The following is a 288,358-nucleotide window of genomic DNA, read 5'->3' as shown; positions in this document are numbered from 1 at the left end:
CATCCTTAAGCTTTAAATCTAATACATTCTTATCGCTTGAACTGGCTTCATTTTGCATTTGCAGATTTAACCCTACGAGAAAATAAGATGAAAATCGATTAACATCTAAACTTGTCACATTTCCTTTTTATAGGTATGTGCCTTCTTCAGAGAGATTCTGAGAACCATTTTTACGTATACTCGATTTGTGTCGATTATCGCTTGCTTTTATTAAAACGAGCCTAAACATAATTTGACACAGCACAGAGACACCATTAACGCATCAGACGTGACCAATCCCTTTTCCTTTTATGGGTTTGTGTCATGCAGTATTTTTAGCAACCGGGTGCACTGGAACCGAGTCGAACAATTGGCTGTCGGGAAAACAAATAACTAGTGTTTACTATGATCGCTATTATGCTGGAAGTTTCGGCTTAACGTCAGAATACTGTAGTTCATTTTTGCAAGAACGCCTGGCCTATGAAGACTAAGGAAATGTTCTCATGTTTGGATCATGATGTGGGTCACGCAGCGGCAGAACTAGTTTGATTTAGGGTATATATAGATTGCTGTAATAAGGCCGGCAGATGGTCGGTCCAGGGCCTATGTGTTTGCCACAGACGTGTTGGAATGCGCGGCTTCGCGTGTATGAAAATGACGAGCCAAATAGCTAGGCTTTTGCCGCGGTGGTTTCTGCTTTCATGTTTACCAATTCGGTGAACAAATTGTGTACGTTTGAAGTGAGAGAAAATGGGTCGAGCTATCACCACCTCCACCAAACCTCCACTTCCTCGTGCTCCCCCGGGCCCCCACCCGGTCAGGCGTCCGGACGCCCCTCCTTTTTCCGTCTATCTATCACCCGCAATGCCCAAAATGTTGCCAACCCCTCCACTCGTCTTGGTGTTGACTACAAAAAAACCGGAGACAAATCCCAAAGCTCTCGACACCAACGTGTTGAAAACCAACACAACTGTACACCATCGGCTGCGACTTTCAAAAGCGAATACCTTCTTATTTTTCTCGCCATCTTACACGTACAAAATGTCACGGCCAATCAGACTGTGCATCTCTATTGCTTGCTTGTGACAAAATCATTTCTATTCAGTGATCGAGGTCTGGGATTCGCTACGGCCGCTTCTCTTTGCGCCCCGAGCAAAATTTTGAAAGTTGGCGCTGATTTCAGCCGCTCATTAATCTTCATTTCTGGGCGAGCGGTGATGGGAGCCTGCTCGGGGACCGGCCCCGCTGCATTGGCTTACACGCTTCTGAAGACATGACAGACAACCTGCGCAGCTCGGCGTGACTTGGAGAATGTCAGTGTTCAAAACAGAATCGATCTCACCAATCCGTGAAGTCATAATTTGTCGACATCATATGTCCTTATCTCGCTGTGGTTACAGTGGATTCCATTGTGCGCGCAGCTGCCCGAACGACAGGAGGCGCTGCAGCGGACCGTGACGGTTTGTTACTCGGGGAGATGCGCGGGACGCGGATCGCTAGCGATTCGCTGACAGCCGCTGAGAGATGGTTGCCCCCTCAGAACAAACGACACAAACACAGCATCAATCTAGCGGGTACCCATGACTTGTAACAAACAGCATGCCATATCAAATCAAAACCCTAAAACGACCACTTTCCGATTAGCCTCGTTTCGATCCTATCCCCCTCACCCTGCCCACCACTCACCTCCCTGATTCCCCAAAGGAACTCAATATTTTTGTTGAAGTAACACAATTTTTTGCACCGGAAATTCTGTGTAGCTGCAAGCAAACAAAGTATGTGTTATTGAGAGACAAATTATTTCTGCTTATCATTTTGTCACTCTGCTCCTTGGGTACTGATGGGGCGAAACCGTAACGGTATGCCGACGACATCCCGTGTGCGCGAGATTTCCCTCAGCCTTCGAGCTTCTGGCCCAGTAGAGACAAACATTTTCTCGAAGTTGAGACGAGTAGTCGTAGAAGGGTGTTCTCCCATGACACTCATTGATTTCAACTCTTCCCTCTTTCCCCATCTCTGTGCCTTTCTGCTTTCTTTCCTTCCATTTCTTTCCGTGTCAATATTCTCATTTTCCTTGTTGCTATTAGCGTTTATTCTTGTTTTTGTCCTCTCCCGCCCTCTTTTATTCATCTACCAATCTTGGCTTCTTCTTTTCTTCTTCTTCTTCTTCTTCTTCTTAAATTGCTTGAATTTTTACGATCCAAATTTAGTAAAACTTAGAGCCGACTTTGATGGATCTTAGGTGTGTTTATCGCTCCAAATTTTGTGTATGTTTGATGTTATGATAGGCCGCATATGGACGTCGAAACCTTAAAATCACAGTGTTCATAATTCAAGTGCAGCAGACATGTAACTTGTAGAATTAAAGAAAAATACTTTAAACTGCGAGTAAAGTACCACTTCTTGGTTAAATTTGCGTAGAGAGAGTTAAATCCAAACACAGCAATAAGATTTTTATCAACATAAAATATAAGTTTGGAAGAATGTGGAATTTAAACTTTCACATGATTTCATGAAACACATTATGCTGGTAACAATCTATAGGCTATATCGATTATAAAGTAGATGATGCCATATTATCGTCGTCTCATTTCCCATGAGGTAGCAAATAGTAGCATCGTAAATTGACCTTTATTTTAGGTCGTTCTAGTGAGGATTACTAAAAACGTGTAGAAACAAAAGCATCGAATTATCTAATACTACATCAAAATATGTAAGGTGATAAAGGTTTGTTTTCGAACAGGTCAGAAAACATGAAGGATTAATCCCAAACCTACAACGAAATATCATTACGATTGTATACAATCACGTCCAGACAGATAAACAGACAGACGTATACAAACAAACACACACACACATACGTGCAGACATAGATGTATATAACATCTACGTCATCTATGAACGGTATCTTTTACTCTTCTAGTGGCCTCTTTCGGCGGAGAACAGATACAATTAGAGATATGAATTACTTATAAGAGTGTTCCCCTCAAAGGAGAGTTCCCTCAACTTTTTTGGTATATACAGTATTCGATTGTCTCGTCATAGACATCGGTGACGTCATCATCATACCAAAGAGCTCCTTGACGCTTGGATCAAATCCTCTAGGTTACAATTCTCATGAGAGTCCGTCTGCCATGGGATTAAGATATCCATTGTAATGTTACTAGATTTGGCAGAGTATTTTGGGGGTGTTTGCTCGAAAACAATCGACCAATCAGTGGTGTGTCAACAGATTTGAGCAACGCGTCCAAAACCTACTCCCCATCCCCACCCCAGTGAAATGTTACCACTAGACACCAACAAACGTCAGTAAAGTGTGGTGGTTTTCCCCAATACCAGCGCATTTTAGTTCAAATTGCACAAATGTATGAGAATAGAAAATGATTTCAAACGCACTGTATACTGCCGACAAAAGGATGAATAGCTGAAATGTACAGTAATAATTTGAAATAATAATGAAACAGCATTGCTTGACTGAGAGCTAACCAGGCGTTGAGGATGCCTAAACATAGTCTAGAATAGTTCATGGCAAATCATGTGCTCTTTGGTACGGGGATGGTACACGAAGTGCGTCTGCAAAAGTGATTGTTTTGCTTCAAACAAATACTCTATACAAACATAAATTGTCAAATTGCATGCCTGTTCACTGTACCGCAAATAATGAAATGTCAGATGCCACTAATACATCCATGCATTCACCGACAGTTACTATAATACAAATGTGCTGAATTACCTTACTTTTGGTTTCCTCCTTTGACATTTCCCAGTGAAGTCAAAATACCAGTTTCAAAGATTATCATGATATAAAGTGTTAGTCTTATCACTCTTTTCTCACAAGCAACAATTTGCGTTTTCAAGATTTTCATGATGGTTTTCAACTAAGTGTGGTTGTTTTTTCTTTCTTTCGTTTTTAAGGAGGAAAGTGCCCACTCCAATGCTCGTCCAAAGGAAATTTTCATATTGCATGAACACTGTAAATAAAAAGGATCTCCGTAGATTATTTATCCGCCTGTGTGTGACGCTTTTTGAAGTAGTCTTCGGTTATGCATGCGAGGTGTACTCCAATTGTGTAATACACTATACTCCTTGTAGGCCTACTGTGGATGAGATGTCGCCATTTTCTTACATTACCTTGAAACACAGTACTGTATCCATGACTGGACTCGAAATGCAGTACATGTAAAATGATTCCTAGTTCAACCCATTCTTTTGAGGTTGGAGAAGATGATTCGTCATACGAATTCAAATTGATCCTACCCTGGCTCTCTGTGCTGAGGCCATTCATTCTGTCTTTCAAGTAACATCGTTATCACGTGACCATGATCACATGACTAAAATGGTTTCTTGGTTTTCTGTTATCATTTCTCCAGAAGACGCATTTATAGGCGACTTACTAATCACTAATATTCTACATTCCTCCAGCTTTGCTCCTTCATGTATGTAATGTGCGTGAATTTGATCGAAACCTAGACAGAATAAGCAGTCACGTGGCGTGTTCGTCACTAATCTCAGCATCTCAACGAGGTATAAAATATCATCCTTTGAACTAAGAAAACGAGTCATTCGACAGCCAATCTTGTTCAAGTTTTAGACAGTAGACACACTTGGCAGTATTTATTTTCGCATTTCTTTACACAGCTTTGGTAACATAGGGCTATCAGTCTTCCCCTTTAAGGCCGTGTCTGGGAAAAGCAGCGGTCAAAGTCATATTTTGGCTCCGACGGCTGGGCGCGATAAGGGAGCAAAAAACTTGCGACCTTTCAATAATTTGAGCCTCTCTGTATCTGTCGGGATGCCACGAAGGAAGTCAGTCATGTTTGTTCAGTAGGGAATGCCCCCTGGCTATACATGCTAGGTAAATTTGTTATGCGTTCCTTCCTTTCACCCCTCCCTCCCCCTTCCGCCAGAGATGTCGAGAGATGGGGTACTTAAAGGATTACCTCCAAAGAAATTTGGGCGCTACACGTGGAGGTAAGTTTGGTTCCAGATCACTAGGTCCATGTTGAACCTCGAATTGCTGATCGAAACAATGTCCGTATACGAGATTTTAGTTTATCCAAGCACGGGCTTCCTTCTATTAACACTCTGCATGACGTGCTTGACAGATTACATGAGAAAAGAACTCACCCCCTAAAAAAAAAAGAAGAATATATATATATATATATATATATATATATATATATATATTGTTATGGCTTAATTTTGTTATTGCTCTCTCAGTATCAACACTTGAGAAAGGGCGCTGAGACGCTCGAAAATTTGTGTGAAGAAATAAACCGTTGGTGAATACAGCATGAACTTTGTTGCAGCTTTGTTACTTATCTTTTTATCTTGCCAACACGTGGACTACCTTATCAACACACACACATATATATATATATATATATATATATATATACATATATATATATATTTCAAGTGCGATTCCACTCCATGAACAGAATGAAATTCAAATAAACAGAATGGAGAAAAGGTTTATCAAACTCAGAAATTAGATAAAATGATTGTTAAGAGTAAGATTTCTTCAGTTTGTCTCCCTCTGAAAAAAGTTCATTACGCATTTTACCCCTCTGCTTGATGATCTCTTGCTTTCAAAATGGTTATAGGACTGTAAGCTACAGTTGGATTAGCATTAATTACATATTCAAATTCGATGACATGATGGTGTTATTACTTTACAATTCTTCCATTGGCTTGTACACACATACACACCTACATGCAAACGGAGTGGATTTTCAATTTCATCTGAATGTCATAATGAGATAATATCCAGAATCATTCGATTATGGTGTTAAAATCTACATCAGGTTAGAATAAAATACGAAATTTTCTGAAATAATCGCTTTGTGCATCTACGTAGATATTGTGTAAAATCGTTATGAATGAGGGGAGACCGGCAAAAGAAACTTTTTGTGAAAGTTCATTTAACCAAATGAGATGCATAAGCAGAACTTGTTCATTAAAGTTGACAATTCTGAAGACTACTTATCCTCTATCTATGCAAGTTTCTGTGCAGGTATAGATATATGCATTGAATGTCGGGAATGTTAGGATGATTGCAAATAATATTGCTGCGTACTGCTGAGGCGGCGTTTAGAAGGACCCTCTCCTTTAATTCAAGCCCCTGGGCGTCTCAACGAAAACTGTCAAGACACTCTCTTTTCTTAAAGATGCGCTCTGTGACAGTCTTGACGAAAATCTTTCTCGACAGTGATCCATCACCAGCATGGAGTTGTCCCACTTAATAACACTGATTAAGGGTCAATTTCAGGAAGAAATTAACTAGACTTCCGTCTTCATTTGTAGCCCTCTAAAACGGTTGCTGCCAGTGAGCAGGTGGATACGATTCCTGATGAAACTGAGAGAATTGAGTATGATCTAATCTTAGAATAACTGGACGTTACTGCTTTTTTTAGGTCCTAATTTCAATTCAGTTCAATAATTCATTTGATTTTCATCTTCTCTATTCCCATCGAGCAAAGTTGTTTACAAGAAATGCGTCAGAAACATGACTTAAGTTTGAAAAAACACATTTATTTATTCGATTATTTATTCATTTCAGACTTAGTCATAAGTCATAATTTGCAACTGTTCAAAAAGAACGGGTCTTTTCAGTTTTAGAAATCCGACGGCAGCTCTAGTGCATCGCAATTCAAAATTATTATTGTTTGTTTTACAGAGGCGTGGACCACGTCTCCCACATCTATGAACGACGTGTCGCTTCCCAGAATGCTCTTTCCCAAGTTCATGACCACTTCATGTTCAACTTGGCCTCAATGAAGGGCGTAAAATCAGGCGACCAGAGAGGAAGAAGTTTAATCAGAATCACACATGAGCTAAGAGAGTTATACGGAACTTTCAATTTTTGACATGTCTTCACCGAACGGTCACAACCACAAAGCCAAGTTAGCAGAGACGATGATGACAACATCTTACAAGTCACAACTTTCCCATTGCTCTGGAAAAAAAATACCAACAAACAAAACGAAACAAAACGAAAATACGACCGCGACTCCTTCCCCCTATGAGTCATCGTTGACAAGTCTTCTGTAATTTTAGGTGAAGGATGCAACTTATTATTTTCTTTCATTTTCCATCTGAGAAGATGGCTAGATAGCCCATATTCAGCTACAATAAGCTGGTCTTTCATGAGGTCCAGTTGGATGTGAGGCGGGATCACTTCACCCTGCTCTTTGAGATGAATGAATGAAGCGGGATTTTTTTATGTGCATGAGTTGTGACTCTCTCACACACGGGCCCTCCATTTTATGTCCTATCCGAGGGACAGAGTATTTTGCCTCTTGCTAGAGAGGACGGTATGATTACACACAACATTGCTCAGTCCAGACTAGGGTTCGAACCCGGGTCGCTTGGGTCGGAGGCAGACGCGCTACCGACTGAGCCAACTCACCGCCCTTATTGATTTTCATGAAGGAAAAAAATAGTGGGGATTTTATGAACAGGTAAATAGGAGCCTATTAGAAAAGCTTTTGAACCTTTAAAATTCTATAACTCTCTTACTTTTTCCATATTTAGGTCAGATTCAATTGAAACTTCCTCCGCTTAGGTTGTCTGATTTTTCTGTATTTCTGTATTTCTGTATTCTCAAGTCACCCTGACATGATGTAAAATTGCGTTTTATCCGAAGTCAGTTAATAATACGGTGATTTCCATGTTTCCACGAAACATATTAACACTGTTTTGCAATGTTTGGTTACTCAAGCTTTAACTAAAAACTGAAGAGGATTGATCCTTACTTTCCTGTTGATAAAACGGATAATGACGACTTCTGCCTGCTTGATCTGCACTTGGCATCAAATATTTGCAACTTACCATGCATCAGTAAGTATTGAAGGCATTATTTACCATTTGCAGATGAAACAAAAACCCAGCTTTAGTGCTTCAAAATAGTTTTAAAACGTGAGCTAGGGATAGAAACATCCAGCGTAAAAATGTTAATCAGTGTAGTCAATGTTAAGTATTGTTACATGTACAAAATGTGAGCAATAGTTATGATAAAATTGTTTTCAGAATAAAACGTTTACGTAATGGTTTATTGGGGAAAAAGTGACATCTCCTTATAAGTAAGGCTTTATTGCAAAATGTTTATATGGTAGGATGTTTTGTGATACAACAGAACTACACATATGCACCACAATGTGATAACTTTTAAAATCACTGCTCCCAATGGTAAACAGTACCTTTAATGCGCTTTCTTTTTTTTATTGATGATTCTGTGACTCTTTATCTGTGCATCGAATTCTATCGCGAGGTGTGTTTTTACAAACAGCATGACAGTTTTGTGACAAAACCCGCGCGACATAGATTTTTGGACAGTTTCTATGAATATGCTGCAGTTTACTCTTGTGTAGAAATAAATTCTGGTCTTCAAATGAACATTATCTCACAATTGAAATGACGATGACGAATTACATTTAGTCTGGGAAGTGTTCAAGACATGCCAAAAGGGAGTGACGATTTCGTTTTGGGCTTAAAATAGAAAGCCTGTTGAAAGTTCCAGGAAAGCCAACGTTTGAGTGGTTAAGCTGTAATAGTTATTTGACACGAACCAGCTCGGTCTGGCTAATATCGTCTCTTTGTACCGTCCCCCTCAGCATTCGCCCTTCGTCATTATCACGCTCCAAATTACAACCATCATAATATTGGGCGAGAGTGACGGTAGAGGTAAGAGGGCTAAAGGTGTCAAACGCCTCGTTATGGGTTCGAGCAGGAAGAGAAATGATCTCCGCGCGCCAGAATGTTTGACCGCCCTCGGAGGATCGTCTGCGCAGACGAGTCTCCCTTTTAGGCTTCCTCAGTTGACAGGATAAAAAGAATATCCCAATAAAAAAGAGAAGAAGACAGTCCCCATGGCGGATGCTTGTCTATCGGGTTGAAATGTTGTCAGTGTGCACATAATACTGACATATGCCTCCAAAACACTGAGGAGAAAGGTTGGCTGATTGTCTCTGAATGGATAAGCCTTCTTAATTGATGATGCCTGATTTGACCACATTTTGATGACTGAAGGCATTGATATGAGGTTCAAAAGGGTTGCCTTTTCTCGGAAATGTTCCGTCTAGGCAGGAAATTGGTCATGGCTGAGATGGCACATCACATGTAAAAGAACGATTCCCTTTTCCTGTGATAACTGTCTAGAAGACACAATGCAGACGACATCGACGGAACGTCATCCTCACTGCGTTTTGCAGGGTTAATGCGCATGTGCAGTAATCATGGTTATGAGTCTGATGCGAACACCTGATGACTGCTACCAGTCACACCTTCTCTTGTCTGTCTCCACGGTGTTTCTCTGTTGAAGAGGATGAGGAAGGCGATTCATGTTCATCATGTTTGACAAGTTCATGATGTGAAGAAAGGTTTACTGCGAATCTGCGCAAAAGCCCTGACGATTACTGACGTAAAATGGAGAATGAACTGCGGACAAGTTGGTGAAGGGTGCGAGAGGACTGTGAGAGGACCATCTCCATCCTCTGATCAATTTATCACTTTAATGCCTGTTTGTAAGATCCCCTTCTAAAGTATAATGTACCTCCATTTTTATTGATTACTTAAAGGGAACACAAACCCAAAGAGCAATGTGGATTGGGTAAAAGCAGTAACATTAGTAGAACACATCAGTAAAAGTTTGAGGAAAATCGGACAATCGATGCAAAAGTTATGAATTTTTAAAGTTTTGGTGTTGGAACCGCTGGATGAGGAGACTACTAGAGGTTATGACGTATGAGAGGACCACAATATAAAGAAAATATAAAAGGAATTCCACAAAAATTCACTTTTCTAGCAAAATGAAAGAGTTCTTGACTAACCGCTTTCAGAAAGCAGGGGGAATAAGTGCTACCCCTAACATCAAGCAGATGGAATGTGTAATTTTCATGAAAAATGAATTTTTATTGAATTCCCTTTTTATTTTCTTTATATTGTAGTCCATTCATACGTCATAACCTCTAGTAGTCTCCTTACCCAGCAGTTGCAACACCAAAACTTTAAAAATTCATAACTTTTGCATCGATTGCCCGATTTTCCTCAAACTTTCACTGATGTGTTCTACTAATATTACTGCTTTCACTCAATCCACATTGCTCTTTGGGTTTACTTTCCCTTTAATATGTTGAAATTCTTTACTTTCACGTACACCGTGCGTATTATGTTATTAAGTTGCCATGGAGAAAAGTAAAATGAACTGAACTGAAGTGACTGTATAACATGGACAAAAGCAGCTGGAATGATGGCGGGTGTCACGTTATAGTGTGGGTCTTATGCTGAAGAAAACAGATCGACTTAATGATTTATTAATGTCAGTATTGTGTGGTTTGATGAGAGTTAGACCAGAATACTCGGTGCCACAGAATTACGATGATAAACGCTTCGCATTATTCTCAAATATTGAACTTTCTAATTAAATCAACCAATCATAGTGAGGGATAACGGAAATAGAATGTAAGAGTAAAGTAGGAAGCATCATTTCCATAGTGGCATCGCAAAGAAAGAATAGAGGTGGTCTGTAGGTCTGTAACTTTAGCAAAGTTCACTTTTACCCCAATTTTTTTAAATCATCTGCTGAAGATCATGAATCACCCAAGGAATTTTTGAGTTTCAATGTTGACTTTATTTCAAAGCTGAGTTTTCATTTCTCACTTGATGCTGACATTTGTTTGGATGTGGTCATAGTGTTTGCGAAATCTCTCTCTAATATTGAAAGACAAACAAGGATGAAACGCCAGGAAAGAAACCGCTTGCTTTTATTCCGCAGCGGAGTTTAGACGAAGTTATCACCATCCATAAGAGAGCTATACGATTCTCCACATTAATTCCCTCTGGGCTGTCCTTTTCTAACTTTACGCTTATTTACCCCTTTGTGAGAAAGGTATGAAATCCCTACGAGATCACACGTCTTCCCAAGAAACACTCCCATCAAATACCCACGGCTTATTTGAAAAGGAAAAACATCACTGTAGAAAAAGATCTGACAGACATTGAGCATTGTGTAGTGTGTGTCTTTGGTAGTGACGTGTACAGCTTACAAGCCCAACAAAGGCCCAACACGCGCCACCTGGGGGCATGTTGCCCGATGATTACCAAGGCCTATTCACAGACGATTCCGCCGAATGGAAAATTCAACAATCCCCGCATTTATAGCCTTACAACTGACGTTTATACAAACAGTATTTAACGCTGAAAAGGCATGCAATTAAGGGGGCGTGATATTGCTACACGCTCAATCACTCCCAGTTATACAAAGAGAAATGAAAAGTTGCATTGTATGATTTACCTGTTGCTTTGGAAAAGTTGAGCAAGTGCACTTTTGAAGAATGAAGGCCTGGTGATGGTAGGCCTTCGTTTTGTTGGGAAGGTCTCGGTGCCCAACCTTGGCAGGGGCCTGGGTCTTGTTGAATATGGCGGGTCTTAAAAGTTCGCAGCGATACCATTGGTCCCAGGACTTTGCAGCTTTCAATGACATGACTTCGATGCACTATTCGGGTCATCTCTTTGTAATAGAGTCCATGTTTAAACTTAAAATTATATACCACCACGTGACAAAGATGGTATGAGTAATTGCGAACCCTGTCATGTGTGTATTTGTGTCTGTACGTATATAGTTAATGCATATAAACGTGATATGATAATATAAGGTAGTGTATATAGTATGTCAAAAATACTGAATGTTTTAACTAAATTAATTCATTCATTTCTTTGGTTTTTAAATTTTCATTTCCAAGCAAAATATATGTAGCCTATAATATAGGACGTCGGTATCAGCACGACGTCAAAGTAATGATAACCATATAAGGTCCTTGTTTACTTCTAGCTGATACGGTCTCCTTTCTCTCTCTCTCTCTCTCTCTCTTAAAAAAAAAGAAAATAATTCCCTTCAGTTTTTTTTTCTTGTGTGTGTGTTTTTTTTTACCTAAATATATTGATTATCAGCTCAAAGAGGTTCCATTTACAAAATATGAGTCATGCAAGGATCACCGAATTGACATATTGAGTCCCTGATTTCCGGAAAGAAATGTTGCGGGGAAAAAAATGCCTTAAAATGAAGACAACAACAGGTGTTTTTTTTCTCTTCAAATCATTTCGTCTTGCATTCTCTTGTTTTGTCTTGTCTTTCGTTTTCCTTTCCCCCTTTAGAACAAACGGAAATAGGTAGATGATATGGACAGAATGTGCTTCTCGATTCGTGTAAGTTTTATGGTTATTGCAAGATTTAAAGGTGATATTTCTTTTTGATGGAATCCCAGTGGTTGGAAATATCACGTTACGTGTAAGCTCGACGCGGACTTGGGGCATCAACCAGCGACAGATTTGGACATTTCGCCAAGTCGAAGAAACGCCACTACATGGTGGCTCATAAAACATGAGACCAGCAAACGAAGACGTCGAAGTTTTTGTTCGCACCCTAAGGGTGGAAAATATTGACAAAGGCAGAGCTTCTAGAAGGATAATGCGGGAGTGGGTATGTTTTCGTTTGTTTGTTTGTTTGTGTGTGTGTTTTTCTACTTTGCATTAAATACGCATAGTCTGATTCTTTATCGGCAAAGCACTGTCGAATTGCTTATAATTTTCAAGCTATATATCATACAACATCCTATTTTTGTTTGATAGATCTAATGTATTTTTTTTACTGAGGAATATGAAAATAGATTTAAATGAAATTAATACCATGTAATATCATCACGTACGTTTCAACTAAAGCTAATTCTTCGACCAAACATAACAAACGACAGCGAATATAGCCCCCCACTCCCGTATCAAAATGTATTTTTACAGAATAGCATCATAAACCCCCTTTTTGTATAATTCAAAACAAAAATCATACGATATGCAAATGAAAAGTAATCACCGGCAACATTATCCATTCATACACGAAAATCAAGGGCAGTTGCCAATGTTCCAAACCTCAACCTAAACCTAAACAATTACTCATGAGTGTTTAACAATCACAGTTTATCAGATATTTCAATATGGATTGTAGAAGTTTCATCATCTTTTATATAATCCAAACTTTTAATGAACAAGCTAGTGCAGGGAGTATAGTATTCAGGACTGATTGACTAATCATTGGACCTATATAATCACTCAAATCTATCAGATTTTATTTACAATAAATTATCGCCGGTTTGGAACAATTTGGCTCTGGAGAACTTGCTATAAAGTATAACAATCCAATGAGAACACACACACACACACACACACACACACACACATATATATATATATATATATATATATACATATATGCATATATGATTATGTAATCATGTTTGGTTAATGATGACATTAGTACTGCAATCATTTCCAAACTTTGTTTTCAAATGGGAACTTTAAAAAAAATTCTCACTTTCGTTTAATCTTGAAGTTTTATACTTGTATCTGCTCTTTTGTTTTAAAATTAAAATAGAAGCATGTTCATATACGGGTTTCTGTTGTTTTGTCAAGCAACAGTGATTGTATAGTTCTTGAAACAGGGTGTACCTCTTGTCATATGCAATGTGGGCTTATTGTGCCGAAGACGTTAATTCCCCTATCAAACTTATTGTCTAATCTTGCGTAAATGTGTTGGTTGAACGGACGGTAGTGAGCGGCAGGGGGAAAGTCTGGAGACTAGCGGTGCTCAGCATCGCCGCGAAATGGACACCTCCCCTAATCCCCCGTTTTGTTTTTGGCCTGACGGTGTACCTAGCATTACACGCGCCCACAGTCCCACATGTAAATCCCCGCGTCACGTTGACGCTTTCTTCTTATTCAGAACAGGCTGGCCCGATTTTCGCAGTGGATTTCTAAGCGCAGTTTTTGAATAAACCACCCCATATATTATTCAGTGACAATACTACTTTTCCTTCCATTTTAGAGGGGGTTCAATCATTGTTCTTTACATGATGTCGTGTTACTAAAGAGATGCTAAGAGTGGTGAGGCGCATTTTAAGACACGTCTGGGACCGTGGAGGGATCTTTGGACATCCGATAAGACTTTCACCTCTTTTGAAAAATCGACGCATCTGAGAAATGCTTGGGCGCGTGAATTCGGGCAATGGTGGTGTCCCGTTAAATCTATAATGGAGACAAGGTGTCGAGGAGGTTTGATTGAAATCTGGGGGATTTCTCTCGATGTGTTCGTAAGCCCCTCTCGCCGAAACCGATCTACTGTTGACATTACGATGTTTGTACACTGTATCCCTCGGCTTCGACTAGCCACTCTGCTCCTCTCGCGCCAGACTCGCGCTCAGCTCTCTCGGTTTCAATTTTCAGATGTCATCGTCTGCACGGAGTCATGAATTGTGAAGCCAGCCCTATGAACATGCAGGATTACTAGTCTAAAAGCAGACTCTCTTGTCTCTTTCATTTAGCGGATCTAAGCTGTCTTCAATAGAGAATAAGGTTAAACGCTGCTCAGGATTTCACCAGGCGAAGCTGTCAGATTACCAGGGCGCCGTCAACTGCCAAAGGGTCTAAATGAAAAGAATATTTCAGGCAGTCATGAATTTTGATGGGAGGGGAAAGAGCGGTGGTAGCGACCACGCCAGGCTACGCCAGTTGGGAGAGGCAGGGCGGAGTAACCAGATAGTCGCTATGCGAAAATATCCCGGGGCTGAATATGCAATGAAAGGGGTTAGCTCCTGACCGTGGTAGTTCATCTGCCCATTTCAGTGTGTTTGTTGTTTCAAAAGATTTCCCATCGTTCGTCGGTCTCTTTTTTATGCCGCACATCAGACGCTATTTTTATCCATATTTCGATGTGTGTGACTCCACTCACTCGGACATTCCACTGATATTTGACGGATTTTGTCAAATTTCCAGTAACTAAATTTTGTATTCAAAACTTATGGAAAGATTAGAGAATATCGATATACGATATTCTATGTATATAGTTTTCTAGACCATGAGTCACAGAACCTACAGAATCGTGCAGTGTTTCGTCGATCTGTATTCTCTCATATCAATAACTAGAGAACTCACAGTCTTAAGGCACGCCACTTCTCGACAGAAGTGGCACCTTTATTCGTGTGTGTGTGTGTGTGTGTGTGTGTGTGTGCACGCCAGCGGGTAATAGTGAATTTTATACGTTTTTAGATTATCTTTATCTTTTCGCCTGTGCACTGTGTTTTGAATGAAATCCAAATAAAATACATAAGAAATTAAAGAGTCAATCAAGGGCTTTTGAAGGACATATATAGGCCTATATATATATATATACTCATATATATATATATATACTTGTATATGAGAACGAACACAATGGTATGATATGGACAGTTTCTGTATCATTTTGTAAAAATTAAGATGTAAGTTTACATACAGTACTAATGATTCAATACTGAATATCATGGAGAACAATGTAGGCCCTATAGATCAACCAAAATTTACAAAAGTCAACTCAATATGTAAACTCAGAACTCTATGGTGACTGGTTTATGGTCATTTTTTTTTCTTCCTATTGGATACATCTGAATTTAATAACACGACTCTATGCATCACGTATAGACTAAATGCATAGAGTTCCCTGACGCACATTCAGTTGGATCCAAATAAGGGTAGTGCTTACACTACTGGAAATTTGTTCGGCGATGTCGTTGTAGCATGTTTGTTTGATAAGCCATCAGTATCAATAACAGCAGGCCAAGCTCACGTCATGCTTAGATCTCTGCGTCTTTTGTCACTGTATGTCCGCCACAATCAGCCGATGTCTGCTGTAGATACCCATTACGCGCTATCAAACTTCTGACGTGCCCGCCATGTGTGCGGGCCAATCAGACCGATTAGGGACGGTATAACTGGTCACTCCTTGTCTCGGTTTACCAAATATTGTGATTGGCTCGATTAGCGCATAAACGAGAACTGTCTGCAGCGATGATGGGCTAGAATGGTGTAAGGTCAAAGACCGCCTGCACTCATGTTTTCATTTGACACATAAACAAAAACATCGTTACAAAAATAGCTTCACGATGGCCACCAGACGTATTTGTGTCAGCGATAATATCAACGCGATAGTGAGATGGTTTCAAGGCCAAAAGGTGCAGATGAAAGAAAAAGAAGACTGCAGAAACTGTTTTGGCGAGAAAGCATTAAGGTGAGAATAGCATCGCTCTGTTTATCATGGAGATGGTTTAACTGTTAATTATTAGTCCTTTATATGACAAAAAAAAAGTTTCAGTGTCTAACTTTTAAATCCAAGTGAATTCATCAACTTAGAATAATCACTTGGCATGAGTTGCCTCTCTCTCTCTCTCACTACTCGTATAGATTTCATGAAGTCAAGGTAAAATTAAGGAAAAAGAAAATCTCATGTACACCACACAAAGCAAATATTCAAGGTGAGTAGATAGGGCCTACATGCATATCTGAACAGGGTCTAGGCCTACCAATAGATAATTAGATACAGGTTACAGAAATTGCTACATCGTAAAGCAGTTGTCATCTCGAGAGAGCCATGATATTTCAAACAACAAAATAAGCCAACAAATTCTCAGTTGATCTGCAAGTTTGTACCCTTATACTGGCATTTCCAGCTTGCTACATGGGTCGCCATGCTTGAAGGATCTTCCGAAAAAAACCCAAAACCTTTATACATAGATGTACTTTGTAAAGATATGCTCACTTCAGACACATGAATAACGATTGACAAAGTATATGTATTTATGTATGCATGTATGTATGCGCGGGACTAAGGTCATAGAAACCACGTTATTCACTACGTCTAGGACAACCTCTCTTGTCATTTGCCTTGACTTGTCTAGAATATGCAATGTGGATAATGTAATTGTTTTAATGGTTTAAGAGACATAGAATATAGTGTTTTTATATCTGAAAATATAATGCAGAAAAATGCTCTTGGTATTATTTTTTTTTCCAATTCACTGATCAGTGCCTTCATTTATTACCGGAAAATCGGCAACGTCAAAAGAAAGAAGTCAGATGATGGGAGTTTTCTGTAAATCCTATAGCCGTAAGGAATATCGTATCTGTGCTTAGCCTACATACTCTCACTTCGTTCTTTCTTGCTGTCATAGTGCGTTCCAAGTCATCCATGAATGCCGCAAGCTTGTCTGATATAGAAGAACATACAAACATACAAACAAACAAACAATAGAGAGAAACACCGTGTGAAGACTTTGGAAGAATGTGGGTTTTCAAATATTGTTGGTCGTTCTTGTCCAGCGCATTGGAGAGGCAGAAAACCCATGTGAGGACACATACTGCCTCGGGTCCATACAGCGCAGTACTGCTTTTTGTAACATGTTCCTATCTTGTGCAGATAGTTCCTATGGGTGCTGTAGCCAACATGTATCAAAGCGGTCCTTTACTTCGAATGTGTCATCCACATGGACGAACAAAACAAAAACGTAAATTCTGCAATGATTATAGCCATGAAATACACATTTTGAAAAAAAAAATAGAAAAAGTAGGCCCTACATAATTTCTGTTTTTACGTTACAGTGCGTTGGGGCGATCGAAGCGCATTGGTTGATACACAGTACGTGAGCTGTAGTGGTGCCCTGATGTTTATATCATACTATCATTCTCATTACATTGACAAAATCACAGATAATACGAGATCAGCACTTTTTCTTCGGCATGCTGGGTAAGCAATCACCGGGAGAAAATCCCAAACAGGTAAATGCTTTTGATTTTGATTTTAACCGTTCTTACAAAAGGTATTATCATTATAATATCTTACACAGCAGATGCAGGCTGCTGATGCCAACGTACCTTCGGATCCACTAGTAACAAGACAAACCACACAAAGGAAATACTATATTGCATGTTGCAATTGTAATATTAGATGTTTGATCCAGCCTAATGTAACGTGTAATTACGCTCTGAAAGTTTATGTACGTTTTTGAAAAGGACAGAGGTTATAAAAATACATACATGGGAAGGGTGGGACAGGTGAAAGTGAATTGCCCAACCTTTTGACCATCTACTGTGACCTTATCGAGAGGGTTGATGCTATGTGCCACGTGTATGTATCACGTGTAACCGTCGGTCCAAATCACTATCGAATTGAGCAAGTTATTAAGGATTGGCTATATCTACTGGCACTTTCGCCAGATGACCGTGTGCCAGGGAGGGTGGGTCACCCTATGTGTGAAAGTGAAACGCTCGCTGATCTGATGAACAACGCCTTCTCCCTCTATGGCCGTACAAACATGCCTCGTGCCACTGGGTCTTGCAGCTGCTAGCTGCCCCCACCTCGCCGCCCCAGTCCCCGTGCACCGGTTCCCCACTCATGCACGAATACTATAGCGGCTAGTACCGTGACCGTCGCAAACAAGTACAGTGACACTAAATACGTGAGAAAGTTATCTTACAGGGGTTGTTTATAAACGACTTCTATGCGGCATGCTGAAAGCGAGCTTGGATTAACAAGTAATTAAAATATATCCAAAGGTAATTTCCGCCTTTTTGTTGGCAATACTCAGAAAATTTATTTTCGTTTGAAATACGTTTATAATCGATTGTAAAGTAGGATACACAGGTAAATTCATATACATTATACACATGACTTTTGTGTTGAATTTCAAATTTCAAATTTGTTGCGTTGAATTTCAAAATCCCTGATAAAGACCAGTAAGACGGTCGAGAGCTTGGAAATAAAGGCACGAATGGAAGTGCAATATCACGCTACGTCCACTGCATGGGCTCCTCTCTCACTCGCACACACATACACACACACACACACACACACAATATATATATATATATATATATATATATATATATATATGTATATATATGTATATAATTTATGTGTGTATAGATAGATATAATAATCCATGAATGTGTATACATGCAATACCCTTTTGCGATCACTATTTTGTATCAAATCGTGAACCTTTGACAAATAAGAGACGTTTGATTTGAGTCACAAATGTCAATAACTATTCTCCTCTTTCCCTTGTCCCTCCATCTCTTCTTCTGTCTATCTCTTCCTCTCCATCCGTCTATATATTTCTATCTCTCTCTTTCGTCTGTATCTCTCCTTTCCATTCCGTATTGTATTGAATTGGTAATTTTGAGAAATACCGCGTGCTTGTCTATATACCTCCTTGCCTCCGTGTCTTCAACGCGTTGAGTGATTTCTTGACAGTGATACATACCTAATGTCACGTTTGCCCGATTGCAAGCCATTTGTTTTGATGATCTTTCTCACCTCTGCTTTGTGTGCAAACAAGAGCAGAGGGTATACGTTTAGAAATTATCCCCTTGCATTCGATACCGCGATTTGTTTAGCCGCTGACACTTCGGTTTCGGCGGGGGTATGAGTGGTCGAGTTTTGATGTCGCACACCAGCCATATCTGCAGCCCAAACCGAGAGAACATCCATCCAAATATTTGGTCGAAAATATCGAGTTTTTATAAACTCTGCCGGCATTCTTGGTCTACTCGGTTGCAGCTACTTACGAGTTTATTTTCGAAAGTGGCAAGTGTATGCGAGGTATGGCAAATTTTGAAAGGACAGACAGACAGAGAGGGGGAAAATGCAATCAGATCGATTGAGATAACTGCAAGGAGTATTGCTGTTTTTTTTGAGAAAAGAAAACGTGGAAAAATTGCGTAAGCAAGTAAAAGTAGACTGACAAATTGATAGAAACAGACGACAGAGAGAATTCGAAGTAACTAGACTGGCGGGGGAAAAAAAGGAAGAGGAGAAAATTTAAAGTCATCTTTGTTTGTTGTCTTGGTTAGGGTTAGTGCTTGACGTCTGAGGTTGGTGCAGAATTTGAAATGTCCGATGAGGCGTGCATAGTGGCCTGCTTTGCGTCAATTTAGATCCCAAACTTGAAGGTTCAGCTCCTCGAGTTTGTAATGGTTTTATCTTTTTTCTCTCTCTCCTTGTACGTCATTTTCTAAATACGAACTTAAACTGAAAATAATTGTGACTCGAATTGACAGTCGCAACCAACCAGTGCTGGAGGCGAGGTTTTAACGTGCTAGGCCCGCCGTTCGTTCCCGGGCTGAATCACGGCAGTCTCTCGCCTCTTGTTACCTACGTGTCCCTGGAGGGAAATGGGAACCAAAAATCGTCTGCTGAATGTCGGATTAAAATACAATCTGAGATATTTTTGTTCCTTCCGAGAGTGACATGTCATGTCCTTAGACTAGCGTAATGGTAGCAGTGACAGCGACAAAGACGTTTCATGACCTGTGATAGACGGGAATTTCTTCTTGTCACCCGTCGAATCATCAGTCAGTATTTTCTGTACGAGTTTTCTCTGGGATGGGTATGGTTACAGACGGATGCACGTCACGAGTTCGACACCCACGATTCATACTGTCCACGAGTCATGCAGCCCACGAATTATACAGCTCACGAGCTGGACACTGCATGAGCAAGGCCCACAAGCTCGACATCAACTAAAATAGGCCCAAGCGCAATACGGTCCACGATTGTCTAGACACCAAGAATATAAAGCCAGTGAGCTCGACACGAGGCAAATGAGGTCCGCAAGCAGAAACAAACAAACAAACAAACAAACAACCATCAACAACCTCAAAACAAAATTCGACATTAAATCACGGGCTTAATGTACGTATTGTCGAGCTCATGAACTTCTTTTGCGTAGTGGCAAGCTTGTGAGCCTTTTGTCTAGTGTCGAGTTCATGGCCCTTACTTGCCTATAATGTCTGCCTCATGGGTCTGTTTTACTTAGTGTCTGGCTAGTGGGCCTGTTTTACGTCGTGTCTGGCTCGTGGAATGTATATATGACCCGTGGGTTGCATGATTTGTTGGTGTATGACTCATGGACCTTTTTTCAATGTCTAGTTCGTGGGCCGTATGACTCGTGCAGGCCCGTAGCCAGGGGGGGTGCGTCGGGTGCGTACGCACCCCCCCAAATTCTGAAAGGTCCACTTTTTCATAATAACGGTTTTTAGCAATTCTCAAGATAACAATCCAAATAAATATAAAGACACATTATATGCTACGTAAATGTGGAAGAGTACGTTTAACAATGTTAAAAATAATTGTACGAAACCCTTTTGTTGTATGAACCATCGGATCGTCCCCATGCACACAAACACAAATGTTATGTATCAATTTGTGCGAGCTATTACATATTGAAAACTTTCGGTCATCTGCGAAGCCGCGCTTCCGCGCGAACGCTACAACACGTAAAACGGGTCAAAAATCGACGCATTTTTCCACAAAATCTGCCATAACTCTTAAACTGTTTAAGAAGCAAACTTGGGGCGCCCGGATTCTGAAAGTGGACACTTTAGGGATTATTTATGTGTATTATATCTTTATTGTAACATTTGTAGCAGTGACGTAAATTAGATCAGAAAAGTACCTTATGAGTAGAATTGTCTATGGCGAACAGTCCAAATTTGACGAATTTGAGCATATTTAATTAGTACAAACGATTTCTTGAGCCTGCACCGTTTCAGGCTCTCTTCTGGATACGGCGGTAGAAACTCATTCTTTTTTTGTTGTTTATTTTATCATTATCTACTAATCTCTTTTCTAACTTACAGGTAGCGGATTTCTTTGCAGGCCAAATTCGGAAATGTACTGTTGATTATTACTTATACATTTTCTCATGTTGTGACAGTTCTATTGGTTCTCATTTTAAAGTGAGCCAAAACCTAAGAACATTCTCACTTATAAATTTCCAAAGAGTATTATGCAGGCACGCAAACTCATTTTAGTTGTATTTCATTTAAATGTAATGGGTAAGAGGGTATGAGAGAGAATGGAAAGTGCTGAGCTATGAAGTAAAATGGTAAAGTAAAAAGTTTGTCAGATAGTATTACAAAAGCCTGAATATTGCAAGAGCTCCGGAGTAAAAACAGTCAGTGAAAAACCCTATGTATGATAGCATTGTGAGAGCGTTAGACTGCATTGTGACGCATCGTTATTTAATTTACATTCTTTATTGATATATTTTCATAAATATCTCAGGTAATGAGTCGGATTGGATTACAATTCTCACTTACAGCTTTGTAGAAGTCTGAGTCAACAGTATCACACAGTACTTCAAGACGTATTATAGTACAAACGATTTCTTGAGCCTGCACCGTTTCAGGCTCTGTTCTGGATACGGCGGTAGAAACTCATTCTTTTTTGTTGTTTATTTTATCATTATTTACTAATCTCTTTTCTAACTTACAGGTAGCGGATTTCTTTGCAGGCCAAATTCGGAAATGTAGTGTTGATTATTACTTATACATTTTCTCATGTTGTGACAATTCTATTGGTTCTCATTTTAAAGTGAGCCAAAACCTAAGAACATTTTCACTTATAATTTCCAAAGAGTATTATGCAGGCACGCAAACTCATTTTAGTTGTATTTCATTTAAATGTAATGGGTAAGAGGGTATGAGAGAGAATGGAAAGTGCTGAGCTATGAAGTAAAATGGTAAAGTAAAAAGTTTGTCAGATAGTATTACAAAAGAAACTCATTCTTTTTTGTTTGTTTATTTTATCATTATTTACTTATCTCTCTTCTAACTTAAAGGTAGTGGATCTCTTTGCAACCCAAATTCGAAAATGCCTAGAGACAGCTAGTAACCAAATATGCTACTATGATTTAATAAATAAGAAATAACCATTCCAGTATGTATCTTAGTGTGCACAGTAAGACAGATCAAATCAAATAGGAAAACATCTGAGCACTAAGCCTGAGGTCTGAATTTGCACTCAACTTCTTCCAATGGCTAACGGATGTTTAATTTTTGAATTTCACTGACCTCCAAATTTCACAAAGAAAACCTTCTTAGCATGATGGTTAATATGACATTTGACTGATATTGGAGATGTTTGCGAATCGGATCTACTACCTTTAATATTATTAAATCTAAAATGATTATTTGAAAGTTCGGAAATGCTGGAAATATCCTACCCCAAGGAGGCAAAATATAAATGGTTCACATTTACAATTCATTTTGTTTTAAAAATTTTCTTATTTATTTTCGTTTTTGACAAACTCGCATACCAACGGCTGATATACTGTATAGTAAAGTGAATGTTTCATCTTCCAAACAGCATCCAATGGGATGGAAAACTCCAACTGAAAGGTGGACACCGTGACCATACTCGCTAAAGAAAACGCGTAATAGGGGTCGTTTTTTCTCACGGATTAGATGGAAAGTGTGATGTACGAGCGTATATAATCAAAGGGTATCAAAAAGGCCGAAATTTGGGAAAATGGTATATTGTTCAAACATGATGAAGTACTTCTTTAGGGTGCAGGAAACATTTAAGGAATACTTGTTTTTAAGGCCCAAAAAAATCATATGATCATTACTCGTTTAGGGGCCATTTTGAAAGTCCATGTATGAGCATGGTGTCCACCTTTTAATTGTCGCTACCCCTCCCGGGACAGTATCAAAGGACCGTTTTGTTGATTAACGCAATCCCCCCTTCCTTTAAAAATTCTGGCTTCAGGCCTGCTAACGCGGGTATACAATAGAAAAAATAAAAGTTAAAACAACACCAGGAAAATCACTATTCTCAATTTTGCGGCGCGCTACGCGCGCAGAGTCTCGAACACAACTAAACTTTGCAACTTCCTGGCAAAATGAGTTTTTACTATTTCCTAGATGAAATACCGTAACGCGATTGCATGTAACAGACAAAAATACAAATTTCCTCGAGACTTTAAAACGTCATTAAAACAGTCAAAATTCACAATTTGCGGCGCGCTTCGCGCGCAAATTCTTATACAACTTTTGTAGTTCGGTCGTCCAAAGAATATATATATATATATATATATATATATATATATATATATATATATAATTGTGTGTGTGTGTGTGTGTGTGTGTCATCATTGGTATTGGTACCGAAGGTCCGTTTTTTTAGTGACCGCACCCCCCCTTGAAAAATCCTGGCTACGGGCCTGCTCGTGGGTGTCGATCTCGTGGGATGACCCCGTTACAGACCTACTCGTTTCATTCCTCAACAATGGCTCTTTGTTTTAGCTTGTCTCGCTTCAGTTTGTTTAGTTTTGTTCTGTTTTCTCCCCATATCCTTTGCTTCGTATTATATCGTAGCACTGGTCTTTGAATAGCCGACTGTGAATAATGTTGTATAACATTATATGCAGAATTTTTACTGATCTACCCTGAGGATTTTAGGCAGTGAAATACTTGTTACCCTACTGATCTAAGAATTAATATCATGATAAAAATATCCAATAAACAAAACAAACAGAGTCTTATAAAACCTGAGATATTGGAATTCCATAATTTTACATCACTTGTTGTTTCATGAGATGATGTAAAATTATGGAATTCCAATTTCTCAGATTTTATAAAACTCTGTTTGTTTTGTTTATTGAACATTGAGTGGAATAATTATTTGATCTGTCAGTTACTCTGCTGGATTGCTTAATGTCCCGTCAAAAGATATCTTTATCATTATATATTCTAGATCTGCACAGAAAGCCTATCTTGATAACAAGGCTTCGAAGCTGGAAGTATGTCAATTTTTCATTTTGTTTTTGCGAAATATATTTGTAGTTTGTCATACACCAGAAGAAGGCAGAGATGAAGAAGGCAGAAAGAATTTCAAGAGGCTCTCTCTGGACGTCAGCGTAATGGTGCAAATATTAGAAGATCCTGGAAACGAGTCTAATGCTCAAGTTTATGGATTCCCCTTGTATTACGTCTTCAAAGAATCTATCTCGAGCCGAAAAGCTGCCGTATTTAGTGAATCCGTCACTTGTCTACAACCGAAACAACCTCGAACAGGTAGTGGCTTCAGGAGGGGAAAAATTGATGGTCGGCCACTGGCCTGCCCCAATTTTCTGCCCCTTGAAACACTTCTCAGGCATTTCAGCTATGTCTCTTTTTACCCAATGTCACAGAAGTCAAGTTGAGAAGAGTTCTAAATCCTCGGCCTCCCCAGCCCCCCCCCCCCCCCCCCCCACCTCCCACTTCCCCTTGGTCCTTGGTCTATGGTGTTCTCCTGCGCCGGACAATATCTAGGCCTACTCGTACATGTTAGGTATAAATGTCATGGTCTGATGGCAAATCCCAAAAACACTAATGAAAAACAAGCAAACATTGTGACCATAGAGTACTTGAGAGCGAATAACTATTAGTTAAAACAAATAATACCAGGTAGGTATAGCATTCTCTCTAGTTTTGTACATATTTTTTTCTAATTTATTTACCACTGAATTGATATTTTTTTTCCTTGTATCTATTTTCATTGTTACTTAAACTTCGATATAGGCCCTTATACTTCCACTCACAGACGATCATTTGGAGAGATTTATTACAGAGCTTTAACACTGAGCAGTAATTATTACATTCTGCGAGGAGCGAAATACGTCTGAACCGAGGAAAAAATATGGTAAAAGGTAAAAGCGTGTTGTATATAACGGCCATGATGTCATGTAATGGGAAGTCACGTGACTATGTATCACTCCTTACCCGCTTTGTGAGTAATATGCCAGTAATACGGCATTTTTGGAAGGACGTTACTTTCCTCAGAAAACCTAATGGCCATGGATGCTGTTGTATATCGTATGATTCAGACACAAGGAAGATGAGAGTTTCATACCGAACTAAAAACAAACAAACAAACAAACAAACAGACAGATCTTGTTGCTGTGTTCTATTGTGTCACACAGATGAAGATTTCTTAACAGGGTCATGTGACCAAAACATTCATCTTGAGATCCTTGTATGACGTCATTGGCCCACTGACTCCAAATCATGGAAGCTGTCCACATTCTTGTCCCTTTTGCTTTACTGTTACTAATCAATCAAATCAAATGAAATGTCCTAAGCGTTTCAATACAACATTTCCATTGCAGTTCTGTTCGATTGATATTATACTCTAATATCATCGAAGAACAAGGATTGACATGCCACTTCAAAAGTTTGTTTTGTTTTGTTTTGTTTTGTTTCTCTTTCCCATTGGTCATTCTATCTTCTCTGTCTTATATTTTTCTTTTTCTTTCGATGATTTTCTTCCATTTATTGCCCTACATCTGAGAAGGGTTATTTTCATATATATATATATATATATATATATATATATATATATATATATATATTCTGCTCTTCTGAATGCCACCGAGATGGCATTGGCAACTACCACACACTGCCTGTTGCGGTTGCCTAGACTTAGCTGACCTAAACTTCCGGGGATATTGGGACACGTAAAAATATAAATGGAGATTAGTGTACATAATTATCAGTATATATATTATGTATGAAATGGTTAGTTTGCTTTCCTGGTCAAGTGAGTAAGCGAGGAGAGGAAAAAAAATGTGAAAGAATTCCAATAAGTGGGTTACGGCCAGATTCTGGGATGAAATCCACACCTGAGGCGACGATTTGGCAAAATGTAAACAGAAAAACTTTCAGTTGCTTGTCCGCGGGATCTCCGAAGTCTTTGTGTAAGCCTCCTGCTTATGTCACGTCTTAAGACACATTTTGGAGCACCGAAAACCTGCCGAAATCTCCTGTCAGATTGAATTAGACCGCCGTGGTATCCTTTCTGGACCGAAGGAGTGTGCTGACCCGAATTTTCAAACAGACGCTAATCCGATGCTCAAATGCAGTGTGATGAATTTCAGACAGTTAATCGCTTTCCTCTTGATTTTTTGGTGATGCATCTACTTCTGTGATTTTGTCATGTCAATCGCAGCTTCGCGGGAATCCAAAAATACTCACCTGATACTCACCCGATACACCAACGCACGCACGCACACACGTACCACCGGCCGCCACCTCCACTCATCAACACGCATGTTACAGTGACGAAAAAAGAACAAAAAACCCACAACAACCCTCGCAGTGGACATTAATATTGCGCAGCGGAGTATACTTAATAATGTTCTACTACGCATATCACCTCTGCCCGCAATTCACTTGAACTGTGCAATGTCTAATTCTTCTGTCTGAAGACTAGTCTGAAGTGTTTTTTAAAGTCAAGCAAAACTAAACTGTATAATGATTATATGTTTGCTCGATACCCATGTAGCAACAAATCAAGTGTAGACGAGCGTTTATATGAGAAGGAAATTTTAGACACAGCGGATGCTGTCTGACATCCATACTCTCTTGCTCCATATACGATTTACGATCTCTAACCACATCTTGTTTTGCTGATGGGCGTGATGAAAGCCCAAAAAGGAAAAAAAAACAAACAAAGACAAAACAATACAGGACACGTAAACACACGGAAAGAAAACATCGTTCCTTCTGAAACAACTTGGATAAACTCAGATATAATATATCCTTCGCCACTGTCTCATCATTGAGGATTTGAATCGTAAGACGAATCTTTATTCTTATTTCCTTTCTCCATTTCCCAAAGGAATTACTTTGTTTATCCCGATGGACTATTTGCAGAGGCTAAAAGATTTGTAAGGAAGATTATGCTTCGGAATGGCCGTAACACCCAATCATCAAAATACCTATTGCTTAGTAAATTCATGTGAAATAACTAGCTTCTCCTTATAAAATATAATCAGGGAATGACTGGCTCGTATTTCATGTAATCTACCCGTTTTAGGTCACGGTTTGCTCACATCACAATTTGGTTATTTATGGTGGATTCCGTCAAAGCAGACTCTCACTGTCACCCCTCATTCCTGTATTTTGTAATAAAACAATCATAACAATATGTACGACAATCTTCATTGTTATCATCATCATCATCATCATCATCATCATCATCATCATCATCATCTTCATCATCATCATCATCATCATCATCTTCATCATTCCGCAGTATAGTCATAGAGACGCCATGTCGACCCAAGATGAGGAAGTGACGCATTATATTACCAGCAACCACCTGGTCACGTGACAAGGTCCCTCCTCCTCCTCCCCCCCCCCCCCCCGTCCTTGTTCCTCCAAAATTAAGAAAATTTGAAACTGATAATGACACATATACAGCCGGATCGGACATATTTACGACAGCGTGATCGCTGGATTTGCCCATATTGGTTACGGTCTGTTGAAGTGCCGATGAACATTTATTACTCCTCATTTTTTCCTACTTTTTGTCACATGTCTGTGGTCTGTGTGTTGGAAAAAAAGAAGACTCGAGACGAAAGATCCAGATCAGAAATCATAAATTTGATGAAAAACAGTAGAAATACCATTCTTTTTGAATTATCAAGCAAAAGTTTCTTTTACGTCTTCAGGTATTCTCATGAGTTTGTGTGTGTGTGTGTGTGTGTGTGTGTGTGTGTGTGTGTGTGTGTGTGTGTGTGTGTGTGTGTGTGTGATGTGTGTCTATGTGATATGGTGTATGTGTGTAGGTATTATAAATATATGTATATTTATGTATATATAAGTCTGCACTTTTTCTGTTAAATTTCAGATATATTTGAATGGGAAATTGCGGTAAATAAAAAGTATCCTTTCACATTTTATTCATGATAGCAGGGAACCTATACTCCTAAATGTTCTTCTTCATTGTGTTAGTGTGAGTTAGTGTGTGTTAGTGTGTGTGTGTGTTGTGTGTGTGTGTGTGTGTGTGTGTGTGTGTGCCTGTATGTTATTGTGTATACATGTGTATACTTTAGTATAGATTGTGGTCACATGCTCAAGTAAATCATTAGAGGTGACTTTTATGGTTCTGTTTGGATGTGTTTCATCTCTCTACAGGAAATGCGTTCCACCAAAACTCTTCGGTTTTTTAAGACTTTAATTGCCGAAAGCTGTACCAAGATTATACTTCACATTATCAATCATTGTCGTCAGTCTATACACCTCCGTAAAACATCCCTGCACATAATAATGGAATTCTTTATCGCCAATTAAAAGGTGTATCTTAAAAAAAAAATTAATGGTTGTTTCCTCCTAAGATAGAAGGACATAGAGACTAGTTACCTTTCTTTGATCACAGAGCTTAAATTTCAAAGTAGTCATGGAAATAATTATCATCGACTCTGCCAAACATTCTACAAATAAGAGCGAAGAGCTTTACAGACCAACAACTCATCATTGTGACCCAGATAGGAGTAAGATGACGGTATCAGACCGACCCCCTCCCCTCCCTCTTTCCCTCCCCTTTGCTTCCTCCTTTCTCAAATGGATGTTTGCTTTCTCTGAGCCAATGTTTACGTGCAAGGCTTGGGGGATGGCTAAGACTCTGATTAACGCTCTGTTAGTGTAGCATCCAAGCAATCACCGTCCTTAATTGCGACTTGACGATGAGAACGCACTGAGACCCTGTCCGCCATCGCCACGCTGTGATAATGCTGACGCCACGAACAGACAATTGTGACATTTCTTGTGCAGGAATTCGCTCTCGGTGGAGTGAAAATGGCAGGGTTTGTCGTTATTCCCACTCTACGGAATGCCTCTGTAAAACATCTTCCTCTCTCTTTCTCTCTCCATCTCTCTTCCTTTCTGTCTTCATCTCTCTTCCTCCATATATTCTCTCATTCTCTTTCTCTCTCTCTCTGTCTTTCTCTGCGTATATATATATATGTATATATCTGTGTATGTATGTATGTATATGTATGTATCTTTCTATCTTTATCTATCTACTATCTATCTATCTATCTGTCTATCTATCTATCTATCTACCTACCTATCTAACTATTTACCTACCAATCTATCTATCTACCTATCTATTTATCTATCTATCTATCTACCTACCTATCTATCTATCTATTTATTTATCTATCTATCTATCTATCTATCTATCTATCTAGGCCCTATCTGCCTATAATCTATCTATCTGTAGATCTATCTATCTATCTATCTATGTTTGTGTCTGTCTGTCTGTCTAGCCGTTTCTGACCCTTTGTGCGCTCTGAGTGCCGATTGTCTCATGCAGAAAACCCCATAGCAATGCACACACTCACCAAAGTCCCTGTCACAGAAAGAGCTAAACATGTTATAAACGTGCCTTCCGTTGTTGAAACACAGACTTTTTCTCACTTATTTCTGCCTAAAATTTAGTGGGATTGTATCGTCCGCTTTAATCATGCCCCTTTCAAATGTTTGACTGTACATAATCAACCAGTATTTCATTCATTCATTCATTTATTTTTCATTTCCAACAAAAACATATAAATATATTACAAAAATTGAATACAGTGCATAAATTTCATCATACAAAGTAAAGGATAAATTTACAGAAAACTTGTAGGTATAGGAAAATGTTGGAAATGGGGAGGAATGCTAAAAAGCTGAGCTTGTAGGCTGCATTCCCCCCACACGTAATACAAGAATTTATATGATCGATAGACTGATAAGCATTGAAAATGGATGAAACAAAGAAACTAAGACAAAAAGACCTATAACCTAACTTATCCGAAACAAAAACCCTGAACAAATCCCTACACTACACTAAGTCGCTGTCATGCCGGAAAAGAGAGGAGAGAAACAAAATAGTATGTGTGTGTGTGTGTGTGTGTGTGTGTGTGTGTGTGTGTGTGTGTGTGTGTGTGTGAGTGTGTGTGTGTGTGTATGAGAGAGAGGGGGGGGAGAAAGCAGCTTAATGCGTGGTGTGAAGATAAGAGACAAAAAAAAAATAGAAGGACACGAGAGGTAGTGGATGGATGGAGCCGCTTAGCTGTAATTCCAATAGAATATAAGGTTGGATTTTACACTTCTTTGCAACCAATAAAGTATCAAAGTTTCAGAGCTTCACAAATTTATTGTGATGGTTCATAATTAAACTATAGGGTCCTCCCCTATACGAAGTTTTCAGAAAGATGAGCAAGCGAGAACAGATTTACCAAGAACGTCATCGAATATGATTTTATTAATTTGGGGGGCCAATAAATATCTTCGTCATCAGTGCAATGATACCAGTGACAGCAGAATAATTTCTCATGAACAATGCGCGTACAAGCCCAGTTAAGATGCGGTAATTGTTTCTCCTGGTAAAGATAAAGAAATGAAATCAATTTAGGAAATGAAGACAAATAACAGGATCCGATCAATTATCATGCCATTAATCGAAATTCCCAGTGTGATAATATCAAACGAGACATTCTTGACTCTCACCCATTATTCCTCAAGTTGACGACAGAAACTCTTGATATTCTTGAAATACACGAAGCAGAAGGCTGAATACGCTCTACAATCACGTAAATCACGACGGCAGAATCTGGCGCCATTGTGCGCGACTCCAGCCTCTATTCCTTCATCCGAGCATGTGGCGCTCTAGAGTTACGACTCCCCAGAACAGACCACGTGATCAGAGGGCGAGGGGACGTGTTGGAGCAGCTGGGTAAGTGAGGACAACCACGATCCGAATTAAACGACGTCAAAATAAAGCTACGTATACAAACACTTCATCATCCATCAATTGCCAAGGGGATAGGTGAAAGATCAGCGCACTCCGAAAGGACTTGATCAAAGGTTTAAACACACAGGGTACTTACAAGAGTTATTAAAGCTCCTTGACCGGACTAAAGGGCATTTCATCGTAAGTTTTACAGTCCAAGAAGAGCTACTTAGGTAATGCATTCTGATAGTAGATGTAATGAGATACAATTTTGTGCATACGAAAACATTTAGATGCTGAGATATTAACAGAATATCAATGTCAACATCTTCTTCACGGTACCTATAACAAACCAGATGCTCGACTTTGATCAAGCATAATAATGTCTAGACAATGACTTACTTCTGGCAAAATCATGTCACTTTTGAGTAAATAAAGTTCATGAGATGGAAACATATTTTACTGAGCGATCATTATGATTGCGATATACTTGAAGATATGATGGATGGTAACCGTCTCTTGATTTTTTTTCTCTTAAATTTGAGTAGCCATGAATTTACTCTTGAGAAATGAAATGTCGTGATTTTAGTTTGGATAATTTCAAGAAAATGTTTGGAGTTTCTTCAGATAAATTCTGATCTTTTCTGTTTTTGTCGTTAAAATATTTCATTTATATATGTAAATTTAAAAACATTAGACCCAATTTTGAATCTTTTAAGTCACACTTGAAAATTAAGAAAGAAACAGAGCATTATGTGGCTAAGAAACGAGGTAAACTTCATCTTCACTTTAAGAAATGGAAATTTGAGTTGTAAAACCCAGTAAAGATCTAACATAGACTGTATTTGTTAGGGTGGAACCTGCAAGATGTCATACTGGTAACTGCCACAATGATTTGTGTATTGATCAAAATGATATTGCGTTTTATGTCTTATTGATGATCTTATTTTTATTGTTATTTATATTTTTGTTCCTTACGTTCATAATTATTGTATAATTTGCATTGTTTGTAATCAAGAAAATCAATAAAACATACAAAATAATACAAAAACAAATGAAATGTCGTCATGCAACATGACGTCAAGTGCACTTTCTGCCTGACTCCCAAATTAGCGATTAAAAAATAAAACAAAAGTAATTCTTACGTTACATTCTGGTCCTTTTTTTTTGGGGGGGGGGGGGGGGTGGGGATGGGGAAGGAGTTGACTGTTTGCCGGCAACAACTTTTGCTCAAGGTAACTTTCAGCCAGGTTTTAGAACTGATGTGACATCATAAGAGCTAGGCAAAAGGCGATTTTAATACAACGTCGATGACAGAACTAGATATATCTCTTGCGAATACTTTTGACGGAGCGATAATGCGATATCATAGCAAGATGATACAAGCTTGTGGTTCACCGGACAGAAAGAATTTAGCTGGCCATAGGCTTTTTAAAACCACATATGATTATGATGAGGGATAGCGTTGAGTGAGGACACCACAAAATCATCTCAGATTATTTTTCTATTAGTCTTATGAACAATGAGAAGGCAGATAGATATTCGGTCTTAATGGTTGGCATGGCAACCTGGCGGATGCTGACCATAACTCTTGCGGAGATGATGGATAAGACGGTAAAGTTGTCTGTATCCATTGCAGCGTTGTGGCTAGGGGCGATGATTGAGAGGGGAGATGTCTTGTTCACGTTGGTCACTCTCTTAATCCTCTTCCTCCTCCTCTTCTTCTTCCTCCTCCTCCTCCTCCTCCTCCTCCTCCTCCTCCTCCTCATGATCATCATGACCATTATCATTATCGTCATCATCATTATTATTATCATTTAGATGATATTATGAACAAAATGATTATAGTGACTCACAATGGTGATGTAAAGATTGAAACCTTTTAACTACAAACATCGAAATGTGTAGCTTCGTTAATACAATTCGCTGTCTTATGTTTTTTTTTTCTGTGGGCCCCATACTGTACAAGCTTGCTTTTTAGTGGGACCCTCCATTTCCGTTCTCATCCTTGTATACAGTGAAAAAAAACCCACACACATACAATTATGTTTTCTTCGTTCATTACTCATTTTGACATGTAATTTGTTAATTCACGTTTTTGCAAATATCATGAATATGTTCTGCTTATACATTGTATATAATATGTTTTTGTTTGTTTGTTTGTTTGTTCGTTTGACTACCCAATATGTCTCTGTTTATTTGATGAAAATGAAAATGAATTTGAACTTTGAAATTTGAAATTTGAAAGTTCAGTGCAAATGATATCTTATATCAAAATAAAATGATTATGAAATATACAGTTTTGTGATGGATCACTTATCATCTAAAAAAAAAATCATTTTTTTAAATCATGGATATTGTGAATATTGAAAGAGTAAAATTCAGAATACGACATATTGAGCTAGAAAAGACAAATTGATAATTGGCACAAAGAGATCTCAGAAAAGACATCTGATGGCCTATGTTTGCATTTCTTAAAGGGGTGGTAACGCAAGTGCCGAATGTATAGCAAGATTAAAAAAGAAAGAGACAGAAAACTGTGAGCCTGAGGGAATTAAAGGACCATAAGATGACGAAACACAAAGAAAGATACAGATAGGACGAGAATGGGCGATACACAAATTGGAACAAAGGAAATGATTACAAACAAAATTGATACATAAAAGTTTGTGAAACACCAGGGAAATAACCCATCCAACGTTATCTAAAATTTTATCATTTCGCACTCACAATGAGTTTGTTATCATACGGTTTTAGTCAGGAGTACAATCTAAGGAGAAAAACGTTAAAGGTATTGAAAAACCTTGATGGGATTACAACTGAAGAATGAAATGTAAATCATGATTTAGTGAGTACTATTTGAAATAACGTGAATGCAACAAAAACTAACTGACACTTCTATCTTGCAAATGGGCGAATCATTGCTGTCCTAGAGTATTAAGAAAGCAAATCTCTTTCGGTCTGGTCACATTTAAGCTGAAGCCGAGTAAAGTAGCAGGACCTAGGGGTAGAAAGATATCAAGACTGACAAAAAGACAGACGGAGGGACGGACAGACGTGAGATGAAAAGTTTGCCCGCTTTGTCATCGAGGTTGACCTAGCACTCAGGCAGATATATAAACATCATCTCTGTTCCTGTTTTCTTCCGACGAGATCTGCTGCATATCCAACGCACCGCTGCTTCTTAAAACTTACAAACGCCCGCTCCCATTCCAGATCGTGGCGGGGTTAGCCATCCACGACATATTTGACAATCTCGCTGCTTTTTTGCTCACCATAGCTCCTCTCTGTCACATCAAAAGCGCATGCACCTTACTTAACTCGGCGCAAGGAATTAGATATTAAGTGTAACGTGTTTATTTAGTTTGCAATCAAGGGGTACCGACACTAATACGCCCCAGCGTTGCCTGTTCGGCCGGCTTGGCGGGGGAGTGAGGATGGCTTGCGACGCGTTAAGCTCCCCTCATCGTCTGAAAGATTACAAGTTGGTGAGATGCGAGGAAGAGGGCGTTCTAGAGACAAAAAAAAAAGAGAGGAAAATGAAAGATCGAAGATCCCCTGCACGGTTGAGAAGAATGGCGATATGATTACAATGTTTCATCTTCCCCGTTTCTAGGTCGTACATGTGTGTTCGCCCTCTGTTTTGTTTGTTGGCAATATTTGTGAGGGTCCGACGACAGAAACGAGGAGAAAGAGAATGACAGGGAGATAGACAAACAGACATACATACAAACAGACAGACAGACAGACAGACAGATAGAAGAGAAGTGGGTCGGATTTGGATTGGAAGAAGGTTTCAGAAGCTGCGAGAAAGCAGAAACAAACAAAAGACAGTTAGAAGGGGAAAATACAGTGGCAAACCGAGGTGGGATACAGCACCACAGTGACTGTAGCCAAAGACAACGACGAAGAGACTGTAGAGAATGAAAACTAAAAGAAAGAGAACAGTGTGACGTCATCAGCAATGATTCAAATTCAAATTCAAATTCAAGTTCAAATTAAAACTTTATTTTCACTTTTTTCAACAGAATGTACAAGAAACAATCTGATAAATATGACATGCAAGTCGTTGAGAAAGCACATAACCAGACAGGGATAACAACATGTTCCTGTCTACATGATTAGTACAAAAAAGAAACTTACACGCTGTATACACTCTGCGGAAAAAGTGGAGATATACCCACCCAAAAGACTTGGCGTCGTTCGATCAGTCCATCTATTCCTAGGCATTATACAAAGGACATTCAAATTCAGATTCACATTCAAAGTAGCATTTATTTCCTTCAATACCAAATGATTACAATAAGAATTCATATACAATGACAATTACGTACATTGAAGAAGACATGACATTAAAAAGCACAGTTTGTATCAGGCACGCCTAACAATATAACACATTTACATTTAAACATCAACGACAACCCCAACCCCAACAACAGCAACAACTATAACAAGAAGAAGAAGAAGAAGAAGAAGAAGAAGAAGAAGAAGAAGAAGAAGAAGAAGAAGAAGAAGAAGAAGAAGAAGAACAACAACAACAACAGTGCAAGATTGATTGTGTACTGATAGGGAGAATTATAAGCATACGGTATATTGATACTATAGTTTAAAAAAATGAATTCATTCATTGTACATAGAGTTGACACATTACATAACAACGGAGTATAAGCTATCTTTTATACTGAACTTGCTAAAAGAATAGGATTTTTATGTACGCAATTTCTTATGACTATTTGCCTCTATTGTATCTCAATTCGAGCTATTCGTGATGCGTCCTATGTTTCATTGATACGTTTTCATTTCGTCTTGATCATTAATGCGATCATTATATGATCGATCATTATATGATTTGGCACAAGACTTCTTAACGTAATGGGTTACATTATATGAAATATTATGGTATATTACTTGATGTAAATTGTATATACCAACATGTTATTATGTGGGGGTTTTTTTCTTTGGTTTTTTACTTCTACTCTGGGGAAAAAAAGTGCACAGGAACAAAATATTTTTGTTACTCGTAATTGTGCAAAAATGATGCGAATATTTTGTTATAACAGTTTAGCTTAATTCCTTTCCTTATATCATTTGAATGGAAATTAATAGATACCATAAAAGTGTATGTATGTGTGTGTGTGTGTGTGTGTGTCTACTTCTGTTTCTTTGTAATCTAACATTACAGTGGTATAAACAACGAAACAGCGTGAAATGGGAGAAAAACCACGGTCACCACTCTTACTATCTGACAATGGAGCTACACTTTATTTAGCTCCTTGCTCTTCACGGGAACGATTCACATGTCCCTTTGAACGTGATGGTCTCTCTCATTGCACAGTAGAATTGCTGAGTGGAATCCCAGCTCTGTGTTAACCCTTTGAATGCCACCATCTAAAAATTTAGTTGTTAGTACAATGTATTATAGAAGCGCTAGCTGACTGTGGGAATGACAAAGTTAAGCTATAATTTTTTCTATAAGTCATGTCGCGTTTTGCGTGGAAATTACATATACGCTGGGAAGCTATCACGACTTGTACAATGAGGCTACATTGTATTTATGGCGTTAGAACGCGGTGATAACGCTGATTTTATAGATGCTGATGCGTGTGAGGGCATGAAACAGGTAGGCCTGTCATTATTGTTATTATTATTATTATCAGTATTATTAATAATTTTTATTATTATTATCATTATTATTATTATTATTATTATTATTGATAATAATAATAATGATAGTAATAGTAATAATAATAATAATAATAATAATATCATTATTACTTTTATCATTATCATTATTATTAGTATTATTATTATCATTATTATTATTATCATTATTATTGTTATTATTATCATCATAATCAATATTATCATTATCATCATTATTCGTCTTTCCTGCGATGTATGTTAATGTATTTAACCTTCTTTTTCTCCTCTTGAAGAGCACTGACACACGTTGATTATGTGTTTGTTCATGTCAAAGTTATGATAAGGTACGCTGACTGACATGTTTTTTGACACCATTAATATGTGCATTCGATTGATTTTTACTGTCACGTGTATAAGATAGAGAAATCTTGAATTTGTGAATAGCACTCACAAATTTCTGCTATCTGAAGGACAATCACAAAATGCTACAATATGCGAAGTCATTGATCGTTCTGTTGACATGAATTTATCAATATAAAAACTAAAGTACTTCCTGATATGTCATATAGCCTACATCTTAATTTTATATTGTTGTGTCGATATTGTTCAAATGTACGTCTTGGTAAATTGTATCATGACGTGAAATGATTACGATATCATTCACTTTTGTGTTGTAAATTATGTGTTGGTTAGGCCCACATAAACTCTGTAAAAGATTTCACCCGAGAACAATGAATTTCCGTATTGGACAACGCATTCAGTTGAATTCAGTTCAAATTCATTCCATTCCATTCAATTCAATTCAATTCAATTCAGTTCAATTCAACTTTAAACGATTTTACTTACTGAAGCAATCTTGATACCCAACAATCGTGAAAATTAAAAATTAGAATTTAATTGTGTACATAAAAAACATTAAAAAACATCATCAAGAAACATTGATAAGATATGATTTCTTTTGGAACTATGTTGCATTGAAAATTACGATTTGTTATTCCCCCTGCTGAAATGTCAATCGAGAAATCTAAACAAAGTCATCGTGATCTCCGTAAAACCAATCTACATCCGCTCGCAGAACACATATTCCTAGAAGATATGACAATATTCATAGATATCTATTCACTGAAAATGAAAAAGAGTTATTGATCATGAACCAAACACCTAATCTCCGCTTAAAACATACTTTCCTCCTAACCCTAACCCAATGTGGTAAAAGAAATTCCAGTCAAAGTTGAATCAAGTACAACAGCCACTTCCTTTCAAGACATGGTGGAACATTTTATGACCATTTGGAGAGTCGAAATTTGGTGTCTAATATTGCATTTTATTTGTATAAACAACCCAGGACACTGCGTGTCTCATGTGAATTTGGGGCGAGGCGACTTCGGGGGTTGGCCGCTTTGCGTTGAGTGTGATGAGAACCACCTGGTAGTTCGGGGCGAGTCTCCGGGGGCTCGTTGACGGGAGAGTTCCCCGCTAATCACCAGCGGCCTCCCCATCACGCGCAGGCACAGCTCTGTCTTCGAGGGCATCTCCGTAGTTTAGCGCCGCTTGGTCAGAGATAATAGATGAGAGGTGTGTTCTCGGGTTGAAGTGGCGGTTTTACGAGGTGAGAGGAATTAGACGGGTTGTCAAGATATTGTCTAGAAATATGGTGTCTGCAAAGCGAGAAAAGAATCGAAACATCAGACCATGACTGCAGTGACTTGTTAGCCACCCGACGTGGAGTACAGAATCGATGTCAAAGCATATTCCACTTCCCTAGTCAGAGTATTCATAAATCCTTGATATCATTTCATATATAAATACTTCTTGAAATTGATGGCGCTTAGCCTTTATTCTGAACTCTAACCTCAAAGACAACATACCGATGTGTCGATTTCTGCTTTTAATCAATAGAAATTGGTCTTGCGTATTGCTTTTTGTTCATTTTTTGTTACATGAAAGCGAGTTGGCATACAATAGCACTTTACTGGCTCCTCTAACCTATGTCGCGAAACTCACAAAAGCGGGAGATATTAGATCATAACAAGTGGAATAATACTGGTTGGTGTTTGGTTCACAGTAGACTTCATACTAGAATGTCTACTCCATCATCAAAAAGTTATCACAGCACGCCCAAAGAGGCGTAGACGCCTTGGTTGACGACTAATCACAGATTATACCAACTTCGCGAGGAGGCAGTATATGAAAGTCACGGCATGAACATGACACACTACTGACAAAATCATATCAATTAATTAATGCATGAATACCTGGAAAGTGTGGGACATCCCTAGATCCATTAAAATTACATCGATAGATGATATTATAATTATTTCTACTTAGCTAAGACTGGTACGCAGTGGTTCTGAAGTTAATCGACAATAAATAACTGCAGGATGAATATACTAGTACAGCTTATCTAAAACGAGATCCTTAATTTAATTGATTGACCATTTCGTCAATGCCCAGCCCGTTCAAGCGATTGTAACTGAGGAGAAACTCAGGTGAACTGTTTACTCTCTAAAAAAATCGAGTGAAAATTTTCACTCTAAAAAGAGTGAATACAAAAAAGAGTGAATTTCGAGTGAAATTGGAGTGAATTTTGAGTGAAAATGCTCATTTTCACTCATTTTGGAGTGACGTCAGGGATCACTCCAAAATCTTCGAGTGATCCCTGACGTCACTCCAAAATGAGTGAAAATGAGCATTTTCACTCAAAATTCACTCCAGTTTCACTCGAAATTCACTCTTTTTTGTATTCACTCTTTTTAGAGTGAAAATTTTCACTCGATTTTTTTTAGAGAGTATGGGAGCTGAGAGTAATTATTGTGTCATAGTGTGTCATAATCAAACGTAGATGGCGTACTTCCATGAAAAGGATCATAGGACTACTCAAGAGTCCCCTTGACGAAGGACACTCATAAGCTGCAGTGGTGTCACACAATAAAGTGATCAGGTTTAGTGACGTAATAATGTAAGATGCACAAAATGCAGTGTATTAGGATAGTCAGAGTATTGATTTGTAACACACTGACATGTTGACATTATGCTGAAAATATAAAAAATCTCCGAGCATAAATTTTCGTTATGTGTGAGATGTAATCACAACATAATTAGTGAAAACAGTTAGATAATGGATGATGTTATATAAAATGCAATATACGACTATTATGTTTGTTTACATTTATATATTTAACCACGTATGTGTATGTGTGTGTGTGTGTGTGTGTGTGTGTGTGTGTGTGTGTGTGTAGAGGAAGAGGGAGAGAGCTACAACTGTAAACTTTTGTTCGTTTTATTCCCATCAGCAAGAGATGATACATGTACCATGATAGTTGACGGCATAATATGTGTATTTGGAGAGCTTTTGCGATTGCAGAGTACCATTGTACGTCTCTAATTGTAATACAAATGTAATTAACATACATGCTTGCAGTAGGAGGCTGGGTTTAGGATACAGGTGCATGGCTGGTTCCCAAGGTCGGAGAACCAGTCATCTATGAGGGCGCTCTGTCAAAACGTAAAAGGATGACTCAAAAAGACGAATTGTTGACGAATCTCCTTGAAATGGGGGAAACAGAAGTTGATTGTTGCGAAGTAGTCGACATGCAGACAGACAGATCGACTCTATCTTTATTTACGATGCAGAAATGAGGTTTTGCGATTCTCAGTCCCCTTCACAGCAATCTAGAGGACGGCGGAAGTAAATCATTCCTGAATATAAAGCCCTCTCAGGTCGTGACCTTTCGAGTAAAGAAGAGAAACGCAAATTAGCTGCCATAAATCTCTCAAACGGTGCGTAGCGCTGGACTCTCCTCGCGTCTTGACAAACTCGATTTATGCGCGATCAGTTTCGATTTTGACTTTTATGAAATTGATGTGTACATTAGTCATTACGGCGGAGAAGTAAATTCTGATTTACGGTCGTTAAAAATCCTACCGCCCAGCTCCTCAAGGAAGGTCAACCCCCACAGTCTATCTTCATCACAAATGAAATCAAAGGATCGAATGTTAGAGTAGTAGCTATGCATATCGCATAGAAGTGGAAAGATGGGGCAACGAACGGTCAAAATGATACAACTGAATATCTCCAGTGCATCCACTTGACTCAGGTGTACGTTTTAAGTAGAATGCAATATCGCACACGGGCCTACATGTCATGCTCGAAAACTGAAGATACCCTATACCGCTATTACCCTGTAAGATAACACTCTTGCATTTCTTTTGTTTGTTGCTGCTTATAAGATTTTGTTGTTGTTGTTGTTGTTCAGGTCAATTGCGTCATCCGTGTTGAGGCAAATATGTAGGCCTACCTCCATTAACATCCATTACATAAGTAGATCCAGATAATATGTTGCAATTATGATGAAAAATACTTTTCGAGTTTAGTAAGTCTCAATACAAGTCGTGCATATTGCGACCATATCCATAATATTGAGCCGAAGTTGTGCAGAAAGTAAACACAAACACTGAAGACGATACGCGACCATTCGCGTGCTTACCACCAGAGTTCACTTTGCAAAGAGACATTGCGAGTCTTGTCGGACTTCCATCGCGTCTCGTGGAAGACGAGACTTCAGCGACGACCCGTGGGCGGGGACGAGATGGTAGTGAACCCTACTCGTGGTATCGCGGGGGTGACTCTTGATTTACGGGTGGGCCTCGCGATGGCAGCCCGGAACCAAATATGTGTACATTAAGCCGATTCTCCCGTCGCCTGCTCGTGGCCCAGGGTTCCCAGCTCTCCGGTGATGTGGGTAAATAGATAAAGAACAGTCATGACACGTCGACAAATCACCCGCCAAATCAGTCTGGATTTCAGATGAGGACCAGGGAAGTGGAGGAGGAGTGCTAAGGAGTGTGGGTGCAGAACTGAGCACAAGGCTAGACAAAAAGGGTTAATGGATATAGGCTGGGGAAAGACTGATCCTTAGGGCATTATTTGGGGTAAAATGACAACGATAGATGAGATCACAAAGAGCGCTTGATAGACACGAATAACAAAGAAATGATGATAACAGTTATGACGATAACGACAGCATAAATAATAACGATGGCAGTTAATGATGCCATATCAACCGTTGTAATTGTTAGTAATGATTACAACCCCTCTTATTCTACATCCTGTTATTTTCTTCTTTTCCTTCTTCTACTTCGTCGTATCATCATCCTCATTATCATCATCATCATCATCATCATACTCATCCTCCTCATCATCATCATCCTCATCATCCTCCTCATCCTCCTCATCCTCCTCCTCATCATCATCTTAATATCAATTATGACCACGATGCAGCATGTCTGTGAAACTCAAAACTTTGTCACAAAAGAAGAGGAGGACGAACATATATTTGACGAAAAGAGATGAACATGATTACAGTGACAGCAGTGATGATGACCACAGACGGGAATGGCTTGGGGGACACGAAGGGTGCTGTTCGTTATTCCTAAGGTTCGCTATTCCGAAGGTTCGTTATTCCGAAGGTTCGTTATTCCGAAACACACAAATTCCCTATAGAGGTTCGTTAATCCGAACATTTGTGGCGTTATTCCGAAGATTCGTTATTCCGATGATTTGTTAATCCGAAAATGAAATTCGAAATAACGAACCTTCGGAATAACGAATCTTCGGACTGAAGAGCCTTCGGAATAACGAACCTTCGGAATAACGAGCTGTAACCGACACGAAGACGGCAGTTTGGCTTCCTCTGCTAGTTTTCAACTCGCCCATATTTTCGTCGACATCACGTCGTTGAAGAAAATGCTTCATATCAGAGGCGACAAATGAAAGCACTGCACCCTTTTCCTACTGTCAAGCCAAATCCCTTTCTTCCCTATGGTATGCTTTCGGGGGAGGGGGGATCATTTTGACTTGCAATGTTTCGTAGTTGGAAGGACTTGATGAACAATACACGATTACGAAGGCGCTTAAGTTGTTTTATCCTTCCTTTATAGTGGGAGTCAAAAACTGAGTCGCTGCATTTGACTTTAAAGATATGAACCGACATGCTACTCCAAGATTTTGATTAGCTACTTTTTTATATAAAAGGTTACTGACAATACTGAATACTGTACAGAACTGGCACTCTGTCGAGAAGGGAAATATTACCTTTGAATTGCACTGCACTGATGAGATGCTATCTAACATGGGTATCAAGATTATGTTGTGTTATCGTTTTTCATATACGGTACAAGGTCAGAGTCTGTTTCCTCGTTCATGAATTATATCACACATGCGACAAAGATTTAAAAATATATAAAATGTATAAAATGTTGTTTCTTTGTTCTGTTTGTTTGTTTTAGTATAGAATGGGTCCACAGTTATGGCCCCTGGGGAACTAATCACGCGCATCTTTTCAATGGCAGCTGACTGAAATCGGCAGCTTTTTGAATTATCACGATGTGCGGACGGAGCAGATACCACGAAGTTCGATGCGTATCTCATCCAGAAAAAAAGGGATACTTCCAGTATACCTTTATGTGAATCATTCTTGGTTCTCAGATAGCTTACAGTTCTACCGCCTCCACCGATTTCCATGCTTTGGGTTTGTGCGCAACTTACAAATTCTTCCATTCAACTGACCCACGACTTTGTGTCTGACAGCTGCCCTGGAAAACAGAAAAAAGGGGAACACGGATAAACAATGGATTTACTTTTTGATGTGACTGCAAAACGCATTTGCAGAAACGCAGACGAGGGAAAGCGAAAACAGACAAGGTAACATCTATCATTTGAACTTGATCTCTTGTTTGTTGAAGTTTTCTTCTCTCTGCGAATTTCACCGTAAATACGAAAACACTCGCTGGTAATATATAACCCCAAACTCTATCCAGGATCCACAAATTGCAAGTGTTTGTCACTCTGTTTATGCCCTGATCTGTTTGATTTCCCAAATAAATGTTCCAAGAAGACAAGGTTCCAGCCACATAACAGAAGGCAAATCCGAGCTGATATCTGCTGTTTACGTTAATGCAGATAAGTAGAAAGTCTAACATTCATTACGCGCGGGCGATGTCCGCTTCGCGTCAATACCTTATCACTCCCGCAATATTTCACGAGCGCAACGATGTGTCATTATGGATGAGAGTGTATCATGTCATTTTTTCCAGCGTCAAACTTAACCTCAAACTAGTCTTTATCTGCGTACACGTGATAATTTCACCACTTTTTCTGCAGACGTAGTTTTATGATCCTTTGTTGAGCGGGACCAGGATATTAAATCCGACTTCGTATTACACCACAATAATTATGATTAATCTACTGCTTATTCTGTTTTGCTTCCTCCACTCAACAGGACCAGCTTACAAGCTTGAATTTCCTTCTGACCATGTATGTCAAATTCAAATCTTTGTCCTTACATTGCGGCTCGTTTCTAAACATTCGTCAGCGTTGATAAGCGTGTTCGGTCCCAATGCAAACCAGATCTCTTTATCATTCCAGATTTGAGTTTTGTGTTTGGTGCAACAAGACACCCTCTGAGATTATCCGTAGATTTGTTGACTCCGTAGAGACACATAACTAAATTTAGTGTTATTTAGCCACTTACAACAGGTACTACATGAAGTAAATAAGCTACAGAGACACCATATCTAAACTATCAATGTCCACCAGTTTATGTGGGAGGATAAATCTACTGATGGCGGTATAGGCAAGCTATCCTGAAAGTCAAATAGAAGACACACAATACCCTACAGACAAATATCAAAATATATAATGTCTTTAACATGGGGTGGGCGAAGTGTACGGAAGATAGGCCTCGGATGTAGGCCCTACAGTTTTCAATCTCTGCCACATTTTCTATTTAGCATTAGGCATAGATTTATAAAAACTGGTAATGATTCTATAGGAGAGTGTCTGTCAAGAGTGTATTGTTTTAATAACTGCATGTAGTGTATCTTATCCATTTACAAAATTGAGGGGGTCGGTGCAAAATAGTGCTAACCCACACTTTTGTCAAAATGGAGTTACATGCATTTTCATAATCCTTATCCTTCACTCTAAGCTCCGTGAAAATATTATATTTGAATTCAACCAATAAGATAGCAAAAAATGCATGCATTCATGTTTTATTAATGTACAATGTAAGGACTTTCCAAACATTTAACAGCAATTATCTCAAAATGACTATTGTGTGGGTTAGCATTATATTGCACCGACCCCCTCAATTGTAAACCTGCATTCCAATTATCTCTCTCTCGTTTTCTTTTGTTGTGTAAGAGTTCTCAGAAAGTCATGATAAGATTTTTTAAAAAGAAATCAAAGTTTGATGGCAAGACTAATGTTGGGAAACTAACTGCGAACATGCGCATTTTCAGCATTATGGTAACATGAAATGAGAGGTGACTACCACATCTCGTGTTGATAAACAGTGCGCCAATGTTACAACTCCCTTGAGAGATCATGCAATCAGTCTGAATCTTGTTCTTCCATCTGTTGTGGGGCAAAACGAAACTGGTCTCGATCATTATATAATTGGAAACGACTTTGAGCTTTGCCGCGTACAAATGTTTATTTTTAGGTGTATCTATTTTCTAATAATTTCCCTCACGGATTCTAGTTTGAAAACATCTAGGAAGGTTTATGAAAAAGTGGCAATAAATCATGAAAATTAAAGGCAACAGAAAATATATTTTTGATGAAATTTAAGACTTTGACTTTTTTCATAACGCATCTTTTTAGTAAAGTGTGCCAACTGTATAGTTTCATGATAATACTTTGGATAGGACTTTGTAGGGTTTTTATTCATGTATTAAAATTGTTCTATAGTGTTCTAGAAGTAAAGAACATTATCTTGAAACACCGTGAAGTAGAAGATTACTTGGGTGAAACTAAATCTCATGTTCTATTTACATATAACAACGTCAAGCTGAGGGCAAATATCAATCGATTTTTTTTTTTCAATGTGGGAAGGACGCCGATTTGCTAGACAAAAGTAGCACGTAACATTGATGTACATGATGCATTTTACCAGGGAGATGAGACTCACCTCTCTGATTTCACCATTGTGCCAGCACCATAGGTGCACCCATGGAGATATGGCGCGCCCAAGGTTTTCAGATTGGTCACGAAAACGTAATTTTCTTCTATTTGTTTGTTTGTTGTTGTTGCTGTTTTTTGTAAGTCATAAAATGCATTGAACCAAGGAAAATCGCATTATACTTTTCGTCGAATTTCGTCATAAAGATGGTTTCAATAGACTTGCCGTGGTATATCAATGCATGGTCTCGAACAGAAAACAAAAAATCTGTGCTGTAGCTTCCTTTCGGTACTACATTTCTTTGTCATATCATGTAACATGAACGAAAATAAGTTGCTATATATATTTGCCCCTGAGAAATCAATGATAAATCTATTTCATGTACAATCTGCCCTTCATTCCAAAGAGAGGGTGAATGACACATTAGCCCTGAAAACTTCTTATAGCAAATGATGAAATCAGCTTGCGGGCTCTGCACCTCACCCAGCCAGTCAGTGATCACATTCATTAGCTTTTATCGTCACTGTATAGCATAATCATACCACTACTTTGAAAACGCGTAAGTAATTATTGGATGGAAACTTATTACTTCACAGCTATCGATAAATAATTCTATCTACATCATTACCGATGACAGTCGGCGGCGTTCCATAATGATTTATTCATCCTCGTGCGCCTGCGCTGACTATTTGAAAATATTGTCATCAATTTGGCAGTCTAATGGCTCCATATATCAGGGGGCTAGTCGTCAACGAGTCGCTACGCCGTGACCTCTCGTTGCTTCTACGACGGGATGATAGACGAGATCCCAGCGTGACTGGGCGAGATTATTCCGATAATCACCTTTTTTTCCTCCTCCTCCTTTTACCTCCTTTTTTTCCATTCTTTTGGTGTCAAGATGTTTCGAGAAAGCCCCCTTTACTCTGTCGATATGGAGAGCTAAACTGGCGTCAATGGTTATGCTTCCCCCACCGTCCATTTAAGAAGAAAAATACAAGCCACACTTTGTGTGTATACCCGAATGTCTCACCATGTCATCAGACACCTTCGTTCAAATCAGCTGCAATCCAGGAAAGATTCTACGACGCGATTCGATTGCGATTCCAGTATGCGATGTTTTCGTCGCTACATGCACTGCGCCCACGCAATCTTACGTCAGGGAGGGGTTCCACCTCCCTGCTTACGTCAAGCAGACATACTCATACATAGTGAAGATCTACCTAATGTTTTAGATGATATTATCAGACACTGCGAAATGAAATTAACGCAGCAGTGTAGGAATGAAGTAGAAATTATGGAGTTTTGAATGTTTTCCACGGAACACTGCGATCGCTCACAGTCAAACATGCAAATTGCCAGATAGATAAAAGGTTTTCTGTCGTCTCTGTTGTCGGCAAAATACATGAATGAACATCCAAAGGCTTGCATTTAATGTTAGTTAGGCCTAAATTTTGTATTAAATGATAGCAATTGGTGATAACACAATGAGGCAGATAACGCAAATGTCCGCTATAGTAATTATAATCATTATAATCTTGAGTTTGGATTGCTGGTATGCAAAAAAAAAAGAAGTGGTATCTATAGTATATGGGATAAGGTGTAAATGAACGATGAGCTCCCTTGTCAGCGTTGTTAACGTTTGTCATAAATCTTGAAATAGGTCTCTTGAAAAGGGAACAGACTGCACGATAATGATTGAAAATGAAGTTTCTTTAATTCTTGAGATACTTGATTCTTCGTTCACTCGTTCTGTGACCAAATTATTTGTCGATGCATCACACACAGGAGGAGAAAGTCAATACAGGGTATATCAAATGCTATTTTAGAGGTTAAGCCCATTTCTGGTGATCACACATGCTAAAATATGAATACAGTGCAGAGGGACTAATGCCATGGGCGTTTATCATATAGGCCTAGCTGTTCTCCAGAGTGAGAACAGTTAAAAGCAGTATCGTCGTCACCTTCGTACATCTCGGTGGTATTGTGCAGCTTTCGCAGTGGCAACGCGGACGTTCCCCTTGTGGTGTGAGAAACGAAGAGACGTTTTTATTCAGGGCGCCCTCTGTGTCTGAACAGGATACACTGTACATACAACCCAAAGTAACATGAATTCGTGCAGAGAGGTCTTATAGTACTGTGACCTCTTTCTAGTCAGGCTTCTCTTTCATTTATTGTTTTGTTTGTTTGTTTGTTTGTTTGTTTTCGTGTTGGTGTGTTTTTGTTTTTGTTTTTGTCTAAGATGAGTTCAGGATAGGTTTCCCCCTTTTGATATGTTCATTTTCGGGTTTCTTATAGCGATGCAATAAAATTCTTTTCCTGAGAAAATGTAAAGGTATGGCTTAGAATATTTAGATGGATTATTCAAATCTCTTTGAAATGGCTTTTCTTTTTTTTTAGGTTGTTGTCGATAAAGATGATCGAGAGGAATGATGTTGATCATTATGAAAATGATGACAATGATGATGATTATAATGATAATGACAACACACAGAAGAACACATCATATGTGTCATTGATCAACATCATCAAAATAGTAATAATTTACGTACAGGAAATGAATCAATACACTTTTATCGAATGAATAGATAATCTATAAGTTTGTTTGATGTTGAATTGAATTGCATTGAACCAATGAGGTACGAGAGAAATGAATTAATTTCTTCGGTACAAAAACATTAAACAATGACAATAACAAGCACAATCATGACAAAGTGTACAGAGTATTGCAAATCAATGTAGATTTCATGATATAAATGCGTGAGGGAAGCAGTCAACGAGAAATTAGTCGACCCAAGTATACAATGAAAAAAAAAAGTGTATTAGCTATACATTGATAGGACCTAGTTGATAGTTTTCTTTAAAAAGAAATCAACAAATAAACAGAAAAATGAACTTGAGAACTATTCATTAATGATAGGCCCCCTATATTTCAAGCAACGCGGTTAAATGCAATATCTGGTTGACCTATCCTTATAAATTATTTTGTATTCTCTCATTCTCACATTTCACATTTTTGACATTATTGTAAATTAAATCATGAATATTCATGACATCGAAAGGTGATGATGTAAAAGACTGCAATCCAATACATGCTTCACCATGAAAGCAAAGTGTTCACGACTTCTAAGTGCCAGTGTCTCCCACCGATCCGATTGCAACTAGCTTGGCATCATTGCATCGCCGACGACTTGCACGAGAGCGAACTGCTTCGAGGAAAGCGAGGTACATGTACATGTATGCGGAAAGCGACTGGTATGGTCAAGATATACAAGAGCCAACGACGTTGTCTGTGAGTTAAAGCGTCGTGTCATGTTGTGTATTTTAATATATCAAATAAGACTAATGTAGTAGTTGTTAGGAGGTGGCCAAGGAGTATTACACCGAGCACATGTATGGAAAAATCGCTGGGATCCGAACAAATACTGCCGTAATTCGTAATAGTCCCATATATAGGGTTTGTTGTGTGCTCAGGAATAACCATTAAATTGGCATTGCAATTGAATTGCATCGTACATGTAGATCCCTGTTGCATTTGAACTTCAAATTGAAGAGCCGTCTTGGACCTCATTAACGAAATCTTAATTTTTCTTCTTCTTCTTTTTTCTTGATATTTTCTTGTTGTATCTTAAAATTACAGTCCTCTTTGTATTAAGAGTATTGCATTGTACCGGTAAATTTACATGAATTGGTGAGATGAGGCTGCAATTACGAGGACACGTGACATTGGGTGAAGTACCCCGTATAAAAGAACTAGATTTTTAAACTAAACAGTGTGATTAAATAAACAGCATCTCAACTGGTGGAGAGCTAACATTACAAATAGACAGGGGGGGGGGGTTGGAACAAAAAAAAAACTGTGTTTGAAAGCACTGTGTTTGTTGGAAAGGATTCTGCAGTGTTGTTTGAATTGTACATGTAGGTCAAGATGATGCTCTCGGGTTTGGTCAGAAGAAGGGTACCTGATGCCCGTGCATCACTAAACCAACAAAAAGTCGCACGCACTGATTTTGTGTGAGGACTTGAAAAAGGTAAAACTGGCCAACCTAGTCGATCTTTAATTTTTCATATTTTCTGAAAGAGCTATTCTTCTTCTACATTATTCTAAAGTTTGGGATCATAAAATGAATGAGAAATTGTGTTTTGGGCAATTTTGCTAGAACACTCTTTTTTTTTATAGAATAGTGTGATTAGATAAGTCCTGGAGGCCACTTTTCCGGGGCTGCACACTAACCCATTTCTTCTACTGGTCCAACCTGTCTGTCGGACTATTGTAGTAGGTACCCAGTTTTTCCATTTTTTACTGGTAAATTCCTGAAAAAGTTACTGGTCTGTCAGTGATTTTTACTGGTCAGGGACCGTCGGACCAGTGCCAGTGTGCAGTGTTGCTTTATGATCCTTTACACACTCTTCATTTTCAACTCTTATTAACTTTTGAAAGGGTACTGCTTTGAAAGTTGGTATTAGTCATGGACAGAGTGTGCTTATTTGAAAGCAGGCGTAATTTCAGCTTAAACAGACAATCCCTTCATTGTTGTTGCTGTGGTCATTTACATCCTGCTTTTTGTCCCATTCATTGCACAGCTAGCATGGCTTGGTAGAGAGCACTTGAATAGACCCTATACTTTGGAGCCTCTTTTCTCAGTTCACACTTTTCCACAGTGTGTGCTTTTTTTCCAATATTTAGATAGGTTAGGAGAGTCTGTTTGAATTGAGTTATACATTGTTGTAAAGCTTAAAGTCTTTTTGTTGGTTTTGTGATACAGGGTCACATTTTAAACAACTGATATCCTGAAAACTCTTCAAATGTAGCAACTTTACTGTTGACTTAACAATTTTTTTTTTCATATTTGTGCCTTTTATTGTAGGTTTCTATCAGGCTTCATGTATGAAGGATCTTGATGTTCACCAGGAGATTCCAGTTGTTGCTACGTCCCATCAAAGCTGCATCTCTGCTTCATCCATGGAAATCAGATTATGGTTTACTGAAATTTGTTGACATCAGTAGGTGCAAAACCCTCGGTGCCATGGCATCTGTGCATTCTTTCGCTGACAATGTTTTCAGTCTGTCAGACAAAGTCAAACCGTCAAACACTGTCAACAGAGATGCATTTGCCAAGACTGCTATCGTTCCAGCACTGAAAATCGACAAGCGGAAAATACACAAAGTCCTCAAAGCCTTCAAGGGTGCCATGTTTGAGAGAGTCCGCTTCCAGGCTGTCCGTGATGTTCCAGGCAGTCCCAACGACCGGTTCCTGCTGTTGGACCCTAACAAGTTGTCGAGAGTTGAGGCTCTGACAGAGAGGCAGCGGACAGTTCTTGAGGAGAATGAAGTGGCGAGAGAACTACACGAGTTCCAGTTAAACTTGACCTACGATGACTGGCAGGCCCATGAGGTGCTCCAGGGTCTGTTGCCTAGCGACGTGGAGGTGCCAAAAGGATTCAGCCGGATTGGACACATCATTCACCTCAACTTGAAAGATTCACAGCTGAAGCACAAACATCTCATAGGTCGGTTGAGTAGTAATGGCAAAGAAAGTTGCTTAAAGACGCTGTGTATTCTCATACAGTATCTTTGCACCTGCAATCTACAAGATTTTTTTCATGATGTGCAAGTTTAAACTCTGACCCTGAAAGATGAGCTTCTATACTTTGTGGCATATTTAATTTGTACAGAACAGATCCTAGATTGTTGTAATGTCCTGTTGTTTATGTATGTGCATACCAGAATTGCTCTTAACACCTAATGCCTTGGAATGTTGCTTTTGACTTCTAATAGTTCTTTGAGAATATGAGCTTACAAGTTATGAGTCCAATAAATTGCACTGACTAATTCTGCATTGTATTCATGTACTGACTTCCAAACTCCACAATGAACACCTTGAATTGATTACTAGAGTACTTGTAGATATTCCAGTTAAACAAAACACACTTTGTGTGAAATCTGTTGCAAATGATTAGGTTTGTCACATTCAAGTCTTGTCCATATTATGTACATGTAGGTATAATGTGTATAATCCCAGTTTATGAATAAGAGGTTAAAATGTTTGACATTGTGGTAAGTGCTCCCTTAAAGATTGTCTTATTCGTGAAGACTTAACTGACTATGATATATGCAAACATACAAGCAGATTCTCATGGACAATATGTTAACTACAATGGCCTACTCTCTGTATGTATTGGATATCAGAGGTCAAATCTCATGTCTGGTGTTAAAGGCAAAAGTGCTGGAACATAGCAAGAGGTGGGTTAAACTGAAGAAAAACCTTTTTTTAAAAAATAAAAATAATATATCTTACTTGCCTAGTTTTGTCTGCATGTGAGACTTACAAATGATGAGTGTTCAATATTTCCCCTCATTCATTCATTTACGATACCATTTTCCTCAGGTGAAGTTTTATTGGAGAAGAACCCTGGCATCACAACTGTAGTCAACAAGCTAAATGAGATCGACAACACGTATCGCTTCTTCAACATGGAATGCATAGCAGGAGAGCAGCAGACAGTGGTGACGGTCAAAGAGTGCCACCTGTCATACTCATTTGACTTTGCCAAAGTGTACTGGAATCCCAGACTATCAACTGAGCATGAAAGAATAGTGACCAAACTCTGCAAGCAGGATGTCGTGTACGACGTGTTTGCAGGAGTTGGACCATTTGCCATACCGGCGGCAAAGAAGGGCTGCAAGGTGTTTGCGAATGATTTGAACCCAGAATCCTACCGCTGGCTGCAGGAGAACACGAAAAAGAACAAAGTCAGTGACAGAATCACAGCTTCCAACTTGGATGGACGACAGTTTTTGCGAGATGTTGTTAAGTCTGACTTGATCGTCAGGGCGAGGGAGTCCTTCCAAGATGCGGCCCATGTCATCATGAATCTCCCCGCCCTAGCAGTGGAATTCCTCGACACCTTTCCTTCACTTCTGGCCGAGGTGTCTCCGGATCTTCAAAGTCGAGTACCAAGGGTTGTCGTCCACTGCCATGGCTTCTCAAAGGCAGCTGACCCAGCCCTGGACATACGGCAGCGTGTTGAGTCCATTCTCAAGTGCCCACTGAACTCACCGGAAATCCACAATGTGAGAGATGTTGCACCAAACAAAGAAATGATGTGCATCAGTTTTACTGTACCTCAAGAGATTCTCCTTGCCACACTGCAAGGGATTAATGCAGATGGTAAGCCATTAGAATTCAAGGAAGGTTTGGGGAATCTTGTGTCAAAACAGTTTTGGGGATTGACCTTCACTGTCTAACAATGCAGGTGTTTTGGGGGTTTGCTTGTTTTTTTCAGTGTTGCACCAAGCAAAGCTATAAAAAAAAGAGAGAAAAACCATAGCAGTGGTATTTGTCAGCTTTGTTGGATTCGAGAGATTTATACTGTAAAACCAAAATACTTTGTGGCATGACACTTGCTAATCGTTGCTGAAGGCCTTTTTCATGGCAATGAAATTTTGCAGATTGCGACGGCATTCAGTGCTTTGTGTAAAAAAAAAACTTTCGCACGCATTTATGACTTTTACTCTCACGATTCTTGGCTCCTTGCAAATTTGCAAAAGTTCCATGCACACAAAAATTTATGGTTTTGTAGTAAGTATTCATGATAAAGTACAAACTTTAAGAATATGCTAACTGATAAGTCTCTATAACATTTGATAAGCATTCTTAAAGTGTTATAAAATGTGGAGTTGTATGCCTGTTTCATTACTGTTTTATTTCAAACAGTGCCTGATGATATCTCATACTTCATTTAGTGGGTGTCTTTTGATACCAAATGTACAATTGTAATTTCAAGGGACATTGTAGTCAATGTTGGATATCCATCATTATCTGATTCACCAAATACATGCTTCAATCACTTGAAAACTGTCAATGGATTTTTTAAGCGTTCTCATTCAGCAGCATATCTTGTAATATAGTAGTTCCAGTGTGATTTTTTTGAGCGATCAGAGATGGCATTATGACCCACAGTGTATACTTCCAAGCATTAACCTTATCAGCACAAGTTCTCCCATGATAGATGCATCCATTACACATTTCCTTGGCTTCTCACTTCCTACATCTCATGTACAGGGCAGGAGGCTGGAGAAGGACATGATGGATCTGAAGAAGCAGAATCGCCTTCCAAGAAAGCGAGGACGTCATGACATCATCCCCTTGTGACATCCTCCACTCATTGTTGTGACATCTTTCCTCATCGTGGTGATGTCCTTCCTTTATTGTGGTGACGTCTTCTCCTCGACATTGTGACGCCCTCCCCTCGTCGTCATGACATCTTCCTCCCATCATGGTGGTGATGTCCTCTCCTCATCATGGTGATGTCCTCTCCTCATCGTGGTGATGTCCTCCCTTCGACATCGTGATGTTCTCCCCGCCTCATCATGATGTCCTCCTCTTGTGACATCCTCCCCTCCTCGATGTTGTAACATCCTCCCCTCGACATGGTGACATACTCCTTGTTGTGGTGATGTCCTCCCTTCATCGTGATGACGTCCTCCTCTCACTGTGGCGTCCTCCCCTCCTTGACGCTGTAACAAACTCCCCTTGACGTGGCGACATACTTCTCTTGTCGTTGTGACATCCTCTGACTTCTGACATTCTCCCCTCAATCTTCAAAGGTCACTGCAGGAGTGGAACAAGCTCATAAGTGGGTTGGGTCATTGTCTCATGATAAAATAGCCATGTAAGCAATTCAAATATAAATTATCTTCTTGAATATGTATCCATTTAAAGTTAAATGTTGACTCTCTGCAGAGTTGACAGGGCCAGAAACAATTGATCCAGTTGATCCCAGCATAGCCAAGGGAATAAAAGGCGTAGTGGTTTTGGTAATACTCGTTCTTTTGACCATCATATTCTAGTGTATGGTGTTAACTGTCGATAAAGATAGTTCTGAGTGTAATAACATAAATTACAATTGTGTCAGCTCAAATCATGAAGAAAATTATGTAATCATGACAAGATTTGAAGCACATGTTTTAATTATTTTGGATGAAAAAAGATAAGTGATGAGACATTCATTTCTTAAGCACTACCCCTTACACTTTCCCACCCCCTTAGGCTGGCCCCCCTCTAAAAAATGTTCTATCACCCCCGATTTAAACTTTGGGGGTTTCAACACGTCATACAATTGAATGGGTTTTGGCACACCTATGCACTCCTGGAACTGTATACACCATATATTTAGCGAGTCTAAATTTTTGCGAATCGGGACTTCCCAACGATTTCGCGAGTGGTTAAATTCACGATCGTGGAGTACTGAACTGAACGAAGAAATATATGTGTGTTCGTCACATTTATATTGGGATCAGAATCAATATTTTTGCGTGTCTTTAATTTCGTGAATAGCATCCGACTTGCAAAATGAAAGACCTCGCAAAATATTTGACGTATACAGTATTAGATTTCACAGACCATCACGCCTTGAAGGTGAGACATTGGCGGGATTTGCTTCAAAGAGGCAGGATTGGTTGACATTAAGGTCAGTGCGATTTCCAGTCAAGGGAATTATGATGATTTCCTCCTGTAAATGCCGAGCACTAGCCTCTGCCAAAGTGAATCTCTCAGTCTTGTGCAATTTCAGCTTCAAGTGTCCAAGTGCTTCTCTTTACTCAAACTGTCAAGTACCGGTAAGCCTTGTTAGGAGGCCAGTATTTGGTAACAATCCACCTCCATGAACACCAGCTCCTGCATATTCAGAACTACAGTGAATTCCTCGACAGCTTCTTGTATTAAAGAAGATTAAAATGAAAGCATGATGTTTGTTTGTCCTGAAACTGAAGTGTGGATGGGAAGATTAATAAATGGATTTTTATGCAAGTTACAGTGTAATTTGTGTATGTTTATCTTGGTGCATGTGATGAAGGTGTTAAAGCCTGAATAGTTATGGCAAAGTGAATGCAACACTGAGATACGAATGTATGTTGAATGCTTGCACAGGATCCTTTAATGTGTGACAATTGTGGTGGCTCACTTTCAAATAATGACCGAGTTGTATGATGTTCAAAAGTATGAAAAAACACTCCAACTTACAGAAGTTTTGAGAATGTATGCTGTCACTGTCACTGTCAAGAGTTCTATCAACAAATTAAGAGTTTGATTGCAAAAACTGATAAGCGCCATTTTTAAACATTCTAGAATAAGTCTATCATCAGAAGGAGCATAATAGGACCTTTCCAATGATCCCTCTTTCATTACCTATTAAGGAATATTCGTAAAGTTATGATTGAAAATACAAATGTTTCCCCTATGTTCTCAGCATTTTCTCAGTTTTTAAAGTCTGTATCTCAAATTGACAAGTATGGAGTTAGCTTGTTCTGTGATGAAACTCTTCAAATATCACAATGCAAATAAAATCTGTAGTGAGTGCTTTATTTGAACACTGCTTTATATAAGAAAAATTGAGTATGGCAAACCTAGTTGCTATCAAATTTTTTTTCACATTTTGAAGTGTGTAGTTTTGATTGTCAACTCCTAATCTTATCATAGCTTCATATCTACTCAAACACTTTTGTAGCATGTAGGACTATTCAGCTCGCGATTTTTACACTGGGAACATTCTAAACGATGCTTTTATTCATTTACACACACCATTAATTACACATGCATCAGTGTATCGACAATCACAGAAGCTCACAATAGTCAATAGACCAAGTGAATCACTCATACCCACAAAACTCTACACACTCACGGGAATGCATTCTTTTGACTTTCCACAGAATGTTTGTGGGGAAAATATTACATTGTTTGGCTCTCTAGATACATCTGTAGTCTAAAGAATGATACACTTTAAAAATAACAGCTAATTTGGAGTTTAATCTTCCATGACTGCATTCCTTCAGAAAAAAAAAATCTTTATGAGCTTTCAAGTAGAATACTACGTAGACACAAAACAAAAAACATTTTCTTTGTATAAAGACGAGAAACTCAACTTCTTCATACCAGAAATTTATTTATTCAAGTATAAAATGTTGGCACATTTCTTTTAACATATATTTTTTTAAATGTCTAGATGGTTTTTAATCTGTCATTCTCATTTTGACAAGAAAACTTTTTTCCCTTGCAAACCACATCACTGCTTGAGGTTGCCCTCATACAGGAAGAGTGAGATATCTTTGTGTACAAATCAGATCACCACATCCTTCCCCTCCAAAGACTTTCATTTCTTGTGGTTTCTACGAGGTGTTTTCCCCACATTGCACTGATGAATCATTTCGAGATATCCTCTCCATTCTTTCTTTTTCTCCTTTTTTTTTTACAAGCACTTTAAAGATGACAATGAAATCTTATGATCTAATCAAAATGACAGCAACTTTCACATTACCTTGTTCATATACATCTTCCGTTTCATGGAATTGCTTTGAGAAATGTGCAAAACAATCACGCCATATCCTCACTGAGGTTTTGTACATTGAAGATTGTCTAAACAGACAAAAATATTTCAAACAACACAGATTATTACTGTAAAATGTATTACATCATATTATCTAGATAATACAATTCTTCGTTTTACAACAAAGTCATTTGTTATTAACCTTCCCCATTGCATGGCGTACTCATTTTTTCATTGTTGCTTCCATATACAGCCTTCTGTAACGGAATGGAGAGAGTATTACTGTAATAAAGATACATGAAAACACAGACCTGTATATTAATTTCAATGACAATTTTCCCATCTTAACCTTTCTGTTTCAGTCTCTGTCGCCTTCTTGTCCAGAAACACAGAGCAATAATTTGCCACTGCATTAAAGATTACTTGGAAGTTCCTCATTTTTCAGGACCATAGAAAGCATTTTCGGTAGAAACATTTACTAAAATGAAATATCACATGGATGAAGGTCTCAGAAGAATGCAATCTGTTGTCTTTTGATACAATAGACAATGAGGTTTGCAAGTCATTTTCACCTTACTTGATTTATTCAAATGTGCTTTCAAGCTATTTTGTGGTGTGGTATAATTGGAGAAAAATGCAGTAGCACTGTAGATTACATAAAGAGAAGAGTCCCAACGACATGGTAGCACAGGTTGAACTTTGTCAAATGCATTTGATTGTGTAAAAAGACATGTGAATCAGTAACTTGTGCCATAACTTAAAGTGCAGTTTGATTTTATTCATTCCATTTTTAATTTGATCTATTTCACTGTACCTTGAGCATCTTTGATAACAGGTTGAGGTGGCATATTAGAGATCACTATCATTCAAATGATTATGCAATGTCATTTCCTCCCCTACCAAGGCAAAGGCATTGCAACATAAGAAACCGCATGAACACATGGCAAAAATCTTCTCTGGTAAACCACAACAATGAGAACACAAAAGTACATCGTATTTCTCACATCCTGTCTCTCTGCTGAAACAAGTCACATGAAAGTCATTCACACAACACAGGACAAACATAGCATCATGGTCAAGAAAGCACAGTTTACAAGGGAAGTCCCAACTGTGTAGGTCACAATGCCAACACACCACCTGGAAATTAGCAGAATTCCACATTTTGCCATAAGGAGGGCATGCCTCTGATGGATTAGTGTGAGGTCTGTCTGCAGACCTTTTTCCATTCAACCAGAAACTATTTAATAGAAAAGGCTATTGTATTCTACTCCTCAACCCATTGCGGACGGGCTGATCTTGCTATAACACGCATATCCCGTAGACACCTGCCCGAGTATTCTTGGGACTCGTCATCAACAAGTTAACTGGTAGAACAGTATCCAGAAATTGCAATACCAGTACCTTAAATGCACCTGTCATAACTCAGTTCTTTCCTGAAGTGCCTTGTACTGAATCTCTGGTAATCAGATGCAAACATGAACTTGGGATCTTACTGCAACCTGCCCAACTTATTTCCTGTACGTCAGAATCATTGTAGTAATACAGCACGTATATTGTCTTGCAAAGAGCTTTGGCTCATAGCAAGTTGAACCTGAAGCTGAACCTCTTTGAAAACAAATTCTAGTGTTTGGTAAAAATGACAACATTCATCCACTTAAGAGCTAAAAGTCTTAGCTTAGAACTCCATCGGAGAAGCAAGAAGAAAACAAAAATCAAACCAGGGTTTCCCTATCATGGGCTGTCCTTGGTCTTAATTTGACCAAATTCATTTCATTTCATGTTCTCTTGATTTTTTATCTCAAGCTCAAACTCAAGTCTAATCAGTTACATCTTTCAAAGATTCTGCACATACCTAGGTTTACAGGGCAAGTCAATGCAGAACTCAGTTGATTGGCAAAGTAGGGAGTATTAGGCCTATGTATAGACAGGAGGGCAGCTTGACAACATAGTTCCTCTCATACCAGTAAGTGATTTACCCTTATTATGCTTCATTCATCTATTGGCGTGCACACACACTGGACTGCTTTCTTCATTAATTGGCTTATAGATGTGTGGAAACTAATTGCCACTGAATAGAGATTAGCTAATCCCCCTAATCCCTATTATGTCCCCATGGCCTTCCTGTTGGACTGAGGCACACTGCTACACCTGACTGGGCTTGCTAAAGTTAAACTAGGTCAAGTTTGCGTGGATTACTGAATGCTGATGAAAAAAGCTAGGAAGTTAAAGGTGCACGGTCCAGGTGTTTTAGTCAAATGCGTACGCAGGCGCACGGCGCAAGTTTCCTATAGAGACCTATGCTATCGACTCCTCTTTAGCGCTTACGCTGTGGCCCACTTCCCCGAGTCCGAAGAAGTCCGATTCACTGTAGTCAGTGGTCCGATCACAGTTCGGCTCATGATTCGGCTGAGGGGGATGACAGCTCTAGCAAATTTCTTTTGTGATGTCATAATAACAAGCACATATGCATTACTACAGACTGCGCGATGCGCAGAGAAGACAACGAAGGCAACGTTACTTAGCAACACCTACGCACTTTACTCTTGATGACAGCTCAACTTCGGTAATCTTCGTATCAATGCTAACGGTGATCGGCAGTATCATCAACAACGCCCTCTACACTACCGGGACTATGTGTCAGCACCTAATGGAGAGAATGACTGTGAAAATACCTTTGCACATAAAGCAACAGCATTATCGTTTACAACTGTGCTGTGTTGGCAAACTGAGAAGTGTTATAACTTGTCAAAGCTGACACATAATAACTTGCTACTCTCACTTTCATGATAGTCTTTGTGTGCTAAGACACTTAACCCATTGAGGACTGACTGATTTTGTTACAACACGCATTTCCCATAGACACTTGCCAGAGCATACTCGAGACTCATCCTCAACGGGTTAACATCTGAATACTATTCTTATTATATAACCCTATGCTGAATGTGATGTGCATGAGCTATCAATGGAAAATACAGTGTATAACACAATGAACTCTCTATATTTTGAGCAAAATTCAAATGTCCTTGGAAACCACCATGATGCATTTTAATATTTATCTACTTCAGCATTTCTGTGATGAGAAAATCCTCAGGACTGTAGTGCATTCACTTGGATACTGTGATAATTTCCTATAATCAGAACCAGCAGAGCACTATCAGCATAAGTGTCAACAATGACAACAAATACAATTCACTTGTGTATTTGGTATGGCGTTGGTTTGCTGACAAATACAGTGGTCCTGTCCATGGATTGGCAATTTGTTCATTCGTCATCATCTGGCCTCTATACTGAGAGGATCCTGGAAGTTGTGTTTGGAACGGAAGAAGAACATCCCTGAGAAGGCTTCCTCCAGTGCCCTCTGGCAGGCGATGTGTTGTGTGTACCCTCCACCCAGCCCATGGGGAGATGCTGGCCGAATATGCTTTGTAAACCTAGGAGGTGACAGTACATGTGTTATGCACATTACCAGAACGAAAGAAAGGAATACAGTGCACTCCCGTTACAACGAACACGGTTATAATGAAATTTCGTTATAACGAAGTAAATCTTCTGGTCCCAAAATTATCACCATTAAAGTCTATGGTATAAAATTCGCTTATAACGAACTCGGTTATAGCGAAATTTCCGTTATAACGAAGTCTTTTCCGAGCGCCACAGACAAAGAAAAACAAAAGAAATGTGCTCCGTTATAACGAAATGCGAATTGCTTTCGAAAATACGTAGCGGAACAAGCATTTATAGCGTCTCTGCATGGGTGGACGCTTCACACCACTGTGTGTTCGCTCCTTGTGTCACGCACAGTTTCTTAGGGGAACTTGCGTTTATCATTGTAATACAGTTATCCCATCACATTTCACATGGCTTTGCAGTGTATGATGAGTTTTCAGCAAACAGAATATGATATATATATATATATATACGTAGTTTCCTTGTTTTCGTTATATATCGTATTTGTTCGGTTATAACGAAATTTCGTTATAACGAAAGAAAACTGCCGGTCCCGAGCATTTCGTCATAACGGGAGTGCACTGTATATGCATAAATTCTAATGACTGAATCATTGTTACATTTATCTAGTAAATGAAAAGAAATTAATGAATTGGAAAGTTAGGATGTTTTCCTTCATCTTTCTCTTGGTTTTGAACATACCATGACATCATATGTTAATCTAAATCATTCATAAAGTGTAGAGATGACCGGATTATGTTAATAAAGATTATTCATATTTATCCAGATTTTTTTAACTTCATGATCAGGGCACAGCAGCATTAAAAAATTGCAAATTAAACTCTGTAATAACCACAACAGAAGTTACATAATGCATGAAATATTGTGGAAGATGTAAATTTGCGAATGAATACCACATAATTTTCAATGACTATTGTGTAGCCATGTTTATAACAGATGCAAAGCATTCTTTTCTTCTGCTGACTACAATACAATTACTGCCTTTACTCTGGACAAGAAAATGAGAGGGAAATTGACAGGCTCTGTACTGTAGAAAAATTACAGATTGTAACTGGAAAGATACACATGGAAGCATAAGCATCAACATGTCTCAGACAAGACTCAACTCACCCCTTGGTATCTAGCTCCTCCTGTGAGATGGGTGGATCAGGACCAAAGGTGTACACTTCTAGCTCCTCATACTCGTACGGTGTCTCTTCAGTCTTGGGGATGGGCAAGAAGTTGTCTTGGAAACCAAGGCCCTGTATCACGGTTGCCATGGGAAACGGAATGAAGACACATACTGTATTGCATGATGGGTTTCAGTTCATTGAAATCTTGCTTTTGTTGTGGATGCACAAAGACCAAATCATAACTTCCCTTCTATATGAATGCAAGAATTTGTTTCTGCTGTCCTCAAAAGTGCTATGACATAATATACTTGATATATCATGGGTAGTTTATAGCAATTTGACTGCCACACAGTCAACTGATATTGCTACTTTCATCCAATCCCTGAATGTGCTATATATGAACATCAACCTTCATTTGGCGATAACAACAGACAGGTGAAGAAGTAAATTAGTGGCATTTTTACAAATTGAGCAATGGCAAGCAAAATCATGCTGAAAAGACAAAACAAGTTCAATGACTCACTGATAATGAATGGTTGTAACTTTCCCGATCATCTTTCCAATTTTTCTTTCTTTACATCTGTTGCACTTTTATTACTGTGTTCTTGAAATATGAATCCCCTCGACATATGCACCCCATTATAAAAACAAATTGTCAGTTGAGAAAGATAAAGGCATTGAGGTGCTACTAACCCTATGGCGTTTACACTCCTTATCTTTTCACGAATGCAAGTACATGTAATTACTGATTAATATACTGTAAATTTTTGTCATCTCTCTCCAAGTATCAAGGTATTGATTCCTGAATTCACTCAAAACATCTTAATAATTGTACCAAATGCACATGCTAGGTTCAGCAGTGCCTGAAGGAAGAACCAAAATATATACTCACCAGCTTCGCACCGGAAGACACCTCAATTGCTTTCCTTTGGGGAGGTTTGTAGGTTGGAGCCTCCTGGCTTTGCTGATTGGCAACATGGCTGGCGATCACCTGATCAGCTGGTCTGTCTGAGTAGATCTATGAGGATGAGAATGAAGCAGATCAAAACTTGTTACTGGGTGGCGAATAAAGGAAAAAATAATGCCTGCATGACGACTTACAATGTGTAATGATATTGACGGGATCCATCCAAGGGTTTGAAGTGCTACTACGGGAGGCTCTAAGTCTCTGATGAACCGAAGGGAGCTGTAACCTTCCCAAAATAGTACTTTTAACAGTGATGTTAGAACGTTCTGTATATTCCCAACAATGTCATCAGTTTTCATATGATATGAATTTGTCAATGTACTTTGGTGAGTATTGCATATCTTCAACTTCAAGTTTCAGTGGTAGCCATTTTTACAGCCTCATCACAGCTTATAGCTAGCTAGCTTTGCACAACTAAACCCAGCTTTCTTGTTTTTGCAAGCTAATGGGCTTGGTACGTACCCAACATGTGCACCCTAATTTCATCAGTGCGCTTCCCTTGTTTATATAGTCTTTTGCTCATTTGCAAAAATGTTTCCCCACAGGTCAACCTTCCCAAGACTGTTCTGCGCAAGGGAAAACATTACAAACGGACCCCATTTTCATGATAGTATGCATCCCATCTCGGACTGGTATTTGACTAACCCACGCAATATTCTATTCTCATGTTTACATTACCTTCCTTGGATGAATTAATTATTGTATTCCTATCAGAAAATCAGAAGAGCTTTGACGATGCACAATGTCTAAAGAGTTGGTCCCTTTTCTGGGTCTCAGAAAGTGATATGAGAAAGAATGATTATGATTTAATCATCATCCTTTTTGTGATTACAGTGCACTCCTGTTATAATGAACACGGTTATAACAAAATTCCGGTTATAACGAAGTAAAAATTTGGGCTGCAATGTCATCCACTCTATGTATTTCTATTGTTTATTTGTTCGCTTATAACGAAATTCCGATATAACGAAAGAAAACTGTCGGTCGCGAGGACCTCGTTATAACGGGAGTCCACTGTACATAGGTCTTCCAAAAGCTTGTCAGATACAAATATAAGAACCATGCAGAATGCATTTCTTTTGCTCTCTACTCTAAATAACAACTTCCATGACAAAAGTATACTAGTGGAAAAATGAGCAAAGAAAATGGGATTCCATCGGAATATACAATATACAAAAGTATACTGGTAGAAACTTCATATCAAACCAGGTTTTAGCGTCAGCAGGAAATACAAAAAGTCAGCTCCATGGATTCATAATTTGAAAATTCATTACCAGATGTAACTACTTTCACTGAACACAAGTAAATAAACATCAGCAAAAGGTGGTATGACCAGCAAAACTTCTTTTGATATGGCACACTTACCAATTCATCTAGAAGAGCTTCCTTGTTCTTCTTCTTCTGATTCAAGGCTTGTTTGGCCAAAAATTGTTGTTCCTGTTGTCTTTCCTCATTGATCTGTCTCTCCTCATCCAGCAAGGCATCCAAGTACATCATATCATTACTCTGTAGACATACAAGTCGTCAAGACAAGCATCAGTACATGATGCCAGAGACTCCAACTCTCCCGTTTTTCGACGGGAGATCTCCCGCTGAAAACCCATTTTTTGCAAAATCTCCTGTTCTCCCGCTTGAGATTTAATTTCCCCACCCTGGCTCTTTGTCTCCCGTTGGAAAGGATTTCTTACTTATTTCTATCGTATGTTGAAAAAATAAGCCTTGATAGCACCAGAAAGCATCTAGAACCCTAGGAACTTTGCGCTTTGCACACATCAAGTTGGAGTCTCCCGTTTGCTAGGGGTTTCAGGCGGGAGAATCTCCGGATCAGAAGGTGCTTTGGGTTGGAGTCTCTGTGATGCAGTTTATTGTACCATGGGGTACCAAATGGATTTTGTTGAACTATCTAATTTCTTTTTAGGGCCATACTCTGGGTTACGAAAAATAAGTGAAAGCAATTTCTAGTGCTTTATGCAAGAAGATATGTTGACTACTGTACAAAAAAGTCAAAATACACTACCTTTGTAATCATGGATTTTAAAACATTGAGAATTCCGTTCATTATCAAAAACAGAGTTCTAAGTGTAAGTTTCTTTCATTAATCAGTAATCCAGCAATGCTATAGTCAATGTGTGTGAATTCCCTTTGCATTCCCTCAACACCATGTAAATTTGGCAAGCTTCTTTTGCCATTATAGTAAAAAAATATTGTACAAAAAGATCATACATTACCTACCAGGCTCCATTATTTCCTCAATGATAACCATGACAAGTATTTCTATTATCACTGTAATTACGATAAACACATAAAAACAGTGCTGAACTGGCATAGGCATTGCTGCTGATTGCTACAATTTGGCCATCATAATAGCAATGTGTAACTGTACATCTTATGAACACGAGATGGTGCTACAGCACTGTAACCCGGAATACGGCATACCACGAGCTGTGGCATGTTGCATCATATGTACCGTAAACCTTGCGTCAGTCAACATACATTTGACTGGAGAAAATCTGCTGTCATGCCAGTAATGATGATAAATACAAATACAGCCTTACCCTAAATTGCCTGTTCCTCGTAATCTGCTCCTTGTTTTCTCTCCTGTAGCTTTCAACCCTTTTTCTTGTCGCCTCTTCATCTATGCCATTGGTGAGATTAAATACTGGAGGAGGAAGATGAAAATTCAGTTCACACAAGTAAATTTTTCACAAACAGCTTCAGAAAACCATGGTCACCATCAGATTGAATTGTAATGACTTCACAAAGGAGTATGTCTGACATAAAACAGATCATGGAGTCTGTCCTCATGTATCATGACAAAGGATGGAAATTATTCACACTTCTGTACTATAGCAAATATATAATTATATCAACATAGCAGGCAAGTTGAAAAAAGAAATGGCAAGAAATAAAGTGCCACAGATAATTACAACCTTGTCATTGAGAAGTAAGACAATCAACTTATGCAACACTCATGCAACGTGTCAGAATTTAGCATGTGGCAAGAAACAGGAGGTTCATGAATCAATTCAGAAATTGTGGGTACAAAGAAAAGGGATGTAGTCCAGTCAAAATACGACAAAAAGTGGGTTAACCCACAACTAATTGCAACAGAAACGATTCCACTTGCATTTGACCCGGAAGAGCTATCAAAATAACATATTAAAAGTTCCCTAAAATTCGAGTGGTGGATCAGTGTCTAATTTGCATAAATTCAAAATGGCCGCCATACAACCTGTTTATGCCTATATCTCGGGATACGTAACCAATAGAAAGTAAATTCCGGTGTCTAAACCTATGTTTTTTAGGTCAAGGAATACAATTATGTTATCTGTAGCAACTTTCAAGCATCCCTTTATATAGTTTTTGCATATATTTGCATATAATTACATGCAAAATGGCCGCCATATTGCCTGTGCAAGCCCGTATCTTCGTATACCATTAATGTAGTACACTCAGGAATAAGTCGCTATATATCTGGACATAAAACCCACAAAAAATATATTCTGGTGTCTAAACCTATGTTTTTTAGGTCAGGGAATACAATTATGATATTAGCAGTAACTTTCAAGCTTCCCTTTATACATTTTTTGGAATATATTTGCATTCAATAAATGCAAAATGGCCGCCATAATTCCTCTACAGGCTTATATCTCTATCTGTAAAAGGTACCCAGTGGTGGTGTCTATGGTGTTAATTTACTGCTGAAAGTCACTGTTGTAGAAAACGTTCCAATCAGGAATAATTACCTATATTTCACTAAAAATTTGCATATATTTATACATAAATCTATTCAAATTAAGAGTAGCTTATATCCATAAGCTACTCTACAAAAGCTTCGTGAGTTTGGACATTTGTTTAGAGAATGTTCTTGTCATATCAGGATACCATGTCACTCACTCACTTTCTGAATAAAAGACCCAGGGGTCCAGCCCTCACTCGAGTATCTCAAGTTCACCTTCCATGCATTCTTACAGACTATTACTTGGGAGAGAGGAAATTGGAAGACTTTGGGAAGGGCCATTTCTACAAGCCTTTAGGGACCTCCATGGCCCAGGGAGGCATGATGTTCATATATTCATGACACTAGCGATAAATGCACCTACAGTACTAAGTTTGTTGAAAATTTGACCATATGTTTTCAAAAAGAGGATCAAAAATCAAAAGTGGCCCCCAATAACTGGTCCCAGCCCCAAGGCATCCGCACCTATAGGTAATATTTAAGGTGCCTTTGGGCATCCTGTGGCCTGGGGTGGAGGGGGGGGGGGGGGGTTGGGGTAGATGGTACCCGTGATATATGTATATATATATATATATATATATATATATATATATATATATATACATACGAAGTATGGTGGCAATGCATTTCAGTTCAACAGTGCTATTTATTCAGACCAAATTTTCGACGGATACATTCATCTTCCTCAGGATCGACAATGACAATTGTGAAGAAAGACGAATGTTTGCGTCGAAAATTTGGTCTGACTAAATAGCACTGTTGGACTGAAATGCATTACCACCCTGATTCGTCATCTTTCTGTACTGGTACCAACACATTGATTACAAGTATCATTATATATATATATATATATATATATATATATATATATACTGACATCAAAGGACTTAACCACAACATGGCGGGGCGGTGCAAGGACAGTAAATCTATTGACAGCAAGTCTTGCATATATAGACGTGGCTGGTGTTGGGTAGCACCCCTTTAATCATCGAGCTTTCAGGCGAAAAGCCCTTCTTCAGGATTGTGTTGGTGCTGAGTGTGGTCTTGTAGTGTTGTCTGTACACAGACAACACTACAAGACCACACTCGATGATTAAAGGGGTGCTACCCAACACCAGCCACGTCTATATGTGCAAGATTTGCTGTCAATATATATATATATATATATATATATATATATATATATATATATATAATGTGTAATATTTCGAAAATAAGTTAAACTGTGAAAGTAAACTTAAATCTATATGCAATCTCCAAGATATTCAACTTTGTACATTATACCTAGCTCTGTTACACTTGGTTCTACTTTTGTGTGTGTGTGTGTGTGTGAGGGTGTGTGTGTGTGACGGGAGTTTTTTTTTATAATAGATTCCTTAATTTCGGGGTTCTGGGACCTTTCGGAATATGGTGTCTATTTGAACACCTTGAAAGCCTATCATCCTTGGGATGCTACTTGCCTAGTTTGTTGAAAATCTGTCATTACATGGGTTTTTTTTTAAGAGAACCTAGCTGGAAATGGTTTTTGAAAATGTATGCATGACCGACGACCGGACAGTAGAATATAAATGATGGCTATTTGCAATATTAGCTTGAATCTTTTTTGCTGTCTTGAACCTTTGGCTAAGATGAGTTTAAAATCTAATGGATCAAAGTCACTTGATTTCAAGAAAACTTTCGTTTCCTGTACATCATTTTCATTTTCTAGCTTGTGATAATACAGATACTAAGGTATGTAATGTGATCTCTCAAAATAGAAACACGAGTATACAAAACTATAGCTTACACTCACAGTGTTTTATGTGTTTACCACAAATTCTGGACTAGGATGGTGTGAAATTGCAGTTGATTAATTTAAAGCAAACAGGATCTCGGCTCCATTTCATACTGAAGCGTGGTAAGTCTCACGTTTGTTGTAAACTGTGTCGATGTCTTTCGAGAATGCTTCTTATTCCTAGTCACCAATTAGAACAGCATAATCTCACTCCTCACATATTTTAGAAATACAACATTACAAGTGTCTGATATATAATGGCCCGCATCTGACACTGGTATGGGTTGTGTGCAGTCAAATCTGCTTGCCCTGCAACTATACACTGCCAGTTGCTAACATCCTGTCTTGCAGTTGCATCAGACTTTCTTCAGGAGTTCCTTAATAGCTGCAGCTTTTTCTGTAGTGATCAGAACATATTTTTGATTAAACATCTTCCTAAAATCGTCCCAATTCCAATGATTGTATGTCATTTCCCTTCCACTGTTTAACTTGAAGAAAAGCTGGAGGGAAGGGACCTTTTGGAAGGGTTAGGAACAGAAAATGATGTTATGTATTTTGTTTTTTATCTGACTTAAGACTGCTTTTTCGCCAGCAAAATTGAATTCAGCCTTCATGCTGCTCGCATTTCTAAAAAACAACAACTGTGTGTTGGTGAAAATGTTATTAGTGCGAAGCCTCAATGCAATAGGAAACATTTCTTTTAATAAAGCTGCAGATACAACATGAAAAATGGTGAAAGTAAGACGTATAAGAATTTATATGTGTTGTATGAGCTTGAAGCCAATGAGAAGGATGCTGTTTGTATTGATCGACTGATGAATCCAGAGTACTAGTAATAGAAATGTTAAGGCATTTCCTTTTTTTTTTCTTTTTCTTTGTATCTGGCTGTAAATCACAATGTTTTACATTTTCAGTGAGTCACTGGGTGAAACCGTGCAAAAATATGACAAAATCCACTTCCATACAAATTATCACGGTCATATGTTGCTCATTGATAAACATGCCTTTACCAAAAGTTTTGCAACAAAGGACACAAGTATCAACTAAACATGGATGTAAATCATCGTAGGTAAGAAAAAAGATGTTTGAAAAAAAAAACCTGCTGAATGATTTAAGACCAATTTTTGTGTACCGTAAGCACACTTTGAAAGCTATATGAGATATGTCCAAACTCATTAAACTTTTGTAGAGTAGCTTATGGATAATCATGAACTTGATGACATGCCCCCCCCCCCCCCTTGGCAAAAAGAAAAGAGAGAGAAGAAATAAAGAATTGCAACATAGACACAAGTAATAAGCAGTAAACATGAGGGCAAATTACAAAACATAATACATTAGATATCATGCAATCATGAAATATTTTAACGATTCCTACTACATAATTTTAGACTTTAATATTTGTGTACCTATTGAGCACACTTTGGAAGATAAGTTGAATCTACAGTTAATAAAGATATGTTCTATTCGATGCTACTTACAGTTGTTCTCTGTTTTGAGGCTGTATCTCAAGAAAATGTGAGTACAATGTAATACAATACTTTTAATAAATGCAAGAATATACACACTAGGTGAAGGATAATCATCAAGGTTTTAAATGGTATAACAATTTTCCCTTGATATCTTGGATGAGACATTACAGTACAATCAACCTTCTGCAGCTTGTATTCGTATATCTGAAATCATATTCACGGTAGTAATTTGAATAGATTTATGTATAAATATATACAAATTTTTAGTGAAATATAGGTAACTATTGCTGAGTGGAACGTATTCTACATCAGTGATTCTCAGTAGTAAAATTAAGACCACAGACACCATCACTAGGTACCTTTTACAGATAGAAATATAAGCCTGTAGTGGCACTACGGCGGTCATTTTGCATTTAATTGAATGGAAATATATGCAAAAAATGTATAAAGGGAAGTTTGAAAGTTACTGCTTATATCATAATTGTATTCCCTGACCTAAAAAACATCTATAGGTTTAGACACCAGAATTTATTTTCTGCGGTTTTATGTCCAGATATATAGCGACTTATTCCTGAGTGTACTACATTAATGATATACGAAGATACGGGATTGCGCAGGCAATATGGCGGCCATTTTGCATGTAATTATATGCAAATATATGCAAAAACTATATAAAAGGATGTTTGAAAGTTGCTATACATAACATATTTTTATTCCTTGACCTAAAAAACATAGGATTAGACACCGGAATTTACTTTCTGTGGGTTACATATCCCCAGATATAGGCATAAATAGGTTGTATGGCGGCCATTTTGAATTTATGCAAATTAGACACTGATCCACCACTCGAATTTTAGGGAACTTTTAATATGTTATTTTGATAGCTCTTCCGGGTCAAATGCAAGTGGAATCGTTTCTGTTGCAATTAGTTGTGGGTCATTTCATATTTTGACTGGACTAATGCTTGAGAGAAAACATGCTTGAATTCAAAATGAAACATTAACAATCACATGAAAAAAAGAAAAGAAAAATGAAACCTCATTTCTTTTAACTTACAAGTTATCAATATGCCTCAGTGATTTCCAATTCTCTTCCTTCACAAAATGTTCAATACTAAGTCAGTAAGCAGGTAAACATCAAGAACATGGGTACTATTCGTTCAAATAAGAGGGAAATATAAAATAATGAAAAAGGTGATGCCATCATTATGAATGCAACATCAATAAATGTGAATTGGAGCATCACTGTTTGTTTCATCCCTATTCATCCATCCTGCGCCCCCCCAAAAAAAAGATATCCATTACACAACAGCTGAATGGTTATAAATCAAATGATGACAACTTACTGATGGTTTCTACTTCTTCCAAGTAGTCATTGTACTCCCTCAGACTGTCAAAGTCTGACTCCTGCCTGTTGAAACTGAAACAGCGAAACAAAACAAAATCATTATTCACACGTCACATCAGCCAATGTCCAATGAAGTCAAGTTTCTAATTCAAGATTTTTCCATGGATAAGTTATTGATTTTGATACCTGATATCTTAAATTTCTCCCAAACCTAGACATTACAACAATTTGCCCCACTCTAGTTCCAAAATCCGCCATGAAATACTAAGAAGGCTGGTATTCAGAAAAACCCAATTTTTAGAAAATCACCCTTGTAATTTATAAAATGCAGTCAAGCGTAAAGGAACTAATGCATGCAAGCACAGTAGCTAGACTCCAAACACTTCAGTGATAAGCTTAATAACAAGTGCAAATTTCAAAATATTATGAGATTAGGAGCTTTGGAAAGAAAATTAGGTTGACCTAGCAGACTTTTCATTAAAAAAAAAAGAAAAAAGAGCTAACTTACTCCTTAAGTATTTTTCTCCTGATATCAACCTCCTTCTCAACAGTCACATCTTCAAAAAGCTGCACTCTGAACTGATTTCTCCTGAGCGGTGTCTTGCATTCTGGGCATGCTCCTGATCCTCGTACAAAAAGAAGTTCCACACAGTTTTCACATCTATGTGGGTGTAAGAATAAAGAATTGGGCAAATGTTAAAATGAAATTCAAGACTGGTAATATATAACCTAAAATCTTGCTAGTGTACCACCTACCTTTCACAGTTCTCTGTCACGAAAGTATCGATAACTGCTAAGTTGTTGTATCATCAACAGGGAATCCATACATTTAATTTCTTTTTTTTTTTTCCTGCTGCGGTTACTCTTGATTATGCTTGATTTCATTTGCTTTGTTTGTTTGTTGTTTTGTCCCCCAAGATGTGATTTCAGTGTGACTGAATGCTGGGTTCTGGCTCAAATAAAAATTTCTTATCAGACAGTATGACAAAAGTTTGTAACTCCCACTACATTTGTAAAATGTCGACTAAATGTATACGAAATATAAGTAGATTACCAGGGTAAATGTAAAGCAAATATTGATATTGCATAATAAACTGCTAGTAACTTTAAGTAACCTATAGTCCTAGAGTACTGTAAAAGTGGAAATTTTCGTGGTGTTGAAATGTTCGCGCATTTTGCGCAACCAGACACTAGCGCGAAAACAAAAGCACGCGAATATTTTTGCTTGCCATATGTTCCTGTGCGTGATGTCTTGATTCCGCGGAATTAAAAACACGCGAAACTCTTCTTACCCGGCGAAGCGCGAAAAATTAGTTGCGCGAAAATATCCAATTTTACAGTATTGAGATAGTGTTAACCCGTTGAGGACGAGTCCCGAGTATACTTGGGCAGGTTTCTATGGGAAATGCGTGTTGTAGCAAAATCAGTCCCTTCTCAACGGGTTAAGTTTGGGGTGGGAGTTTTACAATTTGGGTGGGGGGACACACAGACCTCTTTCACACTTCTCTAACAATAAATCAAGGTTCTGAATCCGTTCCTCATAGCAATTTTGCTAATTTCATTCCAGATCATGAGCAGAGGTCAATAAGCTTCTTTTTTTTTTCCCCAAAATGCTTTCCTTGTGTGGTGCTCCGTGGGGATTTGTACATTATGTATGAACTCAACTGTACTGCCACGCATGCTTGTATGAGTTTCATATCCCTCCTATGGCCTGGTTCATGTCATGATGAAGTGAACACATATCACAAAGTTCTCTGCTAGGGACTCCTGCAAGGATCCTACTCAGATTGACATAGGATCTGGTATATACACGTATGTATTACTTCCCCAACCCTACACTATTCTAGCATTTAAAAGGCTTTAGGAACATCTTATTCCTGTAAATTTCACATGTGGTATACGGTAGAAGTACTACCGCTGCCAAGACATAATTTCATAAGCACAGTAGACTCCAGTCAGTAGACATACAACATGCTATACAACTAACATAAGTACAACACAATCCTCACTTTAGCTTAATCACACCAATCATGAAACAATACTTTTATTAAATACAAATATTATAATGTACCTGTAGCTTAAATCGATGGCATCTAGGCAGCCTGGCAAATACTTTGTATTGCCGAGTAAATTTTTTCCGCAACAGTACTGTCAGGTTCACTGATCATTGTTTTGATAGCGATCGACTAAAGCAAGCCGCCCATAATTTCACCATAACGCTATCCAAAATTCGACCACCAGCTACAGATGTAGAACCTATGCTTTTGCAGACATGCGTGTGGTCAAATTTGGCATGGGAGGTTGAACCTTAGTGTGGGTTTTTCTTTGTTGTATCATAGAATAACTGCTCTAGATCAGATATGCCCTACATGGCAGAGAGTGCTTGCCATGCCATGCCTGGCACCAGATCTACAAAGAGTCTACACTGAAAGGTTTAACTCAGTTCGGGAAACCCACTCACAAGGGGGGCCCCTCCTTATAAGTAACCCGTCCCCCTTATAAGTAACCCCGTCCCCCTTATAAGTAACCCCCGGGGCACCCCTTATAAGGAGTCTCCACGCTTTTTTGCAATGCAACGCGAAAATGAAAGGACTGCGGCAATTCGCTTGATTATGTCCATAAAGCTTCACAAGTTTCCTAGTTACTCACGAAATTTGAGCAAAATCGGTTTGAGGCATCATATCTAAAATCATGGATTTAAATGCGATGTCAAACGACCCATGCGAATGCTGAAATGCGAGCGATTACTGGCGTGAGTGTCGCCAGGCGCGGCGGCGCGGCAATGCTTGAGTGCAGACGTGGCGACTGAGTGGCAGACTCACGCCAGTAATCGCTCGCATTTCAGCATTCGCATGGGTCGTTTGACATCGCATTTAAATCCATGATTTTAGATATGATGCCTCAAACCGATTTTGCTCAAATTTCGTGAGTAACTAGGAAACTTGTGAAGCTTTATGGACATAATCAAGCGAATTGCCGCAGTCCTTTCATTTTCGCGTTGCATTGCAAAAAAGCGTGGAGACTCCTTATAAGGGGTGCCCGGGGGGTTACTTATAAGGGGGACGGGGTTACTTATACGGGGGACGGGTAACTGCGACAGCCGCCACACGCAGTGTGGCGGCTGCGCCGTGCTCCCATTTCAGATCTTCATGTTGAACAAACGGGTGCCTTTGCGGCGCTATATTTCCTTAAATTTTCAACAGAAACTACTAGGAATACTTACATGGGTCGATGAAACCTAAATGACTATCATCGGCGACTGTTTGAGGCATTTCATTGCTTGTGATGCACAAAATGATGTCTTATAAGCAGCTCACCGATGTTCACAGAATTCACAATCACTCGCACAAGCACACAGAATAGGGGAGCTCTCACATTAGCGAAACTGGGGGGAAGCCGCCAGGACCGCGCCTGGCGGCGCGGTCTCCGGGGCTAGGGGGACGGGTTACTTCTAGAGGGACCCCCCTTGTGAGTGGGTTTCCCGAACTGAACTACAGTTAGACTGCTATTAAAGTATTATTAGCTACTGCACTGGTGGTACTGTACTACTGTAGCATGTATGTAGCACTAGCAGATTCTAGTTTTCTACTCCTCGCTCGCGCTTGCGCTCAGCTCAGGCTCCAGCGCAGCGCACCACCTCATCCGATCCGATTGCCAATGAATGGCAATGGACAATGCCATGGTTAGTTATGTGATACACACACACTATCACTCAGTAGTACTGCTTAAAAAGCAACAAAGAAAACAGTATTAAACAGTTAACTTAGTACTTCTGTCGTCGATGCATCCAATAACAATTCAAATCCTTCTTAATCGAGCTAAAATTGACATAAACGGTACTTGGGAGAAATGAGTATTCTCAATCTAAGCTCAGCAATCATGACTTCGTCTTCGAATAGTCTGGTCTGAGGAAACCAACACAATATGCAACATATGGGACTATTCTCGTCAAACAAAACGTGACAGTATTTCTCGTAGGTTACCTGTACGTCTACATAGTCGGTTGGTTAATACTTACAGCGTATGACCACAAATGTTAACCATCAGAACAAGCGAAGGATTTCTGTATTTTGTCGATTTACATCTTGGGCACATTTGCTCATCCATTTTGGATAGGATGGACGAAGACAAGACTCAAGACTTCAGCGAGGAATGGAACTAGTCTAGATTCCAGACTGCAGATATAATTATTACGTCGAGTACAATCATGGAGGTAGAAATACCTCCATGGTACAATCATGGAGCTAGTAGCTCCATGGTACCAGTGGTACAACAGAGCTACCAAGTCTCACGCATTCTGCGTGAGACTCAAGCATTTAGGGGCCATCTCACAATCTCACGCATTGCACCCATTTTTCTCACGCATCGGACAAAGTCTGCAACTTGGGCCTATAATACGGAGCATAGCTCAAAAGATTAAAGTGATAGTTGCAATTGAAGGTATATTTCCCTTTTGTCTTTCAAAATAAGTGAAAAATAGTCACTTATGTATGCACCTGATCGCATCATTAAGAGCTAAAAATTGAAAAAGCTCCCTACCGTGGGAGGCCACGGGGGGGGGGGGGGGGGGACCCCTCCCACACCCTCGCTCGCGTGCACATTCGCGCGCCGAGATGCCGAGTCATGAAAATCTCACTCAAAATTTTTTTGAACTTGGCATCCCTGGGTACAATCATGCGCCATCAACTATTGCATCGGGCGAGGCTGTTACCAACAGCTCATAATGTTAGACTATTTCGGCCAAATCTCTGCGGCCTTTCACAGGGGTGTTTTACTAGAAATGTATCCAAAAACCATCCATAACTTGTACCGTACATTGCACAAATTTGCCCCTGCCTTCCTACCTTCAAAATACTCTGCATTTTCACCAACCACCACAAAATCTCCGCTCATCGATGGCTCACAAAAATTACAGGTACCTCGAATAAAGGTGGCTGGGAAGGGGGAAGGGGAAATCGTGCTTTCTCATACATGGACCCAATTTTTTTCCCCAACATTTCAACATCGGTTTATGATATATTTGAATAGACGAACACCTTTGAATTATGGGCAAGGACAACATATTGCCGATTGAAATCAAAATAGTATAAACCCTACTTTGGCTTGAGAGTTTCTGGTTTAAACTTTAGTGTGGGCAGAGGTAATTCCAAAATAGTACTATGACTTCGGGGCTGCACCCTTGAGTGAATAGTGCTCTTGGAGACACCGAGGCCCAAGGTTTTAACCAGAAACTCGAAATTAGGCAGTGTATATTTGTTTTATATTGGATCAAAATTTTTAACACCAGGGGAAAATGTTTGGTGAGAATTTGTGAGGTAAATGCGATGATGTGATCTGTTCCTCTCACACTGACGACTATAATTGCAGTCTATAATGTTCGGAAAAATTGTATTCTTTATCTGGTATGTGTTTGTTTGTTGTTTGCCATTTTCTTCTCTGTTGTCATGTTTGCACATGTACATGTATATCTATCTATCTTTTCATTTTTTGAAGCGCCATGAGCACCGAAAGGTGGACGTGTGCGCTATACAGTGCGTATCAAAAAAGAAGAAGAAAAAAAAAGGTAATCCAAATTTGGAGGGCTATTATTTTATAATTGTCAGCTATGGAGAGCTCAATGTTGATTGTATGGAAAGGGGAACTCTTCATCTTTCCATTGATACCTAATTATGCTGAAAACTTCATGCATGACTGAGCTAATGAACTTTAAATACAAACATGACAAATTGCACTTTTTCCAAGTTTGCGTGTTATTGTGAAGGAACAATGCATGTCTCACTGCATGGATGAGATGTGTCAATGAAAGTGCTCATATCATTAGGCCAGCCTGCACGACTGCAGATTCGTGTTTAGGGTTTCTTCTAATCTTTTATGGTTCATAATCTTCAACATGGCCACGTTGTCGATAACTTGGTCCTTCTCATAAAGACTAAACCATTATCTATTTTTCTCTCTTCATATTCAAGACATGGTTTGTCACTGGGAGCTATGTGTTGAATATGAACAGAGAAAAATGGAGTGTGTGGGTTGGCTTCTGTGGGAGCGACCAAATTATTGGACAGGTGGCCATGTTACAGGTTATGGGCCATAAAATGTTAGGAAAAAAACCTAAACACAAACCTGCATTCGTACATGCTGGCCTACTTGGCCACTTTCATTGACAGATCTCATCCAGGCAGTGAGACATGCACTGTTCCTTCACAATAACACGCAAACTTGGAAAAAGTGCAATTTGCTATTGTTGTCTTTAAAGTTCATGTGCGCAGTCATGCATGCCATTTGTCGACATAATTAGGTATCAATTAAAAGAGGAAGAGTTCCTCTTTCCATACAATCAACATTGAGCTCTCCATAGCTGACAATTACGAAATAGTAGCCCTCCAAAGTTGGATTACCTTTTTTTTTATACGCACTGTACAAGTAGCCACTACTACTACTATTATTATCATTATCATTATTATTATCATTATTGTTATTATCATTGTTATTATTACTAGTATATTTGCCAGTTGTAATCAACCGTTTTTATTTGTGTCATTTCACAAAGAACTATGACTGAAGCAGCGCGCGATGTCAGAATTGCTTTGTTAGAAATTGTTACCTTTCATAGAATGGCGTGCGAAGCAGTGCGCGTGTCAGAATTACTTTGTGATGTCACAATTGCTTTGTTAGAAATAAATTGTTACATTTCACAGAATGGCGTGCGAAGCAGTGCGCGTGTCAGAATTACTTTGTGATGTCACAATTGCTTTGTTAGAAATAAATTGTTACATTTCACAGAATGGCGTGCTAAGCAGTGCGCGTGTCGAAATTGCTTTGTGATGTCACAATTGCTTTTTTCACAAATTGTGCGCTGGTTGGAAAATGTCGTCATGATTGCTTTGTGACATCATTTTGCAATTATCAGTCAAACCTGTCTACAGCGGCCAAGCAAGGGATATGAAAAGAATGTCCGTTATAGACATGTGACCGCTATAGACAGGTTATTCGACATTTTTTTTCCCGTATTGCCTAGTACATCCACGCATTCATAAATAAATAAAATATGAACATGTATGTGCATAGGTATGCACCTTTTTCATGCATTAAGCAATGTCGGTATTGATCGAACTGCTGCACAGTTGCGTGCTTAACAGCAAGCTTTTTACGAGTGCATTTCTATTACTGAATAGCTGGTGAATGCAGCGGTAGCCATCTCTTCACTGGACTGCTACCCATGAACAATCGCCACGGCTGCAGAAGAAGAAGAAGAAAAAAAAAACACACGCTGAATTATCGGCTTGGCATGCGTTTCAGTTTGAGTCTGTGGTCGCTAAAGACAGGTTAAAATCTAACGAGGGAAACAAAATTGGTATAACCGCTATGCACAGGGTATTTAGCATGGCTTTTTGTCTCGGGGGATTTTTCGGTGGCCGCATACGGCAGGTGGTCGCTATAGACAGGTGGCCCCTAAGGCAGGGTCGATTGTAGTACACAAAGGAGTGTCAAACAGGCCAACATTCTGAAATATTGGAAAATACATATTCACGTGAACTCTTTCAACCAATCACCAGACGATTAATTTTCAAGAAATCCAAAATATGCTTTTGAATACACATTTAATCCGTAAAATATTTGATGATTTTTTTTCCAGTACAAACTCAAATGAAAAGGGGATAAACTTTCATGCAATTAAAAGGATAACAATCAATAGTTACAAACCCAGACAGAAAACAGAGCATCAGTAAAGCGACTGAGAGGTGCACGGTCCCGATAGGCAAACAATAAATGAAATGACATCTTGGGTTGAAATTGTCATGATGTACGAAATTCACCCTTATAATCTCTAGGACCGAACTCCAAAATTTGAATGATACTGTATATCGTTCTCCACCTTATGGTAAAATTGTGTCCTTAATGAAATAACACCCCATTCCATTTCAAGTTATTTTTGGGTGTTTCTTTTAAAGAAAACTTTATGAAAACTGACCGAGATTATTTCATTTATTTATCCTTACTTTTATTTGTCCCTCGAGTTCTCATTGAATGAGTTTGTCATCATCTGTCGAGCAACATTCTCTCCCGGTTTAGGATGATCAATACTGAGGATCTTAATCCATAGAAGAAAAAAAAATCGATTTACAGAGCGTATTTGACTCTTTGTTAAATTCATAAAAATGAAGTAAGTACTGGCCTGCAATTGCCGATTTGTTTTTAAAAAGCCATTGGGAAAACTATTTCTGATTTACATAATAAGGTGATACTCAGCCGTATCAGCTTTTTTTCAAAACGTAATATTTTATGTGTAACTTTGTAATTACACTATTTTAGGTTAATTTGCGGCTTTGATCAAATTGTATTTTTTCCCGTTTTTTTAATGTGCTTATTTATTGCAGCAAGTGGTTCAACTTCCCTGCCTATCTTGTTAGCTGCAATCAACTTCAAATGGGGGGGGGGGGGGTGTTCTCTATTTGTCAAGATATTACATGGTACATCTCATGTAAAGTCGTTTGACCATTCCATAAAAAGCACAGAACAATATTCCATTCACGTTTACTCTGTAACATCCACTTGAGATATCAACACATTCCACCTCGCAGAAGAATCCCGAAGAATGTAAAATGACACCTATAAAGCAGTTAAAGCAATGAAAAGAAATACAAATACTAGTGTGTTGTATTACGTTTGTCGCAAAATGATGTGCAAAAAACAGCTAAAACAGACGGAGTTTATTCATTAAAGTAACCTGCTCTGTACACATGGTAACATTATTTTGTTTACTAACAACAAAGAGGCGTTGACATTGTGAGTCTCTGTGTGTTTTAGTACTGGCAGTCAGTCTCATTGTGCAATTATCTCCGTGGTGAACTTTCACTTTCAATCATGACTGTATGATGAATGTTTTCTGTGTCGATTTTACTACATACACTGCATAACCAGTTTAGTTGTAAACTGTGCTGAACGCATTCAACCGATCAAACAATGAGTCCGTTTGTTATGCAAAATTTGAAATGGAAAACGCCGCTTGCTCCTTTTCAGCATTACTTTCGAATTTCAATCACCAGTCATTATTAGTCATGTTCTTTGATTTAGCCTATGTGTATATATTCTACATAATCTGTTATGTTTCGTTTAGTATACTGATGTCAATATTATAAGATTTCCCATAGTTCTTTTAATGATATTCAATCGATGTTTTGTTATATGAGTTTACATCTTCGAAGTTAGCCTGATATATGATTTCGTAGCAGAAAAAAAGGGAAAGGAAATAAAAACGAAACAAAATTCTGCAGTAACAAATAATGTCACATCAAGAAAAAAAAAACGGGCAGAAATCAATGTAAGAATATTTATTATAACGCCTGTTTCCAAATCAAAGAAAAGTCAATCTTATTGCATTATCATCGACATTTAGAGAATCAAACTAGTGAAGAAAATATTCTTATTGCGTAAATAATTGATAGATTTGCATGATGCACCCGAAAGATACTATACTTCCGTTACGTGTCATTCAAAGCGATCAAAACATAATAATCATAGCCAGAAAGCATTTCAGGCGAGCATAACAAAACATCAAAGCATCCTCACAACCAAGTCTTTCATGCGTGTTTACATGATGTAAATCAACTCCCCTTGATGTGATGAGGAATAAAAGAGACAGTCGGAGCTACAATCAAAGTCAAAAAGCGAAGTCCACCCTTCGTCGCCCGGCCAGCTATATTACGGTCTGTTGAATCACCCTTCCATCAGCGTGGCATACGTGACGAATGACGAGTGACGAGTTGAAATCCGCACGTACGCACCACAGTCGAGCGATATGCGGACCTGGCGCCTGAGGATATGTGAATGAGTGGAAGAACTCGGTGCTCATTCGGAGTTGACTAAAGGACCCCATCAGAGGCGATTGGTCACGCAGGCTGGAAGCTCCCAGGGTTATAAAAGGGACGTATTTTAAACGTATCCACAAATCAGAAAATATTCGCACATGTAAATACGACAAGCTCCTCCTCTCGTTACGTGCACATTGCCACTGCAACTACTCCTATTACCACTCATAACAATAATGACAGTGATGATGATGATGATACATTATCATCATTATCAGTAGAAGTAATAGTAGTCATACTAGTATTATTATTAGTATCATTACCATCATTATCATTAATGTTATTATTATCATTATTTATTCATTTTTATTATCAATGTTTTTATTATTATCATTATCATTATATGATGATTATCATTATTAAATTGTCTTGCAATGTGCTCATTTAATGAGACTTTAAGATATTGTGATTTTTTTCTTGATTTTGTGGAAAGGTATGAATGGACTGTTGATCATGACAGGGCCGGCGCAGCCGTGGGGGCCGTGGGGGCTCGGCCCCCCACACTTTTTGTGCACCATACAAAGGAATACATAAGGACTGGTGTCATCACTTTGGGCCCCAACACTTTTTTCAACCCGGAAGTACGTAAGTGGCACTAAAATAGAAATAGATAGACATCTTGAAGTATGGCGGAGGTAAGGTTATGTGCTTTCTCTGACCTTTTTTTTTATAACACCCGGAAATGGGAGCGGGGAGAATGAGCTGAGGACCTGTTTTTTTTAATTTTGTTTATTTTTTAACCTTTTTACCTTTTTTGCTTGTCAGCTGAAAAAACCCGGAAGTGGACGGGGAGAGATGAGCTGAGGACCCCCCCCCCTTTTTTTTCCGCTTGTTAGCTTATGAAACCCGGAAGTGGGCCCCCACACTTTTGGAAACACTGCGCCGGCCCTGCATGACGGGATTATTTTACGCTGTCTTTCGGTGCTTTCGGCAGTAGGCCTACATGGGCTAAACAGTTACTATCGTACACTGTAAAAACATCGGTGTTAGATTTAACACCACGGGTGTTAAATCTAACACCGATCAAACTTCAATAAAGGACCACACCCACAGGTGTTAAAAATGCACTGTGATGGTGTTGAAAAGTGTTTACCTGACACTTCGTGGTGTTAATTTGACACTGTACCTGGTGTTATTTTGACACTGTATTGGTGTTAATTCAAAAATGACACCACATGGTGTTGATTTGATATTTGTTGGTGTTAATATCAATGGTTTAACACCCGTCCAGCTTCAATAAGAGACCACACCAGCTGGTGTTACTTTGGTGTAAATTTATTTTCACATTTTTTTCAAAAATCGAGTATCCTAATGTAAACTTCTTGATCGTCTTGTTTAAATTAAAAATCAACAAGAAGTGCAGTTACTAAGAAACTCTTAAAAAAACAGTTTAAAATTTGGAAATGACACCCGTTGGTGTTAATTTAACACCATAAATGAGCACCGAAAATTTAACACCAGCTCGGTGTTCACTATTTAACACCGGACTTTTTGCAGTGTATGAGTGTTAAAGAGTTAAAGTTACACGAGGACGAAATAGATAAATACAACAAATTTGTAGTTTCATTGGAGTACAAAAATACAATGCTTTAATTGATGATTATGTTCAATTTCGAAGACAACTACCTCTTAAGTTCTACCTATCACCCTTTCATTACATTGTTCAGAGCTTTAATTAACCTTTATTTTGTTTAAAAAAATAAATGAAATCAAAAGACATTTCACGACAAAGAGTCAGTTCAAAGTTCCATTTTGTGCATTTGCAGAAAAAACAGGTAAGATTTGTGATACAGTATATAACAGAGATTTTTCTTTTCTTGATTAATTCAGATAAGCACCTATGATGTAATGATTATTCATGCAATTACTATAAATGGTGCTCACTAGCATATCCACCGGGTAGCAACAAAGTGTTCCTTAAAGTCTAGTTTTGAGCAATATTGATATAGGCCTAGAAATTATTTTTGATGAATTTAATGCAAAGCAGTTACATGATATACTTCCCCAAGTGTTAAATGATGAACCATTCTGGTAACCTCTACTCAAGTTCATTCTTTGTTTGAACATGAATGCCATAGATTGTTACGTCGGGCAAGCTTATGCATCATGTTGCTTGAAACGAGTGAAATTGCCTCACCAACTGAGAAAAAGGAATCATCATTAGGGAAATGCATAATGAGATAATCAACAGCTCATATGCACATTGGTATACAAATGACATTTGCTTTTTATTTTTTGCTAAATTGGTAAGACACTTAATCTGTTTTTAACATCATAAGCTTGCCCTACGTTACGGTTTATGGAATTTATGTCCAAACAAAGAATTAAAGGACAAGTTCACCTTCATAAACATAAGGATTGAGAGAATGCAGCAATATTAGTAGAACACATCAGTGAAAGTTTGAGGAAAATTGGACAATCGATGCAAAAGTTATGAATTTTTAAAATTTTTGTGTTGGAACCGCTGGATGGGGAGACTACTACAGCTTGTGAGTCATATGCGTACAACAGTATACAGAAAATGTAAAGAAAATTCAACATATTTTCACTTTCTTCGCATGATTAAAGAGCACTTGGCTTGCCTCTTTCTTAAGGCAGGGGGAATAATATTACCCCAAACATATGTCGGTAACGAGTCAAGGGAATATGTACCTTTTTCAAAAGATGGCATTTTGTGAAATTCTCTTTATGTTTTCCTTATATTGTTGTACGCATGTGACATCTAAGTTATTCATACACTGCAGTAGTCTTCTCATCCAGCGGTAACTGAACAAAAACTTCAAAAATTCATAACTTTTGAACGGATTGTCCGATTTTCCTCAAACTTTCAATGACGTGTTCTACTAATATTGCTACATTCTCTCAATCCTTATGTTTATGAGGGTGAACTTGTCCTTTAACTTGTACTTGCGTTTATACACCAGGTGACCAGAATGGTTCGTAAATTGACACTTCGGCAGGCATCAATTTCATTGTTTTGTATGAACTGCATTAACAACTTTTTTTTTTCTATTGATATTTCCAAATATCAGGCTTACTTTCAGGTGAATGTGCTTGCAACCACCATAAGGATTACATGAAATAATCATTACATTACAGATGCTTATCTCAATGAATCTAAAAACCAACATGCCTGATTGCATGTACAAAATGACTCATTTATGCTCATGCTCAAAGTGGAACTTTAGACGACCTGGTGGCGACTCGAGTTTCGCTGGTCGAGGAGTGGTCGCGTAGATGTCCCCGCGACGTCTCCTGGAGACTAGCCTGGTCTCCAGGGTGTCGCCAGAGAATCGAAAACGTTCATTTTTTTTCAGAGACTTTCCCTAGTCTCCAGATGGCTTCAGAGGTGTATCTACGACGTCTCCTTAGCGCGGCCACGGTCTCGGAGACGAATTTGTGCGCGAGGTCTCCGAGGCGGGGTCACCCCACAAGACCGACACCCACGAGTCATACGGCCCACGAGTTCGACATTGAAAAGAGGACCATGAGTTGTACAGCTCGCGAGTCATACAGCCCACGAGTCAAACAGACTCGTGAGCTCTATGACTCGTGGGCTGTATGATGACTCGTGAGTGTCGGTCTCGTGACGTGCACCCTCCGAGACATCTTTCATATGGAGACAAATTGGCGACGTACCGTAGACGTCACGGAGACGTCGTGGAGGCGTCTCCGCGACTTTCGGGCGAATAAGTTGTCAACTTGTTTGGAGACGTCTCGGACGTCGCCCTGGAGTCTCCTTCTGCAATTGAGCTTCTGCAATTGGTGAGAACGCAAGCCACGTCTTTGCCTTTAGTCGCGGCGATTGATCAGTCGCACCAGTCACGGCGAAGTCACCTGCAGTACCTAGTGAGATATAGGCCCTTTATTACGAACTGGCTTATTATACTACAGTATAGGTACTCTTCTTCGGTAATTTCACCTTCAGTTCATTGAGCAATAAATAAAATCTATTCATTACTCAAACATTTAATATTTCTAGATATAGGTCTGGTTAAATTTTTGTTTTTTAACATCTTGCGGCATGTCGCGTCAAGATATTCCTTTATAGGATCCTGTATTAGGGAAAAGATTATATTGCAATGAATCCCATTTTCTTGTTCTCAAAGCACTACCGTATAGTATAATCATTGGTAGGCCTAGTATATATGACAAAGCGAGTGAGCCGGTATTCATGCCTATCTCAACTCACTTAAAAATGAAGGAATATGCATAGATAAATGAAATCAAAACATCCTTTAAATATGCAAACCGAAACAATCGTCCTAATATTTTCAGTCGTTGTTAAAGATTAAACTGGCACAAAACGCACGTATCGCAAGAAGAATGTACGAAGCGACTGTCACGTATACAATCTATCATTATTATCTTTCCTCTCATTCATTACACTGTGAATGTAATGGATAGGGAGCTTTTGCACGCTAATGATATCCGCTGTTACACAAGTAGCTTCTGAAGAGCTAGGTACCATCACATCAGAGCTGCTCTTGAATGTTAAAAGCGAAAGTTTGTACTAGGTGGTAACGATGATCAATCAATGTATCGTCAGCATCCTTCAGCGTGGGAGGGTCCTCGATTTGGTTCGTACCCCCGACAAACCACATTATTTACATCCTACACTTCCCTTTGGTGCAATACACATCCGCAGCTTTGTAAATTTGTTAGATCTTCTAAGTACGTAGATGTAAAAGCTAGTGTCCTATCTACCATCATGTACAGTGACATGACTGTCACCCCTTCTGGTCATCACTATTGATATTGTTCGTTCTTCTTATCATATTTGTAATTATCTTTGTTGTTGTTGTTATCGTTGCTAATACTATCATTACTCTGAGTATATCATCATCGTCATCGTCGCAATAATTATCGCCATCAGCACCATTTTGTGACGTCATGTGTTATACAAAAGGTACTGTAGTTTCTAAGTTATCCCTTTCCGTTCTACTGCCATTCCACGAGGCTTTCCACGATATCACGTTAACCCCAGTTCCGCGATTCGATTGGGCAAAAGTTGTGGTTACTCTAAGGAGGGAAGTGCTGTAGCCAATCAGAGGTTTGAAATAAAAGTAGGGCTTTGCGGAGTGACACGGTTGATACTGGACTCTTGCGGGCGAATTATTGGTCAGCTGTCAACTGGATGGAATGCAAAATGAATTGCAGATCTGTTCTGGAGCCTGCACGTAACTCTACTCATCTTTACTCGAGAGGCGGTTATTTGAGGGTAGATGTAAATATTGAGTCATGTGATCAATGTAAACATACGCTCTGCGGCCGAGGTTTCTCACAGCTCTGACATTAGCCAGGCAGGCCTAGTTTATTCACGTGCGTTTTGTGGTACCGCTTCTCATCACAGAGAGCAGCATTGTAGTGTACTGTGTAGGCTCGCGAATGCATGGACACTCGTAGTGGTAGAGAACCGGTGATTTCTTCACGTACGAGTGGCAGTACAGATGTACTTCTATCTATCATACAATCCGTCTGGGAATCTGTCCGCCGCAAGAAAATCATGACTCTCTCAGCAATTTAGAGAAACGCCAGGTACGCATTGCTACGTTTCCGTTTTGACAGTCACATCGCATCGAATAACACCGACGGCATAAATAGGGGATTCGCAGGAAACACAAAAACAACAGAGAGAAATTATTATGCGATGGACACACACTGCGGCAGTGTACGTGACGAACGTGATCGGAAGGAGCCCCTATCTCCCGTGTGCTCATATGAACTCTGCACTGCCATGGACAATCTGAAATTGTGCTCTCGATGTCGAGATGCATGGTACTGTTCGAAGGAACATCAGATTATACACTGGCAAACCCACAAAAGGACATGTCGAACTGCACCGGGAGAAACTTCATCAAAATCGAAATCAAGCAGTCATAATTTGAGAACGAGTGGGTCGAGCAGCGGATCACTGCACGGCGCTCGAGCACGGAAAGTACGTGCCAGCCCTGCTGCAGGCGACAGACATGATAGAGTTGGACTACAGCATATAAGCTCCTCCTCATCGTCAATTTCGTCTATGTCTTCATCCTCTTCAACCTCATCGGTCTCAAGAGGATTGCAGAGCCTAGGTCTTATGTCCACCAGCTCCCTTAGCAGTCTGTCTGATGTGAGTGACCTTCAATATGACCAAGACACTGACCAATCTACCGAATTATTTCCCCGCACGAAGTCATACACGTTGAAAGCTTTGGATGAGCAAGGTGAGCTTACGGACTCGGACGAAGGCAACAACGGGGACCCGTCCCGTCCGTTGAATGCGTCTCCCGTGTCGTTCACTGTAGGCGCGCCCACAAACATAAGCGATTCAAAAGTCGTCATGTCGCCTACACCATATTCCGTTGGCGTGTCGCCGCAGCTGAAATACAATCGTCAGATCTCAGGCGACGGCCAAGTCGGCAGCCAAAGAAATCCAAATTTGCCACCACTAATAAAATACATTGTCAATAGTATGAAAGAAAGGGGCATTTGTGTGGTGGACAAATTTCTGAATGAAAGCGTGGGGTCAGACATTTTGACGGAGGTGAAAAAGCTCCATGATGGAGGAAATATGACAGACGGACAACTTGTTTACAGTAGAGACAGTACCCCCAGCCAAGATATCAGAGGAGACAAGATTACTTGGGTGGATGGAACAGAAGAGGGGTGCTCAGGAATCGGTGTACTCATCTCAAAGATGGACTCCATTATCATGCAATGTCAGGGACTTCTTGGTAATCTTGTTATCAATGGGAGGACAAAGGTGAGATTTCTTGATGCACGCATGTCCTTTCTGTCATGATGCATCTATCTCCTATTGTTGAAATGAGATGCTACACAGTGAACATGTGGTATTTTAATAAGGTACATGTATGCTAACACATTTCAGGTGTTTATTGACTATGACGATCATATCTGGCCAGAAAGTATAAATGACATTTCCTGCATCATGTATGTACATCTACATTTGTACAGTATGTAGGCCTTTGGCTTTACATTAGCTTGTATACAATGTGTCTGTGTATCTATACACTATATATTTGTATCTGCTATTAGAATATATCCCTCTTTAACTTGAGGGATGTATTTTGATAGTAGAATATGTAGTCTACTTATAGTAGAGTATAATCATGCTGCATACATAAAGTGTACACATTGTATACATGTGTATGTGACCCTGCACCTCAAAACAAACAAAAAGTCGCCAGACATGAATTTTTAGTTAAGACCACATTCTGTAAGAACAGACTTTCAGCTTTAAAATGATGTATAACTCAAATCAAATGGACTCTCCTAACCTATCTAAATATTGGAAAGAAAGCACAAACTCAGGAAAAGTATGAACTGAGAAAAGAGGCTCTGAAGTACAGTGTCTATTCAAGCGCTTAATCTTTACCAAACCGTGCTGGCTGTGCAATGAATGGGACAAAAAAACAGGGAGTAAAACACCAGAGTAACAACAATGAAGGGATTATCAGATTAAAGTGAAATCAAGCATGCCTCATTAACACATTCTGTTCATAATTAATGCCAACTTTCAAAGCAGTAGCACTATCCTTGCAAAAGTTATTAGAGTTGAAAGTGAAAAGTGTGGACAAGGTTTGTCAGAAATGAAAAAGGGATTCTAAAGACACACCTAATTACACTATTCTACCAAAAATGTTCGAGATAAACTGCTAAAAAATACACTTTCCTGCCCGTTTTATGATACCAAATTTTAGCATAATGTAAAAGAAGACTCTCTCTTTCAGAAAATATGAAAAAGTCAAGTTCGGCTAGGTTGACCCACTTCACTTATTTTCAGTCCTCACGCAAAATCAAAGTGTGCGACTTTATGTTCGTTTTGAGGTGCACAGTCACATAATCTTTTATATCGTAAAAAAGTACCATGCATACATTCTCAATGTAGGGTGAACATGTGGCAATTTTTGCCAGGTGTGTGGTAGATTGCTGTTCATATGTTCTATTCTTTACCCAATCAGGAGGAGCAGCATGACAGGGAGAGAGAGGAGAGATGCTTTGAAGTATTTTGTATTTTTTTTTTTTGCCTAAAATACTCCAGGTTTCATGGAAAATACTGTGTTTACAAAATTGATTTACTGTAGGGCCTACATGTAAACATACTCTTTTTCCACTAAACTATGCCTTTCAGCCTTCAGCCAATGCAGTGCTGTTCAAATACATGGAGTCATGGAAAATACTGTGTTTCCAAAACTGTATTATGGTAGGGCCTACATGTCTATTGCAGGAAAAGTAAACATACTGCTACTCTTTTTCCACCAAAACTGCCTTTCAGCCTTCAGATAATGCAGTGCTGTTCAAATACAAGGTTTGTATCCCCGAGAGTGAGAGAAAAAAACAAAAACAACTTTTTAACAATATACTGACTGCAATCCAAATTGCCGCATTTTGCACAGTTAAGGAGCCTTACAGAAAAGGGCATAACCCATTTATACCCCTGCAATTCATCCAAGTGGCTGGTTGTTGGATTTTAGCGAAATGTCTGAGTAAGTACATAGAAATAGTGGGCAAATGTAAAAGTGGTATTTGTTACATTGTACTTCTATGCAACTGTCAGTATTTAGGCCTAGTGATATAATTTCATTATTTGTCACCAAATTTGGATTGTAATGACATGAAAGAAAAGTTAAAACTCATGTGGATACCATTCTGTAACCCAAGGTAAAATATCAGCAAGTCAACCCCTGTATGGCCCAGTTATATAATTTCCCATAATGCTCATTCTGCTCCAAACCAACAATAACAACATCAACAAAACACAACAATACAAGAACCAGCACATTCTATGTTCAGTGAATGGCATGCAGGAGGGATACATGGAGTCAGAATAAACTTCTTAATAAAAAAAGATAATTAAGATCATAATAGTATCATATTTCATTCTCTTACAGTGCAGTACCATGTCAAGTTCATGTTAGCTTTCTAATGATAAAGCAGCATATACATGTAACATAGCAAGCAGAATGGTAATACACTAAATTAAAGATAAATTTAAAACATAACATGAGACCACACTTTACATTGTGATACATTGCATTCACCATAATTTTGCTAAATAAAGATACACGATGTATGTACAGTAGCCACAATGATCCAACCATGTTAGGGTAAAAACAGCACACATACAAAATATTTGTATGTCACCGTCATTTACATAGGCGAAAGCATTATTGATCTACAAGTGGTAGTTGAAAGACCTGCAATGCATTTAAACACATTCCTGCAAAAATTGGGACTCTTTTGGTGAGTGAGGTTGAGTAAACATAATATTTGTGGTCTTTCACTGTGTTGCCATGGTGATGTTGCAGATATTAAAGCAACAACAACAAAAATGCACTAAATGGTAGTTTGTTAGTAAATTTGATGCGAAATATGGCTTATTGTTAAAAATAAGAATGAGTGATTTCTCAACTATCTTAGTCAAAACTTACAAGTCTGAATCATTTGAAATCAGAAACTGGAGGGAATTTTCACATTTTGAAGTGACCCGTTGCTTTTTAGATGGCTAATAATACTTTGCATGCATGCTTGACTGTATCTCATCTCAACTTCAAAGCAGATTTTCCTGCATCTGATTTCATCTGATTACAGAGAATTTCTTACCATTTCTGTCATAGGCTTTGAGAAATACATGTTGCATTTATCAGTGGAAATCACATTTTCAGAATTTGAATTGATCAAACCAACAATTTGATGTGAATTTTGTTGTAATAAGTAACATGCATTTGGTGCTTGAGGGGTTTGATTATATCATTGTATTTTAGATGTTGTGCTTAGCATGTTGTATTCAGCAGGTGCTTGCTTAAAGGACAAGTTCACCTTCATAAACATAAGGATTGAGAGAATGCAACAATATTAGTAGAACACATCAGTGAAAGTTTGAGGAAAATTGGACAATCGATGCAAAAGTTATGAATTTTTAAAATTTTTGTGTTGGAACCGCTGGATGAGGAGACTACTACAGCTTGTGAGTCATATGCGTACAACAGTATAAAGAAAATGTAAAGAAAATTCAACATATTTTCACTTTTTTCGCATAATAAAAGAGCACTTGACTTGCCACTTTCTAAAGGCAGGGGGAATAATATTACCCATACCATTTGTCGGTAACGAGTCTGGGGAATGTGTACTTTTTTCAAAAGATGAAATTTTGTGAAATTCTCTTTATATTTTCCTTACTTTGTTGTACGCATGTGACATCTAAGTTATTCACACACTGCAATAGTCTTCTCATCCAGTGGTTACTGCACAAAAACTTCAAAAATTCATAACTTTTGAACGGATTGTCCGATTTTCCTCAAACATTCAATGATGTGTTCTACTAATATTGCTACATTCTCTCACTCCTTATGTTTATGAAGGTGAACTTGTAGTTTAAAGTGGACATCATCTCAAGGTAATGTCATGGGTTACATGTTGTGAAGGCTCATTCTTGATAACTTTATGAAGTTGTTTTGATTAATAATTGGTGCAAGGTCATACTTTTACCAGAAAGTATTTTCATGTGTAATTTAGATTAACCTTTATTTTCACTTAAAAAAAAAAAAAACATTCCTCTCTCACCAGTACAGTTTATCCACAATTTACTTTGGTGATGCTTCTGTTACAGCTGTACATACAAATTTGAGATGCCTTTTTTTAGCATTAATGTGAATTGTGCTTATTTGGAAATACTTGCAGCGGTTTCCTGGAGTGAACACAGGAGTTCATATTGGCCACGTATCTATTGGTCACTTATTAATGAGAATCTATGAGATGCAGACCACTTGAAGGGGATTTACCTTTTCCTTCTGAAGAAGTGAAGTGAGGTATTGTTTATAAACACCTTTCTGTGCAAGGGACTTTGGACGCTGTGAACAGCGCTATAGGGAGATGTCAAGTGCCCAATGCAGAGATGCCAAGTTTCTCAATTGGCTGGGAGTGAGAAAGTGCGATTTAGCAAAAGAACTGAAGGAGATGGGGGTGGGGGTAGAGCAGATCCCCCCTTCCCCTCCCCCGAATGGAGCTTTTTCACTGTGGAGTTAGAAATTGTGCAATTTGGTGCACACTTGTACTGCAATTGTACTAGCATAATTCTCGTCTATTCGTTATGAAAGATGGTCACTGCAAGATGTCATTTTGAGCATTTTCTGCCAAAATTTTGGTCAAAGGTAAATGAGTCTACAGAATGAATGACTGACATGAATTAGAAGATGGCAGAATTTTTAGAAACCTCTTCAGATTATATACTTAAAAAGGAAAATATCCATAAGATACAGCCATGTAGGAAGTTTTGGGTCCTCTAGCCAACAAATAAATAAGGAAAATGTTAAACCTTTGTAGTTCAGCATAAGTGGGCTTCTCATCCAGTGTTTATTTATTATTGATCAAGTCTACCTGCCACATCTTTTATATTATTTTTCTTTCTGGGAGGTGTGAGAAAGTGATTGCTGGGCAGATGAGAATGAGATGGGTTGCTAGGGAGTGAGATGGGTTGCTAGGGAGTGAGACTCGCTCCTTAGGTGTGAGACTTGGTACATGTAGGTCTGCAAATGGTACTCACAGCATGCTAAGGGTTAATGCAAGTCACGGCTGCTGCTTACTCAGGACCTGCAATTATGCTTAATTTGAGTAAAAGGCAGGAAAAAAAGCATAATAAAAGATTGTATGTGTACAATAGCAGCCTCATCTTCGATTTTCTCACTGGGTCTTGAACCAGTGACCTCCTGCACTGTATACAGCTGTATGCTGTCTACTGAACCACTTTGTGTTGATGCAAGAAGTTGGCGAAAATAGGAAGCTCAAAAGAAAATGCCAATTTCTTCAAGGGAATGCAATTATGTATCACTGTGCTATGCTGACTGTTTTGTCAGAAGCTTTTGATCCACAGGAGATATGATTAACCAATATAATTCGCTCAATTTGATCTCCATTTGTGCTGTGTTCACCCAAAGAATGGAAAGCAGCATTAGATCTAGATAATAGTCACCAAACGTGAGAGAGGCATCTTGATTCATTTGGCCTCACTTACAACAAATGTACCACTGTCTTTAGTCACCTGACCACCCCACCCCTCCCCCTTTTTTCAAGAACAACCAATAACAATTGGTCACAGCCCTCAGACTTCCATGAAACAGCTCAGGGGGATTGATTGGGAATAATAGTTCAAGTATTCACATACATGAATGTCCAGCCTACAAAGTAACAACTGAAGTGGAAACCACATAACGTAACATGGTATACAACTTTTTGTAGTTCTAGTATACTTGTGAAATTACTGAGAGTTGTAAGCTAAATGAAATAAAGCAAATGGCAATTGTATAATTCACTTCATAATATTGAAAAGGTTATTCTCCTTTTTTTTATTTAGTAACAGAAAGCTGCTGTATTTTGCTTATGATCCCTAGAAGGTAATTGTGTGTTAGAGTTCCACCAGGTAAAGAATTCACCTTTTAATGTCAGATGGCTGAGTGACAATAGACAAAAGACCTTCTACCCCTTTAAGATTTGAAGAAAAATTGTGATTTTTCAGTAAGTATTGCTGTATTATCAATGTGAAACAAACTTGTAGATCTTTTTGTCAAATTGAGATTTTTTGACATTTTCACAAGAGGTTTAATTCATGATTCAGCAATGACATAAGCCCCGTGTTGTAATGTCAAACTTGTGGGCTGTTTTTTACCTAGTGTTGAACTCGTGGGCCTTGTTTGCTTAGTGTCGAACTCATGGGCTGTATGACTCATAGACCTTTTTTTATTATCGAACTTGCGGGCTTTATGACTATTGGGTGTTGGTCTTGTTGGATGACCCCATGTACAATGTAGCCTAATGCATACCATGAGGTATGCATGTCGCATCCATGTCGGGATCAGAGTTGTTAGTTTTGTTTGATGTTAAATTCATGACTATCACCCGACTCACGAAATTCATGAAAATGAAACCCCCCTGAAATATATGGTATGTACAATATTTGAATTGTTTTCCTAGTTGTAAACAAGGAAAATAAAATACGATGTTTTCTAAACATCTGAAATTATTCACACTATCAGTGTTCCCTCTATACTGATGAAGTTCATACAAGTATTAATAAGTTGCCTGTTTATTTTCAAAAGTATAATGACAGGTTAACAATATCTGTAATCGTTTTTAAATTCTTTTCAAGAATATCCCACACAATTTGTCCATGGACTTGCTACGCATGTAGTGCAACAATGAATTACATTGTGGTTCTTGCGTTTCACATCCCGGTCAACGTTAATTGGTTTAAATGCCAGCGAATGCTTATGGTTGAAATATGTAGCTGCAGTGATTGTTACAGAGCGGATCTTGGCGTCTGTCTTGGCTAACACCCCTCCTCTCCATCTCTGTCAAATTCACTACATGCTTTATTCTTGGAGGAGTGACGTGGGAGGAGGTCATTAATTATAGTCACAACCATGAAATAGATATTCTCTGACTATGTAGTGTTTACATCTATGACATACGTGTATGATGTTTGTACTGTAAGTAGCCCTTCATCACTGAAGCCTAATGATGTCGCTAGGGGTGATGGAGATGCGGTCATCCATCCAGCAGTCCATCCCGTGTTATTCCAGATCAGGGGAGCACAATTTGAAAGCTATCCTTTGATAGATTTCATTGATATTTGATCCAGGTGTAATATAAATGTGAAGAATTGATGCACTGATTGGATTTGGGCTAAATTCCCAACATTTTGCCTATAGATCCTTTCAGTGATATGCATTCCCTTGTTCTAATTTTCTGTTCAAACCAAATGCTGATTCCAAAACATCAAATCATCATTAATTGTATTGTATCTAACAATCAAACTTACTGCATCTTCTTCTTTTTGTGTCAGGTGTATATCTCTTTTGTCAATTTAGAGTGGGGCAAAATACAATGCATCACTAACAAATTTTATTTGAATGACATCATTGAATTTGTGTATACATTGATCCTTATTACTAGTACAATCCCAGCTTAGGGTTTTATACAGATCTACCTCAAGAATAGGAATAAATGAACATTGCTTTTTTTCTCATACAAAATGTCTACCGTATCTTGTTTGTAGATCACATACAATGTATACAATTACAATGTACATGTAAATGAGAAACATGCTTGTGGCACACTCTGTACAACCATGCACATATGAAAAGGCAGCAATACCCCAGTTGACAGCAGTTGCTCTAGTCTAGCTGTCCAAGCTCAAAGCTTTCCATCAATATGTTTGTCTCCCTTTTGTACAATGTACTGTATATCAAGTCATTTGTTTTTGTACTAAAACATATGTATAATAGAAACGGTACAAAGTTTGCCAGATATGCTCCAAATTTTCTTTCATTCAAGGTAAACTGATTTTACTGGCTATTTATTGGCATTTCTATGACTGCTTTTGATTCCTTGATTTCAGGTCAAAATGTTAAAGATTGTCATGACAATATGCTTGAGGAACAAGAAGTATTGTCATGATATTGAAATTTGTAAGAATATTAGATATTTAGAGTGTAGGTTGTTGGAATATCAGACTGTAAAATTTTTGAATAAATCTTAATAGTTCTTATTTCTCTTAAAAATCAATTTATATGTATTTTTCTCAACTTTATGTTCAGTGACTTTATCAGGGAAGACATGATGACAGGTCTCCTGTGTAATATTTGTTTCTCTGATTGAAATGACTACTTGTGTGGGCATGCTTCTATATTATATGTATGCATAACATTTTGTATTGACGTTAGCATGAATCACTTCCTCTCATTCAGTTTATCAGAAAAAAAAAATAATTCATTCCAGTGCTTTTAATGGCTGTTATCATTTTTGCTTCACAAATGTTTTACTAAAACATGTACAATTGTACATAACATAATGCTCTTTGATGTGGAGCAATCAGTCGCAGGTTGTATTTTGTGCTATCTACATTGTATAAAACAGATAACTCCTTCAGAAGGGACTTTAAAGCCATTGATCATCTTGTTGTTTGTCAACAATTGTACAGTCATCAAATTTCTTTCCAAGTAGTCATGTAACAGCAAATCATAATACAAAGAAATCATACAAACGATACAAACAACAGCTACATGTACAGTTGTATGTGTAACTTGTAGACCCCTAACTGTAAAGCAAGAAAAACAGTGTTACAATGTACACTTGATGGAAACATCAGTATTAGTTACAAAGACTAATTTGGTTTTGGCAAGCCTCCAAGATCAGTCAAAGTCACTCCTTGCAAATCTCATCCAGCAATTAACCAAAAGAGATGTGTTACCACATCCTTTTCCTTTTTCCATTGTGACAATATTTACTCATCTATTGGAGCAAAATCATATAAATGATGATGAAAGTTCACAGTTTTCACTGTTGATTGCTGCCCAATGCCAATCCACTCTAAAAAGCCCAAGGATATGGCCTAATGAAATGTTCTAACCCAAATATGGATGGTTTCTGTTTTAGTCTTGTGTCATTCCAAAGCTTTTGTACTTCTATAGGTTTTATAGAATGAAGATTGCTTATCTACAACTTTAACAAAATTGTAAAAGCCATATATCATGATGTAAGCAAAAGTTTTGATTACATCATCAATATTGGTAGTAAATAAACTCACTTTGCACAGAAATTATTGTTGCTTTGAAATATAGTTTCTGATATTGCTTGTTAGTGAAGTATGTGATAGATACATACCTTTATCAATGGCATGAAAACAATAACACTACTGAGAAACGAAGCTACGCATCAATACTTCCTTTGTAATGATCACCTAATCAAATTAATGACAATATATGAAGAGCCTCAACAAATATAATTTGGAAGAACGTACGTGCACCTATCTAGATTCTGTAACCTTCGTACATGAGACCCCTCAAAATGTGTTCGGAATTTGATGTGTACGCCATCGGCAGCACGTAAGCATGAAGTTCAGAGGGAAAAGTGTGCAAACAGTTGCGGTATGTTTACATTCTTAGTACCTGGCAGCTATTACAGAAAGAGTCTGTCATTGATCATTTACTGGTGAGGGAGGTAATCATTAAAGTTGAACTGACATTTATAGGAAGGGGGAAGGGTGCTGGCATGTTGTATGTGTGCTCTGGCTACAAATCTTAGGGGTGAAAAAATCTGTCAAAGTTTAAACGGTACAAAAATGTAGGCTGTTACTGTAGTTGTTATTCAGTTATGTTCTTTATAATTGCTTTGATTTATTTTGAAAACTGTATGAAGAAAACTCCAGTATTAGGTGACATCTGAAAAGTTGAGGATTTGGCCAAAGTTTCAACCTACAATGGTCAGTACAGTGTATCTTTATATCAGAGTACTGTTTTTACAATGTCCCTGTGGTGAAATTCTGTTTTGCAGTAGATATAAATACTGTCCTATTCTGTTATCATTTAAATCTTGACCTGGCATTATTGTTTTTAATATAATTCTATGGGGAATTCCAAGTTTGTTTGATGAAAATTGGTTTTGAAATGGCTAAGATATGCAAAATACATGTAAAGTGATCCTAATTAAAGGTGTGACCCACCTTTTTTAGGATTGCTTTGTTGTACTTTTTTAATATCTCAGCCGTTTCATCACCAATTTTCATTAAATAGACCTTTGATTCCTCTTAAAATTGTATGCTCTTAACAATCCATTAACAGTTTGCAGATATCTTGCAAAAAGTTAAAATCTGAATCCTCATCTCAACCAATACTATACCATCCCTTTAACCTGAAGCAACCTTAAGTAGTCTGAAGGGGAAAAAAGGACAAATGATTTTACTCCCTGTCAATATTACTGACAGCAGGCAAAGATCCTATAGATCGTATCGAAATAGCTCTTTCTTATATAAAAATATTTCAATGTGATGGATTCCTTTAAGTAGTCGCAGTGGGAAGAGATTGTGTTACAGACAAAAGTGATAGTGTGATGTTATTTTTAGCCAACTCCTTTCCAAAACCTCAAAGTATGTGGTCAAGAAATGCATACAGCATTGAGTGATGAAACACACCAGGATCCTCAAATATCACACCAGTATATCAAACAATTCAAGGCAAAAAAAAAAAAAAAAAAAAAAAAGCTTGAAGAGGGAACTGTTTGGTTTAAAGGAAAAGGATAACTCAACAAAGTTACGACGTGCAGGAAGTTCAGCGTACGATGACCCAATAATTCTGCACGTACCGTTTGTTGCTCTTCCAAAAATAGTAGTTGGATGCTAAGAACTGCAGTTCATGTTTCTATTTACCCATGTCCCACCTGGGCTGGTCCAGACTCGAAAGTTCTGGATTGTGCGTGATTTGAGCAGTTTTCACTTTTGACAAGAAACTTGCTCCATTATCATTTCTTCATAGTTTTGAGCACACTGCCCCCCCCCCCCTCCTTTTTTGTCATCTCAATCTGTCGGTCTGAGGAGAAGCCTTGTGGAAAGCGACAAATCCACTTGTGTTTGCTCATATCATGTTACAGTCGGAAATTATCAATGGGCACACAATCATGCTCTCTCCCAATTGTATTTTTTTCCAAATTTTCCTTGATATCATATTCAGGTCCTTTAGTCTTGTTGTGCTACTACAAAAGTGATTTATAGATGAGGAGGCGGTATAGTTTTGAGAAGTACATATGGTTTCTGTAGGCCAGCCTTGAACCCAGACCAATGTCACCACCTATCATGCACATTTACCACTGACAAACTATAAATCTACTATGTCATTCTGAATCACTCGGCATTTAGAATTAAGTGGATAAGCTGAGATTTAGGATCCTTCATTTTTCATCCTTGCCTTTTTGTGATCCCACAAATTTCAAGAGGTATTGGAGTAGTGATGATATCGGATGACTACCCCATCCCAATCCCTGTCCACACATCCATCTCTTGATAATTCTCTGTCATATCCTTATTTTTGTTTTGGCCTAGACTTCCACTTCCAGACTTTGTGTTTATAGTGCTAGTCATTATTTACACAGTGGCAGTAACCGTGACCAAATGATGGCAGTGGTCTTTTTATTGATGGCAGAAGTCTTTTCATTCTCTTCAGTTCAAGAATTGTAGTGCTCTCAGAATAGAATGTGGTATTAAATCTGTTTGAAAGACCTTGTAAATTAAAATAGAAACTCACTTTCAAGTTTCAGTGAACCAGGTCAGTGCAGCTTGTTTTTGGCTGAGTCATGTTGGGGTCTGGAGGTAGACTACCTCACTCACTAGAGGGAGCCTGCTTGGCATGGGGTCAACGAACAGACTGCGAGTCCTACACTGCCTACTGCACGTAGGCATATGTTAATGAGATGCAAATGTGCTGGGAATATTTGGGGAAAGGGTGTTGGTGGTACACAAAGTGTGTGGGAACCCTCTGACACCACTATCAAATCTCAAAACAAAGATCTGATTCATGAATGGTATCTGTAAGTGAAGTAACAACCATCTAGAATCTAATGCACAGCAGTTCATGGCCATTGGTAGGTCAAAAAAAGGAATATGCCTCAATAAGGTTAATCATAATTGTTTTCATTTTTATGTCGAAGTTGTTTTGACTGTGAGTCAGACTGGTAGTATTCATATTTCATACTTTTGGTTGTCAAACTGTTTTGCCAAATTGTGTCCTAATTTTAAAGTTATTTAGAAATATCAGACGTTTACCAAGATTGTGATATCTTGAGATGTACATGATATTTTTCTGATTGATCATTGTCAGTCTTGAATTTCTTAAGCTGATACATTGTAGCTCTTCAAAAATCAGCAGTTGTTGTTTATTATGGTATTTCATATCAAATAGCCTTTGCGTTTAATACATTTTATGTGTTGCTGAGAAATCTTTGAATGCTTTATATGACATTTTTTAGCATAAGAAGATGTCGGATGGATAACAGTATAAGACTAAGTGTACATTATATTGTATTCATTTGATTATTTTGATTTCTAATCTACTGTGTATTTATACCTTTGTACGATGTAAAGAGGAGTGTTTCTCTTGCTTAAATTAACATTTTTTTTTTGTGTTGATTTTTTTTTGTATTTAACTAAGGTATCTCAATAGTTTCCTTCAAAAATTGTTTGCTCATTAGTGAATTTCAAGGCTGATGTTATTGTCAAATGTACACTAGGTATTAAGTTGAAAAAAATTGTTAGTGTACACAGTATGAAATTCATTTGGAAAGCAATGATAATAACAAAACTTGAACACTTTATTTCTTTGTCATCATATTCCAATGAAATGTTTTTCAGTGAAATATGATGTAAATAAGAATTACATTGTATTCGAATTAAATATGGAATTATTGATAGTATAATCATGATATCTTTATATAGTATATTTACTGTTTTTTATATTTCCCTCTTTTTTGTTGTTGTTGAACTGAACATGTTTTAATTTTACCTTTTATTACTTAATGGCAAGCATATTTACTTCAAAAGAGTGATATTTGCAAATTGATGTCACAGTGGGGGTGCTGTGGTATTGAGGATTATACTCCTGACTCCAAATTGGAGGACCCGAGTTCGATTCCCGCCCAGTGCTCACGTCCTTGGACAAGATGTTTTTACCCACCATGTCCCTCTCGACCCAGGTGTATAGATGGGTACCTGGCAATGCTAGGGTAATAATAATGGCAGGGCCCTCTGGTAGAACAGTGGCAACACTAAGAGATTACTCTGGATAAAGAAGACCTGATCATTATTACTGTTATTACTCCATTGTCATTTCATCTCTATATACTTTTAATTTGTGTTCTGTTGAAAAATGAAATACATTTTGATATGAATTAAATCTAAATATAGTGTCAAGAGGACAGGAAATGAAATTAGCGCAATGCACAAGATATTCAGCTCAATGCGCAAGATAATCAGCTCAAATACATCTATAGCATTCTGTGTCCATCTGTTGGCTTGTATTTGGCATTCTTATCAACATGTCTTTGGCATTCTTTAAATAATATCAATATGTATTTGTACAAATTTGCTGAGATTCACTTCTAGTTTCTTTTCTCTGCTTTCAGGCAATGGTCGCATGTTACCCTGGCAATGGCACACAGTATGTGAAGCACATCGACAACCCCAATGCGGACGGTCGCTGTATCACATGTATTTACTACCTCAACAAAGGCTGGGATACCCAGGTGAAAACAACTCGAGTCTAGAATTCCTAAAATAGCTCTTTCTTGGTTTGCTAGTACTATTGAGGGCTTTTTACACTTGTAAAATTTTGCTTAGCCCCGGACCAACGGTGGGGCTAAGGGGGGGCCTTAGCCCCACCGTTGGTACGGGACTATCCTTAGCCCACTTTCTGTTTACACTCGTTTTTGCCAAAGTGGGCTAGCCCCACCGATAGTACGGTACTATCTGGCCCTGCAAAATAGCAGGGGTTAGCACCGCAATTGCGGTGCCAAGCAAGTGAGTGTAAACAGAACGAAAAAATAATCCTGGGCTAAGCGACGGAGACGAAGTCCGACCCTCACTGACCAATCAGAAACGAGGTCATCAAGTGCTGCCGGTGCGTGCGTGTACGTGTACAGTACACTGCGTAATTATGAATATTCATGTGGTTTGGAAAGTCCTGGGCTAAGAAATACGAGTGTAAAAAGGTCAGTTTTCTCCTTAGCCCCGGACAAGAGATAGTACGGGACTAATTGGCGAGTGTAAAAAGCTGAAAAAATTGGTACGGGACTAACGATAGTCCTGGGTCAGAGAAAGTCCGGGGTTAAGAAACACAAGTGTAAAAAGCCCTTTATAGAAGAATCAGGATATTTGATAGCTGCTTGTGCGGGTCCTTGAAGGCAGGAGTTTCACAACCAGTAACATTCTTTGAAGTTACCTTTACTGCGTTGTCCTTGGTAAAGTTTATAAGATTTCATGACTGAAGGTCTTTTTCAAGGAGAATGTATAGCGATATCTGGCAATGATACAATTGAATTTATAGGTCTATCATGTTTTGTTATGTTTTGTTCTTGTGTTGGTAGGTCTGAAAAGGAAATATGAATTTTCTTCATAATTGATCAACCCCAGGATGCTAGAGTAGGCCCCAGGCACAATGTCACATTTCCAAAGTGTTGTTGTTGGTTATTGTTGGGTTTTTTTTTTTTTTTGTGGGTGTGTGGGTACACTGTATGTGGGTGTGTGGTGTGTTTGTAAAATTTTCCTGTCGTGGTATAAGATATGATTCACTGTGTGGGGTTAGTAAGAATGTTGGTAAAGAGTCACCTTGGCTTTTCCTGCTTTCTGAATGTCTAAAAAAAAACTGCAGCAAAATCACAATGCACAAATAAAAGCATTCTCTCAAAATACTGTCATTGGTTGCCACATGCACACTGACTTACGTTGCTTATGAATGTGTGTTTATAGTTGTATATGCATGGCCAAGTGAAAGACCATTTAATCTGTTGAATTTGATTCAAGTTGTGGATCGGATTTCACTTTTGGTATTGATTCATGTAACTGTACTAAGTGCTACCAATTGCAGATAGAAGCATCCTTTTCAAAAGTCAACACAAGAGATGTTCATAGATCATCTCCATAGCCGTGAGGGTGAGCAAAAGAAGCAGGATTTATAGTGGAACAGTTCTTTGACTTCAGAGCTCCAGGGTTTACCTGGCGATAAACCAAGAAATAACTTGTTCCCCTTCCCTACCCCCTTCTCTTCTTTACTTCCCCCTTCTGTTCACCACACACTATGATCATTGTGTGTACATGTATTTATCTTAAATGATGTTGTACAAAAGTACCAAAGCAGTATTATTGTTCATCAAAAATGCCTTTGAATGATGATAGTGCTAGCATTAGTGACACAGTTTTTGTTGCTTCCTATTGAGTTAGGTCTGTGAAGCACAGTGCAAATAATTACACTCTGAAATGTGAATGGGATCAAAGCAGTTATCTGTGGGGGGGGGGGGGGGGGGGAGATATTGTCGTGTCCCTGGCCTACGTGCAAAACCTTGGCCATGCAATATTTGTTTTCTGTTGCCTTCTCTTTCCATTTATGTTGAATGAATTGTTTACATGCAGTTTGATTGTTTTGGCTTCATATCAGTACAGGATGTATCTGGTACGGTGTTATATTCTCAAATAAGTAGTCAAATACACTCTGAGAATGTTTTCCAAGCAGAACAAAAGGGTTCCCAAGCAATTGAATGCAGAAATTTAATTGTTTCTGTGTTGCCTTGCCACTGGTGGGATTTTCTTGTTATTTTGCATCAAAGTGATATTTCATTTTAAAAAGTGTCATAAGCTGTGGTCTAACGATGTATGATTTTTCTCTTGGGAAGAACTAAAATATTAGTTATTACATGTGTTAAAATGTGAGACATCACAATACCGTGATGTAACCATGCATATTTGTGATATATTGAGTGTAAAACAGCAGTTAAACAAACATTAGACTACTTAGGAGATCACCAGATTTGAGAAAATAGAGTGAGATTAGACTGAATCAGGGACTTTACTTTGTCATTGCAAAGTATACCAATTTAGGTAATGTGTCGAGAACTAAGATCTGGAATAAAAGATGTTTTAAGCTGTATAAGTGAGATTAGACTGAATCAGGGACTTTACTTTGTCATTGCAAAGTATACCAATTTAGGTAATGTGTCGAGAACTAAGATCTGGAATAAAAGATGTTTTAAGCTGTATAAGTGAGATTAGACTGAATCAGGGACTTTACTTTGTCATTGCAAAGTATACCAATTTAGGTAATGTGTCGAGAACTAAGATCTGGAATAAAAGATGTTTTAAGCTGTATATGAAGGGGAATCTAATTAAAAAAGCACCACCACCTTGATTTGCCACTTTATGCCTGGTGTATGTTTGAGGTATGAAGTTGTGTAGAATATTTCAAGAGTATACAGTAATTGCAACAGACATTTATGATAGCTTGTCTTGGGTTGTAACATAGTGAAGTTAAGAATTAGTTAGCCAGTGTTTTGGGTTTATAGAATAATCTCAAAGAAAGAGAAGTTGACAATGTTGTACAGCTTTAACTTGTATCACATTTAGATCTTTAAAGGAAACTGTTTTAGGATACATCTTGAATTTTCATGAAATGTGTTATGTGCTCGTTGAAAGAATGTATCAGAATAGGTTCTAATAATTTGATATCTTCGTGTACTCTGTGTATCTCCAGAAGCAGGGAGGGCGGTTGCAGATCTACCCAGAGAACCAGAACATCGTGGCCAACATTGACCCGATCTTCAATCGCCTCATCTTCTTCTGGTCGGACAAACGCAATCCACATGAAGTGCTACCTGCATTTGCCACCAGGTGCGTCCAACTTAACCTGTTGAGGATGAGCTGATATGTGACCCTGCACCTCAAAACAAACAAAAAGTCGCCAGACATGAATTTTTAGTTAAGACCATATTCTGAAAGAGCGGACTTTAAGCTTTAAAATGATGTATAACTCAAATCAAATGGACTCTCCTAACCTATCTAAATATTGGAAAGAAAGCACAAACTCAGGAAAAGTGTGAACTGAGAAAAGAGGCTCTGAAGTGCAGTGTCTATTCAAGCGCTTAATCTTTACCAAACCGTGCTGGCTGTGAGATGAATGGGACAAAAAACAGGAAGTAAACCACCAGAGTAACAACAATGAAGGGATTATCAGATTAAACTGAAATTAAGCATGCCTCATTAACACATTCTGTCCATAATTAATGCCAACTTTCAAAGCAGTAGCACTATCCTTTCAAAAGTTATTAGAGTTAATAGTGAATTCAGAGTGTGGACAAGGTTTTTCAGAAATGAAAAAGGGATTCTAAAGACACACCTAATTACACTATTCTACCAAAAATGTTCGAGATAAGCTGCTAAAAAACACACTTTCCTGCCCGTTTTATGATACCAAATTTTAGCATAATGTAAAAGAAGACCCCGCTCTTTCAGAAAATATGAAAAAATCAATTTCGGCTAGGTTGACCCATTTCACTTATTTTCAGTCCTCACGCAAAATCAGTATGTGCGACTTTATGTTCGTTTTGAGGTGCACGGTCACATATGGTACAACACACATCCCAGACACCCCAGACACCTGCCAAAGTATACTCTGGACTAGCCTTCAATGGGTTAATCTCAGAAATTCCTTCATGAGCATCTGATGGCTGAAGGAGAGTTTAATGTCTTCCCAAAATTAATGGCATTCGCAATGCTAGTATCCCTTAATATGTGATCCATACAGCATGGCCCAGACCCTTGTTTGACATTATGAGGAGTGGACTTACTGTAAAACACAATATTTTTGCGGCACGAAATTTTTGCAAATTGGAGCCAACGGCCTTTTTCGCGGCATGACATTTTCAGGAGTTGCCTCTAACATTCAATGCATATAGTGTAGACAACAACTTTTGCGTGCATTTTAATTTCGCGAATCTTGGCTCTCGCAAAATTCGCGGAATTAAAATGCATGTGAACATTCCTCGTTTTACAGTAGGGCTACGGTTAGGACAATCTTGAAGAGGATGAGATGCCAGTCTTACTGACCCCTAGGTAATGGACCACTTCTGGGCATGGTTTGAGGCCACTAAGGCAAGCTCAAAGATGACTGGTGCCATGGTTAGCTAGTAGAAACCAAATGTAGTCTGGCTTCTTGCAATCGTCAGTGAACATATAATTTTGTTTTTTGTTTTTTTGTTGTTATCTAAACCTTCATCAGGATATATCCTGCCAATTCCAATATAGAAGAGAAAAGGAAAATGTTGAATGCAGTTGTTGAAGGTGATTCATATTTATGCATTTTTATTCAAAAGTCAGTCTGTATTCCTGTATCTTTGAAACAAGATACCATGGAAACTGAAACAAAGAACGCAAATTATTTGCTCATGTATTGTACAATAATGGCTTCTCCAACATCAGAGCTTAGAAAGATAATGACAGGATGAACTAATGGTGATCTGGGTCTGAATGAAGTGCTGCTAGCTAGAGCTGTCTCAAAGCTCACATGGTTTGTGAGCCGATTCAAAGCTGCCTCAAGTTAGCTAGCTGTGAAACATGGACCCTGGATTGGTCCTTTTATTTTATTTCTTGTAACTGCTCTGCCTCAGTAGGTATCACTGTCTTTTGTTTGTAACAAATTGAGGCATGTAATCTGAACATGTCAGAGGAGGGAGGCGGAGATCTCGGTGATAGTCGAGCTTGGTTACCACCTGTCTGTGTGAAAATTGTGTTCATTGAATGACATGTTGCCTCTTTGTTTGCGAGAGGGCGTGAAGGCTTTTGGGATGCGAAGAAGGTGGATTGAAGATTGGGTCATCTTGGATGGATGCCAACTAGTTCCTACCTTCTCAACTTCATTTCTGGGTTTACATGGGGCGGGAGTTTGTTGATATACGCCACATGATGAGGGGGAACCATCACTCAGTGATACTGTTCAAAGATCATTCTATGTGAATGTTACGTATTTTACAATTCCTCCCCGTTTTTTTCTTTTATACACAATGGCATTTATGACCATTTGATGGTTTCAAGATGCGTCTGTGTGGTCTCTCTCACTCTCTTGGCTTGTTCAACAATAACAAAACTTGCACAAGTGACCCCTTTGCAGTTTGAGCCATGATTGATGTTTGAATGTGACCCAAATCTGCAAAACTCGCCGCCCTCCCATATAGGAGAAAAAAGTTTATATCTCAACTGTGCAGTACCTTGGTTACAACAGTTGGTAAATTATTAGCGTACATGTATGTATGAACATAATCACATTGACTTCTATGTTGATTTTCTGTTCCTGTTACCAATGCACATAATGTTGCCTACATGGCTGATTTATCATACAGTGCTGTTGTAGTATAGCCATGACTATATTATAACATATCTCTTCTCTGTTTCTATTTCTTTCACCCTTCTCTCTGTTTATCTCTCTTATCTATCAATCCATCCATCCATCCATCTATCTATCCAGCCATCTGTCTACTGTAAAACCAGAAACATTCACATCATGCAATTTGTGCAAATTACATACTATGAAAAAAATTATGAGTATACTACATGTATTAGTAATATAGGGATTTGTTTAACTTTTGCAAAGCTTAACTCCTGGTGAAATTTGCAAAAGTTCCATGCATGCCAAAACTTTTGGTTTAGCAATATGTATCCATCTATCCCTCCATCCATCCATCTATCTATTCATCTATCAATCTATTTGTGTATGTATATATTTTTCTCTCCCCCAGGTATGCCATCACAGTGTGGTTCTTTGATGCAGCTGAACGAGCCAGGGCCAAATCCGCTGGAGTAGAGACCTGATAGGCAGAGGCTGCAGCTAGGCGGGATGCTGACATGGATTTCTGATTTGTATATGTAAATATACCAATCTCATTTCTTTCACAATCATCATCAACCCATTATTATGATATTTGTTTCCAATATGTTACCCATATTCTTGCATTAGTCAAACCAGAAACAAGCAAAAATCATGTAGGGTGAAGATTTTCAAATTAAGATTAATGAATAAGGATTACATTAGTATCAGAAGTTTTATCTTATCAATCTATTTTCATTTTTTTTTTAAATTTCCAGAATTACCAGTGTTTGAAAGTGATTGGTGACATTAGTAGTTCCATCTTAGGGTACGTTTATCAACTCACTTCTGGTATAGAATTAAGGTTTCCTAACAACATTCAGGGAGATTCGGGCGGTTGATAAACGCAAAGCTGTTTTGATTATGGGGATAGAAACGCGTTTCTGAAATACCGAAAAAGTGCGATTTGCAAATGCGTGTAAGCCAGAAATGCAAAGTGTTTTTGGAATGTGTTTATAGCTCAGACCTGTCCACACTAACCACTGCCAACTACACATCTCTACTCCTCGGGTCAAACAGCACCATGGAGCTGTGCAGTGACAAGGCCTTCCTCTCAATTCATGATGGAGGTGATAGATGCAACAACTCAAGAAAAGCGATCAGAAAGGCCTTTGCAAACATGTTTTGGTAGTGGGTATTGAAACATGTTTCGAACATTGGGAATGGTGATACAAAATGTAAATGCAGCCTTGGTCGTATACCAATACCTATCGCGCTGGAAGCTCATAAAATGTATGGCAGCCAAGTCGATGAAAGAATCTTGCAGGATGACATTGAATCTAGCAGCACGAGTGGAGATTATATTCAACACCACTTGTAATCGATATTGCATCACTACATACAGTATTGTATTATTGTTGCTGTATGCCACAATTACTGATGTTGCTCCTTAAATGAAAGGTCGCTCAACACCATAACACATCTCAGCACGCACCCTCATTACTGTGTGTGTAGGTTAAAGAAAAAGTATAGTCATACTGTTATCTCTTCAACACACAACGATATGTTAGCATACATTAATAGACTTAGGAGCAGAGACTACCAGTAGATTTGTAGATGATGACATTGCATCAACCAGCAGTCCGTCTCCTCCCCATCAGCTTGCACAGCCGTGGCGGTGTGCGAAGTCTTGCTGTCATCACGTTTCAGACCAGCCAAAAACCCCTCCCTTATCCCCTCCCCCCTCCCTCCTTCCTCCCCCAATCCCATGGTACACAGACCTGTCTAGGAGTGTTGCCTCGTTGATCATGTGCCAAGTCACATGTTATGATCTGGGATGATACATGAGGTATCTATGGTGGTTGTATGTGATGTGACAACATTCGATCTGTAGAGAGTATTGCCACATGGCAGTGTTCAACTACTGAGTTTAACATTGGATTGGATTGTCAATAACAAAATATATCTTCAGTTTGTCAGTTTGACTTGCAAGTTAGAGCATGATTTGATTTTCATGAAAAATCAATACCCTTCACTTTGTGGCATACTGCAATAAAGATTGATTAAAATATATTATTAGTGTCCTGGGTACCTCCGCTCAGAAGGTTCACATTCTTCATATGAAATGCCTCATTAGAATAGCACAATGGTACTTTCATTTAACCCATTGACTCTAATGATCTGGTAAAAAGCCAGTAGGAATTTGAGAATCTTGTAGATAATTGGTTAATTGATTTATGTAACTTCTGGAAGAGGGAAGATGTCTCCATCTTACAATCTTAAGACAACATTTTTTTCCCCCATGGCAGTTCATATCCAGTATAAATGCATCTTGCTGTCTCTTTTTCCTCTCTTTCTGGCATATCTAGTGTGCTAGGCTTACATTTCTGGTTAACACAAAAACAAAACAACTCTCTGTGCCCACATGTTCATGCTGTTTACGCCAAATATTTTGTGAGGTCTTTATTTTCGGATGCTATTTGCAAATTTAAAAACATGCGAAATTATTAACTCTGACCCTGACCAGAATGTGACATGCACGCATACATTTCTCCATTCGGTACTGTACTCCACAATCGCGAATTTAACCACTTGCAAAACTTTTTAGAAGTCAATGTGCAAAAAATTAGACTCGTGTAATATATAGCATATATACAGTATTTGACATAGACACCAATATCTTGTCATATGTCGCAGTGCTGTCAATGCACCAACTATTGTCAATAACATATTTCTAATACATGGTTATTCTGTAACTAGTCATGATTAATTATATCCACTTGTACAGACTGAGACAAATTGATGCTATTAGATTTTACCTCGTTTGTAACTTAGCCTTCATTTACTTTTATATTGTACAATAGAAAGTAAGAGTGCAAAACTAATCAATGCAAGACTGAAGAGTTATTCAGGGAAATTATAAACCAGTGCATTGTGCAGTGAAACTGATATCAGAGCCTGTGGTTCTTGAAGATAGTTTGGAGTGTGCTGAGATTTGAAAATGTTTCAGCAGTCACTACCTTCGGAATAGGGAGGAAAAAGAAGGAACACAATATGTTTCAAACTTATCAATTTGAGATTTTAGTACCTTAATGTTATCATGAGATTTAAAAAAAGGTTACAGAGCAGTTTCCTTTTCAATGGTACCTTGTACAAGGAAGGAGTAATGTAATACAGTATTTGTAGTTAAACATACACCTGTGATAAAAGCCACTGTGATTATTTACAGTATGTTTAAGGAAGTGCAATATGAGTGTGAAATCATTTCCTGAAAGTGAAACTCACATGCCAAGGATATCTTGTGGAGTCAAAGCACTTTTCACGTTCTGGGAAAGATGCAAAGCCGGTTGATTACATAGGACACCATGTTGGCAGCAAAACTATCATGTATGCCAATAGAATCTTTACAGGTGTGATGATGTAAATAGATAGATAGATGGAGAGACAGATAGATACCTAGAGAGATAGATGGAGAGATTGATAGATAGAAAGATAAAGAGATAGATTGATGGATGGAGAGAAATAGATGGATAGATAGAAAGATAAAGAGATAGATTGTTGGATAGAGAGATAGGTGGATATATCGATAAAAAGGTGAAGAGATAGATTGATGGATAGAGAGAGAGATAGCTGGATAGATAGAAAGATAAAGAAATAGATTGATGGATAGAGAGATAGATGGATAGACAGGTAGAAAGATAAAAAGATAGATTGATGGATAGAGAGAGATAGTGGATAGATAGAAAGATAAAGAGATAGATTGATGGATAGAGATAGATACATAGAGATAGATAGATGAAAGAAAGGTAGATAGAGATAGAGAGATAGATGGATAGATATATAGATAGAGAGATAGATTGATGAACAGATATTTAGATATATGGGTGGATAGATAGATAAATAGGCAGATAGATAGATAGATAGATCTATAGATAGATAGTCAGTAGATATGAGAACATATGGTGACTGATAGTTATAGAGAGATAGGGAAAGAGAGCAAAGTCAAGATGATATATGGATCAATAGACCAGAGAAGAGATAGAGTACAGAAAGATAATGCAGACAGACAGACGGACAGACAGAGAAATAGCGAGAGACGGAGTATGAGGGTAGTGGGGGTGGGGGAATGTTAGGTAGGAGCTCGACCTGATGTTGCTCTGACGCCATCGAGTGGTATTGTTTTCGCTTTTGCTGCCTGCAACATGTCTGGCTGTCTGTGAGTGTAGAATTTCAGCCACTTTAAAGATCATCTTTAGTTGCGATTCCCCCTCCCCCAAGCCCCCAAAATTACAGTTCTGCTTTCAAGGGTTACTGTATGATCATCAATAATAATATTCCTTAAGGCAGCGCCATAATTCTACCACCATTATTGATTACTGTCCAAAATGAATGCATTGCACTATTGAAATGATAGGCTAGTGACTTTCAGTGCAAGGTAATATGATCACTGTTTGTTACAATATATTACATCATCAAATGCTTGTATGCTGTGTGTGTGACTAAGAGATGATATATTTAAACTTATGTCTGCCTTTGACTTGCAAATAATACTTTTAAAGGAAACATATAGTCTGGAATAATGCAATCCATAACTGCACTCTATTTTCAACTTTGACCAAATATATTATTGCTGACAAGCATGTCTGTCAAGATATCTGCATGGAAGTTAGCCTTTTCAATAGATGGATAGACTAAATATTGATAGTGAAGGAAAGAAAGGCATATGATAAACTCAGTTTTTAAATTCCCGCAAGAATTGAAACAGGTGGGGAAAAGAATAAATGAACCTACTTCTGGTGGTTCATGTTTTTCCTTAAGTTGTATGTTGTCATCACAATATTTAATATCAATGAAATTTTATTTGTCTATATTATACAAAAGCAAGATTGATTATCAAAAAGTGTAAACTATTCTCTGGAACTTAGTGATCTTTCTATCCACCAGCTTATATCATAGGCTAATAGTTTAGCCGGTTTTGTCTGATCTTTTGTACGACATGCAGTAAAATTCAGAGTTGCCAATTTTATGATTAAAGATGATAATTTTTTAAAAGGATTTCATGGCTTAAGTTGGTTTAATGTGATGACATATCAGTGCAATGAACCGGCATCTTGCTCTCTAGTGGAATGTCAAGGCAATCTCCAGACCGACGTCATTTACTCCGACCCATTCCTTCCCAGCCCCAAAGAGCAATCATGACCTTCATCACATCTTCTTCCTCACTCACCCCATAGACCAGAGGGCCTCAGTTGGTGGCAGTGTTTATGGTTTGGGCATGATTGATAGACTGTTGAATGGGCAATCATAACAGTGCAGAGTAGCATTAGTTGTGACCACAGCATTGCCTATGTGTTTGACTAACTATGTCAGCTGATTCAAGCTTCATTATTTCATTTTCAGTGAAACAGTGATATTTCATTCATCAGTTTATTTCAAAATGAAGAAGGAATTCAGTGCAATAAAAGCTATTGTGCTATGATGAATCAATAATGAGACTGTAAAGTCAACAAATTCCATAAAAATCCTACATTTAAGACTGAAAATAATTAAACCTTAAGAGGTGCTTCAAGATATGGGATTATGGAAATACAGTGGATCTCAGATATTAATGAGCACAATGATCAATAGTCCTGACTAGTATTGTGTTTTCATCAGTGAAGATTTGGGGAAGTTTGTGTAACTTTGAAGCTTTGAAGCGTTAACAACATTGATGTGCATAGATGGCCTCATGTATACCAGTGTGATGGATTATGAGAAGTGTGTTTCTGTGCAGGCGGCTCACATTCCCAATCTGTGCTGGTGTCCTCCCGTATTTCTCAACAGGTGAATCAGTCTGCATCTAGCAAACTATTGGCCCTCTCCTTGGTAGAATACAGATGGTATACCCTCTAGTGAATCTTATTAAGGATGAAACTGTGATCTTTACATTATATGACCAATGGTTTTTCCCAAAGCACGAAGTACTGAAAAACGAGAAATATTCACAGCATGAAATTTTCATGAATTGGAGCCCATGTTGAGGCCTTTTTTTTGTGGCATGAAATCTTTACGCATTGCCATTGGTATTCAATGTATATAGTGTAGGCAGGAACTTTGACATGCATTTTAATTTCGCAAATGATGGCTTTCGCAAAATTGGCAAAATTAACATGCACCCTAGAATTTCTGGTTTGACAGTACTCTTTTGCCACATCATAAAAGCTATGACGAGACCTCAGACGTACTTCAAGGTTGCCATGGATATACTGATGACAGAAGTATGCAAAGCATGATAGACAATGCAGGTGATGTCTCAAGCTGTTTTTGACTGAAATCCGGCAAGGTTGATGACACTACTGTAGGTATGGAGGTATGGAGGGTTCCGTTGACACGCCAGAAATCTCTATCAAGACACGGTATCTGTGGCATGGTTCTCTGCTTAGAAATTGATCTCCAGCAGGTGCGATGGAAGAGTGCATCTAGGAGTGCATCCTAGAAAAGTGCATCTTCATCATCTCCTCTCTCGAGGTGACATCCAGGATGCACCCATCCCCCCCCCCCCCCCCCCCACACCCACCCTGTGACGTCTTTACTCACAGGCACAGTTAAAGAGCTACTGTTCTTCTTGGAACAGAAGAATATTCTACTTCTCAAGACCAGAGCATGCCTTTAAACAGAAAGAATTGTAAGATCTGGGTGGGGGGGGGGGGGGGGGCAGTAATGATTTAGACACTGGAAGCATCGTAAGGCCTCCTCCCTGCTCCCCAGTGCTCTTGTGAGCATCAGTATGCATCCACGAAACCCCAGGTCCCCCCAGTTGTGGATGCATCCAGCTAAGCCGTGGCCGAGATGCCATGCGCATTGCATCATGGGATATGCAGGAGCCGGCGGAGGCTGACAGAGAGAGACACTGTGCCGTCATGCGACACATAAGTGAGAGCAGGTGAGAGGCAGTGTGATGGTAGGAGTGAAGTGATGTGGTGAAATATCAGCCAACGTCGTGCTGCGGGCCTGGTGCTGCTAACGCCTTTTTCATTGGATCGGAATGTGTCCTCTCATAAAGGGCGACATGACTTCTTTACTTGCATCACGACCAGCCATCTTGATGAGATTTGTTTACATGTTAAAGTGAAATTCTGAAATTCGACAAGTTTAGAATATCCACCTCTCTTAGATACAATTACAAGTGTATATCATTCAGTCAAAAGTCAGTTTATAAAGATCAGAAATGTAAGACTTACAAGACTCAAAGCGACATGGAACGTTAAGTTTTGTGTGCATTTCTTCTATTTCATCAGTAGAATTCAAGTATTCAAATACGTTGGACTCCCGTTATAACGAAGTCCTCCGGACCGGCAGTTTTCTCTCATTATATCCAAATTTCGTTATAACCGAACAAATAAACAATAAAAATACATAGAGCTGATAATGTTGCGGCCTGAATTTTTATTTTGTTGTAACCGGAATTTTGTTATAACCTTGTTCGTTATAATGGGAGTGCACTGTAAAACAAATTGCAAACAAGGCATATTACACAAACATCTTAGTCCTGAACTAGTCTGGCTTGTTTTAAATACCCATGACACATCACATTTTGCTGATTTACTGACATGCAATCAATCATTTTTTAATTTCCATATTCCTTGACTGTGCTCAAAATTTCACGTCATTGTTCTGAAAATAACCACACACTTCAAAATATCTCTTACTCATGGATACTGCCCCTTTTCAAACAATAGTCTGTGTGTATGTGTGTGTGTGTGTGTGTGTGTGTGTGTGTGTGCCTGTCTTTCTGTCTGTGTGTCTGTGTTGGATATTTATTGTTCACGAGTACTTTCTAGATTACACAAGCACGAAAAACCTTTGGTGCCAAGGATGCAAATATAGATACATTTACATATCCTATCTTTTGTCTCCGAAGAGGATGTGGTTTAATCAGCCAACTTACAAACTGTACATACATGTTATGCATTGTAATTCATCAAAGTCACTTTAGAGGGTTACTGATAATATGCAGTTGCTGGCACAATGCCATATTTGCAGAGAATGTGCTTGAATGCATGAAAACCACTTGAACTCCATGCAGGCAGAACTTGTATTTGCAGATTAAACAGTTTCAGCTCCTTGTGTATGTAAGTAGACTATGTATATTATTGCATAGACTTACCATGCATCATCCACATCATTGCCTTGTCCAACTCTTACAGCTATTACAGCCACAAATAGATAAACTTATAGATTTAGCATTTGTAGCATTTTAAGCCCACATACCAAGTCATGGGTCATTCATTTCGCTTCTTTTTATCACCTATGTTCAAAGAGCTTGACCGTTTGTCTTGATACATAATTGGTAGTATGTTACACAAGACACAGACAAACCACACGTTTGTAATGAATGACCTCTGTGAAGGATGCTTGTGTAGATTTGAATAGTTAATGGATTTATCAATACTCTGTGCTATGCGTCCAGCCCATATTGAACTTTGCTCACTTCTATGACCTGCTCTTCCATTATGTGCCTTATGTTTTAGTCTTGTAGTCACGTAGCCATTGACGTAAAACCAACATTGTGTATTGCCAATTCAAATCAAAGATTGTTTAACGTATGTACTTTTATCGTAAGTGTAGTTTCATATTACACACAGATTAATTCTAGCTGCTGGTAATGAGGAAAGTTTATGGTGACTTACAGTGACTGGGTTTAGACTTGCAGAAGAACACATTGTAATCAGACATAAAACAAGAGAAAAATCCATATTTAGTAGTAGAGAGTGTCCAAATACTGATTGGGTCTCCTCAGTGAATACTAACAGCAAATAATATTCCATTTAGAATTGTCATTAACCTGTTGAGGACCAGCAGATTTTGCTATAACACACATTTTCCATAGACACCTGCTGTATACTAATGACTAGTCTTCAAAGGGTTAACTTCGTAGTAGTCTGTTATTCAAACACACAGCTCATATTATGCTTTCATGCAAGAATGAATACGTATTGATTAGCACACTTCATGGCAGAAGTGATGAGAAGGTCAAGGTGAACTTTACCTCTTCAGTTGGGTTTCACCGGTAAGGTTGGCTATACGGCAAACATAACCAGAGTCAAACAAAGCTCATTGGATATCACACCCAGGCCATGACTACCGTAAAGTTCCGTGTATAAGACGCACTATTTTTTCGTCAGAAAACATTGAAAATCGGGGGTGCGTCGTATACACGGGTACAGTCGAATCACGGAAAAAAATCTGTCATGTACACCCAATTTTATAAGGCCAACTTGGGGCCATGTATGCCCATCGACGTTTGGAAGGTAAGTAATCACTAAAACTTAAATGAGCGATCTTTCAATCGGGACACACACAAAAGCTGCAAATACGAGATAAACTTACGATCCGCCTTGTGCAGTAACGATGTATCAATCTGGCCATAGGCAACAGCTGTAACAGCACTGCTGTATGCTACCAATGTCAGTCTACCAAGCTACCAACAGCCAACCTAGTAGCTGGAATACGCGATGTACAGGTATCATTACTAAATTACCAATACCGTAAAACTTATCAATGGACTAGTATCAATATGGCCATAGACAAAAGCTGTAAAACATGGAGTAGGATCGACACTATGTCACCGTAAATATGAACGATGTGTGAAGCATGCATGCATATCCGTGTCGTTCGTTTGCTCTTCATTTCACGAGGCCAGCTAGGATAGCATAGCTACACTGTGTAGCTAGCTAGCAGACTAGCTAGCAAGCCTTTGGCAAAGGCATGCAGCAGCTGCTGCAGAGCTAGAGATCGAGGCTTTTGCAAAGGACTCGCGTGCACACAGCGATCGGATCGTAGCGCGCTTGCCCGTTGCGCGCTGTGTGTGCAAGTCCATTGCTCTCTGTGTGCGTGTGCTGAAATTATAGCGAGCTGCCTTTTGCAAAAGGCTAGCCCTGTGCATAGAAGCATGGTACAAGAGACACACGTGTTACTAGTACTGGTAATCCCTCCGGGCGAAACAACAGTGAGTGTAATTACCGTACGCACCGTACGTCTCGCCGTATGATCCCTCTGCTACACTTGTTGATGTTTTTCTTATTTTTCGTAATGAACCTTCCAGTCTGACATGCGTCAATATGTGAGACACCCTCTGCCATGTATGATAGCAAAGATCGTACTGTACACTCATGAGTACGATATGCATGACACATGTACCACGATTGAAAGGCGAAACAATAGCAAGTGAGTACCGAGACAAGTCTCGCATTTTGCGTCTTCCATATTTTGCCGATGTCCGATGAATACCGTTAAAAGAAAGCATAAAAGGAAACGAAAAATAGAGCAAATACATGCTGCATTCTAGGGAAATTTTGAGCTGAAAAAATATGTATGACACACGCAATATTTGCGTGGAATTTTTTTTTTTTAATTTTAGGTCCGAAAGTAGGGGTGCGTCTTATACACGGGTGCGTCGTATACACGGAACTTTACGGTAGTCACATTTGACTTGCAAAATCCCTTTAAAGGCATTACCATTTGCAGATGAAACAAAAACCCAGTTTTAGTTCTTCAAAATAGTCCTAAAATATGAGTTAGGGATAGAAACAACTCATATAAAAATGTTAATCACTATAATAAATGTCAAGTATTGTTGAATATACAAAATGTTAACAATAGTTATAATAAAATTGTTTCTAGACTAAACCATCTACAGTTATGGTTTAGTGAGAAAAATAGTGATATCTCCTAATATATTTAAGGCTTTATTGCAAAATTTTTATATGATAGGATGTTTTGTGATACAACTGACCTACACATATGCATCAAATGTGATAACTCCTACATTTTTTTAAATCACTGCTACCAACGGTAAACAGTACCTTTAAGATAAAATGTAGAAATAACTGGATTAACATGCAGCATGTTTCTAGACATGTTTGTACTTGAGGTCTTTTAGTAAGGCCTCCCCCAAAAAATTGTTGCATTGGCGTAACATGAGATTTTCAAATAGGGTCGGTCGGGCAGATTTTTTTTTTTTTTTTTTTTTTTTGCTACCTGCATTTTACGTGTAAAACTCGTGCTCAGCTCAGTAAACAGTTACAAATGCTGCACCGAATGTGCTGTTTATCTACTAGTATTCTACAAATCATTTATGAGGCCGATATTACTGGAATTATACCCCTTCACAGAATTTAAAGATGTTGAAATCCCTATCCTGAATGTTTTCACTTCATATTTTACTATTTTGACTTAGATAAGATAGATGCAAATTGACCCATATGTACGATCTTTTCATCGCACACGGCGATCTCTATTACAGTCCCACATATACAGATTCGTGTAAGTTCTCCACACAAGAAACCTATGGCAAAACTGTGCACAATACATCGCAGTCTGAATGCTACGTATACACTGAATAAATCTTGTTAGAGTAAGTGTCCGTGTTGGAAAGAGATGACGTACTGATCAAGGAAGGCTTATGCGAGGCGCTAGATCTCTCCCTCGTACATCCGACATCCCCAAAGCCGTTTCCACTTCCGGGTTTGTGCGATCACGATCGCAATCAACAAGATATTTGATATCGATAGCAAAAAAAATAATAAAAAAACATGGGGTCGGCGGAATTTTTAGGGTTGGGCGGGTTACGCCAATGCAACAATTTTTTTTTTTTGGCCTAAGTTTAATACCAGTCAGTAATTGCTTTTCAGCAAAGGCCTGCTCAGATGTCGAGTAGTTGTGATGGCACTCGATAGCAACCATTTTGAATTGACGCCATGCCAATGCTTTTTCATCGAGAGCCTGTAAAATATTCAAGAGTGATATCCTCACAAAACTTATCTTTTATTAATTCACTCACTGTCATACACATCTACATACTTACACACAGAAACAAAAAAAGAAAAACATCAACACTCAAACATATGCTATAATAATGACTTTAAAAATGGTGCAAGTTGTAAAATGTATTTCCCAACTGCTAATCACTATCCGTACCGGAGGCATTAGAACAACCAGCTATAAAGTAGTAATGCAGAAGTAAAATGGTAATGATGAGAGGAAACTGAACTCTCTCAGAGTTCAACTCATAGTTTTCTGGGACGTTACAAAACCACAAGCCTTCCTTCCATAGGAGAAGGAAATGAAGATACTTTCCTTTTAGCTGGTAGTCTTGGCTTGGACATTCAACTCACCACTTTCAAATGAAAGTGATAGATCGCCGTCATTCAAGGAGGGGCAGGTGCTAGAATTGGTTGCAGTCATATTTTACGAGAGAGCCATCGATCCATGACCTGTGTATTTTTGTCCACATGGAACCTTCCAACTTTATACAGTGTTTAATGAGCATATGGTTATCCCTCAGTGCACCATTAGGTTGTTGTTGTTGTTGTTGTTGTTGTTGTTGTTGTTGTTGTTGTTGTTTTTAAATCTTAGAAGATAAACTTCAAATTTCAGACGAGCCATCCCTTGCCGTCTTTACAGTCAGGTACTGTTTTATTTATCAAATGTTTTTTTCCAGTGTAGTATTCTGCAAAAGTAGGACTTGAAAGACAATTTCATGAATGATTAAATTTGTAACAAAGAACTACAGCAACAGAATGAGAAATATTCTTTTTCTCTTTTCAAGTAGCAATGTTAGCAATTTTCCAGTCTTCAGACAGTTATCTTACTCTGCATTTGTGTAATGGGGTGCAAAATGTTGGCATGTTGTTAATCTTTGCTAGGTAGATGTTGTATAATAGTTGACAGTTGACTTGTGGAATTTGCTCAACTAAAACTGCTGTAGGGTATGGATATATGGATTGAACGGTATCTACATTTTTTTATTCAGTACCTCCATGCTTTTGGAATTGATACAATACGATTTTTTAAATATGCTACAGTGTAAGATATAGGCAATTAGGCACTTGAATCTAGCAGCACTTAGCCTTTATAGTGTGAGTTCCGATATTTGGCAGAAATGGATTTGTTTGATTGTTTGATATGATGCATCACAAATTGTGGCATCATGTAATTTTTATGCCGTCTTTCTCTGAAAGCTCATAAAACCAAGTGACATTCACAGATTACCCCTTATTCCTCATGCTGCCTCCCAAAGACAGACCCTGTTATTGGGTAGGTGAGATGATAATAGTCATGTAAAGAAAGAAGAGCCAAACCAATGGCATACACAGTACATCATTTCCAATTCTAAATCGTGGAAATGGCAGCCTAAAAATAGAAATCGTGCGTGTGTTTTTCCTCCTTAGGATGGAAGCAATGTAAACTACCCCCCCCCCCCATGTATGTCTAACGTCCGTCAAGCCGCAGAAGACCCTGCAAGTAAAGGGAGCATGAAGGAATGCCGTGCACATATGAATGTAAATCAGCCAATCTTGCCGCCCGCCATGGCGACATTGGTATCGGTACCTCATAAAAATCTCAATAGATGTTGGATTGAGTGAACATGAGTGAGGTGTGTCGAGGAGACAACCTGTCTCGGTTTTTCAAAGAAAGATGTATTGAATCTGGGCATCATCCAGGTCAGATGATAGACCGCCAGGCCTATTTGTAGTGCTGAGAGAATTGGCTTACAAACCTACAAAGTTTCTGTTTCAGGTCACTGTTGTATTTCAAGAGACATTATGTCATGTGTGTGAATTAAATGACTCCAAGACGGTCTCTGTAATACCCACAAGTCAAGTGTCTCAGCATCTATCTTTTAGGAATGCATAGTGCTAGTTATACATCTACGGTGTTTTTACTTTTCTTGTAATTTACTTTTGTATGATTAGGTCTTTAGAATGCATGAAATGCAAGGATTTATCAGGTGAACAATTATCCAGGAAGTTGAAAGTAAGAACTCCAAATCTCAACTGTCTTACTTCAAAAATGAAGCCACCACGGCATGTCAAAGGAAAGGCTATTCCATTTGCCACAGTGCTTTGGCCGGCATGTTTTTTGGCTCTCCTGAACATTTGACGTTTTGGAGATACGAGGTCTTGTCGCCCTAGCGACGATGAGGAAAATAAAGAGAATTTCACAAAACTTTACTTTTTCAATAAAGTGCACATTTCTTCGACTTGTTACGGACGTATGTTAAGGGTAATATTATTCCCCCTGCCTTCTGAAAGAGATAAGTCGAGTGTTCTTTTGTTATGAGAGAAAAGTAAAAATATGTTGAATTTTCTTTATTCTTTCATTATATCGTTGTACACATGTGACAACACAAGCTATAGTAGTCTTCTCATCCAGCCGTGGCTGAGCAGAAAGTTCAAAAATTTGTAACTTTTGAACGGATTGTCCGATTTTCCTCAAACTCTCACTGATGTGTTCTATTAATATTCCTGCATTCAATCAACCCACATGTCTATGAAGGTGAACTTGTCCTTTAAGACACCACAATAAGAGACATAGTCTAACACTGAAAATAATTCCACTTCCTTCTGATAAAAAAAAAACGTAAATTCTATGAGGAGATATGTGACCCGCTACAACAAAATGATCCAAAAGTCGGGCGAGGTCGATTATTTGAAAATTGCATGATATAATCCCCTAATCTTTCTGCTTTAAATTGATATATAACACATTTTATAAAAATAATCGGCTGCGGAGATATCGACGTTTAAAAGAGAGCATGTCGAGACGTCTGGAAAATCACTGTTTCGAGAAAAGTGCCCTAAAAGTCTTCCTTTCGACGCAATCGCGATCAAGGGACACGCAAGTCAGTTTTCACCTCTGGACAGTAGAAGGTAAGCCCTAGCAACCCCCGAAGAGTTCATTCAAGCACATCAGCGTCGGCGGTCTCCTCACCAACCAATCAGTGACCAGGATGTGAGAAGCGGCTGAGCATAGCGCACCCCGCTCGCACGCACCAGTCGACTGGGCAGTGTGCGAGCTTCATGCTTCGGTTAGCAGCAAGCAGCAAACTGACCAATGAAATCACTCTGGTCGTCGTTAGGGGTGGAACCTATCTGTGGCGCTCAATCCAAATTTTCGAACCAGTTTCTGCTTTGTTGAAATGCCAAAATACATGGCTCAGAAAAACGCTTTTTTTTGGTCTTTCCTTTCACCATTTTGCTTCAAAATTTCGACAGATGATAGAAGACATGTTAGTCTCCAATAATATATCAAAATCAGAAAATCGTAAGTTTTGATCAATTTTAATGCTCTGACTTCAAACTCGATTTTCACGGCTTTGACTGTGCGCGACTTTGGGACCTTTTTGTTGTAGCGGGTCACATATACATTGTCCTGGCTTCCTTCGTTCTGTTGTTCCATATTATGTAGCTACGGAAACTCACTTGATCTATATTTTGTTGCCTGCCTGGCAGAAGGGCCCTAAGGCTTGCACACTGAAAAAAAAAATACAAAAATGATGGTTACATCCTATGAAGGAGCTTTCAACACTCTTATCAAATTATGCCACAAACCAAAATTTGATTCCAGAGTTAAAATTTCATGCTATGGCCCTTCTGCCAGGCAGGTGATGAATTTTCAGGGTTGTCTTTTTTCGATTCCTTTGGTCTTTTTCCCCCTTTTATTGCTTTTGCTTGTTTTCCCTTTAACACCTTTATTGTCATTTCTTTTTTTTCTGTTCATTCTGTAAATCTGTACTTTGAGAGAAATATTACGTTGTGCATCTGTCTCCAGTCATGTTTGAATATCAGTTTTGTTCAGAGCCTTTTAGATTGCGGACTTGCTGAGTAAAACAAGGTACTTGTGGTCACCATGGCAACAGTTAGTACACACTGAAAGCTGAGTGACTGACATCACAGCACTTCAAGTGAATCTACCTTACTCGTAAACAGTGATCTTGTAATCAATGAAACTCTTAATTTGTGACTGTCATGATGAAGAATAGTCTCTGGGTCCAGGTGTTAATTACCCTGCTAGCTGAAAAATATCATTTCACCACCAAAGGCCTATATCATACAACTGACTGACTCACAATCGTTCAACCTATTATTCCCGCTTGAAGTGCAAGGTTGTTGTGCTATCTCATGTCATATATAGCCCTTTTGTTATGTAGGCCTACCTTGCATTATGACCATTTTCTCTTTTTTTTTGGGGGGGGGGTGGGTGGGAAGGGGTGGGAAGGGGTGGGAAGGGGTAATGGAAATGGATAAAAATAGCTTTTCTTGTTCTTTGGAAAATGTGTAAACACAGACATGGAGTCTGGAGAGGGTAATAGTCAACCCATCCCCCGCCCCCTCCTTTTTTTTGTCTCTCTCCCTTTCTTCTTTAGTTTCTCAATATCTCTCTCCCTCTCTTTCTCCCCCATCTCACTTTGTCCCTCCCTATCTATCTATCTATCTATCTATCTATCTGCATGTGTATCTGTCTGTCTATCTATTTATCCATTTATCTATCTATCCATCTGTCTGTTTGTCTATCTATCTATCTGTCTATCTATCTATCCATGTATATATGTGTCTGTCTATCTATCTATCCATCTGTCTATCTGTCTGTCTATCTATCTATCTATCTATCTTGTTCTGTCTATCTATCTATCCATCTGTTTGTATATCTATCTATCTATCCATCCAGCTATCTGTCTGTCTATTTATCCATCTGCCTGTCTGTCTGTCTATCTATCTATCTATCCATCTGTCTATCTGTTTGTCTATCTATCTATCTAACTGTCTATCTATCTATCTCTATCTGTCTGTCTATCTATCTATCCATCTATCTGTCTATCTGTCTGTCTATCTGTCTGTATGTCTATTTATCCATCTATCTATCCATCTATCTATTTATCAATCTATCTGTCTATCTATCTGTCTGTCTTTCTATCTATCTGTTTGTCTATCCATCTATCTATCTGTCCATCCATCAATCTATTTATCTATCTGTTTCCTTTCTGTCTTGCCGTGTACACTTTTCTCTTATTTTTTTTTTGGGGGGGGGGGGGGAAGGGGTAATGGAAATGGTTAAAGATACCTCTTCTCATTCTTGGGAAATGTATTTTTCTACCCCCTCCTTTCTCTCCTCCCCCTTTCTCTCATCCATGTCAGACAGGTCTGTAGATATGATACCATCTGACCTGGAACTGTGTGACCTCTATTCTCTGATAGGATACATTTCATAGCTGTGAGAGATGTCAGCTCAGGACACTAGCTTCCAGTTAGCTTCACTTCCAGGCTGATGGTTTTATTCTCTTCCTCATTCTACTCTGCAACACGGTCAAGCTGCAATTAGGGGAGGGATTCTTAGTTTTTCTTCTATGTCAGGCTGTGCAGAGTATATGGGCGTTTTTTGATAGGGGAGACTAGCCTTATGTCAAGACTGCAAGCGGTTAGTGAGCACACATACACACACACAGGTTTGAGTAGTAGTGTTGGAGCTTTGCAGCAAGGCTAGGTATAGGCTCGTGGGGGTTGTCAGGCATTGCTCCAGTGTGAAGACGGCATATAGGCCATGGGGTGAAGCTGAAAAAGAGGCTTAGAAAATGGGTTTCGTTCCAGCAACACTGGCACTACTTTCTGAATGCGGAAATGTGATGTTTTGTACATCCTAAATTCACTGTAAAAAGTTCTCCTCGAAATATCCTGTAGTTTTTGCGAAAATCCATATTTTATAAACTGCGACCAGCAGCCCAATACACATATTGTAATGGGGCTGCGGATTGTAGCATTTAGGATCATGACAGGGTAGTACCGCGGACAAATGTCAACCTTTAATCGAACAAAAATTCTTCAATTTGAAGACTTAAAAGTAAGGTTGAAGTATTGACAACAGGGTTCGTGCAAGGTTTGGTTCTACAAATAGTCATTTTCTGTTCGATTTGATGACTTAATATGACTAGGTCGAGAGGAATCTGGGAGAGCTACGCTGAATTGACGGTCAGCGCAGGCGCACACATCACTGCGCACAAATTTCGAATCCATTGACTGGATATTAGATGTCTGTGTGTGCATGCGCTGGCCGACAATTCAGTGTAGCTCTCCCAGTTTCCTCTCGACCGAGTCACATTTAGTCATCAATTTGAACAGAAAGGAACTATTTGCAGAAGCAAACCTTGCACGAACTCTGTTATCAATACTTCAAATTTATTAATAAGTCTTCAAATTGAAGATTTTTTCCCGATTTTAAGTTGATATTTGTCCGCGATAAAACATCCGTCATGATCCTGTATGCTACAGTTCACAGCCCCATGACGCTATGCGTATGGGGCTGCTGGCTGCAGTTATGCGTATGGGGCTGCTAGCCGCAGTATAGTTCCCATAGTGTTTCTAAGCTGAAATACATATACACATTTGTAAAGCACTGCTTTTAGCCATATACCTAGAAAAAAAAAGTGAAGTTTTGGTTTAATAGTTGCATTATATCTCATGTTTCAGCTTTTCCTGATGCTGGCTATGCAAAGGAGGACAAGAGCAAAGTGGTTCAAGACCATATGAGAGAGAGCACTGACTGACCGTCAAAGGTCAAGGCAAATGCCTTATATTCTGTTCAAAGACATGTTATTAATCAAATGACTAATCATTCAAGGCATGGGCGTCACCAGGGGGGGTGCGCTGGGTGCGAACGCACCCCCCTTCAGAACCTTAAAAAAAAAACAAAAAAAAAAAAAAACACTTCAGTCTGCGAGCGACGTCAACGCCGGACGCTTGATAATTGTTCTTTTCTTTAATTTTTCTTCTTATTTCTTTTTTTTTTGCACCAGGAGGAAAAAACAAAAACAAAACAAAAACAAAAACAATCGCACCCCGGCTCTGGCAGCACTGATACTATACATACATCACGTGTTTACTATCTATCGCCCGTACTGTATACGTAAGGTATATTTCATTCATTGTGCAACGGATTATCAATTCAGAAAATACAAAAGCTCCGTCGCATGGAAGGGAGATAATCCGCCCACACCCTCCCCCGTTATAGGTCTCCAATCAGTGGCGTAACTGGGGGGGGGGGGGGGGGGGGGCACGTATACCCCCTCCCCCCAATCCGCTGGTTTAAAAAAAAAATCAAAATGGTAATTCAAGGGTTGGTAAACTGCTTTTGAAGGGTGAGCAAGAAATTATTTTTTTTCTCTAATTTCTTTTAACCATAATTAAAGAGGCATCAATAGTGTGACACACTGTTCAAAAAGTCCGAAGCCGAATAAAAGATTGTGATTCAGCGTGATTCCTGGTTGGCATTCTGAATGATAAGCAGGATGGAGCAGTGTACTCAGAACATCTGAACGGCAAAGAGTCGCTGCAATGTTGCGCAATGTGATGTAGAATGTACACCTCTGTACCTTACACTTTGTTATATCAAAACTAGATCACTGAGTGTTGCTGTATACATAATATAGTCTATATAAAAACGCCTTGCATTGCCAATAATAAGACTTGACCTGGGCTATTTCCCAACTTTTCCATGTATAAAACATACACACACACACAAACACAAACAACTAGGGGATGCTCTAAAGTGCAGATTTTGGACATCCTTCCCCCGCTTGGTCACTTCGACGCCCCCTCGCTGGTCATACCTCCCCCAATCATGAACATAAACCGACATCCTTGACTACCAGTGGCGCACCGCCCCCCCCCTTAATTTCCAAAGCGAAAAAAACATAGCTACAAACGGCAGTTTTTGGACTGTAAAATGTCAAAATTTTCACGCTCGCTCGCTCCGCTCGCTCGTATTTTAACGCTTTGCCATTCTCCTGATGTTGCTGCCAGTATTCAATAATGCCAGCAGTTGCGCCCGGTGCGCCACCCCTCCTTGATTTCCAAAGCGAAAAGGAATAGCTATAAACGGCAGTTTTTAGACTGTAAAATGTAAAATTTTTCAAGCTCGCTCGCTCCGCTCGCTCGCATTCTAATCAATTCAATTCAATTCAAATTTTATTTCATTTTTCGAAAAGAACATAAACATTTCACTTTCCTTGGTAACATAGAATAAGGTTGCATAATCAAAACAAAGTAAATTGAAAAAAAAACAACATAATTGCGGAACCTTGGGTAACAAAAACGTTGTAAGGAAAATTGATTGACTGAAGTGATACAGACGATATAATCGTTATGCCATTCTCCTGATGTTGCTGCCAGTAATTGCCAGCAGTTGTGCCCGGTGCGCCACCCCCCCCCCCCTTGATTTCGAAAACGAAAAATATAGTTACAAACAGCAGTTTTTCGACTGTGTCAAAATTTTCAAGCTCACTAGTTCTGCTCGCTCGCATTTAATTTTATGCCATTCTCCTGATGTTACTGCCCGCAATTGCCAGCAGTTGCGCCCTGTGCGCCCCCTTAATTTCCACAGCGAAGAAATATAGCTACAAACGGAAGTTTTTTTGACTGTAAAATGTCAAATTTTTCAAGGTCGCTCGCTCCGCTCGCGCGCATTTGAATCTTTATCCCATTCTCCTGATGTTGTTGCCAATAATTGCCAGCAATTGCGCCCGGTGCGCCCTGCTTAATTTCCAAAGCGAAAAAAATATAGCTACAAACGGTAATTTTTTTAAATGTAAAATGTCAACATTTTCAAGCTCGCTCGCATTTAATCGCTTTGCCATTCTCCTGATGTTACTGCCAGTAATTGCCAACAGTTGCGCCCGGTGCGCCCCCCCCTTAAAATTTCAAAGCGAAAAAATATAGCTGAAAACGGCATTTTTAAAACTGTTAAATGCCAAACTTTTCGAGCTCGCTCGCTTCGCTCGCTCGCATTTAATCGTTGTGCCATTCTCCTGACGTTGCTGCCAGTAATTGCGAGCAGTAAGATTGCGTCCGGTGCGCCACCCCCCCCCCTCCATTAATCTCCAAAGCGAAAAGATAGAGCTTAAAACGGCAGTTTTTGGACTTTAAAATGTCACATTTTTCAATCTCGCTCGCTCCTCTTGCTCGCATTTAATCGTTATGCCATTATCCTCATGTTGCTGCCAGTAATTGTAAGCAGTTGCGCCCGATGCGCCCCCCTTCATTTCCAAAGCGAAAAAAATAGCTACAAACCGCAGTTTGGGATTGTAAAATATCAAAATTTTCAAGCTCGCTCGCTCCGCTCGCTCGCATTTAATTGTTATGCAATTCTCCTTTTTTTTTTCTTTTTTACAAAAAGTCCCTCCGTGGGAGGGGTTTCCCCCTCCTACACCCTCTCCCGCTCGGTTGCTTCGCTCCCTCGCCGAGGATCTCACACCGTCATATAATGGACCTCCGTAATAGTCCTTCAGAGTATTTTTATTTTCACTATGCTCTATAAACGCGACTTTTACACTCTTGTTTTTACAAAAAGTTCCTACCGTGGGAGGGGGTATATATCCCCCTCCCACACCCTCCGCACTGAAGGAGAGGAATGGATCATCGCCGTGGATCTCACACCGTCACATAGTGTGCCCCTGTATATCAGTCCTTCATAGCGAAAGATTCGTGTATGTATACAATCACATGTGTACATAGAGTTGTAAATGTACATGATGACACAGGAGCTAATAAATCAATTTAAAAAGAAATCTCACAGTTTACATTTACTGTCAAAACGCACCCCCCTTGAAAAAAAGCTGGTGACGCCCCTGCAAGGCAAAAAAAAAGAAAAAAATTCGGTGCGTTTGTTTGTGTGTGTGTCCGCGTGCATGTGGGGGAATCTTATTGTACACACACACACACACACACCCTCACATGCACACACACATACGCACACACATAGTTATGAAGATTCAATATACCCAAGTGTATTAAAATATTCTACATGCCTTGGCCATTTATCACATCAGCATCATAAAAAAGATTATCATAAACATGAACACACACAATGATATAATACATGTATTGATCAGTGCATTACACATACACAGGTGCATACAAACGCTGACATATTATATACACTCACACGCACACATACAAACTCATTTACACACATGAGACATTACTATTAAACAGATCATATTGCTTATCAGTAAACATGTTTTTCTTTTCTTCTTCTTCTTCTTAAGAAGCTTTAATAAACTTAGATCACATAGCAATCACGTTGTTCATGAAATATTATACATTACTTTAGCACTAGAAAATTTAATCTTCATAAAATTTCCTGAAGTTTCCATTGCTATCATTAGGTTACAACATGGTGGGACACTACCTCCTTTCATGTAAGATAGCTCAAAATGATAATCAGTCAAATTTTCTAGTTTTAATAAATTTCCTGGAACATTCCATGGTCCAAATATCCTTGAAAGGGTGTAAAAGTTTTGAAAAATGCCAATACATAAAATAAAGGCAAAATTATAGTTTACCCATTCATGAGTGAAAACTGTTGGATTCTGTATTGGAGGCAATGTGTACCTGAAAATCTTGGAGAGAATAAAACAGGTTTGGCATTAAAAATTATGATAACACTGCAATTAACTTCCAATATCAGAGGATCTGTGTAAACCTGACTCAACTTATGCACAATTTTCATTTGGCTGGTGTGTATTAGTTTTAGCAAACTGATTTTGTACTCACACCTACATTGTACTGACCTTTCTACATGAACATTCTCTTTTCAGTATTAATAATAGTAACATATTTTTCTTCCCAGAGTGGGAGAAACAAATTTTAATCGTAGTCATTCAGTTTTATGAAAAAAAAACACACTTAGGAAAACATCTTTGTTCTTAGAATAATTCAACCCTAATCAAATCATAATAGTGGGCAGAAATGTTTGCTAAAGGGCGAACAATCACATACTGAGGCAAGGAGTCAAAACATGTTGCATAAACATTGGTATTCAAAATACAGGAAGCAATCTGTATTACAAAGACATTTTATCATGCACAACTTTGGTAAGATGTCAATTCTTGAATATCAATCACATTGACCAAAGCATTGGTGCATATACAGTACATTCTGTTGTTTCTGAACTTTGCATTGAAGTTCTTTGTATATGTGTGAATGTTTCAGTGGTGTATATATATTGCTCCATTTTATCAAGGACAACTTATAGTAACATGACAATGTTTTCATGCTTCAATATCAATCATATTAACCTATTTCCCTTGGCAAGTAATGAGCAGGTTGAGTCTGTTGCAAATGATGCATTTCACAGGCAACACAGCAGAACCTGAAGAGCTTCCAGAAGAAAATCTTGATCTTGATGTGAGCGTCTTAGGGGAGGAAACAGATGCTCCTGCTGACGGACCAGGCTCCTCCTTCAGCTTTCGTTTCCTAGCGAGATTCAGGCGTTTGCTATCTATAAACCTCTTGTAGCACGTTTCATGGAATCCTATTTAATACAATGGAGAAATGAACAGCAATGATTAGCCGTTGGATTTTGTTAGGGGGAAAAAAAGGCTAAACGCTAGAGGGAGGGGTTGAACATTACACTCAATATATCATTAAATGTACGGTAGACTATTGACTGCCAATATTTGAATCTTGTAATTACCAATAGGCCCTAGTACTATGCCAGGTAATCATTAACACCTCATGATCATTGTCATCATCAACTACTTCAACTTGTACTTGCAGTGCAATTACTGATTTTAAATTAAATCTACAGCTTTCAGCACCTGATCACATGCAATATCAATTATCATAATTATGAATACAACTGCCTTATCATCATTAATACTAATTTCACTATCACCACCACCCACTGCTTTATAGTTTGGCACAACATAATGGTAATCATATGTTTTAGGGAGTTTAATTGTTGAAATTATGTTATTGTCATTGTTGGTTTTTTAGATCTATTCATATCAAATATTAATAAGTTAATTTAATGAGATGCTAAATGTGTGTTTTGAGGGGGGGGGGGGATTCGCCAATTTCGGGGTGAGAGAAACAAGATGGATTTTTAATATTAATACTCCATGGCCATGATTATGAAAATATAAATTTACATGCAGTTTAGACCTTTTTCAATCCAGTCCTGTGTGTCAAGACTTTTACAAAACAATATCACCGATCAGCTACATCAACCTAACCTGGGCTGTACATAGAACAACATGAAAAATTACATCAAGGCTACCTTATAACGGCGCTATGCCATGCCAAGGTGAAATTCAAGATGATTTATCTAAAATGTAACAGACACGCTAACGGCTAAGCTACTGCATTAGCGCCCATTATAACATACACAAGCAACGTTCATAACATAGCTAACGTTGTACTTGTAGTCATCATGGTCATTAGGATTTAGAATACGCATATAAATGTATGAGTGAGACTGCACTGCAGTGTCGACTGCTACGACTGTACGCACGTAAACTAACCTGCAAATTATCCTACTACGTAGGTTGCAGTCAGTCCCCCTGAGCAGCTGAATCACTTCGTTCTGGTCTGCGATTTCACGGTCTCCCCCACTCAATTTGATCCACTCTTTAGCACACAAAATAGGTTTCGTCTATCTTAGGTTTGTCATAGCCGTGAAATTTTCAAACTTCATCGATGTTACATGCATAATAACGCATCTTAAAAGTTTCGGCTGAGCAGACGACGTAGACGCGTCGACAGGCTCACAGGGGGCGGCCATTTTGACTCGTAAACAATAATTCTCGATTCGGATTGGATAACATACATCACATGATCGTTCGCGAATGAATATCGTACACGGCAAAGTGTACATATTCAGCTCCTCAGTGACAAAAAAGTTCACTGTTTCCCCCTAAATTACCAAAATACTACAGGAGGGTTTGTGTCGAACTTTTTCCTGTAGCCTTTTTGATTATTTGTTTACACGTAGCTGCGGAGAAATTTTAGTGCCGCAGTTGTCGGAACGAAACAAGCGAAAAAACCAGCTCACCCCATGGCCTAATAGCGCTACCAAGAGGAATACTGTCTGTGGTAATCCTATGCGCAGAGTCTGGCACTGGCTCTTTCTCACTCTCTTCTCTCGCATCCATTCCTTCTGACTCATATTTTATCACTGAATTTATGTGACTTGATGGTGATGCATCGTATACCGTCTGCACTCCAAGAGACGAAGCACTATGTAGCGTACATACAGATTGGTCCAAGGAGCAAGGAGTACATTACATAGCCTACCAGTAAATGCAGCAATCGACTACATTGAATTCAGTCACTGACAATAAATTGTGCTACTGAATACTTACATACTATGATGCTATAATGTAATTACTGTTTATTCATCAGAGCTGAATTTTTATCAGATAATGTCTATTTTTCTCTTTATATCTTCTGCAATACAATATGTGCATATGAACTCATCAGAGACTATTTACAGAGATAGTACAAGAAGCCAAATACTATGATCAATCTAGCTATAAACCTGTCTGTTTCTTGGATATTTGATAATCAGATTTGTCTTCTATTTTTCTTTTATAAATGTTTAATATTATTCCATAAAATCTGAAGGTTTTTTTTCCTTGGGCTGTGATGAGATAGTCAGTTGTTTTTTTCCATCATACTTGCTGAAAAAAGTATTCATTATCATATTTATGAAAAACCTGATTTTCTACTCACACTGGGAGATTTATGTCGTGATATTTTTGAAATGCTGTTAGTTAATAAACAAAGAAAAAAAAAGAATTTGAGCTCAAAATGAATTACCTCCATTCTCGTTAATCTGTGATGCTTGCAATTAAAGCGGCTGAAAAACAAAGACTGTAATACAAAAATATGGGATATTTCTATTCATAACTACAATAATGTAGGTACTGGTCATTTGAAAGAAAAGCAATCAAGAGATTTGCCATAGACAATTTACATCACAGCAAAGCTTGGCATTTTCCCTACAACTTTTAACACCTTACATGTCCAGGGTGAAAAAAAAAATCTATTAAAGTTGCATAGATTTGAAAACCAGAATGTTTTCCAAAAGCATGACTACGTTGCATTCTCAGAATAATATGCGAAGTTGGCACGCCTTCAACTGAGTCGGATGTGCGAACGTGGCACATAAATAGTTTAGGGGAACTTGTCCTTTAATGGATTTAAGATCAAATTCTTTGCATGTGGAGAAGATTGACTGAAGCATGATATACTTGCTGTCCAATATCACTATTATAGGCTGAATGGAAACTTGGAGAAGATCTCACATTAGACTTTTGAAATATTTGGCTCCTTGTTGGTAGGGATGCTCTCCTAGGATCAAGGTGCAGGGGTTAGTGTCATGAGCTAAACAATCTCTCAAGGTCGTATATCTGAGAAGCCATCGGAATTTAATCTGTTTCAAGAGAGGAAAAGGCTTATCCAAACAATCAGATGTCTTGCCGCCGCCGTGGAGAGGAATTCTTGGACAAGATAGTTCTGTGGTACATCTTTTATCGCATATACATACATTGTGTTGTTTCCGACATGAAAAGTGGGTTCAAAGTATGAGACCAGAATGGATGAACAGTTCTCCCTTGTGTTTGATAACTTCCTGTAATGTATGCTATTTGACCTAGATACACCTTGCCAACATAGTAGCTTGTTTTCCTCAATTCTGACCCAAAAAACCGAATTTACAGTTTGAAGATGAGTGTTTATTACAATCTGTATCATCTTATTCAAGTGGGTAGTGACATTGGACCACTGAACTGGTGTGGGAAGGAAATGACATGGTAACATACAGTCTATCTGAGAGGAGCTGTTATGAAAACATTGTATAATATTTGATCCTTAAAGTTCAGGGCCCCGTTTTAGAAAAAGATGAAACTAGGCGCGGTCAGACTGGCAAAAGATCGAGAAGTTTAAGATTGCGAAGTTTGGGCCATTGGAACACGCGCAAGAAAGAGTGCGCCATCCGATGGCTAGTGATTGTGACGTAACAATGCACATCTGTACATGACATGGCCTCGCGCTTCGGAGACACCGCCCGCAAACAGATCGAGACGTTTCACGGGAGGTTTCGCGGGAAGTTTGCGGTCATACTGGCAAAACTTCAAGATCTTAAAGATCGCGATCTTACACTTCTTGATCTTTTGCCAGTCTGACCACGCCTATTGATTGTAAATTTCCTGACCACATGGGTTGCCATAGACTCATAATAGAAATCAACTATATAATCAATTTCAAGTCTTCATAAAACAGGGCCCAGGTCATTTTTATATCTATACTGTTGGTGGACTATGTTTATCATAACCTGTTGAGGACAAGCTGATTTTGTTACAACATGCATTTCCCATAGACACTTGCCCGAGTATACTCGGGACTCATCCTCAATGGGTTAATGCCGAGTACACTATTGATGCTGATGTCATCTTAAAGTTCTACATGTTATTTCTTGTGATACCAACGAATAAAATATAAGGATCAATGAATAATTTTATACACAAAAACAGTATCATTTTGTCAATCTTTATTTCAAACTGACAAATCAAAATTGGGTCAATCCAACACTTACTGAAAACTCTTGTAACAATGTAGCTAATACAAGAATACATTTGATGTAGGCATAAGAGTTTATGATTTGTTTCTTTGTTATCTGTTATTTGGATGATTTGTTCAACTGTTTTAATACCTCCTCCCCAGAGGATGCCAGAGCCATTACATTCTTGGTCTCTACATACATGTGTCAGTGTGTCTGTCTGTCTGTATAGCCATCCACAGTATGCCCCAGATCTCATTAAAATGATTCAAGAAAACTCCATCAAAATTGTGGGTTTCTGTCATACTTGGCCCAAATATATGGCATGGGGTGTAGATGCTCTGATTAGATTTTGGGCAAAATTCCTCGGGGTTAAAGATCAGCCCAGTTTAACAGTCGAATTCAACTGCACACAGCAGTCAAATTGACTTGGTTTTGTATTGCATTTGGAGTAATTCAATTGTTGATCTGGAAATAAGAGTGTGAGGCTTGCCAGTCTTTAAAGCTAATCTGAAAGAAAGCAAATTTATGTGACATGAATGACAGCTGTTTGTTTGAAATTGTTGGGAAATTTCAGGGTTGAAGATGTAAAAAAAAAAAAATGTGCATATGAAATCAGTATGACAATGATTTGTAGTGCCTGTAGGAAACTTAACATCATTTACTATTAAGCTGATGTGAATATGAAAATGTTTTGAGATAAAGTATCTGTCCAAAACATAGATAAGAGATGGGGTAAATATCTTTTGTATTTTAGATACCAGTGCATGATTGAAGAGGATGACAGAATATTTCTGTCTTCTGTAACTGCCATCTCTCTCTAATGTTTGTTACTGTTTTGATATAGTGATGATATATGCGCTGTTATGAAATACTTGTAGTAGCTTGTAGTTGTTGGTATGCATGACACATCTTTGGCATTGTGGCATGTCAATTACCACCCTTTCAGCCAAACTATTTTTCTCTGTTTTCTTTTCTTCTCCCCCCTGGCAGATTGAAACTATACCAAAGCATTTACGTAAACAGTGTCATCCAGGATGGGTGGTGGTAGCTCCACCATGGCATGCACCTGTTTTGTGATCGGATAGACCTCGGGGAGGGACTCTGTCATCACCGCTACACCCAGGGGATGCCACCAGGGGGCTTGAGTAGACATCTGTGACATCTCCTGGAAGAAGGATCTCCAGGAAGCAAAGGATAAAGGGAGGAAAAGTGGATTTGTATCAATCTAAAAGCTATTGCAACAGCAACAATGAAATGACGGTTGACAAGACAAACATTTGAAGGAGGCGTGCACCTGTGATAGAACAATGTGACATCAAGGTATAACATGCTTTATGTACACTGAAATGTCCTTGAACTCATTGCCCACATAACCTGATTGAGTCCTATATTATATCTGTGGAGATTTCCAAATCTTGCAGAAATGGGATAATGGAAGACAAAGCTACCTGGTTTCATCTTGCCCCCCCCCCCCCCCCCCCCCCGAAAAAGATAGGAGCAAACAAAAGCGAACAAAAATATAGTTACAGTTTTCCAGTGTCACGACAGAAACTGTCAATTTGTGTCCAAGAAATGGAATCGCCTGAAGACAGCCGTAGACACCATCACTAACCCTGCCCATCCTCCTCTCACCTTTTGGGCTAGAAGATCAACCATCGTCATGGCAACCACAGCAGCAGTGCAATCTCTACCCCTCTCACCCCAGATCCTGAGTGTCGACACCATAATGATGTTAAATATGGAGGAGTTAAGTGGAGGGAGCAGAACTGGCGTTTTCACATTGAAATGTGCTTTGGGTTATATCATGACGTCACCAGACTTCTGAATTCTTCATACCATGAGGTAGTTTGGTGTGTGGTGGAAGCTCAAGGCAACAGTGCCTGAACAGATGTGACTCCAAATGTAATTATCTGTTCATGTTTGGTCTCTTGAACACTTCAGATGATGACTTAAAAAGGATGCTTTAAATGCATATCACTAGTTTGCTTCTTGGGATGTAATCAACAACAACAACAACACAGGATGTCACATGATGGTTACACCAGTAGCGATTTCCTCTTCTTAAATATTCTCCTGCAATGAACTAAGTTTGACAAAATAAATACGCCAGATGTTGATAGTGATCAGGGTTGGCTGGTATACAGTGGAGCTGATCAAGTAGTTATGAATTGATTGAACTCTGACCTGTTCCTTGCGCTGGGGGTCTTTGTTAGATAAAGTTGTTGACCCTGTCTCACAATTGAGCCAAAGAGAACCCTTCTGTTCACCTCATCTCTAACCAGTTGCCATGGAAGCAATTTTCCCCTTCTTGCCATTGATGCCTCCGTTGCACCATCACGGAGAGCCATCTTGAAAAATGTATGAAAGCATAGAAGATGTCATCCTGATTGATGTGTACAGCTTTGTGTGTGGATGGGAGTGTGTAGCTATTGATTTGGACAGATTGGGTACAGTGCAAGCATATTACCTCTCGACATAATTTACTCATAGAATTCATTGTGAAAAGTGATTAGTAGAAAAAAAAATCTGTAACCATGCATTGATTGAATCCTTCCGGCATTATGCGATGCTTTCGAGTCCCTCCGTCCGTGGTGATGTGATTACTGCGACCTCATTGGACATTGGACATCCAATCATACTCCTGTATCAGGGGTGGGATGATGTATTTTATCCCCTGGACTGAATCAGCTTTGAGCTGAAAGTGGGGTTATATACTTTGCTTTATGTGCAACTCTGGAGGGCATAAAATGATGTTTCATGGTCAGTCATTATTATAGTGTTTATTTGGGTTTGTTCTTCTGGTGTAGTTCCGACACTTTTCTCTCTGTATTGAGAGCATGTTACGTACTCGAATAACTACTTTATACACTGGAATGTCAGTTGCTCTCTGCATCTGGAAGACACCCGTGACCATTTCAAAAATTCTAGAATATTGTTTTGTCTGTTCAAGATAAAAAAGGTGTATATCCTCTGCTGAGTATGAGAAGGGTGTTCAGGTGCCTCGAACACTCTGGCTTTAATGGCAACTTAATGCCCTTATCATTCTCAGCAGATATTCTCCTTTAGTTACATTGTGACACTTTAAATCAGATTTTCATTGTTATGAATCATGCATGAAAATATTCTTTGTTATTTCTTGACCATAAAAGTTATCCCCAACCACATTTTTGATCTCTGAACTTCTGTAAGTGCTTGAATGCACCAACACTTATCTGTTGCATTGTACCAAGTGGAAATAATTTCCCCCAAAAAGCACAGAAGGTTCTGACATGTACTGCAGCCAGAAACTTTGACACATCAACAAATATTGTCTGTCTGTAACACAGCTATTGACTTTGTCTTACATCAAATGTAAGGGAATAAATAATCCGCATAGCAATCACAATATTTCATGAAATGTTAACTCATATTTATTTTTGTAAAGGTTACCATGCCAGTTTGGACTTGAGATCAGAAGCAATATACCTGATGTGGATACATCAGCATTATACCAGCACTTCACATTTAAGCCATGTGACACAATTTACCTGCCTGTACCATAAGGCAGTAGATAGAACTTCATGTTATTGTACGACACATTACTGTAAAATGAGAAGTGTTCACATGCATTTAATTTTGCGAATTTCCCGAGAGCCAAGATTCGCAAAATTAAAATACACGCAAAAGATAATGTCTACACTATATGCTCTGAATGCCAGTTGCAATTCACAGAAGTTTCACGCCACGAAAAAGGCTGTCAATTCGCGAAAATTTCATGACGATACGAATACATCTTGCTTTACAGTACCCTGTCATGCCGTGAACACACTACTGTAAAACGAGGAATTTTTGCGTGCATTTTAATTTCGCGAATTTCGCGACTGCCGAAATTCGCGATATTAAAATGCACGCAAAAGTTTTTGTCTACACTACATGCATTGAACGCCAGTGGCAATTCGCGAAAATTTCATGCCATGAAAAAGGCTGTCGGCTCCAATTCGCGAAAATTTCATGCCGCGAATATATCATGTTTTACAGTATATCCATACAGACATGGACCAGCCCAAAACTGTTTGCTAGAAGGGATGTGATCTCTGCTCTCACCATACTCATCCACTTTGCCTGTGATGAGTCCAGGGCATACCCAAAGAGGAACACTTTTGATGGAATAGACCAGACACTTCTTATTCTGTCATCCTGATTTTTTTTTTCAGAGAAAACAGTACACTTTGTGAGAAGATGACATACCATGTACTGCTGCTATTGGAATATGAATCATCTTTCTTTTAGACGGCAGATTCATAACTTGTTTCTTTAATTGAATGTTGTTGTGTCAAATGTATTTTCTTTGCAATATTTGGAAATATAAAGTAGTTTATAAAGAGTCTTCTTCTCATATTTGTTTTTCTGCTTCTCATTACTGTAATGCTTAATATTTATAGAACATACTAGCTTCAACTGAAGTGTCGGAATTTATATGTATATTTGTTGTCAGTATGTTCCTGGCTTTCAGTTAAATTTTCTGCATGTTTGCTCTGATGTCTTACAATGTTGTCAGACAACTATTAGCATGTAGCAATATATAACTGTTTGTCAAAAGTATTCCTATCAGTATCTGAGATGATGGCAGAGTAAAGTAAATGTTTGCTACTAAAGGGCCTTTTCCATGTTTCAGCAGCTTCCCTATCCTTACAGCCATCGAAAAGATACAAGATTAAGTGCCTCAATAGATTTATCACCAGTTATGATATTGATCCTAACCAAATGATTGGATAAGAGCTATCACTCAACCAGTCTTTTATTTTGCCTATAGGCCAAAATGTACTCTTCACTGGGCGTTAATATACTATTGACTGGTACTAATGACCGCTTGTCTGCACTCGACTGCGGTGCCTGTGTATTACAAGTGCATTGCCACTTTTGGACAGCTTATGCTGGCCTGGGTAATCCTGTAAAACTGTTTGCCACAGAATTTAAATAGTCACCATTTTATAAAACAAATAATGCACATTACTTGGTGAGGTGTGCGTAAAATCATCCACTGTGTAATTTGCATTATTTGTATGATATCTACAGAGACCAAGCATGTGTGGCAATATGTTTTTAAGAGCACCTGTATTTGTAAATGTCATGTTAGAGATTATGTTCCTGTTAAACTCAAATCTATGACTATGATGCTGGTGCTCATATGTATGATGTGTGGAAATACTGTAGTCACTGTTCAATTTTTGGCAAGCTGATAAATTTCCCCCTCCTGTGAAAAACCCTGACAGTTCCTGATTCAGTTTTGATATCAACATTCAGGTGGTGCAAATATTGTGATTTTGTTGGTAAAGTGTGAAAGGAAAGAAATCTTATAAGATGTGCAGCATGAAAAAAGCACCAAAAATGTGTTAATGTTTAAGTTACTATTGTTCTAAGGGATTTCAGTGTTCAATGTGTACTTCTTCATGCAGTGTCTGTTGTTGTTTTATCTCAAAGTGTTTACCGAGCAGAAATTTGTTTGTGCATTTGGTTATTCTCTAGAATGGCATTGAAAATGACTATGGCATTGTGCTGTTTGTGTTATTTGTGAAGACATGTCATGGAAAATACTGAAATATCTTTAGTAACCTGATTTTTTTCTTTGTTCTTACATGTGCAAGCTGAAATCTTCTGGATGGGATTTGAAATGGTAATCAAACCTAATGGGGTTTGTCAGAAACGAGAGGTAATGGCAATGTATGTTGCTGCTTAACTCTCTCCCTCCCATAGAGAAAGATTATCATACCATTTTTTTTAGTTATCGTAGATTGCAGGCCTTACAGTAGCCGCTTTGGACCACAAAGTGTTTAAGTTTAATCAAGTTTGGTTTTGGTTTTGTATAAAAGCCCAGTACTGGCCATACCACAGAGCAAGGTATTACTTCAGTCTGCAGAGGATGAATGGGTTGTCAGGTGTTTTGGGGTACTGTACAAGTGGATATTTTCATGTGAGTAAGTTTTCGCACTTAACCAACCGTGTAGGATGAATTTCATGCATTTTTAATTCCACAAAATCAAGCCATTGAAGAGTGGTACATAGAACAAGCAAAAATATTTGTATGCCTTTATTTTTGCGCTAGGTTCTGGTCTTGTGAAATACATGAAAATTTCCACTTTGACTGTACGAGGATGGGTGGGGTACAAGGATGGTTAACAAGCAATAGCTGTGGTCTCCTTGAATAGCCAAATCATCTTTACCTCTATGTGGCTCAAGCTCACAGGAACAAGACCACTCTAGCCTAGCCTGATGGCATTTATATTGTGTATACTGGGTAGATATGTCTTTACTCACAGGATCAACTCGAAGTGAATGACAGAAATCTTAACTCATTCAAGCTCATCAACAGCTCCACGGTATCATTAGATTGATCATGTAAGAGAAATTTCTCTGACTGGTCATCTCGATTAAACTTTACTGCTGATCACGTCAAGTCACTCAGTTTGTGTCATGTTTCTATATACTTCTTTTCACAACTATTAACAGATAGCTAGATGTTACAAGAATATGTTTCATTCACAGCAATGCCTTTAAGTCATCATACGAGAATACAAGTTACTATGGTTACAGCCAGATGACAACCTATCAGATATTGGGCAGTGTAAGTTAAGATGTCTTGTAACTGCAATTATTTTATCTTAGAATGAATACAATGTATGAAAGCTACCCCTCATTTATGTTATCTTAATGAGTGGAAAACTGGAAAACTATGTCTTTTTAATCCCCTCATCCACTCAGTCACACTTGATTATTCATCTGGGGCATACATGATTCACTGCCACCAAAATGTTGATTGCATGTTATCTAATGAGTACCAGTGATCAATTTTAAAAATTACAAGAAGCAAACAGTTTGTTACAAGAGTTTCAAAACTTGTTATCTACTTAATGCAACAGGTTTCTTCAGCACTTTATGGTTGTCATATGTACTTGTTTCAATACATTTGTTGTAACTTGTTGTTAAACATGTTAAAGCAGTTTTCACAATTAGCTGCCATTACGGTAATTGTCACACTCCCAACTTTGGAGAGCTGTATACCATGGCTTGTAGATGTGGCATGTGCGAATCATCAGTTATACCTGCAACGGTGACTCTGAGTGCCATTAAAGGTGTGAATAGCTGCATGACATAGCAGATCTCAGATCACTAGAATCAGCCTTAATCTGTACAAAGTCTGTTGGGGTTGATACCCCTCCGGTTTCCCCTCTGACTGGTGGGAAGTTCAAGCATAGAAACTGAGTTGGGCAGGTATTTTGTCAAGAGACCTTACAGGGGTGATAAATAGATAAGCATGCTTTGAGATTGAAGTCTGATATGAGATATAACTCGTTAAACTGAAATGAACTGAGCTGAACTGTGTTTGTGGTGTGGAGGGGGGGGGGGGGTTAGTTTGGGGTGCAAATGACTACACAGTGCAAGTAAATAGGTTTTGTTTTCTGTAGAGATTTTGTTTGCTATAGTTTATGCTTACCCTTACCTTTGTGCAGCTGCTAAGTTAATCCATGAACATCAATGAAATTCCGTGAATACAATTCTATGGTCGTTACTGTTAAACTAGTGCACAGTCAGTTTTCTTTCCCGACCTTATTTTCAAATCCATAAAAGCAAAGCGTACGACTTGATACCCGTTTTATTCAGTGTGGTGCCACCTTATAAAATGTGTAAATCAGCATGATATTACATATAGTGAAATTGGAAACTTTGTGGAATTCTTTAGCTTACTAAACAAAGAATGGAATAGGAGATGAGTTATGTAAACCACGCAAATACAAACATTGAGATCTGAGCAAACATTCTACATGGGCATTTAAATTTTGTAGTATAGACAATAGGTGTCATTATCTTTTGTGCTGGGTGATCATTTTCTCAGTCTTTGTCAGTAAGTTTGAATAAGTTACAGAGTCCTAACATTTCAGCAATTTCATTTGACAGTCCACATCTGTGTTTTTGAAAGAGAACTTTGTCCTCTTTTTGTTTGATATGGGTAGTTGAGGTTTAGTGATGGAACTTTGTATCAGAACTCAAACAAGATTGATGAATACTGTCTCAAAAATTTTCAGAGATAAATAACATCATTACCACTCTGAAGGATTTCAATAATTTGAATAATTGGAGACGTTTACATTAAAGAAATATCAATCATATGACAAGAAAGATTGTCCATCTTAACCGCTGCAACTTTGAATATGCCAAACAGTTTTGCCTTACAAATTGGAGAAAAAGAAAACAGGAAAAAAAATCTTATTTTCCTGTAGTGAAAGAATGTAAAGGCATTTTTAGTGCATTTCTGTGTATGATTTCCAACAAGATACCAAATTGTTTGGCATTACAAGCAAATTTTTTCTGGACTTGATTCTTTTCTGTTTCTTAACTTGCTTCCAAACAATACATTATTTCTAGAAATCAAACTTTCAGTGTGTTTCTGGTGATCTTCCTTAATTACATCCCTGTAAATAACATCTTAGTCATACTAGGTATTTTTACCAACACCACTTCTAACCATACCTGTGTATCATAAGTTGTTTTGCTCTTGTATTTTACTCTGTAATGTCTAGGGAAAGTTTTCATACAAACCTCTGCAGCTGTTTTTTTTTTTCATTCTTTTCTTGCTCATTTCAATGTATCTTTTATTTCTAGAAAATCTTGGCTCTTTTCCAGTTTGACTGTCACTGTAGGATGTATTGAAGAGTTCAACAAAGGATATGTCTACCATTACACACTTCATCCTGTGTTTGTTTTTGTATAATGTAAAGTCCAAGATATCTATTCCAAATGTTTCTATTTTTTAGGACACAGTCTTAATATGTCAAAATCATTACATATTGTTGTAGATTGAGGACAATACTACCCAGATTAGTCAATAGGTATTACTTAATGCCTACTCAAGTTTCTCTTTAGAAGTAGCAAAGTAGTATGACATTATTTAACACTGCAAACTATGTGGCTGCCAACTTGTAAGGTTGCTGTTCCCACACGACACCAGCAGAATGCAAAACAGAGATGATTTTTTTTTCTCTCTCTAAACTTTCGCAGCTTTTTAGCTCTTTTTAGAATGGAGGTGATGATTCTAATAGCCCCATTTTAAAATCAGACTGGAATACTCACCACATATCTGGAAAAGTTCAAACTCTCTATGTGTACACATCGCAATAGTTTAGTGGTCAGTGAAAAAATTAAGAAAGACAATATTTGCTAAATGTGTAGTATCAAGAAATATAACCAGTACAGAATATGAGCAAGATTTCCCAGTCAGGGCTTGCAGATATGTTTACTTATTACACTGTTGTCTGTAAATGTTTAAAAGATGCAAAGGTCCAATTAAACCTGTAAGCAAATCAGAACCCTACTGGCATCATAGGGGTTAATGGCTCATAGTCAGTAAAAAGTAATCATAATACTTACAGCTGGAATGATTGCAGATGATTGATTGGTTTGCAACAGCAGCAGCAGCAAACAACAACAACAACAACAACAACAACAACAACAACAACACAAAAACAAAGACAACCAAAAACCAGTTACCATGGAAACTGCATTTTTTTTAATGTCATACCTCAGTTGTAATCGGTGTTTATGAAAAAAAGATCTAGGTAAGTTCATGCTACTGCTAGGCAGGAAATCTTTTCTCAGATGAGTGTTGTATCTGCCATATTCCACAGGTTGTCATGACAACAAAGTCACAGACTTGTCAATGGCCTGTCGACACTCTCTGTAGGAGGTGATGGAAGAAAGGCTAGAAATGTCTGCAAAATTGAGATGAGTAAAATTTGTTGCAATCACAGTGTCTCTGGCTGGGGGATCAGTAGGTTATGGCAAGGTATTAAAGTGTTTCTTTAACACAACTATATGCCATGTTCTTGTGTTAATTTCGTACGGCATCAGCTACTCATGAAGACCAATATCTATTTACTGTATATGCCATATATTTCACCATATTTCATTTTTGTGTTTCATTTTTGCAAATTTTGCAAGTCCACTCCCATTCTCGTATGAATGACAAACTTGTGGAACTATTGCCAGTGATAACAGAAATTCAAATTGTCTTTGGGATGGTTACTTTGTTGCTAAGTTTTATTGGGGAATAGGGATCATACTGAGTCAGTTAATGTGATTCTTAATTGTGGAGTCCACCACTCACGAAATTGTCCTACAAGTTCCAGTGAGTAAAATGTGCCTGCAAAATATATGGCATATATTGTATATCCAGCAATAATGAATGTGAATTCTTGTACTAGAAATAAGATTGACAATGAAACATATCATACTTGCAATTCTCAAATCTTTATTCAGGATTCTGACTTTATGAAAGCAGGAACGAGGCATGATTTCTTTAGTGTTTGCCTCTTAATAGATTTAAAAAAAAAATAAGTCTAATTGTTTGATATCTGGCTGCAAGATTAAAAATAAAATGCATAAAACTTGGTTTACGTGTGAATGTAATATCGTGAGTATGTTAAATAGCTGCATTGATATTTGAAGTGTTGCTAACTGTGTCTTGAGGTATTGAACTCATTTGCTTTCAAACAAATCAATTCATCGAATCAAATTTGATAAATAGATATTTGACAAGTGCTGTTTATTTTTGTTATTCAGTCTATGAAATAAAATGCTCTATATCAAGTGCTATACCATGCTGCTTTGTAGGATATGTTTGTGCCCACGATCTGTGTTATGTATATGAATCTAAATGTAACATGAATTTCATATGACAGAGAGTTGCAGATGTCTTTAATTTAAATGTAGTATGACTGTGTATATGTGTAAGACACAAATGTGCATACTTAGAGTGCTATTCAAATGCAGTTTGTTTTCCTTGACAGTTGTTTGTGCAGAAAGCTGAATAAAGTATGAGCTTTCTTAGTTTAACTGCATTGCCATGGATGATGCATGTGATCAGATTGATGGAAATGATTACTATTAAATGGTCTTATGCAAAATGGAAGCCGTAGTGGCCAAAAATCACCATTGCATTGTGCCTATGGGAGTTCTTTATTGGAATGCCTGTGTGTTTATGGTTAGCACATTCCCCTGTGACAGAGCAGTAGAGATATGTTAGTCTATAAGGTACGCTGGAGATATAAGAGCCCCACTTGAGATAGTCCCGTATGTTCCCAAAAAAAAATTACAACAGGACCCTCCGCAATGATAACGTTAAAAATACTGAACCAATCCAAATACAATTTTAGGGTATGAAACTGTAACCTACTACCAACATCTTACAGAAAACCCCATCCGACTTGCTTCAGTGGTCAATGAGAAATGAGGGTCTTTGTAGAGCATGTCAGGAATCCCTTCCCTCCAAGTTCTGTCCAATGTGTTCACACATTAATATGCAGTTCCAAGAGCATCCGAGTGCTAAACGTGGAAGAAACAGACCCATGACATGCTTTACAACAATCCACATTTCTCTGTGACTACTTAACCAAATCGAATGGGGTTTTCTGCAAAATATTGGTAAGATGTTCTGTTTTTAGACCCTGAAATAGCATTCAGATAGATTAACCATATTGAAAGTTATCAATGCAGAAATCCGGTTGTAATTTTTTTTTTTGGACATAAGTCACTGTAGAGAGAGGAAAGGGCAATGTGATAAAGTGAAAGAGATATTGAGTGAAAGAGAGAGAGAGAGAGGGGGGGGGGGGGAGGCAATAATTTCATTTGCCTCATCCAAAGCTTTTCAATCACAAGTGAGTGATTTTCAGGTGTTTTTTGTTACATTTTTGTTTTTTGTTTTTGTTTTTGTTTTGCCAGTGTCAGCGTTGGTGTTGTCTCCACAAACACTTACTGGATGATTTCAGGTTTTGTGCTAGTGTTAATGTCAATGTTAGTGTTATTTTCACAAACACTGTTAATTCAAGGTCTTATACTGACACTTGGATCATCTTGTGTGACACAAATTATTATTTTTAACTGCATTGAACATTTCTGATGCATTGATACCTCCTATCTGAGTTGTAGGTACTATAGAATGAAGTGATTCTGTTGTGTGTGTCAGGCAACCAAATGATTGCAGTGGAACATGTATGTGTAATGTGACGCATCAGCAAGTCTGCGAATTTATTGACTTGATTTATTTGAATCAATAGCCACCTAAAAGGAATGACCTTTACACCTCATACCAAGGCTAACAGTGACAATTTGAATTGACAAAGTTGATCATCCCCACATGTTGTAGGATGGTCATTGGTGGGAAGCGCAATGATCACCAACAGAAATTATGGAGTTTAGTTTAGTGTATGACATTTCACCCTGGACCCAGTGCTAGTTACCAGAAGTACATCATATTTTATTAAACCCGTTGAGGACGAGTCCGGAGTATACTTGGGCAGGTGTCTATGGGAAATGCGTGTTGTAGCAAAATCAGTCCGTCCTCAACGGGTTAAAGGAATTATGCAATGTCAATGCATGTTGACCTATATACTGATTCATAATACCCTGATCATCAGTTCTGTGGCTGAAAGAATATGTTAATATGTGCCATACATTTTATAAAAACATTTCTATTAGTTTTCTTCAGATTACTTGGATACATCCACAAAACTCCTTCCAAACCAAGATTCTGCCAGTGACATCATCCATCAATCACTGAAAAAAATACTAATACATAATTAACAAGAGACATTGGAATGCAGCCTTCCCCAGACTGAGCATACATGTAACTTGTGTGTTTCCCTGCAATGTATTTTGTTAATCATATTAACAACATGATATTATTATAACATGTATAGCACATATTCAGATACTCACTAAGCAACAATGAATCAAAATAAGTCAGCATGCATATTAAGCATTACATACAAAGTAGTTTCTTTAATGTTGAGAGGCTAACATCACTGATTTCAGGTTTGGGGTCATTTCTGGTGCAGGTGTAGTCATAGCACTAATACCAAAAGTAGAATCAAATGTATTACTTCATTGTGGTCAAAGTGAAGAAGAGAAATACTCTTCCTCTAACAATGAGCAGTTCAACAAAATGATTACACAAAACAAATCCAAAATAAAGTATCTTAGATGACATCAGTCATTTATTTCACCCTCTATTCTAATAAAAATGACATAATTACATAAAAATTCATTAATTTTTTTCACATCTTTGTACATAGTAAAATGTCTGAATACTGGTATACATCTCAATTTGATGTACATTGACTGTTCATGAATCCAATAAGGTGGGATAAATTCATATCAATTTTTACAATGTCTTGCTTTCTTGAAACAAAACAGTTTAGCAAAGCTAAAGTGGTGGGAACTATGAATAAGAAACTATGCTACATGATTCAATAGACTCTAGTTTTACTTACTACTCCTGGTTAAATATAAAATCTACATACACCACTCCAAATCCTCATTTTTTTTTCTGACTCAAAATATCTTGAGTGACAGTCACATACAAATCCATTAGAGAAACTGAGAGGCATAGCTCTGATGAACAAGAACTTGTATTTCTATTATCTCATAATCTCTTGTTCCATTATATACACTTCTTTCACACAATCTAGATACAAGAATACCTGGAGGAAACAGTGCCTTTTGAAGGCGTTGAAGAACAAACAACTGTAGGATGCTTGCAGCTATTAATGATGAGACAACTGTACAACATAAACGGGGAGCACATTATGTACACAAACATGAACTCAATTAAATTGAGTTGGTGGTGTGAATGGTCTGGATGATATGTGAATTGCAGATACAACAAAAAGCAGCGTTTTGATACTCTTAGCAGCTGCCGGGCTGAAGGAGAAATGAAACATCCAAACTAAAGCACAAAACACACAAGCAGCTACAACTATTTACAGGCAGAATAAAGTCAACAAGCCTCGTTGAGTTCTCATGAATAGGACTATTGAGAATGACTTCCAAATACTTCTTAAATTTCACTTTAAATGCATGGAAAATATGCGAAACTCTGGTGATGTTGACAAAGTTGTTGTTGTTTTTTTTTTTTTGAAATTTACTTAATTTTGTCTTCATTCACGTCATGAAATGATTATTTTTTGTTTGATGTTTAATTAATGATGAACAGCTGCGAAATTCTTATGAATTAACCAGAGTTAATCCCTAACAACTGTGTGTAACACATCCTCAAAATATGATTTCAACATACTGCTGTATAAAATCTGTGTATTCATGATCATCATGTATTCTTGGAAATCTGCACAATAAGAGAGGTGGTACACAAAGACAGATATTCCTATAGCTCTCTATAGCCCTGATACACTGCAGCATTTCAAAATCATGATCAATATTGGCAACCTTCCTCGAAGGTTCCATGAATATTCACATTTCAAGCAAATCACTCTTATAAATCATTTTCTCATAGCATAGAGTGATATAGAGTGTTACCATAACAACAATATGTCCAAAATCTGTTGCCATAGCAACACTCCCCTTCATCCATTGACAACTCCTTCTATTCTTTACTCTGGGGAAAGTGCAAAAGGAGTACTTGCATTAGACAAAGAAAAAACAACTTGGGTATATATTCCCAATATTTAGCACCAATATCAATTTACTTTTGTCTCAGCAAACTATACACACTCCTTTGATCCTCTCCTTCCAAGCGAAAACACAATGGTCTAACATTCTCAATATTCCCCTCAAATAGAAGCATGATATAAAAGTATCAGCATTTAGAATATCATGCCAAAAAATGGGGAAAAAAAGAAGGAACCTCACATGCTACATTTTCACAAGAATTTCAGTTTAATGCTACGGGCAAACCCTTACCTACTACATAACCCTAAAGGGAATCACACACTGGTCTCTCAACAGTTACAGAGTAATTCTGCATACTGCAACTCTGATGACACTGATTCAAAATGTATTCTTGATGAGACAAAAACAACTGAGATATGCAGACAAAATCATGGAAATTTCAGTTTATAACAAAGCAACTTTGGCACCCAAGTAGAGACTTGAGACCATGAAAATCATTGAAAAGGATAAAGGAATATGAGATGAGAATTAACCTCCTTTATTATCCTATATTTTGTTTCTTTTGATTGTCATTCTGCTGCCATCCCCCCCCCCCAAAAAAAAAGGAGTGGTTCATATACCTTTTGGTTTAAGTGACAGTACAACAGTCATTGGTGTAGCTATTAGCTCAATATACCAACAAATTCAAATTCAACAATTATGATTGTGATATCATCAAATACTTAAGTGCAGTTAAAAAAGATGAAATGGCAGCCTTATGTGAATCTAATTTAGTCTGTGTTCTTTGACATTCAGCATGATGTAAAACATATTCATATGAGATGAGGTACATACATGTGTATTTTGATAATCACATCCTCAAATTGGCAACAACCACTTGACATTATCACTCTTTCATTCAAAATATCATCTGAGGACCAGAAGGGCGATTGTTCCTCTTTGGAGCCAACCTGCTTGAGCCCCTTCTGATCATAATCATGTACACACAATGTCAAGCAAAATGGTAGATGTTTGTGTATGTGGTAAGCAAGTATTTCAGATGCACTCATATTTCAGGAACAGTTCTGGTAAACTTATAAACAAGGCATCACACCTTTTCAAGTTCAGATACTTAAAAATGCAAATATACACTGCTCTCTTGTGACAAATGGTGTATAGCCACACCAAGCTACTTCTCTACGGTGAATAAATGAAAATCTGACAGGCAAGGGCAATTAACTGATCCAGGGTTGCCCCTTACCTCTAATAAAATCCCTCACTTTTATTACCTCATGAACAAGATGGGATAAAAAGCAAATTTGTCTAAAATGAATACAATCAATTCATTTGTTATTTCAGTGTCTGATATTTCTTTCATATGCCATCCAGCAGCTTAATATCTCCCTCGACACAAAGTCACTGCCATACATAGTAGAAACTTTTACTGTGACTTCAAGGGTTCAAAATGATCGTTTCTGAATCCACCCATAACTAACACTATGCATTTTTTGCTTGTATTTGACAACCCTTTTCCATCTCATGGAAACAACAGAAAATTTGAAAACAATTTGAATGCTCCCATCTTTTTTTGAGGTTTCCATTATGTTACAGGTACAATTCCATTTCAATCTTACTCACAGCAAAGTTTGACAGGATCAGATCAGCATTTTACTATCATCACATAATCAGACCTCAGCATTTCAGCACAATATGTTCATTCATTCAAGTGTATGGCACAATATGCCTGGCTGATACAGTTTGCTAACTATATTGCTACATTATGTTGAAACACAAGACTGTAAAATACAGCCTCATTAATGAAGAGGAAAAAGACTTCAGTCACAAACAAAAGTTACATGCAAAATAACAACAGTTTCAGCAGAAGGAGACAGATCAAACAGCTATATGATCTTTGACAGTTTGATTTAAAACCTATGACATGAGTAATGTACAGAGAAACTACAAAAAATGAAGTCACCTTCACAAACACACACAAAATCTTGACATGAAAGTCGCTAAGAATAGATATGAGACTGGTATTAGATCTACTGCCTTCTACTCACACACTGTTCCTAAGAAGCGGCATTAGGAGGGTTTGATAGGGGACAGCATGGTATTCATAACTCAAATATCACTGTCAGAAGTGGAAAAGATATTGTGATGTTTCATTGATGAAATAATATATCACATCAACAAACATATCATTTCTGAATATACTTCTAAATAATATAACAAAAGTCCTTCAATGTTGGAAAAGTGAAAAACAAAAATTGATGTATCCAAGTGCTAGAAATGATAAGCCCAGTTGATGTTTAATAAAACAGTTACCATGGCGAGACATTATGAGTTTAGAATATTAGACATAAATTAGGCTTAAAGTAAGCATAGAACTGATCATGCCAGTAATTCATATTTGAAGTAAGTTTTAGATAACAAGTGCGTCTTATATAACATCATATTCTATTAACTATTATTGCATTCAAAATAAAATAAAAAACTAGCTCCTGAAATAGGCCATAGATCTAGATGAATCAAGTGTTAACATGGAAAAAGTGTCACAGTAAAGGTTGCTTTGAACAAAATCAAAATAATCGAAGCAGTAATTGAAGAAAGTTAAGACAATTCAGTGATCAGTAAATTATCTGACTTGGTGTCCTATATTAACTATGAGAAAAACCATTTGCACCATGAGATCACTGAATTTCCTGAAGAGAAATTTTCATTCATTCCACAATCAAAAGACGAAACACATTTTTTTTTTTAAATTATGCAACTGAACTGTTCTCTAAAGAGGGCATTTCTAGCAAGGGTCACAACTTTTTCTATCTTTTTTGAAACATGATGAGACAACCAGGTCCCTGATTCAAAGAATAATCAAAACTTTAAATGAATAATGAGTCCTATCAGTAATTTAACTCTTTATGTGCCATGGTGGAAACCCCCTGTGTGCCACATTATTCTGAGACTGCAACGCAGGCATGCTTTGAGAAAACATGTTTTTCCATCTTTTTACATATTTTGGTTATGGTGGAAATGTAAAGAGTATAAAGTTGTAGGGAAAATACCAGATTTGATATAAATTCTATGCCAAATCTTTCATTATTTTTTATTTCAAATGACCAGTAGCTATTGTCCAGGCATGACTTTTGCACACAAAATAATGCCAGAAACTTAGAAATTACTCGCAAATCAAATAGGTAACATTGTTTGATTTTCAATCACCACATGATGCAAGCTACATGTGACTGGAATGGAGCCACAAACGATGCTTCCATTGCACTGTGGCATTTGGCAATTTATCGATTGGTTTGGGTAGGTTTGTGCGTTTAAGCAAAATATGTGAACTTGGCAAGCCGTGGACTGAGTCGGGCGTGCGACCATGACACACAAAGAGTCAATGAACAAAAATCAAATTCTGATATCTCGATGACCTAGCTTGGAAAAAAGGTTATGTTGGTAAGTTTTTGAGCTAAATAAGTTATACATATTTATTGGATTCTATGGGGTCATATTATTCTAGGATATTTTTTTTTTGTTGAAATTATAACACCATAAAAAACCTAAACTGGCTCTTGGTATGAAAACAAAAATGCAGTGGAGTATGCAATGGACAGTTTGTCATGAATGTATAGAATCACTCCATATTGCACAAAATATACAAGTGGGTAGAATAACACACTGGGAAGAAAAACACACCAACAACCATTAATTACCATGGTAACAAATTAACTCAAAGAGGAAAGACAGAATACTGTAAAAAAGTCTTTGGTCGAATGGAAATGAAATTCTTTAAACACAAAGATTCCCCAAAATACATAGGAACAGACAGTGCGAGAAGCGCAATGATGAAATTTTTCGATATAAACTTGAATGCATAAGCAGAATACACAAACACACATTTTTGTTCCGTCGCTGCGTAAATGTATGTGCATTGTTACAATAGAATATCTATGAAGAGACTGGTGTCCAAGCATGTTTCTCGATATCTCAATGGTCATGCTTCTAAATCCTTCACCATGAAGATATCTTATCATGGTAAGAAGACAGTGACACCATTAACTGCCTCCTTTTCTTTTGGGACATTGAAAAGAATTATCATTTTCAAAAGGATTATATTCTGTGTGTCATAATTTATCTTGTGTTAGTACGCTTTGCTCGATGAACAAGATGTACCATACTTTGCCTCATCTGAGTATGGCACAAAAGAACCAAATACATACATTTTGCAATAATTGAGACAAAAGTAGCAATTGTGAGCAACAAACACAGCAAACGTAAGGTTGACTATTTATATTGACATTCTAGAAATGGACTCCTTATGTTAACCCATTGAGAAGGAGCTGATTTTGATTCAACATTTCCCATGGACACCTCGCAAAGTATACCCAGGACTAGTCTTCAATGGGTTAAAGAAATACCTGTGGATGTGTTGAGAGTATATCATCAGTTTAGGGTTAGAAGGGCTTAAGCTCAGCAGTGTTTGCATGGCATTAATGTCCGTCTGTCTCTAAAGTGACAGTACAGCAATTGTCAATAGTGCCAAGAACAAAAGTCCCCCTAAAAACATAAAAACAGTGAAATAAAATGTCATAGGCCATTTTGGTAAACAACTGCCAAATTTAGATTCATACTTCCTTACCCATTTTCCCCTCTGATTTTAAGTCATACAGAAGATAAAATATTTGCAGAAAGCCATTACTAAGCCGTTAAGCAGGCATTTCTAACAGGAAAATCACTATCAATACACACAGCCTCTGGCAAAATGTGCCACACAGAGCAAAATGAAAGAGTGCCACCTAGAGTGGACTGTATGCACAACAAAATAAGAGCCAAGTGAAAAATTATTCAAGCAGACTTTAATAGACTATGCTATTCTGTCATACACAGTCGGTCAAGTTGCTGCAAAACTCAGTTCTTCTAAAGGGCAAAGCTATGCAAATATACAGGTATCAAATATGATAATTTGAATCATGAAACTGAATGACTTTTGACTGACATTGAAAAATAAGGCTGAAATTTTCATTTATGCAGCTTGTTAACATAGGCAATAGCACCTGCCCTTCGTTATTATTTCTTTTGTTTTGGGCTTAAATTCTTGCCTAAGAATGAAAGAGAAAAATGGCATCATATTTTAGGCAGCTGCTCAGCTACACGCATCAGTTTTCAATCTCTGATTCCCATGGCGATAGATTCTACTGGCAGTCTTGTGGGCCTATTCATCTGTCGTTTCTCTCAATATTATTTTGAAATTATAGGTACACCAAATTTGAATTAGAGGAGTGGTTTCAAAATTGTCACTATCAACGCTGTACCGATGATATCTTATGAATAATAAATGGACGTACAAGCAGTGACGATTCTCTAAATCCACAGCCTAGTCACATGTCACATGACCTTCGAGGGTCTTTAACAATACAACGTATACAATGGAGTATTTTGAAACACACATAGATATCTCAGGTTGTTAGATTAGAATTAAAATAGAATGCTCACAATATCCAAAACTCATTACTCCATAAACTTGAAGTAGGAATAAATAGAGGGATAGGGGAGGAGGGGTCGGGACAGAAAGAGAGAGAAAAGAATGTTACAATGACCTCTCTTCCATCAATGCAGGGCCCCTATGCCTGGCAGTAAGAATAGTGCCCTCTAGTGGCAGGGAAGGCAAAAGGCATCAATAAAACATTATTGGCACGAATAGAATTAAATTTTTGTTTTTGAGGGGATTTTTTTTTCAAGCACACTTTATTTTGTTATAGTGATTTACATGACAATTTTTCTACAGTTCATAGGTTAGCTTGTTTTATCTAATATTAAGAGAAAGAGAGAGAGAGAGAAAAAAAAAGAAAAGAATTGCTAGTTAAAGAAAAAACAAACAAACAATAATCATAAGAGCAATTCCTTAAGCTCAATGAATAACAATGTGCATTCTATGAGTGCTTAGGGTACTATGCAATATCTTTTCCTTCAATTTTGTGCATAGATTATTACATGTCATTTCACTGACAGAGAGCAGATGCAATGAACAACGCTTGCCAATGACATCAGTGGCACAAACACCACTTTATAAAGCTAGAATCTTTTAAGGTTTCATACTGGGTCAAATTCAGTGATCTCTCCCTGGTTAAAATTTGTTAGATAAGAGCATATTGTTTGTACATACTCTCCTGTCACCCCAAAATATTAACTCTTTTATGCCATAGCTCTGTGGAGCAAAAAATTCATGGAAATTTTTCCATTGTGAAATATTTGTTTCCTATACTCAGGGATGTCAACTGCATTGAAGCATTCCAAGGCCTGAAAAGTCATATTTTGGTGGAAAAACAGTATTTTTACCTTTCTTGCAGCAGACATGTGTAGTGATACAACTTGAGAAAAACAGTATTTTCCATAAACCTACAGTATTTTTAGAAAAAAAAATAATGTACAAAATACTGCCAAAACAAAACAGTTGGCATGTCTGTATATTTGAGATGAAAAAAAGTGTGAGTATCACACACCAACTGTAACACACAAGGGAAAAACTGAGATATCATCTTTCCCCCATGCAAATCTTTCTGCGATATTTTATTTTGTACTGTCAGAACATCTTATGTCATTTATCATTCAAGTCAAAACTGAGAGCTCTTTATATTATTCATGTCTTTTATCTATTGAAAGAACTGAAGATTGACGACTGAACATGTCACTACAGTCCCTGGTTTTAGCGCTGATCAAAAAAGGACAAATCTAATTTTACAGTGCTGAGAAAATTAAGAACAAATGTTTTTTATGAGCAGGGTTTGGGACAAAAATAACCACTACCTATCATATTTTCTCCCAAATTTGATGACATTCATTATATATGTACCTTGGGTCTTTATTTTTTCTTCACAATAATAACTCCAAATGATTTTCACTCATCACAGCTGTTTAGAGTGATTTATGAATGAGACAAAATTGATATTATTAGGTTTACTGTAAACTAAAATTATTTAGAAATCAAACAGTGTTCCAAAAGCATGCTAAATTGTGCAACAGACTTCAAAATCCAGTTGTGAGTCCGTGGGAGGTAATCACGATATGAATGTAGCAGTGACTCGTTGGCACCATTTCAGAACAGAAACGATGACACAAGATGAATTCTTTAGTCCCATTTCCGAATCTCTTTAAATTGTGTTGTAATACTGCTTTGACTTGAATAGCTTGTGAACACACACATACACATATATAGAGAGCCTTGTTTTTCATTACCAATCACTGCCTATACTGACGTCGTCTTAGATTTTTCCTGAACTGACTTGTCTCCGTTCAGACTCAACTGTCCGTCTGTGATATTGTATTGCAGTCGCGATGTGGGAAAATACGAGGCATTGGCTGCCGACATGCCTGTGTGCATGATGGGAAACCCCGTCACACCGTTGTACGACAGGTCCATGGGTATTTCGGGGGCAGCGTGATAGTTCTTGTACATGGAGGCAGCCTCTCCGTAGCCTGCAGCTGCAGCTGCCTGGTACGCCCTCGTGGTGAGATTGACAGCAGCACCGTAGTGCTGCAAGTTGTTGTACTGTCCGTAGTTGGCGTAGGCCGCCATTCCGGCGTACGGTGAGGAGACAGATCCAAGCATGCGGGTATGAGAGTTGTACAGGCTTGGCTCCTGTTTGACCATGTTGCGCATTGAGTCCAAACTTTCCATCGACGGGCTCTGGGTAAGAGGGGATGGGATGGGGTACACCGTCTCGTGTTTATTGGAGGAGGGGGTGACAAAGCGGCTCCCCGTTGAGGGGACATCGGTGGTATAAAGGGGGGCGATACTGTCAGTGTTTGTTGGCCTGGCTTTGGGTGATGTTAATGAGCTGACTGGAGGCAGTGAGAATTGATTCTTAGCAGAGTCTGAGAGAGGAGGCGTGAGGAGGGACTCGGGGGTTTTGGGACTGGCAGTAGTGAACACCCCTTTGGCTACTGAAGTTAGAGAGCTAGCCATGCCGAGTCGCGAGTGACTGCTGTCCGGTGATGGGATCATTCCATTGTGATCAGGGGGGAGTTCTCTGTTGGGAGGATTCTCCCAACCAGCTGATGACACCCTGATGATATCCTCTCCGTCGTGCTTATCCGTGTGTCTGACACTAAGAGCTAGTAATGAGGATGAGGCTTGTAAACGGTTGCTAGGAGACACCGGTGCTACCGATTGATGCAGTCCTGGTTTGTTGGTGGTCATCTCCCTCGAAGATTTCTCACAGATCTTTAATCTCTCCTGATTCCCTTTATGAAAGCTGTCTGACTCACCATAGTCCCTCTTTTCTCCTAGGACAGTTAGAGTCTTTTCACTGGGACTGTCGGCCCGGATGATGACCTGCTTAGGGCTCGTTGCTATGACAGGTTTGGTCTTTTGACCTTCCACTCTCGCCTGAGCTCTCCTCTTGCTCTCTCTTCCTCCTGCATCTGATCTACCTTCCATGTTGCCATGGTTACCTGAAGACTCATTACGCACAATCTGAGCCCCTCGCTGCTTTTTGTTTTTCCTCCGTTCTGGGCTCTGGGTCCTCTTTCTGGACTTACTGGATCCCAGAGTTTCATGACCTTTATGGTTGTTATTGTTGTTGTCACCTTCTTCTGCAAGGCTAGGATCTGCTATGCCATCCCTTTCATCTCCTGAGAAAAAAAATGACAACAACAAAATGTCAACACTTTTAGCATGAGTTCATCTGCAGGTGTGGTTGTAGAAAATCAGTACAATGTTTGTGAAATTTGAATCAAACTACATGTCTTAGTAAGAAATCAAAACTGTAATCATTCTGTTGGGTTTCATTCTTACACATAATTATGAGATTAGTTGAAAAAAAAAATGAAAATACATTTTCTCTGGCAGTCAAGATATGATACGGAGTTTATAATGCAATCCAAAGAGATTATACCACAAGAGGGCGTAGTCCAGTGGGGAGGCAGCCGCGCGAGGGAGCTGCCATTTCGTGTTGTGGGAGCCGCCATTGCACAGATCCTGTACAGTTATTAATCAGTAGATGGCAGCGCACTGTTTAATGCAGAGCGGGTTGATATTCGGCGCAGTGACCTTGTGTTGTTTTATTTTGACGTCACAATGGTCATGTTTAAGCGTCATAATGGTGCTGATGTTGTTTGATTTTATGGCGTGAGTGGGAATGTACGCGAAACAAACCACATAATGCTCAAGTACTGTCTAGTCTACACCCAAGTTCCCACTGTTTATTTTGTGAACAGCAAAAAGGTCTGGACTCTACCAAATGGTTCAAATGATATGATATCATCGTAGAAACTAATATTTAAACAATCAACCACATTGTAATTCTGAAAATGAAAATGAAAATGTGGAATGAAGAATAACATATCATTCCAGATATGGTATGAGAAGATATGACTTGAACGTAGACTTAGATCCAGTGCCAGGAGCTGAGTGTGCGCTCCCTCTTCAATTTTGGACGCACTATTTGTACGCACGCGTATGGCAACTACTTACTCTATAGGTATAATCTCTTTGATGCAATCACAATATTTGCATCTTATCATAACTCTTCAGTAAAGATTGATTTATGCCAAATAATATATCATTCTCCAGAAAATATTGGCAATCAGCTAGTAACTGATTCTGGTTTGCAGTCTTTCTAGTGCTTGATGTATATATGAGTATCTGTTCAGGCACGATTAATTTGATTGATATAGAAAGTTGACAAGATGATTCTAGGTTGGTTCGTGGTACAGTCAATTTTAATTACAACCTTACTAAAGTGATGATGATGTTAACCTTAAATGCTGCATTCTCACAGAATACAGTAGATTCACATCTTGTGAAGAAAGGCACATCGTATATTACAATATCATGAGGAAGAGTGTGTGTGTGTGTGTGTGTGTGTGTGTATGTTTTTTAAGAGAGTGTTTCAAACAAGACATAATATCATGCTTCTTTCTTTTTTCCTTTGTACTATATTTTGAATTATTGCTTTTGAACATTTTAATGTCTTCATACAAAAAGTGAAAAAACATACCTCTTGGTGCTCTAAAAACCTTGTAATGATTGACATGACCTAGCTTCAACCCTTCAAAGCCATACATGGACAATATTATCACATAGAATAACCATGGGGAGTTTAAGACACCAGTAGTGTAAGGGATAAAAGGAAAATTAACTCTATTTTTAAAATGACTTTATGAATAGAAATCTAACAGAATGGTGAATGTCTCATTAACCCGTTGAAGACGAGTCTTGAGAATACTCAGGCAGGTGTGTATGGAAATGTCACATGTGTTTTATAGCAACAGCAACTGGTCTTCAATGGGTTAAGTTGGATATAATGTTAGAAAGTTTTGATTTTCAGACTTTGGCTTTCATGAAACAGTGATAGAAGTAACACTCACATATGAAAATTATCCAAGTTGATGACATTGATCTGTAACAATTCCACTGATTTGTACATTAAATAAGAATGATTTAGAAACTGTAATAACATCTCTCCAGAAAGGAGGCTTTATTGCTAAATCATTAGTACTGTAGAATACAGTTCCTTCAGAGATGTAAACATATAGTTTCATGTTAGATCTGCACAGAAAAGGGAAATATAATTATATTAACATTAATATAATTTCTCATGCAAGTAACTATAAGACAAATGACAGGACATTACCCATCTCATTTGTATATGTTATGTTATTGTGACAGATATCACTGTTTTGTGCACCTACGACAAACTTTCTAATTCATGTTTCCATTTTATGTCTAATTTTATGTATTGTCACTATTCTGTATGTCTGATTCTGATATATTCACATCAATCATCTTGAGTGGAATTTTCCTTTCAGACCAGAGAAACATGGACAAACCTGAGCCGTGCCTTGGAGAGGTTTTTGGTCTCGGCGTGGCTGAATTGAGGAGAAGGAGACCATCTTCAGAGGGCAGATTAGTCACCTGACTAATGTCCATGATCACATTGTCGAACTCCACACGGCTGAAGGAAACAAGAGAAATCAGGGGCAAACTTGAATTTCTATGTTTTTTTCATAGCTCAAAACCCACAAATAGGCACAGATTAGGATTCTCTTTAATGAACCAAAATATGTCATTTGGGTTGACTGACTCAAATTTTACAAGTTTGTCTTACCTGGGACAGTAATCTTTTCTCTACCTGCTGTCAAAATTTGGCAGCTTAAGACAAAACTGAAATTAAGATTTCAATCATTTTTCTTTACCTAATTTTTGGGGATGGGCACTGCTTTACAGAGAAATTGGCCTAAGTGACCCTAATCTTTGAATCTTCTCTTCTCAATTTTCTATGAAACTGCACCTCCTACCTCTCTCTTCTTTCCATCAGTTTTTGAATGCTTAAAGATGATCCAACTTTAACAAGTTATATATCATTTTAAAGCGTATCGTAGAGCTTGCTCTCTTAAAGTACAAAGATTCCCGATCATTTGCTGAGAGAGATGGATGCACTCGTGTCTGGAATGGGGTGGAATCGACCTGCCACCCTTACAATCAGACCCAGTAACACTCCCGCAGCCTTGGGGGAAAAGTGGAAATTAATTTTGGCCTTCTTTTTCTGGGTTTTGAGCTGGGTGGTCATATTTGTCCTGTTATATGCAATTTGCACTGATTTATTCAAACTTTTGCCATGTAAGTCATTTAAAAGGAGAGCTTGGTGTCCTTCAATTTCAACTCATATGAGACAAACCTCACTAGGTACAGTTTTGTCTAGATATAGAAATTCAAATAGAATTATAACAGCTAGGAGGCACCTGCTGCCTAATGTCTTGAATCTCCTTATGTTTACAGAAATCAAAATGACTTTAGATTCATACAAGACATCCATATATCTCACATATTCATACTACTTGAAATCAATTTGGAGAAGGTGGTCGTCAAGTGATGCTGAAATCAGTGAATTACCCATGCACTACCTATTGAAATACATGTGGAAAATATTGACATTTTGTGCGAATGAAAGGCAAGTCTTGCAGAGGAAGCACAAGCAAGCAAGAAGAAAGAACAAAAAGTTTCTCGTGAATTATTCAAATTTCCACGACTGTTTGCCAAGTCCTTGACCAAGGTTCTTGACCAAGGTCCTTGACCTTATGGAGGGGACTAGAGCAGCCAGCCTGAGACACATTCGTCGAGGAGTGAGGTAGCACAGAATAGGCAGACACGTGTTATTCTATAGACCACAGAACAGCGAAACATTCGGCAGGAAACATACATAATATACCTCTGTTTTTTTTTCCAAAAATGGGAGCAAGGGGGGGGGGGGGAGGAGGGCATATTATCTGAAAATGATGGCCTGGTGTCAAACCATGTTGCCTAGGTATGTTGAAAGTCAACATCTGAACTTAGGCACTGATTTTTTTCAGTTGTCAATGGGAAAGACAGTACTGTAATATCAGATGAATGAATATCAGATGAATGAAAGTCAAACTGACAACTTGTACCACTTTGAATCATGTTTTTTTTTTCTTTGATGGAAATGAATAAACTATTGAATTCAATATTAATCATTCAACCTGCTACCAACATATATCAACTCTTTATATGCAAATGTACTTAGTTTAACTTGCCAGGCTGCTTGTTCTGTGCAGAAGAATCACATTATATTGTTCTAACAGTATTCACCTGACAAATTTTGGTACATTAACACATTGAAGTCTAGTCCTGAGTATACTCAGGTAGGTGTCCTTTTGAAATATGTATTATAGCAAAATCAGCTTGTTTGCAAGGATTAAAAACAAAACCCAGTTTCCTTCATATTTTTATATGATACATAGAAAGGGAAGAGATTTTGAGGAATATAGAATCATACATTATATATAATATATACTTTATACATAATATAGCTATAATATACTATCTATATAAGTTTTGGCTTGAATATATCTTTCTCCTTACAGGCAAAAATGAGAGAAATATATATTATATATAATATATACTTTATACATAATATAACTATAATATACTATCTATATAAGTTTTGGCTTGAATATATCTTTCTCCTTACTGGTAAAGATGAGAGAAATATATATTACATATAATATATACTTTATACATAATATAACTATAATATACTATCTATATAAGTTTTGGCTTGAATATATCTTTCTCCTTACTGGTAAAGATGAGAGAAATATATAAATCTGTATATGACAGGTAGAGATTCAAGGACAACTTTACCTGATCACCTGATTGATGAAGATGAAGGAGCTATCGGTCGAGTTCTTGGCATAGCAGAGAGTAGCTGTCGTCTGCAGCCAGATGTAACCTCCTGCTTTCAGCATCCAGCGGAAGTACCTGGTGATCGTCTGTCCTTTGCTCAACACTGAGGGAGAGAATAATAGGCACGGGGGTAGGATGGTATTCAAAGTATATTATCTATATATAGAGAACACTGGCAAGTGAAATTTGAAATCTTTGAAGGCTTCCGTGGTGGTAGAACGTTGGTGGTAGAAGGCCTCACGGTGCACCATGTATTCTTTCTGGAGTATGTGAGTGGCCCTGAAAAGGGCCTACCCAATCCCGACGTTTCGGCAAGCATGTTCTCGCCGTTCTCAAGTGAAATTTGAATGACTGGAGCTCAAATCTGATATGACATCAGGTTGATTAGAAGAAATGAAAGAAAATGCTCATAGGTGCTTCTTTCCCTGTGAATACATCAAGTATCATGTGACTGCCCAGCTCAAAACTCATAAAAAGTTGCATATTAGGATTCACTGTAATGAACCTAAGTATGTCCTTTGGCTTGAATGATTCAAATTTTGGCTTGAATGACTCAAATTTTGTTAGTTTGTTGTCACTGGGAGAGTAATTTTTCTCTACCTACTCTTAAAATTTGGTGTCTTAAAGCAAAACCAAAACTGAGATATCAGCAGGGGCTTTTTTTCCACCATTTTTTTTTTTTTTTTGGACAGGCGATGCTAGGGAAATAGAAAATGTCTTCATATATACTTCTCTTATCTTAAAATTCTCTTTTCTCCCTTTTTTATGAAACTGCACCTCCTAAACTCCCAGTTATTTCAATCACTTTTTGGATTAGTTTGGATGGTTCAATTTTAACATATCATACATTATTTCAAAGCTTAGCGCTTACTCTTTTAAACAGTGTAGAAAATTTGAAATTCATTGCAGCCTACTTTTTGTGGATTTTGAGCTGAGCGGTCACATATATTGATGTTACACACTCACTCACTTGCATTGTAGAAGGCGACAATGGTGATGATAGTCATTAAAATGATCTTTCTCTCTTAAAAATATTTACATGAAATCTGACTAAAACTGCCAGAATGTTACAGCAGCCATGAACTGCGGAAATGAACCAGACATTTCTCCTAAAAAATTCTCATCATTGACTAATGAACCAAAATACTGCTCATTATTCTTTAAAATGAAATGAAACGTACCAGTCTAATTGAGGCAAAGCTAGCTCCAAACACTGATCTTTAATTTACGTGTTTTTTGTCATGCTGGTACTCTAGATTCTCAGACTGAAAATGACAGAGATATGAAAAGGAATTCCAATCAAATGATACATGGGAAATAAACTCTATTGGAAAAAGAAAAGGGCAAAACAAGGCAGGAAATTTGATATTTCTTCTCATATCAAAATGTTTACATCCACCATGTAACTTCTTCCTGTTTGAATTCAAAAGTACATGAACTTGTTACCTCCGCCAAGGGAGGAGGTTACGTTTTCATTACAGTTGGTTTGTTTGTTGGTTAGTTGGTTTGTTTGTCTTTGTGCAAAATAACTCAAAAAGTCGCCAACGGATTTGGATGAAACTTGCAGAAAAGGTTGAGAATGACACAAGAAACAAATGATTACATTTTGGTTGCAATCCAGAAATCGTTACAGATTTTATGAAGAATTTTCCACATTTTGGCAGGTATGGTCAATTTTTTAGGTTTTCATATGCGCACTAAAGTGCACAGTCAGACCGCAGCACCCGATAATTCGCTCGTATTTATTCAACTCGTATGCAAGCCCGCTCTAGGCTTGCATACGTAATGAGCTGCGGAAGGGGATTTTGTCCTTGGGCTTTCAGCAACAAAAATACACCTTATATTCACAAATTTGGTATCAAATCCAAGGAAAATATGTGAGCTATTGTCACATGTTACTCAAACTATTGTAAATGAAAAATATCACAGCGTAATTTAAGCTTGAAAAATGATGAAAAAAGTAATTCGTGTAGTACACGTTCAAGACATCAAAAGAATACCAAATTCACCTTGCATCTCAATGAAAATGCATTATTTGGTAGCCCATCTCTTAATCTTTGTATCCATGTAAATATCTTGACAATTTGTTGCTTAATCCGGTCAGGAACCAGTAAAATATACATCAATGTCAGTGCTGGTCAGCTTGAAACCATGCAATCTCAAGAGTAAGCTCTCTCATTGGACAGCGCTAGCATTCAGCGCTTGCATTACGTCATTACGCTGCTACGCTTTCATGCTACGTGCGTGCAGAGCGCATGCTTGCATAGGCACGCGTGTAGATTTCTGTGCTTTGGACAGAAGCTAGAAGCTAGAAGCTTGGTACAGCACGGGCGAATGCAAGCACTGTCCAATGAGAGAGCTCTTTCGCGCCACTGTACACTTTGTGTGGAGCATATTTCCGGCTTAGGAGTGAATTTTACAGACATTTCAAAACGGAAAAACTAGTATAAATCATGCTTGCGCCTCCTTGACTCCAATATATGATGAGCATCTAAGTTTCCTCTCTACGAAAAAGCCAAAATCAGAAACAACTGTTTCCTAATCCTGTCAGGAACCAAAAACGAACTTTAGATAACAAAATCTTCCGTGAAAAGCAGGTGAAATTTACGTAAATTCAACTGATTATAACGTCATGACAAGAACCGATATTACACGCAAATTTGGTATCAAAATAAAAATCAAAGTCTGGGGAATAACTTATCATGACTTGTAACCATAATGAATGCATGTAAAAGTCGTTGCACTGTGAAAACCAAAGCCCTGTCAAACTCTCGCAAAATCTCGTGCTCAAGAGACACCTTCGGAACGCAAAGATCGTCAACGAGAGTGCTGAATAAATCTTGCCGGATCGGCTCATTAGCATACGTGCTGCGGACTTACTGTGCATGCTCTAGTTTCTGCTAGGGCAAGGCGCGCCGCGCAGCTGAGGGTTGATGACGTAACGAAACGCTTCTATATTGGGAAATTGGGCCATTTTCAGTATGCATACGTATGGGTGGAAATCATTGATCTCTATGGAAGAACAAGATCATTGGTGAAAAGTAGCTGCTTGGTGAGGTCTTCGCTCTGAGAGTGTTTCTCTAGTTTGATATGCAAAATTTCTTGGTTCTTAAAAAGCATGTTACTGAGGAATTTTAATTGGACTAGTGCAAGCTTCTTATCTCCAACACAATTGACTTTTCTAACCTTCCAAACTATTTTTTTCTTCAAAAGTGTGTTTATTTGAGACAGCTGCATTTCTCATTGTTTTTGAATAATTTTGAAACAAAATGGGACACAATAAATCACTGTTAAATCAAAAATCTAGAAATTTTAGAAATACTAAGTGAAGAAATGTCTGACACGTTTATCAGTTTTTATATTGAGATAAGTCACTTGTACTTACTTGATAAGAAAATAAAGGTACTGCTTTTAGTACGGTTCTGTATGCAGTGTATCAGGATTGTCACATCATGTTAATAACTTCTGCAACACATGCTTGCAATCTTTGAAGCTGTCTTATGACAGAAATTAACGATAAACAATGATGACAGTCATAACTTGTCTTCTTACAACAGGCTTCATGACTGAAAATAAAATGAAGCCACTGTACAATATCAAAATTTGTGATGAAAGAAAATGATATTGATTTTTTTCACTTGAAAACTGAAGTTATCACTAATTGTGAGGATATTTGGACATGATGTTGAAGAATATGTCTCCTTGAAGACTTTTGTTCAGTCTGACCTGGAGGGTGTTTCATAAAGCTGTTCTTAAAGTTACGAATGACTTAAGAACGACTGGTGATCAGTTCTGATGCGCTGTACTTATCAGAATTTCAATAATTCAGCACAAGAACTGATCACCAGTCATTCTTAAGTCATTCATAACTTTAAGAAAAGCTTTATGAAACACCCCCCTGATCTGTTCTTTATAGGCATGAGATATTATCTGCAAGTCCTCAAAAAAAGTGTATTTTGCTTTCATGTAAAGCATACTACAGACGTCTCGGTTACAATATTCCCCATCCACAATGAGGTTTGGATTTCAATGATTTATTTTTTCACCCACATTTGCACCATGACCTTGCGAAGACTACCAAACAATACATATTCTCTTGTCTACGGTTGCATCATCCATGGTAATCTATATCGAAGTTGTGCAGTTTGTAGCTTCCGTTTCCCCTACCATGTCATTTAGAGTCGCCATGGAGTCATTTTGTGACCCTACATCAATGTAGCGGTTCCTGTGACTCAGAGGAGTGTGACAAAGCAGCGGCACTCATCGCCCCTCAGGAGCTGAAGTCCTCTTTCCTCACCCCAGGATTCAGCCGCATTAATGTTGCCATTAGGTCCAATCATAACAAAATTTGCCAGAAGTGTGCATCATTCTGACTTTCCTGCTTAAAAGTAGCCCCAATCAACTCTAGCCTGCTTATCTCAAAGCCCATGCTTCTTGTTTTGCACGGAATTAGAGCCATTATGATTTAGACAAGGCCTGACTTTTACAATGGTATCAGTGCCACTTTGTATCCAAGCAGAAGCTTGTAGAGAACCTCATTGTTAGAGTGTGATGTCACTTGGGGAATCCCCCAGGGGGCAATACTATCTGAGAGATGGCAGTCACAAGAACTGTCCTTCATTTTGTTGGGTGTGCCAGGGACAGGGTTGGGAATGAGGAGTGGCTGACGTTTTTCTTCGCTTCAGAACCAGAAGGGTATTGCTGCAAAACTGTGATTTCCTGCAAATTGTGTCTGATGTCTGACTGGCTTACACATGGCAAGCATTAGCGCCCTTTTCGCATGACAAGATTTTGATATTTTTGAATGTTGTGCACCAAGCGATGGAACATTTTGTCTTTACATCCTTCAGCTTAATACATGCCCTGGAGGTCGTCAACTGAAACGTAAGGAAGTACCCATTTGTTATTTCCGCGCCGCCAAACTCCAAAGTTCTCGGCCCCAAAGGAGACCACAACGGGCCAATAAGTGACAGTCATGACCATCTCCTGTTTATGAAGACACATAATCTACAAACTTGACTCAATCGTATTAGCACTGGGAAAAGAGGGAACCTGATAACGATGACAAAGTATTTTGCCAACATTGGCCCTCACAGAAACATGATGGATTCATAACAACACCATCAATGAGTACAAGTTTAAAACTCATCTAGAATTTTCTCGTTACACAAATTGAGATCTGATAGATGGAAATTATAGAAGAAGAATTTTGAAATCAATTAAGTTATAATTGCATATTCCTTTTTGTCAGTCAAAAGGGACAGGGTGACTTTACAAATAATGTAAAGGGGGAGTGTTGAGGTTCCTTCGTGAACACCCATAGATTCTCATTCCCAGCAATGATTCAAATAAAGTTGTGTTAATGCCTAGATGCATTTCTCATTATGTGATGGAAATATGAAAACACAATTATCTGCAAATATACTGTAAAACAAAAAAATGTTAGTGTGAATTTTGCGAAAGCCAAGATTGGCACAATCAAAATGAATGCATAAGTTCTTGTCTACGCTTTACGCATTGAATGTCAGTGGCAATTCAGTGGCAATCAAAAAAGGCTATACCTTTTTGCTTTAGAGAAGTATAATTACACATCTATATATTATTGTGTATAATAGGGGTCCTACATTAAAGTTCCTGTGTACCTTTGGGAGCAGTGATTTAAAAAATGTTCAAGATATCACATTTGATGCATATGTGTAAAAACATCCTACCATATAAAATTTTTGCAATAAAGCCCAAAATAGAAGGAGATATCTGTGTTTTTCTCAATAAACCATAACTGTAGACGGTTTTGTCCAGAAACATCTTTATCATAACTATTGTTCACATTTTGTGTATTTAACAACACTTAACATTGATTATACGGATTCAAATTTTTACAGTGGTTTTTCTATCCCAAACTCACATTTTAGAACTATTATAAAGCACTAATGCTGGGTTTCTGTTTCATCTGCAAATGGTAAATTATGCCTTTAACATACATATATTGCATCCATATAATAATCAACCTATAATCTTCTCTGCCAGCTAACATGAGTGCCTCTGCAAAACAATAATTGGCAGGACATATAATATGTGTAACACATTTATATTAAAGAACGTTTTAGTTTCTTGAATACATCATCTTTTGATGCTGTTTGTGTACCTGACATAAGAATCTAAAGAGGACACTCTGACATACCCCAAACAGGTATATAATATTAAACAGACACTTACGGTGTCTGGATATGTTAACTACTGCTATTTCATGACAAATACTCTAAAATCTTTTCCTGAGAAACGATAATTGCATCATCACATTTGTCCCAAGCTTAACCTCTCCTGCTTCTTAACCCGTTGAGGACAACACGCATTTCCCATAGACACCTGCCCGAGTATACTCGGGCTCGTCCTCAATGGGTTAAAGTAGACTTAAACTCAGTTTTATCCTCTATTCCCAGGTCCTTGGTTTTGTCTCATGTCTGGTTGCAATCATTATATGACTTTACCACTGAAGATTTATTTCAAAAGACAGACTCATAAAAATGATATACTTGGCCTTTTATGACAGCAATATTTGTTAACTTATACACACTTCTACAAAGGTCACACAGCATGCAGTACACCTTCTGGGTACACCTGAATAATACACTCAAGCGACCATTAAATCAAATTTCCCTCTCCTGACACTGAAATCAATCCATTTGTAGCTCTTCTGAATCCACCAGCTAATCCAGGCATCTACCCATGTGTGACATACAGCTGTAACATGTGCTAATATTTGGGTTCATTTAAATTTTAAAACACTTCAGATTGTAAAGCCAATAACTTCTAGGTTTCAATTTCTCACAAGAATGCATGTTGGACCTTTAAGGCAGTTTAAATCATCTTTCCAAGTTTTCTTTCCCCTTTTGTTTAAAGCTTTTCAAGGCCTAGGATAAATCATTTACAAGGACAGTCCAGAATGCCCTGATGGTTGCTATTGCTGATATCAAACAAATTAATCGAAGCAGTACATATCTACTTTTATCTGCTGTAACTACAATCACAGGAAAGTTTGTTAAAAGCTTCTTGTGCTACTTTACTCAGCATAAATCAAACATCAATTGAATTGTAAAACACACACATACACACACAGACAGAATAAAACAGCAGTACATTCCAAACTAAAAATCTTGGTTATAGGCAGAAATAAACTGCAAATGCAATAATCTATCCATCTTTAGTCTTAATGATTAATTGAATTGTTCGTGAAATTATTTTTTCTTCGAAAATGTAAGTATACCCAAATCTTTATATTACAGCTGTATTCTCATTTGTACATTGCTTTTTTTAAAGAGTTGCAAAAATAAATTGAAGTGAATTGATTTGAATTGAATTGATTTTATTTGAATTGAATTGAACTTAGATCCCTCTGTTGAAATGTGTTTAAATTCCTTGGACTACATATACCTCTGTAAATTCAGTTTGCACCAGAATAAGAGGGAGGTCAAATCTATGACTGAAATATCGATTTTTTTTTTCTCTCAAAGAAAAGTTTCAAAAGAAAGTTTGTCTTCCTTACAATATCTGTTTATTTTCAGAGGAATGTAATGATGTCATCCAGTTATCATGGCATGAAGGTAAAAAGCCCTTTTGTCAAAACTATTCCAGTTACAACCTGTCTACAGCAACCACCTGCCCATAGCAACCACATGGTAATCTTCCAAAAACACGTAGGTAAGAACCTGTATGTGTATGGCCACCACCTGCTTTACACAACTATCAACCACAGATTTGGTTTCCGCTAGACAACTTTACACAATGACCCCTTCAGTGCGAGTGTAGCAATGCAACCAGCTGCAGTTGAAAGCTTTGATGGTCTTTGAATCAACTGAAACGCAATGCTGAAACTTATTCATGGCTCATAAAATCAGGGATCATTTCAAGAGGGAGGGCAATAAGTAGATATGAATAACTTTGCATACTTATTACACATAAACAAGCATGTCAGTGCATAGTTGAATATACAGTTAAACTCGCATAAATCGGTCTTCTCGGGACTGAGCAAAACACATCGACTTAGGCGAGTTTCGACTTGTGCGTAAGTCGAAAAAAATCGACTTACAGTTACACCACGCATACACGTGTATAATGTACATGTATGTTGTCTACTTTGGAACTGAGAGCTGGAGCGGTGTGCCCGATATTTGCCCTTCAGCAAGACGCTTTATCCACATTGAATATTACCGTTATTCATTTCCAAAATTAAGAGCAAACATCTGACATTTATTCTAGCATCTTATGGAGCCGATTGTTACCGCTGTTCATTTCCAAAACTGAAGGCAAACATCGGGCTTTTTTGTTGTTGTTATTGGCACGGCATGCGTTTTTGGTGACCCCGGTCGCATATTAACCATTCGCGAAATCGTGATACGATTCGCGAAAAGACTCCGCTAAGTATATAAGGCATAGATCGCTACACTCGGCAGAGGCGATACGTCGTCCTTTCACCAGGTCTGGGTAACGGAAACCAAAATCTCGCGTGAGTTCTTGCGTTACTATTGTTAATGTCAACGAAACATTGTTAATTTGCGCTTGGGATCGTTACTCATCGTTACTACAAACGTTAATTTTCCTGATCGTTAGTTTGCGTTAATAACGATTCAGGTGAAACCGCTTGCGTAAATGAAACGTTAATGTTTTTAACGCAAAGTTTCTTTTGGTATATACTGTATGTAAACAAAAACTGGCGTCTCATGATTTTGACAATGATTTTTACACAATAAAATGTTATTCGACTAAGGCACAGTGAATTCAATGGTTTTTCCATGAAAGTGTTTTTGGAATTTCATCGACTTAGGCGAGTATTCGACTTTAAAAATTCGACTTGTGAGTGAATTAATACATGTAAGTCAATGGGGAAAAATTGGGACTTTTTAAAATCTTCGACTTGCGCGATTATTCGACATATGCGACGTCGACTTAGGCGAGTTTAACTGTATACTATATGCAGTTGACCTGCTTTAGTGGCCACCTGTTTTGTACGGTCACTAAAAAAATTCCCCCATGAGAAAAGTCACATTGAAGACCCTGTCAGAGGGTTTTATCATCCCTTCCCCTTCCCCCTCTCTTTCTCTCTCTCTCTCTTTCTAACCCTTATTCCATGAGCATCATGTTGGACCCCCTTGGTTTTCTTCACTGCATTAATGTTATTTATTATCAGCTGCCAAACAGTCAACCTTTGTTCTTATTCTTGGCAATCGTTCTGTATGCAAAGATTAATGCATGTGATTATATTACAGTTGTATACGTATGATGATAACTGTTGAAAATAGTCATATTACTGTTATTTTGTACAATGTTAATGAGATTGCAGAGAATTGATGCACTTGTAAAGAAAATGGCATGCTGAGAATAAATGAAGAGTTTGTTCGCAAAAACCGATAAGTCCATATTTGCCAAATGGAGACATTTGCCATTAAAGGTCAAGAAAAATAAAGAGAATAATAAGAAAATTTTTGCTTCTTTTGACCATAACTTCAAAAATGTACCTTTATATGTAGTGACCAATATATCATTTAAAAGGTATTATTTTGTACTTTATGATAGAGACCGTACTTCAAAATCTTCAAAAATGGACTTATCGGTTTTTGCGAACAAACTCTTCATATCAAATCAAATTATATCAAATCTATTGCGACCACCTGTCTATGACAGTTTTCTGTCTCCCTCGCTATAGACAGGTTTGACAGTAGCACTGTCTTGGTGTATGTGTAATCGTTATGGGACACTGGAAATATCACGAATGCTACCCCTATTGAACCAGTCTACAATAACCACCTGCCTATAGAACCACATCTTGTGTTTTCATTGAGCAATCATTATCAAAATAGACAGTTTTGACTATGTTTGATATGCATTTAATGTCTTGCTATGTTAGACCTGCCGCAGTGAATTAAAGTAAACTTTTCTTTAAGTTATTCCCAGATGCCATGCAAACAAGAGTTGGTTTTGTTTAATTCAATTTTTCTTTTCTTTTATCCAAGAAGGAATAACTGTTCCATGAGTGACTTACGGTCCTGGTGACTACTCCTAATGTGGCTGATGTCCTGAGCATGGAGGAAACCGTAGAAACTCTTCCCGATTACAGAGTCTGCTGAATGGTCCAGGAACTCACTGATCCTATACGGATGGAAACAATGTCACGAAGAATAAAGTCACCGATGAAATAGATCTTTGTCCACTCAAACTGCTAAATATATCATATTCACTTCACACATCTCATCACAATGCATACACAGGGTTCCAGAAATGACTATTTGTTTCATATGGGCTTGAAATTCAAACACAATTTTTTTCTTCTGTCTATGATATCATATCAAAGCTAGCTATTGCATAGCTCCAGCAGTTACAGAGTAATTATTTTGAGCAATTTCCTTATTTCTCTGAAAAGCCTGTAACAAGGCACATTCTTTAACAAGCTGATTACATTGTTTCCAAGATACACTGAAACTAACACCACACTGCATCCACAATGAAACCTCAATGTATTTCCTTTTACATGAAAACAAACATGAGTTTATTCAATGTTACATGTATGTGACAACAGTTTTTATGGCAGAGTTCAACTTCTATCATCAAATTCTATTTTTGTCAAGCCACCTGTCTTAATATATTGTGGAACCTGGTATATCTATGAGAGGAGATATGTATGACTGGTAGAGATAAGGGTATAAATAAGTGATGGTGCAGGTAGTTTCGTCTCCTAGCACAATATGTTGAATATGAAATGACAATGGTATGATATTACATTACTTGCTTAAATGACATATGACACTTTTATAGATTTTGATAATGCAGTAATTACTGTTTTTATTGATGGAATTCCTATTGAATATTTATGAATTACAGCTAGACAGACAGACAGCTAGACAGCTAGACAGACAGACAGACAGACAGACAGACACACACACACTCACACACACACACTCACACACACACACACACACACACACACACACACACACACACACACACACACACACACACACACACACACACACACACACACACACACACACACACACACACACACACACACACACACACACACACACACACACACACACACACACACACACACACACAATCAAGAGGCAGGTGTCTTACTTGGCTTCACAGAAGGTGATTGTCAGGTCCAGATCCACCTTGCACATAAACATGGTAGGGTCCAGCCGCACCTCACTGATGGTGGGCGGGGGCAGTGAGTAACCCATGGCAACGAAGCCCATGACGGTTGGTGTGTGGTGGTTGTACTGTGAAACAACCAGCTCCGGCCTCATCGCTCCAGTAACCTGAATCACCTGGAATCAAAAAAACAAACAAACAAACAGACAAACAAAAACAAAAACAGTAAAAGGACAAAGTTACATCTTTTGCGGACAGTATAGTACTCAGATACTTCATTTAGAATTCATTCATTGTTGATGATTATGTGAGGGGATGATATACATTGTACATGCTATCATCAAACATTAGTTTAAATCTTGCACTGTTTTTTGACATGCAACTTATCACATTACTAATATCACATACAGACATCATTGCCAAGAAATATGCAAAATAAGGCATTTTGTTTGGAATATGGAAAATGAAACAGTCGTCAAAGAGTCAAGAGTTTGAGAATGAATGATATAAAGAAGGTCTATGTGAGTATTGTGGTATTCTGCAGTACCTTGCTCGCTATTTTTGAATGCTATGTCTCCAGCACACTAGACTCATCTTTCTGTCACAGTTTATTTTCTAACACCTCCATTTGTGACCGTGCACCTCAAAACGAACATAAAGTCGCACACACTGATTTTGCGTGAGGACTGAAAATAAGTGAAATGGGTCAACCTAGCCAAACTTGACTTTTTCATATTTTCTGAAAGAGCGGGTCTTCTTTTACATTATGCTAAAATTTGGTATCATAAAACGGGCAGGAAATGTGGTTTTTTTTAGCAGTTTATCTCGAACATTTTTGGTAGAATAGTGTGATTAGGTGTGTCTTTAGAATCCCTTTTTCATTTCTGAAAAACCTTGTCCACACTCTTCACTTTCAACTCTAATAACTTTTGAAAGGATAGTGCTACTGCTTTGAAAGTTGGCATTGATTATGGACAGAATGTGTTAATGAGGCATGCTCAATTTCAGTTTAATCTGATAATCCCTTCATTGTTGTTACTCTGGTGGTTTACTTCCTGTTTTTTTCCCATTCATCGCACATCCAGCACGGTTTGGTAAAGATTAAACGCTTGAATAGACACTGTACTTCAGAGCCTCTTTTCTCAGTTCACACTTTTCCTGAGTTTGTGCTTTCTTTCCAATATTTAGATAGGTTAGGAGAGTCCATTTGATTTGAGTTATACAGCATTTTGAAGCTAAAAGTCTGCTCTTTCAGAATATGGTCTTAACTAAAAATTCATGTCTGGCGACTTTTTGTTTGTTTTGAGGTGCAGGGTCACATGTAGTAGGCCTATTGTAAATAATGCCACCTGAAAGCTAAAAGTCTGAAAAACAGAAATATACTGGAATAAGAAATTCATGTTTTGCAACTTTATCATGCCATGATGATGTGACAAGTCTCATACTTTATCAAGTTTTTAAAAAAAGAGAGAAATCTTCAAATCTTCTTGCCAAGCAAATATATGCGTCATGCTGAGTAATACCAAAATACTACTAAGTTTGAAGGTACACACTTAGGCCCGAAGTCATGAAGGTGGTACAATTGAAACCATGGTTGAAACCATGGTTTATGAAAATTTCTTCTTCGTAAATACGACTGACAAATTGCGTACGCCAACAGACGTCTAGTAGCAAACACGCATTGGTACGCACATGTCAAAGGTACGCCTATTTCACGCTTTATTGTACCATGGTCTACGTTTATACCACCTTTGTGAATTCAGGCCTTTATGTCCCGTCAATGGATGAGCTCACACAAGGGAGGTTTTTCTCTGTCTACTATTAGGAATACACATTATGTTGTGGACCTGAGGCATTAGAGCTTTAGATATTTGTGACGTGAATGCTAAGATGATGCTACTTAGGCGAAAAAATAGTGTTCTACACATGCATATGACAGCTGTTTGTATTGTACAACCTGGCTGTATCTTCTAAGCGTTCGTGTTGCAAATCTAAAGCTTGCTATTTATAAAGGGGGGGGGGGGAGGAAGAGAGAAGCTCAACTTGGTTTTATGCCAATGAAATTTCCGCCCACGATGTTATCTATTCCAAATGTTTTGGATACTCTAAAAGATTTTTTTTTTATCATCCCTTTCAACTTTTAACCTCAAATAAAAGTCTTGAAAATATAATTTGTGCTCTGATGGTTTCCTGTCAGGGGAAATTATGATGACTTTATCACATATCCTGAAAAGTGTACGGAAATAAAAACTCACACAGCATTTGGGAAGGAGTCAGAACAAAAGGAATGGTGCAGCATAGTTTGTATGGTAATGTGAGCCAACTTTACTACAGAAATGCTCACTGTGATTGTAATTGCTTCCAATTCATTCTGAACAAAGGGATTGACTTGGCCATAAACCCTAACTAACAGCAGCTTACCCTAACCCTAACCCTAGCTTTCAGCAAAGTCCTTACAGTTCACCAGGTTGGACTATCACACTTACTGTTTGTTAGTTGGGTTAAACTATTTATCTCGACTGTGTTTGATTTCAATATTCCCTGTGTGAGGAGAGAAAAAAGCACCACAGTGAAAATGGTCATAATTGACACAGGAAGTGCAAAGATGAGGGCAAGAAGGATTTAACTTTGAACATGACTGTATTGCCCATGTAACCTTCAGGCTCTAAAATGGTTCTATACAGAATGTGCACTTTCGTTGTCCTTATACTTCACCTTTTCAATACTTCTCTGAAAAAAAGAAAGAAATGTGAATGACCTCATAAGTAGTGCTGGTATGCAGTCTTGCCTAGTCTCGTTCGTTCAGTAATTAGATATCATCGGGTGAGATTGATGAGGACAACTTAACGCCCTTCTCATTCTCAACCGACGATATTATTGTCTATGAGGGGACCACGAACTACAAGCTCTGCATTTTAGCAGTCCTGTCCATTTCTAATCAATGTTGACTTTTTTTTTTAATGTAGTCATGTAAGAGCAACAAGGGTATAGATTTCATGTCTGTCTATCCTACAGAGAGATGAGACCTTCTGGTTGTAACATAACTCTTATGGGTGACTCTACCTTGTAACCTGAAGACTTGAAATGGACACCTCTCTTGGTCAGGGTGGACTTCATGCGGATCAGAAACGACCTCTCCATCTTTCCAGACGTTGCCGTCATGTTGAGGGCGACGTCTGATTGAGTGTAATAGACAAAACAAAAGAAAGAAATTAGATTTCATGTCTTCTGAAATGATTACATCAATAAATGATACTAGAAATACTGCATGATGTTTGTATGGTTCACACCCAAGTGAGAAAATCCACTTACCATTTGTGACAGTGCACCTCAAAACGAACATAAAGTCGCACACACTGATTTTGCGTGAGGACTGAAAATAAGTGAAATGGGTCAACCTAGCCGAACTTGACTTTTTCATATTTTCTGAAAGAGCGGGTCTTCTTTTACATTATGCTTAAATTTGGTATCATAAAACGGGCAGGAAAGTGTGTTTTTTTAGCAGTTTATCTCGAACATTTTTGGTAGAATAGTGTGATTAGGTGTGTCTTTAGAATCCCTTTTTCATTTCTGAAAAACCTTGTCCACACTCTTCACTTTCAACTCTAATAACTTTTGAAAGGATAATGCTACTGCTTTGAAAGTTGGCATTAATTGTGGACAGAGTGTGTTAATGAGGCATGCCTAATTTCAGTTTAATCTCATAATCCCTTCATTGTTGTTACTCTGGTGGTTTACTTCCTGTTTTTTGTCCCATTCATCGCACAGCAAGCACAGTTTGGTAACGATTACGCGCTTGAATAGACACTGTACTTTAGAGCCTCTTTTCTCAGTTCACACTTTTCCTGAGTTTGTGCTTTCTTTCCAATATTTAGATGGGTTAGGAGAGTCCATTTGATTTGAGTTATACATCATTTTAAAGCTTAAAGTCTGCTCTTTCACAATATGGTCTTAATTTAAAATTCATTTCTGGCGACTTTTTGTTTGTTTTGAGGTGCAGGGTCACATTTATATAAGCTCTGGTGTTGTATATGATCACACCTGTCATCAACACAGACAAATGTCAGCATGATAAAATAACAAGTGTTTGAGATTTACAGCAGACACTGGCATATGTGTAATACCATGCTGCAGCAAAGTAGATTAACAGTTTGAGTTCTGCATATAGATTCTTCTATATGAACTATAAATTTCCAAGAATTCAACATGATGGGATGGAGAAGTCTGTTTTAAGCTCAATAAAGGGTGAAATCTCACATCACTTTTCATTTCACTTCATTTATTAGGTTTCCACACAAATCATACAATGTTGTGTTTACAACATCCATCAATGACCATGTAAAGTGACACATAAATTATAAGTTATAAGTTCAGTATATACAAAAGCATTTACATAGCACAAAATGAATTGAAATTATTCTCAAGGGTACATTCATGATGGATAAATAAAATTGTGTGAGGAGGGAACCTACATAGAAGCAGATGCTTGTAGGAGTAGGTTCCCCGAAAGAAAATCAACACAGGCTGTTACACTCACACACACACTCACTCTGCACGCACGCAAGTACACACACACACACACACACACACACACACACACACACACACACACACACAACAAGGAGAAGAGAATGAGAAAGAGGAAGAGGACAAAACACCAACTAGACCGTCATAGAGACAGAAATGACGGTACCTGCAGCTGCAAGAGGAAAGAACAATGAAAGAAAAGAATTAAAAATAAAACCATGTTTGGACCTGTTCTACAATCATGCCGAATAATCTATATCTGTATCTATCACTGAAGACCAGTCCAGAGTATACTCAGGCAGATGACTATAGGACAAATGTGTTATAACAATATCGAATTGTCCTCAACAGATTGATAATAATCATATTTGTATATTGTCCATGCATGATATTATGTCAATGCTTAATAAGATTTTGATAGGTATGGTTGCCATGATTTTACTGAATTCCAGCCAATTCCTTTGTGAGTTAAGATTCATCAACACACAAGGCAATCATAGGGATGATTACAACCAATAATGATAAAATTATTGTAATGTTATTATACAAAATAAGACATAATCATTATGAAAGTGATGTCAAATGCATATATACAATTGTATTACTGGTCCATCCCATTGGCATCAAAGAAATGCCAAGTTTGTCAAGAAAAGATGGAAATATTTCAAATGTGTATATATAACATTTCTCTTTAGGACTCTTTAAACGTCAAGTCACTGCTTAGGTAAGGGCAGTTATTCTTGCATAAAAAAAGGATATATGACTATCAGACTGATACCTTGTAATAAAGAAGACAGTCTGTCTTGAAGACTAACTGCTCTATAGATGAATTCATCTCCCTTGTCACGGAGTACAGCTCTGTTTATGTATCATTCCAATGAACGATCAATTCTTTCTTTGAATAAAGTCAGCAGTATTTCTCATCACCTTCCAGGTGAATTCGTTGGCCTGAATATCACATCCTGACCACAGTTATTTTAGGCAAGCAGCCGTGCACCTTCTCCAACACATTGCAGGGGCGGATCCAAGAAATCCTTAAACAGGGGGCACCTTTACAAAATTAAAGGGGGGGGGAGCGCGCGCATCTCTCCCCCATTTTCTTCTTTTTATTTCTGTTGTTTTTACAATAAAATAAAGCTGGGGGGGGGGCACCCGATGCGGTAGTCCCTGGATCCACCACTGCATTCTTTCCCTCCTACCATTCTTAAACAAACTCCCCGAATCCCACCCATCATCACAGGAATTTTCCATCCCACCTAATCCAATTAATGGCTACATTAGGGTGTTGCCCAGCTGTAGGAGGTTATACCATTAGACATCATTTATACATGAAGAAGACATTTCATTTTTCTTCATTGGCATAACATATCTGTGCTATGACCCCTCAAAAGTGCATTGCTATCATAAACTGTCACCATGCCAATACAGTATTAACCTCATTCTAATTCTACCCTTTATTCTCTCTTTCTCCATATCTATCTTTCTTTACATATATACATACATATAAATACACATGTATATGATATATTTATACACATACACATTTGACATGGAAGTTACATAATCATAATCACATGATTGTGTCATACTGTCTTTGAACTGCCTGATCTGTGAACACACAGCTGTGCAATGGTGCATTACATTATTAAATCAATCAAGATTCCATGATATCATTTATCTTAAAAGTCATTAATATGTCTTTTATACTAGCTGGCATAAAAGAGTGGAACAAAAATACGTGGTCACATTTAAGCTGAAGTCACCTGAATATAAGTATAAGCTTAACCCGTTTAGGACGAGTCCAGAGTATACTCGGGCAGGTGTCTATGGGAAATGCATGTTAGAGCAAGATCAGTCTGTCCTCAATGGGTTAACTAACTAATGGTGAGAAGAATACCTCCATGACCTGAAATTAACAGGGGTAAGCATAATATTCATCGTGAAACCAGCATCCATAGCCATAACTGCAGGGGTATCACGTACAATGGATAAGACTTTCAACATTAAAACATTCCATGTGTGAGTCCTGAATGGGGCTAACGTCCTTTTACAGCATGTTTTTACCCACAATGCACTTCTAGACCCTGGTGTAAAGATGGGTACCAGCCAATCCTGGGGTAGCAATATTGGCATGTCCTTCAGGAAGAGAAGTATTAACCCATTGAGGACAGGCTGATTTTGCTTTAACATGCATTTCCCATGCACACCTGCCCAAGTATACTAAGGACTCGTCTTCAACGGGTTAACACTGCAGCAGCTACCCTGGGTGAACGAGACCATAATATCTTTTATCATTAAGAACTATCTGAAGAAAAAAATCAAGAAGACATCTGCAAGAAGTTTATAGAAAGTTTTTATTACTTTTTAAAAGTAAAATTGTGACCCTGTGAGTGAGTTCACCTAGTTCTGAAGGTGGAGTTTTACTGTTCTAACTTAAATCAATTTTGGTGCAGGGGGCTGATCACATTAAGGTGAGGATGACATACCAGCACAAATACCTTGTGAATCATTGCGGGAGAAATGCTCACGTACTGTGACGTTGATAATGTGTAGTTTGCTTCCATTGAACCAGTTTATTTATGGAAATAACAATAAACTTTCACTCACCATTCACTCTATCATTTTCAAACATTTGAAGTTCTCTCTTAATCTTTTAATACTCTGTTTGAAATTTCTACAGGTATCAAATGAAAGCCAATCATATAACACAAAACAACTGCTGACCCACCTTTAGATGCACTCTCAAGAATGGGAAGTTAATGACTCACCATTAATAGAAGTGATAAACTTAAAAGAAAAAAAAAATCAAAGGCTAAAATATGACTACCTCATATGTGAAGTAATCCTTGGACTTTGAGTTTGAAATAGAATCTAAAACTCATTAACCACTAAGTCTAGAAATTGTACACAGTGTTCAATAGAATTCAAAGGCTGTATTACCTTTTCTATACAATATAAAGCCATCCAGCTAAAAAAAAAATCAATTATCATTCATATTTTGACCTTCATTTGTTAGAACATAGAAGTTAGTCCAGCGTAATGTACGTTAACCCCAAAATTTAGATTTTGGCATAAATTCTAATAATATATTGCTTGTTTGCAGAATTTTGGGGGCAAAGTTAACTCTCATTAAAGTGTTCTCAAAGATTATTGTCTTGGAAGGTAATGCACAATGGAAACAGAAAATAACCTGACATCCGCAACATGTACCCTTTTACCTAAAAAATGCTCAAATGCTGTTTTTCTTTTGCGCTGATACATTTCTGCAGTCGCAAACACAAATGAATAGTTATTGGACAATTCACACATATTACTGCTCCAATTATTTCCTCATTGCCAGGTTTACAGAGTAGGAAAGAGCTTCTGTGATTTTCTTCCTTCACCAAAAACAAACAAATGATGAAAAATGTCATGAATGACTTTAACATTGTGTCACATTGTCCAGTTTGCACGCTAAGACCATTTTCATATCTCATTAAGATAGTAGTAATGTTCTTTTTACTGGAAATCCTTTTAATACATAGAAGGTCTCGTTGTTTTTATGTGTGTGTGTGGATTATACATTTAATGCAATGTAAAGAATGCCACCATATTCAACTGATTTCATTATCGAATAAAATATATCATAAATTTTTATTTGCTTTCTTATTTCAGGAAGGACTTTATTTCTTTGCTTTCAGTAAAGGATGCAGTATTTGATATTTTACAACATTTACAGCATAAAGTTCATTAATTACAGAAGGAGGCCATGTAGTAAGGTACAGAAATGATGAATAATAACTAAAAAAATATAAATAGACTTAAGATAATCTTAAAATATAAGGAATTAGAGAGTACAGTAAATAACAGTACAACAGCAATAATACCTGCAGAAAGTGCAGATGGCTTTCATATCAAGATGGCCACCATACTGAATGATAATGTTTTATTAATATGTTTATACAGTCAAACCTGTCTTAGTGGCCACCTGTCTATTGCCGCCAACTTCAGTACACAGCCATTAAACACAATTTCCCCTGAGAGAAAAGCCATGTAGAAGTACCCTGTCTACAGTGACCACCTGGCTCAAATGACCACTTTTTTTTCATCTCCCTTGGGTGGCCGCTATAGACAGGTTTGACTGTATTTATACAGTACATATATATCGTGTTCATATATCTGATATACCTCTGATGATAAAATAGAGCTTCATCATCAGGTGTCTGTGAACAAATCACTGTGAAAGCAAAAATACAAAGCTGTGACATCTACTCAAACAGAATGACCTGTTAGTGTCCAAATAATAAAGAAATGAAGAGAGCAATAAATGAATAATTTCATATCTATTATGTTCTTAGTTGAAAACTCAAAATGCCCATCTGGCAACTAAATGTGACCTTCTTCCTCAGGGATATATGGATGAAGAACTTTGCAGGCAGCAACCTTCTTGCATGACCTGAATCCAGGTGACTTGTAATTCAATAATGAGTTTCTCATGTCTCATAACAAAGTTATTCCTCAAAACTTTCTTTGGACAAAATAACAAGATATTCAAGTATGATGATTAATCCAGCATCTTGGCCAAAAACGTGACTTTAGCAAAGAAGGCAATATCAATTACCATGTTTGCTACAGACATTAACATTAAATACTCTGTAGGACTAAGAAAGATAAATTCGATTATGAGGTGTATTTGTATTAAAATTTTGATTGCCCGAATCTATGTTATGTGTGTTCAACAGTTCGCCTTCAGTTTCATCTTTTGGGGGTTAATAATTGTATCGTCTGTTCATCTACCATATTGACAATATCTCTAGACTTCAGTATCATCTTGCAAACAGGTTCTAATTTGAATGAACCCAGCACTGTTCCATGAGGCTCTGTTTAAGATTATTACTGAATGAAATGCTTTGAGTCACTAAACATAGTCAGAGCTATGTGAATAGGTTTCAATCAAGCACTTCACAAGAAGACCACTTAAAAATGGCCTCTTAAAAAATGACCACTAACCACTGTATGAGCGCCAATCACATGATTCTAAAAGAAAAGGGGTAACAAACAAATTACTTGTAAGGTGTAGACTGCTGCATACCGCATGGGCTTCTTTCATACCACACACCACTTACTCCAAATACACCACCAAGATATCCCTATATAACATCAACAAACCTATTTAATCTTTCACCCATTCATCCATTGATGGTTTTCCTTAATTCCGATACACATAAATTCATTTTGTTGAGCAAGAACCATAAAGGAAAAAAAAAAAGCCATCAAGAAGCTTGCTTCATACAATGTCATGATGCTGTTCATCTCAACCACACACCAGCACTGTCTCCCAGGCAGTACATCTGAGATGTGGGGGTTCCTATTGGTCACACTCTAATAACTCATCTCTACCAGGCCAGAGACAGACAGACAGACAGACAGACAGACAGGGATAGGAGTGTAAGAAAGAGACAGTGAGAGGATGAAAGCGGGGCAAGCCCTGGTAATATATCCATAGCACCCTGCACGACTCCCCTGGTGGTCATTTGTGTTAGTCCCTCCCTCCCCCGTGTCATTATCCCATCCTACCAACCTCCCACTCTTAATCAACATGCAAACAAAAATCCACACCCCTAGAAATTAATCTATCACTTCACCTCCTCAACCTCATATGAAGAGCTTTTTTTTTCTTTAGCATCTCCCTCACACATCCTTTTATCTCTTTATTTTTCTCCCTCCCGTAGACACACTGTGCCTTTCCTGTTTTGTACAATCACACATAATTGGAATACTATTATCAGAGTAAGAATAATGTAATTTGGCATAGCTCTACGAGGTACAAGGATATCAATGAGTGAAAAAAATGTGTGCAGTTAAATGTAAGTCATCTGAAATGAAATTATGTTTGTTTTTGTTTTTGTTGATTTTTTTTTAGGGGGAGGTTTAGTACACTGGAAATTCTGGAAGGAAAAAAAAAAGTGTTTATATGAATCAAAGTGGCACTCCACTAACTTCACCTAGAAACAACACTTAAAAAGAAATGGTTAGTGTAAAACATTTAGTGTAAAATATTTTCTCTGCATGAAATTATTGCGAACTGGAGCCAACAGCCTTCTTCGCGGCATGAAATTTTCGCGAGTTACCTCTAACATTCAATGCGTATAGTGTAGACAAGAACTTTCACATGCATTTTAATTTCGCGAATCTTGGCTCTTGTGAAATTTGCGAAACTTAAATGCACGGGAACATTCCTCGTTTTACAGTATGTGAAACATGATAGCACTTTTGGCATTTCCCACATTTATTCCATCAAAATGATACACTTTAACACGTTGAGGACGAGTCCCGAGTATACTTGGGCTAGTGTCTATGGGAAATGTGTGTTGTATCAAAATCAAACCGTCCTCAATGGGTTAAGTACTCAAGCTATTGAGGCACAATCATCCTTTTCATTAAGTACTGTATAACTTCACACAATTTACTGTAAAACAAGGAATGTTCGCATGCATTTTAATTTCGCAAGAGCCAAGATTTGCGAAATTAAAATGCACATGAAAGTTCTTGTCTACACTATAAGCATTGAATGTTAAATTAAATTTCATGTCGCAAAAAAGGTCGTCTGCTCCAATTCGTGAAAATTTCATGCCGCAAAAATATCATATTTTACAGTATTGTCAGATGTTGCTCTAGTTACACGAAATTAGTTTTACAACTTAATGTGAATTTCTATTGCAAAGATGAAACCCTGTTCCTATGTTTCACATAAACTGCTTAATGTTTTACATGAACTCTCTATGTACTTTATACCTAAAAATTTTGTGAATAAGGGCAAATATATATTAACAGGCTTGTTTTGTCTGAATTTCAAGCACATAAAATAAATATATAAATAGATTTAGATTAAAGGAGGGTGATTCAACTGTATTACACTTCTGTGTTATGATCTCACAGCTACAACTTGGGACCTTACATGTTTGCTACCATTATGTATAGAATTACCATTTTATGTCTAAAATGCTTTTGATGTTTTATGTCAATATCAGCTGAACAGAGGCAAAAGCACTTTGACAGTGAAAAAAATAATCTGTTTAAGCTCACCAAAGAGAGTTCCTTTGATGGCCGTATGTAAAGGGTCTAAAAAGTTCATTTTCATTAACAGAATGCAAAATATAGAGAGTTCCCCATCTTATGTAACATATAGTCCATGCTTCATTACCAAATCCATCACATTAGAATTAGGTAAACATCAATGTATGAGCAAAATAGGACCAGAGACTCCAACCCCAAGCACCTTCTGATCTGGAGATTCTCCCACCTGAAACCCCTAGCAAACGGGAGACTCCAACTTGACATGCTTGATGTGCGCGAAGCGCACATCACGAGCGCAAAGTCCCTTGCAGTCTAGGGTTCTAGATGCTCTCTCGCGCTATTTAAGGCTTATTTTTCAACATACAATGAAATTAAGTAAGAAATCATTTCAAGAGGGACAAATTAAATCTCAAGCGCGAGAAAGGGAGATTCTGCAAAAATGGGCTTTTGGCGGGAGATCTCCCGTCAAAAGCGGGAGAGTTGGAGTCTCTGTAGGACTCAAATTAAAGAGAAGATTTTATTCTACTGTATGAAATACTAGAAGATGAAGAGCAATTTTGTGATAACACAATACAAATTCAAACTACAGAAATTGTAGATTCTGAGAGTCAACAGATTAAAGCAGGATCCATCCTTATCATATCAGCAGATTGTGCGAATACTGAAAGAGTGGAGGACACATAAGTGAAATTTGAGGAAAATTGGACTACTAAAGTTTTGATTAAATCAATGAGTGACATCATCATGGAATAAGAAAGCAACATCAAATCGTGATGTCATACTAGAAGAATGATACAAAGCAACTACAAAAAGTTTTCCAAGAAATTTGATTTTTTTTAAAAGTACACATTCCCTGGACTTACTTTTGATGTATGGTAAGGGTTAAGTTACACCCCCTACCTTCTAAAGGAGATTCCGTACTCTTTCATTTTGCTGATAAAAGGGATATATGTGGAATTCTCTTCATTTTTGTTTATATTTGTCCACTACTTTGACATAAGCAAACTGTTTTTTCTTTTTCTTTTCCTTTTTTTCTTTATATGTGTGAAGGAGAGTGTAGTTCTATTTATCTGTTTAGGTATGTGTGTGTGTGTGTGTATGCAGGAATTTTGGGTAGTGGCACAATAGTGTGTGCGTATGTGTGTGTGTGTGTGTGTATGTGTGTCTTTACATGATATGAAAATGGGCATAAAACAGGGACGTCCACTGTCTGTGTTACTCTATATATGTAAATGTACTAGTATGTATTACAAAAAAAAAATGCAAAACTCAAATTCGACAAACCAAGAGTAAGGTGATTTTGCCAACATTTTGACAAAATTGGAAAATTGAAAACAGAAGATTAAGAATATCTGAGGAAGGCTTGTTTTGCTGAACAAAGTAGCTTGATGCAATAATGATCAAAACTCATGCATAATGCAGATGAAATTCCAATTTTCTCCAGATAAAATCATATGTATTCCCCCTCCCAACATTTTAGAGGAAGAAGTCCGTATGTCTCTTTGAATCTTATATGTGGCAACATAGATGGATGACTGGGGGGACAATTTTAACTCCAACGACTATGTTTGTTCCAAAGTGATAACGAAATGACATCAAGTCTTCAATTCATCATTTTTACAAGATTGGCATGACTGTCTGTGAGTATATGGGTAAAAAAAAAAACCCCAACAACAAACAAACACCTGATTTGGGCAAAGAAGAGTTTGACACAGGGCCGGGGTGGGCATATATTTATGAATGGTACTCAGTCCGGATGGAGAAGAATGAAATTAATGTATCCAGGTGTAAGTAGGCAGGTTATCAAAGAATAATGAAATCCAACTCAAGAAATTGAGGAAAAGAAATCTGGTCATAGCAGTGACAGGTGTTATACATCATGCCTCTTCTTTCTGTCTAACACTAGGCTCCATTATGATGATTGAATTTGGTTTGCGCCTCATAACATGGTCCAGTGCAATCATTTGACAGCCTGTCTCTGATGTCATTCATCCAAAAGTAACAAAATAAATGCAGAATTGCACCTACCTTTTATGATTCAAGTAACCAAATGCACCAAATGTAGGATTCATTGAAAATGGGGTGTTTTTTTCACAGATATCTAAGATTATAAAAATCATAGCTTCAGGTTGATTCAATCTCTAATTCCACCATATTCTCCACTTCTGGTAAGTGACAGAGAAAAATATGCATAATTTGATGATAGGAAATTACTTATCTATTGCTGGAAGTTACTGGTTGGCTGGGCAAGAAAGAAAGAAAAAAAGAATAGAAACAAGAGAATAGTATGCCCTCTGTGCACACCAACCTCAAATTTGATGACACATACTTTGCCATACATACATACATAACTTTGGCATATGACACATCTTTGGCATAGAGATTGTTATACTATTAACAAGTTGAGGACAAGTCCCGAGTATTCTCGGGCAGGCGTCGATGGGAAATGCGTATTGTAGCAAAATCAGCCCGTCTTCAACGGGTTAAAAGGCTACTGACATGCACTGTGGCTTGATTCCTCCAAATTAAACCTGTTTCATTTTGCTCTTCTTATCTGATGTTTTATGTTGCTATTCTCGGTAAATGTTTGATTGTCATTTTGGAAACAAATATCTGCTTAGGAGGCACATCTATAATGCAAATAATGAAAGAAAAATATAGTTGCTGATTTCAAATGAAGACAAAAATGATTATTATGATGACAAACACACACACACACACACACACACACACACAAACACACATGTGATGAATGATAATAAAATGAAAATTGTATTTAACTTCCATCATCTGTCCTCATCAATCTTGGGGTGTGTCCAGTTGATTAGCATAAGAAGCATCCCAAATGCAGCATTATTTTTCATTTATCAAAATATATTTATTTATGCCTATTAATGAAAAGAAATACTTTTGTCACACAGGCAAGAAATTATTCAGTCTATGATTTGAAAAAACCAACAAGCCCTTTTTTGTTCATACAGACTTCTTCAATGTGGATTACTGATGCACCTCAACAAAGAGATAGATTTGGAAGAAGACATAAGGCATTAACTGCCTTGTAAGACCAAAATTTAGAACATGTTTTTGCAATAGAAAATTAAGGTTGGGTAATTTTGTATCCATAAGAATCAATACAGAAACAGAATGTAACTTAAAGTGGTATCAGGATTTGACAAAAAGACAATTGGGGAACACTCTGTTATCCATTCTTGCATTAACTCAAACATCAAATATGTTTTTGTCAGGCTTTTTTTTTTGTCATACATATGTCACCATACACTTCCTGCAAACAAGTATTTTCTGTATAATGACTGCAATTCACCACAATTTGATCAACTCGAAAGTTTTTGCCAATATCGATTCTTGGTTGCTGCAAAAACTCAATAAATGCTAATCAAATTCACCACAACTTTACTGCATTTGGTTCTCCTCCCTTCACCCCCTAATATTCTTTCCCTTTTTGTAAGCAAGGATGTGGTATGGCATTAGCCATGTTCGATTTTTCATGCGGATAAAACCTTATTCAATAATTTCAAGCACGTATCAGTCGTTATGTCTCCCCAGAGTGTCACAAGGCGGTAGTCTGGAGGTGGCTGGGACTCTCAGTTCGGGAGTTATCAAAGCCGCTGCCACGGTGTCATCCTTCATCCCTCCAAGCAGGACTAAAATCTGAATTGTCACTTTTGACTTATAACTGAAAGTGATCTGGGTGGAAGGAAAGAATAGAGGGTATTCATATTCGGTTTCTCCCAAAAGTGCAAAATATTCACCCATTTCTTCAGAGCTGTCTCCGTAGTGAAAACATGAAGGATCGTATGGATTCTAGTTTGAAAGTGGCAAAATAAAAGACAGGATACACTCAGATGCTTTCAAATTTCTTAGATTCTCTGAAACTTTGAGTGCATCTTTAACCAACAAATGTCTTTTTCCAGTAAGTTCTGCATTGCTTGAATTCTGCTTTTCCCTAACATACATCTGGTATGACAACATTAATGCCTGGAATCCAATTCAGAACTGTGTACATTCACACGATATGCCAGAATTAACCAAAATGCAGAATGCACACCAAGTCCTCTATAACAAAAGAAATGATCATGTTATTACTGTGATATCTACCTGATAAATAGGTTTTATTCAGGAGAATACATAAAAACTGAAACAAAAGGACAAAAATATATGTACCTGGGAAAGAGAGAAAGAGTTAGAGTCAAATTCTTGACCTGTGACAGCAGTATGTGCCAATCATGAATTGAACCTTGAACCTTCGGCTTGACAGAGGAGAGGAATCATCCCCCCGTCGTGCTCAAGCTTGGTCGCCCTGTCACGACAGCAACACTATCTACAATGTGAATAAGATGAAAATCTCTGAAGTGTCAACTCCAGGAGGAGAACTATAGCCATGAGACTTGTGGAGGAGAGAGTCGGCAGATGGAGAGGGATGGGAGGAACGGCGCGGTCTCCGTTTCCCCCGGAGACCAAACCACAGAGGTGCTTTTGGATGCATTCACGACTTCAACCAGACTCACCGGGACTGAGGGACAGTGTGAAGAGGTGAGAAGGGGAAGAGAAGACAAACAGAAGATAACAGGAAGATCGGGAGGGAGAGAGAGAGGGAGAGTGAGAAGGAGGAGAGATGGGTGCGTCACCGGAGTGGTGCTGGCCAGCGTGAAAGACCGCCCAATATAAATTCATGAACGCTTTACAGCGTGGTTCCTCAAGTACCGTACAAATACCCATCCCATCTCACCGCTAATTACTACACTCTAGTACGGCCCACTCATGATGGCTGCAACGAGAGAAGGATAGGGAGTGAGTGAAAGAAAAGAAGAGAGGAAGATGGGGAGAAGGAGACTGAGATTCTGAGACAGGAAGGTCTGAAGAGACGGAGAGGGTAGAGAGAGAGAGACGATATCGGAGATGAAGGTTAGCCACAAAGAAAAAAAAATATGAAGCTGGAGCTCTGCCCAGCCAGGGATGCTTGACAAGACAAGATTGCACTCCAGCGCACATCTTGAGTTGGCGGGCGAAGCTGGCATCGCGGCCGAGTAGCATGTCAACACGCGGCCAGCCTCCTGCCAGTGAAGTCTGTTTGCCGTGGAAGAGACGGCCGCTCCTGAGCAGTTTGCTTACGACTATTTTCTCTCGTGGTGTTGGTTCTGGAAGCACGCTACCAGGGAATTGGCAGGCGTTTACACAGCAAATTGACCTGAAAGCATTGCATGCAAAAGCCAACTAGTAAAGAAATGAAAGAGGTGTCAGAATAAGGAGGCTGGATGTGTATTTATCTCTGTTAGACATTTTGTGACTGATACAAAGAACACTCATCTCAAACATGACATGCTCACTTGTGGTGGTGCAGCACCCCCAACAAGACTTTCTGTTGACACAGGATCATCTTTTGAGGTGAATGACAAAGCAGCAATCCGTTAAATGTTAATTACTACTCATTTGCCCTTTTATGGAGTGATGCAATTTGAGGCAGACAGACAGTCATTCCTCCAGCTGCCTGGCTGCCTGCAGTCACCAGAGAAATGGCAGTACTCATTGGATGTGGTGGGTGCTTTAACGGGCAAACACACGATCACTCTCAATATCAGATGACATGATAAAACTGATTGCATCACTTAGATTGAAAAAAAAAGGTTTCTATCTTTAACTCAAATGATCAACATCAAGTTAGATTGTGTCTTGAAATGTTAAGCATATCATATCACATTACTATCACTTATATCTTTATTATTATTTTTATTATTATTGTTATTATTATTATTATTATTAGTAGTAGTAGTAGTAGTAGTAGTAGTAGTAGTAGTAGTATTGTTGTTGTTGTTGTTGTTGTTGATGTTGTTGTTGTTATTCTTACCATTACTATTTCAAAGAGCCTGTTGTGATTTCCAGGATTTGATTCTCACATTTTATACTTGAATGAAATTTACAGTATAACTCAGTTGAAGAAGTAAAGTAAATCAACTTTTACGAGCAAAAGTGTGCACAAAACATCTACAAACTTGATTTCTATTTTATGACTGCTGGGCCTTGTTTTATGAAGAGCTATAATTAATTATATAGTTGATTTCTATTATAAGTTTATGACAGCCTGCGTGGTAAGGGAATTTACAATCAATTTTATCTTTCGATAAAATGGGGCCCAGATTTGTGTTATTGTTCAGTGGAAGTGTGTTGTAAGAATATGAAATGCGCTCAAAGAGCAGCTTGGAAATAAACTCAAAAGAAGCTCTAGATAATTGTGAGCATACACCCCCTTCAATCTCCGTAATGCATGATCTTATTTTGCATTTCTCTTTTTACATCAAACCCAAATAACCCAGCATGCCCATATAGACATTTGAATATACACTGTAAAAGAGAAGTACATGCCTAAAATTAGTGAAGTACATGTATATATCAAAACTATTTTCATTCCACATAGTATGCTACATCTGACACCATAAGATGAAGAGCCATATTTTGTCATGATAAGTCCAAATATTCATGCGTTCCGACTGCATACTCCTTTCCCCCTACTACAACTATTTATTATCTTTTCTTTAAACTGACAACTTCTATTTGCAGCACATAAACCATAGTACCAGCGTTTAAATTTTCACACAAAGATTTGATACTATTCAAATCACATACGTACTGCATACGCTGAATATTTTGCACGGTTTTTATTTTTGCGAATTTCGTGAGTCAGGTGGCCGGTATTTGCGAAATTAAAGACACACGAAAATATTGACTCTGATCACACTATGAATGTGACGTACGCGTATACATTTCTCCATTCAGTACACGACTCCACGGTCGCGAATTTAACCACTTGCGAAATCGTCGGGCAGTTCCGATTTGCGAAAATTTAGACTCGCTAAATATATGGCATATACAGTACGCATTAATATTGTGAGAGATATTTCATCTTCAGAATTGCTCAAATCACCTCAGTCATGGCAGCCAAAGGAGAGGAATTCTCAACACCACACCTCTCGGAGTAAATTCCAAAGTCTGAAGGCATTGAATAATAACAATTGTAGTGGTGGGGGTGGGGTAGGTGAAGTGGCAATACTTTCCTGATTACCCAACCAAGCTGTAATGGTAATAATGTTTGAATTTGTTTGTATTTTTGTATTTGAGTATTTGAGGTTGATTTGTAGTGTAGGTTATTTCATTGTTTGTACTTTGTTTTGATGTTCATGACATTTAATCTGTACATGCAATGTAATGTGAGCAGGGCCTCTTGGTAGAATAGTTAACCAACTGACAGGGCTACCCTGCTAAAAGAATACTGAAATAAATATATAAATAAATGATGATGCTGAAGACCCCATTCCTAAGAAATATGAATCATATATACAACAGATAAAAAAAAAAATGCATCCATGAAACATTTGCTGAGATTTCATAAATGGATGATAAATCATTACGTTTCTAAAATGAGCGAGATAAAGTGTTGAAGGGTCAAAATATCAAATGATACCACCGTGCTTTCAATTATTTGTCAAAATTGGGGCAAAAAAGTTCAGACACAACCTTGTTTCAGATACACTCAATTTCCCTCGTTACCTGCAAACATGTTGATACATTTCCCACCCCATAATTGCTCCCATTTTGATCAAATCGTCACCCCCACCCAGCTTTCTGATATTCATGTATTCCTCTTCATGATGCCATCATCAGGAATGGATGTTCCCTTTCTAGAGTAACACTCGGAAGACACCCAAACTTTTTAACAAATTTTTATGGTAATGAAGGGCTCGAAATTCTGGAGGTGGAGAAGGCGTCCCGCTGCATTAAGGGGAGGAGGAGCGAGGGCCGTTGAGAGATGGGGGTACAAGAAGGCAGCAAAGCAAACGAGTGTTTAGGAGCAGTCTGAACCCGCTTGTGATTTTCTCCTGCCCTTTGTTGACACATGCATCCAAAAAACCTCAAGTTTGCCTGCAAAGCCTTTATTGATTTCTCTCGCAACCGGTACACATCCGAAATTGTCGGCTGGAAAATGCATGTTTGAAACACATCGAAGTGCAGTACACATATTTGATCTTGGAGCAGAGGAACGATTTGTTTGGCAGTCTCAACAGATTAAAGGGAGAAAGACTGAATGAGAGACAGTGGAGGGAGGCAGCACAAGAGAAAACTACACAGAATGTGAGCGAGGCTCATGAATTTTTCATCAGCATATCGTATTCTCTGGCGAAGATGTGCTCAGTCCCTCTTGTCCGTGCAATCTTACGCATCTTGAGTTTCCGGCGGACCTTTTTCTGCACAGCTCGACCTTGACGAGCTAATTTGTCCTAGACATTTGAGAGATCTCAAAAATTGGACAATTTGCTGGTCACACTTTTTCTTTCAAATATCACCACTGAATTATCAGATTTTCTTAAAGCGAAATGCAAAGACAGGTTAAATCAATATTCAAATATTGACTATTAAAATTGGGAAAACACTAGGAGAGGAAATTGTACCCTAGACATTTGCATGGCACAGTTATTGCACTTTTCTCTGCAGAAACAGGTGGATTTTGCTCAAGATATAAGCAGTTCAAAGTCTTTTATCCTACTTACAGTGCCTGTGGCTACCAACTCTACCCCGAGGCACCAGGAGGGAAGGGTTGGCCACAGACAAGTATAAATGAGGGATGGAATGCCTCAGGCGGTCTTTTCTCAATACCGAGGATTATCAACAAAGAAATGTGTCGCACAGCTAAAACCACAACGGGCATCCTTCAGCACCATAGGCAGTAATACTGGAGTTTGAGTCCTGTTTACTACGGTGGTAACAATTGTTACACTCAAACAACTGCATTTGAACAGTTTAACCTGTTTAAGACTGGCCCCACATGTACTCAGACAGGTGTGTATGAGAAATGAGCATTTGAGCATTATAACAAATTCAACTCATCCTCAATGGGTTAAAATAAGAGCGTAAGTAAAATCACAGACTGGAACAAACCTGTGAAATGGAACCTGTCCCTGATATAGATTTTAGTTCACAGAAGACAAACAATTCTATCAAAATGACAGAAATGAGATAAATACCACAATGATATTGACCCACAGTGACGGTCCAATAAGCATGCATGTGCTATGATGTGCAAAGATGATTTTAAAAAGGAAACTATGGAAGGGCAGTTACACATGTCCAGCACTATGAATGTTACTGTAAAAGTGGACATTTTCGCGCGATTAATTTTTCGCGCTTGGCCGGGTAAGAATGGTTGTGCGTGTTTTTAATTCCGCGCAATCAAGACATCAAGTACTGGGACATATGGCACGCAAAAATTTTCACGTGTTTTTATTTACGCGCTAGCTTCTGGTTGCACGAAATGTGCAAAAATTTCAACACCCCGAAAATTTCCACTTTTACAGTAACTAATATATCTATATTCATTACTGTTAAACTAGTAAAGACAGGTGTTCTAAAACAGAAAACTGAAAGTTTAAGCTGAACACAAACAGATGAGATACACTATACATAGAAGTCAGTGACAAAAGAGTATGTAGGATATAGTTTGTTGAGATGAATGAAAGAGATTTAGATTAGACAATCAGGTAAAATTGACGCACTATGAAAGAATAAAAACCCTCTATGCACTTTAGGAAGGAAATAGTATGTGTGATATAAATTTACCACAAGTTTGCTAAGGGTTAGCATGACTTGGAAAGAGCAACTTCAGGTGAATTCAGAATAAATGATAAAACTCACTAAAGTCCCCATCTACCCATATCAGCATGGACACATCCATTGTACATCATGAAATGGCTGTGTAAGCTTATTATAACACAACTACTGTCATAGGCTGTAGACATTTTGCGCTTGTTGGTATATGCTCAATTTGTCTTGCATTCATTAATAATCTAAGACTAAATGACTGCACTGTAAAAGATCACGTTCCAATCTTTTTCACTACCTTTACAGGTTAAACCACTCCTACATTTTCTGCCAGCTTTATCGTTACACCATGCATATAGCATTAATACAATATGAATTATAATGGATATGACCACAGAATATAACCATAATGACAATGATTATCAAAATTGATTCAACAATAACAATCACAATGATGATGGTTCTCCTTTATTTAGATTTTTTTTTAGGAATGGGAAAAACAGGAATCATTTCTGATGCTTCAACTGTAATTTTCTCATTTTTTAGATAGATGCAAATTTGCTGAATGGGATTCAAAATGAATGTTCAATATGTTTCACATAGAAGCATAAAGTACCTCAGTATTCTTAAATTTTACTGCCATGCTGTGAGGAAAAATTAGTTTATTTACGTTATCGTTACTCTATTTTCTATCTTCATCCTTGCTTATTCAATGTTTCTTTATTCATAAAACTGTGGTATTCAGTTTCTTTCCCTATGTATGGTTTTTCAAGTTTTTTCTTTAGACTGTTACCATATAACCCTTTATGAGCTTCTTATTCTGTTTTTGCAATTTATGCTTCCCTTTGCAAATTCTGTTCATCTTTTGCACATGTCCTATTGCTTCACTTCCCCCAATTTTTCTATTTTTCTTTGTATTTTCTTTTAGTAGTCTCCTGATTTTCTTTTCTCTGCTACCTTTTTTATTAGTAATCTTATTTCATAAAAATCTTCATTTCTTTTGTCTACTCTTTATATCCTGTCACACACATTCTTACAGATTTTTTTTTCTCATTTCCATTTACATGTCCTAATTAGCATACTTGTGTTCACCTTTTCTTCTCTATCCATCTTTCCTCTCTGATATCTTCTCTTTGTACATTCTTTCCCCACTTCTCTCTTTTCTCATATTCTTCAGTTGCATTCTTTTTTTATTGCATGGCATTCATAAATCATGTCCTGTGACTGTTCCCTTCTTTTATTAGAGTATATCCATTTTAGTGTACTTACATATCTATATTTCATCAATGATATTACTCAGTGGAAAAAAAAGGTGAAAATTACATCTATATTGATAACAGAATAACTAAAAATTATGGTATCATCTAATCATGCCTTTAGTTTCTGGTAAGAAAATGGAGAAAGAAGGCACACTCTCAGGTTATTAAGCATGCAATCATGCATCCTCATTTTCTTCTCAGCACAAGAGAGAGACGGGGGGATGATGGAGGGGAAACCAGCCGTTACTTACCCTGTGGCGAGGAGGAAGCAGTGATACCGGGGCTGCCAGCAGCCGAGCTGTTTGAATTGCCGTCGGCATTGGTACTGGACGGAGATGATGCTGGTTTACTCGGCGGCAGCTTCATGCCAAGCTGGTCAGCTAGCTCCATGTGATCCCCCGGGTGAACATAGTCAAAGATGGAGCAACCTGTTAGCTCCACCTGGGTGGGAAGTGAGTAGCAATGGGTTAATTTGATGATACCACACTAACTCTTACAATGTATCCTCAGAAAATGGGTGCTGCATTAACCCTTGGGATACCACATACAAAGTTTTTAATCTGATCTGGTATTCACACACACACTCCCACAACCACCATGCTCTCATATACACTAAAATGAGGAATGTTCACATGCATTTTAATCTCGTGAGACCAAGATTCATGACATTAAAATGCACATGAAAGTTCTTGTCTAAACTATATTGTCTTGTTATGAATTGTCTTGTTATGAATATCAAAAAAAAAAAACAAAAGTAATGTTAATTGGATCAAAAGGGAGGATAAAGAAGAATAAGTTGCATATTGTGTATAAAGGTTGTAGTATTGAACATGTTGATTCATTCAAATATTTAGGTGTGACTATTGATAGTAATCTCAGATGGGATAAGCATATCAATGCAGTATTTAGTAAGATTTCTCGGATAATTGGATACATTCATAGAATTAAATATCATTTGCCTGAAAGTATAATGCATTTGTTATATAATAGTTTGATATTGCCACAAATAGATTATTGTATTGTTGTTTGGGGTAGAAGTGCACATTGTCATTTGGATAAACTCCAAAAACTTCAAAATCGGTATGCAAGAATCGTTCTGAAAGCCAGTATATTAATGCCACATAAGCAAATGCTCTCCAAATTACAATGGCAATCAATACATCAACGAGTTCAGTACCAGAGTTGCATATATTTGTATAAGATAATCAATGGGATGAGCCCACGTTATCTCAGACAATTAATTGTGTAAGACACACACCATTTCATACACAATATGCCATTAATTGTCCCTTATTTATGATTGTCCCCAAAACAGATTATTTTAAGAACTCTTTTCATTATCAAGCTTCAAATATGTGGAATAATTTGCCAAATTTTATTCGAAATGCGCAGTCATTGTCTGTTTTCAAAAAATTATGCTGGGTACTCAGCATGATTGAACGATTATGAAAGTATGCATATGGAAAATGTATTAAAATCAACTGAGATTTTATGTTATTTTGTGTTATATATATCACTAAGTTAATTAAGTTTGTGTGGTTTTTTTTTTTGTATGAAGTAATGATAATGAAGACCGAAATTTGATATTGTATGATATTGATTGTAAGGGGGGGGGGGGGTAGGTGAAGTGGCAATACTTTCTGATTGCCCTATCAAGCTGTTATTAAGCTGTAATTGTATTAATGTTTGAGTTTGTTTATATATTTGTTTTGGTGTAGTGGTTGATTTGTAGTATAAGTTATTTCATTGTTTGTACTCTGTTTTGATGTTCATGACATTTTTATCTGTACATAATGTGAGCAGGGCCCCTTGGTAGAACAGTTAACCAACTGAAAGGGCTACCCTGCTAAAAGAATATTGAAATAAATAAATAAATAAATAAAAAAATATATGCATTGAATGCCAGAGGCAAATGGAGAAAATTGCATGCCGGGAAAAAGGCCATTGGCTGCAATTTGCAAAAAATATCATGGCGCAATAATATCTTGCTTTACAGTACGTAGGCAAGTAAACATTAATGGACTTGAGTGCGTTATTATTATTATTTTTTTTATGACAATACTAAATTGTGAGACTAAAAAGGAAAAATTATCTGTGTAAGAGCTCACTGTATGGCATTATCACCAGAGTTGGTATTGTCATAAATGGAGAACTCTTTCTGCTACTGACTGCATTGTTACTTTGTCAGCATTGTTCATTGTTCAATGTAGTAAGTATGATGAATAAGATTGAAACTCTTGGCTGTACCAATGAATGCTGATGAAAATAACTTGATATATTTAATCAAATTCTGAAATCTCTGTCTACATGATGTAGCTATATGATGATTCAGCTAAATGTTCTAAGAATAAACTATGTTGTCATATTTACCATGTTCATAGCTGCTTCACTCATTACAAACAATACTCAACTCTCAGTCCAAAATTTCCAATTACAGCTAAATTGGATGAAAGTATGTCAGAATAACGATTGAAAGGTGTTGTCAGGAAAAGGAATTCGCTTACTATGTGCTTGGTAAGTTATCTTTTAAGGAAACTTCAAAAACATATAAAAGACCAACCATTCAGTCATGAAATGCTCAAACATTACTTTGCCAAAAGGTCCTTAAGGGCTAAATAACTAAGCTGTACTCTTGCATTGCAAGGATTATCAGAAATTTTCAGCATAAGGAAAGTACTTATTAACCCATTGAGGATGAGCAGATTTCGCTATAAAACAGATTTCTCATTGACACCAGCCTGAGTGTATGCAGGACTAGTCTTTAACAAGTTAAAACAGTCACTAATATTGCTCCATTTTTGCATTTGCTGTTGAATAGTGGTTGAACAAATTTCGATGTAAATAATGTGAAGAAAAGAACTTGTCTTCCTTCTTCAACATCTTCTAAAGAAAGCAACCATTGTGCAATCAAATGTGGCATTTTCATCTGTACCTGAAGTACACTGTATCTTTGTAATGCAGTAGATATGAATGCCTTCTAAAGTGCCAATTTCCTTTGTAATGCTGATTATTCCTCAATTCAGTATGAAGCACTTGTAAATCTAGCCCAAAAATAGTTTGGTTTATTAAAAGATAGACTTTTAACAAGAAAACAAATATTGGAATTTCACTTGTTCAAGACTGATGTTCACAATTGGTCCAAAATAATTTGGACTAGTGCGGCTCACAGAGATATTGATGATTTCTCTGCACACAAACTTTTTCTTTTTTGCTGCACAGGTATTCATGAATTGATATTGACATAGATTTTCATTTCTGTGACTAGAAAGTCTGAAGAATTTAGGAGACACATACTTTTTTGTGTCAGGGTAGACATAGCCAAGACATTTTTTTTTTAAACCTCTTTTCTATTACTTAAATCTCTTCATTTATGTACCATTATACTACAAGTATGATAATTTTCTATTCTTACAATGAAACAGCACCACTCTGATGGAAGATTAATCATCATTAGTCTAAGATCCAAACAGAGTGTTAGCATTAACATTACAAAGCAGATACATGGCACTAGATAAATTTCCTAATTTAGCTTAGAGCTAGATCTTAACATTTCTTGTAACATAAATGGGAGAGCTGTCACAAGGATTTTAGTGCCAGGGCTTTGCAGACTTGAACTGGGGCATTCATCGGTGGAGGCATCCCTAAGATACTGGGAGCAGCCTCCCAAAGGATGTTAAACCCACCCCTCATGACAGCGACCACAATGAAGGGACAGGACCATCGACTGCTGCATTATTGATTTGGACATGTGCCTACTCAAAGAGACATCGAATGGGAACCATAGTCAGATTAATAAGAAAACACACAATGATTTATGGTAATGATGTTCCATTAGACACCACAGATCTTTAATGGCCTACAAGTCTATGGGGGCAGTCTGCACAGCAGGGCTTTGTCCTGGCGATAGTGCAGAAGAATGTACCACGGGGTCAGCAGACTATATGTACTCCAAAATCCCGTAGGACTCCGTTGAATTTTTCACAAATGATCATTAGTCATGATATAACCTCAACCTAAATGCTTAATCCCCTGTCAAAAGGTGTTAAGTTCACACCCCTCCCCCTTGTCGAACTTGGAGTACAAATTGTAATGAATGATGAGAATCTATAAGTGCCTCTTTCTGAAGATTTTCTTAGTTTAAAATATTTGCTAAATAAGACTCCCTTGCCAATATCTTTGCAGTTAATGAGCGAGCAAGTTTGCTACCTGCATACCAAATGAAGCAGACATAAATTTCTTCCAAAGTACAGAAAAGTACAGTCAGCCTGCAGGGGATTTTGAACAGCAATGCCCTTTATATCAGAGTGAAACAAACTTTCACATTTACATTTTCAACCAATCTCTTAACACATCATTCTTTAACATTTATCTAAACTTCAGTATAATATCGCATTCTGGATTCACAACTTTGATGATATTATTTCACCATGTATGTTTCTTAGATCTCTGCAGCTTAAAATCAGTTGGATGTTTGTCATTGTTTTTTCAGTCAAAAATTTCAGCACAGATGTATAAGTGATCAAATATTTTTCTTTGCTGATCAGATTATCCACTCTTTGAAATATTAATGCAAAGGTATAATGGAACTATGGTGGGAAAAGCTCTTTGTTTGGTTTTGTTTTCTTTTTTGACATGGTGAGAAGGGGATATGTTGACTTCTCAAATACAATGAAAAAAAAAGAAGAAATTCTTTCATGTCCTGCTGTTTCTTTGTTTGTATTGCTGTGACTTTCCAAGGATTATTTCATAGCAGCATACGTATGCCTTAAACACACACGCACGCACACACACACACACACACACACACAAATCTTCAAATTTTGGTGCTTTTTGCTACATTAAGACAAGAGTTTGAATGATTCAGCCCTATGGAAACATGCATTAGTTCTCGAACTAATGCATGCAATATCGAAACAACAAGACTCCGAAAATAAAAACATTTTTTACAGGCAATTTTTCTACAAATGTCCATACACAACCAGACTGTGTTGCAGAAAAGCAAACTAAGTTTTTGTACAGACATAGAGACAGACAGTTTTTGCAAACAAGTGATAACCAATGAAGGAGATTATATTGTGACTATCAAACCATATTAAGATGTTTAAAAACTTTCAGTCTCAGAGTAAAACATTTGTTCCACCTTGAGCATATCAGACAGCAGAGTTTGCTAACAATCTATATATTATTTTTTCTTTATGAGAAATTACATTTTGTCACATATACAAATCGATTATGCAATCAATCAATTATCATAATAATCAATTGGAAAGAGGAAAATCTGACTCCACTAAGCATGAGGAAACTTTTATCAAAGAGGAAATGCAGTATGCAGGGAGTAAAAGTTGAATATTCTCCGCTAATGATGGTGAGCACAAAAAAAGTTGCAGGCATCAGGACATAGTGAAAGATAATCTGATGCATACTTATCAAACCAAGTGTAAAAGAATATGAACTTTGAGTGATGTTCTTTGTGAATACAAATAAACAAGCCATAGAGAAAAAGACGGCACCCAAATTTATCAATGTATTTCTTGGTTAGCGACTAAAATGGAGAGACCTTATTCTTTTCAACCTGCACTTTTCTTTGACCTATTCATTCCGCCATTCTCCTTGGACACAAGAAACATGGGATGAGGGGTTCTTTTTCTCCCAAGGCGACTTGAAGTCAGGGGAAAGGGGTGACAAAATCCAATGAATTTTCCTCCTCACTTTCTGATGCTTGCTCGATTGAACGAAAAGTCAGAAAGAAAGGAAGCAAAAGAGAGAGAGAAAAAAAAAAGTATTTTATTTTCTTCCAACATGGGAGGCCATAAAAATGGGCAAGAGAATTCCCCTGGCCCACATCCCCATCAACTAAGAGACATAATACTCTCATCTAGCACACAAACAGAACCGCCCCCTCTCCACAACCCGTGATGGTAATTAGGTATCAATTCATTATGTCTTCCGCTCACACAAATGATGCTCATACATCCCTCCTCCATCCCAGCCACTATTTTTTTTTCCTGTTCTCAATTGTCCAGGGTGCCTTCTAGAAAAAAAAAGGGGAGCATCACAATTATGGGCTATATTGTGGTGATAATGGGCTTTTGATTCATGGAATTTTGTATGGATTCGGCTTCACATCATTAAGTTCAAATTACCTAGCTATGAAAGCATGTTTTACAAACAGGAGGTAACAAGGCATGCAGTTGGGACGAAATCTTTGCAGAGAAAGAGGAAAAATTAGCATGAGAAGGTACTTAACACTGATTTACTGTCATGTTAGCTGTGAGAAAATAAATGCTACTTGGTGAAATAAACCTTCTGTCTCTCCAAGAATATAATAGTACCGCCCAGTGTACTTTTCCAAACAAGACTTGACACAGAATATGGACAATTATTCTCAAATTGGAAGAAGGTGACACAAAGTGGGATTAGTGCCTCAAGTCATGAGCAGTCTGGACCGAGAGCCATCTAAACCAATTCTCTGACAGAATAAGATTTTTCTAATCTCCTTTAAGTAGTTCAGTTCATTAAATGGCTCAGCTCTTTGTATATGAAAGAGAGAATCCCGTGTGTGCCTCATTACCCTAATGTGTGGATTGAGGACATCATAACTTGGGATCTTTTAGCCAAGCAATGTAACTTATCACATAACAATTATGACACAAATGGCAAGATTTGTGACAGCCTTACATTATGTGTCCAACACACTGCCTTCTTTTATCAAGAAGTAATGGCCTGTATATCACTGCAGTCATGTTTGGGGTAATTAAAAGGATATCTACCTCAAATATATAATACACGGGTTTAATAAATGCAGAAATGTTAGAGCACATCAATTTGGTCAGAGGAAAAATTGACGATATGTCCAAAAGTTATGAATTTTAACAGTTTTGCTTGGATCAAAGAGACATCATTTGTGGATAAGAAGAGTACAATGATCCGTAATGTCACTGCAAAGGAACAATACAAAGAAACTACAAAGAAAATTCAACTTATTTTCTCTTTTCTAGCATTTGGAAGAGTACTTGACTAACTTTCTTCAGAAATTAGTGGGAATAATATCACCCTTACCATTATGTCAGTTACAAATGGTGCAAATGTTTACTTTTCATTTAATAAGATAAAGTTTGTGAAATTCTCTTCATATTATCTTCACAAACTTACTGAAGCTTTAAACAGATTTGGGCTAAAATCCCTTTTAATTGACATTAACCTAGCACAAACTGAAAGAGGTGAGCAAGCAAGCTACCATAGTTTCTGAAATGCTACAGCAATCCAATTCTGGATCTTACTTAATTCACGTGGACTGGACCATTGCAGGTAGCTTTGAATGAAATGACGTACTAGTCCTAATAAGTTCATTGGTGCATATTTCCATAAAGCCTGCGGCATAACTGAATTCACTCAAGCTCATCTACTAATGGAAATAATTGGACATTGAACTAGTATGATTTTCCTTAATCTGTACCTCTCTGTCATCAGTTTCCATTCTTTTTTTTGAAAAATAAATCGTGCATTACCTCAGAAACACACCCTCTACAAATGCTTTTCCACTTGAATGAATACTCACAAAAAGCATTTGTCAAACAATTTCATATCGTACTAGCACTAGTCTAGCATTTGTTTTTGACAATTTTTATCTTATGTAAGGTCTCATATTTGATCAGAAGCGGATAAAAAAAATCTTCTTACATTTATTTTTTATTCATTTGTTTATCTATTTTTATCTGTTTTGTTGTTGTTGTTGTTGTTGTTGTTGTTGTTGTTGTTGTTGTTGTTGTTGTTTTGTTTTTTTTTTGGGGGGGGGGGGCAGGGTAAGAATGGTCTTCTTTCTGGTAGATTGAGAGAGGTGGATGGGGAATGGAAATGCCCCTTGGTGTAAGGCACCAACCTCAAGCAACCTCAACCGGCTCACAGGCACAAGGGATGATAAACGAGGCTGGCCCATCAATATGGAGGAGGGGATAATTCTTGTTTCAATTCAGCTCAGCCCCCATCCCCTTCTCCTCCAGGGAATCGGCCGGATGGGGGAAGCAAGGAGCACTCCTCCTCCCTGACAGGGTCATCGTGTTTCCATGGTTCCCAAAGGACCGTGATGCTGAGTTGCGTTTTCACACCTATTGTAAGCCAATTATTCAATTGACCAATTGCTACAGTCCGGATGAGGAGAAAGGTCAAAAATCTCGATCAAAGGTACCCCAGTGATCAGAACCTTGCTCACACTTCAAAATTATGGCATTTACCAGCTGGCACAAAGAGTGAATATTGAATGCATCAAAATATGAAAGGTACTTGACTTCATTCACAATGCACTGTGGGGGTTAAACAGAAGACCTGACTCTGGCATACTAACCACTCAAGTAAACTGAATCATGATGCTGTAAAACCTCACTGTGCAAAGCAGGTCGTTACACAGGTCAACTCTTGTAATAAACCACAGGTTTTCCAAGGCGGTCACTAAATTGCTTTTCGTTCCTTGCACAGGATTTATTTTGGAATCAAAGATAAGAAATTGTTTGATTATTGGTGACATTCTTACAAATTTTATGTTGACATAAATTAATAGGCTTGTTAACGTTATAGAGTGTCATCCATGCTTTCAATAATTTATAAAGATTTAACATTTATTTCGCCATGACAGGCAATACTGCGTATGGGTTGCCTATGGCACACAAGAATTAGATTTCAGTTTATTATCCCAAATTTCCTTATTTCCAAGGGGGTTGTTAATCCAAAAATAAATATGGTTCATTATTCTGAAGGTTTGTTGATCCAAAAGGTTCGTATTTCTAAAGGTTCGTTAGCATGCATCGTCTTTGCATTTTCAGATTAACAAACCTTTCATATTTGGATTATCGAACCTTTGGAATAACGAACATCATCCCACAGATTAAGCTGTCAGTTCTTGGGTAAAGATCTGAGTGGCATCAAGGACATCATTAAACTTCAACACCTATAGCATTCATGTTTACCTGTGATTCAAATTAATCACTTAATTCAACCCTTATCATGCTGGTGATTTACTATTTAGATGTGTTTTGCTTATACTACTTTGGTGGAAAGCTCTCTTGACTAAAGTTATGAAGAAGTATTACAGGCCTATATATTAGAATAGGATTGCATATGTGATACCCCTTGGTAATATCTTTGCATTTATAACTGACAAGGAGGTATGCAAGACTTGAATCTACGTAGCTTAAAACACCAAATCAACTTGATCAGCTTCTGTACGTAGTTCATCTAATATGAACAGTAAAAGGCTTTCATACCATCTTATACACTGAAATTGTCGCAGTGGTTTTAGTTTACATGAATTTTGCTAATAGGTTCTCAATCATAATAATCACATCATACAAAAATTCTGACAAAACTGAAAACAAAAATTTGACCCACACGCACTGTCCCAGCCCCAGCACAGCAGCATTGCAATATCAAGTGACTACCAGGAGTAGTGTACTGATGCCATAGACACATCAATAGCAGTCCCTGGAATAGTCTAATATACTAGTAGTAAAGGATAGCTCATTTCAACAATGGTTGAACAAAACGAATTTGTTTGAGAAGTTACACCCTGTTCTTATCATTTGTGCTTTTTTTTTTTACAATTATCATGATGAGAACACCACACAGCATGAAATTAACAACTCACAAATATTTCCAATCTAATGCCATTTAAGGAAATATCTGTACGTGAAAATACCAGTATATGATATTGACAGGTATTCAAAAAATTGCTTCAATTTCTTGAATCTACATCTATTGGCAATTTGAGAAAAAAAAATATCAACTGTTATTATAGTGCAAATCATACCTATCTATCTACAAAGTAAAATACACTGTATTTGCTCCTGTCACTGTTTGCCATGCAGTCTATCCCAAAAAAAATGAAAAGAATATTTTGTAGAGTTAAGTTGATTTAATTTTCTAATGTGGAGGTATAATGAATTTGATTTTTTTACATGCTGAAGCCATCTTCCAGTGAATGTACTGACAACGGATGAGACCGAAAGTGACCTTCACAGTGACATATGAGTAGTGATCAAGTTTAGCACATTGTTCGAAACTATTCAAATTAATGAATTATTGCATTGAGTTGTTTTTATTGCAACTGATTGACATATCCCCCTTCATTGATGTAAATAAGCAACAGTTACTCAGCCTTTTAATAGAAGCCATGATTTAAAAAAAATCATGGGCATACATTCATTAGTTCAGATCCTACCCAAGTATATATACCCATGATTTTTTTTTTTTTATCATGGCTACTACTTAAACACTGAATAATTGGTGCTTATTTATGTCGATGAAGAGCACTTGGTCAAAAAGTTGCAATAATACAAACAAATTACCTCCGCCAAGGAAGTTACATTTTTTTCAGTGTTGGTTTGTTTGCCTGTTTACAAAATAACTCAAAAAGTTGTGAGCAGATTGTCATAAAACTTTTGGGAAAAGTTGATAATGATAAAAGAAACAGGTTATTTAATTTTGGTACTAAATGATGCAGAAATTTATGTGAAGTTTTGAAGAATTTTGTATATTTTGCCATATAGGGTCAATGCACTTGGGAGTTCAAGCTGTACGTATTTGAGGTTTGCATATTATGCATATTAAAGCGCGTGCTCTGCGCCAGGAGCCATGCAGCAGGAGGCTGATGAAGTAAACACTATTTTTCGTTTTTTTAAAGCTATCATTGGGAAATTGGGCGATTTTTTATCATGCGTGCATGGGTAGAAATGAGCTGCTTGGCGGAGGTCTGCACTCTCAGAGTGCTTTTCTAGTTCTTACCTGTGAAAGTCCCAAATAGATTGACACTGTCTCGGAGATGTAAAGAAAGCGACCGTCTCTGAACAACACAAACAGAAAGCCATCAAGACTCTGCAATATTCAGAAATGAAGAAATAATGTTATTTACATAGGGAAACAATTCAATCCTTATCATTTAAACACTCTACTATAATTCAGTCACATAATTGTTTATTCTGCTATCCTGAACAGCTCTAAATCAACATATCTTTTTATTCTGTAATCAGTCTATTGTACATGTAATTTTAGTTATGTTTGAATGTACCAGAGTATGTCTCATTGTTTTAAAGGGGATGGCTAGTAACTGATCAGTGGGAATCAGTGGGAATGCTGTGGGATGATTGTTCCAATCCTTGTGGGATTCATTTAAGAGTACATTATATATCTATTCTTGTGTTAAAATTATTTGCTTCAGAATGGTCTCATATTCAAGTAATGTGCAGTTTAATGTTTCCAGGTAAGCGTCCCTGGTCAGTGACGGGGCATTAATCTGCACATTACTTGAATATGAGACCGTTCTGAAGCAAATAATTTTCACACAACAGTAGATATATAATGTACTCTTAAATGAATCCCACAAGGATTGGAACAATCATCCCTCAGCATTCCCACTGATTCCCACTGATCGGTTACTAGCCATCCCCTTTAAAGAATGACTGGATTTCATTTGTGATGTGTTCAATGCAGAAAGCACTGAATAAATTTCAATTTCAATTTCAACCTAGACCAGACAGAGATGGTGTGGAACTGTTACCTTAAAGAAATTGATTTGTTAACTGCTGCTGTTGAAAAAATACACCACTGCAAGGGCCAACATATGCCTTGAATGCCTAAATTTCCATTATTTACTCAAAATTCAAACTAATCAAACTAATTCAAATTAAAATTTGTCAAATCATGGATGTAAATCTGACTGCATCCACTTGATTTTGATATGAGATAAAATGACGATTACAGGAGATGAAAATTGTTTGTTGCTTAAGAGAAAAAAAAATGACTAATGAATGTGCAGGATGATTGTAGCACAACCTCGTTGCTCTCTGTAGATGACTAGAACAGATATCATATGTGACCCGCTACAACAAAATGGTCCTAAAGTCGCGCACGGTCGAAGCCGTGAAAATCGAGTTTGAAGTCAGAGCATCAAAATTGGTCAAAACTTACGATTTTCTGAATTTGACATATTATTAGAGTCTGACATGTCTTCTATCATCTGTCGAAATTTTGAAGCAAAATGATGGAAGGAAAGACTAAAAAATAGCGTTTTTCTGGGCCATGTTACGGCTTACCTTCTATTGTCCGGAGGTGAATACTGACTTGCATGTCCCTTGATCGTGATTGCTTCGCAAGGAGAACTTTTAGGGCGCTTTTCTCGAAACAGTGATTTCCAAGACCTCTCGACATGTTCTTTTTTAAACATCGATATCTCCGCAGCCGATTATTTTTATAAGATGTGTTATATATCAATTTAAAGCAGAAAGATTAGGGAATTGTGTCATGCAATTTTCAAATAATCGACCTCGCCCGACTTTAGGATCATTTTGTTGTAGCGGGTCACATATTCACAAAAGAGACAGATGTAATAATTCTGTGGAACAGACAAGAAAGATGAAGCAGTCACGTTTGTCAACCTGAATGTTCATATATTATTGACTCTGTAAATCTGGAGTTCTTATTGACTTTAGGTTTGTTATGATACAAGATTTACAATCACTGGGTTGCAAGAGATAACAGTTATTTTTATAAATCAAATGCAGCATGTTTGAATTACCAGGGTTGGATGTGATTCACTTGTCATCGAATTGGACTTCATCTAGCCTCCATTCAAGTCTTTGTCACTGTGTCTCTGTACCTGCCAAAGTATCCCTCTACTCACCTGTAATATGTGGCTACCGAGGTGGTGTTCATAGACTTCTCTGGCTATGGCATTAACCCCTGACTGGACATGAGCGTAGCGTCCTGCAAGAAGAAGAAAAAAAAAACCTAATTTATCAAGACTTTGTATACAAATGTAGAAAGCAGAACAATAATGAGATGAACTACTCTCTTAAAAAAATCGAGTGAAAATATTCACTCTTAAAGGAGTGAATACAAAAAAAGAGTGAATTAAGAGTGGAATTGGAGTGAATTTTGAGTGAAAATGTTCATTTTCACTCGTTTTAGAGTGACCTCAGGGATCACTCCAAAATCTTCGAGTGATCCTTGAGGTCACTCCAAAATGAGTGAAAATGAGTGAAAATCAATGTATTGTTAAACCTTCTTGCAGGACTGTACATTGTAGTTATTTAAGATGTTCTTGCACAAATGTGTAAGAGCACACAAAATCCACTCTCAATACAAAATGTCTTTCTGCACTGAAGTGAGCTTCAAACAGTGTGAGTGAAAAGGCACTGACAGAGGTGTTAATCTAATCAGTAGGCTCATATCCTAGTCTATTATCCCTCACCACTCCATTCAGGGAGGGTGTTAGACTCCCTGTCTAAGGCACAGCGAATAAAAAACTCAAGTGTTTCTGTAATTAACAATGTAAGAGATGTAGATTCCATACGCCAACTGCTGAATGACTGAGCTCGGAATGTCTGAATGTAGTCCCTGCTTCTGGTGACTTCAGACTAATGAAATGTCACACACAGGTGGTAGACAGATTATCTGTTCATTTTTGTCTTTGTCTATCACTGCAAGGTACATGAACTAAAGTCTCCTTGTTTCAATTTCAGACGCTGGTTCACACTTATAATATATTTTGTGTGTTCGTCTAATTGTGCACTTTGCAGATTATCATGCGATATTCTCTTCTCTTTCTGTGTGATAATATGTCAGCAAGGATGTCTTCTTGGAAACATGATTGATGCTGATTCGATGCCTTCTTGGAAACATGATTGATGCTGAAATAATGAATAATCACAAGTGTCTTTCACCATTTGTCACACTCAGACAGTATTTATAGGTACATTATGCCATAAACATATGTCATACTGAATACCAAAAAATGGGGAAATAATGGGTAATTTTGGATATTGTGGTGGCAAAAGCACTTCCTTCAAGCATCAAACCACAGTAATGACCTTTGACCTGTACTTGATCATGGAATGTAAGCCACATTGTCTGAGTATGATGGCCTGTATAGTCTGATTGGTAACCTCCACATTTCCACTTTAATCTGCCTGTAAATCAGCTTCACTAAAGACAAATGGCTTAATATCAATTTTAGATTTATTCTACATTTTCAAAAATCCAATTCTGAAATAAAAATTTGCAAATATACTATTGCTTTCATTGAAGTAATCATATAAAAACATATCTAGTTCATTGTTTAATTTACACTTTCTTGTGACTAGGAAAAGCAGATGTCAATAATACATTATGTTTAATTTCATAATCTTACTAGAAATTGATGGAAAATTAAAAAGAATTAATATGAAAGAAATCATATCAGGTCCTCTATATTCATGGTTAGACATGGCAGGATTCAAATGAGTAAATTTGATTGATTGATTGATTGACTTGATTTGATTTGATTTGATTTGATTTGATTTGATTTGATTTGATTTGATTTGATTTGATTTGATTTGATTTGATTTGATTTGATTTGATTTGATATCATTGATATGATATGATTTGATTTGATGGTTTCATATAGTGGCACAAATTGTCAAAGCTAAAAATATTCATGCTCTTTTAGTGTCTATACAGTTTTTGCACTGAAGCTTCTCCTATTGTATGCTTTAGTTGAAGCTACATTAAGTTCCATCAATACTGTTATCCTTTTATGCTTACAATATTAATGATTATATATAAAAATCATGAAAATAATGATGACAATAATAATAATAATAATATTAATAATAATAGTAATAATGATAATAATAATAATAATAATAATAATAACAATGATAATGATGATGACAATCATAAAGACAATGATGTTGATCACATTCATATAACTCCTTTCAGTTGTTCATGTTGACTACTGATTATAATATACAATTGCCTACTGATTACATTTATAATACATTTTTTCTATTCATAGTTGTAATTCTATCTGAAAGAGAAACATCCGTTATCAACACAAAATGACAAATACAGAAATGATGATAATAATCTGGCAATGTAATAAAAGCAATAATTATTATCAAACCTACAATTCTATGGTGATATCAAAGATTAAAGAAGGTTTTCATACATCAAGACAAATGCCACCAGCTTACAAACAATGAGAAAATGCATAAAATGCATTTTATCAAATTTTTGTCAATACAGTAAGTTTACCATTTCATTGTTGGCAATGAAGTGAAATCAACTTGAACAACTTGAATCTGAACCAGGATAAATTGATACCACAGCAAGTAAGAAAAGCAAGAAAAGAAAATATGTGTAGAAAATGAAAATTAGTACATCATAATATGATGTTATAATTTCTATTCCATAATGTTATCATCACAACTGTTTGAAAGACATGAACAGAAATTGTCAGATTATTTTGATAAATGATCTCAGGTGAAGAGAGACAATTACTGCTGACAGCCAAAAGAGAATTCACATTCATTCTTTAATTATTTCCATTTCTGCTTGGGTGGAGAAGAAATGATATGTAAGTGTATCAAACTTGATTGAGTGATGTCTCAATTGTAATATTCACCTTGAAGTACTGGGAGGTGTCTGGAAGAATTGGTAGGGGTGGGGACAGTGTCTGGGTAATTGTGCCACGGTGGGTCACCCTGGATACAAAAGTGGCGCATGTGAAGGTAGCTGATGGTCAGTCGGATTATTGAGGCCTTGTCGAGCTGGCTTGTGATGGCCGCTGGGAGGGGTAGCAGCTTGGCCAGCTCGTAGAACTCATAGTTCTCCTTCCCGCGGCGCGACCGGGCGGCATCCCGTGAGCGCTCTTTGCGGATGGCAGCAATTCTGTGGGCATGATAGGGTGGCACATAAAAAGAAAAAAATCTGTTAGTCGCTGCTACTGGTAGAATGGCAGGGTTGTGACTATTAAGATTATGCATGGTATATAATTCATGAACTTATGAACATATCACAGGTTTGTTGTGCTTGCTACAGAGTCACTAAAGAATGAGTGTTTGTGCATAATTGCACATCTCATATGTGATAATGTGCCAAGATTGAAGGTAATTTGTAAAAAAGAGCTCTTTTTTTCATAAGTACTGCAGCCGTACATAACAAAATCAGATATACATACATATATGATGGATTACATTGTATAAGTTCAGAACTGTCAATCAACAGACAATAGAAGCTGTGTCTTTTACTATTTATGACCTCATCACACTGGTCAAAATGATGAGGTTTTTTTGGAGAAAAAATGACACTTTTCAAAAATTGTCAGCATCCCACAGAGCAATTGTAAAAGCCACAATGAGATGCAAATACTGCTACACTATCTGGTTCTAGCGTCAAAGGGCCCCCCAGACGCGACCCGCTCTCAAGTAGTCGGCCCCTTCATTTGGAATGCAATGAGGAGAATAGGTCCCTACAGACTTAACACTCCTTTATCGCCCAGTCTCATTATATTTCTTCTCATTTGAACTCTACCATATCTAGAGAAGAAATGAGCAGGCAGCAAAAAGACAGGAATAAGACGGAAACCTGGCACTCCTTTACCAGAAGTCGCCCGCTTCCAATCGTCATAGCGATGGAGAGGGGATGGGGGAGCTCGAGCAACGGCTCTTCTGCTGCTCCCAGGTGTACTTCAGTGCTTTAACCCATAAAAGAGGCTTCCCTTCTTCTTTCCTTTGTAGGACAGACTTGTCAGCTATATCCTTCCCTAAGTTAGCAACTTCTTCCCAGCAAAGTCTGTTTCTTCTTTTCCATCTTCCCAAAAAGACTCCACAGAGCTCTGCGAGGAATATTTTCATGTAGGAGCTCATTTTTTTCCCCTCAAAGGAGGTTGCATTAATACAGCCTCTCTCAAATTACAAAGGAATTGGTTACTTTAAAACTGTCCTTGATGATCAGCACATCCTTTTCTAAGAACATTTAAAAACAGGAAAACCTGCAAAGAACTTCATTCCATCCGGACAATTATACTTATTATTTCCGATATAGAAGCACTAGTATTTCAAACAAATAGGACAAGATTCTATACATTCTTTAAGATGTTACACAGGCATTTTCCCATTTTCTTCTATTCTAAAAAAAAAAATACTCACATCCAAAAATAAGTAACACAGAAATGAGTTTTCACATGCTTACTAAAAAATAATTACTTCCGAGATGCCACTGTAAATGCACAGGTATGACACTAAAAACAGGAGGAAATCCAAAAAGCTTTTACGTCAAGGATACATATTTATAATAAAAAAAAACATGCTACTATAGTGTCCTGCATTGCAAGAAAGGTATTTAAAGGCACCAATATTCATACATTTATTTTCACAAATTAAAAAGGTGTGAATGTCATGATACTTCAACTCCAGATGACATTGCATCCCCTAAATCTTCCAAGTTTTTCTCAAGTATCCCCTTGATAGACAATAAGATTTGAATTAAGTACAACCAAGTCTACTCTTAAGCTAAATCATAACAGTTTTCAGTCATCATTTAGCTGTGTTTATCGTTTAATGTAATGATTCCATATTTGACAAGATATTGATCAAAAAGTAATTACCACATTACTAATGGTTACACAAGCAAAGATATTACCTGTTAAATGCACGGCACTTAAGAATATTATATTGCATTTGACACTAGAATTTCATCTCCTGAAAGTTTTCAATGTGAGCAGAAAATGATGTTCATTCTTTACAGAAAGATACTCTACCACTCAGTATGATTTCATAGGGGAAAAAACAACTCTGATTTGCAATTTTCATGCACAAAAATGAAATTAATACATATATTGCTAAATCTTTAGTCAATTTTCATTATGAGTGACATAAAGCTTATTCTTGGCTACGTACACTTCAGAATCACCACTCATTTTACAAGACAAAATTCTTCTTTTATGGAATACCAACTATGTAATCATATGCCTTGAATTCTGATCAATATCATTGACACATTTTCCTTATTTGTACAGATACATTACTTTCACATATGAAGTGACATCATTTCACAATAACATTTGATATGAAGAAAGCACACACTGTTAGACTTGATACCCCCAAGACAAAGAAATGCATACACTGAAAAATGGATTGTAATGGTAATAATTCATTCGGCGTAGCACACAACTTGCTTATGAATCAAAGAATGTTCTTTTTTTTTGTAGATTCTCAAGACCAAAACTTTTTTTTTTTCCAGGTATCTTTCTCTGTCTCACAAACAAATATTTATTCATGAAGGTTTTCACATAGGTATATGAATTTATTCTGTACAGGCCAAACTAGGACCAAGAAATATCCACTGAATCATGATTTGATGGGGCAAAAGTATGTAACCATCTGCGGGTGCAATACAAACAGTATGTTTTGCAATATTTTTTTCTCAAAGGATTAATATTCTGGCCCGCTTTAAAAACAAAATAATAAATGTCACAAGAAAATTGAAGGTTATCAAGTAATACTGCTCAAATAAAATGAAAGGTGTAGAGTTTATGTAACAAAGTACAGAGCAACCTGTGTGTTGAACTTTCCTGGCTCGCTCCCCATCGTCTTCCAATATCTGACAAATCTAAATCGCAATTTCTCCAAGTCCAGAAACTGTTGAGGAGAATGAATCAAGGAGGTTGCTCCTAAGACAATAGTCAAACAAATTGAACTATATACCAGAAATCTTAATCAATGTTTTCACAAATTTATGCAAACATTAACCTTTGCCTTTGAAATGGGGTTATTAATATAATTTCCTAGTCAATGAATAAAACCATCCCGAGGAGGACTTTAATACTTTCAGCCAAATTAGCCTGCATATTTATAGGCTTTGTGTTGCCATGCTTCATACATTTAATCTTATGTTTGAACAATGCCGATGCCCAGGACTCCAGAATCAATGAGAGAGCGATGGCTGGTATCGGGGGAAAGGGTGTTTGATGCCTATACATACTTACATGCCTACACATGGCATGCAGGGAGGGAAAAAAAAATCTCAAAGAGTGGTGGAGATACAGATCCCTCCTACTTTATCTCATTGAAAGGATGAAATACTTAATTTGGAAGATTTGCCAAGAAATGTCACATGTTCTTTTCTGTGCCTCCTTCTCCCGACTTCATCCAATAGTACCAGGTGCACTTTCCCTTAAGATGTTGTCCTTTCTTTCATTTTCTGCATCTCTTCTGTATCTCTCCTCAAGAAAGAACCTTTCCATTTCTCTCTTCCCCTCACTTCGACCGGTGTCTGGCCGAAGCTATTCACCAGAATTACACACAATTGCTGAGTCACTATAGGAGTGCTGTAGCCTTGCTATGGAGATGGGGACAAGACAATTGCCGGGGTGTATCTGGGTATAATAGGGCGGGATAAATGACGGATCTTAAGATCCTTTCTAACCCAGGCTAGGATTGCTCTTTGATCATTAGACCAGCATCTTTTGCCCTACCTTATTGATGCCACTCGATAACAAGATGCTTAGAGTATCTTCTCCACATATTTCTTCATCTGTTAAATTCTAAAATTGCTGACTCAGTCAACCAACCTGACTGAATCTACATCTATTATATAGTACAAAGTGAAAAAAAACCCAAACATTACACAGGTATTGGCATTTGTGAAATTTGATAGACTAGATGTCACAAGTATTTGTAAAATCTTAACATTGTTAGTTAATTGATAAGAACAATGAAAATATACACATAGTTTCAGCCAGCTCATAGGCATCATTACTCAGTGACAATAACAAACTTTAAAAAAAAACCAAACACATAGAATGATGTCAAAATGTATTCATATGAATGATGACTTGAATGGTGCACACATTTTTATTGATCATATGATTCATTCCAATTTCACCATCTGCTTCTATCAAATGCACAAGGCACAATTTAAAGGCTGTTCAAGAGATTATCTCACTCACAAGATACTTATTATCAATGTCCCTCAAAGGGTGTGAACGAAAACCCTGAAATCCCTGCATTCTATATTCCAATCTAAATGCAAGGCCAGCATTAGTTCATTTGGAGGTTTATCTTTAACTATCCCTGAATCTTGGGGATTTAGACAATCTGATCAAAGACAGTAAAACATGAGGCATTGATACATAGATACACTCACTTCAGATCCGATGTCTATTCCATCTTAAAATTTTGCAGTTAAAACATGATAACTTACTACTAATAATATAGCCTTAGTTTGGTGAATATTCTTACACACTTTTTCACAAAATTCAAAAGTTGTCTACAGTATTGTCTATTGTTGGCACTACTCTTTCAGAGGCCCGTTTTATTATGTCTGTTTTACCATCACCGAATTTAACACGTACAATGTATGTTTGAAGAAGGCCACGTTTGATAGACATCATGGTCATGGATTTCAGCACCAGACAAGATTTGAACTCGGGGCCTCCTGTAAGGTCTAGGGATTACTAAATATATACCACAATTTTTCTTATGCAGTGAACCCATTTAATGACAGCACAGAATTAAGAATAAATAGTCTTATTCACCAATGAAGATTTTAGTCTATGATAGGATGTCAGTCATACGCATGGATATGATTCTTCAATCGTTATGAAAGCCAGTTAAAGCCAACAAGCATCAGCTTTCTTAACTTTCATGTGTTTGGATTCTTTGAATTATATAAACTTTAATAAGCTGTATGTTGTGTCTTTAACTTTATTTGTCAAATATTACAACAGAAACAGTGAAAAAGCCAACCATACTATGTGCATGAAAGTATTGAGAAAATGAATATGGTCTTTAAATTCAGATGCAGTCAAGCATGTGGCAGGAAAATTCCAAAGGCAGAAAAAGTAGACATGTGAGCAATGTTTTTAATTGCATTAATACCATGAGGCAATTATCATCACAATACATGCACACAGACATTCATTTTTCACCTGCACAAGAACTTGTTAAAAGGTACAACCTGCAATTTATTTGGAGTATATTCCCTGCAATTAAACATGATGTAACCTACATTAATTTCCTCTAACCTCACAGCTCAAATTTCTGATAAATCCCCAAAAGTGTGTTTCTGAGGGTTTTTTCCTCAATTCATAACATCTTAAGACTCTTCAATTCAACTGCAAATTCTCATAGCTTTTTACCTACATCACCCCATTTTGGATTTTATCAAGCTCTTCAAATTTATCGGGATGACACGGTGACAGGTTATGTATGCATATCAACATTTTCAACCATGCATCATTAGAAATCATGATTCACATCATCTTTGCGTATTTCTTCAAAAGTATTCTTCCTTTCTTTGCATGTACACAAACAAGACATAATAACCTGAAATTGAAATATTGAATGTAATAACAACTTAGCACATACAAACATACATCGCTACAATAAAAAACAAAAAATTTTGCCCAACACCATAAAGAATAATATTCTACATAAAAGTTGCCCCCCCCCAAAAAAAAAAAGAAAGCTATTTAGTTTTTGTGAAACAAATATGTGCCAGACTAAAGCCAATGAAATTTTGTTTTGAATGGTTGAGTAATTTCATTCATGATATCATATATTTTTGTGGGTTTTTTTGGAAATCAGATATGACTTCTAAAACTACAAGATAAAACTATTAAAAGCAATCCACACTTGAAGAAACCAACAATGACTATTGACATGGGACTTTGGGGGGGGGGGTGGGGGAATGCAGAAATCTTAAGATAACTGAAATAGATAACTAAATAGACAATTACTTTGTGCACGGTAGATCCTTCTCTAGATTTCAGCCATTCCATCATAACATGATATCTTCATTTATGTTTTTGGAATTTACCACTGATTTCTTGCAAATAATCATATGGTTTTTTCAATATTTGTACACATAACCAATGATTCTTGACTAACTACTAAAAGTACCTTCAAGGAGTGGTGAAGAAAAACATATAAAGGAGTATATCCACTATGAATCAAGCTCACACAACCAAACTTAATGTAATCCTAGAAGAAATTTTCAAAGTGTGCCAACCAGTTCAGATGTTTACTGCTTTTAATGCCTGGACAAAAGTGGATTGATGAATGTCACACCTGACAAATGTGGTCCTTCTGCCATTTTTACAATCAGTCACAATCGAGGCACTTAAGAAATATGGTTTCCCATTCAAACCACACTCAATCAGATCAATTTCCACTGCACCACTTGACCATAAAAAAGTCAAGACATGAGGACAGAGTGAATAGATAGCTAACCTGCAGATTTTAAAAAGGCAGTCTTGCGCATGCAGGAATCAACTTGCATTTTCATTACCATTCTTGCCAGATTTTTTTTTTCCCTTCTCATCTTCTCTGTCACATTTTCCGCCATCTCTGACACGGGCACTTACGGATCATTGGAGATTGAAGGAGTGATGTGTGGTCTGACCGATGCTTGTGGCATAGTCTTCAATCAGGGAGCTTAATTTGCTCTCCCACCCTGATTGATATGATATCGTGGAGTGGATAAACTTTTTCACGCTCATGTAAGCGTCGATGGAGACGGATCACTTTGTAAGACATCCCTGATAAGGCGTCTTTTCCAACACAAGAGGATTTATCTACAATGAGTATTGTAATGCGTTTGTGACTTGACTCCAAAGTGAGGAGAACTGCTATTTGCACATGTAAATTTCAGCATTGCATACATCAATCACACAAAGTGATGAAGAAATTGGAAAATTTTACACGAGGTGTGGGATTGAGTCAATGAAGGCAAGCTAAAATAAAATCAATTTCAGTAAAATGTGGCTGAGGTATTATATGTACTGATCTTTTTGTTTTGTTTTTCAGTCTGGTGTCATTGGTTGATTCAGAGGGCATTAAAGTTGTACTGATATGGGAGATGGAGGAAATTGACCATGACAGTGAGTTACTGCCAAAAGCCTCGAGCTTTTAGTATTTCTAAGACCATATCATATCAACTTCCATCTTGAATGCATTGATGAATCAAATGGAGAGGACCTAATATTTTTGAGGAAGAAGTGTGGTTCAAAAGAGGGCAGGCTCCTAGCAATTAAAGATAATTCAATATTGAAGATGAAATTCGGGCAACTTCCAAGAATTTAAAGTAAGTTCCTTATTCAAGTAATAGGTCCACTACTAGCTGAGGAGGGTAAATGGAATATTTGAATACACAAAATCTGTTGAAGTTTTAATCTTAATAGTTATCATTATTATAGGGGACCTATTGATGATGAAACATACCTCAAATTTAAAACATAGAAAAAAATACAGAAATTTGGCATTGCAATCATCACCATTGACCCTTTAAGTGTATTGGCACATAGGAACATTTTCAAATGTAATTTATTCAATTATGAAAATTGTAAACTTCATATTCTTACATTTCCAGGTTGGTTTTGTAGACAGGTGATATATTTGGAGAAATGATTTTAAAGTTTGAAGTACAGGTAACTATTTAAAAAAAAAAAGTTTTATACCATCTTATTGTAAAAAGAAGAAGAAGATATCAATAAACTTGCATCTAGTGTCTGGTCTGATTTGAAATAGTTGTGAACAAAATAATCAGTATGATTTCATCAAAATGAAAACTTGTTTTAACATTTCTTGGGATTTACACACTAGTCTTTGTGAATGATTTCAAATGAGGGAGATAATAGGTTCTCTTAATAATCATAATTACAAATCCAATTTCACTTGAAATATGTCATATACAAAGGAATATGAAAATTGCATTGTGTAACATATAGATAAAACCATAATGATAATACAATACAAGACTATTCTTTGCAGGCAAACCTCTTTTTTTTTTTACAGAAAAGTCATTATTAGAAAAATTATATATACATCTGACAATATTAAAATTAATTTTACAATGATAGCTACAAAATTGCATCCAACATTAGCCAACATATTAGGCATTCTGATTGGAAATTACTAAGGTACAAATGACATGACATAGGATATGGATTTCATAGTAAGGTGCACATGTCATAGAAAATGAATACAAGGAGTGTATGAACAAGAAACAGGTGGAAACTCACACGCTGGTATCAAGAGCTGGGGAGAAGAGAGCCCTGGGGATATCACAGTATAGACAGTCCATGATCCTTACTACCAGCAGACGCTAGATGTCGCACGGACCAACCTCTGCCTACAACAACCTTCAAGCACAAACTCAGAAGTGTGGCCCCCTTTATGTATGAGACTGATAAGATCTCTCATTTCATGACTAGTGTGGAAGAGGATGCCCTTTTTTATATCCGAGGGAAGGGAAACTCTATCAAGACTCCAGCCTAGCTTGCCCCGCCAATAATGCATCCATTACAATGCAATAGGAGGTTCATTAAAAATGCAAACCATGCCGAGATACGAACCCAAAACAGACTCTGCGTGATAGATGCCCCTTTCGGCGGAGCCTGACGTCTTATTTTGGACAAAACACTCCCCGGAGACTACGAATCTTCTTTGATATGTCTCAGAAATAAAGGAAGACTATTTAATATGCAGATAGTTTTGCGAGGGAAAACCATTTACGCTGGACATAGGATTAATAGCCAGTAGGGAGGGAATCTTCCAAACCTTATGGCAAATCATTACTTTGTTCCTAATCGGGTCGGTAACAATTGAGGTGTAACCGATTCTAACGAAACTAGACGCTTACCGGCGCCCCCCTACGTTGTAAAGGACCGCCTATCTTACTGGTCCTGCGTCACTGTGGGATTCCTGAGAGACATGCCTCCAATACAGATTTGACGCTGCCTCGGTGGCGCTACATGCATATTGATTTGGGATGGTGTCGCGAAGAGTATTGCGCGGGGAGGGAAGTGGTGATGGGGGTAATGTCACTATGTATGGAGTTGACACCAGTACGACGATATTCTCAACACCACCTCATCATTGCCCAATACCCAGAGGTGAGCGCTTGATGCGCTACAAAATTAACCATTACTGTAATCAGGTAATTATGCTAATTAAAACGAGCTTGGGGCCAAACTTCTTGGGGGATGGTATTTGGCCACTTTCATATTTTCTCAGCCTATATCTTTGTAACCTTAAGCCTACTTGCACCGAGGGTATCACCATTCAGATGAAGGGTTGTATTTCATTGCACTGGGAATTAACTTCACATTTCATCCTCTAAATCTGCATACCTCATTTTTTTTTAAACTCTCAGTTCTTAATCATACCTTTTTTTCTTGCATCTAATCATATCATAGTATAGAAATGTGATTCATTTATTCAGTTTGTATTGCATATTATGTTGTCTTATAGTGACTTCAAGGATATATGTATATATATATATATATATATATATATATATATATATATATAAAGAATATATAATCAGTCATGAATTCCTTCATTACTTACTTAAAAGACAAAAACACAAATTAACATGAAGCAAAGGATTTGGAGAATTTCACTAACTTATCCTATTCCACATATATATATCCTTGAAGTTACTATAAGACAATATAATATGCAATACAAACTGAATAAATGAATCACATTTCTATACTATGATATGATTAGATATATATATATATATATATATATATATATAAAGAATATATAATCAGTCATGAATTCCTTCATTACTTACTTAAAAGACAAAAACACAAATTAACATGAAGCAAAGGATTTGGAGAATTTCACTAACTTATCCTATTCCACATATATATATCCTTGAAGTTACTATAAGACAATATAATATGCAATACAAACTGAATAAATGAATCACATTTCTATACTATGATATGATTAGATATATATATATATATATATATATATATATATATAAAGAATATATAATCAGTCATGAATTCCTTCATTACTTACTTAAAAGACAAAAACACAAATTAACATGAAGCAAAGGATTTGGAGAATTTCACTAACTTATCCTATTCCACTGGTGGGAAAAAGTATTTGCATAAGTTGCTACAAGACCACAACTTACAAGTCAAACAATCATCTCAACAAACATTTACTAAGCACAGAGAAAGAATGAAGCAGATAGGAACAGAAGGTTCTGATTATCCCCCCTCCCTCCCTCCCCCCCCCCCCATACATACACTGCCAAAAAATATGACAACTGTTCAATCCTTCCAATAGGAAAGGTTCCCATATAAACATATATTTTTTAACATTTTCTGAAGACAGATATATGTCAAAGTTTAAAGCATAATGCATGATGGATAATAGTTGCTATAGCTCATCCTTGCTCTTAATTGGCTCAGGTTAGATGTTGAAGATAAAATGACGGTCAGTTCTATAATTCTATCAAGTGGTAAACGTACCAAATAAGATATCACAAATTACTGCACGAGCTGGAATTTTTGCGTACAGATATTTTCGCGAATTGCTACTTGGAGGACATTTTCGCGTGTTGTTAATTTTGCGGTTGCGAGGGTCTAACTGAACTTACTTATTTGCGCATTGTTATTCTCGCGTGTTGTTATTTTCGCAGTTCAAAGGCGATTCGCGAAATTCGTGAAAATAAAACCACCTCAAAAATTTCAGCTCGTACAGTACCAAATGAAATGTGCAAATATCATTCAGTCATTGAATGCATCATACAATCCACATATTAAGTGAAAAAATTGTACTCATTGTAATATTTACATGACACAAGCATTTTGACAATATTTAGTCATCTGTATTTGTCTCAGACACATTTTTATAATCAAAATAGGTATGTTTTTCAACTCAACTTTTTCAATTTCATTGGTGAAGCTAGCATACAGCTTAAGTGAAAGCTGTTCATTGTGTGTGTGTGTGTGTGTGTGTGTGTGTGTGTGTGTGTGTGTGTGTGTGTGTGTGTGTAAACACACAGCTTCATATCCTTACCCAAACCCCATTACACCTTGCACCTACCTACTGTATATGTGACCCTGCACCTCAAAACAAACAAAAAGTCGCCAGACATGAATTTTTAGTTAAGATCATATTCTGAAAGAGCAGACTTTAAGCTTTAAAATGATGTATAACTCAAATCAAATGGACTCTCCTAGCCTATCTAAATATTGGAAAGAAAGCACAAACTCAGGAAAAGTGTGAACTGAGAAAAGAGGCTCTGAAGTACAGTGTCTATTCAAGCGCTTAATCTTATACCAAACCGTGCTGGCTGCGCGATGAATGGGACAAAAAACAGGAAGTAAACCACCAGAGTAACAACAATGAAGGGATTATCAGATTAAACTGAAATTAGGCAAGCCTCATTAACACACTCTGTCCATAATTAATCCCAGCTTTCAAAGCAGTAGCATTATCCTTTCAAAAGTTATTAGAGTTGAAAGTGAAGAGTGTTGACAAGGTTTTTCAGAAATGAAAAAAGGGATTCTAAAGACACACCTAATCACACTATTCTGCCAAAAATGTTCGAGATAAACTGCTGAAAAAACACACTTTCCTGCCCATTTTATGATACCAAATTTTGGCATAATGTAAAAGAAGACCCACTCATTCAGAAAATATGAAAAAGTCAAGTTCTGCTAGGTTGACCCATTTCACCTATTTTCAGTCCTCATGCAAAATCAGTGTGTGCGACTTTATGTTCGTTTTGAGGTGCACGGTCACATATGATGTTTTGTACTCATACTTGGTTTTGAGCTTACACCAGATTTCTTGCAGAAATGTGAAATGGAAAAGTTTTGACTAACTGAGTAAAAATACAATGGCAAACTTTATGATTCAAACATTTTATGTGTCTTGTTTTTGTTTTTTGTTGCTGTTGTTTGTTTTTTGTGTTTGTTTGTTTTTCTGTTTTGTGAGTTTATTTGTCTGTTTGTTTTTGCTTTTTAACACATTTGCCATGCACTGTGTAGTTGCATTTTACAAAAATGATATTTTTCATGTCAAATGGAAGATGCAGATTACGGAACAGATGGTCTAAAAATGATTCCTGATGTCTGAATGCTCAAACTATCTCCCTGTTATCACAGAAAGACATCTTGCTATAGCAGATATATTGATCCAACTATGGTAGCATCCTTTTAGCCAGTCATATCTCCACTATCCCTTTTCAACCTATGATTCTTGACATTGCACACTTACAAACAACTTTGTCACCCTGTGAGCAAGTTGAGCTCTGCTGATGTTTTGTGTTGTTATTGTTGTTGTTGTCATTATTGTTTTGTGTGGCCGTGTGTATATAATTTTGGTCACATTTTCCTGGCATGCATGGCAAAATGTAGTGTCTTTGCCATAAATTTGCTATGTTGTACATTTTATATGTTTGCCTTTTAAAATCATAGTAAGTTCTGTTTACAGTATAAGCATCATATATCAATGAGCAAATGTACAATGGTATATAGATGAATTTGATATGAATATATTCTATTGGTATAACAAATTAGTGCTTTCATTGTTTTGTTCCCAGTGGTCCACATCTTACAAGCTTGGCTTTTTAACAATAGTGGAACACTGTTTTCCGTCGTGATGAATACTTACTTCTTCTTTTTTTGTTACCATGACAAAGTGTGCATCATTTTTTTTTTTTAATGACACCATTCGTGCATATACTTTATACTGTATCAAAAAAAATATTTCCTTATCAGACGAATGAAAGACAAATCGACAACTTGTACTGCTTTGAATCATGTTTTCTTTTTCTTTTTTCTTGATGAAAATAAACAAACTATTGAACTATTGAATCGAAAAAAAAAATTGATCATCTATACTCCAGTGTCATTGGATACAGCCAACAGCAAGATATTTCTTAGTATTGGTATCTATTGCTGAGGCATAATGATGGGTGATCTTGGGGTCTCGTGAGGGAAAACATATTAAAGTTTGTGGCTTAATTTGCATTTTCTTCAATCGAATTTCATCATTTTTTTTCTCTCATCACATCACCTATCACATGTAAAATGTGTTTGAAGAAGTATGTTAATGCAACCAACTTTCTTTAATTTTCATCTCACTCTCTCCCATCTTACATATCTCTCCTCCCCACATCCCCATTAGATGGGTGCCGTAGCAACACATCATGCGTGTTTGCATTTGTGCTCACCAGAGAGCACAATATGCTACATTTCCCCCCGATTCGGTTACGCGCCCTGATCAATGCAGCCTCCACTGCCGAACACTATTGCGTTTCGTTTCACGACGAGCTGCGACTCGCATCGAGTGTATTATTGATTTTGTGGCGTTGCGGTCATGGACTCAGAGGCAGGGTTTTCTCGGTCAGAGATTTCATTCTTGTGGTTTGGTCCTCCGGGCGATGGAGGTTTCTGACCTTCACCTTTCAAGAGACTCATGACATGATGAAGCAAAATGAAACAAGACAAAAAATGGATTGGTGGCAAAAAAAAGGCCTGGGAACAGAATGTTGACCAGTGAGTGATTACACAACAAGATGTACTCGATGATTAATGCAGAGATGACTGGGAAACAGAAGGGAATATCTACCAGTAAGAATTTTCATTGCGTTAAATTTGGATGAAGGAAGCTAGTGAAGACATGAATGGGTGTATCAAATGTGTGTGAAGCTGATAACAATGTACAGCTGTGGTATGAAAATCACCATTTATTTGTAAGTAGCAACATATTGTTGTGAAGTCATCAAGACAAATAAAAAAGAAAATACTGTATCTTTTTTCTTTCATTAAACTAAAAATCCTGAAAATGATCTTGGATTTCTCAGGGTGCATGATTCTTTTTGTATCTTTAAAACCTTTCTTTTATTACCTTCATATCTTTTCATATCAAGTGTGTGTTTTGTATCAATTTATCTTTATATGAAGAGAATTTGTTTCTAAGTGCTGAGAGAATGCAACTGTAGATGTTTCTTTTCCTGTTTCGCTCCATTAGTGAGAATGGATAAGAGTATCAATATAATCACATCTTATCTAACTTTGATAAACTTCCAGGCAAGACACAAACTTTATGAAACCAAGAATACAAATGCATCACAGCAGACCTTGTTGCCTGCCCAGCAGAGGGGTCCTTGCATGAAATTTCAACCCAATTTTGGTTTGTGACATAATCAGATAGTTTTCAAAACTCTATCATATGATGTAGGGGCCCCAAGTAATTATAATTTTGTGTGATTTTCACACATGAAAGCCTTAAGTCCTTCTGTTGGGCTGATGACAACCTGTATATTTCCATCATTCAAGTCATTCAACGTTGCCGTTGTGCTGGTACTGTACTGTAGATACAGGTAAGTCTCAAAAAAGGGTCATTACACTCTTAGTGTTACTAACCTTTCAACATGAATGTGCATTGAAAATCGTTAACAATAGGAAGAATTCAAACCCTATTGACAAAATACCAATGATGCATGTCTAGTCATGAAATACAATTCATGAATATATAATTTTCTTCCCAACACACTTTTTTTTTCACAGCATTTCCAAACGTGGCACAAACACAGTTAGAAATGCAGCTTGTCGCTGAAGTTGATGATTTCTTTTTTCTCACGGGAGCAGAAAAGCCCCTATTGTGTGACATGATTTCAATAGAGGTGTTGTCTGATGTCAGTATGAACAATTCACAAGAACACTAAAAAAAAAATGCCCCCAGAGAGAAAGGCCATGCTAAAGACCCTGTCCATATCAGCCTACTGTCTATAATGGCCACTTTTTCTGTCTCCCTTGGGTGGTCACTATAGACAGGTTTGACTGTAGGCCTACATAGAGGCATCAATCCAGGATAAAAGCCTTACCATCAAAGTTCAAATTCTAGAGTAAACATTTTGTATAACCTTTTTGATTTTCCTTTTTATTATCTGGAGATGAACAACACAATTTAATCAATATTTGAAATCATGAAATTGTTTATCCTTTCTTGTGAACCAATCTTTTTTCATGACTGCACCCTTTTGGGAAAAAATTGTTATAGTCAAAGCCATTAACCAAAATAAAAGAGTGTAGATCTATTATTACTGAAGTTAAACCAAGCAGTTCATTGTTAGATAATGAAACATGAACTCCTCAAACCCAAGGGTATTTACAACAGTGCAACATGCACGACACTGTGAATACATGTGAGTGTGTGCTGCAGCTCCAATAGTCACAAACTCGATTCTGAGCATTATATGTTTTATAAAATAGGTTTAGAACTATATCAGTCGGTAAAACTTGGTACATCAATACAATGGGGCTGCTCTTCAATCAGATATGCAGACGGCCGTGTGTATTTCAGTGATTGCTTGGGTTTGTGCTACGTGTACAGCTAGCTGCGCTGCACAGAGCAATTGGTAATCTGCTGTAAGATAACACATGCAGTGTAGAACATATTTACGCTTTTTGCTGCACACTTTTTGCATTCTCATGCATTAGCGAAAAAATTAAGAGAGCACACGTAACTCACCTCAGTGCTTGTGATTGGCTACATTTCTAAACCCATTTTGCAAAAGGTACTAACGTGAGTGTGGATGCACTGTATGCCAATGACAACTAAGGTCTTATCAAATGATGGGTACATTGTGAAATTGTACACGAAGTGCATGTACACAGTACAAAAAGGACTGAGCCATGTACACTCAGAAAGACAATCGAGCCAATAAAATACTATTTTATTGAATACAAATTCACATCAACACAGAATAAAAATGGTTATATGAAAAGCGTGCATATCAAAATACTAGCAGACAGGAGAGGGGGACTGGGGAATAAACAGATAGCTAGCTCTGTGACTGATGAATAGGGTAAAGATTAGGCGCTCACTCAGCTGTTTGGAGTATGTGGTGCTAACATACACACATGATCACACTAGCAGCCACCCAGTGTGCAATATTCAAAGCTTGATAATAATACGGGCATTTTTATTGAAAGAAAACAATATTGAATATGAGCCGGTGTAGCCCGAGGGGCACCCTCTGCTCAGCCATGCTGCCATTATTACATGTTATGCGGGCCTACACCAATTCAGGGCCATGTCAAAAAATTAAAGCCTAATTTAGCCCTGTGAGAAACAACCATCGAAGAAGACAGCCTCTTGTCTAGACGCACAAAGCTGCATATGATTCTAATTTTTTGCTCATTAAGCTTTCGGAGGGAGATTCTCAAGACAGAAAGAGGAAAACTGAAATGGTTATACTGCTTCCTATGATGAAGCGAGAAGAATTCACCTCTAAACTGGTCTTGAATATGCTGAATAACATTTTACTAGTAATAATCAAAGACACACACAAGCAGCAAATGTTGGTAGCACTGACTCACAATGTTTGGTAGCATCAGTGTATATGTTGCTTGCTGCCAAAGATATTGCATGCATATTAAATCAATACTTTTTCATCACAAACAATTCTTGGACAGTGATCCCTTTGCTCCTAGCAAACCCACTTTGGCCCTTCACAATACGAAATAGAAAAAACATTACGTTGGTGATCATGCAGGCTAGCTATATAGATAAGCACAAGAAAGTTGCCAGTAAGACAATGTAGGAAAAAGACGAAGTGGGTCACATGACAAAATGTTCCCGACCTTTGACCCTTTGTCAGGCTGGATTATTTGCCATGGCGGCGCAGGGTTTGATGGGATCAGGGCTGCTGCGGTGAACTTTTAACCTGAATGTAGTCCACTAAAACCAGCTCTTCCCCAGGCAACACACATTTTAAGGCTGCGTTTACAAAGTCATGGAACTCACATGTTTCGTACCACCAGAGTACACACTAAAATCTCCTATAATGTGTTGCACCCTTCCTAGTACCCTAGGACCATGATGGGTCTCAAAGTCCTTTGGCTTCGCAAACAATGAAAACAAAAGCAACCTATAAGTATATGAATATGAACCTGAGTATGGCCTATCAAAGTAAGATTGTGCTACTGAATGTTCATGATGTACACACAGACATCCAAATGAAGATATCTTTTATTGCATTTTGTTTGAAGTATAGAGATAACTCTGTTTATACCACAGAAGAGCAAAGAAGACCTGATGCCTACGTGCTCTGAGCCATAATGAAAACACTTAATGAGCAAGCAGTAAATCAGTCTTCAAATCCTTATCTGTAACAAGGATGATTTTGGGTCATGGTTTGGACATTTCACCCACATTTCATTATCACCACTTTTGATTACTCCCTGATAAAGAGTTGAAACTAAGATGAGGTCATGTTAAGGATAAATATAATACTGTTTTGAGTTAGTTAATTTCTTTTAATGTCATTACAGCAAACATTTTCCAAACTGACATTCTATGGCATTATCTTAATAATATAGAATGATAGTAAATATGATAATATTAATAATGATAAAGACAGCACTTAAAATGTGCCATTAAATCTAGTGACCTATTAGAAAAGGAAATCAAAATCAAAATTGAAGTTATGATAATTTCATAAATAAGACAATGGTACAATAGTGCATAATAGTAACATACATTTTTTATAAAATATTTTCATTCAACAAATCCTACTCAGTGAAAAATATAGGACTTTTTTTATCTTTCTCACCTTTCTCAATAAGGCTGCTAGTCATAACAATTTACATCTTACAAGCAATTCTTGTACGTAAATTCCTCATGGTTCACATATCAATTCTCTTATTTGTTGCATTTGAAAGTTTTACACTTTTAATTCTTGATATGTTTATGATTTGATAATAATAATATGAACAATGTATAGAGTGCTCATGACCAAAATGTCTCTAAGCAATGTCTCTTTACAATTAACTAGAGAAACAAACATACAAATCAACTATGAGTACAAATAATCCATAATTACACAATCATTAATATTGTTCTTCAAACTGCAACTACTTACTTACTTGTAAGAATTTGAATATGGGATAAAATAAAATGAAACTTTTTTTGCTTACAACAGTATCCTTGTATTTGTTTTCAGTTTATATGTTTATAATATACTGCACAATTTTGTGTTACACAAAACTATTGTTAGATAAGATATTTAGTTACTCTGGGAAAAATGAGAAACTCAAAAAAAAAATGATCTCAAATTCAATGTCAACATGGAAAACTTTACCACGGCAGGGTATGGATAACAAGGGTGATCACTGGAGGAACTATTCCTCTTTGATTAAAAAGATTTAAAAATTGGCAACTTAGCAACTGCTCCTACACAATGTACTCTTTCATGTGTGTTAAGGTGACAGTCAAACCACGACAATCCGCATGAAAAATATTTTTGAAGCTGAAATGATCACGAAGTAGATGAGGAAACATACGTTGGAATGAGATTGCATAACAGATTATGAATATCTGCTGTCCTTATGAGGCCTTCAGACTTACTAATTTCAAAGTTTGTTAGTTAAGATATTTGTCTGTACTTTCTTGGGGACAGAGAAATAATCGCTCAATACCCTAATGAAGCAGGATATTGTTTTGAATAATTTGATTTGACATTGTAAACACTTTTATTTGTAATATTGTGTCAGAAAAGGAATTTAATAGAAATGTTTTGTGTCAGTCAATGGAGAAATTTGATTGAATGACATCATACATTGTTTTGTAAGCTACATACTGTACATTCATGCATACAGTTTATGTTTTGTGTTGAATGCATATTTGTTATTTTGAATGTAATGTGCCAAATAAGTTTTTGTGATAATGTGATTTTAAAATGGTTTTGTTGATTTGTTATATTGTTAAATGCCCTATAGAAGCTTAAAGGACAAATCCACCTTCATATACATGTGGATTGAGTGAATGCAACAATATTAGTAAAACACATCAGTGAAAGTTTGGGGGAAATCGGACAATCCGTTCAAAAGCTATGAATTTTTAAAGTATCAGCGCAGTCACTGCTGGATGAGAGAAGACTACTACAGTGTATGATGTCATGTGTGTACAATGATATACAGAAAATAAAAAGAGAATTTCACAAAACTTCACTTTTTGGATAAAGTGCACATGCATTCCTTTGACTTGTTACTGACATATGTTAAGGGTAATATCATTCCCCCTGCCTTGTGAAAGAGAGAAGTCAAGTGTTCTGTTTTTTATGCGAGAAAAGTGAAAATATGTTGAATTTTCTTTATTCTTGCTTTATATCGTTGTACACATGTGACATCACAAGCTATACTAGTTTTCTCATCCAGCCTTGAGTGAGCAGAAACTTCAAAAAATAATTACTTTTGAACGGATTGTCTGATTTTGCTCAAACTCTCACTGATGTGTTCTACTAATATTGCTGCATTCACTCAACCCACATGTCTATGAAGGTGAACTTGTCCTTTAATCATTAATCAATTACATTGTATGTATGTGGCTGTGACTATTACTGTATGATGAAAACTTTAGTTCTATATCATTCTAATTTCATGAGGGTTTTTTTATGGAATGTCTGTCATTTTCTTACTCTTTTCTAGTAGAGCAAAGTTGAACATAAATTTGAATTGCATATAATTCCATTCAAATGAAATAGAACAGCAGCTGTACAAGAAGTTAAAACAGCCTCATGATATTAATGGAGTATATCATTAATCAATGATTGTATTGAGGACTATTATGATTGGTATATCACAGTCTTAACTCATGTCCTATAATATATCAGACCTTTGGGTAACTGTAGCATACTCTCAAACAGTCTGTAGCAACCATGAAGTTTTGTTTCATTCATCATATGAAGAGTTTGTTCGCAAAAACCGATAAGTCCATATTTGTCACATGGAGATATTTGCGATTAAAGGTCAAGAAAAATAAAGAAAATAATAAGAAAATTTTTGCTTCTTTTGACCATAACTTCAAAAATGTACCTTTATATGTAGTGACCAATATATCATTTAAAAGGTATTATTTTGTACTTTATGACAGAGACCGTACTTCAAAATCTTCAAAAATGGACTACTCGGATTTTGCGAACAAACTCTTCATATGCAATTGTTGTAATCAACTCTTGTAGGAAGGGCGTAAAATGGATAAATCTTTAATCCCCCCCCCCCCCCATCATAATGGTTTCCAAAGTTTTGCTCAATTAACAAACACTTTATGTCTTTCAATCTCATGGGAGTGTGTGGGGAGGGGTAGGGGAAGGGCGGTGACTACAGTTTTTATATCACGAATAAAGTCTGCCCTTCAGCCCTATGTGTTATACAGAAAGCTGTATGGTAACTTGGTAATCTGCACAGTAAAACAAATTCCCTGTCTGCTGAAAGCAAACTGTTTGAGAAAGAGGAAAGAAATAATTTATCTCTCAGAGTTCCACTGGTGTTCTCCCCTAGATGTTCCAGGAACTGGTGTGAAGACTCCTTACAGAAAAAATAAACAGCCATCAGCTACTGAAACCAGCCAAACAAGCAACTCTGAAGGCACTGCCATTGTTTGACAATGATTAATCGCCTATTGTGAAACCTAGACACAACACACACAGGGCTAGACAAAGCCTTAGTCCTATCACCAGTCTACTACCATGACAACTGGTCCTTAAACTTGGAACCATTCACAGACTGTCTGCTTTTCCAGACCCGATATGACAGTTACATTCCAAGGAATAGACAGTGCAATGTGAAAACATTCTAATCAGCTGAAGTGACTTCCATTCCAGGGTCTCTCTTTGTCAGTTCTATTGTCACTCTTCGACGATAAAACTTTTTGCAAGGATCCCTGAAAATCATTGAGGTCTATTTGTGGTACAACAAACCTCAATGCTCTAGACAGGGAGACTAGGTCAATATGACTAATAAGTAGGCCACAGATCTGGTTGGCCTTAAATGAACTCTGGGCATCATTTAGTTTGATGGATGTCTGCATGGCCAGCACAGACAAAACTATCCAAGCAGCAAAATATCTAGTTAAGCCTTTCATAGCCACTGCATGGAGACACCACTGATGTATTGCATGTATTTGAGTTACTGGTGGCAAAGGAAGGGTTAACCAGCCCAGTCTGGTCCCTCTGGTCAAGAGATGGTACACTTCCTCCTGCAAGAATGGAATGTGCTGGTGAATAAAACGGGAATACCCTATAAGTCTAGAAGAGAAGAATACCTGAATAATACAGATGGTTTTTAGTTTGTTTGATTTCAGCAAACTAGAACTCTACAGCTCACATGAACATATTTTGAAAACAGCATTTCTCAAAATATTTTTGTACAAGTTGAAGCACACTGAAATGGCACCAGTCCAACACAACAAATAGTGCAGAGTGGTACAAAGTAATCAGATATATACAACTTACTGGCACTTTTCTATCACCCAGTTCAGGCTTTAATTTGTCCGTAGAAATATTGCCCTTTATTTGGCTTAAATATTTGAACTAATTTTCACTAGAACAGGACAAAATCATACAAAGATATATTTGCTAAAAAAATTTCAACATCCATTTTGCTAATCATATGAGGATATTTTGTTTTCAATTCAAACATTCATGACTTCTCAAGACATCTTTGAACATTTATATCGCAAACTCAAATTGCTTACCAAAATTTAGTTTATTTCAGAGGATACATGGTGTATTTTGAGCATTGACAAACTATCACAAGCCATTGACCAAGTGTCTCCAGGAGCCATGTTATGATTAAATGCATTCTGTCATACTCTAGATTGAGATTTGTAATGGAGGCGTAGTTCAGATGGGCGATCAACAAAACCAGGTCATCAATGCGATGGGTCGCCAACGAAACGGAGCAATTGCATTGGTAGTTAAGCCTGTCTTAACCATAGACAACCTAATTGTACATCATGTCAATGGCATGTGGTGATGATGGGACGAAGAGAGTTAATGTGGGTGGAGAGATTACGTTGATGAGATGAGTAGTTATTGCTGATGGAACTCGTCAATTCTGATTCGACATTCATCCATTTATTGGAATATATATACATAAAGATATTCTTTAAAAGCAAAAGAACCATAAGAATAATAGGTATGTGGAAAAAGTAAAGAACATTCACATCTAGTGCATGGTTTAACCCGTTGAAGACTAGTCACCAGTATACTTAGGGAGGTGTCTATGGGAAATGCATGCTATAGCAAGAATCAGCTCACCTTAAATGGGTTTAAAAGCTGTCCAAAATCACATTTCATCACCAGAAATTTATATGATACTGCTGTATTCAAATGCTCAGTAATAAGTATAGAATACATGTCTTACAGCAAACTTGATATCACAAAAATGCTTAAAATCCACCTCTATGTTGGTTACTCTTTTTTTTAATACAGTAACCTCATTATCAAGCAATAAATGAAATACAAAGTCCTGTCTGACATATATTTGTCCTGCCTCAATACTTTCCATCTGATTAAAAATAAAAGAATATAGAATATAAAACACCTAGAGCTACTGTGTTGTAGTTTTGATTGATAGCTTAAAGACAATTTGAATTTTACTCAAACTACACTTAAAATCTCTGTTGTGTATCCTCTTTTCCAGTCCCTTATAATGGAAAAGAAATGAAAAAAAGGGAGAATATGCCACACCAGGAAGTATGTTCAAATTCAGCCTAACTTTGGCAATAAAAAGGACAAATCATTTCTTCAATGAGTACTTTTTGCTCTTATTATGTGGAAAAATGTAATTTCATGTATGTGTCAGGCAAATAGTTTGCTCTTGTGACTTTTTGCGGCGGGACTATTTTATTCCAAAACAAAGGAAAATATGCTTGAAAAACTGCATGATGTTTGCAAATTGGATCTCATTGCCACTGCGGAGAGTTAATATAGTTTAGCAGAAAATTTTGATGAAATGAACAGAAACGTAAATAGATTTATGATAAGAATCAAATGAAGAAATGTCAAGGAATAATATAAAAAGATATTGATATTGGGAGCTTTGACAGTAATAGCTGCTTTTGCCGTCACTCTAGCCATTTAGCCAAAAAGGAATGATGACTTGATTGGCTCATCCGTCATGATTCCACCTCCAGACTGTGAAGAGAGCCTTGAGATGTCCTATCTGCCAGGTTTAGCCAATTGTCGTCTGCTCGTTACAGTGCGGCTTCACTTCTTGTCACCCAAGGATTATGAGATCACTTGGCATGGTGCGATGTGTAAAACAAAACACCAAAGTCTCCTACGAAAGGTGAATGAAACTTACACACATGCAACACTAGCAGCTGTTGGCAGTTTATAACATGGATCATGCAACATTAATGATTATTGATGGATAAGGCAACATGGCAGTTCAACAGTGCCTATCATTCAATTCTTCTCCACAGTTCATGGACTAAAGTGAGTAATTTCATTAATGCCATGGTCTGTTATTTGCAAATGGTGAGAAAGGGTTATAGATCCAAAAGCCAACCTTCATATACGGCACCCTTCCGGCATGCATTTTCCTGATGTAACCTCACATATCTCTACATGACAATCTATCTGTCACAATGTTTCTGTATGTATGTGTATAAGAATCACATTTCTATTAAAGAAAAGTAACATTTTGTGAATGTGTTTTCGACATTTTCCAACTTTGATTTCATCAGATGGTCATTCACTATCAGTACATAGACATGACTTGGGCTGAGGATTTTTGCAACAGCCCCCACCCCACCCACCAGCCCCCCCCCCCCAAACTTACCAATAAAGTTGAAAATGACAAAGATCACAAAAATAATGAAATTTGACCAATATATCACATTTTCTAGAGATCAATGTTCCCCACCTTTTGAATGTCAATGTGCAAGCTGCTGCTGTACTCTTTATAAAAAAATTAAAAAAAAAATAATTTTGAGTTTGAAGCATGTCATGACTGTGAAAAACAATGCTATTTATATCAAACAAAAAGTGCAATGACTCATGAAGAATGTCAAGTTGTTTGAGATGACATGTCAACTTTCAAAGCCACATAATGCCAAAAAAGAATGCCTGTTTCCTCAAACTTAGTGTCAAAGGATACCTGTGTCACGAGATTTCTTCTAATAATCAGGATTTCATGTCTGGTTCCTATAGGACTGGATTAAATACAGCCCCGACCCCCTTCCCTTCTCCATTTTTGTCTTGTCGTCAAGAACATGTTTAGATGCACAATGGGTATTCTTTAGAAAATGAAAAAAGTACATCCATTTATTTTGAATATTCCTTGGACAATGTGCTATACACTTGGTATACTTTCAAAATTGTAAATGTTTTCATGAACCAATGATATTTGTGGTAACTACATATGCAAATTAAAGCTAATGACATCATCACCTCACAAGTATCCCATCAACATGCACAGAAGTCTTTACTAAAACTTCTTTTCTTTTTGACATTAAATACAATAATAATATTAATAATATTGATAATAATAATAGTAACAATAATGATAATAATAATAGTAACAATAATGATAATAATAATAATAATAATAATAATAATAATAATAATAATAATAATAATAATAATAATAATAATAATAATAATAATATGTTGTACAGGCTTCACATGAAATCTTTTATTTACTTTCCAAATATGACCCATAGGTAAAATGGGTTGTTGAATTATTATTCCAAACATGATTTGTTCATCTCTCTCTGTACCAGCTATTGAAAAATTTTAGAATTGCATAACTCTTAAATTCAATGTCACATTTTGATGAAACTTCTTCCATTCTGGAATTGTACTTTTTAACCTTTAGTCTTCTTACAAAGACATTGGTTCAAGATTGCTATGGGGAATATAAGTTTTATGAGTAACAGATACAGCTTTAATGAACAGCTTATCCTACACTGATTACAATATAGAGCATTGTCATAGCCAATGAGTCAGAGTGTTTTTTGTATGTTCCTAGAGAGGGATTTGCACCTTGATCTGATACACCAATGTCTTACAACCAGGTGTCATGTGCCTGTAAAGCTGTTAATGATTAGCTAGCAATTTTGAAGATCTGATTATTGCCACATTGTTGAAACATGTCAAAGTCACATCATCCATTTTTAAAATCTCAGTCCTTTTTCATGTTCATGTATAAAGTCCATCAGTCCACTCCAGAAGGAGCTCATACAGACATTAATGTTGATTTAGTCTGTCATTTACTTTGAGCAATATGTAAACAACTCAATGATACAGATACCAACTCCTTTCTATCAACCCATAAAAACATAAACATATAAGCCTCACTTACAAGGACTTGTATGTATGAAGTTACATTTTACCATACATGTTTATTACAAATATATATCAATTAAATCAAGTATCAAGCAGCACACATACAAAAGGTTACGATGTAGGGAAATATTTCCCCTCAACTGTTTTTTTTTTTCTTCAGTAATTTGGAACTGAGATTTGTTAGTTAGAGGGGAGAGCTGCATAATTTGAGGGTAGGAATAGTGATCTAGCCATGTCCCTCCACGACTGAAATACAAGCTGCCTAGAGTGGGCGGGGACCAGTGCTGTCTTACACTGCCTGGAGCTGGGTAATATTTCTCCAGCTTTTTCAGGGAAATCACCCTTTTCTGATATGTGATATGATCATGGGAAGATTCAATCAAAAGACAGGGCAGCTTCATACTTGTTTAATAATAGATTAAGCACTTGCAATCTTTTGACCTTTTTTTTTTTTGTTCTGTCACTGGCATTAGACATTTTTTTCCTTCACATGGTTAGTATGAAGAGTATAATTCCGAAGACAATCAGCATGTATAACTGATGGTATTGTCTGCTTTGTGAATATGGATAAATATTAAGCATAATTTCTATCAGAAATATTTTAATGGAATAGCAAATGATTCATACATGATTTGTAAGATAGGAAGCCTAGAGAAACTAACAGTGGAGAGAGTGTATGTGGCACTTTGATATTCAAGTGGTATCTGAAGTCTGTATCTGTCTTGCTGTATATGTGATTAATTCCAGGCAGTTGTGTACAAACAACTGAAAAGAGATTTGGGTCAACAGCCAAATAAACATTTGCTGGGAGATGCTCACATCAGTAAATACAGCTTGTCACTCGCTGCCATGAACCTTTGATTCTTTAAAGGAAAAGAGTCCCTTCACACTTCTCTGGTCACATACCAACCATATCACACAGACAGACAGTATCCCACAGTAAAAGCATGATTGATAATTACACCGAGGAGAGAATGCAGGGATAGGCATAGAAGTCTCAAAGTGGCATAAGGCATAATCTTTCTCTTCCACTCCCTCACTTGACTCCTCTCCTCATTAAGATTAGAATCCCAAGATGAGTCACAAGCGACGATCTCATCTTCAATGGCCGAGGATCCACCAGACATTTATGGCTAATGTAAATTAAGAGGGTAATTCCCTGTCATAGACATGACAATTTCTGCTGTGTATGAGAACGCTCCTCCTCATACTCTCCCTGACTGACAAGTCAGTCATTCTGTTCAAGAATCCTTCAAAACCAAACAATTTGTTCTGGAGACATTATCCTCGAATCCTACCCCCCCCCCCCCCCCCTACCACTACCACTACCACTACCACCACCACCATCACCATCATCATCCAATGAGATGATCATGTAAATTTGCACATCCCAGAAAAAGAGAGTTTATGTTTGTTTGTTTGTTTGGCAATGAAACCATGTCCTCAAATTTCAGCATTTATTCTATTAAAATGTTAATATCTGTTGGATTATATGTCATTTAATTACAGTTGACTTAAAAGGGAATGATACAGAAAAATCTATGTGGATTGACTGAATGCAGCAATATTAGGATAATACATCACAGAAGTTTGAGGAAAATCAGACAATCCATTCAAAAGTTATGAAGATTTAAAATTTTGATGCTGCCATGGCTGGATGAGAAGACCACAACAGTTTGTGATGGTTCTGAAAGATGGCAATATGTGACCCTGCACCTCAAAACAAACAAAAAGTCGCCAGACATGAATTTTTGGTTAAGACCATATTCTGAAAGAGCAGAATTTAAGCTTTAAAATGATGTATGATTCAAATCAAATGGACTCTCCTAACATATCTAAATATTGGAAAGAAAGCATTTAAAAAAATGTCAAGAGAATTCCAGAAAGTTTTGATTTGTATGAAAAGTACACATTTCCTCAACTTGTTAATGACATAATATGTCATGAACATAATCATGTTCAGTGATATATTACTTCCCATGCTTTCTGAAAGATGTAATAAGTCAAGTACTCTTTAATTATGCTAGAAAAATTAAAACCATGTCAAAATCTCTCTACATTTTCTTTATGTTGGCCTGCAGTGACATCATGAACAAGTGTAGTCTTCTCATACAGCAATGGCAGCACCATAACTTTTACAAATTCATAACTTTTGAGTGGATTATCCTATTTTCCTCAAACTTAACTGATGTGTGAACTACTAATTTGATTTGATTTGATTTGATTTGATTTATTTCTGCATTTCTCACAGAGTATAAACAATATAACTATTTTCCATTATATATACACATTATATCCAACACAAAATGAATATAAATATAGTCATAATGTACCAATAATGAAATATTGTATAGGTGAATCATAATCATACAAAAACAATTGGAAAATCATTGATTATTCAATAGAGTTAATGCATACAAAATGCAGGAGACCATCATCCTAAGTTAAAGCTTGAGTTTGATGGCGGCCTTTGGAAAAGCATATGGCTTATACTACTTTACAAATCTGTATATCAAATTGTGTAACCAAATAGTGTAGCTACAAAATGCATAATTTCGCTGCACTGACGGTATCCACATATATTTGGGTGAGCTATCATTCCTCCTTAACATTCTCAATGTATAATAGAGATTAAAGCATGGGTTGTGTAATCAAATACCAAAAAAAAAATATATTTTGGACAGTAATTACTGAAACATGTGATTAGATTACTGAATCCAAATCTACTGCTCAACAAAATGAATGTTCAATATATATATATATATATATATATATATATATATATATATATATATATATAGATAGATAGATAGATATATATATATATATATATATGTATATACATATATATATATATACAGGCACTTGCCCAGTCAACCATTAAGAATGTATCTAAATGTAGAGCTAATTGAGAAATATATCTGTTAAGATTACTATACTAGGGCTCTACATTTATCTTTTTGAATTTGCAGTAAAAAAGTGTTTTAACAGCACGAGAATATAGAACATGCAAAAACTAGTGTTTCACGTTTCCAAAATCACCAAGCATGTCATCATAAATATTACTTTTCAAAGAAAACAGACATAAAACAAGACATTGCCTGTTCACATGTGCAAAAGGCTTTAACTCTACCGTAACATGTCAATCACTCCCTTCTGCCTCTCAACTGATGTAAATCGTATACTACAGTGAAAAAAATATCATTAACTGGGGTTAGGATTTTGGAAAGGAAACATTACTCTAAAACTTGACAATTGATCCAAGCTTTGAAATTAATTTCTTTCATTAGTAAACCCTCATTTTGCCTTATTCTAAGATTCTATCAGGACAAATGAAGGCAAAAGCACTCTTAGCTTGTATACCCAGCTGATCAACGTGAACCCATACTTTTGTTTTGTAGCTAATTTTTTTGCATGTTTTTAGAAAAAAATTATGTTAGCTAATTAGACATGACTAAGGATGCTACAAAGAATGTCAATAGTTGCCATCTTGGTTTCAAAAAGTGGTATCTTTTAAGTTTTCTTTCATTTCAACTTAGACATTCCTTTTTCCTTTTTTACCAATATTCTCTGTCCTAGACAAAACAGGAAAATAAAAGTCACTTGTCATACTGAAACTACCTCAAAACAAATCTTAATGGCATGAAAACCTCAACCTAACCTACACTCTGTAAGAAAAAAAGAGAAAAAAAAGAGGAAAACTCAAACAGAGACAGTGCATAGTGTTGAGTTCAATTTGAAGTTACTGTGGAGGTGGAGCAATTGAGATTACAAGTTAATCTAGGGGTCTCACCAGAGACATTATGCTGGGCGATACAGACACTGCTAGTCACACATGACTACCCAGAGATATCTTGAAGTCAAAGCCATTTTCAAATCCAGACAGATCTTGCAAGTTTGCCACATATGGGGTCAGCTAGATTGACACTTGCCCCAGTCACAAATCATTTCTGGTGCTGAAACACCAGAAAAACCACTTCATCTCACGATTGAAACGTCAGGCCAGGGACCCAGGGTTCGTTAATCCGCCTTTCGCTACCCCCGTAGTGTAAGACCCTAGTGGCAGTGGGTCCTCGGTATCGTGGGAGCGAGGGCGGTTCAGTTTCGCTGGCCTCCCCCTTGTATGCAGGCGGTTTTATGCAGGGAAGCCCAGATGCAGCTCAGTGAGGGGAGAGAAAGATATCAACTGGGCCTTTGAGAAGTATATTTGTCCGAGGTGCATGAAATCAGCCACATGGCACATAGGTCATAGATATAGGACACATGACAATGGACATGGATACTGTTTAAAGATATCACATGACTTAATGTTCTACTTGACATGATTCAAAATTGACTGCCAATACCTATCTACTTGAAACATTTAACTCCATGGTTATCAGCAAGTTTTTGCAAAAGAAATGGTGAGAAGAAAAAAATATCATATACCTACGAAAATACCATTGTGAGAAAACAAATTTTCCCCAACTCTATATATAGTTGATTTAAGCATATGTATTTTGTTAGTAATATACCAATAAGATTTAATCAAAAGTTTAATGACTTTAGCTCTATTGAAAACATAATGAAGATATGTGTGGAGAATAAAGTGAGGGCAAGAGAAAGAGATGGATTTAAGGACCAAACAGATTGGTGTTAACCCATTGAAGACTAGCATGACTAGTCTGGGGTATACTCAGGCAGGCGTCTATGGGAAATGCACATTAGAGCAAAATCAGCTTATCCTCAACTGCTTAAAGAGGGTATCCAACTCATCATCAAGTAAGAAGTTTGCTTGCTGACTACAGAGTCATATCAAACAAACATAATAGTGTAGAAAATTAATGTGTGCCATGTTTTATATAAGTATGGTCCAAGCATCTTTCTGGAATAACTCTGACATGGTATCACTGTTTGGAATGCTTGATTCTACCAAACGCATGCTAATATTTTTCCACGAAATGTGCAAATTCCTTTCAGATTTGACATACTATGACACTTATCCAATATACATAGCTCTTTCTATTTTTTTATGTCTGATGATAATGATAAAATCTAAATTCCATATCAAAATAAGTACATTTTGCACTGCAGCTACAGCAGACTTGAAACTGATCAGGGAGTGTGACGACATGTCATATAAATGCCCAAATATATCCATGTGATATGTCACAGGTTTTGATAATGAATGTAGCAATACAGCTTTCCAGGTTTCACAAACAGATTGATTCCTTGTGGTCAATATTTGGTTATTTTCTTGCCAAACATTATTCAAACATAGTTGGGAATTACAAGTCTTCTCTTTGAATGTTATCCTCTTAAGTAAACTTCCCACAGTGTGGGAGGAATCATATCTGTAGTGAGTGCCACTGCAGTACCAACTGGTACATCACACTGAAAAAAAAATCCCAGCTCCAACACTGAAATATGTAACAAGTGTTGACTAAAGTCCAGTTGACTTGTCTGTCACAATGAAAAAAAAAAATCAGATAAGCTATGTATAGTAAATTCAGCAAAGTGGAAGACAGTTTTTTAGGGTTTGCTCACTCATACTTCAGGACATTTGATTATGATACATTTCACCCTCAAACAATTTAAGATAATTTACTTCCAGGTGGCAACAAATAGGGGCATCTTTACATTCAATCTGATAAAAAAATTCTACTCATAGCTTGAGAAGACTAACATCTTAACACTTAAAACCTTACATTATAAAGAGTCTGATAAAACATCAAAGTGGCCAAATAATTCTGTTTTCTGTGAGATTAGCAGTGAGAGAAGCTTTACAGAACAGAAGAGGCTTTCAAACATTTTTTTTTTAATTGCTGCTTTCAACATAATTATGAATTTCCTGTATCAAGACAGGAAGCAGTATACCGTCATCTACTCATACACATTCCAAATTTGTATCATACAGACCACTTCAGTCTAAAGAGTGAAAATCTGAGTTAGAAAATTCAGAGAAATTCATTATCATACACCATACAGGTGAATTGTGTACTGATTTATTATGGGGGAAAAAAAGATAAAAAGAGAACACTTGCAATTTAGTACAAGAGTATTCATAATGGAACAGAAACTTATCCTTAGTGTTTCTCTTCCCAATTAGCTGTGGACCAAAACCTAAATTTTATTTCCTCTCATTAACCCATCCACATCAAACATGGCCAAAAAAAGAGAAAAGATACATACATTTGCTTTCCTTAAAGGAATGGCATAGTTTTGGTTTAGATGGGGCTTCAGATTTTAATTATTTTGTGAGATATTGAGAAATCACTTATGAAATACAAAAGAGCATACAATTTTAAGAGGAATTCAAAGTTTATTTGATTACAAAAAAAGATCAGTTTTGAGATGGCTGAACCAAAAACATAATTAAAGTTGGGCCCAACTTTTCTTGGAACCACTTTGTTTTTGGATAAGTACCTCATCCTTTTCAAAACTAATTTTTATCAAATGAACATTTACTTTCTTGTAGAATGACATGCTCTTTTTTTCATAAGTGGTTTCTCATTATCTCACACAAAAGTTTAAAATAGGAAGCCCCACCTCGACCAGAACTATACCTACCATCCCTTAGACTTTCATCTTCTTATCCTACATGTAGTCTGTCCGACCAAATAAACATCTGACACCAGTCCAGTGTCTGAAGTCACATTAAGTTGTCAAGGAATTTGGTGTGACCTGTTAAAGTCTATAAACGTTCTACACAAATTGTTACAACCCTAAAAACAGGCTCACACTGGTACACATGGGTTCAGTGAACATTCCTTCTCAAATCTTCAGCCTGCACAAATTTCTGTTCTGTCAACAAAATCAGATAACTACATGGTATGCTACCTTTTTATGAGAATACAACAGAAACAAATCCTATGTAAATCATTTAGATGTCATATTTATACTGATATTACAATGGCTAATATCTTTATTGTGTATAATGAAAAGATATTATGTGAAAATACTAATACAGACAACAAGGCCAGTGAGGGATGTACCAAGCTTTTATTATAATCAAAGAAGTTATACATGTCAAGAGGTGTGCTGGTCCAATTGATGATAGACCAGAAATAACAGATAACTATCCAGCATGAAAATTATACTTATAATATTTCTCCTTAGCGGAATGAGGTCCAAAACTAGCACAAGTGTTGTTTTTCTTTCATTTCCCTTTGTGACTGCTGAGTACCCTTTAAAAGGTCCGTGCTTCAGTACTTGTGAAAACTTACTTCAATGACAACATAGATTGTAATACATCACTGGATAGCACCTCTTTTTATTTTGTGGTATCATACCCTGATATCAAAACAGATCTCTTTCATCATTTCCTTTCTGCTGCAAACTATGTGGGTTTTGTATATATTTATTTATAGGCTTTTCAAGCCTTATCTGTGTTTATCTAGGCTGAATTATCACTATATCACTGCCTCCTACACACATTTAGCTATCAAAGGATTTCTATTCAGGAATGGGTGCTCAGACATAAACTCCTCGCTCAATTAACTTTTTTGATTAATCTTATAGAATCTTAGACAAAGAACTACATCAAACCTTTTCTCATTTGTACATGTTACATGTTGAATAAATAAAAACACACCCCTTCTGATGTGTGCATGCTGGATTACTTTTAACAGCTAACCTTGTGGTCTTGCTGTTTTGAATGTCAATGATCATACCACATCACAACAAATTTTTCAAGAAGTATGGAATGTGCCTTTCTCATGAGGGATATGTATAGGCATTCACAAATCCAGTTGATTTTTCAAAATTAGATACTTGACTCTTAGTAATTAGATTACTTACAACTGAGTTCATACAAATGAAATATGATTCATTTGAACACTTTCATAACAGGATCATTTACATATTTTTGAAATTAAAGATATCCACTCGGTGACTATATCATGCATAATAAATCTTGAACCGATTAAAAACTGAAAGAAATTGACATTTTGTGTCTCCTATATATGATTCTTACTGTTTTTGTTTTTGTTTTTGTTTTTGTTTTTGTTTTTTTTTTTGTTTTTTTTTTTTTTGGGGGGGGGGGTGTAGAATTCAAGCTGAGCCAGTGAAAGAACTGTGTTAATATCTTATACCACAAATCTTTATCATTGATTATTTTATGAGATAAGTACTGATGTTCACATTAGCTTTTCCTACCCTATAGTGGTGACTTTGTGACTGAAATGCAGACATGTGCTGCTCCATACTGATGAAGAATGTTGATACTCGTTGCATAAGTAAGAAAGCTGTTAAGCCCATAGCACATAACACAGTGTGTTGTTGCTTGGGTATCCTGCAACCCCTCTACTTTACATTGACTTGTGTGCCAACAGGAAACTTGAAGAATTAGGTCATGGAATACCCAATCTGCTTCCTCCCATACTCATTCCCTGAGTCATGTACCTAAAATACCTGGTCTGCTGGAATTACTGGGAAACAATGCTCCACCATGCTCACAACATTGTTTTTAAGGCACATTCTTTCCCCTTTTCTGAGACTCTAGAATCTAAAGCAAACATCATCAAATTATGACAACCATTGCCATTAACTAATGATGATAGTTACCATGCTGAGTTTTTTAGCCCTGGGGAAAGATCAAAAATATGAAAATGGAGGTACATTACAGTCTCTTCTGTAGTATGTTATTGTAACACACCTGCATGTAAAGTGTCCCTCGTATAGGACATAAAATGGAGGTCCCGTGTGTGAGAGAGTAACAACTCATGCGCGTAAAAGATCCCGCTTGCTTCATTCATTCATCGCAAAGAGCAGGGTGTTTAACCCGGTGAAGTGGTCCCACCTCACATCTAACTGGACCCCATGGAAGACCAGCTTAACGTAGCTGAATATGGGCTATCCAACCATCTCTCAGATGGAAAATGAACAAATAAACAAACAAACAAATCTTCTTCTCAAATGAACTATACCTTCACTGAAATGGATAGTAAGGAAAGTATAGGCATCTTCATACATGTCTTCAATTTGATATCAAGCCCCATTTTTCCTCTTCTGCATGTCAATATGTGCAAGCTGTAACACATCTTACATTGCAGTCAGGTTTGTAGACTCTTTCTCTATGAAGACCCTTTTTCTTTCTACAGCAGATCTGGAATGAACTGAAAATGACAAAAATTCAGGTTTGTGATTTAGTTGTTTCTTTGATAAGCAAAAGTATCTATACTTTGATAAATCATCCTTTTGACATTATCATACAAAGTGCTTAATTACTGCATGTAAAATTCCATAGTCTAAATCTTATTCAACTCTTCCAGCATATATAATATCTTTTAACAATGCCAAAGATATGTAATTTTGCAACCAGAGTATCAGTTTCTAGTTCTGTCCAAGCTACCATTCAGCATTATCTCTACATCTTGCTTGCTATTCACCTTATGTGTGTCACTTTTATGTTCACCCAATAGAAGGATTTGTTGAGGAATAATCATAAAAGTCTGTGCAAATGAGATGCTGAGATGAAAACTACAGAAAGGAAGACTAAAAAAGGAGCAAAAGCACTGAAGAAAACAACTGCAAATAATGTATGCGACTTTTCATTCACATGGTTGTCTCACATTGAACTAAAAAAAAAAAGGACCAGTGTAGATATTTATGACGTATATGACAAAAGGAAACATGCCATGTGTACAATACGGTAGATGTCTCAGCACTGCAAACTGCAGACAGACGTAGAGCCTACACTGTGAATATGTCATGTTGCACAGAATGCTGTCGAGAGCACATAGGTCACAGAACAGTGACCTCGTGAAACTGACTTGAATCAGACTACTGGTATCAACAAATTTCTGGGCGCTTACCCCGGAAGAGAAGACATCTTGGATGTCAGAGGGGCGTGTGCAATGGATTCGACGCAAGTCGCTCCAAGCATATAATATAGTATTTTTGCCACAGACCTGATTTGATTGAGAGACTGTTGAAATACATAAGCTTGGCTTACATTGTTATCCGACACATTGAGAGATTCTCACAACTTTTTTGGAGACATTGGAAAATTTTTTAACAAATCAAAGGAAGACAAATCAAACCATCAAGGAACTTTCAAAACTCTGGGCAAACTAATACACCATACCCTTATAGGCTGCAATTTTTTCTGATAACAGCAGGCCTATAACTTTGCCCATATTCCATTATTTCTGAAAAGTACTGAACCAGTAAATATGCAGCATGGCACAGCAGTCATTTGAAAGTGATGTGAGAGACACCCAAGGTACTTAAGAAAACAAACTCTGAAGAAATGTATAGCTTGTTATCTCTACCTCACTAAATCATGTTATGAAAGTAGCTTTGCATTAGACTGGAAATAAAAATGCCCCAGTAAAATTGAAAAGAACAGCTACCACAGTATTGTTATGTTTAATATATCATTTTATATCTTTTTCATCATACCAGTATTTACACTCATCTGACACTTTCCTGGATATATTTCCTTTGGTAGTCACTATAATAGGTTAAGTATTAGATTAGGTTTAGCATCAATTTATGACCATGAAGTTTCACATTAGTATGATTATTATTATCATTATTGCTCCTATATAGTGCATAATACCTTTGGCAAGGTCTCTATGCACTTTAAAGGGGAAAAAGATAAACAGGAAAAGATAATTATAGAAACAATAAAATACTGCATAAATCATCATCTAACAATCATTTTAAGTTTTTAAAAACATTTTTAACTTATTGATGGAACTTGCATGTTTTATATCGCTTGGGATGCTGTTCCAGAGTTCTGGAGCAGCATGCCTGAAACTACGTTTACCATAGTAGTTTGTTGAAATGGAGGGTATCATTAATCCATAGTGCACGGAATTAATGAAGAAAATGATTTGATCTTATGAATATGTGCATTTATCTTATGTTTATCCATGGAAAATATCAAATGTGGATAGAAACCAGAGAAATGCTGAATGATGATCTACAGTAAAGTGAATAGGCAAATAAATCATAAGTATAATGACCTGTTTCAGAGAGCACTTGTTAAATGAAGTCACATACCTACCAAGTGGTACATATAGACATATTATAATATAATATAATGTTAAAAACATACATAATTATAACACAAATAATATAGACCAAATGTTATATTTTTGCAATGCTTAGGGTGTGAGAATTGATACTTCTTCATCCACATTGAAAACAGTAGGACCTAATCTAAGCAAACATTTCTTGGTAATATTCTGATGATATCACTGTCAATATCTTACAGCCATGATACTAGTTAACATCTATGTTTGATTGTGGAGTGCACATGACACAGAAAAAACTAACAATTATGATAACACTGTTTTCTAAGACATATTACATCATACAAACTGATACAAAACAACTTAAAAACTCATTAATAAACCACATGGCAAAGTATTCAGGTTGAGTGATACTTCAACAATCACCATCTTTAAGAATATAAGTTTCTGATAAATGCTTATCAGTATGTTTATTAATGATGGGGTTATACTTTGATAAAGATAAATATAGAATTTGGTTAAAATTTGTTTCATTTTGTGAGGCAGCTTGTGAAAAGTGATGTGATTGACAGCAGTCAAACAGAGCTCTGTCTTATTGTGCTCTTCTTGACAAACCTGCCTTATGTGGCAAACTAAGATGGTGGAGCTTTAATCTGTCAGAAAACCATCAATGGTTTTGACAATATTTCTGTTGCAAAACTCACTTGGCACTTCTATGATCCATTCACTTCTCCCATCCCCCCCCAAAAAAAAAAAATACACTCAAACTCAAAATGCACTCATTGATAGATGAACATTAATGAATTTAAACATTCCTTGGTTCAAATAGTTCAGTCTACTTTGAAGATTGGTGGGAAAGTGTAACTATACAGGTAGAGGAAGATTTTGCATTATTTCAATCTTATCTGCCCCTTTCTTTAGAATTATTATGTATAACTGCAACTATATAACAACTTCATGACAACATTAACATAAAGTCAGCCTGTAAAATGTCTGCAAGCCTCATACTTTGATAAAGCTAGAAAGAATTAATAGACTTTACAGAGGTATTTCATAATTTTTCTTTCCTCTCTCTTCCCTTTCTCTCTCTCTCTCTCTCTCTCTCTATATATATATATATATAGATGTATATGAATTATTATATATACATATATATGAAATATATTACTCAAAAATCATAAAAATAAGAAAAACAAATAATTGGTTTAATTTCATACTTTTGCACATGAGATCTGTAGGCCTAATCATTATACAACAATTCTAATCAAAATGGAAGTAGTAGAAGTAGTGAAAAAGAGTTGGTTGTTGCTATGATACCTGGAGTTATTTCAAAGTTCTTTATTTTACTTATTTTCACATGAATGGGGTTAGGGCCTTCAAGGATTTTGTACTGAAGAGGTAAAGGAGACAGTTTGGTGACCCGAAATGAAATCCAGAGACGTGCGCGTCGGGTTCATAGCAGTACATCTCAAGACGCTGACAAGTAGTAGAAATCAAGGCTGCCTTTTTCACATTTCAGCTGATCTGAAGAGGCTGCTAATATCAATTTTGAGTAGTTTGTTGCACTGTGGACTGTGCATACTGTCTTATGACACAATACAAAATGAAGGCAACGAAAACTGAATCACAAATTTCGGCGAATATTTTGGTGTTTTCTCACTCACCTCGCATTCTTCTCACTCCACGACTCGATGTCGTACCCGGGATCAGCTTGAGAAATGCTGCAAAGTGAATGAGAAAAACGCAAGACAGGAAGGTTAGTGACAAGGACGTGTTTTAGTGCTTTTGTGAAGGCACATATGAAGTGGGTCTATGATGATGAGCCTCTTCTAACGAGACAGCCGCCTGGGAATAGGGGTTTGTATTTACAGGCACGTATGAAAACATTTTCAGGGGACATAGTACGCGAAGACGCGACCCGAGTACGTGTCGAAATCTCGTGTCGCATGCGGATGATTAGCCAGGGCGACCGCCCGCGCCGTTGTCTACCTGTGGCCCGTTCTTTCCAGCCACTGCTAAAATCACTGCGACGTTTGATCACGTACGAAATGAGATGTCTTCGGTTGAGGAGTAGAGTGGGTGAGGGAGAGAGACGGAGAAAGGAAATTATGAATGGGATGGTTTGGAGGTAGGTGTATGGTCATGCACATTCGATATTACACGGCTTGCACGTGTCGGCTAGATGCAGACGACACAATTACGTGCACGAATGCTAGACTTTAGAATGTGGATACGGGACTTGGCAGCCGTACCTTGCCGGCGCCACGGGGTGAAGTAGGGTGAAATTCAACAGCGAGTGCGTAGTCATCGGGGCTCTCTCTCGCCTTTCCTTGTCCAACAAAAATTGTTTTGATTACGGTTGCCGGCTCGAATCGGTGAAGAAGGCGTGTTGGACATTCTGTTGTCGGATGCGAAAAGGATAACGAGGCCAGTGCTTACGATCGCCGATGGTATCGGGGCTCGCAAACTCCTTGGTATATCTCTGCGAGCCCGCCAACCCAAACGTCAGATGTCAAAGCGCAGAATATATTCCCGATTGCCCGTATACCGTTGTAGCACCGTAGTATGTGCACATGTGTATTGTTATCAATATATTGCGCTACGTTGGTCTGCTGGGCAACATTGAACACATGCATCCATGTGTCGCATACGTTTAGATTTGAACGTGACGTCACGCACCAGACCATGCCTTCGCGTGACCTTAACCGTGACCCGACGCACAGAAATTCGGATGGTTTGACAGGGTCCCAGTCTACATTCTCATCATCCATGTTATTTAGCTGTAACATAACTTACATGTCCGCTCACATGCACGAAATATATAAGCCTGTTGGGGCTCTACATTATACTGGTAGTGGTGCAGGGTGCACATAATCACAATCTGCGTGGAATCTCGGTCAATGTCATCACCGTAAGGTGAACACACAAAACAGAAGGTAGACGAGACAGATTTTAAGACTGCCATGGGGAATTATTTTAAAGATAGTGATTAGCTGAATGTCATCGGAGAAATTGTCTGTAGTGGAGTCGTCATTGGTGCAATTTACTGCATATAATACACGAAGGGGGTAAATAAAACAAAAATATGTACAGTAATATAGAAAATAAGGTCAACCAGAGATGGCTTAAAATTAGATATTTTTTTACAGGACACAAGTGTTTCAAAATGAGAATTCTATAAAATTCTATAAAAGATATAGAAATGTTTGCTGTAAATACTACTTGAAAACGCTATGTATAGAGAATGTATCAATACATAAATCAGTCATTTCACACAGGACAAGCAGGTTGTATGATTCGTTGTTTTGCTTTGTTTTTAATGTGTTACAGATTTGAACTATGTGTGAAAGATGCTACAAGGGAGTTCGGTTTAAAAGAATGAAATGAATGAGGGGAAAAATGAGAAATCAGAGAAGACTAAAAAAAGATGCAGGGTATGAAGCGGAAGAAGAAGAAGAGAAGGAGAACGGAGTGATGCAGAGAAGGAAAAAAATGAGAAAGAAAACTAAGTACATAACAATGACAACACAACATATGATTTGTTGGGGATTTCCCCTAGAATTGCTGTAAAGTATACTCATGTACATAGTCGTAAGAGTTGAAAAACAAGGCATAGGGGAGATCATAGCATCAAATATTTTGTCTTGTTTTGTTTTTTATCATGTTGATTGAAGAAAAATATCCCGCAAAATGACATGTCTATAAGGGTTTCATGGTTGGGCAAGATGCTTACATCGTGTAGAAAGTTGGAACAATTTCATTACAAAAAAAAAAAAAAAAATATCACGGTGAAACTTCATTTCGGACTTGTCTGTTACACAGCTTTTTACATCGCTGTGGCCTTTAGACCCGTATTACATGCATAAAGTTTCACAATTTTTGTGTACTCTGATATCAATCATGACTCAAGAGCTATTCAGATGTGTGGTGCAAAGACTGACATCTATTGGCTCCTTATATCAGCTGTCAAGCTTAACACACTCGCAACTTCCATGTTTTATAGAATAATTATTATCTATAATTTTAAAACTGTACTATAACAGAGCTTTCTAATTTCTTGCATCTCGCGTCTAGAATCAGCTCCATGCACTAACAGGTGTTTTCCACGGGGTCATCCCACTAGACCGACACCCACGAGTTCGACAGCCCAAGAGTTCGACATTGAAAACAGGTCCATGAGTCATACAGCTCACGAGTCAAACAGCCCATGAGTTCGACACTAGGCAAATAAAGCCCATGAGTTCGTCACTAGGTAAAAACAGCCCACGAGTTCGACAGATACAACACGGGGCTTAATGTGTCGGTCTCGTGGGCCTTGTTTGCTTAGTGTCGAACTAATGGACTGTATGACTCGTGAGCTGTATAACTCGTTGGCTGTATGACTCGTGGGTGTCGGTCTCGTGACGTGCACCCGTTTTCCACACCCCCACCAGTGATGATACCAGAAGACATACACAATAATTGCCTTTCCTTCCACACTGTTCTCTTTAAATCGCTGTGGAACCAATATCGATGAAGACATATACACGTACCAGTCAGTATAGGCCTATATTTCAAAGTCATTTCGTTTTATAATGGCATTATCAATATTTCAATATTATTTGCCGTACATATCACCACCCATTAATTTGTATGTTTGTTTTGGCAACAAAAATGATAATGTAAGATATCTTCTGTATATCATCTACATTAAGGTTCCTTAAAACTCGTCTTATGAATTTATGGATTGCTGAGATGAATGACGAATGGTTCCACCTCGCTACAGCGTTTATGCTGGTACAGTGCACTCCCGTTATAACAAGGTTCTCGGGACCGCTGGTACGTTTTCTTTCGTTATATCGAAATTTCGTTATAGCCGAACAGTAAAGTACGTATATTTATGTAGATGATAATCTTTTGACCTGATTTTTTACTTCGTTATAACGAGCATTTCGTTATAACCGTGTTCATTATAATGGGAGCCCACTAGACCAGAAAATTGCCAAAGTCTACTGTTATTACAACAGCTTTTTGATCCCCTGATATGTTATCATACTTTCAACGTGAACTGACACAAACGCTTAGCTAGTTTGGATTGCCTAAACACTACAATCGGCTGCATTCTATAGTCAGTGGTTACCATGGAAACACGCTAACAGTCCTATCAGAATTTGAGTGTATCACTCTCCTTTCCAGTTAGAAATGCACCGATCTACTGTTCTCCATACAGACAAGAGTTTTCAACTCGACATCTGAGGATCACATGACATGTCCCATTTTTAGACCGTGATGGAAATGATAAAAGGGAATGAGTGCCTATAAAATGACTGCCGGTTCTGCTATCCGATGGGGTAATAAAAAACATATGGACGGACATCGGTCATTCAGTTGTCTCTCGTCATAATGATTGATAGTCTTGAGAACTTGATTTTCACACTGACATAAGATAGGTGACGACATGTAGTAATTTGGCAGTCACTTTACACTTCCAAGGAAATGAATAGGTGGTCACTCCGACTGCCATTCATATTTGGGACCCATTTTAAGGACAAAAGGATGGCAACATGTACTGTGAAGAAGGACATTACTAATCTGTTAGAGTGATATTCCTCCGTGTTCAAGTTGTCTTTTACAAAGAATAAAATCAGGCAAACAGAATTGTTAAGATTTCATCAAAATCAGATTTAAAAAGAATGTTATTGTATTTTTTTTTAAGTTTTAGGCCTGTTATGTTTTCACGAAATAGGAGTAACCACAAACAGTATAGTCACGTGAATAATTTAGAGGGGGCACTCTTTTCACCGTCTCACCAGTGTTCCATTGTATACTGTACAAAAATCTTCACTATCTTTTATATACGAAAGCACTAAAAGTATATAGTTGTATATTTCGCTTCAAGTTACTGAAGTCTTGTGATACTTAGTAATCTAGCAAAAATTACCTTTAGATGGAGAGTGGCTATAGGCCTATTTCTAACTGACCAAATACATAATTGTTATCATCATTATCATTTTTATTTTGTTTATTTTTATATTTCAATATTTATTTATTTTAATTTATTCATTCATTTATTTATTTTTTTGTTTGCTCAGCAAAACACTTGGAGAGTTGTTTTGGTAATGACATCGTCGCCCTTCACTTTATTTTTTGAAATCATTTAAAACTTGAAGATTTCATACTTCATGTCCGACTCCGATGAAACGTCTATATTCTCTTTTGTCAGATTTTACTCTATCTTTTTAAATGAACTTAAATGCATACCTGGTGTGGAATGACACTTTTTGTGATAGTGGACAATATCTCAAATCACTTTAAACCTTCATGCACCTGCCTATACCAAGCTATCACGCATCAACCCCGACCTTCCGTAGAGATTTTAGACCAAATGTGCAGAGAGCCAATCCAAGTGCTTTACTTTGGAATTTCGCCTGACATGCTCTGTCTCCCACTACTTCTGATGCAACGGAACAGAAATAGAGATTTCAACAGGAGCCTATCTTCTGACATTGATGTAATGCAAAAGCGACAGCGACTTTTACCGCATGTATCCCTAAAATGAAACAAAACAACAACAAAAAAAATGTTGAAAAATCCCTATGGTTCAACTGGAGTGGTGGGTGCAGGGCCGATCGAATCCAGTTCGTAAAGTCCACGTGTTGTAGTTAGTATATTGGCCAAAAGTATCTTGACATCAAATTCCCAACAGAATTTATGTCCTAGTAGACAAGAGTACGTGACTGCCACTCCCGGGCTTAACTGAAAAAGCCCCCCCCCCCCCCCCCCCCCCAAAAAAAAAAAAAGTTTCTCTTTTCTTTTAAGGGGATGGAAGTAGGCCTACAGTTTAATTGATTGGCTGGTTGGTTAGCAATAGCTCATTGCAGTGTAAGTAGTTTTTCAATGTAAGAAATCACCGTCTTTTCCACGTCATATAAGACTTTATACTACATAATTATCTTCTCTCTCTCTCTCTCTCTCTCTCTCTCTCTCTCTTTTCTTTTTATTTTTCCCTATTGGCTCGCCACTATTGGATAAGCAGTTTTCAGCAGCTTTTTTTTCTACACTTTTTTTTTGTGACAAATATCATTAAAAAAGTATTTCCATACAGCGAACGAAGGATAGCATCCGATTAGCTGCAAACAGGGAAGTTTTCCTGTGAAACTTTAGTTCCTTTTCCAAGCATACAAGCATACACTTTTAATAGAGTAGTAAGTGAAAAAAGAAGTTAAAATGTGATCATAATTTAAATGACAGACGCTAAGAGCAGGAAGTGGCTGCATTTCTAAGTGAAGAGTGCTAAGCTACTTGCACTGCTAACATGAGCGAATTGCGTTCTCGTGTTGGAAGTGTGCGTCGAATTGCTGCCGCCATTTCGCGCTCTTCTTTCTACAGGACGGCGCGGCGAGGCCGGTGAAAGCCCGCCGACCTTCGTTCGCGGGAAGCAAGCCCGTGGAAGGCACGTCGCTTCCCTTCATTCACTAGGAGATCATGTTACGCCGTAGAACACAGCTGGAAACGCATTAGGTACTACGCATTGAAATCAATTATTTGCTATTGCTCCTTGATGGCAGTAGCCTACTTGACTTTGACTCTGCTTGTGCATCGGTATTTGCGTGTGTGTATGCCTGTGTGTGTGTGTGTGTGTGCGCGAAACGTGCGTGCCTGTACATCACGCATGATTCGCGAAATGCTTCTCTGTGAGATTTTTTTTCTTCATTTCTCCTCCCCTTTCAAAATGTGAGTTAGTATTTATGCCACAAAGAAACTTTCTTTGCCATCTATTCCTGTTATCATGATTATTTCCTTGATAATCATTATTACTTCAACTTGTTCTTTTATTTTCTTTTAAGTAATCATAATCATCATTCTACTATCATTCCCTTTTGCGGATGACTCCTCCTGTTGAAGGCCTTTAAATCATTATTATTCCTCGATCACGGAGATATTTTTTTTCCACTCCACAGATTTCGCATTGGAGACTGACTTTATTATTCGTCTTCTTTGTACTTTTCATATGATTTCTTTGTTGATTGAGATTATAGTAGTATTAGTCAAGTATATTTTGTTAATGATCATGATTTATAACCTGTTCGTGACAACATGTATAGGGCCTAGCGCCAAAACATGCGTGCGGGTAGATGGTTTCCCCATTGACTATAAGCAAAGAGGGGCCATACAAAGTGGGAGAGTTATTACAACCAAACATGAGCTATAAGCATCGTTATAAATAAAGGGTCACGTGATGTTTTCTTCACTTGTGCTTTCCAAGAAGAAAGGAAGCAGTTTTATTTTATCTTTTTAGATTAAAGTTCAATACTGATGTTTTTGAAAAGTACATAAAATTCACTGATACTCTTACAATATACTGAATTATCATGGTATACTTTGTTGTTAAAATCATTGGTTTATGAACAATGATCAAAACTAACGGCTTTACCTCGTAAACATGATGCAAGTATGCTGTGTATTCCAAATCATTGTATTGTTCCTTATTCTGAATTACGTTTGATCTATTTGTAAGTTGGAATAGAAAGGAATTGCCCTGCACGATAATTTGTAATATTTCTCTCGACATTTTCACATAGTTACCTTCCTCATTTCAATATTCAGTCATGTACATTGATATTTATCTATAATGATAATTTTTAAGTAAAAGCAAAACCTTTTGTTTTTGAAGGATCTTGATAATAATTTGAAGGATTTCAATAATAATTTGATTCAGGTGCGAGTTTCTTCACTTTGTCTCCCTCTACAAATTAAATTTGTTAAGATCGCAACTGCTGATCTGTAAATTAACAAACATGTCGGCCTTCACCCCTCTGAAAAATATCTTTCTTTCATTCATTAATTTGATTATTTGTATCTGCCGACATTTTATGCACATATAAACCCTGGGAATGTCAGAACGTGCTTCACTGTGTTGACTTATTATGTGCTCTGGTGGACCTATAGTATACCAGGATAAATGTGAATGTTTTATTGACTTCAGAGTTAAAAAAAAAACCCGATAATGGTTCAAGCATCTGAATTTGCAATATATGCAAGTAGATTAAGTTTAGTAGACTGAAATGAATATGATTTGGATTCAAAGTGACTGTTATCATTATAGTTTTCCATTTTCTTGAGCGGTCTTCTCAAACGCAAATTAAGCATGCATAGGTAATTTACCTAGTAGAATAAGTTTTGTAGAGGTTATCGTTTAAGACATGTTTTAGAATACTATTTATGAGCACTTCCTAAATTCTTGTTTTTATTTTGTTGTATTTGTATTTGTGGTTCTAATGTGAACATATCCCAGTGGGAGAACAGTCCTCAGATCACTGAAGTGGCTACTCTGTATCTCACGACTAAATGATAATGATGATAATCATAACAGTATTATAAGATCAAACAAACAATGCCGAAATTTCGTTAAAATTGGAACAAGTACTGGAAAAGTTATGGAAACTTCGTTCGTGATATACAGCATAGCAATGAACTGAAGATGACATCACCTTACACCTCTCATATTAGTCTGTGAACTATAACATAATGAAAATAAAGTTAATTCCATCAATTTCATTTCCCTCACTTGTCAGAAGTCATTAACTACAGGTATACTTAAATACAACGCTGTTTTTCTGATATACAATAATTTATTTTGGAGGATCCGTGGGGGGGGGGGGGGAGTATTATTCTTCAAAAAAAGAAGATAAGATCTCGTAAATGTCAGTGGGAGATCACTAAAACTCTTTTGCATGCGTCATATTAAATCAAAATGAATGTAAAGATAAATTTACGTGATTAGATGTGATTTTAGGTGACAAAACTGCTTTGATGTTTTAAGCTCTTTAATTCCACAGTGAATAAACATTTTGTGACATTATCATCAACCCGCGTTCTGATAGTCTTCGATCAAGACGCTGTCAGTTTCAGTCCTCATTGAATAGAAGACTTCCAATGCACGCAGTTTTCACATGCCGCTCGGCTCGGGGCACGAGCACTCTCAGAGGACAGACTTTGCATCTTGACGGCTGTCGTAGCCGAAAACGCCTTGATGAAACGCTAAAGCACTTTCATCTACTAGGTAAGTATTTGTCTACGCGTTCATTGAATCATAACGTTGTTTTGATGTCTGCGACAAATATATCTAAAACTGCGGGAGGTCATTCATACGTTTACGACTTTATGGCACTCTACACCCAAACAGAACTTTTTTTCTTTTGTCAAGAATGCATTCATGCATTCATGATTCCTTTTTCGGTCGGCGCTGAATCTAATATTTCTAACGCAAGACATATCAATCAAACAGAGAACAAAAACATGTCACAACAATTGGATTAAAAGAAAATTGACCCTCAAGAAAGAATTCAATTCCGCGAAGCGACCATAAATTGAAAGGAACAGATTAGTAAAACATGAGCAAAATAAGACAAAAGAGAGTTAGAAACAACACAGTGTTACAGTGTTAAACTTAGTCGTCTGTTTACTTGAAATATCGAAAGGAGCTCATCATGATCTTTAGAAGGTCTGATACTTCTCGTTTGCTACGTGTGCAGAATTATCTTACTCCGCATTTCCCTAATATAAATCTCTCTGCAAAACATAATGTGAACATATTGAATGAAGTTGATTTCATCGTATCAATTGATTGAAGAAAATCCCTGCTGTCGTTTTTGTTCGCATTAAGAAAAAGTGACGTCAGAGGAAGTGACGTCATGGACTGATGCCAATTACAGCTGTAAACAAAGGTTTCAATAGGACCTCGTGCAACATGACTTCGTGACACTGTTCCCTTCATTTATAATTTTCTCTCCCCCTTAATTTGAGTTTGATGTTCTGTGAATCGATGTGATATGTTCACTGGTATCTATAGATCTATAAGAGGGCTCTAAGTATCGATAATGTATTGTATGTTTGTGGTATTGTATCGTATGACAAGCAGACTGTTACAACGCCCTAATGACTGGTCCTGTATCATTACATTACTGTAATGTGATATGTAGGTCTATACGTACACTGTATGTATGTATGTATGTGTGTATGTATGTACGTATATACGGCGAGTTGATCTGGCAGGACTATAGTTGTAGTATTGGGAGGTTGCTACCACCACCCTACCCCCCCCCCCCTCTCTCTCTCTCTCTCTCTCTCTCTCCTTAATCTTCTGTTCCACGAGTATATGTTCGACCCCCTTGTTTTCTGGTATTAATGCTATAAAATTGTATCATCGGTTACCCAACAGTTAAGCTTTAAGCTTATTGTTGGCAACCTTTCTCTGTGGAAACTGATATAACGCATGTAATTATATTGTAGATACTGTATGTGTCATGAAAATTGTTGAGGTTGTACAAAATAACCACATTGTGTCGTATCATATATATATTATAACGCTTGATGGTATTGCTTAGAGTTGATGGAACTGCATAGCCATGCCATACGGAGAATAAATAAGTCAAATCAAGTCAGAATTAAGTCAAAAAAAGTATAAGAACTGAATCAATTTGCGAAGTGAATTAACCTTCAATGCATGGGGATCACACTTCCAATTAACAAAGAGTAAATACGTTGGCATGAATTAGGGTGCAAATGAGAAAATTGTACTTTCTCACTAAAATAGAAAAGTATTGATACATTAGCTTTTTATTCCTATGGCATAATAGGCCCAATACACCTCTTGGTCTATCCATATCCAATGCACATGGATGATAGAATATATACTGTGATCATTGACATTGGCATCATACCCCCCCCCCCCCCAAAAAAAAAAAAAAAAAAAGGAGAAGAAAGAAATATCTGTGGTTCAACAACATCTGTTGTAGTCTAAATTTTTGTCTTTGTGTGGGCGGACTGTTCTGCATGCTTAATTTCTTATTTTCGTTCCGGTGGTTCTTTCTCATAGCTAATTCTGGATTGAATGCTAGTGGGCTACAATAGGCATGCAAGCTGGTGCCAAGTTTAGAATCATTCAACCATTCACCTCTCTACCATCATGTCGATGATCCTAAAACCCTCATGAAGGGACATGGCCCCCCCCCCCTTTTCTCTCCCTTCTGTCTGTTTCTCTTCGCCTATCACAGACGAATTGCAGAGAAGAAAACCACGCACACGCTTACCAGTAGACCAGTGTGCGCTCAAATGCACATTAACTCATCTGCAATCACCACAACGACCGCAACTGTGACCACACTGAGTTTTTGACTGTTCCTATGCTCTTTAAATCTATCTTACGATTAAGAAATGTATTCATGACCTAAACATTTGCAAGCTTGTCATGATCTACTGGAATTACAGTGTATAATTTATGGGGTTTTCCATCATATGACAATTAATTAATCAACCATCATATGACAATTAATCATATTTAATTAATTAATTAATTTAGCCAATTTACTCACATTTTCTCTGGACTTTCTGTCATCATCATCCATTTTCACAAAGTATTTATCGATTTTTATCGAAAGGGAAATTATTCATAATGTATATATCAAACTTGAGTCGTATGGACTCTATACAGAGGTGGAACACCGACATCAGCTATATCAAAAGGGAATGACATGAAAGGCCATTCTTCAATTTGCTTTGTGATACCCAATTATATCGATTTTGATATTCTAGAGATTCAGATATTCTAACGAGTGTATATTTTATGAAATGTAGAGTAGGGCCTACTCTAAAATGCTGTATGTGCGTGGTATTTAACTCACCGAAACAATGCACAAAATATATAAATGCAATTTGGGATAACAGCTCCTCTTAAAGGGAATGTTTGTAGAACATTACAGCAATCGACTCACTCACCATCAAAATAATGTTGACTTCATAATAACTCCTAACAATCTTAGTCTCTTCGTAGTCATATAAATCAAATCAAATCAAAATTAAATCAAATTAATCTGAAATCAGTGACTGTTCTCTTAATTGATACAGGGTATTTCACTAAATTTACAAATCTGATTTAAAATACTGAATGAAAAGATGCAATATTACCATTTTTTAATATAAAAAAACCTTTCAGTCCACTCAAAGTAAGTCAATAACATTTCTTTGCGCGTACACGTCCTGCATGCATATGAGTTTTTAGTTAAACGTACGGAATTAGGAGCAGTGTCGGTCACGGAAGACCCCCCCCCCCCCCCCCCACCACCATCCCCCAACCCACTCGGTCAATTGATTCTGCTAATAATTGAAAGGAGGAATTTGGCCACAAAACTCCCGCCGATCTCTTTGTCAATCTAAAGTGGATGGGATTAATGAAGGATCTCGTGTAAGACCAATCTAAGTTGATTTGTCTCATTAATATTGCATGCATCGCCACGCGCGAATCGCCAGTTTTTTGGCGGTTCACAAGAGATCCCCTAGTCGTCTGCTTTGGTTTTTATGTCTTGGATACTGAAAATCTAAATTATTCCATCCTTTCCGTGAATGGCGATTTAAATTGATTCCGAATATTTAAACTTTAGGAGATAGATACTTTTGTTGTTTGTGTGTGAGTTTGCTTGTTTGTCTGTTAAATGAGTCCGCAAAAAGGGTGGAATATTTGAAAATGGACAGAAACATATCGTCGGGCAAAGAAAATAAAGTTCCATAAAAATATAATATGCAGATTATGTTTGATATTAACATAATCATATCTGTTCTGTGACATTGATGCGTTCAATTTTTAAAAAGTCGATTTTACCCTATAATGACGCATATAATCATGTTACATAAGTATGTACAGCTTTATGTAACGAAAATCGTTGAAATTGTACAAAATAATCATACTGTGTGACGTCATAATTTGTTTGTGCAATGTTAATGAAATTGCTGAACGTTGATGTAATTGTATCGCACTGCCATACACAGATAAATCTAAGCAATTCAGATCGCATCAAAATGAAAATCAGTTTAAAATATGCATGAAGATACGTTTGTATCAATGTTTAATTTGTGAGTGTATAAAGTGCATTGTGCGTTGGCTTTAATATGTAGGCCTACCATGAAAAGCCATACAAGTGCCTTATTGAAAGTAAAGTTGATACAAAGCATTGTCAGAGGCCAAAAAAATCATAAATTGACTCTACTCATTTTCGCGGTAATGAGTACTGAAATTCAAAATGTAATCTGAATTTCAGCTTACTCTGAAGGTGAATTTGAAATCGATTCCTCCCCCTTGGAAGGTTGCAGCGTTAACAACTTCATTGAGTCTTCTCCATGGTCCAATGTATGCCTAGTCTAAATCGTGACTTTTCCGTCGATGCTGGGAGTGCGTGAAGGCGGCGGAACGCCGAGACTGAGGGTCGATGGCACGGTTCGGCACGTCAGCTCGCTGGACGGCACGAGCGTCCGTCTGTTTTTTCTTAACCTACGTGTGGCTCCTTGACCCTTTTCTCTCTCTTAAAGCTTACTGAAATAGGACTTCTCACAATGGCACACTTACCATCGTCGTGTAAACAACGTACATTAATGTGTGCATGTATTTTTTTTTTTCGTTTTACCATGAGCGTTTAGACAGATGCACCGCAGTGTATATACCACCCTCCGTTTGAAACCATACATACGTACAGATAATATGACTGGAAGTGATATAGGAGAGTTATCTTTGACACAAATTAATGAAATGAAACTTTGTTGTTGAGACATTTGTGCGCATGTTCGTGTGTACATGTCTGTGTTTGGCGTGTGCATCCTAATTTGGGGCTTGACTAACATTTCGGTGATATTTCATGCGGTAAAATAGATTAACGTTTGGGAGGTGTCTGTCCACGTCTACATTCGTCAGGTGTCGTGGATGAATAAACCTGCGACCGCGATCTATACGTGAGGCAAAGCCTGCCAAGCAGCACATGAACATCAATTTTTGTATGTTGTGTGGGAAAAAAACAGGATTAATTTCCGGCAGGGATTAGCTGTGAAGGATGAGCGACAGTCTACTTATGCCGGCCTGAAGAGAAAAGACAAGTGTCTATCTGGACACAGGTCCACCTCAGATCGGGCGTCGGGAAATCAACCTATGGATGTTCAATTGTGGCAATGATCTAAAGAACTGACTTGCAAGACATGGGAAGTTCACTCATTAGTTTTCAAAATACGTTGAAACAAAAGCACTACGTGACGTTTTGTTTCGTGATCTTGATTTGTTACATCCCCATTCTCTTATTTGTTTCTAAATCTTTTTTTGTCTGTGCCACTGACACTATTGTTGACGAGATGATAAGGCTGACACCAAACGCGTGTCTGGCTATGATGTTATGTGCCACATGTAAACAATCTGTTTCCGCTGACATTCAACCCATCAAGGGTGAATGACTCCTAGCTTACGCTACAAGGTGAGACAAACACTGTCTCGCCATTGATCTATTCATAGAAGACTTGGGAGGTAGTGATTCTTATCTATTATGTACTGAATTATCCTTGAAATAGAACGTTTTTCATGCTATACTCTCTTATTTCCAGTCATCATACTGTTAAACACACAAAACTAGCCGTTGAAATAACTACAGTGATTCACAGTCATTATTGAGCGACTCTTAATGAGGTTGCGCTCTGTTCCTTTCACAATTCGTAATATCACTCTGCGCATCAAACCATGGGCCAACGTAAAACATCTCACTACACTTCTCACAACCCGTGGCGCACGGTCGCCTGCTTTGGCTGTTTGAGCGACCCGCCACTAAAGTGAATAATGGATCAATAGCGACCTCTTTAGATTTACTGCACTAACTTCTCAAGCCAGAAATGGTATTCTCCATCCATGTGGGCAAGATGTAAGAAAACAGACAGGAACAGCGTCATCTCCCACTTCCCCAAAAAATCGTTTTCCCATTGCAGACAATATGTGACACAGAATTGTTCTATTGATATACTTTCAGCCATAATATTGATAAAAACATGCTGTTGAGCGCGGTTTGAAGTGTGTATACGAGTCCTTAGGTAGTCGTTGGTGTATATTTGAAATGAAAAACACACACCAGTTCATACAGTGCAAATTGATTTGGAGTGCAGTAGTTAATGTCCGTAATGAAAGTGTATTTTTCAATTACCGACATATAATCGTAATAATTAGTATTTGCCTTCGCTAACTTTAAGTTTAGCTTTATTTTGCGGAACAATTTTTTTCAGTCTACATAAGAGTTGTTTGTTTTTTAACGAAAAAAAGCACGACAATAACTGCTTCACATCCCTTGAGTCAAATAAAACTGCATTTCATGAACTGAAAAAGTCAATTATATCCATTATCAGTAGTATAGTAGTATTACTAGTATCAGGATTACTTTTAAAACTCATAACTGTTGATATTATGACGTTCCAATTGCTGTTATAATTTGCTGTAATTCAATACTTTTTGAGAAGGTTCTGGTGTAAAGAGATCACTGTATGATATAAGGGAAAGTCACCACAGATTTATAGAAAAAAAAGTTTCCTGAATAGAACCAGAAAAATTAGGGTAACAGAATAGCGTCAGTTTTACCTAAATCTTGTTAAAATAAGAAAGTAAAGAAAATCGACAACTCCATGATACAATAACGAAATCATTATGATTTCTATGCAGGGTTATATATAGAAACACTTACAATAATTGTATCAGGAGTATATGTAATAGGATTGGAAGTTTGCTTGATGGAAAAAGAGAATTATTATCTTGTAGTTCAGAGCATTATGAAGAATCGCCAATTGTGTTTGATTGATCGCAGTTTCTTAAAGGAAAAAAATCATAACTTGCTCAGTTTTGATTGAAATTTGCTTAAAGTTTCACAGTCCTGTTCTTCTATTTTTTCTGCTTTCTATTTACACAATCTTAATTTTCAGGGTGGACTTTCCCTTTAAATGAAGTCCGACTGGGGATGAAACATGAAGACTGCAGAAAGCAGAGAAGCTATCCATGAAACATTAATGATTATTCAATGCTTTCCCGCCAACTCCACATCCGTTCTCCTCGCATAGATAATGACACAGACCTCCTCCTTTAGTGCGTCATAATTTCTGGTCACACGTTTGTCTATTACCATGATTCAGATTTACTATCCCTCCCTCCTATTCTTCCCCACCCTTTCTTCATCACACGCCCCGTCATTCCGCTGAAAATTTCAAGAGACACGCTAAATTTAAAATTTGCATGCTGGATAAATGAGAACAAATGCCAATTGTAATAAAGGTATCATCATCTATATAAAGAATGACATTGTTTCTAATAACTACAACAACAGCTGTTGTCAAATACTCACTAAGGACATGGACAATCAAGTAGTTATATCATCGATTTCATCCATACTTGCCTTGCACGTTAAATCACGCTGAAAAGGAAATATTAATGATGCATGCACAAACGAATACAATATGTGATGGCAATGTGTTATAGGAAACATACCATACTAGTTCATTATAATTTAATCCTTTTTAGTAACCCACTGCAGTTTACTTTCCATTCTAAAGGAAAAATGAGCAAAGAAGAAATTGGGCTGCAACCCTATTAACAAAAACCAATTTTCCCCAAGTTCAAATTCCACAGTGCAGCCATGCGCCTCTCATCGGTAAAAAGTGCTTCTTTTATGGAATCATTACGTTTTCGCAAGTTTGCATAATGCCAAATTATTGCGATCAGCCAAACCTAATTGATTTCAATTTGCGCTTTGCGAGCAGTTTTTATTTTTCTATTTGCATAGGCTAGCCGCTTATGCTGTGCCCGCCGGCTATTGCAGTCATAAATATGCATGAGGTCCTAACTCGCTGCATCAATGGGACGGAATAAATTGTCTCAACCTTAATTGGTCATAATCCTGCTATCATTAAGCCTGCAAACGCAAAGAGTTAATGTAAGAACGAACACTCACCCTTATATACCATCTATGTATAATGATAATAATAATTAGTCATATATGTATATAGGTCCTATATGTGAGATATGATGAAGGAGAAGATGGTGCGTATAATAATAAAAGCGCGTAATTTTCATTCCTCTTACTGTTCCTCCTTTTTACAAAGAAAATAGATAGCACGAGTTATATATATATATATTCATAATATTGACAACAGAATTGAAATGACACCAGTGGACGTCATGCATTAGCCCTTTAATAAGCTTTCAGATCTCGGCCCCTAGTCATGTTTATGAGTGTGAGCTCCCTGTTACGATTATATACATGTATGTATAATATAATATATATATATATATATATATATATATATATGATATATACTGATGTATTCAGTGTATGCATCTACACGAATGTAAATCTTATCACCTATTGTTGCTATGAGGAAACATGAGTAAATATGGAAATTGGACTGTACATAAATATCTCGCGATAAAATATCGATATTAAATGAAGTGATGTTCACATAATACAACCGAGTGAGATTGTCCTTTTTCTATTATAGAAAAAATGCTAGACTACGTTGTTTTCGCGACCGCAGGCAGCACACGGAGACACAACTGTTGTCATGCTATTTCAAGAAATGTTCTATACTCTCGACTTCTGTATACTCGACCCAACAATAAAGTATAAATTCTGTATTGTTCAAAGTCTATGTAAGAGTATCATTGCCACACTCCTTATCCTTCATTAAAAAAAGAAAATCTCCCATGTGCAGTACACTGGATTTAGAACATGGCATTTAATACTAACAGTAATGTCAACAGCTGGGGGATATTTTCAACCAATATATCTTTTTTTTTTCATTGAAATTGGGTCTTGTTAAAAGGAAATATTGAAGAAAACACACCTATTCTTGTATTGCAGGCAGCTGTCCGGACTCGTGTTTTCCTCCATTAATGTTTATGACTTTTCTCATTAATATTTCCCTCCAAAAAGATCCAAATTGTGGAAGCGAATGTAATACCTTCTTCCGACACTAATTATGATTTCCCTGAGCTTGTTGAGATGTAGTACAGTTGATAATCTTCGAAGCGGACTGATAACTTAGTGACGAGAACGTTACACTACAAAAAGTACGGTGTTAAATAGTGAACACCGAGCTGGTGTTAAATTTTCGGTGCTCATTTATGGTGTTAAATTAACACCCCCGGGTGTCATTTCCAAATTTTAATCTGTTTTTTGAAGAGTTTCTTAGTAACTGCACTTCTTGTTGATTTTTAATTTAAACAAGACGATCAAGAATTTTACATTAAAATACTAGATTTTGAAAAAATGTGAAAATAAATTTACACCAAAGTAACACCAGCTGGTGTGGTCTCTTATTGAAGCTGGACGGGTGTTAAACCATTGATATTAACACCAACAAATATCAAATCAACACCATGTGGTGTCATTTTTGAATTAACACCAGCACAGTGTCAAAATAACACCAGGTACAGTGTCAAATTAACACCACGAAGTGTCAGGTGAACACTTTTCAACACCATCACAGTGCATTTCTAACACCTGTGGGTGTGGTCCTTTATTGAAGTTTGATCGGTGTTAGATTTAACACCCGTGGTGTTAAATCTAACACCGATGTTTTTACAGTGTACTCTATAACTCCCATCATAGGCCATGTTTTTTTATCCACTCATGGTGCTGAACGGGTGCTGTGATAATCACAGATTTATTCCTGCATACTTTGATACGCTGCAATGTTTAAATCCTGATTTCATATACGGAATTTCACTGTTCTACACACACACAAAACAAGACAAAACAAAACAAAACGCTACTACATTGCAAGGTAAAATCAAATTGTTCGATGTACAGTATTTTTGTTTTGTATTCAAACTATCATTTTCAAATTATCAAACACGCTTTTCTTTTTTGTTACTCCTCCCTGATTGCATGCAGTGTCACTACGAGATAGTGTTTCAATATTACTCTCTAGCACCAATACAGTTAGTCGGAAATAAGCAAGAAGCAGCAATATACATAGTGTTGGTGCATATTCGGTATAATTAAACAAATCGTCCTTATTTGATTTTTGTCTTGACGAATGAAAATTTCAGATATGCCTTGTCAGCCTAGATGGTTCGGAATATACGAACAGTAGATATTCACACACGGCTGAGCATAATATGTACAGATAAGACAGAACGTCATTAAAAGGGTGGTAGTAGTTTATGCACCTTTATCACACATTTCATTACGTGATGTTACATTTCTTATAGTATATTTACATGACAAGTAATAATACTCATCTCAAGATTTGTCTGTAATGTAGCTTTACCGATTTTTTTTTTCATTAAAGTAATGTTAGACATGCTTTTAATCTTATCTTGATTATTTCCTAACCGCTTTTTAGTTAGCGGTTAATATAAATCCGAGCTGGCACGTGAAAAAACAAACAAGCAAACAAACAAACGAAGATTAAAAATATCGACTACAGAGAAACGTTATCAAAAAAGCCTTTGATCTCCTGACTCTGACTCCTGTTATACTGCTTTCCCCGTCACATAGTAAAAGAACTCAGAACACATTAGCGAGTTGTGTTAACTACGCGATTTGCTCTAGAGTTCCTACCCAAACAGTACCCATTCTAAACTTTGACTAAAATACATAAAAATACTAAAATACACAAATAGTTGGTCATCACACACTTTTTCAAAGGTCGTAATTTGCTTATTTTTACCCCCAAAAAGACACATTCGATTTTATCACTAGCAAAACTATTGAATGTTTTTGCGTTCTCAAATTTGTTGAGAAGTTATTCATTTTGTTGTACCATTCTAAACTTGAGAGAATTGATCGATACTAATAAAGGTCTCATTTGCATGTGCTGTTAAAGAAATTGACAACTGATTAAATTAACCAATTGATTTTCAGAGATGAATTGCTTTGAATCACAAAGAGTAATCCTTTATTCCTCTATATTTCTTTAAGTATATATATTTCATCTTATTGCATTAAATGCAATCATCGCGATAAGAACCTCAGCAACTTCTGAATGTTCTGTGACAATTGAAAAGTACAATTAAGCGTCTGACGAGACTTACATCACAAACAAAAGTGTTTATTCACTGCACTAGGGATGCAAGAAATTATCATGTAGGTCGCTAAGTACTGATTATTTGAACGGGCAAAATCAACAACAATTATTTCATTCAAGTCATTGGAACTCCATGTGTTTGTGACATTCTTTACTTTTAAGTGGAAATGTCATCTAACACTGGTTACAAGGAGTTCTATTTAAAACTAAAACAAGAACACACAAACAATGCGTACCTAATTATCATGAGAGTTCTTATCTTTCCATATTTTGTCGTCATATAAAATCATGACAAACGAGACAGACCCACGACATATGCTGCGTTTGCAGCAAAGTAGACCTAGGATACATGCTGCGTTTGTAGCCTAGTGCAAGGTGTGCCAAGCCAACCCATGTGTCATATAACATAGAGGAACCATATGGCACATAAAGAATAGAAATTATATTAACAACAGTGAAACTTTATAATGCGTGATTGTTCAGCATCAGACATTTTATGGTGTTTAAAGAGAGGGGATCAGTAAAAAAAAAAAGAATATATTATTGTGTAAATCAAGTCTTTAATAGCTTTGTAAAACAGACAATGGTAATGATTGTACTTGAACTAGCAATATTTTGAGGACTTTACGAGGAACACAAAAACAGATTTCGTCAAATCAGTATAATCATTGTTTGTAATTTTGTACTCATTTCTCTATGTTTGCGTACAACTACATGTTAGGAGATTATGGACTTATCCTAACATCAACAAAATTACTCTTAGAATTCCTAAGGTGGATGATATCATCATAACACATATCTATACAGAAAAATAGAATATGCGACTATCAACGCATATTTTCATCAGAAATATAGGTTCAGTATTTGTAGAAAACCAAAAGTTCTTTCATAAAAAGATATACTTGTTGTTAAACAGCTAACAACTGTTTATATTTCTTTTGATACCAAGTCATTAAATATCGCAAAACACAGATTCAAACAATTCTTAGCACCCCTTCCACCTCACAATTTAATTCACTCAATGTGAGGCATGACTACTGAGAATCCGTATGCTATTCTCACACTGCGTGATCTCTTTTGTACTTGCTAGGATGTCTTTCGATAAAACGATTGCCGCTTGTTCCTTTGCCTTTTAAAGAATTATATAGATTTTGGGCGTGCACTTGATCATGATGATTCAAACTCAAGTGGGAAATAAGGATTTGCGTTTTTAACAAGTACTTACTTCTTGATAAAGGCATTGCTGAGATTGGGTTCATACTGAGGCAGACTCGATGACTAGAAAAAACATGATTAAGAGAACGAGATATGGATTTCAATTTTAAGAACAGCAGGAAAATGAAATGAATCTCCGAAAGAATTGCGAGAAACATTGTGTTGATTTCAAAACGGATATTGATTCAACGGAAATATCAAATCCTAGTCTTTCTTACCCGGCGAACAGACCTCTCTATAAGCTGTAATCATGAGAACATCGTGTGATATTAGGCGTGCTTTGCCTCAGTTTTTGCAGAAATAATTTCCTTGACGTGAGACAAAAATACTCGGCAAGCATCATTAGACACGAAGGGTATTATCTTAAGTCTATCGTTTGTCACCTCGGCAAACTTGCAATTCCAACAAACTCTAGCTTTTTGCAGGTTTCCTTCGTATTTTTCTTTGCTCTTTTACATCGATAACATCAGCATATTATGATAGTTAACATGGTTAAAATGCATTTACTGGGTTTTTTTTTGAGAGATTCAAAAATTGCGTCTCTTTGTGCCTTTGTGCATGGTATTCTTGTGTGTTTGTGTGTGTGTCGCTGCAATTTTTTGTTTATTTTTTAGAAATATGAAAATAAACTTAACTGCATACTAAACTGAAACAAAAGGACCAATGAAGATCCAAAATGGTAAAATTTCAGCAACTTGAATTAGTTGTTTCAATTAAAACTTGTTGTCTAATCATACGTAACATTCAAAATGCAACGCTTTCTATAATGAGCGGGTATGTATTTAAAAATTCATTCTTCGAACAGATTTTAGTCTTAGTTTAGCAATATCGCATTATCAGCGCTGTAATTTCTCGTTTTAGTGGTATATCCGGAAACGCAGAAAGGGCAAATTTCCAACACCTGTTACATGAAAGCAGATCTGTTTCCTCGAGAGGGTTTTCTAATTCAAAGATGCATCACAACATTAATGTAAAAGTGATTCAGTAAACGGTCACTTTAATGATAGATTTTCCAAGTAATGAAATGATTTCTAAATCATCTAAATGGGGAAAAAATCTTCTTCACAGTTTGCCTGTTGTTCATCTCTTATTTTCCTTTTTAATTTTTTTCTTCTTTACATAAATATATACCATCAACCATCCACACACTCACATACAAACATAAACGTACAAATATATTTGTATATATATATATATATTTATATATGATTGCCCAGATACATTTGTAGTAGGCCCCGAGTATTTGTCGTTCTGTCTTTTTTGTAAGTGCATGGCATGAAAGAGTTTGATGACAGTAACTTCGCTGCTCATGTAAGTTAAACTTACTCGAACTGAGACCCAAGACACAGCTAAAGCTTATAAAATGGTTGAAAATGGTCAAAAAGAGCGATCTTTGTCAGTTGTACTGAAAACTGTGTGAAGTATAAATCCTGATCAGTGCATACATAAGATGAACCTATATAGCCCTTGCCAACGAAACTATGAAAAATGTCTTTGTACTACATGAGTTTGTATACTTATGCATACATATATGTATAATATATATATATATATATATATATATATATATATATATATAGTTTTAAAAATTATTCATACCCCTGGGAAATTTTTAGTTTTGAGCAGATTTCTTAGAAGTAAAGGATAGAGTGACAGTGATTGGGTGTTATATCTCAACATTTCTATTGTTATGCAAATGAGGTGAAACTGGAATCAATGTCAATTTATAGAGGACGAATAAGAGTAAAAAGTTAACACCCAATCACAATCACTCCATCCTTCACTTGTAAGAAATCTGCTCAAAATTAATAATTTCTCAGGGGTATGAATCATGTTGTTGTTAACTATATATATATATATATATATATATATATATATATATATATATATATATAGTGACAGCAAAGGACTTAACCACAACATGGCGAGGCGGTACAAGGACGGTTAATATGTTGGCAGCAAAACGTGCACAGACGTGGCTGATGTTGGGTTGCACCCCTTAATAATCAAGCTTTCGGGCGAAATGCCCTTCTTCAGGATCTACACAGTCAATGACAACAACGTATAAACAAAATCAACCTAGATGTAAAATCATACCAAACTTAACTAACCTTCAATATTATACATTCCAAAATATACTCAACATATCAATAAATACAAAACATACAAAATTACTACACATTTTTAACAATAAACAAACGAACATACTATTACTAAATACAATCTCGGAACAAAACTTACTATATTGGTGCTGAGTACACAGACAACATCACAAGACCGTACTCAGCATCAATACAGTGATTTTTGTTCCGAGATTGTATTTAGTAACAGCATCTTCGTTTGTTTTTTTGTGTTAAAAAATGTGTTGTAATATTGTATGTCTTGTATTTATTGATATGTTGAGTATATTTGGAATGTATGATATTGAAGGTTAATTAAGTTTAGTATGATTTTACATGTAGGTTGATTTTGTTTATACGTTGTTGTCATTGACTGTGTAGATCCTGAAGAAGGGCATTTCGCCCGAAAGCATGATCATAGGGGTGCAACCCAACATCAGCCACGTCTATGTGCAAGTTTTGCTGCCAATATATATATATATATATATATATATATATATATATATATTGTATTTCTTTGAAGGTTACACGTGAACAGCTGTGTTAGAAGGCTGTACCAATATTTATCTTCATGTTGGCTTCGTCAAATCAACGTAAGTTTTTTTTTGTTTTTTTTTTTGTTCGTGAGTACTTGCATGTATAGGGGCCTATACGCTTGTATGTTTATAGCTGTTATTACCAATATGTATGTTTTCTTATAATGCAAGATCAACTTATTTCAATCTATATTTTTTGTTAGTGGAGAAATGAGCAAAGAAAATGGGATTCCATCGGGATACATAAGATGAACCTTCATAGCCCTTGCCAACGAAACTATGAAATATGTCTTTGTACTACATGAGTTTGTTTACTTATGCATATATGCATATGTATATATATATATATATATATACATATATGCATATAAATATTTCTTTTATATGTACATATATATACATATATTCTATATATTTTGTTACAGTTATAGTTTGTGTCTTCTGTATTTAACTACATTTATTCCCTTCTGCAGTTAATGAACTTCATGTTGTAAAATGTGAAATATCAATTACTGCATAATTTGCTGAAAGCACAGAAGTAAAGTTCTTCCTGAAATAAGTCTATCAAGTCAGTAGGCCTACGTGTGTTTTCTTAGTCATTAATGATTTTCTTCTTACTTAGATTCCATTAACTATAACTGAGAACGCAGACTTTAGTATTTCGATTGTCTTTAAGTATAAGCTTGACCTTTAAAACTTTTAGTTTATACGATCTGAATCATGGCAGTTACACCTTACACAATTTTGAAAACTAATTGATCATAAATCTCACTAGTATGCAAAAACTGAGGACACATGGAAGCATAAATCACATTGTAATTGGGTGTTTTAGATTCGCATGCTAAGTACATAATATACTACTAATCATTTAACTACAGTCAAATGGGCATAACCACCTAACCCACAGTACGTCTTTTTGTACAGTTTATCGTGTTCAAGACGTGTTAACCTTCATCCCTCAATAGAATTTCTGTATCTGCGTATCGTGTCGATATATTGAACGACAAAGAAAAAATATTGCACATTCTTCGAATGATAGGTATGTCTGGAATGTCATGATTATCAACGGTCTTGAAATTTCGACTGTTGGCCAATTGTCCGTATTTTCACACCGTTAATAGACATCTTTAGTCACACTCCGAAAGAGTCTCTCTGAAAAGATATGTAAGAGAACATACATTTAAAAGCCAGTACATTTTAATTGACTTTATGAAACACAATATCGCTAAATCGTGAAATCAGAGAAACAAGGGAGTCGCCTATTTTGTTTAGCTATCAGTTAAAATCAATGCTTCTTACTAACACTGCAAGTGATGTTTAATTTTGCCCTAAATGCCGTCATCCGAAACGTTGTATTTAAAGCTCTACTGTATAGGACAGTCACACTTCATGTTTTCTGACTCTCCTTATAGTCAGAGATTAAGGCGATATATATACCACTGCGTAGATCCTTTTATTCACACCATAACAACCATTCCCCTTCAAGAAAAGTTTAACCAAGTTTATGACCAGCACATAAGGGTTATTCGCCGTGTTATGATAAACTGTTTAAAGTCTTTTAACATACATACATTGCAAACTTAAGATTAATGTATATAAAGAAGACTATCTACGGAATTATGTAGCGCCTGTGAATATGGTGCTCTTGAACTCTATTGTGCTATCATTGTATTTCTGTTACTTAAACATAAAAATCAAATAATACAACCACTTTGTTGTCGACAGACAGGAAATGGTTTGCTAAATGTACACATGCTTTCCTAACATTCAATATTTTGAAATCAAAACGCTTCATTGAAAACTGCCAATTTTGAGCGTCAGCTTGCTCCAGGTTGTATTCTATCTCAGTCTGAGGGATTTATTGATATGATGCACAAAGTTTCATCCTCATAAGACCTAGAGTGCATTATGACGATGATGGAGTGCAGATGTCCTTAATGGCCTCTCGAGAAAAAAAAGAAACATTGGCTTCCTCTTCACTGGCTATCCGACCCCTTTCGTTTTCCAAAAGGCGAACATTTCATAAAAACTAATCGCGGCGTCATTGGCAGTTGACAAAACATTTATTCAATAAGATAAAGATATATTTCCATCAAGGTTCTGCTCAATTCATGTATGATTATTTTTGATATTTCAGATGTTTTCATTACTGCGGGGATGGAGGGCACAGCTTCTGTCTTCTTTCTCTTGTATGGTGCCATTAAAACAATATTGATAATGCCAGCACTGGATGTAGAATACCACCAAAATAACGATTAAGTGTGAGAAAAATGAGTGAGTCTTTTAAAAGTTTCTTATGTGGGGTGAAGCTGGAATTTCTTTTACTTTCGATAATCGTGTTTCCCAAACCGAATGTGTCTAACTTTATGCATACTTAATACTTCGAGACGTTACATTGAGAGGATTCAAACGAGCACTGGTACAATGTAACGTCACCGAAATTAAATTATTTGATTTGAATTCTTAATGTAAATTTAATAAGGTGAAAATAACTGAACTGTATGTATAAATACCAATAACTGCGAACATACACGCTTTCCCTTTCGTGGTATCTCTAAAGAAGGATTTAATTCTGAGACATAATTCTAAAGTGCAATATTTTCTCCTGGAACAAGTGGTTTAGTGACAAATAACCAATTATGGCAATTTTACTCCTTCTCAAATGTGGGAAGGCGTGAAGAATACTCTAATATGGCATCTTACAGACTATCAATTGAAAACAAGTCCATCAGCTCGTTCGACCCGCAGTGAAGCTCGATAAGCCAGTATGACACCGTCCATTGACGCGGGCTAAGAACCCGGCAGTTTCCCGCTCAAGTGGACTCGGGCACACGCTTTTCAAGCGTGCTCAGAATATGCAACAAGTTATGAGACTTCGAGTCAATGATATTCCCACTTTAAACACTTTTTCTGCCTGTTTGTCGTCTGTTGAACGAACTGTGGGAGAGAAATGGTCAAATAATCTTTCTATCTTATTATTTCAGTCATAATATATTGCATTCGTTTTACCTGACGGAGTTACAACTTATGAATCATGCTTCACAAGTGGAAGAGATCTCACATGTATTCCTGCATTGTAGATGACGCTTGTCTTCAATCAGATTTGGGACATCCACTCTTCACTATTATACGAATTCCAAAAGAAATAAAAGGATAGATAAAGACCTACAAAGTTAAACCCAGTATACTCGAGGAAAGTGAATATTAGGAGACAGCAACTACTTATAGATATAATTCAAATAAGATCACAGAAAAAAGTGACAATTTAAATTGTGGATCTACTTTTAATTCCTGTGCTTCTCCAGATAACTTTTTTTTTAAAACTCACATCTAGAAATGTCAAGTGACCTTGTATCTATTAATTGCTCAAATACAAATCCTTTAAGATGGCCGTGATTAATCCTTTGAAGAGTTTCCATGATAACTCTGTAAAGATCAACATAAGTTAGAGAAAATAAAGTAGTTGTATTTTCAAGATGGCAATTTGTTAATATTACCAGGTTCCGATCGATTTAGGTAGTGGACAACAATATCAATAAATAAGAGAATAAATAGATAAATAAGTAAATAAGTAAGTAAATTAATGAATAAATAAATAAATAAGTAAATAAATAAATAAATAGATAAATAAATAAATAGATATGTATATATATACATGTCTTAATATTAGACTCAGTTTTATGAATGTTTCTCGTGGATAGTGTCCCTAGATTTCTGCACAGGGTACTTCATGAAAAAAAAAACTCATGGTTTGCAACATGCCACTTTGCCACTTTGAGCCAAGAATTCATGTCAGAATTTGGAGACTCTTTGCACGACGGCTTATCATAGAGCAAGCAAGAGAGCTGCTATCCCCGTTCCCCTAACAAGCCTATTCCAGCGACTTGGGCCTAAGTTTATTTTGGTTACTTGGCACGTCTCTGTATTTGTATATAATCACACGAAGCGGGATCTTTTAGCCACATAAAATCCGAAACTTGGGATTCATGTAGTATTTTCTGACTGAACAAAGTTTTGACACATTTGTGCAACAGGTGGATGTAGATATAGATTCTTTATCACACTCTACGAACTTGTCTCGAATGTCGTTCCTATTGATGAAGTTCACACGTTAACGGCCACATGGCCCCGTGTGAGACTGCCGCTGTCTGCTCCTTAGTAGCGTGAAGGGGACAAGCTGGGGAATTTCAGGGGATATGCCTGTAAGGTTCTTTCTCGATATTTAAAACGACTGCGATTTAGGACTGTCTAAATTTGCTATTTTGCCTGAATTCTTCCTTTCCATCTCTCTCACTCTCTCTCTTTCTCTAAATTACAAAAATGTGTACTACATACGCATAACTACGAAAATATGTCTTTGCTATTGATACAAGCTTGTAACAAGATATAACTGCTAATTTCTTTTTTTTAATCCATATTTTCCTGTTGAAATAGTAGGCACTTCTATGGTTACATTGTGCAGTTCATTTGTGATTCACCTCACTAAAAAGGTTAGGCAGTTGATTTCTATTAATGGATATACTATTTTAGTTTATTGAAATTGTCATTCCAAGTTTGAAGGAAAGCGAATCTGTTAAGGAAGGTGGTGGTACATCGACCTTTTTTGTGTATTTATCTATTAAGTTTTCCACACAAATTTAATTTGTAGCATACAGCAACAGATGAATGAATATGGTAACAAAGACTTAAAACTTGCCTCCACACCGCTCCCTCGCTAAATTTAAGAAGTACGAGAGGAGATACAATGCATACAATAGTATGAATTATGTCTGATTTAATAGGTACATGAAAAGGATGATGGATAGAGATGGGGAGAAATTGAAGTATATTACAAGGCAAAGATATTCATCAGAAAGTGGTTGATGGTGGTCTGGAAAATCTTTAAAAAGTGGAAAGTAACGTCCAAGAAACGTTTTCTTTTCATGTTTCATAGAGTTAACTGGAAGCTGAAACTGTGCAAGCGATTTCGCTCCGAGATTACTGGGAGTAATGAGCTATTTCACCCGAGGAGTTTCGGGAGAGGAAACCTCAGTTAACACCAATAAAACCGGCGATTACCCCTCTTGAACATGCAACATTAGTTGCTCAACTTGTACAGTTGATCACTCAAGAAATCGCAGTATTCTATAATCCTTTTACCTTCTCTCTATCTACCCTTCTTTATGTGTATTTGTCTCTTCCTCTTACCCCCTCTCTTATATATATATATATATATATATATATATATATATATAGAAGAAAGAGTCTCAAATACGCCACGGATCCAACGAGAATTTTGTTTTATTACAAAATTTTCGGTCTGCCTCAGACCGTCGTCAGTGTAAAGACAATGATAGGTTTTTGCAAACATGAATATATATATATATACGTATGTGATTGACAGTAAACATATATAATCAGTCTTTCGTATTTAACGTTGATCATTAGTTACCTATTTGACTTAATGTATTATAATTATAAAGATACAGACATCATATTTATGTGTAGGCCTACATGTTTATATCTATTGTACTATGGTAATGATCATTTGCAGAAAGAGTAAGAAAAAGAGAAAGTAATAGGGCAACATGAAGGGAAACTTAAATAAGGTGATGAAAAAAAAAAGGTCAAACATTCTACTCTATATCATATTATACTGTGCAGAGCTATGAATGATGAGAAAATATTTTCAACGAGCCTTGGATCTAGCAGGTCAACGTAAGGGGTCTGGAAGCCAGCAACCACTATTTACAAGACGAGATGTGTAGCTTCAGGTGCTGTCTTCGACTTAAAAAAAAATACAAGAAGAGGAAACGTGAATTGTTTCGATTGTGAGGTCATTTTTATTTCCTTCGCCCGCTTGACACAAAGCTTATGTCAATTCCTGGCAGCATATTCAGATGTGCAATTGATATCATTACGTATAATCAGGATATATGTCATTTAGGACGAAAAACAAACAAGTATAATGAAATAATGAGAAGCAAGACTACGATGGTAAAGGTTTTCTGGTTCTTTGGAAGCTCCATTATACTTTTGTCAATCTCATTAACGAGATATTACAGAAATCTTATCCTGGAAAAAATGTGTTTTTTTCTTAGGAATGAAGTGCGTTGGCTAGTCTGATTGTTCACACTTTCATGTTGTGAAGAGAGAGGGGTCACAGGTTAAAAATACACAATATTTGTGAAATTACATTGAACCTATTACATGAACTACTTGTACAGATAAAATAATTGTTTATGGTCTACATCATCGATGAAAGGTACTATTGAAGCATAATCTATATGGAATTGGTATCGTTTTTGTATGCTTTGATATCTCTAATATTTTCTGGCAAATCACGAGTCTTTCACATGAAGGGAAGTCATCGTTTGCTTGTTTAAGAATAGATGTCCTACCAGAGACATGCGGTGGGCTGGGAATTCGAACGTGGGGGTTAACATCTAAAACAAACAAACATCACTACCCAGTACTTCTGTCTTACTACTGACAGATAAACATGGAGTTTCGCTGGTAATATTCTCTGCCCATTTCGATATATTCGATTTTCAGAGCAATTTTCATTATTGATACAAAATATGCCAAAAATATTGTTAGTTATTGTTACATGATATGCAAGGCTACCTTGCAGTATGTCCTATGTTCCTTTTCATTAACAACATGAACGATATCAATGTAAAGAGGTGTAGACTTTAAATCTTGTTTGCTAGATGTAAATGTCATTTATTAACTTTTAACGAAACATATCATTTAAACTCAATTGAATGATTGTGCATGATTTATCTGCATACACTATGTATATATCATATATGTTATGTATCATAATATATGCGTGTGTGTATATATACATGCGTGTGTGTGTAAGCAAACGTGTGTTTAGATTGTGTGCACAATCATATCTTTTTAGATACTACAGAGAAAAAAATACACAAATGATTATGTACTATAAGAAATTACGATATGATTAACTTTTGCATAATGGACTGCGAAACACTAATCGATTTTATCATCATTAATGAAAACGAATAACACATGTTTCTCTACTGATAAATGAACTTATACCATGCGTTATTCAGTTGTATCTTGTCTTCATCATTTGACAGACTAAACTACCCAAGAACCGTTTCAGCTGTTTGTAGAAACGTGTAAACACCTATCAAGTTAATTGCTTGAAGTACGCAGGCTTATCATTCTTTCTTTAAATCTTGACAACGTTAGTCAAATATATGGAAACTAAAACAAAAAGATTTGCATTTGTATTCAATACGCAAGGTGGCAGAAAGTTATGATGTCTAATGGCTTTAAAGATTTGGGACATTGGATATGATAAACATTTCGTTCAACGATTTTTATTCATGGCGTGTAACGTGAGGCTACATAAGAGTAGGAGGTTACCAAAATAGAGTTGCTCTTGATTCTAATAGAATACTTGAGATATAGATTATATACTTTGATGCATATAGGCAGTCCCATATGAAGGAGGAGGCATCATAAGCACATCACACACATGTGTTTGGACCATTTTTGTGTGACCGATTTGGTCTTCGTAGAGTATCGCGTGGCTGCGGCCAGAGCGGGAGGCACGCCACGCTGAGGCCCCGATCATAGCCGGGATTATCTCTTCACGGCGTGTTATACATTGAGGCCTTACCCCCCTCCATTCGTCCTAGCAACTAGCCAAAATCGATCTAAAAGAGTATCAGATAGATTGTCGTAGTTGAGTGTTTCTTCATAAATCGTAGCCATCAAGCCATGAGTGACGACATTTTGCTTCCCAAACTATGTATCAAGTCAGTATTCAAACATCACTTTCACCTCTTGTTTTGGTACTTAGGCCTACCAATCCTTATGTCTCTCTGGTAGTTCTGAAAACTCCAATGTTTCGTAAAAGTTTGATACAAGAAACATTGACAACACGTGGAGAGCTTCGATACCTGCGGACGAACTAACAAGATTGGATTCACTTAAATACTTTTGCTTACCTTTGCTTACTTGGTAATAACTGAGTCACATTATCAGTCTTTGCGGTCACTGGTGACCATCACAATCACTATGTTTACACTTAACCTGGATCATCCATCACTTTTGTATGAAAACATTCATTTTATGCACTGCGGTCAAACTTACAGCGGCGTAAAGTTACCACTGACTTTATGTCAACTGTCACTGAATTAAAAACAAAACAAAAACAAAAGAAAACAAGCAAAGCATCTTACCTCTGTCGTCATTCTTCTTGAAGAGATGCAACGAAGATGAAACTCCAGTCGCTGGGTTGACATCAACATTACCAAATCCATGCAATTAACTAACAAGAAAACATTTTGTATCACACCCCAGCCAGGATTCGCATAATCGCGCTATTACCATCTTGATTAGCAGGTGGTGGTGCTAAGGCAACACTCTCATACTATACGTGTGCCCAATTACGTGCCATCACTGATGAGGACGTGGTTCTTAGGAGTTGATTACATGTCAATTATGTTTATCATGGATGCAGTTCGACTTGTATTTCGTATATATATATATATATATATATATATATATATATACATGCATATAAATATGCTCTTATCCACATTCGTAATAATTATATCCATATACACGTTTATGACACACGATTATTTCTCTGGTATCCTAAGATTTGCTCTTAGTCTATGGTAACCCAATACAAAATGTTTTGTTTATTATTCATTACTTTAAAAACAACTTTAAAAACTCATTCAAAAAGTTGCTGTCTTTTCTCGTGTTAAGTTTGTGTGAGTGTGTTTACGTTCTGTGTGCGCGATTATTACTGGTATCTGCACACGCACAGCTCGGTTGGAAACACCACGACCAAAAGTGACCCGAGACTTTTCTCGTCGACTTCACAATCCTAAGGATCGCTAGTCATTTTGTCTCAGTTTTGGCTGATTAGCAATATGTCAGGACAAACTGTATTGTGAATCAAAATTATCCAGATTTCATGGACGTGACTAGGTGTAAAGGGGTAGTATTCAACACTCTTCAGCGTCACAAATTCATGGCTGATCCCGTCATGTACCTCATACTAGTCTTATCATTCTACGTGAAGATAAGTATTGGAAACTTCAACGGGTATTGTACAGACGTCATTTTGAATATTATGCAATGAAAAGACACTGCTCTGTTGGGAAGGCACTGCAGAGAAACCGTCCCCGCGTTAAATGGTTTGTCTGCCATTGACATTTCCTACAGCTCAAAGTCAGGAGGATGAAAATCTAGGTGACTGGAAGCTTTGAATTATATGCTAAACGGCAACAAAAACAACATACCTTCTGGTGTTGCCAGTTTAGGTATAAAAATCTTCATAATGATCATGCACACACACAAAACACACACCAACAACAACATATTGATCATAACTTCTTCTTTTTTTCGATCTCTAAGTGAGTTTTTCTGCGTGACAGTCTATGTTGGTCATTATTTCTATGTATTTTTTACTCCTCAACAAGGCATTATGCGTGTGTGTGTGTGTGTGTGTGTGTGTGAATGTAGCCTCTAACAGCAATGGCTTATTTGCAGTGTGGGCGATATACAGGGCTCTACATATCTTAAATATTTTGGGAAAATTTCTCAGAACTGTCATAAACATAATGATGATGATATATCAGTAAGTGATTAGAAGTTACAGAGCTTATTGAGCTTAATGTGGATAAGCCATGTTATCTATGTGCATGTATTAAAATTTGAATACATTTTGTTATTTACACTTATTCTAACTGTTTTGTGAAACCTCGTGACCATAAGTAATATGTGCAGCATGTTCATATCAAAACTTGTTTTTCAAGAGATTTTACTAGACACTGTTAGAGCTGTGTACGTTCGCATCGTATACATGCTGAATCGTGCTAAAAGTTTCTAACCTAACAGCTGGGAGCAGACCGCGTAATAATAGGAAATTTCGTTCAAAATGAGGCCATCTTTTGAGGAAGACCAGCAATTTTTTTCCTAATATACCAACCTATTATCATGTTTATATGTTAGTTTAAAAACTCTCCAAATATGTGACCACTCAATGTAGCAATGTATAGTTTTATTCTTTTAACGCTGATTAAGCTCCTCTGGATAAATATTCGAAATGGATAAATAAATAAATAAATAAATAAATAAATAAATAAATAAATAAATCATTTTCAGTACTTGTCAAACTTTTATCACTAAGGAAAAGCATTTATGTATGCTATTTGTTAATCATCACACGTAAAAAAAATTGTCATAGGTGCTCTTTACAGAAAGTTAGATCTTCTGGAGAAAGTTATCTTGTTCCCGTAGAGACTTAGTAAATCTTACAAACATTAACAAAGCGTTATGTCAAGGATGAAGTTCGGAGTTAGGCAGGTGAACGTACGTCACAGACAGTTTAGGAAGAATTTCGGTGTTTCGGATTATAACAAGCAGGCAAACTATGCTCTCGTGTTATCTATTAGTTGTTTGTATACTACTAATTATTTGTAAATTACTAAGATTGATAAAAATTTCTCCACAGACTGGTTGTACATGCTACTGAGTAATGGATGCAGTGTATTTCCTCCCATAATATTCATGCCTGTTAAGTATGTGAGATGAAACAAATTAATATAATTCAGAGCAAAAACAGTCTAATTTCAAATTGTTTCGTATGTTTATATTTATGTTTATGTTAAGAATAACCGAAGAAATGGCAGCTGTGGTTTCTTCATTTAAATGGTAATACATATCGATCCATGTAACCACACCATCCAGCGCTTGGTATATAAGCTGAATGATTTATTGAGCACAACTCGAGAAACAAGATCGCGTATTACTTGTGGAGGGGCAATAAGGGAATATATTATGTCCTTCGTCACATAACTTGATGAAATAAAGTGTCTAATGAGAGTAGAAAAAGACGTAGCCACATGGAGCTGTTGCTGAGGTTCTGCAACTGCTGTGCAATCACAGTATACTAAAGATGATTTGTGTTTCAACACAGCCGTAGAGGGTTACCGGATACCGTATTCATTGTACTCGGACTATGCGCGTCTGTCCTGTAGCTTTGTGATATATAGTAATCAATACTGAGCGGTCTGCAAACTTTTTCCCCCAAATCAGTAGAAACAAGGTAAAAACAAGATGTCATTTCATCGCCTTAATGGAAAATAAAAAGAATGAGCCGTTAAGTTTGCTCTCCTTAGCAAAAGAGGTCGGTAACAGACTGTTCGAAGCCAGAAGTTGTCCATTGCAAGCGAGAACTGTGATCATAACGAAGCGTCATATCTTAAGTTGCTCTTACGTTTCTTCTCCTCAAACAGAAAATAATGATAATAAATCCCAGATCAGAGGGACATGGAAATAGCTGCTGTTTTAGTCATATCTATTTGATTTAAGAATACGCCAGATGAAAGTGAACAACCTATCTTTATTTCTACAAAATCAAGGATGACTTTTCTGTAGAGCACATTCCACTGTCAAGATAACTGGGATTAAAGTGGAGTATGCTTGACGTAATGGAATCATCAAAATTTTATTCTAATTACCTCTGTAATAGTGTCAGGGCTTTGTTCAACAATTTATGCTTGAAGAATTAAACCCAAGTGAGAATGGAAATTTTGATGTCGATTACTGTGGATAAACTGAGCCTCATTTCCAACAGATATGGCTGTCTTGGTGGCTGTAAAAATGTGCCTAGTAAAAATACATTTCTCCCATCGAATTGGACCATCGCTCAATATCTAACATTCATGGCAATTACTAACACTTTTGAGGGGTTGCATACACATAATGATATATCTATACCAATACAGAGAGAATGATACAGAATAGTTGGTGTAACAGAAGGGGGTGAAATTATCGACTATATGAATAAATTATCACTGGTAGCGTGTTCGGCATACCGACACGGCCAACAAACTATCTAGACCCATGACTTCGAGTGAAAAGCAAGCAATTTGCACTACGTGCACGTGCATCATTTCTCCATCTTTTTTTCCCCTTTTTCCCTCGTCTTCTCGTATTTTCTTTTTTTCCCGCCAGTTTTTCCTTTTTCATTGCTAGATTGGCGTCACATTGAGGAGAGGCACGTGCAAGGGGGTTGCTCCGAGAAAAAGTTGCGTGTTTGGCCCGGGTGCTTGGCCACAAAGATGCCATCGGTTAAAAACTCCCTAACTTGGCTCCCGCTATCGCACGACTCTCGCACGCAGGGTGTGTGCCTCGCCGCCCCGGCGAGCTGGCCGGCAGACGTCCACGAATGAGTCCAAGGTGTTAACTCAACTTAACTATAGCAGTAGCTTTCCGTCTGGCGTCCAGTGTCGAGATGCCATAACTTATCTCTCTCCCGATATGCTAGCAGATATGATGAAAAACAATCTTTATGATTAATGTGTATATGGGAGAGAGATTTCCCTTATTACATTTAAACAGCTTGGTCATACTAACACTGGCAATACCCCCTGGGCAAAATTGATTAAAACTAAAGCACCCAGCAAAGTGTACCGGTACATAGTCAAACGCCCTCCCCGAGATTAAGGCGTCGGGCGTTTTGAATGGAGCTTTAGTGGCGTGAGCTTACTCACACATGCACTACCCATGTACCCCATTCATGGAACACGGAAACCAGAATAATTCACTCTTACGCTACTTACCAGTGCTGCTGCATGACCCATGCTCGTTGATCGTATCCTTGAGGCGGACAGGCACCGGGTGGCGAGCCGTAGACGTCCGCTAGGCCTGCTGCCCCCAGCTGATCGGCGTAAGGCATAGCCGTTGCCCAACCATGGTGGGTTGGGCCCGGCGGAACGCTGTAGGCTTGCGTGGTGAGTTCTTTAGTTCTCACTCCCTGAAGAAAAAGTATTTACCTTTATGATAAATGAAACAACTAGAGTAGAAGGTAGGAAAAACAAATCAAGGTGTTAATTATGGGACGCTGGTTGACGCGAAAGTAATTAAAATTGCCACCATCGGGACGGTAAAATATACTGGTCTAAACAGCTGAAATCAGTATCCATCCATAGCCAGCTGAGAGGTCATATTTCAAACGATGTTTTGAAATGATTCGTTACAGTGATTTTATCAGAGAAAGGCAACGTGGGTCAGGTTGATGACATGCTGAAGCGATTTATTCTTTAGGCGCACTCGGGTAATCCATTACGGTTTCAGTCCATAGCGTGTGCACATGTCAATCCTCAGTCCTTGTACACATATTGTCCAAACGGGCAGACGACATTCCCCGAAGTGATGTCAAATCCCGCCAAAAGTTACCAATTAAGCATTCAGTGAAGCAGAGCCACGCGAGTAGCCATTTATGCCTTCTATTCTTGGTCAACCCGTCCGGGAGACAAGGGAGAAAATCTTCCGTGCTCGGTCGATAAGCAATAACCGTGGCAACCATGAACGATCGAGGTCCCCCTCCTTCTTTCCCCTCTCCCTCCTCTCCTTCTTTCCCTCTGTTTCTCTCTCTCTCTCTCTTTCTCTTCCTCCCTCTCTCCCACTCCCACTCTCCCCTAATCGTGTATGCAAAGCCAAGTCTCACTATCTCTTTGCTATTTGCTGTGAATTACTCATCCTACTTCACTCCCCTACCATGCGGAATGGTCGACTCCTCGTTTGGATGTTCTCGTAAAATGTATAATTTCAGCTTTTTGCCGATTCTCTCCAGTGACAAGCTTTCCCTTGGCTTTCTACTATCTGTGAGTTGGTCTACCATATTCCTTGTAGTGAAAATAACGAAACCGTGGAATACCACCCTGGGGTGTTTAAATCATCTCGCAGGCACATTCGTGTTGCATGATTGAATGTTAGGACTTTGAAACATTGCCCTGAACTTCATGTTTACTGTGTTTCAGTATATCACCTAGGACGCGATAACGGAGTTTGGATGAAGACATGGAACAGTCGTGTATGGACAAACTTCACTCAGCTACACACGTGCACGCTCACACATCACCGGCATTTCCCTTGTCTGTGAAATATCAATAATGGAGCCTTAACTTTGTGGCCCGGCACCAGATCGAATTGGAATCATCTTCCTGCACATGTATTTCCTTAACAGAATAAGAGCGGCCTACCTTTCCTAGTTATGCTCCAAAGTTCAAAGTCGGTATGACGGCCAAACCTTGTGCACATTCATGTTAGCTTGGAGACATTAGTAGTGACAGAGGTCACAGCAGAGAGGGAGAGAGAGAAGGGGAGAGAAGGCGAGAGGAGTGGTGAGACAGAGAGCTATCATGGCGCGGCTGGTCTGCTATGTTCTGCGATCCGTTTCCTTGCCGCACATTCCGATTCATGACTGAGTGTTGTGCGCCCGCATCATGCATCGCTGTCTCACACGCTGCCATTGTACGGCGCTATGTCGTGCTGGGGAGAGGCGATTCAGGGTTCGATGCCTGCTAGGACAGTCAACACGCAGGGCAGTGAGGACCCAGAGACATCTTGGTTACATCCAAGGCAGGTTCATCCCTTTAGCAGTAGTGAGAATAACATGAACCGTAAGACACAGATGCGTTTTATGACCCGAGATTGTCTTTGCATTACTGTTGCTTGTCTTCTGTAGCGAGATTTGCACAAGTTTTCAAACAATGATATTGAATGGGTAACAAAACGACCCGTATTAAGCTGTATCACAGGCCAACTTGTAATGATTTCGCTGTTTTTTCTCTTTCAATCAAGGGAGGGGGATATCATTTACATCCTATAACAAAACAAGTCGTCCGTACCAAGGCAATTTTACTTTTGTGTTACTTCATTTTAGGCCCATGCTTATTTTAAACTATTGCAGCCTTTACATATTCAGTCTTAAAAAAATAAAACAACTCCCCTACTTCTCATTCATAAAAAGCGGGTTATATCAGCTAGGGAAGTTTGAGAAGAAAAGATTTCAGAAAAGGATAAGAAAACAATATCAGTAAATCTAAAAAAAATACTTCATCTCTGTAGCCTCAAATATGACCTGGTGGGATCTTGTCCTCCCCTTTCTAGACACACAAAGATTGAACGTCAATTAATATTTAATGACAAGTACATACGGTTAGAACTCTCATCATGAAGGCATTATTTGTAAAATAATAAGGTTCTTCGCGATTATATTGATAGTATTTTATGAAAACGCAATATAAGTTAAGATGGCGAAATTATATTTATATTAGATTTAGCAGATATCGCCATAAATGTCACCTACAGGGTTGTCCATGTACAAATCAATTTCAGTGTTAGTAGTAGGAGGGGGTAGTAATTCCTAACATTAAGGTTCGATACCTATCATTAAGTCCTCACAGTCACACTCATTCGCTCTTTCTTTGGCAAAATCAGATACATTTATATAATTTTTCTAACACGACATCTCACATCACACTGCGATGTTCATACCATGATTATGTAAACGTATTCTGTCACGTGGATTCAGTAAGCTTTGATTTTGGTTAAAAGTATACTTAAACGATGTAAAACATGCCATAACTAATGGACCTGAAATTGAATAAGCGACAGATGATGAGTTTTCCCCTCCCCTGTTTTCTTTTTGTCTATTTCTTTCTTAGTTAAGGGCGCAAACAATTACTGCAATTTTCTGTTAATGATAGCTACTATGATAAGAGGAGTATCTTTTTGCCCTTTACCACTCTGGCTGAGTGCTCAAAGGGCACTAAAAGATTCTCACACAGCATATAAAGAGAAAGAGATTAAGGAAAAACATAAGAAAGAAAGAAAATTAAAGTTATAAATTAGTCATACAGTATGCTCCATAAAATAGGTGTGTTTTCACTGCTGTCTTGAAAGAATCAATTGAGGAGATAGGAAGAACATGTAAAGGAAGTTTGTTTCAGAGAGAGGATCCGATGTGAACAAAAGACCTGTCAGTTCAGTGCTTGATTGTTAAGGCTTTGTTGACTTATTCGAGCTCACACACACACACACACACACACACACACACATATATATATATATATATATATATATATATATATATGCATATATATATAGGTATAGAAATAATGATATATATATGTATATATAATGATATTTATATACATGCATGTATATGTACACTGTATATACGTAAACACAAACTCATACACGTACGTACACACACATATATATGTGTATGTATATATATATATATATATATATATATATATTCTATATGTTTATTTATTTATTTGTTCATTAACTTTTTTATAATTATTTCCCTTCTTCCACTTCAACCACTCGACCTTCAACGATACCAAGGAAGGTAATACCACAGCGTCACCGAATGCAATGTATAGAGCGATACTTGTCACGTGACCAGTCGTCTTAATTAAGATAAAATAAAGCTATACTACTTGATTTTAGTCGAACCAAGACATTTTCCAAGATGGCTGCTACTGCATCTGAAGGTTGTGACCTCTTGAGAAACTATTCCGATTTTATCGACTTGTCATGAATAAAAGACACTGTACATAACACCAACATAGGCCTACAATTTTCAGTCCAGGCCCCATCCTCCTGAGCAACTAACATGAGCAACTCTGAAGTTATGTACAAACTACAGTATAAAGTCTTCCTTGTGTGTTTGTTGTGTGAATGTTGCATATTGATATATTTATTCCATTATCATTTATGCTGTAGTACATTTCGTGATGCATTGATCCATTGAGTTGCACTGGCAAGCTAGAGAGGCTATACTACACCCAGACACCAGCAGACTTTCTGTAAGACTACCGCTAATGTCTAACAGGAAGCCTGTTTGTATGGAATGAGTGTGGAACTGGAGAGCGTGTGAGGGAGAGACAAACAGACAGACAGACGGAGAATGGGAGGGACAGGGGGAGGTGAAGTTCATGACTCACGCCAGATAATGACAGCGAGTTCTTCCAGCGGAATAATGGAAGAGTCCCACTTTTAGCAAACACTCTGACTACACTGAGGATGTTTTCACTTAATTCGTCCTTGCCCACAACCAGGGCCTCTTTCTTTCTTTCTTTCTTTCTTTCTTTCTTTCTTTCTTTCTTTCTTTCTTTCTTTCTTTCTTTCTTTCTTTCTTCTTTCTTTCTGGGGGGGGGGGAGGGGGATGAGAAGAGGATGTTGAATGGATTTTTGAGGAAGATCGAGGTGACAATGATCAAACACAAAGCAAACAAAACAAGACAAAACAAGACGTCACA

The 288,358-nt window shown here is 37.4% G+C and overlaps 4 protein-coding genes across 4 annotated transcripts; 2 read left to right on the top strand and 2 right to left on the bottom strand.

The window, feature by feature from the left end:
• Window positions 1–50,639: 50,639 nt before the first annotated feature.
• On the top strand, window positions 50,640–53,905 carry LOC139737566 (tRNA (guanine(37)-N(1))-methyltransferase-like). The gene is made up of 3 exons (XM_071648249.1): window positions 50,640–51,276; window positions 52,155–52,937; window positions 53,832–53,905. Exons 1-3 carry the CDS (start codon window positions 50,667–50,669, stop codon window positions 53,903–53,905), a joined length of 1,467 nt encoding a protein of 488 aa, XP_071504350.1. The 5' UTR covers window positions 50,640–50,666.
• A 6,426-nt stretch (window positions 53,906–60,331) lies between these two features.
• LOC139737595 (CDK-activating kinase assembly factor MAT1-like) lies at window positions 60,332–75,076 on the bottom strand. The gene is made up of 8 exons (XM_071648275.1): window positions 74,985–75,076; window positions 71,475–71,627; window positions 70,965–71,038; window positions 65,193–65,296; window positions 64,003–64,143; window positions 62,563–62,688; window positions 61,669–61,799; window positions 60,332–60,521 (listed from the first exon to the last, which is right to left on the bottom strand). The coding sequence occupies exons 1-8, from the start codon at window positions 75,071–75,073 to the stop codon at window positions 60,362–60,364; spliced, it is 978 nt and encodes a 325-aa protein (XP_071504376.1). The 5' UTR covers window positions 75,074–75,076; the 3' UTR covers window positions 60,332–60,361.
• An 11,142-nt stretch (window positions 75,077–86,218) lies between these two features.
• LOC139737547 (egl nine homolog 1-like) lies at window positions 86,219–107,048 on the top strand. Its single transcript, XM_071648223.1, has 4 exons — window positions 86,219–87,577; window positions 100,777–100,896; window positions 103,893–104,029; window positions 106,930–107,048. The coding sequence occupies exons 1-4, from the start codon at window positions 86,483–86,485 to the stop codon at window positions 107,000–107,002; spliced, it is 1,425 nt and encodes a 474-aa protein (XP_071504324.1). The 5' UTR covers window positions 86,219–86,482; the 3' UTR covers window positions 107,003–107,048.
• A 47,724-nt stretch (window positions 107,049–154,772) lies between these two features.
• Window positions 154,773–284,017, bottom strand: LOC139737546 (uncharacterized). Its single transcript, XM_071648222.1, has 12 exons — window positions 283,865–284,017; window positions 248,209–248,265; window positions 210,304–210,569; window positions 207,541–207,623; window positions 205,647–205,736; window positions 195,125–195,314; window positions 175,489–175,601; window positions 172,408–172,601; window positions 171,314–171,420; window positions 161,236–161,380; window positions 158,901–159,025; window positions 154,773–156,701 (listed from the first exon to the last, which is right to left on the bottom strand). Exons 1-12 carry the CDS (start codon window positions 283,978–283,980, stop codon window positions 155,314–155,316), a joined length of 2,874 nt encoding a protein of 957 aa, XP_071504323.1. The 5' UTR covers window positions 283,981–284,017; the 3' UTR covers window positions 154,773–155,313.
• Between the last annotated feature and the right edge of the window lie 4,341 nt (window positions 284,018–288,358).

Source organism: Diadema antillarum, unplaced genomic scaffold (genome assembly GCF_040938485.1).
Source record: "Diadema antillarum isolate AM-2024a unplaced genomic scaffold, OU_Dant_1.0 seq00000696_RagTag, whole genome shotgun sequence".
Taxonomy (NCBI): domain Eukaryota; kingdom Metazoa; phylum Echinodermata; class Echinoidea; order Diadematoida; family Diadematidae; genus Diadema; species Diadema antillarum.
The sequence above is the reverse complement of the archived record's forward strand: the minus strand, read 5'-3'. Positions and strand labels throughout refer to the sequence as shown.

Excerpts from the sequence above, each read along its gene's own strand:
- LOC139737566 (XM_071648249.1), top strand. The coding sequence starts at position 50,667 with ATGTTCACCAGGAGATTCCAGTTGTTGCTACGTCCCATCAAAGCTGCA. Across the intron at positions 51,277-52,154 it reads GAAGCACAAACATCTCATAG|GTGAAGTTTTATTGGAGAAG; the intron begins GTCGGTTGAGTA and ends CATTTTCCTCAG. Across the intron at positions 52,938-53,831 it reads GCAAGGGATTAATGCAGATG|GGCAGGAGGCTGGAGAAGGA; the intron begins GTAAGCCATTAG and ends TCTCATGTACAG.
- LOC139737595 (XM_071648275.1), bottom strand. The coding sequence starts at position 75,073 with ATGGATGAGCAAATGTGCCCAAGATGTAAATCGACAAAATACAGAAAT. Across the intron at positions 62,689-64,002 it reads AAGCTCTTCTAGATGAATTG|ATCTACTCAGACAGACCAGC; the intron begins GTAAGTGTGCCA and ends TCATCCTCATAG. Across the intron at positions 61,800-62,562 it reads TGTCTTCCGGTGCGAAGCTG|GGCCTTGGTTTCCAAGACAA; the intron begins GTGAGTATATAT and ends ACCGTGATACAG.
- LOC139737547 (XM_071648223.1), top strand. The coding sequence starts at position 86,483 with ATGGACACACACTGCGGCAGTGTACGTGACGAACGTGATCGGAAGGAG. Across the intron at positions 100,897-103,892 it reads ACAAAGGCTGGGATACCCAG|AAGCAGGGAGGGCGGTTGCA; the intron begins GTGAAAACAACT and ends GTGTATCTCCAG. Across the intron at positions 104,030-106,929 it reads CTACCTGCATTTGCCACCAG|GTATGCCATCACAGTGTGGT; the intron begins GTGCGTCCAACT and ends TCTCTCCCCCAG.
- LOC139737546 (XM_071648222.1), bottom strand. The coding sequence starts at position 283,980 with ATGCCTTACGCCGATCAGCTGGGGGCAGCAGGCCTAGCGGACGTCTAC. Across the intron at positions 205,737-207,540 it reads TCGGTAGCCACATATTACAG|AGTCTTGATGGCTTTCTGTT; the intron begins GTGAGTAGAGGG and ends TGAATATTGCAG. Across the intron at positions 171,421-172,407 it reads ATCACCTTCTGTGAAGCCAA|GATCAGTGAGTTCCTGGACC; the intron begins GTAAGACACCTG and ends CCATCCGTATAG.